Source organism: Nycticebus coucang, chromosome 10 (assembly GCF_027406575.1).
Source record: "Nycticebus coucang isolate mNycCou1 chromosome 10, mNycCou1.pri, whole genome shotgun sequence".
Classification (NCBI taxonomy): domain Eukaryota; kingdom Metazoa; phylum Chordata; class Mammalia; order Primates; family Lorisidae; genus Nycticebus; species Nycticebus coucang.
This window is the reverse complement of record NC_069789.1, coordinates 103,689,847-103,933,639: the sequence shown is the minus strand read 5'-3', so window position 1 is coordinate 103,933,639 and position 243,793 is coordinate 103,689,847. Positions and strand designations below refer to the sequence as shown.

The window sequence follows — 243,793 nt, the reverse complement described above, 5'->3', positions numbered from 1 at the left end:
AAGATCGCGGTTGTGAGGTGGCACAGAAAGGCGCCCCGCGGAGGCGCTCTCATCGCCTTCTCTGTGACCCCACTTTGCGGACAGGAAAGCTGAGACTCGAGGGATTAGATTTTGTAGGCCGCCCGCCAGTACAAGCCGCTGGGGGCCCCGGGTCAGGGTCTCTGCTCCCGCCCGTTCTCCTCTCCCGCCCGACCTCTGCGGTCCCGCCCCCGACGTCGCTTTCCCTCCCGGCGCTCCGGAGCTCCCCTCCCCCGCTCCCAGTTTCCTTGTCAAAACTTCCTGCCTTGGCAAGGGCCCGAGTCCCCACCCCCTTCCTGCCCCCAGCCCTCCGCACCCCTCCCGGCCCTGCAGTTAAGTCTCCCGGCCGCCGGCGCAGACAGCCGGGGATCAAGGCCGGGACCAGCCCTCCGCCACCCAGCCCTCCTCCCTGCTGTTCCCAGCCGTCCCCACCCCAGGCCCGAAGAGAGACGGGGCCCGAGGCAGGTGAGTCACTGAGTGCCCTCCACCCCCGGCCGAAGGAGGCCTGGGTGGTGGCCTCCAGAGCACCCTGCCCAGAGAAGGGGCGTGCGGATCCTGAGCCCACCTACTCGACTGGAGTCCTAGACCCCTGGGCGAGGAGTAGGGCCAGGACAGATGAAGAGAGACGTGAAGGTGGGGAAGAGAGGCAGTGGAGCCGGTCCAAAGGGGCTGAATGAGTCGTCCGCATAGAAATGGCACGTGAGATGAGACGCTGTGAGTCCGGGGCAGCCACCTGCACTCACTCCCTGTGCCCTCCTGGGGCTGCGGGAGAGGAGGGCACCCCATTCTCTCCTCTGCTCAAAATAAGTGTAGCCTAAGGGCGTGGACACTGGAGTGAACACTGCCTACATTCCAGTCTCCACTCTGCAGCTTACTAGCTGTAGGGCATTGGTCAAGAGATTTAATCTCTGTGCCTCAGTTTCTCATTTCTAAAGGGTAATAATAAAATACAGTGCCTACCTCTTGGGGTTGTCAAGCTTACGTGAGCAGACACATCTCCTGCTTGGAACAGTCTCTGGTCAGTTGTGGCTCCCACCAGGGGGAAATGTAAGAGGATGTAGGGAAGGCCAGGTCTGCAGGCTCTCCGCTCTCAAATCTTCCAGGTTATGAGAATTAGAAAATTGGCTCAAGGTCTCAGGCACCTGGATTTTCAGAAAGCTCTGAGCCACAATGGTAGCACTGCATTCCAGCTTGGGCAACAGAGCAAGCGAGACCCCCTCTCTCTCTTAAAAAAAAAAAAAAGAAGAAGACAAAGCAAGCAGGCAAGTAGGCTCCCGGAGTGGATGGTCTGGTCTATAGTAGTGTGAGAGCCAGGTGTCTTTGGGGATGGAGGTGAGTCCCCAGGAGCGTAGGCCAGGAGTACCACCTCTCACCCCGCCCCCATTTCCAGCCTCCAGTAGCAGACTCTTTGCTCCAATCTGGCCTTTTATGAGTGGCCTCTCCCTGGGCTGGGCTGTGACCCCAGTCCCGGGGGAAGGGAACAGCTTGTGCTGGCCTGAAGTTCCCAGGCTCAGCCAGGCCTCAGCTCTAGGCAGGATTGGTCGAGGGGTCAGCTCTCAACCGTGGCCTAAGCTGGGCCTTGTGGAAGTTGCTGTTCTCTGAACCCTACCACAGCCCAATCGGTGGTGGAGCACCTGTTGTATGTGCTTGTGAACAGGGTGTGTGTACCCAGAATCTCCCCACTGCTGCTGCCTCTCCCACTCTGAGGCCTCCCAAGTTCCACCCACTATAGTCTCCACTGCAGCTGGGCTGCCCTCCCTGCTGCTAGGAGCTGGGTCCCCAGGCTCCTGGCTCTGCCTTCCTATTTCTCTATTGGGAGGTGAAGCTGTGGGTTGGCATCTCTTTCTCCGCCCTCTTCCCTCACAACATTCCCTATCAGACTCTCTCAGAAGAGGAAATTTGGTCCTCCAGGCAGCGCCATCCGCCAATCGGAAACCTGGAAAGAGATAGGAGGTCACTGGGCTGCTGGCTGCCACCCTCAACCCAACACATACTGCTGGGGAGGGGCTGAGGCCAGGTGGGCTTCTGCCACTGTGCTCCACGCCTTTTCTCTGAAAGCCCTGGAAACCTTGAAGAGGAGGTCTCCTGGGACTCTGAGGGGCCCTGGAGCCCAGCTCTGGGGAGGGTGTCAGTTCCTGGCACCCAACCTATGGGGGAAGAAGCCAGCAGGAAGTGGAAAAGAAGGCAGGGAAGAAGAGAAAGAAGGTCAAAGACAGAAATGGAGACAGACATAAATACCCAAACAGGCTGACAGAGACACAGATGCCAGGAGGCATGGAGGCTCACTGAAACAAGGGCTGGGGGAAAAGTGCAGACTTAAAACAGCCTGGGAATGGTGGCTCACATCTGCAGTCCCAGCACTTTGGGAAGACAAGATGTGGGGGTGGGTCATATTAGGCCAGGAGTTCGAGACCAGCCTAAGAGGGAGACCCTGCCTCTACAGAAAAATAGAAAACGCCTTGTGGGTGCCTGTAGTTCCAGCTACTTAGGAGGCTGAGGCAGGAGCCCAGGAGTTTGAGGTTGCTGTGAGCTAGGCTGAACACCATTGCACTCCAGAGCAAGACCCCGTCTGAAAAAAGGGAAGAAAGAAAGGAAGAGAAAAATAGAGCAGAGACCTAGACAGAGAACAGAAAGGAGGGAGGTGGAGACAGAAGGAGGCAGAAGAGAATCACAGGGAAGCAGCAGCACAGGCTTGGGGCATGATAGCCCTGGCACAAATCCCTGCTCCAACTTTGGTGGGCTGTGTGGCCTAGGGCAAGTTACTTAACCTTTCTGAGATATTTCTTCTGATACAAAATGGGAGGCATAATAGTACCTACTTTATAGAATTGTTGGGAGAACTTCAAGAAAGGATCTAGCCCACAAGACACATTTAACAGGGGGTGGTAATTAGTAATTAGTAATTACAGCATCCACACTGGCAAGATGGGTGTCCTGAGAGAAAGCACATTTGGGTGGCCCTGGGGCCTGGCCTGCCTACATGCTGGTGGGTGCTCATGCTCTACTGCTTCTGCCACCCACCCTATCCTGTGCAGTGGCATCTGAGCTCCAATCCATCTGTGGGGGAGGAGGAGTGTGGAGTGGATGACGGGGCATTGTCCCTGGGCCATGAGGCACAGGATGAGCGCTCAGGCCAGGTGGGCACACCTCTCCACCCTGCAGGTGACTCAGTGTATTGCACTAGTGTGCACTCATGCCATAGGCACTTGGGAGGCCAACCCCGAGGAATTCCTGTGGGAGGTCAGTAGGGCAAGGCTGGAGCGGCCTTTTGCTTTGTGACATCAGGAAGTTCGTCCTACAGCCCACTTTCCATCATCTCACCAGGGACACACCTTGTTGCATCTTGAGGGCCCTGGCCCAGTTCTGCTATCTGGGGAGCTGGGGAGAAGCTGCAGCATCTGAGCATCTCTCCCCCATTCCTGGAAAAGTAAGTTCAAGGCTTACTAGAGTCAGAAAGGATTTAGGGCGTACTGGCCAGTGCTGGGATACCAGGGTGAGGAGGCAGATAAGTGCCCTGCCCTCATGGGGACCTTAATAAAAACATAATGACTCATGAAACAGGAGCCATGAGGGGGTATCTGGGAGCTCTCAGGATCACTAATGGAGCCTGGAGAGAAGTAAAATTCAAGCATCAAACCTGGTGAGGACACTAGACACACAGGATAGGGTCCATCAGCCAAGTTTTCCCGGGGGCTGTGAACTCCTGCATTGGCCTGGAGTAGTTTCACTGCCCCCAGAAGAGGGACACTAGTGCCCTAGTGCCAAGACTTTGCTGGGGTTGGGGAAGTGTTGAGTCCAGTTTGGAGCCAGGCACAGGGGAGAGGTAGGGGAGAAGAATACCCAGGTTTCCTTTGGGCCATGAGACCCATGGTGACTCTTAAGAACCTGCAGGAAAGCCTTGAGGGCAGGGAGACATGGGTGAAGGTTCCAGTGGGCTCCTGGAAGAGGCTAGCCTTGAGACAGGGTACACCTGGGCATTCTAGGAGTGGCCTGGGCAGCAGTGCTGTGTGGCAAGAGGCCGGGGGGGGGGGGCAGCAAGCTGTCCAGTGTGATGTGGTCACGGGGTTGGGGCAGTGAGGCTGGACACCTGATGAGGCTAACCCTGGGTATCCTTTCTACTGGTATGGTAGATAGGGGCAGTGGCCAGAGCAGAGCTATACTTTCTGAGAGTAATCTAGGGGTGATGGTGAGCAAGGTGAGCTGGAGGGAGAGCTTCTCCCCAGCTGTGTTACCCCTCCACACTTCTTTGTCCTTGAAAACCAATTCTAATCTCATTATTGTCTCTGGTGGCCAGATAGCACTTGGACATTGGTCACTTTACCTGAGACCCTTCACTGTCTCACCCGGGGATAACAATTGCCAGTACCATACGGGATGGTGTTGAGGGGTGGGACTGGCACCAGCCCCAGTCCCTAGTAGGTATGCGAGAGATGTTTGGTGAGTCAGAGTCCCGGCAGTTTCTTTATTTCCTGATGAGTAAACAGGGCAGACCCAGGACCCTCGAGCTTCTGTTTCCTGAGCCATAGAGAGCACAAGGCCGGCCCCTCACCCCTGTCCCTTCCCACCCGGCCCCTGGCGCACTCTGGTGCGCGTGCAGGCTTCCTGTCCTCTGTCCAGCAGACATGCCTAGCGTGCCTAGGGCCTGGCCTGGCTGGATGGAGGAGGGGCTTGCATGTGCAGACGTGTACATGTGTGTTCTGTGGAGGGGGAGGGGGGCACTTTCAGGCTGGGCTGTCACTGCTGAGAGGGGCCCCTAGATGATTCTGTTTCTGTGGCAGACAGGTTAGGAGAGGGCACAGATGAGCAGACACAGGAACAAAGAGAGAGACAGAAAGATGAGAGAGATGCAGGGTAAACCAACCTTAGAGCCAAGTGACAATGCAAGCCTTGGTGAGTGGATCATGGCCGGAGTCAGCCACTGCTCCCCCCTTGAAGGTGGATGCCCCTGTGTGGTGAATATCACGCACAACTGTGCATGGCAGCCTTGATATAGAAAAGAAGGAGTAGTCTGGTGCAGTGGCTGGAGCCTGTAATCCTAGCACTCTGGGAGGCTGAGGCGGATGGATTGGTTTATTGGTTGAGCTCACAAGTTCAAGACCAGCCTGAGCAAAAGTGAGACCCCGTCTCTAGCTAAAAATGAAAAACTGAGACAAGAGGATCTCTTGACCCCAAGAGTTGGAGGTTGCAGTGAGCTATGATGCTATGGCACTCTAGCGAGGGCAACAAAGTGAGACTCTGCCTAAAAAATAAATAAATAAATATATATATGTGTGTATATATATTTATTATATATATATGAATAAATATATATATATTATATATATGAATAAATATATATATATATTTATTATATATATATGAAGAGAAGGAGTGAGGCAGAAAGACGGACCAAGAACCTGATGGAGAAAGGAAAAAAAGACGAATAGTTTCTGAAGAAAAGAAGAACAAAAGTCAAAATGGAAGAGGCAGGAAGACTGAAACATGGGGATTCTGTTTCTGCATCTGCATCCCCTGAGCAACAATGCTCTACTCCAGGGTGGTTGCTGGAATCAGCAGCTCCACTTTACAGATGAGGAGATAGAGAATCAGAGGGCCCACATGACACAAGTGAGGCCACACAGCTTGGCCTTATGGGAAGTGGGGAGAGACTGAGGCCTGAGAGGGCAGAGGAGCTGCACAGGCACTCAGGCCCAGGGGTGGAGGAGGCAGAGCCCAGGCACCCTGCCTTGCCTGCTGCCTCTGGCTTGAAGATGCACCTGGCGGACAGCCCATCCTTCTGGGAGATCAAGTTCTCCGGGCCTCAGCCCCCTCCCACCTCCACTTCCTTTCTCTCTGTCAGCATTTGCGGTCCCTTCCCATCCCCATTCCCAGATCATCCTGGGGGTTCTTCAGAAAAAAACAAACAGTTTTTCTTGGAATTAATACTCAAAGGGCATCATAGCACCAAGGGGAGGAGGATGGGGCCACCTTGGGTGCAGGAGGAGGAGTGGGACTGAGGACGCTGTTACCAAGACTGTGCCAGGCGCTTTATCTGTATTAACTCATTCAACCCACATGACCCCCTGCAAAGCAAGTACCATCATCACCCCCATTTTACAGATGAGGGGATAGAGGGCTAGCATGCACATGTAGGTTTGAACATGGACAGGTGACAGGTGCAGAGCTCAGGGGTTATTCTAAGCGACACCGCTTCCCAGAGAAGTTGGAAGAGAGGTGGGGGGACATCCCTCCTGCCATCTCACTTCCATCAGCCCACCATTCATCTGTACTGTGTGCAGAGGTGGATCTTCTCCTGTTCACAGGAGCTCTGACTCCCGCCTCCCACAGAAGCCCCACAGGGAGGGCAGAGGAGGCTCCCACCAGAGGGAACTAGCTGAGCATGAGCCTGGAGAAGACCAGGGAGGCTGAGAGGGTGGGTCCTGTGTGGGCTTGGAGGCTGGGAGGGCAGGGATGCTGGGCCATGCAGGCAGGCCTGGGACCTCAGGGCTTGGCCAGGAGCCCAGGCGATTTGCATCTCGAGGTGGAGGAGAGAGAACTGTCAGCTCATTCTTGACTGTAAACACATCTCCGTTCCCACGCTTCTGATCATGTTCTGGAGACAGCCCCCACCCCCATCCCCTTCTCCTGTCCAACCCCCTGCCAGCTCCCCCACCCCCAGAACTGAGGCTATTAAAAAGAAGATGCAGAGCCCCTGGGCTTCCCGTCTGGGCTCAGGAAAGACTGGAATCATGGGGAGGCCTCTGCTGGCTGCCTGGATTTGGATCTCCACTCTCTGACACTACTGGCTGTGTGGTCTTGGGCAGTTTCTTGCCCTCTCTGTGCCTGCTTCCTTGTTCTAAAGTGGACTATAACACCAACCACAATGAACTGATATAAACTTTAAATGAGATTCTCCATGTGAATCTGGAAGCACCCTGCCTATCCCAACACAGTAAAGGGTGCATGCGGTCACACAACTTTTCTTCTCACCAAGGCAAGGCAAGGTGTTTAGGTCCCTTACACCAGAGGCTTGGAGGATAAGGGATGATCAGGGTGGGGAGAGTTCCTCTCTGTCTGAGGAGAAGGGAACCTGAAGTGGGGAGGTCGGGCATCCCCTCTGTGAGTGCATCTGGGCCCCATTTATGGCCCAATGCTGCCTGGGAAGGGTGGCCTCAGGCACCCTCATCAGGGACAAAGGCTTAGAAGGGAACAAGCCTGGGAGGCCAGACTGGGGCTCTAGGCCCTGGTCTAGCCTGTGTCCTGCCTCTGGGGTCTTAAAATGATCAGGCCAAACCCTTCCTCTCCCTGCCAGGACCCATACCCTATCTTTCTCCTCCCTGTGGACCACCCACTGGTCTCCCCTGAGCCCACCCTGGCTTCTGGCCCCTGGACTAGCCTGCGCATGCCTCCCCCGCACTCCAGCCCCACCCTGAGGACCTTTGGGAAACAAAACCTCCCCACCCCTCCAGCCAGCCTCCCAGCCAGCTGGGGTGGGTGTGGAGGTCAGTCCATTCCTCCTCATGCCCTCTGTCCTCTTCCAGGCCCATCTCCAAGCCCCCAGGTGAAGCATTTCTCTTAGAAGTTGGTTGGGAGGAGGCAACAGGACACTGGCTGTTACTCAGGGCTGGAGTAGGGGCTGATGTGAGTGGGAGAAAGGATTTTCTCTGGACTAAACAACAGCTCAGCCTACAGGACCCCTCCTCCTTGTGCCTTAACTCAAGTCCTTTTTGTGACAGGTTTTGTCTATCCCACCATGCTACACGCTCAGGTGACAAGCCACTGTGTTTAGGGTGGTGGGAGGACAGAGTTGTCCTTACTCCCTGCTGGTAATCATGCTCTCTGCTGTCCCCCTAGCCCAGCTGGCTCTGTTTCCTGTTTTCAGGCTCCATATCCTGAGCACCAAGATCCCCTAGGACAGTCCCTGGGCCCTGAGGGCTGAGCTGCTGCAGGCCCTACCGGGTGAGTTACCTGGGGACAGAGGAGGGGTGGGAGGAGGCATGGAGGGGGCAGAGATTTGTGCTGGACATGTGATGGTGAGGGGCACTGTGGCTCTGCCAGACTTGATGGGGTGGGTAGACGCTTGCCACAGGCGGAGATTTGGCTGTTGGAGGGTTAAAGGAGGCGGTGGAACATAGCAGGGAGCTGGGGTGAAGTTAGGGAGCAGACCTAGAGGGAAGGAAGGGCTGCCTGATTGGAGCTGGGAAGCTGTGGGGACCCTGGGAGTGTGTGGGTGGGGGGCGTGGGGTGGGGCCGGGGCAGCATTCCAGAAATGCTCAGAGGGTGAGGGGCCAACAACCACGACCTTTCTCTCTTCTCAGAAAAATTATAAACAGATGTGGGTGCCTCAGGGGGGTGTAGAGCAGGGAGTCACTGCAAGTTCTAGGAACACGGAGGACAGAACCTGAAAGCAGCCACAGGGTAGGCAATCCTGGTACTGAGAGAGCAGGCTCATTTGCAGCCCTGGTTCTGACCTTCCTGCCACCCAGGGGTGGCAGAGGCAGAGATGCACATTTCCAAACAGCTGAGGGCAGTGGGAGCATTTCCTTAAATCCAAGTCCAGGTTAAGGCCTCTCCCTAACACTTTCAGCACTTGGAGCTCAGTGCAGAAGTATGCTGGCAGACGTTTAACAACTATGCTGATGGGGGTGTTGGGCACGGGCTCTGGTGTTTGCCAGTTTCTGTGATGTAAATACACCTCCTCCCCACACTTGATTTCAAGCCACTCATGTGTGATGTCACTGATCCTAGAGTTGGGAAGAGATGCTAGCTCCACCACACCAGTGGTTTGGAGTGGGGGAGGGTGGGAAGGGTGCCTCTCCTCAGAGACCTGGACCTGGACCCAGCCCCACTGCCACCCCACATAGCAGGGGTGACAATATTCCATCAGGTTGGCTTCTCCCTACATACATGCAGTGATGGGGAGCTCACCACTTGACACAGCTGCTTCCATCTTGGAACTGCTCTGTTGGACCAAGTCTGCTTCCCTCTTAAAATTCTCTCTGGTTCCAGTTTCACACTTTGGTAAAAATACCAAAGTGCCCTGGGTAGGGGACAGGCTGGGGGCTGGGGATTCAGAGACAAAGGCCACTGGGTCCCTGTCTGGAAGTTATGGTCAGGAAACAGGCACTAGACCAGTGCTGTTAGGGGACCTCAGAAGGAAAGGGTGGAGATGGTCTGCCAACGGGGGTCAGGGAGCAGAGCACAGTAGAAGGGGTGGCACTTGAGCTTGACCTTGAAAGATGAGTACTGCAGTGAAGAATGAGGGTTGAGCAAAGACCAGAGGCTTGGAAGTGCACTGAGTGTTCAGGAGTGAGCTTTGGGCCAGGGGACTGGAGGCAGCAGCCTCAGTTTCCTCTCCATGCCCCCTGCACAGACCTCTGTCAGCCAAGTGCCCCCCACCTGCTCTGCATCTGGCCGGTGTAGGCCTCTACAATGTTGCCACCTCTGTGTCCCCTCCTCCTGGCCCTGGGCCTGGGCCTGGCTGGAACTCTCAACCCCAATGATCCCAATGCCTGCAGCTTCTGGGAAAGGTGAGAGCTCTGTTCTGCCTGCTGGGGCTCCTCTGCTTGTTCCTTCTCTTGCCTTTCCCCTCCCTCCCATTTCTCTGACTCCATCCCCATCTCTGGCCCTGCTACAGTCACTATCCCTGGCCCTTGTTCCCTGTGGGATGCCAAGTGCAAAATAGAGTGGGAGGGTGGGAGCCCACAGAGGGGCTGGCCTAGGAAGAATGTGGGAACAGGTTTGGGAAAGAAGACCTGGGGCAGAATTTAGCCAGAAATGCTGCAATACTTCATCATCCACTGGGCCCCAAAGTCAGCTCTAGCTCAGCCTCCCCATGGAGGGAAGGGAGGGGAGAAAAATGCAAGGCCCTGGTCCAGTAGGGTTCCAAGGGGCCCTGCTGGGGGTGTCCCAGGAACATTCCAGTTCTGGGAGAAGCCTTCCAGACTTGAGAGTTGGGGCAGGAAGGGGCTCCTATCCTAGGCCTGGGGGAGCAAGCTCAAATGTTGGGTGTCATCCCCACTGTGGCCCACCCCTCTCCCCCATACTCCCCGCTGTGCCCTGTGCCAGCTGAGGCCTCCCTGCCCTGGGCTGACCCAGTTCCCTGTCTTGCAGCTTCACCATCACCACCAAGGAGTCCCACTCCCGCCCCTTCAGCCTGTTCCCCTTGGAGCTCTGTGAACGGCCCTGGGAGGGCCCCCATATCTGTCCCCAGCCCACGTGAGTGCCCCCTCCCCTCCACAGGGCAGATGGGCTGCTGGAGTCGCTGCCTCAACCTGGCCCTCTCAGAACCTTTAGAATTTAGAGGAAACTCCTGGCCTCAAGTACTCATTCCCACCATGGTGCGTGTGTGGTTTGTGTGGGGTATGTGTATGGACAGGCATGTTTGGGGTGCATACTCACGGTACATTGCATGTACATATGGCTAAGTGGGGGGACAGGAGGGAACACTCTGCTCCCCCAGTCCAGGGTGTTGGGCATTCCCCATGCCCTGGCCTCCTCAGTGCCTCACTGCTGTGAGGGTGGATGGGGCTCAGGGGGGTGCACTGAGGGCTGCCTTCGGCCTCCCTAGGGTCATCTACCGGACTGTGTACCGGCAGGTGGTGAAGACGGACCACCGCCGGCGCCTGCAATGCTGCCGGGGCTTCTATGAGAGCAGTGGGGCCTGTGTCCGTGAGTTTGTGTTGGGCCAGGGAGGGGCAGTGGGACACTGGAATGGGGCAGCTCAGCCCATCCTTCTTTTGTTTGTTTGGGTTTTTTTTTGTATTTTTTGAGACAGAATCTCACTCTGTTACCCTGGGTAGAGTGCCATGGCCTCAGCCTAGCTCACAGCAAGCAATTCTCCTGCCTTAGCCTCCCGAGTAGCTGCTTCGATAGGCACTGGCCATAATGCCTGGCTAATTTTTCTATTTTTAGTAGAGACAGGGTCTTGCTCTTACTCAGGCTAGTCTTGAACTCCTGAGCTCAAGCACTCTACCCGCCTCCGCCTCCCAGAGTGCTGGATTATAGGTATCAGCAGTGGGGCCTGGTTTAGCCCACCCTTCAGAGTTCTCCCTGCTTCCACCAGGGTGGGGCCATTCTTCTGCCCCTTTGGGTTTTGTACCCCCACCTCTGGTATTGTCCTCAGGGTCTCAGCACCTCCTTCTCTAGCACCACTTCACGCCCCTATCTCCACCTGGCCCCACGATTCTCCCATCCTCTCTGTCCGTGACCCTAAGAAGTCTCCATCTTAGTATCTCTCTGCCTCAGAGCTCTCATTCAGTCTCTGGGCCATCTCTGTGTCTCTTTGTCACTGTGTCTTAGGACTTGAGGTCTGGACCTGGCTCTGTCTCTTCCTGTCCTTGTCTCTCTGTTATTATGTTTCCGAATTGTCACTATCTAGTCTCTCCTGCCCACTGCCCCCCATCACCCTATAATCCCCCAGGTGGGAGCTGGCCCTCTCCCTGCCCTTTCCCTCTGCCCTGGCTCTCAGCCCCTACTCTCTCTCTCAGGACAGCATTCATGTCAGACCCCACCTGAGGATCTCCCTCACCTTATGCCATGTCACCAATAAGGTGCTTTGAGAATTTCACAAAAAGGGGCTGAGGAGCCAGGAACCCTGGCATCTGGTCAAGTTCTGACCCTGAGTGGCCCCTCAGTCTGTCTATATCTTAGAAGCAGAATAGGTGCTTAGAGAACTCCAGGTCCCTGGTGTGGAGAAGACAGGGTTAGACGTCACAGGGTGAAAGGTGGGTAGGGCCGGGTGGATGCACTGTGTACTCACACCCATCTCTATCTTAGCCCTCTGTGCCCAGGAGTGTGTCCATGGCCGCTGTGTGGCACCCAATCAATGTCAGTGTGCACCAGGCTGGCGAGGTGATGACTGCTCCAGTGGTGAGTGACTGGTGACCACAGGAAGTAGCCTCTTGTCCCTTTAGGGACACAGGACCCTGAGGCACACCCTGCCTACCAGGGCAATTACCCAGCAGAGCCCCATTGCAACCAGCTGCCTTTTCTAGAAAAGAGAACAGGCATGGGGGGAGGTCAGACAGACAGAGGCAGGGATTAGCTGGAGGCTGGGAAGGGGCTAGACCCCTGGTGACCCTCTTCCATTGTCCTTACCCCACAGAGTGTGACCCAGGAGTGTGGGGACCACAGTGTGACAAGCCTTGCAATTGCGGCAACAACAGCTCCTGTGACCCCAAGAGTGGGGTCTGTTCTTGCCCCTCTGGCCTGCAGCCCCCGAGCTGCCTTCAGCCTTGCACCTCTAGCCACTATGGTCCTGCCTGCCAGTACAGCTGCCAGTGCCATGGGGCACCCTGCGATCCACAGACTGGAGCCTGCTTCTGTCCCCCAGAGAGAACTGGGCCCAGGTGCGTGATGGAGGCAACATCACATCAGTGAGACTGCAGAGCCAGGGCCACATAGATATATGGAGGGAAATGTGGTGACTCAGACAGGGTCCTAAACATGGGAATGGTGTTTAGAAGCCAAGATCCTAGTCCCAGCGCTCCTCCTCCCTAGTGGAGTGACCTTGAGCAAATCATTGACTTTTCACGAGTTTGTTCCTTGTCTGTGAAATGGGAATAGCATTGTCTGCTTCGAAGGGTTGCCATGAAGACATGAGGCAGCCTATGTGTGAAAGCGTGTTGTAAGGTGAGGCTGAGACAGTCCAGGGAACCCTGTTGCAAGGCAGGGTACAGGAAGAGCTGGGGCATCACAGAAAGGAGAAGGTGCCCCGCACCTTCAGGCTCGTGCTTTAGGGAGGAGCCCCCAGAGCCCTCTAGAAAAACTACAGTGGCACAGGTGTGCCCCAGAGGGAACAGCCTGAGCAAAGGTGAGGAGGTAGAGCCCAGGGCTTGAGAAAGAGACATGCCTCTCCAGGGCCCCTTGCTCTCCCTCACCTGCACTGTCTGGGGTGTCCCTGAATTCCATTCCTGGAAACCTTTGCTTTCTGACACCTCAAAACCCCAGCAGCGTAAGGCAGGTGTAAATCACTAACCCTTGGAGGCTGGGGGCAGGGGAGGCAAATACTGCTTGTTTACACACTGACCTCACCCACTTTGTCCACCAGCTGTGATGTGTCCTGTCCCCAGGGCACTGCTGGCTTCTTCTGCCCCAGCACCGATCCTTGCCAAAACGGAGGTGTTTTCCAGGTCTCCAAGGGCCCCTGCAGCTGCCCCCCTGGCTGGATGGTATGGGGGGGAGTCTGTGGGTGTCGGTATGAATCTGAGGAGCATTTCATGGGTGGCTCTAAATAGGGCTGAGGGCGTGGGCTTTAGGGGTGCGGGGGTGTCAAGGTTTCCTGTGGTTATGGGAGGGAGGGGCTGGGCTCCTGGGGCTCTGCCAATCTCTCACTCCTGCAGGGCGCCATCTGCTCCCTGCCCTGCCCCGAGGGCTTCCACGGACCCAACTGCTCCCAGGAATGTCGCTGCCACAACGGCGGCCTCTGCGACCGATTCACGGGGCAGTGCCGCTGCGCTCCGGGCTACACCGGGGATCGGTGAGTGGCGGCTGCGCGGGCGGGAGCTGTGGAGGTGGCTGGAGGAGGTGGCACAGCGGACTCACTTGGCCGGGGCGCAGGTGCCGTGAGGAGTGCCCTGCTGGCCGCTTCGGACAGGACTGCGCGGAGACGTGCGACTGCGCCCCCGGTGCCCGCTGCTTCCCCGCCAACGGCGCGTGTCTGTGCGAACACGGCTTCACTGGGGACCGCTGCGCCGAGCGCCTTTGCCCCGACGGCCTCTATGGCCTGGGCTGCCAGGAGTCCTGCACCTGTGAGCCGGAGCACAGCCTCAGGTAGGCCATGGGACGTGTAGTCCAGGGCTCTGGAGGCCAAAGGGGAGGTATTGGGGACTGGAGCCGCCACAGTCACGAAGAGCACCAGGCGCACCTCCAAGTGCCCAAGGGTCAAGGAAGGGAAAAGGGAGGGGCCTCGGGGCGAGGCGGGCCGAGGCAGAAGCACGTGCCGCAGCTTCCCCGGGGTCCCCTTGCTTGGCTATGCCCGGCTGAGGTTCCGGGAGACTGGCCTGCCCCGCTCCCCGCACCCCGCCCACCTCAGACCGCCCGGCGCCCCGACCCCTCCTGCAGCTGCCACCCGATGAGCGGGGAGTGCTCGTGCCTGCCAGGTTGGGCAGGCCTCCACTGCAACGAGAGCTGCCCGCAGGACACGCACGGCCCGGGCTGCCAGGAGCACTGTCTCTGCCTGCACGGCGGCACCTGCCAGGCGGCCAGCGGCCGCTGCCAGTGCGCGCCAGGCTACACGGTGAGGACGCGGCCAGGGGAGAGGGAGGTGCGGGGAGGGCCGAGGGAGGGCTCCACCCTCTCACCAGCCCGCCCACCCGCTCCCAGGGCCCTCACTGCGCTAGCCTCTGTCCGCCCGACACTTTCGGTGTCAACTGTTCCACACGGTGTTCGTGCGAAAATGCCATCGCCTGTTCACCCATCGACGGCGCGTGCGTTTGCAAGGAAGGTAACAGCTCAGGGGGCTTGGGGCGGGGAGGTGGGACGGTTCCAGGGTACCGCAAACCTAAGGCAGCGGAAGGCTGAAGGGCGAGGGCGGAGCTTACCGCGCAGCAGCTGGGCGGTGGGAAAGTATCCAGGCTGTTTCCTTCCTGGAATATCCACTCAGCTTTTCTTCAACTACAAAAATCCTATTTGTCCTTAAAGGCCCAGGCCAGAGGCCGCTCATCAGTGAACAGTCCTTACCCTCAGTTACACGGATACACACAACTGCAGCGCCAGGAAAGGCCTCTGCAGTCTATTAGTGGTGGCACGTTCGCAACTTTTTGGCTGAATTAGGACAAGCTGTATTTTTTTAAATTTATTTTACAGTCTGTATTTTGTTTCCATAGCTCTCTCTGAAATTTACCAAAGCTCCATTCCCCAGTCCCCACTACTCCCTACTGTATTATGTGGGATCTGGACGACTCATTTAGTTACCTGATCAGGCCTCTGTAAGCATTTGGGTTTGCTGCCAACCCCTTCATTTTTTAGAAGAGGCAACCAAGACCCAGAATGGGGTGGTGCTTCCCAGAAAGGCCTTTAACCTTCTACGCAACATGTCCCAGTTTACTTTACTAAGCTCCTGTCTTGTATGGTGGGGGGAGTACCCCATCCCACTGCAGCTTGCAGCACAGCCAACACCCAGTATGTGCTGGCTCAGGAGGGGAGCTAGGTGCCCACACCCACCACAAGGCCCCTCCTCCAGGTTGGCAGCGTGGTAACTGCTCTGTGCCCTGCATACCTGGAACCTGGGGCTTTGGTTGCAATGCCAGCTGCCAGTGTGCCCACGAGGCAGTCTGTAGCCCCCAAACTGGAGCCTGTACCTGCACCCCAGGGTGGCAGGGGGCCCACTGCCAGTATCCCTGCCCGGTGAGTGCTTGCCTATCTGTCTGGGGTGGGTAGGGGAAGGGGATGGTGTCCCCTAGCTGACTGGCCTACCCTACTCTTCACTTCCATTCCAAGAAGGGGCAGTTTGGTGAAGGTTGTGCCAGTCGTTGTGACTGTGAGCACTCTGATGACTGTGACCCTATTCATGGACACTGCCAATGCCAAGCTGGCTGGATGGGTGAGCATTCTAGGGCCCCAGGTCTACTGTGGAGTTGGGGGATGTGTCTCCCAGGAAATGTGTCCAGAAGAGCCCTTGTGGAACAGGAGGGAACCAGGCCTGGCATACTCTATTTCTCTCTCCCACAGGTACCCGCTGCCACCTGCCTTGCCCTGAGGGCTTCTGGGGAGCCAACTGTAGCAACACCTGTACCTGCAAGAATGGGGGCACCTGCCTCCGTGAGAGCGGCAACTGTGTGTGCGCACCTGGGTTCCGAGGCCCCTCCTGCCAGAGACGTGAGGCTCTCTACTGCCCACCACCACCTGCCCGTAGCAGGGTGCATGCAGTGTCAGATGGCAGAAGCCCCCACTCTACCTCTCTTGGTCTCTTCCCTGACCCTGCTATTCAGGCCAATTGCTACAGTGGGAAGGCTGGGGGAGATAGCCGTGGCAAGGGCAGACAGAGTTTGCCATTGCCTCAATTACCACGCACCCTTCTCCCGTAGCCTGTCAGCCCGGCCGCTATGGCAAACGCTGTGTGCCCTGCAAGTGTGCCAACCACTCCACCTGCAGCCCCTTGGACGGGACCTGCTACTGTCTGGCTGGCTGGACAGGCCCAGACTGCTCCCAACGTATGTGGTGGCTTCTGTATCTGAGCACATGTGTGTGCTGAGTGGGTGAGCTGAGGACAAGAGGCTTTCCCCTCTCTTGGGTATAAAAGCCTCTGGCCCCACTTTGATTTAGTTGTTTATATAACCTACATAACCAAGTATTTACTGGGCATCACCTGCATGCTAGGTGCTTCTCTAGGTCCTGAGGATGCAGCAATAAACAGGTCAGGAAAGAGCAATAGTTTTATTGGGGAGGGGGAGGACTCTTAAGCTCCATTTTGTACATATTCTTTTTTTTTCTTCTGAATTTTTCACTATTTATTTAGTAGGCCTCTCTCCCACAAAAATATATCAAGAAGATCATGGAAAAGATTAGTCCAAGAAAGCTGAGTATAACAAAATTTAAAAAGGGGAAATGAAAGGCTATTAATATGAAATAGGCTGGATTTAAGGTCCTCAGTGGTCAGGGGAAAAGGGAGATGATCTCAGTAAAGAGTTTTTCCATAGAATTTGGTAACAGTCACTGTTAGATTATTTGCCAGAGTCAGATACGCAAAAATAATGCCTTAAATAGGATGGACATTTACTTCTTTCTTACATTAAAAATAAAAAAGGTCCAGAGCTAAGCTGTTCAGCATAATTCAGAAGCCTTTGATTGTCGGGCATGGGATACATTATTTTGAAATGGCTATTAGTCAAGTGCAGGTGTTAAGTAGGTAGATGGGCATGTGGATCTAAAATACACGGAAGAACTAAGCATTTGTGAGTCATTGGTGTGTAGGTGCTGTTCAAGGCTTGGTGTCCCCAGGAAGGCCACAGTAATGCTGGGGGCTGAAAGTTGATCTGGGAGGGGCTGGCTCTGCCCACCAGACAGGTCCCTTTCTCCTGTAGCATGCCCCCCAGGATTCTGGGGAGCCAATTGTGCCCAGCCCTGCCAATGTCACCATGGCGGTACCTGCCACCCTCAGGATGGGAGTTGTGTCTGCCCTCCAGGCTGGACTGGACACCACTGCTTGGAAGGTACCAACAGAAAGGAAACTCCATGCCTCTGTCCCCAGCTTAGCCTTTGCCCAAAGAGGACTTGGCCTCTCTGATTGCTGCTTGCCTGCCTGCTGCCTCCTCAGGCTGCCCTCTAGGGATGTTTGGTGCCAACTGCTCCCAGCCATGCCAGTGTGGTCCTGGAGAAAGGTGCCACCCAGAGATTGGGGCCTGTGTGTGTCCCCCAGGCCATAGTGGTGTACCTTGCAGGATCGGTGAGTTCTTAGCCCCCTCTCTCCAATTCCATTGTTCCTAGGGAATGAGCACCTAGGCCCCTATTACCACTCCTGCCTCCCTTCTTGGCACGTCTCCTATGCATGTACCCCAAACTCACCAGCTGAGCCTTGACTCCATTCTAAGGGACCACCCCATCCCATATAGGAAGCCAGGAGCCCTTCACCATCATGCCTACCTCTCCAGTGGCCTATAACTCACTGGGTGCAGTGATTGGCATTGCGGTACTGGGGTCCCTCGTGGTGGCCCTGGTGGCACTGTTCATTGGCTACCGCCATTGGCAAAAAGGCAAGGAGCACCACCACTTGGCAGTGGCCTACAGCAGTGGGCGGCTGGATGGCTCTGAGTATGTCATGCCAGGTAAGCTGGTGGGCGTGGGGTACAGATGAGGGGCGGCTCATAGGCACAAGGGCAGACGGGGTGCTGGGCGTGAACCCCCGGGAAGGTAGGAAGTGGGGAGGAGGAGGGGAGGTCATGGGAGCCTCATTACCTCCCGGGGCAGAGATGCTCCTGGGCCTCGCCTGCTCCTGAACCCACCCTGTGTCTGTTGTACAGATGTCCCTCCTAGCCACAGTCACTACTACTCCAACCCCAGCTACCACACCCTGTCACAGTGCTCCCCAAACCCTCCACCCCCGAACAAGGTCAGTGCTGGGGTAGTGGGACGCACCATAAAGGGACAGGCTCGGACCCAGTTCTCTGGAAAGCCCTGTCAGTGCACATGGCTCTGCCTTTCACTGTCCCCTGTCAGGTTCCAGGCAGTCAGCTCTTTGCCAGCCTCCAGGTCCCTGAGCGTCCAGGTGGAGCCCAGGGGCATGACAGCCATGCCACGCTGCCTGCTGACTGGAAGCACCGCCGGGAGCCCCCTCTGGGGCCTCTGGACAGAGGTAGGTTCCTGGAGGCTACAGACTGGGGAGGGTGGGTCTATGCAGCCCCAAATCCTCCCCTCCAGTGTGTCTGAGTGGCAGAGATGGGGCCTGGAGAGGGGACCAGAGATCTGACTGCCAGCTTCCTTCTCCTCCTCAGGTGGCAGCCGCCTAGACAGAAACTATACCTATGACCACAGCAATGGTAATGGCCCAGGCTCCTTCTACAATAAAGGTGAGAGTGCAGAGCCCTGAGGGAGGGGCTGAGCTGGGTTAAGGAGCCGATGCCTCCTTGGAGCCTGACCTCTTCCTTCTGTCCTTAGGACCTACCTCTGAAGAGGGGCTGGGTGCCAGTGTGGTGTCCTTGAGTAGTGAGAACCCTTATGCCACCATCCGGGACCTGCCTGGACTGCCAGGGGGGCCCCGGGAGAGCAGCTACATGGAGATGAAAGGCCCCCCCTCAGCCTCTCTCTGCAGGCAGCCTCCCCAGCTCCAGGACAGCCAGAGGCGGTGGCAGCTCCAGCCTCAAAGAGACAGTGGCACCTATGAGCAGCCCAGTCCCCTGGTCCATGGTGAGCCCTCCCTACATCAGGACAGGGACTAGAGAGAACTGGGGTGAGGGAGGTAGAAAAAAGGAAGATAGGTGGAGAGGCAATGGCATGATGTGTCTGCCAGAATGAGGCCTCAAGGTCAGATCTGGGCCCAAACCAGGCCTGCTGTGGAGCAGGTCACACTGCCTCTCCGAGCACATCTCCTTGCCTATCAGACAGAGTGGCGTCCCCTGCTTCACAGGGTTGATGATTTGAAATGCGGGCTGTAGCACCTGAGTGGTGGTGGGGTTGGTACCCAGAAAATCGAGGAACCAGGCAGGTGACAAAGTGTCCTCATATCTTGTGAAGTGGGCAGGCTGTAATGGCTTCACTCACTGGCAGCTAAGGAACTGAGAGGCTGTGGCTCAGAGCCACATGGCCTGTTGGGGATAAACTGCCTCTGCTGGGCCCCATCCCCTTTTATTTGGGCTGCAGAGGCTGATGGGAGGGGAAGGAGCCACCCTCTTGTCTTGTCTCCTCCATCTCCAGACAGGGACTCTGTGGGCTCCCAGCCACCACTCCCTCCAGGCCTGCCCCCTGGCCACTACGACTCACCCAAGAACAGCCATATTCCTGGACACTATGACTTGCCTCCAGTGCGGCACCCCCCATCACCTCCACTTCGTCGCCAGGACCGTTGAGAGGCCAGGGTGGTATGGCAGAGGCCAGCATACCTGGCCCTTGCTTCCTGAGGCTGGGGACAGAGCCTGGTGTGCCCTGCCAGGAGCAGGGAGTGGACTGCCAGGCTGCAGACATGAACATGTTTAACTGAGGAGGTGCATGGAGAGATGGGAGCTTGGCTTCCAGGCGTCATCACAGAAGATGCTGGTCAGCAGAATGTCTTCTTCCCTTCTCTTGGCCCCCTGCTCCTGGCCGACTGCTCCAGGGCCCTGTGTACATAACTGGTGGGTTGAACGTTGTCGGATGACTCCGATCTCAGATTGATTTCAAAAATGCATATTGAGTATCTTTCCTGGGCCTGCCCAAGCTGGGCAGTGTGTGTGTGTGTGTGGGGGGGGGGGGGTCTCTGTGTGTGTGTGTGTGTGATTTCAGAGAGGTACCTTTGTTAACAGGCAGGCCCAACGCAATTATCTCTAGCAAAGGCTCCTAACTGGCCCCCTTGCATTCGCTCAGTAACCCCTCCTGCACAGTCCAGAACAAGATGGCTAGGACACTGCCCACTGCACAGTCTTCATGAGTGCCTCCTTGCTCTTCAGCCAGAATAAAAACTCTCAAAAGCCTTAAAGGCCCTGCTGGCCTGGCCTGTCTCTCCAGCTTCACCTTGACCTGTGTTTCTGTTACTCTGCTCCAATGCAGTGGCCTCTAGGTCTCCTGTTTGCCATGTGGCTTCCTACCACAGGGACTGCACATCTGTAGTGCTCTCCTCCCTCACTCACCTGGGAACACTGGCTTGTCCTTCACATCTCCTCCTCAGTGGGCACCCCACCTGCATACTTCTTTCATATCCCTGATCGCAGCTGTGTTCACCCAGCAGAAGGCATGCAGGGTGCTGGGCACTTCCCCAGTGTGCTCCTTTATGTGACTAATCTGATTACTCTCTGGCTGCCACACTAGAATGTAAGCTCCTTGAAGGCAGGGCTCCTATGTTTGTGCTCAATATCAGCTCCCTCAGGTACATAGTAGGCACTCAATAAATGCTTCCCAAAGGCTAAGTGGCTGAGTGAAAGCACTAAGTGCTAAGGGAGATGGTTAATCTGTGTGCAGCCTTCCCCAAAGGGTGGCATTTCAATAGGTGCGCAACACAGAGGGTCAAAGGTGGGAAGATCCCAGGGGCAGGGGATCTGCCCAGGGGCAACAATGGAGCTAAGCTGGGTGCAGAGGCAAGAAGGATGACAGAGAAAAGTTCAAGGCATACCTCACTTTACTGTGCCTCACTGTGCTTGGCAGATACTGCTTTTTTTTAAGAAATGAAAAGTTTGTGGCAACACTGCTTCAAGCAAGACCGTTGGTGCCATTTCTCTAATAGCAGGTGCTCACTTGTCTCTGTGTCACACTTTGGTAATTCTTGCATTGCTTCAAACTTTTTCATTATATTTGTATCTGTTATGGTGATCTGTCTTTGACATTACCATTATAATTTTGGGGGAGTCACACAAATCGTGCCCATATAGTACAGCAAACTTAATAAATGTGTGTCTTCTGACTGCTCCACTGACCAGCTGTTCTCTCATCTCTACCCCCCTCCTCATGCCTTCCTATTCCCTGAGACACAACAATATAGAAATTAGGCCAATTAATAATGCTACAAACTGTACAATGGCCTCCAAGTGTTCCAAGTGAAAGGAAGAGTAACATGTCTCTAACTTTAAAATCCAAAGCTAGAAATGATTAAGCTTAGCGTGGAAGGCATGTCGAAAGCCATAACGGGCTGAAAGCTAGGCTTCCTGTGCCCCTTAGCTGAGTTGTAAATGCAAAGGAGAAGTTCAGCTCCAGTGAACACATGAATGATAAGAAAACAAAACAGCCCTACCGCTGATACAGAGAAAGTTTAGTAGTCTGGATAGAAGATCAAACCAGCTACAACATTCCATGAAAAGCCCAAACCTAATCTAGACCAAGACCCTTTTTTTTGTAGAGACAGAGCCCCACTGCACCGCCCTCGGGTAGAGTGCCGTGGCGTCACACGGCTCACAGCAACCTCTAACTCCTGGGCTCACGCGACCCTCCCTCCTCAGCCTCCCAAGCAGCTGGGACCACAGGCGCCCACCACAACGCCCGGCCACCTTTTGTTGCAGTTTGGCCGGGGCTGGGCTCAAACCTGCCACCCTCGGCACCTGGGGCCCGCGCCCTACTCACTGAGCCACAGGTGCTGCCCTAGACCAAGACCCTAATTCTCTTCAATTCTATGAGGCTGAGAGAGGTGAGAAGCTGCAGAAGAGAAGGTCTAGGTTTGGCATCTGTGGCACAGTGGTTACAGCGCCAGCCACATGCACCAAGGTTTGAACCCAGCCCGGGCTAGCTAAACAACAATGACAACTGCAGTAAAAAAATAGCCAGATGTTGTGGCGGGCACCTGTAGTCCCAGTTATTTGGAAGGCTGGGGCAAGAGAATCGCTTAAGCCTGAGAGTTTGAGGTTGCATGATACTCTACCAAGGGCAACATAGTGAGACTCTGTCTCAAAATAAATAAAGAGAAGGTCTAAGATAGCAGAGGTTTGTACATGAGATTAAAGATTTGCAAGGTTAACGAAAGAATATTGTCATAAGGAAGGAAAGACGTTAAGTTTTTTGTTTTTTGTTTTTTCCAGAGACAGAGTCTCATTCTGCTGTTCTGGGTAGACTGCTATAGCATCTACCTAGCTCACTGCAACCTCATACTCCTGGGTTCAAGTGATCCTCCTGCCCCAGCCTCCTGAGTAGCTGGGACTATAGATGCCCACCACAATGCCTGGCTAATTTATCTATTTTTGGTATAGATAAGGCTCACTTTGGTCAGTCTGATCTTAAACTCCTGAGCTCAAGGATCTTTGTGCCTCAGTCTCCCAGAGTGTTGGGATTGCAGGCATGAGCCACCACACCTAAGACCTTATGGTTTAGTCATTCCAGAGCTCTGATGGAGATGGACAATATTAGTGTTATTTTCATGCCTGCTGACACAATATCCATTCCACTGTCCATGAGTTAAGGAGTAATTTCAACTCACCCTGGATAGAGTGCCAGGGTGTCATCACAGCTCACAGCAATCTCAAACTCTTGGGCTCAAGTGATCCACTTGCCTCAGCCTCCTAAGTAGCTGGGACAACAGGCACCTACCACAACACTTAGCTAGTTTTTCTATTTTTTGCTCAGACTGATCTTGAACTTAAGCAATCCATCTGCCTTGGCTTCCCAGAGTCTAGAATTATAGGCATGAGTTACCATGCCCAGCTCGATGAAATTTCCAGTCTTACCTAAGTTATCCTGAAGATCTAGTTAAGATACTTGAGGAAGGTAGGTATACTAAACAATAGATTTTCAATGTAGACAAAACAGCTTATAATGGAAGAAGGTGCCATCTAGGACTTTCATAGGTAGAGCGGAGAAGTCAATGCCTGGCTTCAAAGTATGTGCCGGCTCTCTTGTCAGGGACTAATGTAGCTGGTGACTTTAAGTTGAAGTCAGTGCTCACTTACCATTCTACAAATCCTAGGGCCCTTAAGAATTATGCTAAATCTACTCTGCCTATGGTCCATCAATAGGACAACAAAGCCTGGATGAGAGTATATCTGTTTACTGCATGGTTTACTGAATATTTTAAGCCCATTGTCGAGACCTTCTACTCAGAAAGATTCTTTTAAAAATATTACTTCTCGGGCGGTGCCTGTGGCTCAAAGGAATAGGGCGCTGGCCCCATATGTCAGAGGCAGAAGGTTCAAACCTAGCCCGGGCCAAAAACTGAAAAAAAAAAAAAAATAAAAATTACTTCTCATTGACAATGCACCTGATCATTGAAGGACTCTGATGTACAAGGAGATGAATGTTGATTTCATGCCCACTAATACAACGTCAATTCCAAAGTCTATAGATTAAGGAGCAATTTAGATGTTCAAGTCTTATTATTTAAGAAATACATTTTGTAAGCCTATAGCTGCCATAGATAGTGATTCCTTTGATGGATCTGGGCAAAATAAATTGAAAACCTTCTGGAAAGGATTACCATTTAGATGTCATTAGGAATATTCATGATTCATCAGATGTCAAAGTACCCATACCAAGAAGGGTTTGGAAGAAGTTGATTCTGACCCTCATGGATGACTTTGAGAGGTTCAGGACTTCAGTGGAGGAACTAACTGCATATGTGATGGAAACAGCAAGACAACTAGAATTAGAAGTGAAGCCTGAAGATGTGACTTCATTGTTATAATCTCCTGATAAAACTTGAATGAGTGAGCTCAGTGGATGAGTTGCTTCTTGGGGATGAGCAAAGAACATAATTTCTTGAGATAGAATCTACTCCTGGTGAAGGTGTTGCCAACATTGTTGAAATGACAACAAAGAATTTACAATATTATATTGTATAAACAGTTAACAAAGGTGGGACATGGCAGTTTATGCCTGCAATCCTAGCACTCTGGGAGGCTGAGGTAGGAGGATCACTTGAGGTTAGGAGTTCCAGATCAGCCTGAACAAGAGCAAGACTCTGCCTCTATAAAAAATAGAAAAATTAGCCATATATGGTCATAGGTACCTGTAATCCCAGCTACTTGGGAGGCTGAGGCAAGAGGATCACTTAAGCCCAGGAATTTGAGGTTGCTGTGAGCTGCGATAACACCACTGCACTCTAACCAAGATGACAGAGCAAGACTCTGTCTCAAAAACCAAACAAATAACCCCTCTCCTAAAGAAAAAAAACAGCTTAAAGTGTCCGAAGGGTTTGAGAGAATTGTTTCATTGTCTCCAATTTGAAAGAGGTTCTAGTGTGAATAAGATGTCATCAAACAGCCTCCTGTACCTATACTATAGAGAACTTTTTTGTGAGTCAGTTCATGTGGCAAACCTCATTCTTCTCATTTTAAGAAATTGCCATAGCCACCCCAACCTTCAGCAACCACCGGTTAGTCAGCAGCCATCAACATCAAGGCAAGACCCTCCACCAGGGTTGTGTCAAAAAGATAATGACTTGCCTAAGGCTCAGAAGGTATTTGTAAATGAAGGTATGTACTTGCAAACATACATAATGCTATTGCTCACTTAATGCACCAAAATACAGTTAAGCATAACTTTTATATGCACTGGGAAACCAAAAAAAATGTGGGTGACTCACTTTGAAGCGATATCCACTTTACTGCAGTGGTCTGAAACCCCAACTGGTAGGATCTTGCCTTTACTCAAATGAGCCAGGAAGGCAGAACTGTCAGGGTCAGACAGGTGATGACTTTGAATCCCAGATTTTTAAGGAGTGTGGCTTATCAACTCATTAATGTATTAACTGAGAGCACAGAGTTCCAGGGAGCTAAATAGATGGGGTGAGAATAGAACCTAGCCACCCAACGGGACGGGCTCGCAAGGCTCTTCCGCCAGGTGTTCTCTCTTTCCAGGATAGGCGGGTGTACCTTGGAGGGTTGGATCTGCCCTCATCTGGTCTCTCCCTTCCTAGTGTCCTCAGCTGCCATGATCCCTACCTAGCATGCTCAGCTCTCCGCTCTCCCGGGCTTAATTCTAGGATGATTTTACATTGTCCGCGCTCACCCTATCCCGGTCCTACCCCTCTGGTTCGGTCTTGGACTCACTCATTGCTGTCCGCCATGGCCCGGCTCAGGTCTTTGGCTGCTCCAGTCCAACTGATAGCACAGGATCGGCCAGGCCTGGCCCACCGGGCTCACCTGCCCCTCAGACCTCTGGCCGCCCTGGCCCCGCCCTTCTCCTTGCTCTAGCTCCGCCCCAGGGCCTGACTGGCTTCTCCCCACGCCCTGCACCGACCTTGCAGCGCTCCCTGCTGGTAGCGCGTGCGCTCTGCGGTTGCCACCTCGCCGCGGACCCGCCAGCCGCGCGCGGTTGTCTTGGAGAAGGACACAGAAGCGACGCCGCCGTGGGTTGGTGGCATCCAGTCGGTAGGCGCAGGACAGAGATACCTGATTCCACCACTCCTGGTGAGCCCTACAGAGTCCTGTCCTAACGATCCGCTTCCACGAGAGCCCCGGCGCGCTGCGGACAGCACCAGCATGTCGAACGAGCCCAGCGCGCCCGGAGCCTCGCCCAGGGTCCCGCGTCCAGGGACGCAGAAGTCGTCCGGCTCGGTGACTAAAAAGGGAGAGCGCGCGGCCAAGGAGAAGCCGGTGTCTGCGCTGCCGCCTGTAGGCGAGGAGGAGCCCAAAAACCCCGGTACGCTGGCGCTGGGGGGAGATGGGCCCCAGGCTGCGTCCCACCCCGGGACTCGCTGCTGAGGCTGGGCTCCGCCAGACTGAGCTCCTGAACCTCAGCTTGGTAAATGTTTGAATTGAATTTGATCTTAAAGAACCCGCACTCTGGTTGGGGGTGCTGAGAAATACAACATATGGTATGTGTATGGAAGGCCCAGGGGTGACGAGAGGACAACGGGAGACTGCTAGGTGGTGTATTTGAGCAGTTTTTATAGATGTTCATTCATTTACTCGACAATTACTTTTTTCCTTTTTTTTTTTTTTTGTAGAGACAGAGTCTCACTGTACCGCCCTCGGGTAGAGTGCCGTGGCGTCACACGGCTCACAGCAACCTCTTAACTCTTGGGCTTACGCGATTCTCTTGCCTCAGCCTCCCGAGCAGCTGGGACTACAGGCGCCCGCCACAACGCCCGGCTATTTTTTGGTTGCAGTTTGGCCGGGGCTGGGTTTGAACCCTCCACCCTCGGCATATGGGGCTGGCGCCCTACTCACTGAGCCACAGGCGCCGCCCTTTTTTCCTTTTTTTTGAGACTGAGTCTTACCCTCTGGCCCTGGGTAGAATGCTGTGACGTCATAGCTCACAGCAACCTCAAATTTGTGGGGGCAAGTGATCCTCCTGCCTCAGCCTCCTAAGTATGGGGTACTACAAGTGACTACAGGTGCCCATCACAACGCCTAGCTAGTTTTTCTATTGTTAGTAGAAATGGGGTCTCACTCTTGGTCAGGCTGGTCTGGAATTCCTGAACTCAAACAATCCAACTGCCTTGGCCTCCTAGAGTGCTAGGATTACAGGCCAGAGCCTCTGAGCCCAGCTCAAAAATTACTTTTCTTTTCTTCTTTTTAAAAAATTTATTGTTGGGGATTCATTCAGGGTACAAGAAACCAGGTTACACTGATTGCATTTGTTAGGTAAAGACCCTCTTACAATTGTGTCTTGCACACACCAAGACCCCACCCCCTTGGTCCTCCCCTCTCTCTGCTCTTCCTTTCCCCACCCCTCCCTCCTCCTTTCTCTCTCTGCTCTCCCCTTCCCCCACCCCCACCCCCACCATGTCACTAATTGTCATTAATTGTCCTCATATCAAAATTGAATACATAGGATTCATGCTTCTCCATTCCAAGAATTACTTTTCCAACGCCCACTCTGGGGCCAGGTATGATACAGAGGATAACAAAACATGGGCAAGCCTGCCCTCATGGAATTACATTCGCTGGGAAAAGAAAACAATTAGAATGCATAAGTAGGGGTGTGGTTCTTTTTGTTGCAAGTGATAGAACCCACCCAACTCTAAGCACAAAGGGAAATTTATTGGAAGACTTCTTGATACAAATCTGCCAGCTTTGCCATCCTTGAGGGACATGCTGTCCCTGGAATCAAGGTAAAACAACTTGGGAAAAGGATTTGATTGTCCCACCTTGGCCGTCTCCTTGTCAGTGCTGGTGCTTGGGAAGAAGGAATTATGAGAGTGGGAGGATAAGCATCTTCTGGAAGGGTGGACAAGACAATATAGAGTCCGCTATGCGATAAACACACACACACACACACACACACACACACACACACACACACACGGAGTGGAAAGGGCAGAGAATGGAGGCAGAGAGATGTCAGCGGCTCAGTCCAGAGACAGTGGTAGCCAGGATAGGGCAGTGGGGATAGAGAGGGGTGGATGGGTTAAGTTCTTGGGAGAAACATTTCAGAGTCGGAAATAATAAGAGTCAGTGAAAGACTGGACAGGGTGGGGGTTAGGGACACAGTAAGAAAGCTTCTCAGGTTTCTGGATAGGCGTGGGGTGGGTGGAGGTGCTGTTCATGGAAATGGGACAGCCTGCAGGAGGTGGGTGTAAGTGAGGATCTCCAAGGGGTGATGCCAGCTGGGCAGTGGGACATATGGGTCTGGAATGCTGAAGAGAGGTTAGGGGTGGTGAAGAGATAGTATTTTGAGAGCTGCTGATGTCCTGACATAGTTAAGCCCTGGGAATGAAAGGGATTCCCAAGCAGGGAGGGAGTGAAATTAGAGGAGAGGGGTCAGGACCAGCCTCTGAGAGGGTTAGAGGAGGAAGAGCTGGCAGGAAAACCTGAGCAGCCTCTGCAGAGAGGTGGGGTAGAATGTGATGACTGCATGGGGACCCTGGGTAGGGCACCACGGAGGTTATGGAGGCTTTAGCAATCGTCACTGTTGTGGCAGGAGCAGATGTTAGGTAGAGAATGATGTAGGAAGGCACCTGTGTTCAGAGGAAATCACATCCGATGGTTTCTATTTCTCAAGAAACTCCGAGAGGAGTGTGGGCGGGGAAGAGAGCAGGTGTTGTGCTGTCCTTTAGGCAACTACCCCATAAAAGCAGACAACATCCCATCCCACGGTCGCACAAAGGTCTGTAGGACAAGGCTCTTCTACAGCAGCGCTTCTCAAGGAGCAGCGCTTCTCAAGGTGCTGTGCTTGGACCAGCGGTTTTGGCATCATCTATTAGCTTGTTAGAAATGCATGGTCATGGGCCCCACCTAGACTATGGAATCAGAATTTCTGGGGATGAGGCCCAGGACATTGGTTTAACAGGCTGGAAACCAGCAGCGGAACAGTCTGGGAAGGTCAGGAAGCCTGCAGGGCCAGCCCTGCCCAGGGTCACCGGGCCTCCCTATGCCTTACCTGCTAGGTGTATCCAGCTGTGCGTCTGGGTTCCCGCTGACCACTGCACACAAGAGAAACGCGCTCCTCTCACCCCTTTCCCACGAACCCTCAAACCTCCCTGCTTTCTGCCCCAACACTTGCTAAGCTGAGGTCCTGCTAGTCCCTCCACACCCTCAGGGCCGGTTCCCTACTGCCACCTGCTGCCTGTGGCCTGCGTGGTATTGCTGCGAGGCTCTGGGCTGTCCTGCACTTGGCAGGGACACCGCCCCATTTCCAGGAACCATTTCTTTTTTTCTTTTTCTTTTTTATAGTTATTATTACTTTAGCCAAGCATTTCGTACACGGTGAGGAGTTTGTAGTAAGAGTTAACTTTAATAACCTCTAAGGTGACTTTTTCTGGATGTCTTTTCAGACACCACATTAACCTGGTTGAGGTTATGTTTTGTTTTGTTGCATCCCAACCATACTTGTCAAACCAGAAACTGGAAGGGCGAGGCCCACATTTACCAAAACCTGGAACATGATTTTGACTTTCTTTTTTTTTTTTTTTTTGGTTTTTGGCCGGGGCTAGGTTTGAACCCACCACCTCTGGCATATGGGACCGGCGCCCTACTCCTTGAGCCACAGGTGTTGCCCCCAGGAACCATTTCTTCCTGGGGTGCCCACGGGAGAAGCTGGCTAGAGCAGGGCTCTCTTAGAGATTCAGAAACTTGAAGTTTGCACAGCTTCTTCGGGATGGGACGTGGCGGCATGTCCGAGTTGCTAGGACGGAGTTGACCTTCCTGAAGCCGAAAACGCGCCGGCTCAGGGAGGGCCGAGTACACGCTTCTCAAATCAAAGTCTGCGCCGGGCTCACTCGGTGTGTGAGCGTGGGAGCTAGAGGAACTCGACGCTGGCCTGAGCTGCTTTCTCCGAGGGACTCTGGGCAGCGTCAGCAGAGAGGGGACCCCACGGGCTGGGCTGACACCTTGGGGCAGCGGCCCAACTTGCGGGGAGAGCGGCAAGGACAGTGGGGCTGGTGGGTTTGTGCTTTTGCGCGGGTCGGCAGCACCTAAACGAGGCACTGCTACTGCCTCGGGCGCAGCTCTTGCAGCCCCACTGCTTCCTGGTGGGGTCGGTCCAGCGCAACGCACGTGTTAAGTGGCGGCAGGGAAGTTGGTCTGCGCGGGACGCAGACTCGGGCGCCCCCTGGCGGCCGCGGCCCGGCAGCGCCCAGCTCACAGCGCTCGCCCCGCCCCGCCCCGCCCTGCCCCGCAGAGGAGTACCAGTGCGTCGGGGTCCTGGAGACCGACTTCGCCGAGCTCTGCACGCGCTCGGGCTACACAGACTTCCCCAAGGTTGTCACCAGACCCCGCCCCCACCCGACCTTCGTACCATCCGCCTCCATGTCCGAAAAACCCGCCATAGGTGAGTGATGGCGAGGCGTCCGTCCCCAGCCGCCCTTCGGAAGTAGGGCGTCGTCATGCTGTGTGAGAGCCGGGGGAGGCTCCGAGGGGCGGAGGTGGGGGGTGGTGGTGCTGTGTACCTGTCCAACCCCGGAGGAGACGAGCCTAGCCGGGGAAGCGTCGCCCGCGGGCAGGCGGTGTACTTCAACTCCCGACCCTGTCCCCTCCATTCTCACCCCCGCCTTCCAGACGACCAGCGGCTGTCGGGGTCCTGCAGCCTCAACAGCCTGGAGAGCAAATACGTGTTCTTCCGGCCCACCATCCAGGTGGAGCTGGAGCCGGAGGACAACAAGTCGGTGAAAGAAATCTACATCCGTGGTGAGCCCTGCTCTGAGCGCCCTCCCCGGCCGCCCCTCCCGGGCCTGAGGGCCTTCCTCCTCCTTGGCTGCAGGTTGGAAGGTCGAGGATCGGATCCTGGGCATCTTCTCTAAATGTCTGCCCTCCCTTAGCCAGCTACAGGCTATCAAGTGAGGGGTACCCGGGGGCAGGTGGGTGGGCCAGCGTGGGGTATGGGGCTACTGGTGGTTTGGCAGAGGGAACAGAAGGGAAATTGAGGACCCCTGGGACTGTGGGAGGTGAGTGGCCCTGGGGTGTGGGGGGGAAGGGGACGTTTCTAGTGAGAGATGTCCCAACTCTACTTTTCTCTACTCCCCCCAATGCCAGCTTGTGGAAAGTGGGGCTGACTGATAGCACCCTGACCACCTTCATCGCCCTCCTGCCTCTCTGCTCACCCACACTCAGGTCAGCAAAGTGGGTGGTCCCAGGGCCTGGGCAGCAGTATAAGGAGGGAAAGGGCAGCTCCTGTGGGCCTGGGCTGCATCCCTGTGGAAACAGTGTCTATTGGATCATGAAGCCCCCATTACACAAGAAGCTGGGTCCCCTTTTTCATACCACTCCAGACCTCAAAGAGCTGGACCTTCAACCTTCGGGGTTCATCCCATGTCCTCTGCAGCAGTCCTCTTACCATAGTTCCCTCCCTGAAGGTTCTGTCTCTCCATTGGCAGGCTGCCTTGCTCCTGTGGGTGGGATAAACACTCCTTGAGGGCAGGGACTGTGTCTCCTCCAGCTGGGAATGCCTAGCACCCTGTAGGAAACACCAAGAAACACACATTTTATCCCATCAGAGCAATGAGAAACAGTTCAGCTAGCAGAAAAATAACTTCATGAATTAATCTTATAAATAATGTGATAAAATGAGTCATAAACTAATTTCAGGTAAATGTAATCAAGCTCTTTTTTTGAGAGAGAGCCTTGCTTTGTTACCCAGGCTGGAGTGCAGTGGTTAGATCACAGATCACTATAGCCTCAAACTCTTGGGGTCAAGTGATCCTCCTGCCTCAGCCTCCTGAATGGTGGAGACTCCAGACATGTGCCACGATGCCTGGCTAATTTAAAAATATTTTTTGTTAAGATGAAGTCTTGCTGTGTTTCCCAGACCGGTCTTGGCCTCCCACTAGGAGGCTGGGAGTTCAAGACCATTATCATAGTGCTGTTAGAGAAGCCATTGCCTTTTGGAGAGACTGTGTAACGAGCTAACTTCAAGATTTAGTGCAGTGGCTCTCAACCTTCCTCATGCCATGACCCTTTAATACAGTTCCTCATTTTGTGGTGACCCCCAACCATAAAATTATTTTCATTCCAGTATTTGTACGGGGTGTATGTGATGGGGTTGGCATGATGATGTCATCACACCGGCTACTCGTATGTGGGCATATCTGCATGTGGGTGGACCCACCTGAAGACAGATACAGGAGCCATGTCTCGGTTCCTAAGACCATTGGAAATATGGGTTTTCCGATGGTCTTAGGCGACCCCTGTGAAAGGGTCGTTGGACCTCCAAAGGGGTCGCAACCCACAGATTGAGAACCACTGATTTAGTGGCTTGGCTGGGCGTGGTGGCTCACTCCTAGAACTTGGGAGGCTGAGGCAGGTGGATTGCCTGAACTCACAGGTTCAAGACCAGCCTGAGCACCCTATGTCTAAAAAATAGCTGGGCATTGTGGTGGGTGCCTGTAATCCTAGCTACTTAGGAGGCTGAGGCAAGAGAATCACTTGAGCCCAAGAGTTTGAGGTTGCTGTGAGCTGTGATGCCACAACACTCTACCAAGGGCAACAAAGTGAGACCCTGTCTCAAAAAAAAAAAAAAGATTTAGTGGCTCAAGACAAGCATATATTATCTCATTATTTTTGTGAGACAGCCTGGGTGTAGGTTAACCAGGTGCTTCTGGTGCAGGGTCTGTCTTGAGTTTGATTTGGGCATTGCAGTTGATCTCAGGGGTCAACTGGGACTTCTGTTCTGCTTCAAAGCTCACTTGTATGGCTGGCCCTGGCCTTCTTCACAGGCTGTCTGAGTGTCCTTACAGCATGGCAGCCAGCCATCTGAGAGAGTGCCACAGAACACCCAGGATGGAACCCACAGTCTTTGTAGCCTAAACTCGAAAGTGACATCCCCTCACTTTAACATAGTCTGTTCATTAGAAATGGTGGTTTATCCCTTGTAAGCCTAGTACTGGGGGAGGCTGAGCCCTTATGTCTGTGGCGACGCCACTGCACTCTAGCCTGGGCACAGAGCAGGAACCTATCTTCTCCTCCCCACCCTGCACCCCCTAAATGAGTCACTAGGTGCAGCCCACAGTCAGGAGTGGGCTATATAAGGGCATGAACCAGGAGGTGGGAGTAATCCAAGGCCATCTTAGAGACCTCCTTACCACAGGCCCTTTCACACGGCCACACCCAAGTCATTCTGGAGAGCTGTCACATCTCATTTCTACTTTGGGGTATACTTGATTTTCTAGCTGCTCCCCACAGACCCACACTTCTTCTCTCCCAATACCTGGCCTCAGCGATACCTCCTGGTTCTCAGATCTCCCCCACCCTCAGGAAGGTGTCTCTGGAGGGGAACCCACTGACTGAGCAATCCTACCACAAGCTCATGGCGTTGGACAGCACGTGAGACTCCTTGCCCTCACCTCCTTACCTGGGCTTGCCCTACCCCACGCCTCTTTAGTTCCCTCCCTTCCTTGCTCTGCTAGCATCTATGCGGGGGGCCCTGGATGGCGGTCCCTACACCCTCAGGCCAGGTGGCCCTCGCACCCCGGGGATACCGGTGCTTCCCTGGCCTCCGTCCGCCTGCCCCAGGATAGCGCACTTGTCTCTGCGGAACAACAACATCGACGACTACGGGGCACAGCTCCTGGGCCAGGCGCTGTCTACACTGCACAGCTGCAACCGGACCCTCGTCTCCCTCAATCTGGGCTTCAACCACATCGGGGACCAGGGCGCGGGCTACATCGCGGATGTGCGTGCGCTGCGGGGGGAGCCGCCGGTAGCCGGGAGGAATCTCCCGGCGCCCACGCACCCCACTCCCTGCCTCCGCAGGGCCTCCGGCTGAACCGCTCCCTGCTCTGGCTGTCCCTGGCCCACAACCGCATCCAGGACAAGGGCGCCCTGAAGCTGGCCGAGGTGAGTATGCCAAAGGGGCAGGGCCCGGCGCAGATTGGTCTCCCTGGCGTCTGAGGCGGCTGCCGGCCTCTCCCAGGTCCTGGGCCCCTTCGAGCTGACACACACTGAGGTGGTGGAGCGCCGGCGGCTCCTGCTGGAGAAGGGGACACAGGGTCGACTGCGGTCGGTGAGCAGATCCCTCGATAGGCTGCTTCGCAGCAAACTGGCCTCCTTCCTGGTCACCATCTTCCTCTCTGCCTCATCTGTGTCTCAGGGGCGTTTGCCAGGCCCCTACTGGGTGGACTCTGATTGCAGAACCCCCCTGTGGGCGATAGAGTGTTTGGTTAAGAGAAAAGACACCAGATTTAGGATCTGCCTCGACCACATACCAGCTTTAACTCTAGCTGTGCCTTGGTTTTCTCACTTGTCAGTGGGGATAATTCTACCTACTCAAAAGATCATTGAGAGGTTTTGAGTTAGCTCATGCAATGCAGTTAGAGTAGTGCCTGGCACTTAGCTGCAGTTTTCCTGCAACGAGCTCAGCAAACTGAGCTCCCCACTTTGTGCTCACCCAATTTCTCTGTTGTTTCCTCCCAACAGTGTCCCTCATTACTGTGTGAGGAGCCACACATTATTTTAGCATGTAGGGAAGTGGGGTGGGGGAAGGGACAGGCTGTCAACCTGACTGCTACCTGGGCTTGGTGCTGCCACCCCCTGCCTCCACTGAGGAAGGGGCTCTGGCTTCCTCCTCCATGCCCTCCCCATGAGCACAGCCATCCACCTCTCGGCATGGGGACTCGAAAATTGACCGTGAAAGGAGCCAGATGATGGGGTTCAGCAGTATCACACTTGACAAGGTGGACAAGTTGCAGGCAATGAAAGCTCCTAAGGGCCTGGCCAAGAAAAAGGACAAACCAGGGGTAGGTGTGTTGTGAGAGAGAGCCTGCACTGATGGGTGAGGGAGGGACAGAAGGGAGTCCACACTGAAGGGTCCCGTAGCCCAGGGTCCTGACCCCAGCTCCTTCTTCTCTCTGCTCACCTTCCCCACAGGAAGTGGTCAAGAAAGAGGAGAAGTCAGGGTCTGGGCAGTCTCCCACACAGGCAACCCCTAAGAAAGAAGATGCCGCAAAGGCAAGCAAAGGGAGTAAGTGTCAGCCGCCTCTGCCACCACCTTTCCGAGTGATGGATGTGGGGGGTTGTTTTGGCTGTGTCCCTCTGGGTCTTACTTTCTCCTCACAGCGAGATGATGTGCAAAGCCCAACCAGCCCAGACATCCTGACCCATCACTCTCCACATCCCTGTTCTTGGGGCTGGACTCCTATGGCCCTGTCCTCAGACAAGGAACCCCCTTCTTGGCAGCCCCTCCCCCAGGTGTTTCCATTGCACCCAAACTCAAAGCTCTTGCTGTTCAGGGTTCCAGGAGTCTCTGCCTCATCCAGCCCATTCTCTCTGGGAGTGGGGCAATATTAGAAGTGTGCACTGCATATCCTGGCTCCTCTTCTGGCCCTAGAGGTGACCATCACTGAGCAGAAGCCAACCAAGGGAAAAGGGACCAAAAGCGGGAGCAAAGAGAAGCGCAGCATTCTCCTGGAGTCTGAGGTGAGTCACCTCCCTGGGGTTCCACCTTGCTCCCACTCCACCCCCTCCTGGAGTGAGGTCTCCAGCCCTGTACTGTGTCAGCAGCTACTTACCTTCAAATTCTGTCCTCTGTTCCTGCCCCAGCCACACTTGAACCCCCCAACTGGAGACTGTGGTACAAGTAATGGGGCCCAGTGCCTCCTCTCCCCTTCTGATTTGGGTAGACTCTCTGCTTCTCCTTGTTTATTAGCAGCCCACACTTGGATTCTCTGTCTCAATTCAGGCTACCTCCCCAGAGGCTATCAGCTTATCATTACCACCCCTACCACTGCTGGGCAGGAGGAAAGTGTGTTCTCCTTTGCCCATCATCTGCTCCCTGAGAAAGCCAGAGCATCTCTATAGTTGAGACCTTTCTCCTTTGTCCCTGGGTCCGTCTCTCCTTTCTCCTTCCAACTTGGACCAACTAGCTCCTCACTTTCGAAATCTTCCTGGGTCACCTCCGTTGCACCCCCTCCAGTGTCAGCTGCCTAAGGACCTTTCTCTGTTCATTTCCCCTCCTGTATCAGATGGAACCTCTGCCCCCAACATTCTAGGCATGGAAGGGCCCCCTCCCCTTTCAGGAATCTCTCTGGCACTCCAGACAAGCTCTCACAGAAGAGAAGGTTAACATGGAAGATGATGAGATTTGCCTTTCATCTTTCACTTTGTTTCTGCCCATCTGGATCAGGGTATTTCTCACCAGAACCATGTCAGTTTCTTTTCTTTTTTTTTTTTTTTTCAGTTTTTGACCAGGGCTGGGTTTGAACCCGCCACCTCCAGTATATGGGGCCGGCGCCCTAGTCCTTTGAGCCACAGGTGCTGCCCGATGTCAGTTTCTTTTCAACCTGTCTTCAATGTCACCTCCCTCTAACCCATCCTCACTGCCCTAGGTTTTAGGAAATACCTAGACGTGAATGTCACATGTTCTCGCATGCCTCCAGACCCTTTGTCCTCACCATTTCTTTTTTCTTTGCCCAGACACCTTTCTCCTCATTTTCATCTGCTAATGTCTGCTAATACTCAATTTCAGCTCACAGGCCACCTCTTCTGGGAGACTGTTCCTGGATCCCCAGCCTGGGCTTGATGTCCGCTCTGTGCGCTCACAGTGCTCTGGGCCTCCTCCTCTCAGGTGTTACACTGTACTCATTACTTTCTGGCTCTCGCACAGGAAGGCGCTTCTTGAGGGTATGGGCTTATCTTTGTGTGCCCAGCACCCAGGGCAAAGCCTGGGCTGCAGCTGGCAGGCAGGGCAGGTCTACTGAGTGAAGCATTGACCAGCTGCCCCTCTCCTGTGGCAGTCAGTGCTCTGTTTTAACAGCTGGTTGCTGAGGCCACCGAGGTGGTCAACCCTCTCCTGGAGCCTGTGGAGCACCGAGATGGGAAGGTTTTCATGCCAGGAAACAAGGTCCTTTTGCACCTCAACCTCATCAGTATGTCTGCCAGCCACCCTGCCCTCCTCCCATGGGGCCACTTGGGCCCCATCCTGCCATGAGGGTGCCCACCCCAACTCTATGATGTGGTCCTGTCATTAGGCATCACGCTGTCAGAGGCCCTCTAGCATGAAGTTGGGTGAGGGAAGTGCTGAGGAAGGTAATTAGGGTCTGAGGGGACTTAGAAAGACACTGGGCAGAGAATGTAAAAGGTAAGGGGAAGCCAGGAATCAGGGGAGTAAAGGAGAGCAGGACAGAGGGCCTGTGAGCTTGGGGGACTGGAGAAGCCAGGCTGCTGAGGGTGCCAGGCATGAGGCGGCTGGCGGCAGGTGGCCACCCTTCTGTACCTCCCCTAGGGAACCGCATCACCGAGGTGGGGCTGGAGGGCTTCCTGGCCGCAGTACAGTATCAGGTGCAGTTCTCCAAGGCCAAGAGCGTGTCCAAGGGCCCTGTGGGGCTGTTGTGGCTGTCTCTGGCGGTGAGTCCCTGTCACTCTTTGCTGCTTCCGCTGCAGGCAACTTCTTCCTCCCATTCCCAAAGAAGGCCTGTACTTTCCCTGATTCTGTAACATAACCTCCATTCCTCGAGATCAGCCTTTTCAGTGTCCCTAGCACTTAACCCACTCTGCTCCAGGATGTTTTTTTATTCCTAGGGGAGTAATGTTTCCTAGTCAGCTGTCAGCCTCCGTTTTCCTCTTTCAGAAAAACTGCTTCTCCCCACAATGTCCCATGTACGCCACCATCCAGGAGCTGATGCTGCCAAGGGACCCCATCAAGGCCAAGCTGAGGGAGGAAGAGGCCATACCTTTCCCCACATAGACCCCTCCCACCTACTTCCCTGAGACTTTGGGCCATGGAAGAACCTCCTGTCCCTGTGGGAGGTCAGCCCAGTAGTGTATTGGTATACTCTTCCTTGAGATTGTCTGAAAACTCTTTGGAACTACTTGGAATATTAGGATTCTGAGTCTTTTCATGTAGTTTGGCCAGAAACGGCAGAGAAGTGATGGTCTGAATCTTTCGGTCCTGCTGGGGATGATCTCAGCCCTGTGCCATCAGCTAGCCGGGGTGTTGCTCCTTTGCTTCCTGAGGGGTAGCTTTTGCTCAGGCAGGAGTCTGAGCTCCTTTGGGAACATGTGCCATGCCAAGGTTTGCATTCAGGACTTGGAAGTGGGATTGTGAGTGATACACATAGACTATGGAGAGGAGGTGGGAGGACTAGGGAGGATGGGGCAGAGGACTCAGCACACCTGCCCTCAGATTCTGCTTCTCCCTATCTGGCTGCTCCAGGTGTCTGGTGTAGAGAGGTGAGGCCCCAACTTAAGAAAAAGCACAAAGGCTTGGCAGGCCACTTTGGAGAGTGTGCTAAGCCTCTCAACATCCACATAGAAAAGACCAAGCATTAAACATGAACCCTAATGACACTGCGTGCTGAGGCTGGCAGTTTGAAATGAGACAGTGTGATAGTGCTGCCTCAGGTCACCACTGAGGTGACCTCATGGTGCCCAGAATGCACAGGACTGGCTCCAGGGGAACTCCCAACTCACAGGGCACTTTAGGACAAGGGGACTAGGGATCAGTCCTCACCTTAAGCAGAGCTAACATGTCCCACACACCCTGGCCCCCACTTCCCTCATTCAGGTGCACCCAGCACTGCCCCATCCCACCTGTCCCTGTGTGTGGCTCAGCTGCTCTGTGGGCCTCTTCTGCCTCCTCGTGGTCTGGCTGCCTCAGCTGCTGCTTCTCCAGGGCAAACACAGCACATGAAGGTGCTTGGTGATGACTATCACTCCAGCTTCTGCAGTGTCCCCTGTGCCCCATCCTAAAGCTTTGGTGATAGCAAACATGTACCCTATACTCCACTGTGCATGATGCCTGTGTCAATCCTGGCGCCCCATGGCAGAGCCTTGTGTCATGAGAGTTGGGGTGAGACTGCTGTCAGAAATGTGGGACTTGAGAATTTGTAGCTTAATCCCACAATGAAGGCGGAGGGACAGAGGCAACATGGGTAGTTACAGTCCTGGGGGTGGGCCATGCCTGCAGGAGGGGGATGATGACAATGAGAACTTGGCCAGGTCCAAGATGATCCTCTTTAGGTTTTGCCTATACAGTCCTGAAGGTCACTGAGGGCGGCTCATGAAGCCTGGTCATCCTGTGTCCACTGCTCTTCTGCATACACGTGTGCGTGGGGGCTGCACAACAGAGTCTGCCCGCCAGCCAGCTCAGTGAAGCCATGAGAGTACTCTAGCCAGTCTCACAGGGACAACCACAGCTTCTCTATCACAGTGGTCCCAAGAATCACACACATACAACTGAAGAATATTTAACTTTTCTTAAAAAAAAACAAAAAACTTACCATGAAAGGAAGAAAATAAAAGAGTATACATTATCTTAACAGCAAAACCGTCATTTCCATATCTGCATTTTATATATTATATATATTTATATATATATATATATGTATATATACACCTAGCACAGTGTGTATATTCTGTTCACTGGGGAGAGGGCTGAGAACATAGTGGCGATGGGGCCAGTGCTGCAATGGCCCTGGGATGGTTCTGGGGCAGTTCAGGGACTCCAGCATTCAGATCCCTAAGTCCACCTCCATACCTGCTATGCTACTTCTCTACAGGGAGAGGGTGGGGAAGGGTGAACATAGGAGAGAGTCCCCACCTTGTGAAATGAGAAGTCCTGGGAGGGAGGGAGTAGCTGGGCATCCAGCTGCATGGGGTGGGGTGGCTTTAGAGCCAGGTGGGACTAGAGGCTGGAAGACCTCCCTGCCATAGGGGACAGGGACACCCAGGTCTGGCTCCCTGATCCTGGAGCCCAGCTGTTAACAGGAGATTCCAGCACTCCAGGAACAGAAACAAAATGGTCTAAGTTATGTATAGAGCAGAGATGCACATACAATACATACATATTTATAGGAAACCAAAGTGACCTAGAGAAGGAGAGGCACCTGCCTCCACCTGGAGCCCTGCAGAGAAAGGGGGAGGGAGAAAGTGCGTCTACACAGAAGCCTCCATCTTTCACTTGCACATCCAGGTGCACGTGCACACGCACACGTGCTGACATGCGTGTGGGCAGGGCGGCCCGTGGGAAGCAGGGCCTTTCAGATGCAGTCAGCATGCTCAAGGGGACACAGGCCTTGGAGGGTAGATGAGGGAGGGAAAAACATTGACACCTGACTCCAGTCTGAGCAGACCAAGAAACATGCGGGTCCCCCGGAGGCCTCAGTCGGATCCTGGTTTCCCCAATGTGGCTCCCACAGAAAAGAAGTTTCGAGCCTACCCATTCTGCACCCCAGTCTAAGGCCAGTGCTCAGAGGAGGAATGGGGTGCAGATGTGGTTCGGACGGTCATGGTCCTGGCAATGTGGCTGTATCTGCTGTTCTGTCTTCCAGGGGTGTGTCAGAGCCTGTGGGAGGATGGTGACAGTAAGATTGGCCAGGCTTGAGATGACCCACTTCTTCATGCTTTGTCCAGATAGTCCTCAAGCTCATTGGAGCAGCAACTCCCACCCCTCCTTCCAGATATTCTAGTTTCTTGGGGGTCCTAAATAAGGATGTCTACCGGACCAAACTTTTGTTCTGTCAGTACCCCAAACCTGGGTATCAAGTAGGAATGTGCTGCATCTTTCTGAGTTAGAGCACAGGCGTGTCCCTGGACCCCCCCAATATGGTTCTGAATTGCTCCATAAGAGCAGGTCTATGATGTGAGACCATCTGGTTCCTTACCTACACAGCACAAGGAAAAGAGGGTTCAGTTCTAAGTGTCCCATTTTTAGGGCAGCTTTTGTAAGGTTTTCCTAAAAAGATCCCTTACTGAAGCCAAGGGAATGAATTAGTTACACTCAGGGAAACTAGACCCTGAGAACCACTACCTCTCAAAGTGTCTGGTGACATTTCCTCACAAGCTTATGATCTCCTCCCCTATGGCATGTACAAAGTAGGAACCAACTCCACTCACCATCGTCAGGGTAGGCCCCCAGTTCGTGGCTATTCCTGGAGTCAGAGGCCAGGGGCTCCTTAGGAGGGGAGAGGGAGCTATCTGTCCATCTGGTCACCTCCGTGTAGACACTGCCTACAGGCGTGGTACCACCTGATGACTCTCCCCCAAGGGTCTTGAGCAGCTCCTTGTGGGCCAGTTCCATGTCCTGCAAGAGTTGCAGGGAAGGTCTGCTCAAACCTTGTGATTCCTAAGCCTGGGGAAAAGGGTTACACTCTGATCCGTGCTGGGCCCTGGGGCTGGGTAGGCTGAGGGAGGAACCCCTGGCCAGGACAGGAACTAGGGCCCTGTGAAGACACACAGCTCATTCACAGGGAATGGTCTTATCGGGACAGACTGAGGTCTCCAGGGACCCAAACCCTGTTTTCTCTCACCTTGAGCCTGTTGAGCTTGAGGGTGAGCTTCTCAATGGTCCGAAAGATCATGCCCACGTCCCTGAGGGCCAGGCTGTGGGCAGAACAGCTGGGGTGTCTTTGACCTCCACTGGCTCCTGATAGCTGAGGCCGAGGCTCTGTCTGCCAGGCAGGGAGACTGTCGGGCTGGGAGGGGCTCATGGGTGCCCCAGAAGGGTCAGTGCTTGAGTCCAGGGGTCCTACTGGCATGCTGACATAGAAGCAGTTCCCTGTCCCCATGGCAGAGAAATCAGGAGGCAACATAGAGAGGTCAGGGTTATCTTCCCTTCCCTGGAATTCCCAGCTATGGCAGCCCTCCACAGGCAAATTCAGGGCATGCTGGCCTCTAAAGCCCTTCTCCGGGGAGTGCGTCTAGATGACTTTGTGCTCAGTCTGGTCCCATTGTAAGGATAAGATGAGGGAGGGAAGTGAAGGGGAGGTACAAGGCTGCAGGTCTCACCCAGGGACGCATGGAGTGGCTCCCACCCCTCAGGAGGAAGGTTAGATGTTGGACTGGTTTTAGGCCCTTTTGAAGAAAAGCAGGCAGCAGCCCTTTCTCTCTGCCTCAAGTCACACTCTGGTGATGAATTTGGGCACCACCCCACCCCCACTGCTATCTACACTATGATCCATGAAGGGAGTTGGACACAGCTGGAGGAGGAACCTGGGTGCCACTCACACCTCCTTCTACAGTGACACTGGTAGGCAGTTGGGGTGGGGAATAGGCTGCTCGGGGGTTGAAGACACTAGGCCCTGGGCACCAGGCTTCCCAGTCCTACCTCACAGCTGAACACAGACTACCTGACCCCGCTGCCTGGGTAAGAGCTACATAGCTCCAAACAGGTGGCTTCTTTAAGCTGGAGGTCAGGCTACACAGGTGGGCCTGCCCCATCTCTAGGCCACATCCTGCTCCTCACCCCCTGCAGATAAGACGGCTGAAGGGTTTGCAGGTGGGATCTATCTTCTGAGGTCCCTCTATGTCCCACAGGTCCCACTCCAGTCCTGGCCTGTCTCTGGCTCCAAGGAGAAGGTCATTACCCGTAGCCTTTGCTCCAATTTCCACTTCAGGTGGCTCAGGCTCTGACTGGCCACTCTCTGGTAGTGCAGGGACAACCTTGCTGCCTGCCACCTCAGCTGCACCGACACCACCACCACCAGGCAGAGAGACAGAAAGACCAGGAGATGAGAGGGGAAGGGAGGGGAGGGGAGGGGATGGGATGAGAAGAAGAAAGAAAAAGAGAAAGGAGTGTGGGGAAGGAGAAAAAGAAAAAGGGAAGAACAAAATGAACACAAGATCAAACATGATTACACCCCAGGGAGCTGCGGAGAACTTTCCACCAATTCAGAGAAAGTGGGAGAGAGAAAGAGAGAGAGAGGGGGAGAGAGACAGAGAGACAGATGGGGAGAGGAAGGTCAGTTCCCAGAAACCCAGGAGAGGGCAGACTTTGGGCAGAGTGGAGCAGCAGGGAAGGACAGGAGATAATATTCAGGACAATATTCCTGTGCCCCCCAACCCACCCTGAGCACCTTTCTTGCCCGTCGGACTGGCCTTCTCTCCCCCTCTCTTATGTCTCTGGTGCAGGGCTCTCCCTCAGGCTCACCATCCTAGGTTTTCCTTGTCTCCAAGCCATCAATGGCATTCCCTAATGTGGGGTGCCCTCCCTGCCAACCCCCCTTCAATCTCCAAGTTATCTTCCCAGCCTCTCCAGTCCTGGCTGCCACCTTCCCCTCCATGCTGTTTGGAGTGATGGGCTGGAAGCATTTGTCCTAGTCTTTCTGGGTCTGAGCCCCTGAGAAGAGACCCTCTTATTCATAAGTCTGGGAGATCACTGAAAAAAACTAAGAGAAACTCATATTGTTGGTTGATTTGTGCCAGGTGACAGAGAATGTCCTTATACAATATTACAGAATGAAGTTCAGAGATGATTCAGAATTTTGTTTAAGGTACGAAGATATTAAGTGGCAGAGACAGGGCTTTGAACTTTGGTTGTCCAACCCCAAAGCCTCTGCGTGATCTCCACACCTCCTTTTCTCCAGGACCCACCCGAAGTCTCTGCTCAGGTCATGCCCAGGAGAGAGACATGGAAGGACATGGTGGCTCAAAGACTTGCCCCTACCTGAGCAAAGTGGGGTGCTGATCCCCCAGTGGACACCCCAACTTACTTTACCTTTTCTCACAACTTTGTAACTTCCAGCTGCCTCTGTGCTTGAAGCCTCTTCGGTTGGATTCCTGTCCAGCTCTGGAGACTCCCAGATCCCAGAATTTCTGGTCCTTGGGGGTAGGTTTCCCAGAGAACTAAGAGCCATGTCCTCCTGCTCTGCTCCCCTCACTGGCCCTGGGAGCTGAGTGGTGTCCTGTTCCCCCTCAGTGGTAGCTTGTCCTGGGGAGCCTGGGTCCCAGGGGTGAGAGGTAGCGCTCATGATGGAAGGTGTAGGTGTCAGGTCATCCTCTGGCTCCCCAGCAACCTCTGTGTCCATGGTGTGACCTGGCAGCAGGCTCCACAGGACCAGGTGCCGCAGGTTCTCCACTGGAGGGAAACAGGATGACGGGAACGACTCAGGAGTGTGCATGACCAGTGGAGGGAAGTTCCCACACCCCAGGTTGTGAACCTGCCTCAGGCATGGGGTGGATTTTGGGGGCTCTGCCCAACTAGTGGCAGGAGGACTATGTTTTCTGAATATGTGTCCTCAAGCAGGGAGAGCCTGTGAGCAGGGAGTGGACCTGGCATTGACAAAGCACACCAGTCATGCAGCTTGGGACCAGGGGCTGATGGCAGGGCGTTGAGGCACTCACCATCTTCCAGGGCAGAATCAGCCAGGCCTTCCATGGAAGGAGGGCCTGGTAGAGCTAGGTGGGTGGGGGCTCTTGTCAGGGCACCCCTGTTCTTTTCATCCAGGGATGTGGAAGGGTGAGGCAGGTCACCCAGCTCCTCTTCCTCACTGCCTTCCTGCTCAGGATCCTCTAGCAGTGCCGGGTGCTTCCCTGGCAGCCTCTGCTGGGGACCGGGGCCTATTTTAGATGAGGGGACACTGTCAGGCAGGGAAAGGGGAGAGTATGTATGCAGGAATCTCACGACTAGTGCTGGACATGAGGGCCTGGGAACAGTGGTGGACTCTTATGCCACTGTACTCAGCACTTCCTAAGGCCAGGCCCTGTCCCTGGCTCTCGGTGTACACCTGTAAACAAGAAGAATGTCACTGCCTGCATGGCGCTTTAATTCTAGCAGAGAGACAAAGAGAAATAACAGCAGTCAGTCAATCATGTAGTTTGATAGTAGGTGGTTAAGTCCTACAGTAGAGAAAAAAGCAGGACTGGATTGCTGGGGACAGAATCAAACAGGGTGGGGCCAGGTGCTAGTGGAGCCAGCTGCCTGTGAGGCTGAGGCAGGAGGATTGCTGGAGGCTAAGAGTTCAAGGCGGCAGTGACCTGTGATGGTGCCACTGTATTGCACCCTGGGTGACAGAGTGAGACTTTGTCTCTTAAAAAACAAACAAACCAGAGCAGGCAAAGAAGGTATGGCTGCAACAGGGACTGGGACAGACTTTAGGGAGGGCTGGGCGTCAGGAGGAATAACATCCGAAACAGCAGAGAACTGAACAGGACCAGCCATCGAATCCTCCTCTCAAAACCCAAGACCCTAAGTTATTTCACACAAGAACTCCCAACCCCATTCCAGAACCTGCATCTTAAGCCTTTCAAGCCCCCACATCCCCTATGCTATTCATCCCTTTTGAGTGCATCTCACACTCAAAAGCAAGCTTTGCTGGAGCACAGCCCTCCTCTCCCCTCCCAGTGGACTACTCCTCTCTCCCCCACTGCTGGCCCTGTCACCTGGAGAGGCAGAACAGAATCTCCTGTTCAATGTGCAAGGTTACCTTCTGTCTGTGCAGTCTGTTTCCTCCCCCTTCCAAACTCTTTGTACCACACCGTTCCTTTCTGCTCTTTCCATCAAAACCTCGGACCCCTGGCCCTGATGGACCATTCTATCCCTCCCACACTTGGCCTGGTGCCTTGGCTGACTCCACAGACAGGACAGGGCAGAGTACTCACCTATGGGCATCTCTTTAGCTTCTGGCTCATTGTGGAACACTTCTGAGTCATCCAGTCCTGCCCTGAGGGAAGAAACCAACCAAAGGGGAGGTCACCTGGCAGGCAGTCCGTTCCCTGCCAGGCAGGAGGCTGAGGGCCATGAAATTTCAGCCTGGACTCCCAGCTTAGAGTGAGCCAGAAATGAGCAGTCAAAAAAGGAAGGGTTTGGCCTCATCCCCTGTCTGGTCTGCTGGCAACCTGGAAACGAGGGTAGGTGCTGGCCAAGCCTCCATGGGCCCCTAGACCACACCCCTACCCCAAGGCAGCCACGGTCTCCATGACAGCTGAGGGAGGAGAGCAGACAGGCTGAGACAGGGGCCTGCTCCTCCCTCTGCAGAGGCTATCTGCCCATGGGGGCAGGGAGGTTAGATGCAGCAGTGAACAGGTGGCTTGGAGTGGAGATGGCATGAGGGCCTGGAGGGCCAAGCACTGTACCTGTTGGCTGTGGGCCCCTGGTGGGCTGGCTCCTGGCGGCCTGGTGGCAGGGCATGGACGGGTGTCAGGGCAGCTCCGGGGTGCCTGGTGGCATTTCGCACAGCCTCCTCTAACAGCTCCATCCATCTGTTGCTCAGCAGGGACAGAGGAGACTGGTGGTGAGAATGAGAGCACGGCACACACCACGCCCGACTGAACCCACTGCTCTGGGGTGTCTAGGCCTTCCTTCCTGCCCTGCCCCCAGGGACCACCTGGCAGGTCCCAGCTCCCCTCACAGTTCCCACTGGCTGCTCCCTTGGGGATTTATCACTTGCAGCTTCCATATACTGGACACCAAGCTGTTATACTCAGTGCTAAGCATTCTCTATTTTCTCTCTCAGAATAACTCTCTAAGAGGTAGCGTTATCCACATTATCCCCAATGTTGAGAAACAGACTCATTCTGTCTCCTTCCACAGTGCCATGCCACTTTTGGTGGCCCTGGTCAGGGAACACCACGGTAGAGGGCTGTGAGGCAAATACCCGAGAAGGTATTTGGGTCTGATGGGAAAGGGAGTCCAGGAAGGCAGAGAGAAGTGGCTGGAGGCTGCTGAGAGCACATTCTCCCTGCAGCGGGACCCCCACAGCTTCTTTATGCCTGCCCTACCTCCCACGCCCCTTCCCACCTTCCTGTCCAGGGACTATTCTGGGGTCTAGCCCTGGCCTCACTGGCCACTGTCCTCATACACACCACCCAGATCCCACGGACAGCATTATGGGTGATCCCTCAATCCTCACGTGTTCTTGTCTGATGATGTCAATGCGACCAGCTCATAGATCTGAGGTGGGCCCAACTTGGAGGTGCATATGATGAAGAAGGCCCGTTTGTCTGTGTGGGAAGGAAGCAGAAGGTGTCTACTGGGGTGGCAGGTGTGACTGCAGTCTCGAAGCCCTGACCCTCTACCCAGACAAAGAACGCAAACAGATCTGGATCATCAAAACCACTTGGACCGTCCTGTAAAGGGGACAAAGGCAATTCCAGGATGCCAGACCATCATCTTTCATGGCCCCTCCCACTCTAGTCACAGTGGTGGCTGACACATGTATGGTGCTTTAGGTTTGTAAAACTTTCTTATACCCATCATCCCTTTTGATGACACCAAGAGGTAGGACAGGTGTTTTCTCCATCTCACAGATGAAGAAGAGAGCCTGACCCTTGCCCCCGAGCCCTTTCTCACACATACTCTACTCCCCATTGCAACACCTCAGCCCACGGGGACTGAGCTCTTCCTGGAGGTGCAACTGCTGTCTGCACATAGGCTCTGCCCTGAGCATGGCTGCTGCACGAAAGTGTTTCTACTCATGCTGTCCAGTCCCATTCCTCTCACTCCGGTATAGAATCCCTCAGCCCATCCCAGGTGTCCATAGCCCACCCAAATCAGCACTGTCCCTGAGGGCTGAGCACCCTTGCTCCAGGCTATCCACCTTCATATTAGTTCCACCCTGCCCCTTGTCCTGCCCATCCTGGACCACACCCTCCCGCTTAGACTGTGTTAGGACAGGAGTACAGGAGCAAGTCCCACAAGGCCCCACATCAGCCAGTACTTGATGGACACCAGTGACAACCAACAGGGACCCAAAACCCAGGCCAGCTGGGCCCACCTCCTGGTGGGTACCTGTGGCTACAGAGCGGATGAGCACAGCATTGAGCTTAAGCACAGGGCTGAAGGTCTGCTTGCTGTCCGAAGAGCCCAGGGCAGTCTTGCTGTGGCACTTGAGCAGCAGCTTCTCATCCTGTTTCTGGAGCAGCACCAGGAGATCCTCCAGCAGCAGCACGTGCAGGTCTGGTGGGGTGGGGTGGTCATGTGTGCCCTGTTGTTCACTCACCCCCTCACAGGCACCGGGAGTGACTGGGGCCTAGGAAGCCTCCCTCTAGTTACTCCCTCCATGCTGTGCTCAAGGAGCCAGTCCCAAGCCATCACCCAGTCATGCTCCACACACCCCTCACTACCCCTCAGAACAACAGGTTCCGGGGCTCAGGAAGCAGATGGAATAACCCAGGGAGCAGACTCTGCAGGCTCCCTAACCCCCACCAGGCACCGGCACACACCCAGGGTCTTGTCCTTGCTGATCCTCCAGGTAAGGAGCCCTTCATGGATCATCTTTCTGGTTGTGAGATCCAGGCTCTGTCAGGGAAACACCACTCACTCACTCACCCACCCACCAAGGGCTCAGAACTCAGTGAAGCCTGAAACAGTGCTAAGGCAGGGAGTGGAGAGCAGGATGGCAGCCCCTGTCTCATGCTCCCATGGGGAATACAAACAAGGAGGAAGGTTACCATATAGGCACAGGCCATGTACAACTCTTGAGTCACACACCACTGGCTCTGGCTGGGTCTCCCCTCCCATATACACATGCTGTCTGCCTTCTGAGAGAATGTCATTCTGTTTTCCCCATTTGTCACTCCAGCTCTAGCTTCCTCCCCTCCCAGATTATCTCCACACTCCTATACCCCTACCTCCCCTGTCCTGCCTTACCCTTGCTCTCTCTGACTGCGTTCTAATATCTAGTCGTTACTGAGTGGGGCCCAAGTGTGTTTTTGAGGGCATCCTTGTGCTAACCCATCACAGACAGGCCCCTGCCTCCTATCTCCAAGGCTCTCCAACCAGAGTTCTGCTCCTAAGGGTTACCAGAAGCAAGTGTGTATGGATGAGTAAGGAGCTGAACCTGGGGCAGTTTCTGCCTCCTACCTTGAACTCTGCTGCCAGGGGGTTGCTGGCCCTCTCCAGGGCAGTGGCATCCAGGCGTTTCTGGTAGCCCTCTAAACGGTGCTGGTTCTCTGTCTGTTTCACTGCCTCGTTCACGTACTTGAGAATCTCCCGGCACTGATCTCGGGCCCGGCAGAGCTTCTCATGCTCAGAGGTACCGCCTGCCAAACGAAGGACAGGGAGGTACTTATATGACAGATGAGGAGCCCCTCACAGGCCTTGCTGTCCCCACTGCCTAGCCCTGTTTGGGTGTCTTGCCCTGGCAGGGATGAGTGGAGCAAGCCATGCTCACTTAACCTGAGGGCCTTGGTGTCAGGGTAACTCATGGAGTGCCCTAAGGTCGCAGAACACTGCTCTGCAGATGCTAACAGCTCTAGAAATGCCTGCTTAGACCAAACAGCTCCACAGGTGACTATGCCTCTAGAAAGCCACTAATGTCCCAAATTCGAGGGTAATGGGAGATATCCAAGCTTCTAGGACACTGACGACCTGGGGCTAGACCCTCGGGCAGCTGGTTCCCTGCTCCTCTAATGCTAACACACAGGTTGTATCTTTTGGGCACTGCAGGGGGCGTTAGGGGGCTAAAACTGGCCACAGCCCTTGGTATCAGAGTCTGACCATCAGAGGAAGCCAGACCCCCCAAGTGCCAGCCTGTGTGTCCACTGTCTGCTTTCCTTGAATTTGCAAAAAGGCCCTAGTGAGGCTATGGTGGTTCTGATTCCTCCCGCTGGCGGGCCCCTGGTATTTTGCAAAGCACATTTCATACTCATTATCTTCTCCATAACAGGGCAAAGGTGAAGACAAGAAAGGTCACAAGTTTGGTGTGACGTGGCCCAATGCCTGACGCCCACCGTCCTACCCTCTGTGTGTCTGATGATATTCTCCAGCAGCAGTGGGTACTTGGTTAGCCGCTGCATCTCGGAGACGATGAGGTCGCGCAGCTGCAGCCTGCGACACTGGGGGTGGCTCTCTGCCTCCTAGTTGGGGCAAAGATGAGGGGAAGTCAGCCTGGGGGCAGGAGGGATGCCAGACAGGCCCTACCCAGAAATAGTGGCGGTAGCAGAGAGATAAGCATGCAAGGCAGGGAGGTGGTCAAAACATAAGGGCAGGCACCACTGCCCAGTGAGCCAGGCCCGCTGACTGCTAACCCAGGCCCTTTCCAGTGAGTGGCAGTCTCTGTCTGGAGCATCACAGCCTTTGAAGGGCAGGTGTGGGTGGGTGGAGGGACGTACCAGGTCACCTCCACATGGAGAGAGAGGCTGAGGCCAGAGGGAAGGGCAAAAGCTCCCTGGAGAGCTGGCAGAGAAGGCGCTGCTGATGACACACCTGCATGAAGAGCTGGAACCGACTCTCTTTGCGCTGCCTGGTCTTGATCAGCTCTAGAGCTACTGACTGATAGGAGCAGAACTGCGCAGCCACCTGCTGGAGTTCCTCTCGGGCAGGACCATCAAACTGTGGGGGCAGGATGGACACTGGTTCAGTGCCACAACCCTGCCTGGGACCAATCCCCTGCCTATCCCCTCCTCTGCGAAATTCTGCAGCTTTAGATAATGGGACCTGGCTCTTCCACTGTCCTTGCCAAGCAGAACTCTGGAGGCATACCCGAGCCAGCATGAGGTCACTGATCTCTCTGATGATGGGGCCCTCCTCCCGGAGCCTCTTCATGGCTTCGCACCAGGAATCTGGGGCAAGGAGAGGAAACAGAAACGCCTGGGGTTGAGTCGACTGCCAGACTCTTTGTGACTGAGAGAACAAAGATGTTGAGCAGCAATGTGTGGGGAAGGGTTTACTTTGGGGGGAACTGGAGGGCTGGTTTTAGGTCACCCATTGATCCTTGTCTCACCAAGGATGATGGGCAAGGGTCACTACTCAGAGAGGTCCTGGCAGAAGAGCCAACCTGGAACAGGAAGCTTTAGGCTAGCAGAGGGGGAGCATGGAGGACACAGGCTCCTTACTGTGAATCTCTATGAGTTCAGGCAGATTGGGGAAAAGCCGGGACAGCTCTTCCCGGGGCATCAGGTTCTCCTTCCTCATCCGCTGGTAGAAGATCAAATCTAGCACGCGGAGTGTGCGCAGGTGGGAACTTTCAGTCACAAACAGCTCTAAGTGGGTGATGAGGAGGTAGAGAGATGGGGAGAAAACAGAATAGCAAGTATCTAGAGTCACTACCCCGCTTCCTAAACCACCCTACTTTTAGAGTAACCAGAGTGGTTTCAGGTCCTATGGCAATTTTTCTCTCACCCTGGGGGCCAGAGATAGAACTTACAGCAGTAGGCCACACAGACCTAGTCCTGTCCCAGGGCCCCCACGCCATGCACCTCCTTCCCACCCTTTGTGTCATGGGCGTTCTAGACTTATGCTTGCACAGGGTGAGTTGTGGGTGGGGGCGTTGCACATTCTCACCATTGATAACCTCCTGTCGGTCAATCTCCCTCTGGGTTAGCCCAGCCACCACGTCCTTGCCCACAGTATGTTGCCAGTTTTGGGCATCTGGCTCTGGCTCCAGGTCAGACAGCTGGCCTAGGTCATCCTCTAGGAGGTGGGGAAGGAGGGCGTCTGTGCAGAACCCCAAGCTGGGGGACTCAATGCTCCTGGGGAGAATGGGCAGCTCAGCTTCACTCAGGAGGAAGATCATACACAGGTCTGTCCCTCCTGCACTGGCCCAACCTGCTTGTCCCGTGCACACGGGTACCAGTGGGCACCAAGAGAAGCACACCCTGCTGAGCACAGATGGGACAGAGATACAAAGAGAGGCCCCACCGTGCCCATCACTCACCTGCGGCCCATTTTGGGGGTGAAGGGAGGGGTTGGGTTCTCGAGAGACCTGTGGAGACGATGTGACTCTTAGCATCCCCATTCAGGCCACTGACCCAGACATCAGTGGGTAGAGCCCCCGAGCCTGCCCACCTGGTGGAGAGGCTGGAGGCAGAGGACGAAGCTGACTGGTGGAGGCGTGTGGCTTCAGCAGCAGCATCCATGTCAACATCACTGCGAGAGCGGGGCACGTTCTCTGCCTTCCGGGACCGCTTCATCTCTTCCCGGCCCTTGAGGCTCTCAGAACGGCCCAGGCGGATCTCTGAGCGTGAACTGAGTGGACAGGGACAGGGGCTTTGGGATCTTCTACTCTGGCCTGCTTTTACCTCTGCCCCATCTTAAGGGTGCCTTGGTGTGGCAGGTCCCCCCCCTCCCACATGCCCAGTGCTCCTGCATGGCAGAAGCTCTTTTTTTTTTTTTCAGTTTTTGGCCGGGGCTGGGTTTGAACCCGCCACCTCTGGCATACGGGGCCGGTGCCCTCCTCCTTTGAGCCACAGGCGCCGCACATGGCAGAAGCTTCTTAATGACAAACTGCTTTTGCTGTTCTACGGAATCCTCCTTTTCCCCAGCCCAGCTTGACGGACGGACAAACTCACCTTCCTCTTGTATTTGGAAGGGATCCTAACAGGAAATCTGGGGCTACCAGAATCAGGCTTGTGGTGTGTGCAGAGGTCTAAGACACCATGTTTCTGTCAGAAAGGCTTGGACATCACAGTCCTTCATCAGGAACTACAAGGTGCCACCTCCCTGCCCCTGGGACAATGTAGTGGCTAGTCCAATTTGCCTCCGGTCAGCTCTTACCCTGGTTGTGCTTTTTACAAGACCTTGGAAGGGAGCACAGGCAACATCTCTACATGCTCATTCTAGGACACACGACGACGCTGCCTGTTAGCAGTCTGTGCTGTGGGACCCCAGCTGTGATGCAGATCCCTTCTGTTCTTATCTTAACAGCACCTTCCTAAACTGCCATTTCCTCTCCTGTGAGAAGACAGCCTTAGGAGTCTGCATAAAGGGGCTGTTTGTTGACAGGCAGGACCCACCCTCAAGCCCACTACTCAGGGCTCAGAGCTACCTGACATCAGGTGCTGCTGCTCTGCATCCTTCAAGTCAGCTTGGGGCAGCTGGCATCCCTGACCCCCAGCTGCCCTGTTGTGGCTCTGCTGTGCTGGTTCTTTGCTGACATTATTACTAATCTGCATTCTGCTCTACTTCTAGGACCATAGGAGGCCTGGAAATGTCTGGAGAGCTCTTAATAGCCCAGCAGGCTGCTGTAGTGAGGCAGCCAAATGTCCTGGTCTCCATTCATCAAGCCTCCAAACTGCCAGATGACCCAAAGTGGAGCTCACCTCCTGGGGTCCACAGGGTTTGTATGCAGGGTTAGAAAACATATTGCCAGCTAATCTCCAACTAAAATCATGCACCAGCAAAGTCAAAACACTTTTCACCAGTGCCTTCAATGGATCGTGTCAGCACCATGAGTCCCACCAGAGGGGTCACTGAGCTAAGTACCTTCCTTCAAGTGCCCAGAAGTGTGCACTGCTCCCACCAAGAAGTAACAGTTCCTAGGGAGTGCTCTTTAGAATTCACAAGCTCAGGGCTCACCTACACCAACAACCTCTGGCCCACCAGCTGCTTAAATTACACTCCCTGAACATTGCCAGTGAGCTTACAACCATCCAATCCAAAGGCTTCTGCTTGTAGCTCTAGGGTTCTAGTAATTCTCAGGGCAAATTTACTCAGCAATGGTAAGAAGGTAAGTTGGTAAATGGTTTCAAATATTCTCCTGAAATGTTGAAAATGTCTTAGAATCTTAAAATATTTGATATATCTATAAGATGTCTACCATAGTAATCATATAATGCGTGCATTTAATTCATTAAAATTAGAACTGAACCTTTCCCGAGTACAAATCTAACTTTTGCCTCCCCTAAATCTTTGTCAATTCTCAATATGGCAAAAATCTTTACTAACATATTAAGCTTAGAAAGGCTTAATAGAAACAGAAAAGAGTAACCTTGCATTCTCCAGGAAAGTTTGATTTATAGTTTGATAATTAGTTTATTCCCAATGAAAATGGCTTGAAATGTTCAGAATGCTACACACTTACCCACCTTTCTGCCAGCCCAGGCTGTCAGGCTGGTGTTTCCCATACATCAGACTACATTACTATACCTTGAGAGTGATTTCAAGACCTTGCACGAGTATTTCTCTTTTTTTCTTTTATTTTTCTTATCTTGAGACAGAGTCTCACTCTGTCCCCCAGGCTAGAGTGCTATGATATCAGCCTAGCTCACAGCAACTTCAAACTCCTGGCTTTAACTGATCCTCCTGCCTCAGCGTCCCAAGTTGTTGGGACTACAGGCACCTGTCACAACACCTGGCTAAGTTTTTCTTTTTTAGTAAAGACTGGGTCTCTACTCTTGCTCAGGCTGATCTTTTTTTTTTTTTTTTTAAGACAGAGTCTCATTATGTTGCCCTCTGAAGAGTGCCGTGGCGTCACAGGTCACAGCAACCTTAAACTCTTGAGCTTAAGTGATCCACTTGCCTCAGCCTCCCAAGCATTTGGGACTACAGGCGCCTACCACAACGCCTGGCTATTTTTTGTTGCAGTTGTTGTTTAGCAGGCCTGGGTGGGGATCAAACCGGTCAGCTTTGGTGTATGTGGCTGGAGCTTGGGGCCGAGGCACTGAGCCCTCAGCCTGGTCTTGAATTCCTGAGCTCAAGGGACACGCCCACCTCAGCTTCCCAGAATACTGGGATTACAGGTGTGAGCCACTGTGCGCAGCCAGATTTTAGACGTGACTTGACTGCTGTCATGCTACAGTCAAAAGCAAGTGAGTTCGAGAATATATATATCTATATATCTATATATATACACGCTTCTTTTTTTAACAAGAGTCTCACTTTATCATCCTCGGTAGAGTGCAGTGGCGTCACAGCTCATAGCAACCTCCAACTCCTAGGCTTAGGTGATTCTTTTGCCTCAGCCTCCCAAGTAGCTGGGACTACAGGTGCCCGCCACAACACCTGGCTATTTTTTTTGTTGCAGTTTGGCTGGGGCCAGGTTTGAACCTGCCACACGTGGTATATGGGGCCAGCACCCTACCTACTGAGCCACAGGCGCCGCCCCAAGAATATATTTTAATATCAGAATATATTTAATACAAGGATTCTAGTTAGAACATGACTCAAGATGGAAAATATGAAAGGCACCACAGTCTGAAACCCCCTTTTTCTTCTTGAAAAGGGCAGTATAGCTCATTTGAATCAATCAATTTGGTATCTTTTTGCCCACAGCTACATTGCTTGTCTTTAAAGGGCTCATCTCTAGTTCTCTTCTTTCACACATAGCTTCTTTTCACTGCCAGGCTTTTTTCCCAGGACTTCCTTTGCTCCCTCTATACCAGCGGTTCTCAACCTGTGGGTCAGTTACCCCTTTGTAACAATGAAAATACATTGCGGCATTAGGAAGATTGAGAACCACTGCTCTGTACTCTTTTTAATCCTTGTTTTTTAGAGTTTCCTGATTAGCTGCTTTATAAATATTATCTAGCTCAATTTTGGGACAGAGGTTATTCAGTATTCAGGGGATGAATCCAAGGCAGAGTCTACCGACATATGCCTCCCAGGCCGGATGGCATGGCCTGAGCACTCACTCCACAGCAGGAGCCCTGCAGTCTAGTGGGGAAGGGCGAGGGAGCTGGGATCAAACCCTAGTGCCAACCTCTGCCCATGTGCTCCACATCAGGCAGCTGGCAAGCCCCATCCCACCACTGTTACCTGTCGCTCTCCAGCAGGTCCTCAGGAAAGCTTCCTGTGGAGAGTCGCTGCGTGCCAGGTTCCGGGGCCTCATACTGCTGGTTGTTCTCAAAGTGCTGAATGATGTTCCTCACATTGCCTGGTTTGACTGGAAGCACAAACAGAGTGAAGGATACTATACTTTCTGTTTGGGGTGACGTCTCAGACCTTACTCCCTGCTATCCCAGAAGACAGAGCGATGAGAAAGCATGGGTAACAGCAGCACAGGCCCCAGAATGGAGAGGTGCTCCTAGTCCTGGTTCCTCTACGCATGTGCTGGGGCCCTGGGCGTCGTTCTGCTTTTCTGGGTCTACTTTTTCTTCATGTGCGAACTGAGAGGATGTAGAAGTATGTTTTCTAGGAAGCTTTCTTTTAGCTCTCACGTTCTTTATTACAATGACACTTCTGCTTGAAAACCATGACTAGGTTTTTCCTAAGAGCCATTTATAGTTTAAAAAAGTAGCCTGGCACACCGAAAACACATCTACATGGAATCTGGCCATGCTGACATATTGTATCAGGCATTTCTCAAATTTATATTACATTTATGTGTTCTCTCTGGAACACCATCTCTATGGTCTCCATCACTACGAAATCCAGGACCTTTAGGGCTGTGAGATGTCACCTCGGTGAAACAGAGGAGACACATAACTTTGTCTTTCAAATTCCAGCCCCTGCCCTTTTTTTTTTTTTTTGAGACAAGAGTCTCACTCTATCACACTGGGTAGAGTGCTATGACTTCTTACCTCATAGCAACCTCAAACTCCTGGGCTCAGCCTCCTGAGTAGCTGGAACTATACAGGCACCTGCCACAATGTCCAGCTAGTTTTTCTATTTTTGGTAGAGATGGGGTCTCACTCTTGCTCAGGCTGGTCTCAAACTCCTGGACTCAAGGAATCCACCTGCATCAGCCTCCCAGAGTGCTAGGGTTACAGGAGTGAGCCACAGTGCCCAGCCATTCCAGCCCTTTTTAAAAGCTAAGACAAAAGAGTTCTTGTTCATAAAAAACAGAAAGGACAAGTGGAAGAGTAAAAAGGCACAGCTGATTCCACTTAGAAACCTTGGAGATGTTAAGTCACACCCAGGGCACCATGGATCTCAGCAGGAAAGAAGAGAGATGAGGAGCTCACCTTCTTGTCAACTAGCTGAGCTTGAAGCCTAGCAAAATCAGAACTGGGTTGGGCTAGAAATGCCCTCTGCCTATGACCAACAGAAAGGGTAGGTAGAACCAGGGAAGCAATATAAACCCCTGGGGTTTGGACCCCAATCCTAACCATACTAACAGAGTTCTGCCCCTGACTTTGGAGATCCTGAGAGCTGTATATACAAACTTACAAATTCCTCCTGTCTCAAAATCTGACTTTTCTAAGACACTTTCTAAGCCAAAAAGAACAGAAAAACATTTAGCTGCTCTCTTCAAAGTCTGTGACTCCGTGTTAGGCAGGCAGTTGGGTAATATTTCTCTGAAACTGGCTGGGTGCATATTCCATGAGCAGGGGCTGTTACCATCAGTTCCACTTTTGAGATCAGGACCAGAACTGCTTGTCCCCGACTTAGTGTGCATCTGGGACTTGGAGCCCCTGGAAATGCCACAGTCAGCTCTGAAGCTCTGAGCTACACTGGCTGGGTGACAATGTGGGAGACCAGGAATATCCTATCACTGAAAGCCACTGGATTGAGTCCACTATTATTTCTTTTCCCATGGGCCACTTTGAAAATGCCCAAGTGTGGTCAGGTGTGGTGGCTCATGCCTGTAATCTCAGCACTTTGGAGGCCAAGGAAGATCACCTGAGTCCAGGAATTTGACATTAGCTTGGGCAACACAGAGACATCCATCTCTACAAAAAATGATTTAAAAAAAACTAGCTGAGTATTGTGGCAGGCACCTATAGTCCACGCTTCTTGGGAGGCTGAGGCAGGAGTATCACTTGAGCTCAGGAGTTCGAGGTTATAGCGGGCCATGAGATAGGCACACTGTACCCCAGCCTGGCCTGTTTCTTTAAAACAAAACAAAACAAACAAACAAACAAAAAAACCCCAATTATATCCTAGATATAGTTAGAGTTAGATCCTAGTTGTAGCAAGAAACAGTTGTCTTGAGATCTGGTGTAACTAAACGACCTAGAGCACTGGTTCTCAATCCGTGGGTCGTGACCCCTTTGTAACAATGAAAATACATCACGGCATTAGGAAGGTTGAGAACCACGGACCTAGAGTGACAGGGTAAAAACAGGTAGGATGGAACCCATTTAAAAAAAAAAAGTAAAGTTTCATTAGCAGCTCTTGCTTTTCTCCCTCCAGTCTCTGAATGATAATGGAACTAAATGAAAGTGAACATGTTACTAACAATCAGATCCTTTATAATAAACAGGTAACAGTGATGATTTTAAGTGGCAAAAACACTCAATATTGAGGCTTTTTACATCTTTAAATATAGATACAGATTTGTCTGACATCCTGGGGATTTAAAGACCCCAAACCAAATATTGAAATCATAATGTAAAGATGTGACTCAAATGGCTGGTGGACACTCACACCCTTATCCTGCTCTGCTATCAGGAACCTTCTCTCCACATTGGGTGTTTCTGTCTACTTTCAAATTTTTGCCTGCTGTTGTCTCACATCTTCCCTGGCAGGGGAGATGAGGAACATGTTAAAGAACTAAGGGCTATATTTTAAGACTATTCTTCTCCCCTACTGTTTTTTTAAACATTTTTTCAATAATCTTAAAAAGTAAATATAGGAGTTCAGTAACTTTTTTTTGAGACAGAGTTTTACTATGTCGCCCTTGGTAGAGTGCCATGGAGTCACAGTCACAGCTCACAGCAACCTCAAACTCTTGGGCTTAAGTGATTCTCTTGCCTCAGCCTCCCAAGTATCTGGGACTACAGGTGCCCACCACAATGCCCAGCTATTTTTTGGTTGTAGTTGTCATTGTTGTTTGGCAGGCCCGGGCAGGGTTTGAAGCTACCACCTCTGGTGTATGTGGCTGGTGCCCTAGCTACTGAGCTACAGGTGCCGAGCTGGGAGTTTAGTAACTTTTAAAATAATTTTGAAGCTAATTTTTTGGGGGAGAGATGGGGTCTTGGCATGTTACCAGGTTAGAGTGCAGTGGCTGCTTACAGTGCACTGTGGTCTCCCAAGTCCCAGCCTGAAAACCCTCCTGCCTCAGCCTCCTAAGTAGCTGAGACTATAGGTGCATACCACCGTGTCTGGCTGAAGATAGTATTTTTTATTGCCCCTTTTACATAAAATTATTTTTTTTAAATAAAATAAATTCTTGAAAAACAGAGTAATTCCCACTGAAATTTCCTATATGTATTTATGATAGATCCTAGAAAATATTCATCACTCAACTGCCCTACATAGACCTCACTGATGGGCAATGAACTTGCCCATTACAGTGCTGGCAGTTAAAAGTCAAAAGAAAAAAAAAGAGCCAAAAGACATGGAGGTACCACACTGAAGGGCTTAGCAAAGTCCAGGTGAAAATACTCAAAAGAAAAACAGAAATCACAATTTACTAAGAAACAAACAAAAAAAACTGAGGCTTTTTATTATTTCAATTGAAAATAACATCCGAAGTGCTTCTGCAGGACACTCCAATTTGTGAGGGTTTCCTTCAGTTTCACAGAACCCTAGATTTTTGGAACCTCATCCATGATGTAACCAAATTATGGAGAAAGGCCTCAAACTGTGTGAAACTGCCAGAGGCAACAACAGGCTGGCCTTTGGCAGACTCAGGAAGAACTCTACCTGTAGGAGTGGGAGTGGGGAGACCTGGGTCAGGCTGGCAAGGTCTCTTAGAAGGGATAGAAGGCCCTCCCTGGTTTGTTTCACAGATCAGCTTTAGCAACAAGGAGGACATACAAATGGGGAGAAGAAAGAGAGGAAAGAGGGACAGATAGGAGAAGATAATGAAGGAAAAGAGAAGACAAGATTTGGGAGAAAGAAACTCAGTGCTAATGCAAAGACAAACCCAAAGAAAATGTTCCTTTTACCTTCCACAGGGGACAAGGGAATATGAAATGCTAAAAGAAAAACAAAAAACAAAAGTAAACCATGGAAAGTCAAATTAATGTTTCAAGAGTCAAAATAAAAATTACATCAAGCTGGAAAATGAAAAGGTAGCAGCAAAAATCAAGCCTGGTCTAGAAGAGTCCCCTCCTTCCACTCCTCCACTGTAGCAATTTCAGGCAGGACAGCAGGCCCACTCCACTGCCCCTCAGCACCCCATTGACAGCAGGGACTTAAAAGACTGATTAGAAGGGGCCAGCAACAACTTTCAAATGACACATGGCTGGGAAGAGATCAATGATAGATCAATTGAGTTTTGGCTACTGATACCATTAGGGAAAAGTCTGGGTCCCAGACTTGCCCATCTGCCTGATTCTATTTAACAGTGACTCACCCCCTCCCCTGTCTCTAATTTCTCCCAACACCCAGCACTGCAGGCATACGGATGAGTCTCACAGGTACAGGGGAAGGGGCATTTACTATCTACAGGGTAACCTTTGCCAAGGGGAAATGTTCCTCCACATGTCTGGTCAGTAACTACAACTAACTCTGAGTTCCCAGACTAAGAACCAGGGACTGCTGCAGCTTCCTTGGCTCTGAGACACTGATGCGTACCTCACAGAGCCTGCATTTGGTCTGTTGAGGGGACAGGGCGGCAGCACTGGGAGGGGGCTAAGGTGCGGTGTCTGTGCCCAGCTAACATAGGAAGCCTTTTGCCAGCATGTTGGTATGTGTGTGCGGGGCTGTGGTCCCACCCAAGGAATGACTATGGCTGATGTCTGCAAATACTCACTGCTCTGGGAAGAACTTTTGGGCTTCCCAATGTATTTGAGGATGGGGTTTCGCTTCTTGTCCTCCAAGGCATCCTTTTCTTTTTTGGAATTGCTGCTCTGCTGAGACAGGAGACACTGGGGTTGGAGGAGGTCCCAATACCCAGACACAGTTGCTTATCAACTCTGGCACTGCCCCCAGGACTGGCCCTCAGCAAACAACTGGACAGCTGACTCATGCTTGTGCCCTGAGGAGACTTGGAAGAAGGGAGAGAGCACTGCTCTAGCTGGGGGCTCTCACTGACTCCATATCCAAGGTGGAGGATGTAGCTTGACAGCTGCAATGGCTTTCCTTGTCTATGTCAGCACGGAGAATTGTCTGTCCCAAGGGGAGATATTTTCTATGATAGCTTTGTTACCTTCTTGGTCTTAGGGAAGAAAGGTAGCCACTTGTCCTTGTCAGGAGCAGCCTGGGCCTTGTCAGCTGTGTTGGAAGGTCGTGTGTCCCGAAGATGGATCCCAGCATGGCTCATGTAGGTATTGAGGGCGAAGCCCATGGGGGCACTGTAAGGGAGAGGCAGAACCATGAACCAGAAAGTTCCATTCAGCCTGTCCTGCTGCAGGGGAAGGGGCACTTATGGGCCAAACTGCCCCTTCCAAGGGAAGTCTGGAATAATCAAAGGGAACAACAGGCAGAAGCTGGCTACAAGTCTTGGCTGGCACAACTCCCAGGAGAAATCTTATTCCTTCCCTAACAGAGCTCTTCCCACTAGTGGATAATGCTCAGTGGAAAGACATGCTAGTTCCCTAAAACGTAAGCACAAAATTCTCTGAATGGTCAAGCCATGAGCAGACTGGAAGCCCGGCTGCAGTACACAGCTAATATCCTCAGGTACATGTGTAGGAGTGAGGTAACATGGGGAAGGGAGAAATGCCAGACAGCCTCTGTCAGGGTACACTGTCTTTACCCATCTCCTATCTCTAAGCACAGAGAGAAAAAGATGAAAAGGAGCTGTCAAGTATCTTCCAATTTCCACAAATGAAACTGTCCAGAGCTCTGGGTTTAAAATGTACTTGGCCCAAAATTCAGTAGACAGATTATCCACTTAGTGAATTCAATGCAGCAAAGCTTCAAAGTCCTGGCTTTATTCCCCTTTGAAACAGACTTCTAACCCCATCTTCTCTCCCTTACTAAGTGTGAGTGCTCAGGGAATGCAAACTCATTTTAATCTTTGCTGATGAGAAACAATGAGATAAGTGTACAGGCTGGAAAAAAAAATCATAATATTTGCTCAGAGAGGTACTGTGTTGCACCCCAAGATACCCTCTGCAGGTGCCATAATATAGGCTGAAATTACTATCACTCTAACCACTTTAAGTGGTTTAATGGAAAGAAGTAAGAAGGGAAACACAGGGCTAATTCAGGTAGAGAAAAGGAAGCCTGGTGTGAAAATGGTAGGAGTGATAGAAACTTGGAGTCTCCTGCTGGAGAAAAACCCACCTCCCCAGGCAGTAATCCCTGAGCCTGGGCCTGAGCCTCATGACCCCTGTATGTTACGGTTATACAGACACCTGGACCTAAACTTGTAGGAACCATGTTCCCACGTGTTCCTACATCCTAGGGACTTTCCTTGATTGGCAGAAATGGAAAGCACAGCAGCTCAGCCCCACTCCTTCCCACCTGGAAAGTGCAAATGAACCACAGCACGGGCTTACTTACCTCCTGTCCTCCTCGTACTTGGACCTGGAATGAAAGAAAAAAGAGATGACTCAGACTGCAAAGAAACAGACTCCGCGCCTGGGCAGAGGCTGGGAGGAGGGTAAACTCTTTCTTAGAGGAAGGGAGGGTTGGTGAGGGGAAGTGAAGGAGTACCATGAAATATCAGACTCAGACTCTTGGTCACAGCTCTGCAGCCAGCGTGGGGCACAGGAGGGGAGAGTTCTTACTCCCTAAGGGACTCAGCTAGCACAGGGCTGTGATGATGACAGTGTCCTTCTAGCTAAAAGGAAGGGAAATGTGGAAATAAAGCCTCTTGCTCGCCATCTGTTTCAGTGTCTGAAGTTACTGTGGAGGAAGAGCCTCCCTTTTGTATCCAATGTAGCTACAGCCCTGAACTAGAAGGGCTGACCCTGAGGCAGGAGGAAAGAAGTGAGGAAGCAAAGATGCCTCGAGATCAGATCCAAAGAAACCTATTCATACGAGGTAAATGCTAACAACTAACATTTGAGTGTTTTCTACAGGTCAGGCATTATTTTAAGTTATTTACGTGTATTACTCCATCTAATTATCAAAATATCCCCTGAGAAGTTATTATATCCTCATTTTATGAGACCAAAATTTCATTTCTTTAAAAAAACCATTGTAAATGAGATGCTTATGCTGTCAACAACAGTCTCATATAATTCTGGAGCCTACAATCTCAAAATAGGTTCAGCTGGGTCCTACCTCTATCCCTGGAGTAGGTGGGGGTGATTAATGCCATCTGACCACTGGGAAAACAAAGGTCCAGAAAGACACTGAACTTCGCTACAGGTCAGAGGGTTAAGTCTGCAAAGCACATACTGTTATGATCTCACTTGGTTTTGTCCTCTCTAGCCCAGATCTCTCACCAGATACTAGGTTTGCATGTGCAGCTGCCTACTACATTAGATCTCTGGTCTGATGTCTAAAAGGGATCTCAGGGGCCAGGCGCGGTGGCTCCTAACATTCTGGAAGGCCGAGGTAAGTGGACTGCCTGAGCTCACAAGTTTGAGGCCATCCTGAGCCAGAGTGAGACCTCGTCTCTGAAATAGCCAGGTGTTGTGGCGGGGACTTGTAGTCCTAGCTACTTGAGAGGCTGAGGCAAGAGAATCACTTGAGCCACAGCACTCTACCAAGGGTGACAACAACAACAAAAAATAGCCAGGCATTATGGTGGGTGCCTGTAGTCCCAGCTACTTGGGAGGCTGAGGCAAGAGAATTGCTTAAGCTTGAGAGTTTGAGGTTGCTATGAGCTATGATGCCACAGCACTCTACTAGGGGTGACGTAGTGAGACTTGGTCTCAAAAAAAAAAAAGGGGGGGGGGATCTCAAATTCAATGTGTTCAAAACTCAACTCTGACTTCCCACCATGGAATTGCTCCCCATGCAATTGGCTCTATTTTGACTGATGGCGCTTTTGTCCTTTTAGTAGCCTTGGTAAAAAAAAAAAACCAAACCAAATAAAACCTGGAGTCTTCCCTTTCTTTTTCTCTAACTCCCACACTCAGTTTTTAGGAAATCTACCTGTTGGCTCTACAGTCTAAACACAGTTAGCACTCAGTGGGGCATGGTGGCTAACACCTGTAATCTCAGCACTCTGGGAGGCTGAGGTGGGAGGTCAGCTTGAACAAGTGAGACTGGATCTCTACTAAAAATAGAAAAACTAGCTGGCACTGTGCCAGGCACCTGTAGCCACCCTTCTGGCCGCTACTCAACTTCATCACTAACTTTTCTATTCTGCTCTTGCTACACTGGTGTACTCACCATTGCTCAAATGTGTCTGTCAAGCACGTTCTTACTCTGCCATGGCTGCTTACTCTACCTGGAATGTTCTTACCTAGATGTCTTTGAGGATAACTCCCCCACTTTTTTCAATTGTTGCTTTTTCCATGTGGTTTTCCCTGACTGCCCCATGTCAAATTGCAACGCATTGGCTGTTGCTCTTGACCTCCCCCAGCACTCATTGTTGCTAACCTACTATTTAATTCCCTCACTAATTACACTGGGTGTCTCCCCTCACCCAGTGAAGTAAGCACTACCAGGGGAAGAGGCACTTTGCTCACTGATGCCCCTCAAGAGTGTCTGCTGCAGAACAGTGTGTGGCACACAATAGGAAGGTTGTAAATAACTGCCAAGTTGAAATTTCAGTGTTAACAGAGACTATCAAGATTGTCTAGACCAGTGTTTTATAACCTTTTTTATCTCACAACACACTTGAACCTATAGTCAAACTTTTGTAGCATACTTGAATTATGTTGATCACAAAAAAAGAGTAAAAAAAAAAAAAAAAAAAAGAACATACTTATTGTGCTTTAAATTTCTTTCAAAAATAATTTAATTAATGATCTTTAAAAATTTTTGAGCCAAACCTAAGGTCCTCTCATGGTACACCAGTTGAAAGTCACTGCTGTAGTCTAACTCTGTATAAAAGGGCAAAACCAAGGTCATGTAACTCCTCAGCAAGAAGCAATATTGGGCTAAAAAATGCTTCTGAGTCTGGAAGTGTCCCCACAGAGACTGTGACATTGGGACGTTCATCCCATGGGCCTGTGATACCTTAGAAAGGGGGATCTAGAAAAGCTTGACAAGCACAGCTATGCCAGGGGCTCCTTGAAAAGCTAAACTAGTTTAGTTTTCCGAAGTGATTAGGAAAAGATAGTTATTTCAATTTCCTTCAAACCTGTTCTAGCTTCCACCTAAAAGAACTCTTTATCCACTGGACACTCAGTGCTGGTCTCACTTTTAGCCTCAGATGGGGTCTTGGAGGCAGGAAGGTAAAGGAAGAGGGCTAGAAAGGGGAAGAAGAAAGCTCACATGCCCCTGGGGCCCATGTCACAGCCACCAAATGACTATCAGGGCTCCTGGCTCTGCACCTCCCTGGTGCAGAGATGGCACAACTCTCCCCTCTTTGAGGGTAAGGAGAAGCAGGAAAGAAGTGGAAGGAGCAAAGGCTGGGAAATAGACCCACAAAATAGTCAGCATGCTCTGAGTGTGGGAAGTGGAACTGAAGACTCACAAAATATCTCCAAGGGCAGCCAGCTGCTTCTCAGCCACTTGGCGCTCTCGGAGAAGGTCCCCATCCAGGTCCAGCAGGTCGTTTTCACCATACAAGCTGCCTAGTCCCAGGGTGCGCTTCGTTCTAAGTCAGAGAAATACAGAGAAAGAAATAAATGTACACGCAAACACCCAGTAGACAGACACCCAGAAAGAGCACACACTCACACAAGGAGTGAGACAGGGCTGAGGAGCAGGAGTGTGGGGAGAGAGAAGGAGGGGAAGTGGACGGACCTATAGTCATGGATCTGCTCCTGGATCTCGGGCATGGCTGCCTCCTGAGCTTCAAAGAGCACGCCACGGGCGTCCTCACTACTGCGCAGCCGTGAGTCTGTAGCAGAGGCCCAGAGAAAGCAGAATGGGGAAGGTGTTAGGGAGGTCACGTCTGTAGAGCATCCCAAGGCACTTCAGCTCCCACAACACTGGGAGGAAAGGCTGTCTTTCTGTCCCTGTTAGCCTAAAGGAAGCAGAGCCTAGACATCCCAATCATTCCTGAAATCACTGAAGGAATCCTGATATCTAAGGCTTGAGGCAAGGATATAAACATTTTCTGGATGTTGTTTCAATAAGAGAAGAAATATTAAAGCCCCGCTCCTCGGATATGTCCCAGTGCTGTCCTCCGACATCAAAGTGCACACCTCTGAGAGGCTGAGTCCTTCTCCTGAATCCCAGAGCCAGCTCATGAGGCTAAAAAAGGTGAGTCAGAATCCCCAGGGGGTGAGGGTGAGTCTTTCACATTCCATGAAACCCAAACTCTCCAGTAGAAATTGGAAGATGTCTCTCTGGTCCTTACATCTAGCTCCACTCAGGCTAGGCTAAGACCCTGGGACGGCTGGTTCTCTCTCTGCTCACCCTGTTGCTGTGTCTGGAAGCTCTCTTCCCTGTTGTATGTGCTCATAAATTGTCTCTTTCCAAAAACACCTTCAAACTTCTATCCCCTAAAGAACTGTCTATGATTAGATTCTCAGGCTGACATCCATGTTGCCTGCCTCTGATTCTTCTATTTGTGATTGGAATTAGAAGGGAGCCAGGTAATTGTCCAGGCTGCTGTGTCTTCACTCTGAGCCTGCTGCTATCAGTATTAGCAAGAATTTATAAATACAGAAATAGGGCTGGGCTTGGTGGCTCAGGCCTGTAATCCCCAGCACTTTGGGAGGCTGACATAGAGGTTTGTTTAAGGCCAGGAGCCTGAGACAAACCTGAGCAAAAAAGAGACCTCATCCTTACAAAAAAGAGAAAAATAAGTGGGGTGTGGTAGCGGGCACCTGTAGTCCCCAGGTACTCGGGAGGATGAGGTGGGAGGATCACTTGGGCTTACGAGTTTGAGGTTGCTGTGAGCTAGACTGATGCCAAAGCACTCCAGCCTGAGCAACAGAGTGAGAGACCCTGTCTCAGAAAAAAAACAAACAGGCTCGGCACCTGTAGCACAGTAGTTAACAGCACCAGCCACATACACTGAGGAGCCTGGCAAGTTCAAACCCTGCCCTGACCAGCAAAACAACAATGACAACTGTAACAAAAAAATAGTCATACTCATGAGGCTAAAAAAGGTGCTGTGGTGGGTGCCTTATAGTCCCAGCTACTTGGGAGGCTGAGGTAAAAGAATTGCTTAAGCCCAAGAGTTGGAGGTTGCTGTGAGCTGTGATGCCACAGCACTCTACAAAGAACATAGTAAGACTTTGTCTCAAAACAAAAACAAAACAAAACAAAACAAACCACCCTCCACCCCCTGGGGATTCTGACTCCATGTAGGATGAAGTGAGGCTCTGATTTTTATATTTTTTAAAAGAGTTACTCTGATGACTGACCTGGCTTACAAATCCCTGATCAAGTCCAGTTTCCTCTTTACCCAGGTAAATAACCGAGTCCCCAAGAGAAAGGCTGGCAGAAATGGGCTCAAGTCTAACTTCAAGTCCAGCGTCTTACCACAACAAACTCCCCCAGGCGAGTGAGCTCCCAGGCAGGGTCTGACCTATTTACACCTGACCATAAGCTACTGGGCAGTGTCCTTCTCCTGTATGAGAGGATGGTTGCCCAATGACAGGGATTATATCCCCTCTGTCATCTGGAGCCTCCAGGGAGCTCAGGACAAAAAGGGCACCAAGCAGAGATTAACTGACCAATGAGCCAACTTACCAATTTCAGCCTGTAACATCTCAGGGATCTTCACTCTCAGAGGCTGAAACCAAGAGTGGGTAGAAGCAGTGAGGAGACTGACCATCTGCAGGTGAGGGGCATGGCAGCACAGCCTTCTTGCCTTTTGTGCCTCTATCTACCCACGCTCCTCTCATCTTCTCCTACTGTACCACCTTGCTTTTAGGCTAAGATTTTTGCTAAATGGAATCTGAGGTTATGTGTCAAGCTGAGACTTGACTCTGCAGGTTTACCACTCTTATGCTAAGGTCACTGGGTGCACAGAAGGGCCATGTTGTTCCAAAAAGTGGACTGGTGCTAAGTTAGCAGTGAAGAAAAGCCTTTACCAGGATATTTGGTGGATTTTCTTTCCTCTTCACTTTCAAGGGAAAACTGGCCTCATGTCACCTATAGGGAGTCCTAAAAGTCACCCCTAAAGTTTCCATATATATGGAAAATATTTTATACATAAAGATGTACCTTATTTACAGAATATTCACTACAGAATTTTACAAAGAGATGGCCAACGTGCAGAGAATAAATAGAAAATATTTTGTAAAATTCTGTATTGAATATTTTGTAAATAAAGGCACATCTGTACAGTGGCAGGAGGGACACCTTGTAGTCTTGCAGTTAGAATAGTGTCTGGTTTCACTTTATGAGTCCCTGACATACTGAATATTGGGGTGGTTCTGTAATGATCAACAGAGAATAGCTAGCAGTTCTCACCTCATCCCTCAATACCCGTTTAAGGAGATAAACAAACAAAAAATCTTGAGAAAAGATTCAAAAAATCAATTTTTCTCAACCTTTTTAGCCCTAGCGGCTTAGGGCTAGAAGAATAACATCATCTTGGAATTAATCTATTTGATCAGATTAGAAATTCTGGATGGGAACTGGCCTCTGCAGATAGAGGTACTTTTGTCAGCGGGACCCCAATACAGTCTTGGAACTATGTCTAGGTGCAGAGTGCTTTCTATCCCAGCACACGGGGGTTCCCACCTGACTCCTGAATACAGAGTGCCTTCCATCCCAGCACACAGGGGTTCCCACCTGACTCCTGAATACCGAGTGCTTTCCATTCCAGTACCATGGGGGCTCCCACCTGACTCCTAGGTGCAGAGTGCTTTCCATCCCAGTACCACAGGGGCTCCCACCCAACTCCTAACTTTGGGCAGTAACAGCACATCAGTCTAAACTACAGAAACTGGGTTCTCCTCTTGCCTCATTGATCTAAATCCCTGGATACCTCTGAACACCTTAGCAAACTGATGTCTGGCTGCTAAAGGTGGCATCCCCAGAACATGAAACAGTTGTCTGTGCTTCGGGCAAGCAGCTGTTTCTTTATCTCAGGGATAGGGAAGTCAGAGAGGGTTGGTGGGAACTAGGGCACTGTTTCAGGGACAGCAATCAGAATTTGGCATAATCTCTCTTTCTTAGGTGTATTCTACATGGAATAAAAGTATAGAGAGATCAATCTTTTGGGAGTGGAGCTAGGAACAGAATCCAGGAATCCCTCAGCTTAGACTTCTCTTTAAGAACCTAACTCTACCTGGACTGAATGTTTTGCTTCATTTTTCTCTGCCTCTGAGTATAAAGAAATTATAATCTAGTCCATGACTACCTTACCGCATTTTTCTCTAGGAAAATGTTCCAAATGTCTTTTCCCAAGCTCCGGGACTCCTTGGAATTCGTTTGCTGATAAACTTCTACACACAAGTAAAACAACTAAGAGGAGAGACAAACTGGGTTAAATCAGTGACTTTCAACCAAGGGTTACTTTGCCCCTTGGGGATAGTTCGCAATGTACAGAAACATTTTTAGCTGTCACAACTCCCAGGCAAATGAAGCACTACTGGCATCTAGTGGGTAAAGTCCAGTGGATGCAGCTAAATATACCCAAATGCACAGGACAGGCTACCCCAGCAATGAATTCTCCAGTTCAGAATATCAACAGGGCCAAGGCTGAGAAACCCCAGGTTGGGAGATGTTCAGAAGCCCCTGGTAAAATGATCCTGCCCCTCCCCCCATGCACATCCTCAGAGTTGATCCCTCCTCAACACTGCCTTCTTCACACTGGACATTTTCCTTTGGCCTGTACTTGCTCATCTCCTGCTTCCCATTTCTCTTTGACACGTCTGTCTGTATTCAGGAATGCTTCTCAGACTCCGGTACCTAGGAGTCTCATACAGGTATTCAGTAAACACCTGAGCAAACAGATGTCCACTATGGCTGCTAAAGCTGGCATCCCTAGAACATGAAACAGCAGTCTGTGCCTTGGGCAAGCAGCTCATCCTGGGGAAGACAACACCAACCTCTCTCCTCCACTGCTGCTTCCTTTCTAAGCAGCTGGGAAGCGTGAGAGAAATAGTGAAGTTGCTGCTCTGAGCACTGTGCCAGGAGACTCTGTCTTCACCACCTGCACATTTCTCTTTGTTGTCACCTTCAGATTGAGGGCCCTTTATCACCTTGCTCTCCATCAAATTTCTTATAGGGCCACTCTCTCAGCTCCCTAGTCAATATGTGTTTACCTTCATTCAAAACACTCTAGAAAGGGCATCTGCCTCAAGAAGCCTTCCTAAGCTAGTCAAGAATGCCAGTTTTCCTGGCCTAGCTCTTCTCACTCCTCCTAGACTACTGAAAGAGTTTGCTGTGTCACATACAGTAAAAGAATCCCTTCCGCTTCAGTTTCATACTCTTTCCTATTTTGTCTCTGTCCTTGAAGCTCCTGACTGTGCCCCTGGCTCTGACCTGTAACACCCGGAGAACAGGAGTGGAAGCTGAAGCACTGTCAGGACCCACGTTTCTGACTCACCAGTGGGCTGGGGTCTGCCTGAGAGAAGATGTAGCGCAGAAAGACGCCCAGGTGAGCTGGACGCGACTTCAGTTTCTCAAGATCCTGGAAGATGATGTCACTCTGGAAGGCGAAAGGGTGACAGTGGCTGGGACGTGTGCAGGCCACAGCACAGGCTGCCCAGGTCAGCTTCCAGGAGATCCCCCTTCCAGGGTATGTAAGCAAGGCCCCCTCCCCAGGTCCCTTCATAGCTGTGCTAGTCGGACAGCTTCTAGGCAAAAGCAGCTGTACACAGAAGGATGATGAAAGGAGAAAACCAGGAGACCGTTACCTCGTTGTTGAAATAACCCGGGTCATAATCTTCCTCTGGGCCGATAATTAAAGGCTTTGGGCTTTGATCTACACCCTAGAGGAGAGAGTCAAGTTCTAGAGATGAGGGGTTAGGATAGGGACTCACCCCCCCTCAACTAAGTCTGTCTAGCATAGCACAGCACTCGCAAAGAAAGCCACGCAGGCCTGATGAATGTGGGCATCTCACTACCACCCCCCAAATCTCAGAGCACAGATGAAATGATTTCTACTTGCAGGAAGTCAGTTGCTTCTGGGTGGGGCAGGGCAGACACAGAACAGCCTCGTCACATGACACACGAAGATGGGAAGTAAGAGAAAAGCTCTCTTCCTGTTTGCAAAAGATCTGGGGAGGGAGTGCCAGCCAACAAAGAACCTATAGTTCATGCTGTTTGGGGCTTTGCTGTTTTCCTTAACTTTAGCATAACTTCTAGTGTCCCCCCCAGTGCTACTGAAGTGAATCAGTGCCTAGGAAGTGCTGGTGGCTAAGTAACTGTCTGACAGAGCCTGGAGTGGATCCATCTTCCTGAACAAAAAGGGAATGACAGGGCTGGTCTTCCTCAAACATCATTTGCTATTTCCCTTGTCTGGTTAAGAGTCTATGGTAGAGCCCTATTACCTAAGACCCAAACTTCTTAGACTAGTTTTTCTTTCTTTCTCCCCTTATGCTAATTTTAATATAAACCTAATTCTAACCAATATGGCATTGATTTAGGAATAAGAGACTTCATATTACAAAAGCTTTCAGAAGCTTTACTGGACAAATTTTTCTCCTAAAGGTTTTCTAGCTTTCAAAGATTTTTCCCCCCCCAACTGTATTTTTTACTCAGTTTTATCTCCTTCATTCCCAGTGATCCCCCAACATAGACTGTGCTCCTTGAGCCACCAAGGTCACTCTGGCTGGCCTACTTTCATCCGGGCTCAGCGACCTTCATATCAGGTGTTCCTGATAGTGCCCTCGATGCTTCTTACTCCTTTTCTGTTCTCCTGGATATTCACAGACTCTACACCCAGAATGGCTGAGTAACCGAACATGAGAGACCCAGAAAGTATCTCAGAGATTAGTCTAATGTTCATCTATAATTGAAAAACAGTAAGGCCCAGAGCAAAAGACAGGCATGTTACAAGCTGCAGAGTCAGGCCTCCTATGCTGCATTTGTATTTCTCAGACACATCCTGAGTACCCGCTAGTACCCTAGGCTCTCAACTCCTGGGGGTCCAAGATCTCTTGGAGGTGGAGAACAAGCACTTTGGCTCTACTTGGGTCTCTGGTGAAACTTGAAAAACACGAGGTTTTTGCTTGTTTTGCGGGGTGGATTTTTTTTTTTTTTTTTGCAGTTTTTGGCCACCTCTGGTATATGGGGCTGGCGTCCTACTCCTTGAGCCACAGGTGCCGCCTCATGGGCAGGGGGGATTTTTTAAAAAAAGATTTACAAATACATATTCTTTCTGATTATAAAAGCAGAATATGCTTACCAAAAACCCAAACATTGTGGCTGGGTGTGATGGCTCACACCTATAATCCTAACACTCTGGGAGGCAGAGGTGGGTGGATTGCCTGAGCTCAGGAGTTCAAGACCAGCCTGATCCAGAGCAAGACCTCATCTCTAAAAATTTTATAGCCAGGTGCTGTGGCAGACGCCTGTAGTCCCAGCTACTTGGGAAGCTGGGGCAAGAGAATTACTTGAGCCCAAGAATTTGAGGTTGCTGTGAGCTGTGATGCCATGGCACTCTCCGAGGGTGACAAGGTGAGACTTTGTCTCAAAACAAACAAACAAACAAAAAAACCCAAATAAACAAATAAAAGCCCAAACCTTATAGAATTATGGAACACCAAGTGAGAGTTCCCTATGCTTCTGGCTCCCTGCTGCCACCAGCCCTGGGGCAGTACAGGTCCCCTCCAGGTGCTCACTAACATGTAGCTGGGACCACACCATATCTGCTCTGCACACTCAGAAGCAGCCACTTAAACAGTTTTCAGAAAATGAACAAAATCAGTGAACAAGGACTCTAAGACCACTCACTCCACGTCTGCTCCTGTCAACCACCTAAAGGAAAACAACCCCTAGGAAGATAATGTTCACATACCGCCTACCCCTCTGCCCCCCCCACCCCGCCGCCCGCCACCATGAGCAATCTGAACTTGTCTTTTGGTTCTACAAAGGGAGGAGTGTGGGAGTGGAACAGAGAAAGAGCAGCGGGAGGGGAAGTGGTGCTGTACCTGGGCCAGGAGAACTATGTCCTCCCTCTGACCTTGCCAGCACAGGCTAAGCTTTGAAAGGTCTTAGCCTTCTCTGCCTCACTTTTCTCACTTACCACATGAAGATTCTAACAACCACCTCCTTTCCTGTCTGTGAGAATTAAATGAGATTTTTTTATAAAAGCTCTAGCACAGCAGCTGGTAATTTAGCATTTAATACACACTGAATGTATTTCCACACCTTTCCCCTCCAACTTCTAAGAATAGCTAAATTCTATTTGAAGGGTAAAACCAGAGTATCAATTGTATTCTTCTTTTGTAGACTAGCTCTTGATTAGAATTTTCTTTTGATGACTGTGTAACTCTGAATTTAAGAAAAATAGGATTTGCCTAGGCCACGTCCTCTGTCTATAGATCATACTGTAAAACCTCAGTTTCAATAAGTTTAAGCTCCACACTCTGGATAAGTCCTCCTTAAGATGACACGCAGAAGACAGTTTTTACTAGTTCCATTCCAAAGTATTCGCTCATTCATTCAGAAAACATGAAGTGTCTACTATCTATCAGGCCCCTGCTAGGTACTCAGCACATAAAGATTAATTAAGCCTAGTGGGGAAATCAGACTTGTAAACACAGAGTAACAGCAGAGGGTACATATGGTAATAGAAAAAAAGATGCTGCTTGGAACTCTAAACTCTAAGGGAGAAGGCAAGTTTCCTAAAATCACACCACCACCAAAGGGAGCTCACGAGATGTGTGCAGAACTGGGAGTTGAGGGTGGTGGTGAGTGGGTGTGGGCAGATAGGAGAGGGTGAAGGCAGGAAACTGTAACCCCACTGTCTGGAGTTACTCTGTATAAAAAGCCTCCTGAGTGAGAGAACAAGATGGCCACCTCAAGCCCACACACTTCTACATGAGACCTACCCAGCAATTTGTCATGGCACAAAGTAAGGCTCAGGGTTTTGTTCAGAGGAGAGAGGAAAAGAGAAAAATTAGATCTAGATTCTAGGATCTAGCAACACCCAGGGCTAGACTTAACCAACCTGCCGATTAACTGGTAGCTCACTGATGACTTGTATTTGGCTAAACATTAGGATTATTGTTCACTGTTTTCTTCCTTATACCATCTCTACCTAAAATTATTTTAGAGATGTCATTTTCTGAAGACCTCCTCTTGGACTCAGAGATTAACAGGTATCCAGAGTTAAGTTAGCAACTTTCAAACTTTTTTTAAAAAAGAGACAGGGTCTCACTCTGTCACCTACGCTGGAGTGCAGTGGCATGATTATAGCTCACTGCAGCCTCCAACACCTGGGCTCAAGTGATTCATCTACCTCAGCCTCCTCAGTAGCTATGACTACAGGTGTGCACCACCCAGCAAATTTTTAATTTTTTTGTAGAGGTGTGGTCTTACTATGTTGCCTGGGTTGGTCTCAAACTTGCTGTCCTCAAGTGATCCTTCCGTCTTGGCCTCCAAAAGTTCTGGCATGAGCCACCACTCCGGGCTCAAACTTTATTTGAACATAACGTACAATAATAAATACATAACTTTTAATAATAAATCACTGCAAGTTAAGTACATGTAACTAAAACAAATTTCACCAAACTATACTTATTCTTATTACACTGGATAAATGCTAACGTTTTCTTTTCCATACTCTTTTACTACATTAAAATTAATGCAGGGCGGCACCTGTGGCTCAAGGAGTAGGGCGCCAGTCCCATATGCCGGAGGTGGCGGGTTCAAACCTAGCCCTGGCCAAAAACCAAAAAAAAAAAAAAAAAAGGGCAGCGCCTGTGGCTCAGTGAGTAGGGCGCCGGCCCCATATGCCGAGGGTGGCGGGTTCAAACCCAGCCCCGGCCAAACCGCAACAAAAAAATAACCGGGCATTGTGGCGGGCGCCTGTAGTCCCAGCTACTCGGGAGGCTGAGGCAAGAGAATCGCGTAAGCCCAAGAGTTAGAGGTTGCTGTGAGCTGTGTGAGGCCACGGCACTCTACCCGAGGGCAGTACAGTGAGACTCTGTCTCTACAAAAAAAATAAATAAATAAAATAAATGCTGGTATCGTGACTTACCAAATGGTGACAACCATAGTTTGAAAATACTACCTGCATACTGTGAAAACACCACCGTTTTCCAGTGCGAAAAGTACACTACTGGTGGAACTCAGGGTGATTTTTAAATAAGATAATTTTTTGTTGAGGCTCAAAATGATTTTAGGTTGTACCTGGACATGGCAATAAAATAATACTGAATTATATAGTAAGAAAGTGAAGCTTCTTTTTGGTTCTCATTCAATCCTTTCATTTTCACCCAGAAGAAGTCTCAGCTTGGTGCCAAGCATAGCTTTCATTCTTTAATAAAGGCAGACTTGGCCTAGGCTTTGAAAAGCAATAGAATCAGATAGCACCTGTGGCTCAGTGGGTAGGGCGACGCCCCATATATGGAGGGTGGCAGGTTCAAACCCGGCCCCGGCTAAACTGTAACAAAAAAATAGCTGGGCATTGTGGCGGGTACCTGTAGTCCCAGCTACTCAGGAGGCTGAGGCAAGAGAATCACCTGAGCCCAGGAGTTGGAGGTTGCTGTGAGCTGTGACGCCATGGCACTTTACCGAGGGTGATAAAATGAGACTCTATCTCTTAAAAAAAAAAAAAAGAAAAGCAATAGAATCTTGCTTGAGTTTATTTTTCACCTTGTTTAAAATTTTATCTATTTTTTGAATAAGTGCTACATTTGTATAATTTAAAATTAAAAGGATGCAAAGGGTGGTGCCTGTGGCTCAGTGGGTAGGGCACCGGCCCCATATACCGAGGGTGGCAGATTCAAACTCAGCCCCAGCTGAACTGCAACCAAAAAATAGCCGGGCATTGTGGTGGGCACCTGTGGTCCCAGCTACTCGGGAGGCTGAAGCAAGAGAATCACCTAAGCCCAGGAGTTAGAGGTTGTTGCGAGCAGTGTGATGCCACGGCACTCTACTTAGGGTAATAAAGTGAGATGCTACAAAAAAAAAAAAAAAAGATGCAAAAAGGTAAATACAGTGAAAAGTCTTCCTTCCACTTCTATTCTTGAGCCTTCTAACTCCCCTCCTCAGAGGCAACCACCACCCAGAGCTGCTCCTCTTTTTAACATAAATGGCAGCTTTCTAGGTAGAATTTAACAAAATTGTTTCTAATATTAGTGTCCTAAAATACAAGATCTTAACTGAGGAAAAGATTTTGCTAAGGGACTAGAAAACTGAAAATTAGTAATCTAGAGAAACACTGAATAAACCTACTTCCCAATCTATACACATATTAAAAGAGAGACCAGCTATCGGCTCCTTAGCTGACTCTTCACATGGGAACTGAGGCAGCCTTACTTTCCTATTTTTATTTCTACCATGATCCTTTTTTTTTTTATTTTACTATTTATTCTTTGAGTGACTATCTCAGTTTGGGGCGCTGGAGCAGGGCTTTAGTTTGACCATCCAACACAACATACTGGTAAGACCTGTGCCTCCAAGTCTCAATCCCAAAACAGAGGGGGAGCTGCAGCATGGCTCTAGTCACTCACCTGGTCGCTGGCTGGGGGTGCCGGTGCATCTGAGCCATGGCGCCTGTGGTGCTGGGTCACCCGGGCTGTGATCACAGGGGAGGTCCGAGGACTGTCTAGCCCAGGATCTGAGAGCACTGAGTTCCGATTAACCAATGACTAGAGGGACAGAGAATTCTGTGTCAAGAAACCTCAGCCAGATGACCCCCAGGCTCAGCTCATTTGGTGGTGAAACTGCACTTACAACATTAGTGAACAGAATCAATACTTGTTCTTACCTGGCATTATACTAAGCCCCTGCTTGATTACATATTATCTCACTCAATTTTCACAACAGCCTTGATACTACCATTCCTCTCACTTTCACACAAAAAACTAAGACTCCCAAGAGATTGCAAGGTCTGCTAAAGGTCAAAGAGTTAGTAATGAAGTACGCGCTCGCTTTAACTCCAGTATACACTCTTCTTCAACTATGCTGCCTTCCAGATAATGTCAACTATAGATTCTTTAGGACCCCTTCCGACCCCACTTTTTTGGTGACTCTCCTACACATTGACCCCTTCACATGTATTCATCATCTTCCCACAGATAGGAGCAGCGAGGAAATAAAATGCCAAATGTTACCTAAAATTAGGTTTTTAACATGTTCTCAACCACTTATTCACATATGTAATTAATCTGGTTAGGTAAAAATTTTGTTGTCAGCATTACTGCTTCTTCCACCCACTCTTACTCTGTATTGCAGACTAACAAAGTTTATGGTGTATACAGATTGAGAACACCTGGAAGAGATGGCTTTGAGGTCAAAACCTGAAATTCTTCTGACATTTCCAGGAAAGATGAGCTGCTCAAAGAAAAGACCCATGGCAAAGAGAGACTACAACTTCTGATTCAGCTGGGTTCACTGTATTAATCTAAGATATTATTCCTGGCCAGGTAGAAATGTTGTTTTAGTCATGTCACTGAGATGATTTGTTTCTCTGCTCCCTCCCTCTTCAAGGCCTGCTATGGTTAAGGACTGGCCTCCCGCTGCACTGCTCTCTACGGATCAGAGCTCACGGTGGTGGTGGGGAAGCCAGGTTTGATGATCTCACATGTAGTAAGCACTGAAACCCCTCTTTTGGAACTCAGAGCACAATGACTAAAATCGTCGGAACTAGGCCCATAGAAGAGGTGCCCCGAGGACAGGCCGGAGGCCTTGATGCATTGGTGAGCTGCCTGGGGAAGGGACAAAAGTGTGTTCTTAATGAGCCTCCCCTTGCTGGCACTCACCTCACTGAGGGAAGGAAAACGTTCTGTCCCAGACTCCAAGCCACTGTCACCCTCCTGGGAATCCAGAGAGAGCCGGCCTGAGAAGAAAGCAGTTTACTTAGTAAGGAAGGGGCTATGGGCAAGAAGACCCTTTATTCTGGGCATCTGTGCCTAGGGCAGGACAGGGACGCTGTCACCTTGTAGTTCCCTTCTGCTCTTTCATCTCATGACCCCTAGACTCAGACACTCCCTGGATGCACCTCTCCCATCCTCTCACATCTAGCATCCACCTACCTCTGTTCCTGGGTTCAGATCTTGTCACCTTCTGCGGTGAGACTGCATAGCTATCTCACAGTCATCCCTGTATATTTGTACTGCTTTCTCTCATTATTCTATTTCCCAGAGGGCAGGTGCTATGTATTTTCTTTCCCAGAACCTACCCCACAGGGAGGGAAAGTAGACAAGAAACCTGGACTAGAGGTATGCCAGAGAAAAAGGGGTTGGGGGGGAGACTCACCTTCTGATGGTCTCAGGCTGATATCACCATAGAGTGGAAGTATGTCCTAAAAGAGAAAGGCCCGGAAGGTGGGCAAATTCTGTGAGCTTCTCCCTACTGTTTGCTTCCTTCAATCACAGCCTTATTTGTTTACAATGGGTGGCCTCTTCTGCTTCATTGCCTCAAAATGCCCACCCTAGGAGAAACATGGCTTCTTCCGCACAGTTTGAGAATGACAGCCCCTAACGGTGGAAAGGGGGGGGGGGGCGGTATCAAAAGCAAAATTCTTGCCTCTGTCTTTATCCATCACACAGGACCTCAAAGCATCTAATGCCTTATTTGGGTACAAGAAAAAACTTCCTAACTATCAAAGAGCCTTGGACTGGCTGACCCAGACAGTGTGGAAGAAACGATGTTGATAGTGTTTTACTATTTACAAAGCACTTCCCCGCATCACATTTAATATTTTAATGACTCTGAGTTAGGAATGTTACTTCCATGTTGTTAATGAGGAAACAGAAGCTCAGTGACCCAAAGTAACTTGCCCAAGCCACACAGCAGGTCAACTCTAAAGCCAGGCCTGGAGCTCAGACGTCACACTCAAAGCTCAGTGCCTCACACTCACCACCCCGCAGCATGACCAACAGGGGCAACAGCATCAGACCCTGTTCTACAGGTGAGCTTTACATGTGACAAGGACAGTAAGGCTCCTAAGACTGAAGTGATTGCCAATAGTCTTAAAGGTGGGAATTAAGAGCTGGGATCTGAATCCAGGTGGTGTAAGTCTACAACCCGAGCTCCTACCAACCATGTACCATATTTTCTTTCAGAAAATGAAGCAGTTTAAATTTATTTGCCTGTGTTTCTCAAACTTTTTTGATCTGGATGCTCTAAAAAGTGAAGTAGATAATCTTTAAGTAATTTTTATTTGCTTTGGCAAGTATTCTTGGAGACCTTGAAGTTTCAGGAGCTTTACTTCTCATTCACCCAAAGAATTAAGACCTGATGGACATAAGTAAGACACTAGTAGTACAGACCCCGACAAAAGCAGATAAGGAACCGGGTACGCCCTGGAACCTTCCATAAAGCACAGTAGAGGCTGATGTGGATCCTTTACATGGCTGACTTAAAAGACCCTTTACTTGAAGGATAGGTGGTAGAAACAGGTACCAGATGAACATTCAGTGAAACAAGTATAAAAATAGACATGAGGAAATTACTCAGAAGATAAGGATAATTATCTTCTTAGGATAGGAGACTTCTTTAGGAGTCTAAAGCCGTAGTAGGATCTATTTCTTCCCATTGCATCTGGAAGTTCTTGGAGGGTAAGACATAGGCTTTTTCTTTCTTGGTATCCTAAGTGTCATAACAGTGCTCAGCCTTCTGATGCTAAAAAAAGAACTGCTGACCTTTACTTTCTTGTAAAATACTGAAGATTTAGACCAGCTCACCTTTGGGTAATGTCATACCTTGAGAGGCCTTGTCCTTGTTTTCTCCCTTACTCTCCCCCCAGTCCAACTGCATGGGGCCTTTCCTCAAGCTAAGCTTACTGTCACTCACCACTAAGCCACCAGTCTCCTGCTGGATCTTCAGCTGTAACTGAGAGACTCGCCGCCGGGCACCTTCGATCTGCTCTTCCAGCAGGCTGGCAGGGTTCCGGCTATACTCCTCACAGATACGCTGGGGAGGGGTGAGGAAGAGAAGGGAGGGGTGAGGAGCAGAAAGAAGAGGGGGAAAGGCAGAGAGGGGTTAGTAGAGAATGGGCAACTCATCTGTGAGAATAGGCAGTTATTCCAAAACAAAGAAGAGACAGAAGAGGTCTCTGCCTTCTAGCAGACATGTTACTTCGCCATCATTTAGGATGGGGAAAAGGGGTAAGCGATGAAAAACAGAACATGTGAAGCAATTGGAAAAAGAAGATAAAACACAAAGCCCTATTCTAATCTAACCTACTCCTCAAGGTCTGGCATAAGTCCCATACCCTAAGTGAGGTCTTCTTCGACTGCCACTCAAGTAGACAGTACAGTAGAACCTCTGTAAGTTGACCACCCAAGGGACTGTGACAATGTATATGTACTTTACTTTCTTGTACAGCTTTTATTGGAGAATATCATACAAAATCAAAATACAATAAAGTCATACATACAGTATCATACAAAATCAATGTATTCACTGTTTTCTCATGGTTTAATCATTCTTTCGGGCAAAAAAAAGCCAATCTTGGTCTGTTTTATTTTTTTCTTTTTTGAGATAGAGTCTCACTCTGTTGCCCTGGTGAGAGTAGAGTATATAGAGTGCCATGGTGTCATGATAGCTCACAGCAATCTCAAACTACTGGGCTCAAGTGATCCTCCTGCTGCAGCCTCCTGAATAGATGGGACTACAGGTGTCCACCACAATGCCTGGCTAATTTTTCTGTTATTATAGAAGGGATTACACTCTTGCTTAGACTGGTCTAGAAGTCCTGAGCTTAAGGGATCCACCTGCCTCAGGCTCCCAGAATGCTTGGATTACAGGTGTGAGCCACTATGTCCAGCCTGTTTCTTATTCTTTTTTTTTTTTTTTCTGTAGAGACAGAGTCTCACTGTACCACCCTTGGGTAGAGTACCATCAGGTCACACGGCTCACAGCAACCTCCAACTTCTGGCCCTACGCAATTCTCTTGCCTCAGCCTCCCAAGCAGCTGGGCCTACAGGCGCCCGCCACAACGCCAAGCTATTTCTTTGTTGCAGCTTGGCCGGGGCTAGGTTTGAACCCGCCACCCTCAGCATATGGGGCTGGCGCCCTACTCACTGAGCCACAGGCACCACCCTTGTTTCTTATTCTTATTACAAACGTTAAGTGGAGAAAGCACTCTCAATGCTGGCTATATCAACGAGCATACCTGGGTGGTTTTCCCACTACAAATGACTTTAACTGTATTATCAGATGCCTGACGTCCTCTTCTTTTGGAGTATGCAATTTCTATGTCATCCTCACTGGCTTCTTCCACTCATTAGCTGCTTCACACAATTTTACACTGGTTTATCCTTTGGTCAATATTCCTTGGAAAGTTGCTTCTGTGTCAGGTTACCATCTCATCACCCTCTACAATAAAATCTTCAAAATCCTCTCCTTTGAATTCTGCCATGGAAGATGGCCTAAATATTGTGCTCTTGAGTTGTGAGAAAGCCAGCTTTCTTGAAAGACTTCCACATCATTCCTGGCTAAACTTTATTCCAAGCATGAGAGAAGAGGTCTCTGCCTTCTAGTAGACATGTGACGTTCTCCAAGCAGAACTAATCCAGAACGTTAACTGATACAGCAGACGGAGTTGCTTCCAAAGGTAGACCACAGGTTTGTGTTTTAGTGATCACCCACTGCAGGAGCTGGGTCAGAAGTGCATATTTTAAATATTTTGATGATGCCTTGGTCAAGAGGTTGGATTTCTGAGATCGTGTTTGGAGGCAGAAATTTCAGTCACATTTGTGAGATGATTCACTTGTAGATGGCCAGGACAGTTGTCCATCGTCAGTAGAACAGACCATTTCTTCATCTTCATTTTGGGGTCGATACCTCTCACCCACTTCTCAAACAGGGCACCAGTTACTCATGCACATCTGTGTGATTTCCAAGTGTTAGGAGGTCTTTGGTTCTTGAATGCACGTGGCTTTGCTGATTTACCAAACACCAAGGGCTTTAGTTTTTCTGTGGTTGAGCTAGTGCAAAGCAGAACTGGGAAATATTCTCTGGTTTTGAGACAGAGTCTCACTAAGTCACCCCTGGTAGAGTACCGTGACATCACAGCTCACAGCAACCTCAAACTCTTGGGCTTAAGCAATTCTCCTGCCTCAGCCTCCCAGGCAGCTGGGACCACAGGTGCCTGCCACAATGCCTGGACACTTTTTTTGTTGCAGTTGTCATTGTTCAGCTGGCCCGGGCTGGGTTTGAACCCACCAGCCTCGATGTATGTGGCTGCTGCTTTAACCACTGTGCTATGGGCACTGAGCCAGGAAATATTCCTTGGAAGGTGCATGTCAGGCATTGCCTTAGAAGCGTCTGTGCTCATCAGTGTTAAAGATGTCACTTGAAGCCTGTGGCAAAGTCCGGGAACTTTCTGATGAACTCTCCACAACATGTACTGGAACTTCATTGGATCCACCACACAAGATTTTCTGGGAGATCTCGTGTCCCAGATTAAATTTCAGGAGCCAACTACTTGATGCTTGGAAATCTGCCACTCTGAATTTCTGTGTAAATTTTTTAGCAACTTCTTAGATCCCTGGCCTGGAGATTTGGGCATTAATAATCCTCAATTGTTTGAACCAGCTTCATGTGGCTTCAGTGACTTAATTGAGGGAAGTTTTCCTCTTTTTCTACTGTAGGTCTCTGCTTTCCTTACCATTTCTCTCCAAGGACCCATGCCACGTTTCTGGATGTTGCTAACTATGGTCTTGCTAACATCAAAATGTTCCACCATCTTTCTTTAGCAGCTGTTTACCAGAAAATGTAGATCAACCTTTTCCTTCAATGTCAGCTCTTTGAGTTTTTTCCTTTGGGCCATGATGTCTTGATTAACTGCAAAATTTGACAATAACTGTACGACATACCTGCAATAGAGACCAGTCCTTCACGTTGAAAAAATCTTCCTCCACATGTGATAAACAATAGAATGTTAGGCCTAATCCAACACGTGGTTATAATAAAACATGAAAAAGAGCTTATATTAAAGAAAAAATAATACTGCTAAGGGGCAGTGCCCACAATTTCTACCCTTTGGTGTAGAGTGGACTCAACTGGCAAAGTTACAGAGGGTAAAGCAATACTGTGTGTCACAGTCCAAGTGGTCAAGATACAGTTTACAGAGGTTGTTGCAATGTAGAGGTCATTGAGTACATGTGATGAATGTCCAGTCTATGAAAATTAGGTCAACTTAGGGAGGTGGTCAATGTAGGTGAACAAGTATGGAGCTTCTGCTGTATTTAAGTGACAGTCTAGACCAGTACACAAAAAAGTGCTAAAGAGGAAACTTACATACAGCGAGACCATAGGAGACAGAGGAGGCAGCACAGACTAGAACAGGCAAAGTCCCCCAGCCCGGTGTTAGGAAGCTTCTGAGAGCAGAAGCCATCCTACCAGCACTTTGTATAGCCTCCCATTCCTGTCAGAGAGACCTGGCTTTGAATTCTGGCACTTTCACTGACTAGCTGTGTAGACTTGGGCAAGCTGAAATGCATCCTCATTGATGAAATGTAAGTGACAACATCTATCTGTGGGAGGGTTGTATGCAAAGTGCTCAGCAGAAGGCCTGGTGCACAGCTACACACTGGAGTACATGGCACTGTTCAGATTTTATCACAAAAGGAGATGCTCAATAAAGCTTGCTGGTTACACAGTTAAATAAAGATCTTGGATTCACATATTGTCTGAACTCATTTGGGGCCTCACCACTACCTGACGACTGTTTCACAAACTCCACACATTCGGTATCTCACCTGCACACCCACCAGGCTACAACCCTTCCCTTCTCAGCACTATCATCTAAAAAAACTCAATTTCACTCCATTTCAAAACATCTTCAGTTATCTTTCCTTCTGCCTCAGAGGAGAATTTGCGTCTGAATCTTTAACGAAGTTAATCCTTTGACTGCTTTGGGCTCTTCTTGGACCCTGCTCAGGTACCTTCCTTTTTTCAATGGCTCTTTCCCTCCATCCTACACAAATGTTCAAGTTTTCTGACTGAAAACAAAAACAAACGAAAACCTGCTTCACTAGCTTTGATTATTCTTCAAGCTGCTGCCCTATTTATTTTTCCTTCCTTTCACAGCCACGTGTTTCAAAACAGTGTCTACAACTATGGTTCTCAATCTTCCTAATGCTGCGGCCCTTTAACACAGTTCCTGTGGGTTGCCACCCACAGGTTGAGAACCGCTGGTCTACAATGAGAACCCAGCTTTCCTTTGCCTCCAGTCGCCTCTCAACACAGACTGTTAAATGCTTTTTTTTTTTGCAGTTTTTGGCCGGGGCTGGGTTTGAACCTGCCACCTCCAGCATATGGGGCCAGTGCCCTACTCCTTTGAGCCACAGGCGCCGCCCTTCAACACAGACTCTTGTTCTCCCTGTTACCAGTGCATCCAGAGGCTGGTGCAGGTTCTGGGAAAGCACCTGAGTGCCTGGATCCCAGCCTCACTCTCTCCTCTCTGTATGGATGCTCTGGCTAATTTCATTTCATCTCCAATTTCAACCTTTGGAGGTTGAACCTTGGAGGAACTGGGGAAATCCCAGTGTCTTCCAGTTCAACCTTGTTATCTCCATATGCCTGGTGCGTGATCTTCACCTGACTGTCCCATGGGCACATTGAAGCTGACCTTCACTTCCTTCCCTTCCATTTTACTCCATCAATGGTGCTGCCATCTAGCCAGGCACCCAAACCCAGACCCTTCTTTCATTCTTTCTTCTCCCTTACCAGTTGGTAAGTTCTACCAATCTGAGGTCTGAGACGTCTTGCGTGATTTTCTACTTCAAGTGACTAAAATTGTTAAATTTGTCATCTCCTACTGCAGCAGCTTCACGGATGGTTCCTTAACATCACTCACTTAGCACACTTCTTTAAAGAACATTGGTTTGGAAATATGATCGGTCTCCTATTCAAAATCTTTTGGTCAATTACCATTGCTTCCAGAACAAACTCCAAGCTCCTAATCTACTCAAGGCCCAGAGCACCTTCTGACCATCACATTTACTGCCATTTCAGTGTCCTAGTCATAGCAGACTAAACCCAACTCAAGTGTCATCTCATAAAGCCTCTGATTATTGCACAAATACTTATTCCTTCTTTTGGGCTTCATAGCATTAAAAAAATACTTTAGAAATTGACAGTGGATATAAGTCACATAAAATAAAGGTCACCGTTTTAATGTATATAATTCAGTGGTGTTTAGTATATTCACAGAGCTGTGTAACTACCCCCATTGTATAACCCCAGAACGTTTCCATCATCCCAAAAAGAAAGCTGGTACTTGTAACAAAGTCATTCCCAATTCCACCTTCCTCCACCCCTGCAACCACTAATCTAATTCCTGTCTCTGTATTTGCCTCTTTTGGACATACCACATAAATGAAATCATACGATCTGTGTACTTTTTTTTTTTTATTTTATTGAGGCAGAATTTCAATTTGTTGCCGTGAGTGGAGTGTTTCAATTTGTCGCCCTGGGTGGAGTGCTGTGGCATGATTGCTCAAGGCAACTTCAAATTCTTGGGTTCAAGCAATCCTCTTGCCTCAGCCTTCTGAGTGGCTGGGACTACAGGTGCCTGCCACAATGCCTGGCTATTTTTAAGAGATGGGGTCTCACTGTTGCTCAAGCTTGTCTCAAATTCCTGAGCTCAAGCGATCCTCCCAGAGTGCAGATTATAGGCGTGAGCCACCATGCCCAGCAATCTGTGTACTTTTGTACCTAGCTTCCTTCACTTGGCATAATGTCTTTAGGGTTCTCACATGTTATAGCATGTATCAGTACTTCATTCCTTTTTCTGGCTGAGTTATACCCCATTGTATAAATGTACCACATTTTTCTTATCTATTCTTCAGTTGCTAAGCATTTGAATAATGCTATTATAAATGTTTATGCACAAGTTTTTGCGTGAACATATGTTTTCAATTCCCTTGGGAATACCCTAGGAGTAGAATTGCTGGGTCATATAGTATCTCTGTGTTTAACATTTTGAAGAACTGCCAAATTGTTTTCCAGAATGGTTGTATTGTTTTACATCCCCACCATCAATGGTGCAAACAGATTAGGGCAGTGAATGTGCAGACAAAATATAAATATTTCTCAGAATTCTCCACATTCTCACTTGTTATTCTGGTTATAATCATCCTAACAGGTGAGAAGCGGCATCTTTTCACCCGTTTCTAGACTATTTACATGTCTTCTTTAGAGAACTGTCAGTTTAAACCCTTTGCCAATTTTTAAGTTGGGATGTTTGTCTGTTTATTGTTGAGCTGTAAGAGTTCTTTACATATTCTGGTACTAGACCCTTATCAAGTATGATTTATAAATACTTCTCCCATATCTTCTCTGGGTTGTCTTTTTACTTTCTTCATAGTGTCCTTTGACGTACAAAAGTTTTTAATTTTGATGAAATCCAGTTTGTCTTTTTTCAGTTGTTTGTTCTTTTGGTGCCATCATATCTTAGAAATTATCACCAATCCTAGGCCATGAAGATTCACATGTAAGTTTTGTTCTAAGTTATAAAGTTTTTAAACATAGTTTTAGCTTTTAGTTTTTGATCCAGTTTGAGTTAAATTTTGTTTACTGCATGAGGTAAGTGTCCAAATTCATTCTTTCCATGCATATGTCTATTTTTACCAGCACTATTTATTGAACCCCTCTGTTGAAAATCAACTGACCATCAACATAGGGGTAGTTTCTGGGCTCTGAATTCTATTTCATTTCTATATATGTCTATCCTTATGCCAGTAACATGCTGTCTTGGTTATGCTACAACATTTGCCAATATGTGAGTATTACAACATTCATTATAATGTAGAGTATCTCCATTCATTCATCCATGGCCTATAAGATTACTAACTCCTGAAGGGAAAGGCTCGTCTTCTCATTTATCTTTGTAACTATTCCAACTCCTGGCCCTAACACTGCCACTGTATGTTGTCCCAACACACACACAGAGTACTTAGTGCGCAGCAAAAACTCAATGCTTGTTAAAGCAATGAGTGTATTTTCACATCTTTATGCCCTGGCCTATGCTGCCCATTCACTAGCATTCCTTCCCCCATCTCTCATGCCCAGGAAGGCCCACTCTTTAAGGTCCAGCTGAAATACTATCCCACATTTAACTGCTCACTTCTTTGTTCTCTTACTGTAAACTCGTTCTCACTCTAATCCAAATTTCCCTCATTAGGTTTTAAACATGTTGAGGATGAGAATCATTTAATCTTTTTCTTTTACGTGTATCACAGAACTAAAATGCTGCTTTGCACACAGAGGCACTTACAGAGATTTGCTGACTTGAAATGAAGGGTGAGGAGATGGGTGGAAAGTATAGCTGTGAAGGGAATCTGGTCATCCCACTCTAGCCAAGTGAATCTGCTTACTGCTCTCTGTGCATCATTTCCTAGGCCTGGAAATCTCTCTTCACCCCTCTACCAGCAGTGCTCCCAGTTAGCAGTATGGCCTAGCACTCACTGATCCATCCCCATGTTCTTTCCCTCTGTTCCTTCCCTTCTCTGGGCACCTCCAAAGGTCATCTCCAGCTGATCTGGATTTTCATCAGCTCTAACATTCCCTCATTTCAGTGAGCCCATCTGTCACTTATGTGTATTTTTTCTTCACATTCACTATCCTAACCTGTCACCCACAAAGCTCTATTACTCTGTTCCCTCCACTGGTCAAATCCTGCTTTAACAAATTCTATTGGCCATTGACAATTCTTTAGTGGTCCTTAAGTTTTATTTTTTAAGGTTTTACCGTGATAGGATGTGACCTGTGAATTGAGCTATCCACATTGGCAAACTGCTCTGATTAATAAAGTATTATTTCATTAAGGCAATGGTGAATCTACCCTTAGCAGTGACCTTACCTGTAAATCTTTTTCCTCTTGCCTTAGCATATTTCTGAGGATCTGGGTGGCATGCTTTTGAACTTCAGGATCCTAGGAATGGAAAATATGGCCGTAATAAGAATTAGGGACCAGCTCAATACCTTAACTCTCTTCTATCTGCTGACTCTAGGGCAAGGAAAGCTATGACAGTAGAGACTGAGTTATAAATTTATTTTATATAACACTCAATAACTTATTGGAATACAGTAAACATAAAATCTTATTTTGATTTTACTCTCAAACATCCTGGAAGCCTACAGTTCCCCCTTTAGCATCAAGTTGTTCTCTAGTGTCTCTTAGAATTTGCAGGCTCGGTCCTCTCTCCAGTGGGGAAGCCCTGTTCCCTGTCCCTACCTGTCCTTTAACTCTTCACACAGGTAGTCCTTGCTCCAAGGCCCTCTCCCTACCTGTTTCTGTTCTTTTCCAACACGCCCCTCTTCTGACTGGACTCCACATTTTACTCTATCAAGTAGCCTTTTTCTTCAGGAGACCTTCCCCCTTCCCTACCTTCTGCCATGCTCTAGTGACACGTAACTTGCAATAGTCTTTACCAGGAGCTTTCAGGCCATGCCTGTACGTGTCCACTCTCTTCCTGATGAAGAGCGGTACCCACAGAGGGCCTTCGCAGAGCCTTCCACATGCTTCCAAAGGCATGTGTGGATAGCACCTTTCATGCAGCCCTCATTTCCGTTCAGTGGTCCTCCCCGCATCTTTTGGCTTGTCTCTGTTCACTACAACCTCACTCAATTTAACCTGCTTTTTGTCCCAAGGGGCAACTCTTTAAAGGGACACTGGGGTGAGGACCAGGAGCCAGGAGGACCATTACCTGCAGAGGTCGGGGTCCAGTGATGCGCTGGGGAGGTGGTAGAGGTGGAGGAGGGGGTGGCGGGGGCACCACTGGGGTGACCTGGGGAGCTCCTGCTGGGGCTGGGTCTTGCTGGAGCCCAGAGACACCAACAGATGAAGGTGACGAGCCCAGAAGTGTGAGTGCGACGTAGGCACCAGCTGGAGGGAAACAGAAGGGCCTGCTCTGGTGGTGCTGCTCTGCAGAGGCACTCCAGCTGTGCAGCACAGGGGTCTTCTCCCCTCCTGTCTCGGAGCTCACACTCCACTTTTAATGGCCCACCCATCCTGTAATGCCTCTCATGCCCTGTGTCAACCCAAGTGCTGATTCCTGCTCTTCCTTCAGGCAGAGACCTCAACCAAAATTCTATTCATAAATACCTGGGAACATACCCCAGGATCGCCTCATCAGTCCCTGGCTTTGTTCTTTATCTTATTAAATTAAGCCCCAACTTGAATTCTAGCCTTCTACCCTCCCCAAACTTCCCATATCCCTCAATTCCTTCCTCAACATTTGTTCCTTCTATTTGATTATCTGTGCAGACTCAGTTGTTGGGTCTTCCTGGCTACAAAAAGAATTATTTTTGTTTTTTGTTTTCCTTCCAAATAGGAAACAAATGAGGAAGAATGTCCATGAAGGGGACTGAATGGTATTTGAGTGAGCCGTGGGCTCAGTAGGAGATGGTGTAAACAGGAGTATGCAAAGATGGTGTGGGTAAAAATAAAGATGTCTGATGAGACACTAATAGTGTCTTCACTTGAAAGGACAACAGGGAACTGTGGCCGTCTAAGTGGATCACTCCGTTTCACAGGTAAAGATGTGGCTTCAGCCATCTCATGTGTCTACAAAGGAGGCCTCCTGGGTCAGTGAGTCCTCTCTCTCCTGCTTCCCTCCTTCCCCACATTTTCGTCTACTTTCTTCAGTTGTCACCTCTCTCTAACTCACATTTGATAAGCTTTACCACCTCCAGGTGTGAGCTATTGGTTACCATGGTGCCATTGACCTGTTGGAGAGACAAATAATATTGAGAAATGGTGATGGGAAAGGGGATCCTTCTGTAAGTTACAACTGCCACTTCCGTAGGAAGCCATTTTCCAATGCCTTTATGCCACCTCTGGTCTTTGTTTATTCAAGTAACATTATGAATTTACCTGTTCACATCTGCTATGTATTCTGTCTCTATAGCTAGCATGCCTGTTTTCAGGGGTAAGACCTGGGTCTTCGCTACTTACTATGTCCATTCATTCATTTCTTTCTGATGTATTCTTTTTAACCATTTAGCTCACATATGTGCATGTCAGCTGACCCAGTGTCTTCCTTCTTTCTAGAGGACTAAGGACTCTCTGCAGCTAAGATGTCATTAATGCTTCTAGGACTGCATTCTGCAGCAGACACGCCTGGATGAGCAGGGCAGATTATTCCTTTAGAATTGGCAGGGACCTCAGGTTGGAAATGTCTGGAGAACGGAATATCAACCTGTGGATCTGAAGGCTTGAGTTCTTCACTAGTCACAATCTTTCCCTTTCAATATTATTTTTGTTACTTGTGAAATAAGAATAATAAAACCTCTTTTAGGAGCTTGGCTGCTTTAGTGTCCAGAAGGGCCCAGCATATGAAACTGCTCCCCAAATCCCCACTCTCTCTCACTATACCGCGTGCTCCCTCTCCTGGTGTCATCCCTAACTCTGCAGCCGGCTGACAGTTGGGTTCAAGATGGAAACAAGCAGGATGGGCCAGCCAGGAGGGGCCCTGCACATCTGCCTTCACTCCTGGGGCAGGGTAGGTGTCAGGTCACTCACTTTGATGATCCGGTCACCCTCCTTCACACCAGCTTTCATGGCTGCACCTCCTGTAAGTAGAAGGCCCAGTTAGCAGAGCCCAACAATAGCTCCCAGAGGTCAATGAATCTATACCAAAGTCCTGTCAGACCCCTCTCACCCCCAACATTTCCTCTCATTTCTCTGTGTTAAGCATCTCAAATGCTGGGTGCACATCCTATTCTGCCTCAGTGACACAACTGATTTTAAGGTAGAATGGACTATACAAGGTCATTCTTTCCTTCTCTTCCTTATAACTAGATAAGATCTCAGGCTGGGGTGGGAGACAGGCAGATTCTGGGAAGAGTCTGCAAGCTCTATTTAATTGTTTCTGGATATGTTCCAAGGATAAATAAGTTATTTCTATCTAGCCACAATGAGTTTACTGGTATTAAAATTGTTAATAACAACAACAATGAAGAGGAAAATGGAGAAAAGGATTAAAACATGAGTTCTGAAAACCTGAAGTTCATTAAGTCCTGGGAGGTCCATAAAGATACTCTAAAAGCTCCTATCATTAGAGATGATAAATGTTTATCAGTAAATTTGATCATGGTAACTGTTTTATTTATGAGTGACTTGGAAAAAATTATTTCAACCTATTTACAGTTTTCCCCTTTAGAACAGACCAGATTCTACTTAAAAAACCAGAAGCTCTACAGACGAACTTCTGACACTGACAGAGAGGTGCTCGGAACGTGCTCTTGACTTTTTCAGGCTGTCAGTCAACTGGAGCCTGCAGTAGTTCTGACCACAATGGAGTTTCAAACGACTTATGTTCCTAATTTAATTTATACCCAGGAAACATAAGAAACATTAAAGATGAAACAAGTTAACGAGAAGCATAAAAATTGTATTTTGTCAATTTGCCCCAAGATGATAATTAAATTTTAAGTTACATTAATCTGATCAAAAGAAAGCTCCCACAAAGCCAATCTAGATGTTTCAGGTTTAAAAAGAAAAAATACAGTGATGACTACATTCCAATTTGCCTTTTGACTTTTTTTTTTTTTTTTGGTTTTTGGCTGGGGCTGGGTTTGAACCTGCCACCTCTGGCATATGGGACCGGCGACCTACTCCTTGAGCCACAGGCGCCGCCCCCAATTTGCCTTTTTAATACGAGGATTTAAGACTCCCCTCATGTAAAATGTGCTATTTGGCTTGGCACCTATAGCTCAGCGGCTAGGGCACCGGCCACATACACGGGGGCTGGGTGGGTTCGAATCTGGCCTGGGGACTGCCGAACAACGACTACAACAAAAAAATAGCCGGGTGTTGTGGCGGGCACCTGTAGTCCCAGCTATTTGGGAGACTGAGGCAAGAGGATCTCTTAAGTCCTATAGTTTGAGGTTGCTGTGAGCTGTGACACCACAGCACTCTACCATGGGTGACATAGTAAGACTCTGTCTCAAAATAATAATAATAATAATAATGATACAAATAAAATAAAATGTGTTATTTATGGAAGATTGCTTGCAAATAGCTTGAAACTCTCTTAAAAGGCCATCTAGAAATTAAAGCTGAAGAAGAAAGAACTATCATGCCTCAAAGTATAAAACACATGAGGTGACTTCTAAAAACACAGTTAAAAAAAAACCACTCACTAAGAAAATGCCATGAGGGCTATGTTAACCAGTTTGATGAGAGTATTTCAAATTGTATATAAAACCAGCACATTGTACCCCATGACTGCATTAATGTACACAGCTATGATTTAATCAAAAAAAGAAAGAAAGAAAGAAAAAAAAACCTCTCAGAGTAAAGGGATTTGAGCAGAAGTTCTCAGGAATCAGTAGGCATGAGAATCACCAAGGCCATTTGTTAAAAAGTGTATCCCTTGACCCCTGTAACGAAAAATGATTCAGTACTTCTGAGGTCAGGCCCCAAAATAAGGATTTAAATCATCGTAGGGCCTAGGTGATTATGGTGTGGGCAGAACAGACCATACTGCGAGAAAACACTGAACTAAAGAAACATAATACATATCTGGAAAAGACAGTTAACAACTGCTTTGTTATTCCTGTGATTCCAAGGGCAATCCAAACAAAGACTCTTCTTCTCTCCTACACCACACACACACTCTCTCTCTCTCTCTCTCAAACTCATATTTAGCAGCAAGCCATCTTTCTCATCTTTCCTTTCTGGGTCTGACTCTGCTCAGTGTTAAGAGGAGAAAAAGAGTGAAGGGGGCTATACTACTCTACACTTCCCTGGGGGTCCCATATTTTCTGCACCGAAGAGACTACAAGCACAAAGTGCAAGTCACTGGCAGTTCTGCTAACTCTGTCTCACCCTAGTCTGAGAGGCCTGAGCAGTAACAGAAGCAGAGAACAAAACTCTTTTCAGAGCTTTACTTCAGGATATGCAAGACAAACCTCCCACTGATAAAAGTTAACTCCCACACATAAGAAGCCACAATTATTTATATCCTTGTGTGATACACAAATCTAATGGTGGTGATATTTGAAATTATCTTTTCACTTTTCCTATAAATGTATCCCAAATCTTTCTCAAAATTAATGCAAGTACATTATCATTTCCCCTCCTGCACTGTCCCTAGTGTGAAATGCCAGCCCGCTCCCTGCCTTTTCCTGTGTTCTCTAATAAGCCAAGCCTGTAACATTCCATGTCCCCAGCCCAATCCCACTGGCTGCACTGAAGATCACCCCTTTTAGGGATTCTTGCTTTGTACTCTCCATCACCCATCTCCTTCCTGCCCACCTTCTTCCGCCTGGGTCACTGACTGTTCATAGCTTTTCTACACATAACTGGGTACTACATGGATTTGGTTGTAATGCCCACTCTTCACTCCCTTCCCATCAAATTCCTACCCTGTCGATCTGTTTTTTTCATTTCCATCTTTTAAGCTACTTCAGAAATCCTGTTTTTTTAAAGAGGGCTTTCCAAACTGATCAGAAGGAACATAACTATAGCTTGAACCACAAATTATCCAAACAGACTTCCAAATGCCCTTTCTACCAATATAACGTTCGACATACATCATTTATGTTACAGGAATTTATTATTTAATGTTAATTGTATTTGAAAGTGTGTTCTGTAACATGTGGCCAGGATGTCTGTCTCAAATTAGGAACCTCTGTAGAAAGCAACCGACCATCTCTGTGCTAAGGTATGGTGAAGGCAAGTGCGAGGAAAGGGGGCTTTGATTCCTCCAATGGCATCTTCTGACCCAGTATGAGGGGTCCCTGTACATGGCAATCAGACTTTTGCCTGGTAGCCTGAAGGTTTTTCTGCTGGTCTTGCACTTCCCAACTAAGGAATCAAGCATGAAGTGTATTCCTACCCAGCGCCACTGGGGACTGCAGGGCTTCCCCAGACATCTGGGGAGTACCCGTGCTAGAGTAACCCATTCGTCCATCCCAGGTATCAGGAAGCACAGGTTTTCCAGGCCATGGGGCACTGTTACACACACAGTGACTGTGGGCAAGATGGATGCTGCACTCACCGGGCCGCACAGACTGCACCAGCACGATGCGGTCCCCACTGACTGTGAAACCGAAGCCATGCTGGTCCTTCTGGATGATGACACAGCGCTGAACAAGACCTGGTGATAGTGAGAAAGACAAAGAAAGGGGTTTGGTGGCAGTGTCACTAAAAGGTTAGTGCATAAAAGCCAAGACCAACCAAAAAAGCCTCAGTGCATTTCGTTGTCAATTAAGTCTTTCCAGGCTACCCAAATTCCCAGACATATCCTGTCTGAACACACTATCACAATGACAGGTCTCCCTCAGAGGTTGGCAAAAACCTGAAACTTCAATTTGCATTGCATACAAGAAATTCCCCTTCTGTGAGATGCTGAGATACTTGTCTCTTTTGGTTTGTCTGGGTGCGAATGGCCACAAAAGGGGCAGGGCCAAGTCTAGTTGTCCTCCTGAAGACTAAAATTACAGATAAGTAGTCTCTTGGGACTGAAGCCCAAGTGAAACTGGAAGTTTTACGTCAAGTTACAGCCAATGAATGCCGCAGGTAAGACACTGGTGCTTGTTGACTCTGTAGAGCTGGATAACTCACTCAGGATGACAGGGATGGACAAATGACAGGAGAAAATCCTTTTATTCACATGAACATCACACACAAAACTTAAAAAGAAAAAAGGAACAGAGGCTCTGTCTCTGAGCACGTATCAGACATTCACACCCGTGTGTAGGTGTATGTGACTGCACCTTGTAAGGATCAGAGCATGGGATATATGGTTAGAACAGAACTGCTTGCAAGTCCTGATTCTGTTCCCAAAAAGCTGTGCACTTGGACCAGTTGCTTAGCCCATATGCCTCCGCTTCCCCATCTGCAAAATAATGATAATAAAATCTATTTCCTATGGTTGATGTATGAAGGCAACTGGTACAAAGTCCATAACACAATGCCTAGCACACACTGTGTTCTATATACAGGCTAAGCTGTTTTGCATTTAGGGTCTACAGATCTGTTTAGATGGGTACATGCCTCTTTGTCTATGTGTTAATGCCCCGAAAGAGTACCTGTTGTTTCCAAGGTATCAGAGGGCTGGCGATGGTGGGAAGGGGATCTGCGCTCAGATGCAGAGTCTCCCAGAGAAGACAGGCTACTTAACCTGCAGGAGGAGGAAGGAAAGTACACCAGTGAGCTGGGCAGGGAGGATAAGCCTTGTAGCAGGAGAATGCTCTGTCACAAGGAGCCCTGAGTGTTGGATAATGAAAGAGTGACCCACCTACCCTGCAACTTGCTCAGTCTGGTAGGGATTAGTCATGTCTACACCACTAGCAATACCACCTATCTAGAATCCTAGGTTGGGGAGGCAAGCATGATCTCTTTCATACCCAGCACCGTGTGAAGGGAAATAGCCCTTCATGGAGTCAGGTGACAAAGAGACAAAAGCAAGAAGGGGATGCAAGCGCGCGCGCACACACACACACACACACACACACACACACTCTCTCTCTCTCTCTCACTCACTCACTCTTGCTGGGTCTTACCAGGCTGCAATGGGGCTGATGAAACAGAACGGAGCAGCAGAGAAATGAATGCAAGAAAAAGACATGAGAAAACCAAACAGCCAGTTAATTTTAGGTGATGATTTACAAAAAGGAAGGGGAGGCTGGAGGGAAGAACATGGTGGGCCAAGCACACACAGAGGCCTGCATGATGCGGTAGAGATCTGCGGCAGCTGTCACAGAGATAAGTGCCCTACTTTAGCTTCATCTCTTTGTCCCTCAAAATCCTACCTCTTCAAAATGGCAGTCTCTAGGAGTGGAGTAACTGGGCATTTAGTACTAGCCAGTTGGGTAACTGGTAGTTTGCATACTTTTAGAGAGGGTAGGAACTGCCCTTTCTGAAGAGTGGCAGAGATAGGAGAATACAGCAACGGTCCAAGGCTCTGAAAATTCCATTTATCTTTTGGATACCATGAGAATATGATCTGTTTGGTGGTTGTATTCCCTTCCCAGTCCAAGGAACCTTGCTTGAAACTATCAAAGACTCTAAAACATCCAAGTACCACAGGTCACACACCAGAAGATTTACGGCCTTATCTCCTCTTTAACTAGCACCACAAGAGGAACAGAAGAAATTCAAATCATTGCTGTGGCCCTCTTTTTTTTTTTTTGTTTTTTTTTTAGAAAAGTATATAAGTCGCCGATTTCTGAATCAGTAATTGCCACTCCTCAGAAAGGACAGTTCCTACCCTCTCTATATCAATGACTAAGTGGAAGGCTGTTCATGGAAGCACTTGTGTATAATGGCAGATCAGTGGAAATGATCTAAATGCTCACAAGGGGTTATCAGTAAAATAATAGTACAGCAACACTGTATCAGAACTCAGAAAACAGAACTGTAAAAGAATGAGGAAGCTCTTTATATACCATAAGGAATGAGCCCCATGACATGCTTAAGTGAAAAAAGGTATAGAATTATTTGGACAGTAAAAAAAGTGGATGAAGGGGAGAAAAAAAGTATAGGTTTATATAAATGTTTATATATTTGTTTACATACGCAAAAGTATGTAAAATATCTCTTTAAGGATACAAAAGAAACATGTAATACTGGCTGCCTCCAAGGAGGGAAAGTTAAGTGGCAGGGACACAGGAATAGAACGGGGAATTTTCCATTATATTCTCTTTGGTTCCCCTTAAATTCTAAATACATAAAGGTAAATACCCATTCAAAAAATAAATAAATAACTTTTAAATATAAAGGAGGGGGCTTCTTCCCCCCCATAGCAGACCCCTCTTACCTGGACAGGTGAGACTGCTTTTTACTGGCTGATCTTTGTATCAGAGAGAGAAGGACATCAAAGAAGAAAGCATGGAGCCCCGGAGAGAGTGACACGCAGCACAGGAGAAAGAAAGAAAGAAAGAAAGAAAAACGCGACATAAATGAGACAAGACACTGGAGATGGCTGGTTCAAAAGAACAACCATACAAGGCTGGCGGGTCTGAGCAGACACGGTGCAGCAGTGCTTCCTAAACTGCAAATCTGCATGTGAGCTGCTGTGAGTGCCTTTTACAGCCTCTCCTCGGGAGAAAGTAATGCCTCCCCCTAGGCCCCTGGCCCCACCATCTGACAGGAAACACTGCCTGCTATCCTGGGAGGCACCCTCAGGTATCCTCCGCAGCTCCCAGTGCCTGTCCCCTACAACACGCACTGACAAGGTTGAAAGGTCCTGGGAAGCAGGGAGGGTCCCAGCACCCCACACAGTGGGACTTGTTCCTGTTCTTTCACTGCTCTCCTTCCGCTTGCAAAGGCCCCAGCTGCTGTCTCCACCTGGCACTTGTTCCTTCCCCCTACAGGTTCTTCCTACTCTACTCCCTGTTGCTGCACCTGCAAGCCAGAAAAGAAGGTGAACTTCCAGAAGGTGCAACTGCTGGCTTTCTTCACACGACCACATTCCATCCTTCCCACCTAGGTAAAGATTCAGCTTAGTTCACCATTTAATAAAGGCTCTATTATGTTCTGGAATCCAGACCTGTGCTGTCTAATATAGCCACAAGTCACATGTGGCTATTTAAGTTTTAAAATAAAATTAAAAATTCAGTTTCTCAATGGTACCAGCCACGTTTCGAGTGCTTAATCACTACACATGGCTAAGTGGCTACCACGCTGGACAATGCAGAACAGAACATTTCCATCACCGCGGAAGGTTCCATTGGATAGCATGGTCCAGACACTGTCAGGCACCAGGGACAAACATGAGTAAGACAGCTACATGCAGACAGTGGATGAGGAAAAGAGAGAACTTTAGTATAAACACTTAGTTCTAATAGCCCCCTAAATCAAAGATGGATTCTTGGAAGGGACCTTTAAAGGTCTTTTGTTCCATCTGCCCATCTGCTGTCTTTGTTAGTGTCCACAACATCCCACCACAGGGTCACCCACGCTGGGCTTGAACTCTACCTTCTCAGTGCCTTGACAGAAAGCTCATTTGATCTTGAGACACCACAGGCCTCATCTTTGCCTTTTTCTCACTGACCCTGGCGGGAAGCTGGCTTCCTATGCCCATATTAAAACCTAGAAGATGCATTTTGAGCCTGGTAACTCTTAGCCTGGGTTGGTGCGCACGTGAACTGGGGCGTAATCAACGACAAGCGAAGGAAACGTCAATGTATGCAGCTGTAGACGACGTTAGGGGCACTGACAAAGATCATTTTAGCAGTCAGGGCAAGTTCCTCTAAAAATAAATCATAGATTAGGGCAGGTACATGGGGAACAAGGAGAGTGCAGCATCAGTATAACTCCAACAGATGCGAAAAAATTTTTTTTTCTGAGAGGTTACAGAAGGGAAAACTGCTATTGACTTGGAAGAAAAAGAAGTATCTATAGAAGGCAGGCCTGACAGACGGAAGAATGCACAGAGACTGGGTCAGCTGGGTTCTGAGTGTGAGCACAGATTTAGGAGGAAGATCTTGTAAGTTTAAAATCTGAGAAGGGAAGAAGAGGAGAGAGGAAGGTTCTCTGGCATGAAATGGAGGTTGTCAGAGGGGGGGAATAAAAGACTTTCAATGTTGTGTGCTCTACCTCTTCCCAGTGACGTTCTCACCAAAATTTGGCAGCACAGCTCTGACCTGGGGGTATGAAGGCCCTAGAGTAGTGTGTTTCAACCTTTTATATCTCACAGCACGAACCGATAGTTAAACTTCTGCAGCACACTTAGATTATGTTGATCAAAACAAAGAGTAAAAAAAAGAATATACTTACTATGCTCTGAACTTCTTTAGAAAATAATTAACGACCCATAAAAATTTTTGAGGCTCACTTAAGATCATCTCACAGCCACCTGGTTGAAAACCACTACCCTAGAGAGTGCAGAATAGCCCCCCAAATCTGCACTTTCTAAATGGCACCACTGAGACAGATTTTCTGACCCAATTTCTCAGCTAGTGCCTATATCCAGTCAAAGAGACCTAGAAGTCCTTTATAAACTTTCCCAGGGCTCCTTCTTTCCTCTTTCCATCCTCCCTCTCCTTTCTTCCTTCCCAAAGTCTCACTTTGTTGCCCAGGCTAGAGTGCAGTGACCAAGGTCACAGCAGCATATTACAACTTCAAACTCCTGGGTTCACGGATCCTCATGCCTCAGCTTCCTGAGTAGCTGGGACTACAGGTGCCCGGCTCATTTTTCTTTTCTTTCTTCTTCTTCTTTTTGAGACAGAGTCTCACTATGTTGCCCTTGGTGGAATGCCATGGCGTCACAGCTCACAGCAACCTCAAAATCTTGGGGTTAAGTGATTTAAGTGATTCTCTTAAGTGATTCTCTTGCCTCTGCCTCCCAAGTAGCTGGGACTATAGGTGCCCACCACAATGGTCAGCTATTTTTTGTTGTTGTTGTTTGGCAGGCCTGGGCTAGGTTCAAACCTGCCAGCCCCTAACCCACTAGCCCTGGTGCATGTAGCTGGCGCCCTAGCCACTGAGCTACAGGCGCCAAGCCTCATTTTTCTATTTTCATTAGAGACAGGGTTTCACTCTTGCTCAGGCTGGTCTCAAACTCCTGACTTCAAGCAATCCTCCCACCTCGGGCTCCTAGAGAGGCTTCCTTTCTTTGTGTTATTGACACCCATGTCTTTAAGGCATATGGTCCCCTGCCTCAAGCTTGAATTACTGAAGTAAAAATCTTGCTTCCACTCTCTAGTCTGTCCAGTACTTCACTATGACAGACTAACTTCCCCAAACCCTATTCTTCCTCCAAGAAGCTATGATTTTTCTCTTTGCTAAATCAGATGTGCGGGCAGTAGCCTGGTACAAGGCCTTTCATCCTGTGGATTCAAATACCTTCTGAAGTTCATCCCTTATCACTCGTCTACTTTCATTGACCTCTACTAAATGTTAAGGAGGTGCCGTGCTTGTTCCTGACCTGCCCGGCCATGGCCTTCATCTCTTCTCCTCTCTACCTGCCTCCTGCTACTATTTCAAGGCCCTCATCAAATGGTGCTGCCGGTCATTCTACCAAATATTTATCTAATACAGCCCACATTTCATTTACTCCAGCATTTTACTTTTGAAAAATTTCAAAAACATTTGCATTGAAGTTGAAGGAGCAGCATGATAAATCCCTGGATGCCCTTCATCTAGACTTAGCAACTGACGAGTCACATTTGCTTTCTCTTTCAACATTTCTACATCTTTTTCCATTTAAAAGATGCAGATAGATATCATAATGCTACATCCCTAATTACTTTACATATATCCCCCAAGAAATTCGCCTATGTAACCACAATGCTGTCAGCACACCCAGTTGACTTTACCTTTGATACAATATTACCTACTATACAGTACATATTCAAATTTCTTCTATTAATATTCCATAGCTATTTGCCAATTGCCTCAATACAGAATGCAACCAAGGATCTCAAAGTATACTTGTGTCATGCCTCCCAGATTCATTTAGCCTACAACACTCTTGTTCTCTCATAACACTGATTTTTTTTTTTTTTTTTTTGAGACGGAGTCTCACTATGTGGCCCTTGGTAGAGTGCTGTGGTATCACAGCTCACAGCAACCTCACACTCTTGGGCTTTAACGATTCTCTTGCCTCAGCCTCCCAAGTAGCTGGGACTATAGGCACCCACGACAAGGCCCAGTGATTTTTTATTGTTGTTGTTGTTGCAGTTGTCATTGTTGTTTAGCTGGCCTGGGCCGGGTTCAAACCCGTCAGCCTCAGTGTATGTGGCCAGCGCTGAACCAACATTGATATTTTTGAGAAGTCCAGGCTAGCTGTCCTGTTGAATGGCCTGCAGTCTGGATGTGCCCTATCCCCTCATGATTAGAGCCAGGTGGTTGATTAAACACTCTTAAAGCCATCACGCTAAGTGATGCTGTGCCCATAGCTTGCCCCATTCTGATGCTGGCAGGTCTGACTACGTAGGTAAACTGGTGCTCTAGAGATTTCCTCATGGTAAACCTATTTTCTCATTTGAGTTAATGAGAAATCTGTGGGGTGGTATTTTGAGACTGTATGAATATTGTGTTCTCCAACAAATCTTTATCTAATAGTTTTACTCTCCACTCATGATCCTTGCCTGAACCACTTATACCACTGGTGTCTGCAAAATGGCAGCTTACTAATTCTGTTGCTCCTTCTACATCTATTAGCAGGCCATCTTTTGTAAAGAAAGCAATCTCATCCCTTTTCTGGAGTAGTGCTATGACCTTTATTTTTTTTCTCCCAAAATTATGTATTACAGCCCATGATCCCTTTTTTGGTAAATGTTAAAAATGTCTCAGGGTGGCCAGTGGGAGCTCCTACAAGCTAGCTCCTGTGTCCTTTTAACATGCTACCATCTGTCTTTGATCACATCCTACTTTCTGGCATTAAAAAAATAGCCTAGGCTCACCCTGTATGTTCCCTATGCCAAACCTGGAATCAAACATTTCTCTAAGGAGCTCTGCTCCTTGTAGCAGGAAATGTATTAAGAGATAAGATCTGGCTGCTAGGTACTCATTGCTACTGAGCTGTCCCTTTCAGTTCCTTTCAATGGACAGAACTAGGAAATATTTATTATAAAATTCTGAGATCGCACATCTCCAATTTGAACCCAACATGACAGGGTTCCTCCTCATCTCCCAATTCCATATTTCATCTTTCTTTTCCCATGCTGAGAACCCTGCTCCCAAGCAGTGCCAACATTATTTACACAAGATGAGTTGTGGAGTTACAACATCAATATCACTAGCAAAATATAAATCTATTAGCTGAAGGTTTCTTTGTAGTTCATTTTGTTCTTCTTCTTCTTTTTTTTTTTTTCCCTAAGACCAGAGTCTCACTTTGCCACCCTTGGTAGAGTGCTGTAGCATCACAGCTCATAGCAACCTCAAACTCTTGGGCTTTAAGTGATTCTCCCAAGTAGCTAGGATTACAGGCACCTGCCACAACGCCCGGCTTTTTTGTTGTTGTTTAGCAGCCCCGGTGCATGTGGCCAGCATCCTAACCACTGAGCTATGGGTGCTGAGCCTCATTTGGTTCTTTAAACTATGTTCCAGCAATTAGTCCCATGTAAGTTACTCTGGTTTATTAATTCTTTCTTATGTTACCAATTTGAAATATATTTAGTTTTTTCTTTCTTGTATTGAATTTTGGTTGGCTTTCTACAGGTTTACTTAATTTTATTTTTTGAATACGTTAAACATTTATAGTTGAAAACTCAAAACAACATTTGCAAAGTACATTCAGAAGTGCCCCCATTCTTTCTCCCCACTTTTCCTCCAAGGACCTGTTTTCAATCATTTTGGGTTTCCTTTCTGTGTTTCCTCTTGCGAAACTTAGCAAATACATCTGAATGTTCTCATTTTCCTTTTCTGCGTACCCAACAGGCGGTATGCCTTTTGCACTTCAGTTTTTTCACCTACAGTATCCATGAAGTAACTCAGAACTCCTCCACCTTCCTCTACCCTTTCCTTACAACAAGGCCCCCATCTGATACATGTTCTTCTCTGCACTGCTCCCTGTCACCTGCCTTGTGGGTCCTGCCTTTCTGCTAGGGGGCAAACTGCAGGGCATGGATGTCCCTCTATGCCCCTGTGCAGCAGAAGGCACAAGGTGGGTGCTCTGCTCATCCCAGCCTGGAGGGTTGGGACAGAGCAAGAGAATGTCTGGTGGCTTTCCATATATCCCCTTTCTTAGGCTTGAGGTGTGTTTTGTTTTATTTATATATATATATATATATATATTTTTTTTTTTTTTTTTTAATTTCGTCACTAAGCAGTTTTACATTTAAAGATGCAGATTTCTGGTTTTTTTTTTTTTGTTTGTTTGTTTTGTTTTTAAAACAGAAAGTTTCAAGTTCTGGCAGAAGTTCTGGGACATTGGGCTTCTGGTCTTACCTGGTGATGATTGGCTGAAACTGGGTGGTGTCAGCCCCTACAGATGTGGCACAAGTCTCACCTTTGCCCAGTTGCCACTGCCCATAGCTCATATTCCTGGCTCTTCACTCAGACCCCTAAAAAGTATAGGAGTTTAACTTAGAGTGGTTGGGCAGAATTGGCTTTTGGAGTTCAAAGAAATGACAATGAATGTCAGTGGGAGGTTCCTGTCCCTCATCTTCACCCCAGCCCAGCCATGTCAATGAGGACAAGGCTTACCAAGTCCTGAGGGAGTAATGACCACATTCCTGCTACCTGCTAGGCACCGTGCCAAGCAGTATGGCATAACATTGTCTCATTTAATCATCATAAAACCTGTTGAGGTAGGCGACATAGTCCACTTTGAGATGAGTGAACAGGGAGGTAAAATAAAGGAAGTTAAGGTGCATGAAGCTGATGTGACTTCAAAGTCTGTACTCCTAAACAAAAAATCATATGACTGTGGCCGTATGTAGATGTACCTGGTCTCTTTTTTACACATCTACACATGCATACACTATAGATATGTATGCATAACATATACATCATGTGTGCACACATATGAAGATAATAACTTGACATATGATATACACATACTATGTATGTATATGAATATATAATACACATATACACGCATGTATGACAGAGAAAGATAAAAAGATATATACTATATAGACATGGATGGAGCTGGAACATATTCTTCTTAGTAAAGTATCTCAAGAATGGAAGAAAAAGTATCCAATGTACTCAGCCCTACTATGAAACTAATTTATGGCTTTCACATGAAAGCTATAACCCAGTTATAACCTAAGAATATGGGGAAGGGGGAGAGGGAGGGGAGGGAGGGGGAGGATGGGCAGAGGGAGGGTGATTGGTGGGATTACACCTGCGGTGCATCTTACAAGGGTACATGTGAAACTTAGTAAATGTAGAATATAAATGCCTTAACACAATAACTAAGAAAATGCCAGGAAGGCTATGTTAACCAGTGTGATGAAAATATGTCAAAGGGTCTATACAACCAGTGTATGGTGCCCCATGATCATATTAATGTACACAGCTATGATTTAATAAAAATAAAAAAGATATATACTATATAGGCTGAGCTAGGTCTTCTTTTTTTTTAAATTTTTAAATTTTTTTGTTGGCTTGGCACCCATAGCTCAGCAGTTAGGGTGCTCGCCACATACACAGAGGCAGGTGTGTTCGAACACAGCCTGGGCCTGCTAAACAACAATGGCAACAACAACAACAACAACAACAACAACAAAATAGCCAGGTGTTGTGGCAGGTGCCTGTAGTCCCAGCTACTTGGGAGACTGAGGCAAGAGAATCACTTAAGCCCAAGAGTTAGAGGTTGCTGTGAGTTGTGACACCACAGCACTCTACTGAAGGTGACATAGTGAGACTCTGTCTCACCAAAAAAAAAAAAAAAAATCTCTCTTTTTGTAGAGATGAGGTCTTGGTATGTTGCCCAGCCTGGTTTCTAATGATCCTCCCACCTCAGCCTCCCAAAGTGCTGAGATCCCAGGTGTGAGCCATCATGCCTGATGTGAGCTGGGTCTTTAGTCTGGGACAAAGTAATATTCCTGAACCCCTTCCCAAAGCCAGGAGCAGTAAATCAGACAAGGGCCACCCTGCCAGGAACTTAGCCCCAGTAAAGGCCAGGCTCTGTGAACCCTGACCTGGTCTTACAGGTTAGTCTCCCTTATCTCCCAGGGTGGAGTTTTAAGCAGGCTCCTGGCACTCTAACTTTCTAATGATTCTGCCTCTGGGCAGAGTTTTCCCTACAGTCTGAGACTGGAAAACAGCCTCCTGGGGCTGCCTATCCCTACAGTAAAGGCTGTGAGGAAAGAGGCCTATTTGTAGACAACTTCTGTGGATCTACAAGCTTCAGGGCAACATAGCCAGAGAAAGTTCACCCCTCAACTAAGTCACTGAGGAACCACTGCACAGCGTGTGACTCACTGGTGCCCACCCGAGGGGTTAGTCAACAAGTCTGTGCTGTGGAAGCTATTTTAACAAGTAGCCCAAGCCATTCCTTATCCAGAGGACTATAACTTAGAGAAACTTTAAAAATAAGTCCCTTAACTTGAGTCTACCACTAGCTTTCTCATCTATAAAGGAGCACATATTGATACCATGTGTTTGGCCATCTTTCCTTTTAGACCATAACCCTCTGAGAATAAGACCTTGTCTTACCCATCCTGTGCCTGGTGTATGGTGGGTGTCCACTCTGGCAATGTCTGAAGGAACAGACATGCCTTTCTTTCTTCCTGAGCTGATGTGAGGGCCAAAAAGGTAATATTTGCTAAGTGCTTAGAAAATGCAAAGTCCTGGGCAGTGCCTGTGGCTCAGTGGGTAGGGCGCTGGCCCCATATACCGAAGGTGGTGGGTTTGAACCCAGCCCTGGCCAAACTGCAACAAAAAAATAGCTGGGTGTTGTGGCAGGCGCCTGTAGTCCCAGCTACTTGGGAGGCTGAGGCAAGAGAAAAGCCTAAGCCCAGAAGTTGGAGGTTGCTGTGAGCTGTAATACCACAGCACTCTGTCTCTTAAAAAAAAAAAAAGAAAGAAAGAAAGAAAAGAAAGTGCAAAGTCCTATGCAAATGGCTCTATGCTTCTTCCTGGACTCTCCCAGATCTACGCTGGGTGAATGGTGCTGACAAATACCAGGGGTGAGGGAAAAAGGACCAGAATGACTAAATGGATGACAAACACACAAGTGAACAAGACCCCTGAAGTACCTGAATTCTAGATAGGGCAGGGCTAGGAAAACTTTCCTGCCTATTTCCATGAAAGTCTCAGAGAATAAAGCATTTTAGGATTTGATTATCAGAGCAGGCTGTGTGGCAGACAGGTGTGTGTGGAGGAAAGAGACAGAGAACTGGTATGTCAAGAGGGTGATTAGGTTGGTTCATTGTTGACTACTCAGCGCCCAGGCCATGTGGGATGGTTTTTAAAGCCCAGCTTTAGGGGTCAGCATACTGGTGTAAGCTCAGGCTCAGCTCTTTCTGGGCTATGTAGTCTTAGGCAAATCACCTATCTCTCCAAACCTCAGTTTCCCAATGGAAAGTGTGGATAATATTACCTTTCTCAAAGGGTAACTGGGAGGACAAAATCACCTTCAAAGCAAAACTATTCAAACTGCAATCAATCTCTCCAACCCAGCCCTGTTCCTGATCAAATGTTTCCTCCTCCATAAACAGTACTGTGCATAATGCTAGAAATCTGACATCTCCCTGCAAATCTAATTGCCAAGTCCTGTGATATGACGGATTCCTTCCAAACATTTCTGGAATCCGTCTCCCTCTGCCCCTCTCCTCTGCTCCACTAGTATGAGACATCATCATACTACCTAGAAGTGTCCCCATGTCAATTCCAGCTTCAAATCCTCAATTCCCATCCATTTTCTACACCAAAGAGGTAAATTAGGAGACATGATACCCTTGGGCGGTTTCCCATGCTCCTCCTATGACGTCCCCAATCCTGAGCATAGCTAGCAGGTCTGAGTGAGATCCTTGCTGCTTACTTTCAAGCCACATCCCATTTGCTCACTGCATTTCACCCTCAGGGGATTCTCCCCACCTTGGCAAGGTGAATCCACATCCCTTCTTCAGATCTTAGCTTAAGTGTCTCTTCCTCAGGGAAGCCACCTCTGATACCTCCTGTGCTGGGTCTTCTTGATTAGCTTCAGCTTTCCCCACTGAATGAGGAGTTTCACACCTCCCACCTCCTCCCTAGGGCACATAGTGGCTCCAGAACATAGTATGTGGCAGATACTCAATACGTGTGCTCAGAGATGAAATCGGATGACGCGTGTATATGAAACATAAGTTTAGACACCAAAATATCCTAAGCATATGTTCATCACATCAGTTCAGAGAAATGATTCTGAATGACCTCCATAGTGCATATAAACTCAGGTTAAATTCATAATTTCATAGTTTTGTTTTTAAGAGACTGAGTCTCACTTTATCACCTTTAGCCGCGGCGTCACAGCTCACAGCAACCTCCAGGTCTTGGGCTCAGGTGATTCTCTTGCCTTAGCCTCCTGAGTAGCTAGGACTTACAGGCGCCTGCCATAACACCTGGTTATTTTTTTATTGCAGTTTGGCTGGGGCCGGATTGAACCCACCACCCTCAGTATATGGGGTCGGCACCCTACTCACTGAGCCACAGGTGCCACCAAAAAAAAAAAATTGATTTTTTTTTTTTTTTGTAGACAGAATCTCAAGCTGTCACCCTGGGTAGAATGCAGTGGCATCACAGCTCACAGCAACCTCCAACTCCTGGGCTTAAGCAATTCTCTTGCCTCAGCCTCCCAAGTAGCTGGGACTACAGGCGCCCTCCATAATATCCAGCTATTTTTTGGTTGTAGTTGTCATTGTTGTTTGGCAAGCCCGGGCTGGATTCAAACCCACCAGCTCTGGCGTATGTGACTGGAGCCTTAGCCGCTTGAGCTATAGGCACCGAGCCCACGATTTCATAGTTTTAACAAAGTAGGAAGGTGTTAGCTTCTAGGACTTCATGATAGGGAGTAACATCAGCCTCCCTATAAGCACTGTTTAAGCTGTGAAATTCTTCAATCCCCCAGATTTCTAGAATCCAGAATTCTCTGAACACAAAACAGAGAAGCACTGGCAACACAAGAAGACGCCTGCTAAAAGAGGTTGTTACTACAGAGTGGATGTAGGAGAGGGTGGCCAAGGAAGAAATCACAAAGGGGGCTGATATTAACCAGAGTCTGGGAGGAAGGGACGGTTCCGACTACAAGCTATATCATTGAAGGACATTCAAGGAGGGGAAGCAGAGTGAGGAGAGGCACAGAGGAGGGCAGAAGAGGTCAAGGCCACTCTGAGAAGGATCTCCATGCAACACAGTCGGGAAAGAGAAAGGATCTGACAAGAGAGAATAACAGGAGATAAAATTGCAAAGATGCAATACTGGTTCTGGTTTTGCCACTTACTAGCTGGTTGATCTGATGAAGCTCTCTTAAACTCTCTGAGCCACAGTTTTCCACCTAAAAAGTGGGGTTAATTCACCTGCCCTGGCCTACCTGTATCACAGAGCTACTGTGCGAATTAGGGGAGATAAAGTATGTTGAAAGGCTCTGCAAATACTCAAGTAATAAACATCTCAGTGTTAGGAAAAGTCTGAGGCAGGATGCAGAAGGCTTTATGTGCTATCTAAAGATTATGGACTTCATTTTTTACAGATGGGGAGCTGCTGAAGCCTTTCTATAAGGAGTAAACTGATCACATTTAGCCTTTAAAAAGCTGAGCCTGACTGCAGGGACAAGAATGGGTTATAAGAGGATTGGCTAGATGTTCAGAGACTGGTCGGGGCAGAAACAACATGCACTTGAAGAAAAGCAGGGCCATGGGAAGCACTAGGAAGGGCAGGAAGAGAGCAGAAGAGTGTGGACTGCCAGGAGCACAGAAGCATCTTCTAGCCCTGTGTTGTCTAACAGGGAGCCACAAATCACACGTGGCTAAGAGCACTCAAAATGTGGCTGGTTCAAACTGAAATACAATGTTAAGTATAAAATACACATCAGATTTTAAAGATTTAGAACAAGAGAAAAAGAGAATATAACGGATCTCAGTAACTATTTGTATTGAATGAAGTTAAATGAGATCTACCATTAAAATTAATTTCAACTGGGCCAGGTGTGGTGGCTCATGCCTGTAATCACAAAACTCTGGGAGGCTGAGGCAGGATGGTTCTCTTGAGCTTAGGAGTTCAAGACCAGCATGAGAAAGAGCTAGACACCTTCTCTACTAGCAATAGGAACCCCCCCTCCCCCCCAAAAAAAACCAAAAACAACAAAAAACTAGCTGGGCACTATAGTGGGCACCTGTAGTTTCAGCTACTTGGGAGGCTGAGATAAGAGGACTGGTTGAGCCCAAGAGTTTGAGGTTGCTGTGAGCTACAATGATGCCACAGCACTCTACCAAGGGGGACAGAATGAGACTCTGTGTCTCAAAAAAACCCCAAAAGATTAATTTCACCTGTTTCTTTTTACTAGTTTTAATGTAGCTACTAGAACATCTTAAATTACACGTGTGGTTTGCATTACCTTTGTATTAGATGGTGTTGGTCTGGCCTCCTCTGGCCCCCGTTATACCATACTTCCCCTCTCTCCCCAAAGGTGAGTCCTCTAGCCCCTTGGATCAGGCAAAGAAAACTAAAAGCCTGCCCAGGGTCACCCCTCCAAAACTGTGTCTCCCATGGCACCGTGTATGATTTCTGCTGAAGCACCTTCCACTGGGACCTTCATCCCAGTTTGCAGGACTGTGAGCTCCAGAAGTGCGGAGATAGGCCAAGCTTGTCCCTGTCTTCTAGTGAGGAAGCCCTGAGCTGGCTCTGTGGGCAGCCCATGCTAGCTCTCGGGGGAGAACAGGTGAGCACTACTCTGAGCTATACATTCTCCTCTCCACTCAGGACCCAACACCTACCAACTCTTAAGCTCTGTCGGCATAGGGACTGGCACAGACTCACATCTAATTTATCTAATTTGTCATATATTCTCAGAAAAAGCTCAAAATCTAAGCTATACCCAGGAATTCAAATCAATATTGAGGAGCAGCGGGTAGAAAATGGGGTCAGATAGAACAGGTTTGTGTCTTAGCTCTGCCTCTGACCATCTGTGTGACTTAGGGAAAATTATTTACTTTCTATGAACCTGTTTTCTCACCTACAAACCTGGAATACTACCTACCTATTCTCAGGGCTTTCGTAAGAACTGGTGTAATGTAAGTCAAGTATCTAGCACAGTGCCTGGCATATGGCAGTACTATAAAAATGGATGCTATTCTTGTTTTAAGACCCTGCCTAAGTCAAATGTAACTAGTAAGCACGTCCTACCTTCCAAAACAAGTAAATTTTGAGTTTTCTAATAGAAATCTAATCATCCTACAGATCTCCTGTGAAGAAGATGATCCACTACCACCTATTATGTTTAGTCTGCCAAATTCCCTTGCTTTCCTCAAAGTGACCTTCTTCAAACTGTTACCTCCAATGAAAAGAATGGTGTCTCAAGATAGTAAGAGGAGACCAGGATATTGGTGCTAATTCTGCCATTTACTAGTGGTATAACTTCAGACAACATAAAGCAACTTTCAGGATGATCTGATTTCTGGCTGAGATAGAGGGAAACCCGAGGAAGGGTATCACTGAGGCTGCCATAGCAGCAGGGTGGTGCAGGCCACAGTGGCAAGAGGGCTGAGTCTCAGACATACGGATCTAGACCAGCTCTGCCCAACCTTTTCATACATCCTTGAAAAGGGAGAAAGGAATTATATATATAATAATAAGCATTTAATATGTTACAGGCATTCATTTAATCCTTACAGTTTGGTGAGAAAACATTGTTATTTTTCTTTACAGATGAGGCAAATGAGATTCAGAGAATAAGTTGCTCAAGGTCACACAGCTACTAAGTGGTAGAGCCAGGACATGGACTCAAATGTGCCTTATACCAAAGTCTAATCTTTGTTTCTCCATGCCCTGTACCACCCTACAAGAAGGACGCTGAGTTGAATTACCTCACGTCCCTTCTTGCTCTAACGTTGCATGATTCTTTGTTCTTCACAAATCATCTTTAGCATATCAAATTTTTACACCCACAGAGGGCTCAGGTAAAACTAAATCCATGGCCTAGAAAGAAAAGATTCTCTGTAAAGAATAAAATACGAGCAGGTCAAGGCCAAATTCACTGCAACTGGAAAAAACCAATAGTCACCATCACTAACAATAAACTAGAAGCAATTCACATCTACACTGATATCCACAAGATGGCTAATGAGTATATAGTATAACAAAGGGCAAAGGAGTTCCCCAGTATAACAAAGGGCAAAGGAGACTAGAGGAGTATGAGCCTAAATCCACAGAGTCAGAAAGAGCATCTGTCACAGAGACAGAGGAGAGCCGATGGACAGGGCCTTCATCTGTGGAACAGGTCTCCTCTTACCACACCACGCCCACACAGAGGCACTGTACAAGCCAAACAACACCTCTCAGTCTCACCTTCATAACGGTGAGCCCAATCCTTGTACTTTTGGTGGGGCACTATGATAATTAAATTGTTATCCCAAAATCCCTCTACAGGTCTTGCTTTATCCAATGTTTTCTTAAAAAGATGAGAAAATAACTCCTGATGTAAATCTTCTGGGAAGGTGATAAATACCTTAACTACAAATACCCTGTTTCCCCAAAAATAAGACAGTGTCTTATATTAAGGTGTGCTCCCAAAGATGCGCTAGGTCTTATTTTCAGGAGACGTCTTATCTTTCCTGTGAGTAGGTCTTATTTTCGGGGAAACAGGGTATTCAAAAGACTGGGTTTCCTTAAAGTGAGGGATACCTTACTTTGTATCTTGTATGAACAGAATTGTTATTTGAGTCAACTTTTGATGACTGCTGCAAATAAAGGAGAAACCGTAACAGTAACCCAGAATTAACACCTGATTCAAGGAATCTTCATTTTGCTTTTAAATGACAGCTCAGAAGTCACCTTCCTAATTTACTTTATTAAGTAGATTTTATTTTTATTTATTTATTTATTTTTGCAGTTTTTGGCCGGGGCTGGGTTTGAACCTGCCACCTCCGGCATATGGGGCCGGTGCTCTACCCCTTTGAGCCACAGGCGCTGCCCTATTAAGTAGATTTTAAATTAGTTCCCTTTCCCTGAGTTCAGACCAAAACTGATAAGATAGTGCCGGGTGACAGAGGAAAGTTAGTCTTCAACTTTGAAACCACTGAGGCCAAACCATGACGTGAGTAACCTGTGGAGGCAAAGTGAGCTGGCGGTGTAGTCTGCTCCTTCCCTCAGTCCCTGGTCCTACTTCAGGGAGCTGTGGCCTTTCCTTCAGTTGAGGTGACTGCAGGTAGATGCTAACCGAGTCACAGCAGCCGAAGCCACCAACTATAATTAGAGGATATAGGAGGAGGGAGCCAGAGTTCAGGCTGAGTCCCTATCCTCCACATTCTTGGCTGGTGACTTTCAGGAAGCTCTGTTGGAAGTAGAGGGAGGGGTGGGTGGGCAGGGGAGGCACTTTTCCACCCTGACAGACTCCCTACAAATTCCAGTTCCACCTTTCTAAAAATGGCCAGGAAATTCCCCTCCTTCAGGAAGACTTCCTCAATTAACTCTCCAATGATGATTGATCACTCATATTCTTTCTCTGCATCCTTATACATTTTCTCTAGCCCTTATACATTTGACCTGTGCTATAATCATGTATCCTGCCTTTGTGTACCTATTACTTAAGAACAAAGTGACATATTCTGTGTGTTTTGTCTAATGAAATTCTTGTCCTGAAGAAGGGGCTCATGCTTTCTATTTTGTGTTTCTTTAGCACCAGCCTCTCCAACCACCATGTGCCCTGACCAATAACTGAGCTCTGCATACTGTATATACAGAGTTGGTGACGATGCTGACAACCAGTCAACCAGAGACAATCTGAGCCCCCTTCTCTAGGAGCCAGATCCCTACAGCAGAGTGTCATCACCAAGGAATCCACTCAGATCTCTGCTCTTCACTCCACCCCCTCCTGTTAACAGGTGAGCTTGGGACTACTGGAAGAAGCCACCATGGTCATCGCATACACCCAGCCCAAGAAAACCCCAAGCAACAAACTCAGATGTGTGCCTGCCTGACAGAGGCACAACAGGTGGTCCACAAACCACAAGAAGCTCCACCGACCCCTGTACACAGGTTCATCTGGAGGACACACACCCAGCTATACACAAGTGAGAGGTGGCTGGCTGCTGCGCTCTCTGGGGGCATCCTAGGCTGGGTATGGGAAGACAGGGGTTTTTACAGTGGTGGCTCTTGCCACTTTCAGTGAGGGCTGCTGTCTGTGACATGCTTTCCAACTGACCTACATATTTTATATTGTTGTGTGGTTGCACAACAATGGAAGGAGTGTTAGGAAGACAGAATTTACTGGTACTAGAAGATGGGTGTATCAGTCCGTATGCAGGTTAACAAGACACAAGCATTTGTTTAGAGCACTTACTTTCAATCCCAGTTATTATCAGGCAGCACAGACAAGTATCCTAGGGGTAGAAGACCGGGATTATGGTCTTGGTTCCAGGTCCAGCTTCCTCCTAAGCAGAAAGTGCAGCTGTATATATGCGTGCTAGAGGGTGACAGAGACAGGAGGGGACAAAGAAACCAGTGCCTGCAGGTCCTTTCCAGGGACCTGACACATACACTTATTCTATCCAGGCAAAAATAACATTACAATGTGGTTTTATTACACCAGAAAGAGATCACGTTGAGCAGGGCAGCAACAATATTCCAACTTGGAATTTGCCAATCTGCAAAACATCATCTCTAGGAAGCAAACCTGGACTGACAGGACAGATGATGGCACGTAAGCAATCAGCTCGGAACTTCCTCTCCACTGGATGAGGTGCACAGCAAACAGTGCAAATCTGAGGTGACCAATGACCAGCACTGAAATTCTAACTCTTCCAAAACTCCCATGCTCCACAATCCTTATTTTTGCCCTTCAGCTCAGTTTTCTAAGGCTGAATTTAAGTACTAGCTTCCCTAGCAAACTAACTAGTCCATTTCTAACTAGTCCAACTTCCCCAATGCCCTTTTCTTTTTTTTTTTTAACTGAAGTTTTTATTTATTTATTTATTTAATTTTTTTGGTTGAAGCTGTCATTGTTGTTTGGCGGGCACGGGCTGGATTTGAACCTGCCAGCTCAGGTGCATGTGGCTGGCACCTTAGCTGCGTGAGCCACAGGCACCGAGCCAGGCCTTTTCAATAAATAACTAAATTCTGGCTCAGTGCCCGTAGTGGTTATGGCTCCAGCCACATACACTGAGGTTGGCGGGTTCGAACCCAACCCAGGCAAGCTAAAACAACGACAAAAGTAACAAAAAATAGCTGAGGCTCTGTCTCAAACAAACAAAAAACCCTAAATTCATTTCTACTGCATTTTGAGTCAGTACTAGACCACTCAGAACTTGACTATTTTCAAATCACCTCCCCTCCAACTAGATAATAAACTCCTTAAGAGCAGAAATCTCACTTCGCACTTTCTTGAGTCCAAAATAAATAGCACACTGCTAGGCATATACTCAGTAAATACTCGTGACTGAGTGAGAGGTAAGAGCTAGCATGTTTTTTAAGCACTGAGACAAGAGCATAGGCTTTGAAGCCTTTCTCCAGGATGTAAATGGGTTGGTGTATACTAGCTAGGACATCTTCCCTCAGATTCCTCATCCGTAAAATGGGGATAATAATAGGGCCCAATTTGGGCGTCGCCTGTGGCTCAGTGGGTAGGGCGCCAGCCCCATATACCGAGGGTGGCAGGTTCGAACCTGGCTTCGGTCAAACTGCAACAAAAAGTAGCCGGGAGTTCTGGTGGGCGCCTATAGTCCTAGCTACTCAGGAGGCTGAGACAGGAGAATTGCTTAAGCCCAAGAGTTGGAGGTTGCTGTGAGCTGTGACGCTAAGGCACTCTACTGAGGGTGATAAAGTGAGACTCTGTCTCTAAAATAAATAAATAAATAAATAAAAAATAATAGGGCCCAATTCATGATACTGCTAGGAATGAATTATTTAAAACACATGAAAAATGCTCAGGCCAGGACCTGGTATCAATAAATATTAATAAGAACTCAATGAATATTAGCCATTCTTATATTTTTATTTAATCTTCATGACAACCCCACGTGTGATACTATTAATGCTGCTGTTTTGCAGATAAAGAAGCTGGGTGGCTCCAGAGATACTAAGTACCTTGCTCGATTTCATGTACCTAGCAAATGAGAGGGAGTTGGCATTTGAACGTAAGCACTGTTAACTTCAGAGTCCTTACTTTGCTAATGCTTTGCTTGCTGTGTAGGTGGGTGGGTGGGTCCTTACCACCTTTTTTTACTTTGCCAAAAATCTGTCCTTAACTTATGTCAGTATTCTGAAATCTCAGATCAGAAATTCAGGAGAGCAGAGATCGGCTGCTAATTTCTCTTTCTTCAAATTTAGATTCTACTAACACCTGCTGGATGGCAGGTATTGTTCTGGATAGTATCTCGTTTGATCCTAAAAACAACTCTGAAAAATCTATTTCATGGGTGGGAAAAATGAAGTTCAGAGAAGATGAAGACTTGCCTGAAGTCTCAGGGTTGGGCGGACCTAGAGCTGGAACTTGAACTCAGATTCCCTGATGCCAAATCCAATCCTTACTAAGCTAGTCTGGCTCTGGGTGTTTCCTTACACAAGCATAAAACGTAGTGAAAACCACCATTTATATGTCTGCTGGCCAAAAGCACATGCCTTGGAATCAGAATCCTGATTCTGTGACCTCAGGCAAAAAGTTTAACCTTTCAACCTCAAGTTTCCTCATCTATAGCAGAGGTTAACTATTTCACTGGGTTAAGAGATTAAATGGTTGAAATCATTAAAGTGTTTAGCACAGGGCACACAATAAATGCTCAAAATATGTTAACTAGTATTATCATCACCACCATGGGGAAGGAGGGTACTTGAATTGCTCCCCTATATTAGTGCAGTATTTCCCCACCTATTATTTGGGACATCTTTATAAAAATAGCCAGATGTTCAAATCAAATGACTGATGGAGAAACTAATGTCTAGAGAAATTAAGTCACTTCCCCTGGGTTAGGGCAGAGTTGGTCTCCTAACTTTCAGCACACAACTCTTTTTAAAAGATCCTGCTGTGAGCCTCTCTGAATTTTTCAAAAATGTCTAGTATTTCAGGGTATGCACTCAGTTCCAAAGGAAGGCCTGTAGTCCTATCACTACTCTAATTGCCTTTTTTGAGCTTTAGGGATTCACTCTGCTCCCCAACTAAAAATGGGGGCTGAGCAAGTTTTTCCAAGTGGAAAATTCAACTCCATCCCAGGCAGAAACCCCAAATCTCTGCTGTTCCAGCAGATTTCCAGGACGCGTTGGCTCCCAGAAACCACAATTATAGGCAAGTTCAAGGCAGAAGAGTAATTAGGCCCACACCATCAGCTCAGCAGTCTCTTAGACTCTCCCTCCAGGGCTGACTCCATCTCTCCACCTCTCCCATCCCCCCTCACCAAAACCCCATCTCAACCACTGCACAGCAGAGAGAGATACAGCGGGAATTTCCATATTTTCTTTCTCCAGTCCCCACTCCACTTCCAGGAAACTGAAGGAGGGTGGAGTGAGGGAGGAAAGCAGCTGTCTCATGGATACAACTAACACTGAAAATAACTTTCACAGAAAGAGCAGCATTCTTGGGACCCCTCCACTCATTCAATCCCTTACATCCGATGAAGATGACATTGGGAAGACATGCCCTGGTGAGGCCCCCAAATGTGAGAATAAAAGGGATCTTGTGAAATAGGAAACAGCAACCTTAATCTCTCCAGAAAAGGAACAGTCCCGGCTTGAGACAGGATGTGGAGAAGATGACATCTAAAAGGCCAAAGGAATCTAGGATTCTGACTCTTATCCCCAGGACCAAGAGGAGCCCTGTAGGAAATCTACCCCTCCCACAGCTCCTCCTGATCTTGGCTAATAGGGCAGAAATGTCAGGCCTTGCCTGCCTTCTTTTCTAAATATTAAATATACTGCTCTCCATCCCGAAATATGAAATAGCTGTTCCCATTACTTCAAGCTCCAGCAGGCTGATGCCTTGAGCAGGACTTGTCCTTCCTTCCAGGGTTACTGTGCACAGCTTAGGTGGTGGTTTGCTCAGTTTAGTTTGATGAAGCCTCATACACATCATTACAAAAGAGGATCTTGTCCTTCTTGCTTCCAGTGGTCTCAGGGCTGACCCTCCCACTCTTCTCTTGGTCATGTGTGATGCTGAAGGCCTTCATTGGGCCTGGGTACCCTAGAATCACCTCTGGGCACTCTCAGGAAGTTAATGTCTCATACTGCATAAGACTAGGATGGAGTGCATGTCAATATCCCCAAGGGCTTTTCAACAGTGATGGTTCAGAGCCAGAAGAGAAGGTTTTCAGGACCATTTCTCAAGGCCATTCAGACATCCTGGAATTGTGGTTGACAGAGAAGACCAGGAAAAGCCCAATAGTCTGGCACCGACCCACTTCCATCAAAACCTGACTGAAGACACCCTAAGCCCATTAAGCTTTCCTTGATTCAGCCTTTCCTGACTACCTCTTCTCTTAAGCTGGCATTACCTCAGTCCTCATAAATTTCCTTTGTACTGTTAATTCCAACAAAATCAAAGTGTAAAGCAGATAACACATACCCAGATGAGATGGGGTTTAGGTGAGGGAGGATGGAGAGATGGGAGTCAGCTCTGGAGGGAGAGTCCAAGAGACTGCTGAGCTGAGGTACAGGTCTTTTATTCCAAGTTCTGTTTGACATATCCTATATAACAAAAACATGAACACTGCCCTGAAGTTCATTCTAAAGAGATCTGACTTTTACATTAAAGGGCATTTGTTTTGACTTTTTTTTCAATATTCCTAAAACCAATATCTTTCTCTGATTTCCGAAGCTAAGCCATAAACTCCTTGAAAGAAGAGAGTCATCTTCCATTTCTGAACTATCTTTTGTACTCTCCTCTAATAGCAAGCTGAATAAAGTAAGTGTTATTGCCCAGGTGTGTATGACTGTACACAAATGCAGATGGCATCTACTATAAAACACAGGAACACACACACACACACACAGAGTTTAATCCACTTGTTTGGCAAACCAGTCAATAAATGGCAACTAGCACAAGTCACAAATCTCAAACAGACAGACCAAGAGAAACTGGGGATATTCAAGATGTAACTACATAATCACATGGCTAAAAATCAGAGGGTTGGTCTCATTAAATGACTGCCAAGATTCCTTCCAATCTTGAAGTTGATTGTGACTGAGAGGGACACAGGGAGCGAGGCTGCATCTACTAGTAGCACCGTCCTGTAAGGAGGAGAATTCAGTTTCTTTCTCTCATAGGCTTAGGAAAAAAGTGTTGTAAGGACCTGAAGAGATTTCCTCTCAGATTCTATCTGCCCTCTGGGCCCAAAGGCTGATCAGCACTGGGACACAATAGCATTCATGGTAGCATAAACAATAGGTTCATGGTAGCAGCAGTTACAAAAAGCAGGGGAAGTAAAGAGAATCTGACTTTCTGGACGCTTGGACAGGTCTTAAGTCAGAAAGGGAGTGATAAGATGGCAGTAACTGATGAAAAGTTTCACCCCCCACTGTTACCTCTTTCCCTGGATCATGCTGAACCTTTAATGTTTGACTGACATGTGACGCCATCCCCATAATGCACTAAATGTAATGTGCCACAGGCCTGAGCCAGAAAATAAAGGACCGAAATAAAGCAGTCTGAGACTGCTGCATGTCCCTATGTCACAGGCCTGCTGAGGATGGGCCACTTGGGGCCGGACTGGCCAACATCAGCAGTCCTTTAAGTCCTGACTGACTGTGCCAGAATCTTTCCCCTAAAGGGTACACAGAGTTAGGGGCAGACAGCAGAGACACCAACATTTGACTGACTCTGGTGAGGTGGGGAGCACTCTTCACTGTGTAACCCCTCTGTACACTGTGGGGTACAGGGAAACAACAGGACGGAGAGGAGGAGTCAGAGATAGAATAAATACAGACATGAGATGAAAAAACAAAGTGAAGAAGAGGAGAAAATATGTAAGTTACAAAAGAAAAAAAAGTTTCTCTCTACAAATAGAGAGAAAATAATATAATAAAAAGACTGAGGTCAGAAGGCTACATAGAAATATGTGGAGAGGCTTGGCGTCTGTAGCTCAGTGGTTAGGGCGCCAGCCACATACGGTGGGGCTGGCAGGTTTGAACCTGGCTGGGGCCTGCTAAACAACAACAAAATAGACAGGCATTATGGCGGGCACCTGTAGTCCCAGCTACCTGGGAGGCTGAGGCAAGCGAATCATTTAAGCCCAAGAGTTTGAGGTTGCTGTGAGCTGTGATGCCACAGCACTCTACCAAGGGCGTAGTGAGACTCTGTCTCAAAAAAAGAAAGATACGGAGAAAGTAAAGAGAAAACAGGCAAAAGAGAATAATAAGCATTGAAAAGGGGAGAGAAGGGAGAACTATTTAAACATCAAACTATCTGGGGAGTCAGTACTCTCCTAGACTCTGGCAGCAGGGGTGTTAAACGGAACTTATTATAGCCGTTGGGTTGAGATTTATAAAAGGGCTGTGAAATCATTAATTAGTGCAGAGTGTCTGGCACAAAACATAATGAGGAGGTGGGGAGAAAGAAGTGGGTAGTCAGCACCTGGGAGCTAGAGCCAGGCGACTGCAGGGTCTCAATCTGGCCACACAGAATTAACATGCTAACTGCCACGTAAGTTGTATTTAACTTACGCTAGTTTTGAACTCAGGACCTCATGAAGCACGTATAACTCACATGTCTCTCAACCTAATAAAATACTGTGGCCTCAGGGAAAATAATTTTTGTTTTAGTGAGGCAGTCAATGTGTTAAACATTCTCTTCTCAGGCAGCGCCTATAGTTCAAGGAGTAGGGCGCTGGTCCCATATGCTGGAGGTGGCGGGTTCAAACCCAGTCCCGGCCAAAAACTGAAACAAACAAGCAAACAAAAAATTCTCCTCTCTTTTGTTAGACAAGATTTCAGAATATTACAGGGGAACAGACATTTTGGTTATACACACAGTTTGTACATTTGAAGTCCAAGTTCTAAGTCTCTCTCCTCTCTCCACTCACATAACCACCTATAATAATCTCTCCGCCCACCTTATCTGAAACTGCAACCCTACATTCTCAACTTCCTATTTTGTGTCTTTAGCCATTATTCTGTAACATACTATAATTTATTTCTTATTTAATTTGTTTAGAATGTAATCTTCAGGAAGGCAAAGATTTTTGTCTATTTTGTTTACTGTTGTAGCCTCAGGGCTTACAAGCCCTGAAACATAGTAGTAGACGCTCAAAAATACTTATTAAATGAAAGGGTAAGCCTAACTATTTAAATCTAGCCCTATTCAGGTATACCTTGAGACCTATAGGGCGAAAGGAGGAACATTTCATATAACTTGAACTAGAAAATAATGCAAATCCACTTCTCATAGAATCACAACTCTTAAAAGTTCTGCAGACAAGGAAACAGGATCTGAGCCTTTGTTATGGACTGAATGGTTGGTTGCATTCCCCTTCAGATTAAATGCTGAAGCTCTAACCTCCAAAGTGATAGTGGCTGGAGATGGAACCTTTAGGAGGTAATTAGGGTTAGATGAGGTCATGCGGGTAGGACTCTTCTGATGGGATTAGACCCCTCATAAGGAGACCCCAGAAAGCTTGCTCTCTCTCTACAAACACTGACAAAAGGCCATGTAAGTACACAGTGAGAAGGCAGCCATCTGCAAGCCAGAAGAGGGCCTTCGCCAGAATTCAACCGTGCCAGCGCCCTGATCTCAGACTTCCAGTCTCCAGAGCTGTGAAAAGCCACTCAGTCTGTGATGCACTTTTATAGGAGCCCAAGCTAAGACAGCCCGCAAGTGAATTTTTCAGGGTCTCCTAGTGGCAGAGCGAGAACTAGAACCCAAGGCTCCCATCCCAGGAGGCCAGTGAACTTTCTATTACATCAGGGCCTTGGAATGTGTTTGTGTATCAATGTAGGGGTGTTGGCCATTCTGGGAATAACAACACAAGAAGAAGCTGGAAAAATAGGTTTAGCGTCTCTATCTCCTCCTTTATTCAACTTCTTGGAGCGTCCCAACCTTTACGCTGTGAGCCAATGGTGACACCTTGGGGAGGGATGCACAGGGAGCTGCTCTGTTAAGTCTGGCTTCATTCCTTCATGAGGCGGGAAAAGGAACAAAAGCAAGGCATGGGTTTGTTTTCAAAGGCTCTCCTTCTAGCTATTGTTGAGCTAAAAGGTTGCACTCAGGAGTAGGCGTTAGTAGCGATAGTAATCAAGTCCACAGGAAGCAAAAAGTCAGATTGCCTGGGTATATCACCTGCAGACAACTAAGAATGAAATTAAATAAAGCCTAGGGGCAGTTTAGTACTAACATTCCTTCACATTTTAAAAAATTCAAACATGTCTATACCAAACCTTAAAATCATGACCTTCATGTGATCGCCATCTCTACGAAAATCTGCTTTTCCAGCATAAAATGGATTTATACTTAACACGGTCCCCAAATGGCTCAGATCTTTTTATTCATTATGTTTACCTTTATCAGTATTTAACAAGCATTAATTGGTATACAGAAATGCTCTGGACATTTGGGGCCTATATTAATGTTTAGGCATAATTCTTGTCCTTGGGAAATTCACCATCTTGAGGAGTTAGGAAACTACAAGTAAAACGCACTGAAGTTTATGCAATGTACTAATAAGAGAAGTTAAGTCCAAATCCATAAAGTGCCAACTGAATATATATCTAGAATATCTAGAAATTTACTGGGTAACAAACAGTCTTCAGAAAACGGGACTTGTCAAGGGAGCTATCCTAAGGCTGGTAGTATGGAGTAAGTAAGCTTGTAAAGGGTACCCGGGAGAGAAAAACACCCTTCTTTTATTTCTTCTAGCTTCTAAACCTGAGCCTGAATCATGATTTTATTTAAACACAGAACTCCTTACCAACATAGATTCATTAGCTAGTCTAAGCTAAATTCTGCAGAGGGTGAAGTCAGTCTACCTGGCTGGAAAGGTCAAAAGACACCAAGCTGTCTAGGACATGTCAGCTTTGAGCCCTTTCATTCTGTTACATATATAAAAAGACCCCCACTCCCTGTCACTTGCCCCTGCCCCCCTGCCCTGATTCAATGCACATTAGCTGAACCTCAATCTACACTATTCTTGCTTCCTCTTAACATGAATCTGCTGCCTGGAGCACCTATAAAATTTAATCTTACTCTTCCCTCGAAAACGAATGAAAATCCACAACTAACATCATACTAAATGGGGGAAAGACTGATTGTTTTGGCTCTAAGATCACAAACAAGATATGAATGTCTGCTATAGCCACTTCCATTCATCACTGAACTGGGAGGTTTTAGCCAAGGCAATTAGGCAAGAAAAAGAAATAAAAGGCATTCAGATTGAAAAGGAAAAGGAAAAGGTAAACTTTTTCTCTCTCGCCCCACAGATGACATGATCTTATATATAGAAAATCCCAAGAAACTCACAAAAAATTATTAGAACTAATAAATAGTTACAGGATACAAGATCAACATACAAAAAATTGTATTTCTGTATACCAGCAATGAACAAGACAAAAATGAAATTAAGAAAACAATCTCTGGCAGTGCCCATAGCTCAGTCGGCAGGGTGCTGGCCACATACATTGAGTGTGGCAGGTTTAAACTTGGCCCGGGCCTGCAAAACAGCAATGACAACTGCAACCAAAAAATAGCTGGGCATTGTGGTGGCCATCTGTAGTCCCAGCTATTTGGGAGGCTGAGGCAAGAGAATCACTTAAACCCAAGAGTTTGAGGTTGCTGTGAGCAGTGATGCCACAGCACTCTACCCAGGGCAATAGCTTGAGGCTCTGTCTCAAAAAAAAAAAAAAAAATCTCACTTTAATAGCAGCAAAAAGAATATCTAGAAATAAAATTTAACAAAATAAGTGGGATCAGATTAAAGATGGCGGCCGAGTAACAGCTTCCCTGCAACTGGGCACCATGAATCTGGGGAGATAAGACTCCAGGCATCTCTCGCTGGTGGGATCTGCCTATAATCATCCCCTTGAGGATACAGGGAGTCAGCAAGGGACTTCTGGACCCCAAGAGGAGGACAAAAACAGTGGAAAACTGGCAAGTGTTTGCGTGTGTTTGACTGACCTAATCCCGCCGGCAACCGTAAGTATAAGCAGCAGTGAGACTGCAAACCAGAAAGGCCTTACCTGTGAACAGTTTCAGTGTTTTTGGACTTGGCACTCAGTTGAATTGCCTTAGGGAGAGCTTGAGCAGGAGTGCGGAGAACTTTGTGCATTGTCTAGGGCCCCAGACTGAGCTGCTGAGCTGGGTTGCAGGAAGCCATTGTGAGAGAACTGCCCTGGCAAGCTACGCCCTCAGGGTCCCAGAGCAAGGATCGGGCGGGACCCAGTAACCTGGTGACTGAGCAGCCTAAAGGCGGGGACTGAGCTCCCTTACAGCCTTAACCCTCAGGGGCAGAGTGAGACTGGGTTTTGGCACACTGGAGACTTGGGCTGTTGCCCTGGGTAGAGTGCTGTGGTGTCATAGCTCAAAGCAACCTCAAACTCCTGGGCTTGGCGCTGCCTGGACCTCCATAACAGCTGTGCTGCGACCCCCAACCCGCGCCCACACCCACAGGGACTTTGCATGCCTTGACCAGAAACTGTGGGAGCCGTGCAACCCTGCATCCTCCCTTCTGTGTCCTCCAGGCCTCCACAATGGCCCGTTCATCTGGCCAGGGATACTGGTAGCTGTGTGCCCTCTGGAGCCCTCCCTGCCTCCGCGCAGAGCCCTTCCCCTGGCCAGAGACTGCTGGAGCCTTGGGCTCTCTGTGCCAAAGTCACTGGGTGCCAGGCACTCCCAGAACCACGCACACCACCTCCCGCCCTGTTGCTGGATCCAGGTGTGCCACACGCCGGAGCTGCTTTCACAACCAGAACTCCCTAGCTGGGGCAGCCCCAGAGGAACTACACAGGGTCGCTCCCTACAAAGATCCAGCAACAATAGAGTGATCCCGCTAGGGTCTAATCTTGGAGAGAACCTCCCCAACTCTGAGGACAGCCAGAGGCAATGGTGAAAAACAATCATGAGGCGAAATCAACAGAAAAACTCTGGCAATATGAACAATCAGAGTAGATCAACTCCCCCAAGGATCAATGGGGCAGACACAGCACAACATCCCATGCACGAACAAATAGCTGAGATGTCAGAAATCGAATTCAGGATCTGGATAGCAAATAAGATCGAATTAGAACTCCAAGCAGTAACCCAAAAGGTATCTCAAGAATTCAACAAATTCAAAGACCAAATGGCCAAAGATTTTGACACATTGAGACAAGAAGTTGCAGCCCTCAAAGATCTGAGAAACACAGTAGAACCCCTCAGTAACAGAATGGAGCAAACAGAAGAAAGGATTTCTGACATTGAAGACAAAGCTTTCGAACGCTCCCAAACTCTCAAAGAGGAAGAGAAATGGAGGGCAAAAACAGATCACTCTCTCAGAGAGCTCTGGGATAATTCGAAGAAAATCAATATTTGTCTTATAGGGATCCCCAAAAGCAATGAAGTGGCTTCACAAGGCACAGAGTCTCTTCTCCATGAGATTATGAAGGAGAACTTTCCAGACATGCCAAGAGATTCTGAAATTCAGATAGCTGACAGTTTCAGAACTCCAGCATGACTCAACCCAAATAAGATATCCCCCAGACACATCATAATCAATTTCACTAAAGTTAATGTGAAGGAGAAAATTCTGAAAGCTGCCAGACGAAAGAAAACCATTACCTACAAGGGGAAGAATATTAGAATAACTGCAGATCTCTCTGCTGAAACCTTTCAAGCTAGAAGAGGATGGTCATCGACTTTTAATCTCCTAAAACAAAATAACTTTCAACCCAGGATCCTGTACCCAGCTAAACTGAGCTTCATTTGTGATGGAGAAATTAAATACTTCAATGACATTCACATGTTGAAGAAATTTGCCATAACTAAACCAGCTCTCCAGGATATTCTCAGACCTATCCTCCATAAAGACCAGCGTAATCCTCCACCACAAAAGTAAACCCACCCAAAAAATTTTGATCAAATCCCAACTTCCACAGTCGCAAAAGGATTAAAAATGTCCAGCGGACTCTTGAAAGGCTTATCAATATTCTCAATTAATGTGAATGGTTTAAAGTGTCCTCTAAAGAGGCACAGGTTGGCTGACTGGATACAAAAACTCAAGCCAGATATCTGCTGCATACAAGAATCACATCTTACATTAAAAGACAAATATAGACTCAAGGTGAAGGGATGGTCATCTATATGCCAGGCAAATGGAAAGCAAAAAAAAGCAGGTGTTGCAATCCTGTTCGCAGATGCAATAGGCTTTAAACCAACCAAAATAATCAAGGATAAGGATGGACACTTCATATTTGTTAAAGGTAATACTCAATCTGATGAGATCTCAATTATTAATATTTATGCACCCAACCACAACACACCTCAATTTATAAGAGAAATTCTAATAGACATGAGCAACTCAATTTCCACCACTTCCACAGTAGTTGGAGATTTTAACACCCCTTTAGCAGTGCTGGATAGATCCTCCAAAAAGAAGCTAAGCAAAGAAATTTTAGATTTAAACTCAACCATTCAACATCTGGACTTAACAGACATCTACAGAACATTTCATCCCAACAAAACTGAATACACATTCTTCTCATCAGCCCATGGAACATACTCCAAAATCGACTACATCATAGGCCACAAATCTAACCTCAGCAAATTTAAAAAAATAGAAATTATTCCTTGCACCTTCTCAGACCATCATGGAATAAAAGTTGAACTCAATAACAACATGGAATAAAAGTTGAACTCAATAACTCAATAACAACTCTAAATACAAAAACATGGAAGCTAAACAACCTTATGCTGAGGGATAGATGGGTTATAGATGAGATTAAGAAGGAAACCACCAAATTTTTGGAACAAAACAACAATCAAGATACAAATTACCAGAACCTCTGGGATACTGCAAAGGCAGTCCTAAGAGGGAAATTTATAGCACTGCAAGCCTTCCTCAAGAAACCGGAAAGAGAAGAAGTTAATAACTTAATGGGACATCTCAAGCAACTGGAGAAGGAAGAACACTCCAACCCCAAACACAGCAGAAGAATAGAAATAACCAAAATCAGAGCAGAACTAAATGAAATTGAAAACAAAAGAATTATACAACAGATCAATAAATCCAAAAGTTGGTTTTTTGAAAAGATCAGTAAAATAGATAAACCTTTGGCCAACCTAACCAGGAAAAAAAAGAGTAAAATCTCTAATTTCATCAATCAGAAACGGTAACGATGAAATAACAACAGACCCCTCATAAATTCAAAAAATCCTTAACGAATACTACAAGAAACTGTACTCTCACAAGTATGAAAATCTGAAAGAAATCGACCAATACCTGGAAGTATGCCATCTACCAAGACTTAGCCAGAATGAAGTGGAAATGTTGAATAGGCCTATATGAAGTTCTGAAATAGCATCAACTATACAAAAATCTCCCTAAAAAGAAAAGCCCAGGACCAGATGGCTTTACGTCAGAATTCTACCAAACATTTAAAGAACTAGTACCTATACTACTAAACCTCTTCCAAAATATAGAAACAGAAGGAATATTACCCAACACATTCTACGAAGCAAACATCACCTTGATCCCTAAACCAGGGAAAGACCCAGCAAGGAAAGACAATTATAGACCAATATCACTAATGAATATTCATGCTAAAATACTCAATAAGATCCTAACAAATAGAATCCAACAACACATCAAAAAAATTATACACCATGACCAAGTGGGATTTATCCCAGGGTCTCAAGGCTGGTTCGATATACGTAAATCTATAAATGTAATTCAGCACATAAACAAACTAAAAAATAAGGACCATATGATTCTTTCAATTGATGCAGAAAAAGCTTTTGATAATATCCAGCATCCCTTCATGATCAGAACACTTAAGAAAATTGGAATAGAAGGGACATTTCTTAAACTAATAGAGGCCATCTACAGCAAACCCACAGCCAATATCGTATTGAATGGAGTTAAATTGAAATCATTTCCACTTAGATCAGGAACCAGGCAAGGTTGCCCATTGTCTCCATTGCTCTTTAACATTGTAATGGAAGTTTTAGCCATTACAATGGCTAAAACTTCCATAATTCTTCTGCAATTAGGGAAGAAAAGGCAATCAAGGGTATCCACATAGGGTCAGAAGAGATCAAACTTTCACTCTTTGCAGATGATATGATCGTGTATCTGGAAAACACTAGGGATTCTACTAGAAAACTTTTAGAAGTGATCAAGGAATACAGCAATGTCTCAGGCTACAAAATCAACACCCATAAATCTGTAGCCTTTATATATACCAAAAATAACCAAGCTGAAAAAACAGTCAAGGACCCTATTCCTTTCACAGTAGTGCCAAAGAAGATGAAATATTTGGGAGTGTGTGGCACCTGTGGCTCAGTCGGTAAGGCGCTGGCCCCATATACCGAGGGCGGCGGGTTCAAACCCGGCCCCGGCCAAACTGCAACCAAAAAATAGCCGGGCGTTGTGGCGGGTGCCTGTAGTCCCAGCTGCTCTGGAGGCTGAGGCAGGAGAATCACTTAGGCCCAGGAGTTGGAGGTTGCTGTGAGCTGTGTGAGGCCACGGCACTCTACCGAGGGCCATAAAGTGAGACTCTGTCTCTACAAAAAAAAAAAAAAAAAAAAAGAAATATTTGGGAGTATACCTAACAAAGGATGTGAAAGATCTCTACAAAGAGAACTATGAAACTTTAAAAAAGAAATAGCTGAAGATGTAACAGATGGAAAAGCATACCATGCTCATGGCTGGGAAGAATCAACATTATTAAAATGTTCATTCTACCCAAAGCAATATATAATTTTAATGCAATTCCTATTAAAGCTCCATTGTCATATTTTAAAGATCTTGAAAAAATAATACTTCATTTTATATGGAATCAGAAAAAACCTCAAATAGCCAAAACATTACTCAGCAATAAAAACACTCTGGAGGAATCATGCTACCAGACCTGAGACTGTACTATAAATCGATAGTGATCAAAACACCATGGTACTGGCACAAGAACAGAGAAGCAGATGTCTGGAACAGAATAGAGAACCAAGAGATGAATCCAGCTACTTAGCGTTATTGGATCTTTGACAAGCCAATTAAAAACATTCAGTGGGGGAAAGATTCCCTATTTAACAAACGGTGCTGGGTGAACTGGCTGGCAACCTGTGGAAGATTGAAACTGGACCCACACCTTTCACCATTAACTAAGATAGACTCTCACTGGATAAAAGATTTAAACTTAAGACATGAAACTATAAAAATACTTGAAGAAAGTGCAGGGAAAACTCTTGAAGGAATCGGCCTGGGTGAATATTTTATGAGGAGGACCCCCCCAGGCAATTGAAGCAGTATCAAAAATACACTACTGGGACCTGATCAAACTAAAAAGCTTCTGCACAGCCAAGAACACAGTAAGTAAAGCAAGCAGACAGCCCTCAGAATGGGAGAAAATATTTGCAGGTTATACCTCCGATAAAGGTCTAATAACCAGAATCCACGGAGAACTCAAGCGTATTAGCAAGAAAAGAACACATGACCCCATCTCAGGGTGGGCAAGGGACTTGAAGAGAAACTTCTCCAAAGAAGACAGATGCACAATCTACAAACACATGAGAAAAAGCTCATCATCCTTAATTATCAGAGAAATGCAAATCAAAACTACTTTGAGATATCACCTAACCCCAGTAAGAGTTGTAAGTAAAATCCCAAAACCAGAGATGTTGGCGTGAATGTGGAGAAAAGGGCACACTTCTACACTGCTGGTGGGAATGCACACTAATACATCCTTTCTGGAAGGATGTTTGGAGAATACTTAGAGACCTAAAAATAGACCTGCCATTTGATCCTATAATTCCTTTACTAGGTTTATACCCGGAAGACCAAAAATCACAATATAACAAAGACATCTGTACCAGAATGTTTATTGCAGCCCAATTCATAATTGCTAAGTCATGGAAGAAGCCCAAGTGCCCATCGATCCACGAATGGACTAGCAAATTGTGGTACATGTATACCATGGAATATTATGCAGCCTTAAAGAAAGATGGAGACTTTACCACTTTCTTGTTTACATGAATGGAGCTGGAACATATTCTTCTTAGCAAAGTATCTCAGGAATGGAAGAAAAAGTATCCAATGTACTCAGCTCTACTATGAAGCTAAAATACAGCTTTCACATGAAGGCTATAACCCAACCATAGCACAAGACTATGGGGAAAGGGCCAAAGACGGGGAAGGGAGGGGGGAGGTTATGGTGGAGGGAGAGGAATGGGTGGGGCCACACCTATGGTGCATCTTAGAATGGGTACAGGTGAAACTTACTAAATGCAGAATACAAATGCCTACACATAGTAACTAAGAAAATGCCATGAAGGCTACGTTGAACAGTTTGATGAGAATATTTCAGATTGTATATGAAACCAGCACATTGTACTCTTGATTGCACTAATGTACACAGCTATGATTTAACAATAAAAATTAAAAACAAAAACAAAATAAGTGAAGACTTGTACATTAAAAACCCCAAAACATCACTAAAAAAAATGCATGCAAAGACATTCATATTCGTGGGGTTAAGATTTGAGATTATTACAATGGCAACAATCTACAAATTGATCTATAGATTCAATCTATTCCTGGTTAAAATCCCAGGTTTATTTGTTTTTGGCAGAAACAACATGTTGACCCTAAAATTCAGATGAAAACGAATAGCTAAAATAATCTTGAAAATTAACAAAGTTGGAAGACTTATTATTTTCCAATTTTAAAATTTAATATAACACTACAGTAATCCAGTCAGTATGGGACTGACATAGGAAAAACATACAGGTTAATAAAACAGAGAATCCATAAATAAACTGACATTTATAGTCAATTAATTTTGACAAGAGTGCCGGGACAATTCAATGGAGAAAGAATAGTCTTTTCCATAAATGGTGCTAAGACACCTTAGTATCCACATGCACAGAATGAAGCTGGACTCCTGCCTCACCATTACATGCATGAATTAACTCAAAACAGACCACTGACCTAACTGCAAGTGCTGAAACTATAAAAATCTTAGAAGAAAACATAGGACTAAATCTTAGCGATCTTAAGCTCAGCAATGGTTTCTTAGATGTAGTACCAAAAGCATAAATGACTGGAAAAAAAAAACAGAAAAATTGAACACCAAAGTTAAAAATTTCTGTGCTTTCAAGGACATCATCAAAAATGTAAAAACAACTCACACAATGGGGAAAACATTTGCATATCACATATAAGGAACCTGTAACCAGAATATATAAAGAACTCTTACAAATCAACAATAAATCAACAATAAAATTAAAAGATAGGCATAGATTTGAAGAGACACTTCATCAAAGAAGACATACAAATCGCCTATAAACATATGAAAAGATGCTCAATATCATTAGTCATTAGGGAAATGCAAATCAAAACAAGGATACACCACTTTACATCCACCAGGGTGACTAGAACGGAAATAAGTGTTGGTGAGAATGTGGAGAAACTAGAACTTTTATACACTGCTTACGGGGATGTAAAAGAGAGCAGCCACTCTGTAAAACAGTCTGGCAGTTCTTCAAATGTTAAAAACACAGATACTATGTGATCTGGCAATTCCACTCCTAGGTATATACCTCAAAAGAACTGAAAACATGTTAGCACAAAAACTTGTACATAAATGTTCATTGCTGTATTACACACAAAAGCCCAGAAGAAGCAACCCAACACCTGATGAACAGATAAACAAAAGACAGCATATCCATATAGTGACATAACTAGCAATAAAAAGTGAATGATGTACTGATAAACACTACATGGATGAACCCTGAACGCATCATGCTAAGTGAACAAACCCAGTCACAAAGAGTTCATGTCATATGTTCAATACCATATTTTGCTATGTATAAAAGTGCTCCTGTGTTTTGGGCCCAAATTTTCAGGAAAAAAACTTTCATTTTAATTTTTTAATTCAAATTTTTATTTATTTACACATAGTATTTAGGTACTTGCTTTTTGTATTATAAAGGAATTTTAGCATTTATTTTTAACATATTATGGTACAAGAAATTTTATGTAACAAATAATTACAAAACACAAGAACAGATACAAGAAACTTTATGTGTTCACAACCAACAGGTACTACCCATGTATAATGCACATCCTTATTTCCCCCAAAAATGTGGGCAAAAAAATGCACATTATACAGGGCAAAATACGGTATTCAGAATAGGCAAATTCATAGACAGATTAGCTGTGAGCTGGAGCTGGGAGGAAGGGGGGGAGGAGGAAAGGGGAAAGAGTAAAAGAGTACAAGGTTTCTATTTGGGATACTAAAAAGTTCTGAAACTACAATGTGTTAATGGCACAACTTTGAATATACTAAAAACCATTTAACTATGTAATTTAAATCGGTGAATTTCATGATGTGTGAAATCCATCTCAATAAAGCTGTAACAAACAAAATGAACAAAAACAACTAGCCCTCATCCTCATGCTTTTCTGGTTTTACAGACTGGAAGAAAAGGTCTTGCTTCATACTTTCCTATGAGACTCTCATATGACTACTTTCCTCCCAATTTACTTTGGATGGATATCTATCACTTATGTATCCAAAGTAAATAGTTTATGTCTAGTATTAGTTCAGTATTTTTGCCATATCATCTATATTGAGACTGGATAAAAAGGCAACCTACTCTATACTGCTGCTGTTGAGTATTAAAACAACATTTAAAACAGTGCCTGGTATATAAATGCTAAGTAAGTTTCAGTTGCTATCATTTCTGGGCCATTCATTTAACAAAATTTATTGAATACCTAACTAAGAAGCACTGCTTGGTCTCAGGGTGAAAAGCGAAATACAACACCAATCAAATTCTTCATCGCCGTCTAGTGTGAAGTCATTACAGGTCTTGCTCTTCTTGAGGGCTGACAGGGAAGGGCTACCTGCAGTCAGCAGTCCTATAATACTCACGTGGACTCCTCATCCCACGCAATCTGCCTGGACTGCTAGCCACTGTTTCCCTGCCTACAGAAACCTAGTTTATTTGCAAGGCTGAAGTCCATTTCCCTTCCATCACCTGTCCTTGTGTTTGCCCCCAACAACATGTACCTTCCACACCAATCCCATATACACCAAGAACCTTCTCTGGTGGATGGGTTTCTTTCAAAGGCAAAGTTGTTCTGGTTTTCCACATCCTGTTGTAAGCAGAACAGCCATGTCCCATCATTCCTTAGATGCCTGACAAAGCCCAGCTCATTCCTCAAGTCTTGGATCAAACATATTAATGCCTCTTGGTGAAGCATTCCTCTGCCACCCCCCAGCACACTGCTCATGCCCTCTGGGCTCCCACCTTACCCAGCACTCTCCCTTCCTCTTTTATAGCACTGCTCATTCTGTACGATTTTATTTGTGTTTCCCTTACTGCCCACTTTGAATTCCTTGAACAGATTTTCTTTTTTTTCTCTTAATTCCCATGATTTTCACCCCTATCTCACCTCTGATGTTTATTCCCAGAACTACACTTTGGATCCTGAAATTGCTCAGAATACTCCCACCTTCAAAAACACAGACTCCAATTTCCCCTCACTCACATATTCAATCTCAGATTTACTCTTTCTATAGACATCACCAGACCTTTCTATGTCCTCCCAGGCATTATCCACCTCTTGGCTTCTTTTCCTTCTAGCCTGAGTTCCACAGTTGATCACCTGAGGCAGCAGCCCTAATTCCTTTGGACCCTCAACCCACCCATCAAATCTGTGCAACAGACTAGGACCGTGCCAAAGCTCCCATCTGCAGGCTTTGCTTTAACCTCCAGTTAGCTGCACTCAGCTCAGCTAGGGAAAAGTCACCCCACTCTACATTCAGACTCGGGGTCTCCAGCCCTGGTCAGGCCTTTAGTGCCTGCAGTCAGTTTCTTTAGTCCTGATTCTCTTTTCCACAGCCTTCTATCACCACTCCAAAACCATACAGCTCTCCCCAACTTCCTGTTTCCACATTTAAAACCTGCCCTCTATCATTAGATCAGCAGCTCTCAACCTGTGGGTCGCTTAAAGGGCCGCAGCATTAGGAAGGTTGAGAACCACTGCATTACATTGTCTTGCCTCTTACCTCACAAAAATAACTGAGTTTTTATTTTTTTTTCCATCTTCCTACCTCTATCTACAAACTTCTCACTCCACACTCACACTCAGCTTTGTCCTCCAGTTCAAAGTCAAATCCCATTCATGTCCCTAACCCCATTACCCTCTGCTTCCTCCATAAGTAGCCCTCTTCTCCAAAAATCCCAAGATTCCCCAATTCTATGGGCTTTACCTCCTCAGTCCATAAATTTACCCAAATCTCTCTTAGCTTGAGGAAAAAACATTTCCTTTATCCAGCAAGCCCCTCTAGCTATTACCAATCAATCTCTTCTCTCCTCTTCTCATCCAGGCTCTGGAAACAGTAGTCTACGTCTACTGTCTCCAATTTTTCACCTCCTGCTTACTCCTTAAGCCACTGCAATATGGCTTCTGTCTCTAGAACTCTAGTGAGACCGTTTTTAGTAAGATCACCAGTAACCCCTCAATTGAGGATTTCAAAGAATTTTATTTTCTGGATCTCAGCTTAGTGGACCTCTCTATGCATCCAACCATGTTGACTCCTCTCACTTCTGGGCTTGTTACTCTTTTTTTTTTTTTTTTTTTTTTTTTTTGCCGGGGCTGGGTTTGAACCCGCCACCTCCGGCATATGGGACCAGCGCCCTAGTCCTTGAGCCACAGGCGCCGCCCAAGGGCTTGTTACTCTTATCCTACAGTCCCTTCTTAGGGAACAAGGCCTACTCTGGTTTTAACCAACTCATAATGCTGCTACCTTTCAAATCCTGTCTCAGCCCTTAGTATCTTTCAGGGTTCCAACTCATACAAACTTTCTGAGAGACACTGTGACCTATAAATGCTCAAACTCACTTAGCCCCCCTAGTCCTGCTCCTGTATTTTCTCTCTCTCACCCAAGGCAGATATGGTGGCAATCAATCTCCACTCTTACTTTTCTCTGGCCACATAACCAGTTAAACAATAACTCCTCTCAATTTGGTACAAATGTCTGTATTTAATTTTTCTCTTCTTTAGGAATTCTAAGAGACTGCATGGTATAGTGATTAACAGTGTAGATTGCCTGGGTTTGAGTCTTAGTTCCACTACTTATCAGCTGGGTGGCCTCGAGTAAGGTACTTAAATTTCTATGTCTCATACTCTGCTATAACATGGGGATGCTAATAGTACCACTGGTTCTTATGAAGATTAAAGAAGTAAAGTGCTTAGAATCCTGTCTGATATATAACAAGCACTAAGTATTTATTAAAAAAAAACAGCAAGTCTAGTCTCCTCCCCTGGCTGGGGGAGTTGCCTTTTCCCTGGGTCCCTAACTCATGATGTTAGGGACTCATTTTCATCACTGCATTCCTCTTGTATGGTGGTTATTTAATAGTCTGAGGGGATACTTGAGACAGGGACAATCTAATTCATCTTTGCTGCCCAAAGGCCTATTGCCACCTGTGTGCTCCTGGCCCTCGGTAAGGTGCAGCATACGTCTGCTGACAGAGAGGTTCCTGGAGGCCTCACTACACACACCACAGCCCTCAGCTGGTTGGTGCCTCTTACCATTTCTACATGGGAATGGGAACACCAGCTGCCAGACTCTCGGTGAGCTGCCCAATGCGCATGCTTCTCACTCACTCAGTCAAAAACATTTATTGAATTCCCACGGTGTGCCGGTTACTTTGCCATATTGGTCTCCACTCTTTGAGAATTTTCAGCTGAAGAAAAGGAAAGGTTCCTGCTCAAAAGAGGTGATGGGAAGACTGAGGTGATAACTACGGAGGTCTTAGAAACAAATTAGGAGAGTGCTTATCTCTCAGTTTCAGTTAACAATAAAACAATAAAGGAAGAACAGTAGTAAATAAATACGCTAATCAGAAGCCATGACCACCCTGCCACTCACAAATAAGACCTTCAGTCCAGGTGCCCACGGTGAGGACTGAACAAGGTAATGCACCCACAGCACCTGTCACAGGTAATTTACCCACAACACACAGTAAACAACCAACAAAAGCAGCTACTTCTAAGAGTATTATTTTTAAAACCATCTTTCTCTATGATAGCAAGCAAGATTCCTCACCTCTAAAACAGAAAGTGCTGGTCTAGATTAATGTTTCCTAAATTATATCACTTTATAAACCAATGAAGTACTGAATTCGCTACCTGCCCCCAACAGGTATTATCATTTACTCTCTGGGGGCCTAGAGAAATTCCCTCATCTGTAAAATGGGAATAATCCTTTATTATTTAGAGGAACCTGAAGCATGACAACTTGGCTATGGAGCGATTACAACAACACATACACATTAATATCCCTTCCGCTAGCCAGGTTCTGGAAAATATGCTGGGGCTACAAAATCAAAGCGTGTTTCCCATCAAATTGTATATAGTGGGAGAAGTGCTAATACCTAGCTATCAGGAAAACAAAAAAAAAAAAAAGGAGGGTATGTGCTAAAATGCTTTCTAAAAACCAAAACAGAATGCTGACAAAATGGGGAAAATGGTACCCAACTTAAAGGGTTCTTACAAGCACAGCAGCATAATTTAATATTATTACTCGTATGGTGTCAAATGTTCCTGCCACTGTTCTGGCTTTCGATCAGTGAGATTTAAGGTAGAGGAAAAGGCTGCTGCCCTACCATGTCAGGTTTAAAAAGAAAAAAGGAGAAAAAAATAACTATTGATAAACATGTATTTCTTTCAGACTCTCCATAATAATAAAGTACGGGCAATCAAGATAGGGAAGATGTGGAACTTCTCTGGACAGCTTAGTTAAGACACTTCGCTATCAGTGGTCTCCAAGTAGTCTCCACTAACCTTTCAGGCACGCATATGAGCCTCCAGAGATCATCTCATCCCCTGATTCTGAACAGTCCTATCTCTAAGTTCCCAGCGCACTCTGTATCAATCACCATGGTGCTTATTATACTCGTTAAATTATAATTACTTGTTTATGTATCTGTCTCTTCTATTAGTCACCAGCGACTAACAAACAGTAGATACTAAATGTTCACTGAATAAAAAAAGAAATGAATAGAAGGATTTAATAGTCTCCTTTCTTTTTATTTTTAAGGAACCAGTGAGAGAGAATCCTTATTACTATGCACATTCTAACAAGGTTATAATTAAAAAGACTGACCCTATCAAGAATTGACCAGGATACAGAGCAAATGGAACTCTCACACACTGCTAACGGGAATGTAAATTGTAAAACCACTTTGGAAAACAATTTGGCAACTTCTTATGACATTAAAAACACTCCTGCCATATGACCGAGCCAGTCTTCTCCTAAGATTTACACCCAAAAAATAAAAACACACGTCTGTACAAAAACCTGATCAAGAATGTTCATAGCAGATTTGTAGTAGCTCAAACGTCCACAGTAGGTGATAGGTACTCAAATTATCCATAAAATGGATACTACCCAGCAATGAAAAAGAATACACTGGGGCGGCGCCTGTAGCTCAAGGAGTAGGACGCCGGTCCCATATGCCGGAGGTGGCGGGTTCAAACCCAGCCCCGGCCAAAAAAAAAAAAAAAAAAAGAAAAAGAATACACTGATACACACAACATGGGTATCTCAAAATAACTGTGTTGAGTGAAAGAGTCAGACAAACGAATATACAGTGTATGATGGTTCCATTTACACAGAATTACAGAAAACACGAACTAATCTATTGTAACAGAAAAGGAGTAAGTAGTTGCCTGGGGATGTGGCAGAAGAGGGGGAGGATTACAAAGAGTCCATAGGAAACTTTTAGGAATGCTGGGTGCTGGGTATGTTCTTTATCTTGATTGCAGGGATAGTGTCACAGATATACACAAATGTCAAAACACATCAAATTATATACTATCCATGTGGACATTTATTTTACATCAAATAAATCTTTAAAAAGCTATTAAAAGAAAAAAAGAGCATTACAGAAAAAAGTTAGTCAGAGACCATATTAGAAACTAAACACTGTCTTCCTCAGTTAGAGAGGTAGGCATGCACTCTTTTGACTCGTAATGTAAGTCTGTCCCAAGACACTGGTCATCATCCTGGTCACAGAATTGCTAGATCATAGAATGAGGCAATGGCTTCTGAATTTTAAATGAAGGAAAATTGTAATATGTATGTATGCTCTTGCATTTTATTTTTTTGTACATACAAATAATTATTGACTCAATTAACTCATAGGCAAGTTCCAAATGTTCAAATTAATGAGAGACGTAACACAATCAACAAAAACAGATACTTTTGGAAAAGTCCATTTTCATCTGCCTTTGTAATATAACAGGTGGTTTTGTTTTGCAGCAAACATATTTTTAGGGATGTCAAGTTTTTACTAATGTTAAAATGAACTGTTATTTTCTTCTATTTTTTATCTTTTTATTTTTTTATTATTAAATCATAGCTGTGTACATTAATGTAATCATGGGGCACCATACACTGTAGACCGTTTGACACATTTTCATCACACTGGTTAACATAGCCTTCCTGGCATTTTCTTACTGACTTAAGACATGTATATTCTACATTTACTAAGTTTTACATGTACCTTTGTAAGATGCACCGCAGGTGTAATCCCACCAATCAACCTCCGTCTGCCTATCATCCCCCTCCCTCCCCTCCCTCTCCCCCATATTCTTAGGTTATAACTGGGTTATAGCTTTCATGTGAAAGCCATAAATTAGTTTCATAGTAGGGCTGAGTACATTGGATACTTTATCTTCCATTCTTGAGATACTTTACTGAAAAGAATATATTCCAGCTCCATCCATGTAAACATGAAAGAGGTAAAGTCTACATCTTTCTTTAAGGCTGCATAATATTCCATGGTGTACATATACCACAATTTATTAATCCATTCGTGGATCGATGGGCACTTGGGCTTTTTCCATGACTTAATAATTGTGAATTGGGTTGCAATAAATATTCTGGTACAAATATCTTTATTATAATGTGATTTGTGGTCTTCTGAGTATATGCCTAGTAGAGGAATTACAGGATTGAATGGCAGATCTATTTTTAGATCTCTAAGTGTTCTCCAAACATCTTTCCAAAAGGAATGTATTAATTTGCATTCCCACCAGCAGTGTAGAAGTGTACCCTTTTCTCCACATCCACGCCAACATCTCTGGTCTTGGGATTTTGTGATATGGGCTAATCTTACTGGAGTTAGATGATATCTCAAAGTAGTTTTGATTTGCATTTCTCTGATGATTAAAGATGATGAGCATTTTTTTTATGTGTCTGTATGCTGTGCGCCTGTCTTCTTCAGAGAAGTTTCTCTTCAAATCCCTTGCCCAGCCTGTGATGGGATCACTTGTTCTTTTCTTGCTTATATGTTTGAGTTCTCTGTGGATTCTGGTTATTAAACCTTTGTTGGAGACATAACCTGCAAATATCTTCTCCCATTCTGAGGGCTGTTTGGTTGCTTTACTTACTGTGTTCTTGGCTGTGCAGAAGCTTTTTAGTTTGATCAGGTCCCAGTAGTGTATTTTTGAAGCTGCTTCAATTGCCTGGAGGGTCCTCCTGATAAAATACTCACCCAGACCAATTTCTTCAAGGGTTTTCCCTGCACTCTCTTATTGATCTTCATTAACTGGAGTTAATGAGTCCAAGGCTGGAATGCACTGAAGCAGAGCACAACCCTCTCCAAGAACAATGCCTTCTTCAACAGAACATAGGCATCCTGGAATTCACATTTCTGACCTTTTGATGTGTTAATAAAGTATGGAGAAATATACCCTCGATCAAACTTCATGCCTTCAATAATTTCTAATTCATCATTCAGTGTTTTTCCATCCTTTACTGTGACGACACCTTTTCTTCCAACCTTTCTCATTGCATCAGAAATGATGCTGCCAATTTCTTCGTTTCCATTTGCAGAAATCGTAGCAACCTGAGCAATTTCTTCAGGAGTTGTCACAGGTTTAGACTGCTTCTTCAGTTCAGCAATGACAGCATCTACAGCTAACATCACACCTCTCCTGATTTCCACTGGATTAGCACCTTTGCTAATCTCTTCAAAGCCTTCCTTGGCAATGGACAGTGCCAACACAGTGTACCATCCCCAGCCTCTTCATTTGTGTTACTGGCAACATCTTGAACAAGTTTAGTGCCAATATTTTTATATTTATCCTTTAAGTCAATTGACTTTGCAACAGTCACACCATCTTTTGTTACTTTGGGACTTCCCAACTCTGTTCAATAATCACTGTTCTTCCCATTGGCCCCATTGTAACAGCTACAGCATCGGCTAAAAGGTCTACACCTTGAAGCATTAAGGCTCGGGCATCTGCACCAAATTTTACATCTTTGGCATAAGCCCGAGTGAGATGGGGAGCCAGTGCCCTGGACACTGGTCTTATCTGGTGAAGAACTGTGGGTAATCGAAGCACTTCTGCAGGGCGGTGGCAGGGCGTGCATGCAGCGTGGCAGGTTGTTGGCGGCGAGTGAGAGCTTTTCTTCTATTTTATACTAGAGCCGGAGCCAAGGAGTTCACAGATGACAAGGATAAATTACAATGCTGATATCAATAAAGCAACTGAATTACATGTATATGCTGCAAATTCAAAAGCCTTCAGATATACTCACCAATATTACATACTTAACAGATAAATATTTGCCCTTGTGCTCCCCACCCACTGTTGTAGGCTGCCCCAAAGAGCTTTTCTGGACATCTAAAAGTATCTGTGTAATTGCCTGCTTTTGCATACATCAGAAAAGGTAGAGAAAGCAAAAGATTTAATGCTGAGACTCTAAGTAAATTCTCAGCAATGAGGACAAGCCATTCGCTATGTAGGAAGGAGGGAGAGAGACAGGTGGGAAAGGTAAATGTTCCATGGTCCATGTTCAAGAGAGTTGTTCAGAAGGACACCAGGATTTCAGGCCAGATAAATGCCTGGCCAGCAAAATATCCTGTCCTTAGATACTTGCAGGTGGGAACTATAAAGATATATCCTTCCAATCCTAAAGGCTTTATCAAATATTTATTTGGGCGCAGCAAACACTGAGCACCAAAAAAGAAAGCAGAATCACACATACGTTCTTTCCCTGTAATGCTCCTCGTTCACAAGAGACAATGATCAGAATACATTTAAAAACATTTAAAATCAAATTAATATCCACTAAGAATATAAATTTCATTAACATCTAAAATGCATTCAACATTAAGTCCTAACAGTGTGGCCATGTGATCAGAACATTAAGGAGACCACCCTCTAGGAATTTTCAATCCAAGACAGTAATGATGGTGTTTCAAAAAAGGAAACAGTCCAAATAAATTAAATTAACTAAAAAGACGGGCAAAGTCAAGCAGTGGAAAGTAAGTTAGACTAAATTCAAAAGTCTTGCATTCTGGATCATCTCAACAGATGCAAAAGGAACAAATAGATGCAAAAAATCGAACACCGCTTTATAATAAAAACACTCAAGAAACTAGGAATGTTAGAAGATTTCTTCTTCTATTTAATGAAGATCATATATAAAAAACCCAAAGCTAAAAAAAAAAAATAAATAAAAAAAAAATAAAAAACCCAAAGCTGACATCACACTTAAATGGTGAAAAATTGAATGCTTTCCTTCTAAGATCAGGAATAAAATAAGGATGACCACTCTCACCCCTTCTATTTAACACTGTACTAGAGGTTGTAGCCAGGAAAGTTAAACAAGAAACAAAGGCCAACCAGATTAGTAAGGAGGAAGAAAAACTTATTTCTATTTACATCATGACATGATTTTGCATATAGAAAACCTAAGGAATCCATACCAAAAAAACCTTTTGGACCTAATAAACAAGTTCAGAAAGGTAGCAAGCTACAAGATCAATATACAGAAATCAATTTCTATACATTGTCAGTGAAAAATGTGAATGAAACTAAGAAAAGAATTCCATTTATGAAAGCAATAGGGAATAAAATACCTAGGAATAAATTTGACGAAATAAGTAGAAGACTTGTACAATGAAAAACTAAAAACCATAGTTTTTTTTTTTTGGAGACAGAGTCTTAGTCTTTTTTTTTTTGAGACAGAGTCTTAGTCTTTTTTTTTTTTTTGTAGAGACAAGAGTCTCACTTTATGGCCGTCGGTAGGGTGCTGTGGCCTCACACAGCTCACAGCAACCTCCAACTCCTGGGCTTAGGCGATTCTCTTGCCTCAGCCTCCCGAGTAAGGCGCCCGCCACAACGCCCAGATATTTTTTTGGTTGCAGTTTGGCCAGGGCCGGGTTTGAACCCGCTACCCTCGGTATATGGGGCTGGCGCCTTACCGACTGAGCCACAGGCGCCGCCCTTTTTTTTTTTTTGAGACTAGGAAGAGTGCTGTGTCATTAGAGCTCACAGTAATCTCAAACTCCTGGGCTCAAGCAATTCTCTTGCCTCAGCCTTCCAAGTAGCGGGGACTCCAAAAGCCTACCACAATGTCCAGCTTTTTTTTAGAGACAGAGTCTCACTTTATCACCCTTGGTAGAGTGCTGCGGCATCACAGCTCACAGCAACCTCCAACTCCTGGGCTTAGGCAATTCTCTTGCCTCAGCCTTCCGAGCTATTTTTTTCTTTTGTTTGCAGTTTGGCCTGGCCAGGTTTGAACCCACCACCCTTGGTATATGGGGCTGGCACCCTACCCGCTGAGCCACAGGTGTTGCCCGCCCTGCTATTTTTTGAGACGAGGTCTAGCTCTAGCTCAGGCTGGTCTCGAACTCTTGAGCTCAGGTGATCCACCCGCTTTAGCCTCCCAGAGTGCTGAGATAACAGGTGTGAGCCACTGCGTAAAACTCATCACTGAAAGAAAGTAAAGATCCAAGTAAATCGAAAGACATTCATGTTTGTGGTTTAGAAGGTTTAATAACATTGAGATGGTAATACTTCACAAATTGATCTACAGATTCAATGCCACCCCTAACAAAATCCCTGCTGGCTTTTTTCATAGAAATTGTCAAGCTGATCCTAAAATTCATATGTAAACATAAGTGACCCAGAATAGCTAAAGAATCTTGAGAAAAACTCAAAGTTGGAGAACTCACATTTCCTGATTTCAAAACCCACTACAGGCTCAGGGCCCGTAGCACAACAGTTACAGCACCAGCCACATGCACTGAGGCTGGTAGGTTCGAACCTAGCCTGGGCCAGCTAAACAACAATGACAACTGCAACAATAAAAAAAATAGCCAGGCATTGTGGCGGCTGCCTGGAGTCCCAGCTACTTGGGAGGCTGAGGCAAGAGAATCGCTTAAGCCCAAGAGAGTTTGAGGTTGCTTTGAGCTGTGACACCACAGCTCTCTACCAAGGGCGACATAGTGAGACTGTCTAAAAAAAAAAAAAAAAAAGAAATGTAATGGTGGAACCACTTCGGAAAACAGTTTCATAGTTCCTCAAAATGCTAAACAGAGAGCTATCCTATGATCCAGTAATTCCCTTCTTAGATATATACCAAAGAGAAATGAAAACATATGTCCACACCAAACTTACACATGAATGTTCATAGCAGCACTGTCCATAATAGCCAAAAAATAGAGACAACAAATGTCCACAAACTGATAATGGATAAGCAAAAGGTGATATAACCACATAATATAACATTAACTGGTAATAAAATAATTAAGTACTGATACATGCTACAACACTTTGAACCTTAAAAATGGACTAAGTGAAAGAAGGCAGACACTAAAGGCCACACTTCGTAGGATTCCATTTACATGAAATGCCCCAAACAGACAAATCCATAGAGACAGAAAGTAGACTAATGCTTGCCTGGGGCTATGAGGAGGAGGGAAAGGGACATGACCTCTAATGAGCCCAAGAGGTTTCTTTTTAGGGTGAGAAAAAGATCTGGAATTAGGCAGTGGTGATGACTGTACAACCTTAAGGGTGAATCTTAAGGCATATGAATCATATCTCAATAAAGCTGTTACAAGAATGTATGTAAAAATATTCAAAGTATAAAATTGCTAAGTGTTGCACACATTCAAGGGATTATTATGCTACAAAATAAATGGCTGTGAATCATGAAGCCATGAAGGTTAGATGAAGTAGCAATTAAATCAGCCAATTCACTAATCCTCAGAATACCTGTCTGCAGGTATGGGAGGAGCCCAGCTTGCCATGTATTTTACATGTTAATATACTACTGTATTTACCTCCTGATTTTAGGGTACATATTTATAATAATCACCTTTTCATCTTTGACCAATATAGACATATTAAAGATAAAATGCATTAGGGAAGGAAACAAAACCCCACAGACACCTATCTTATTCTGTAGTTTATGAAGTTTGCATCTGTGCCAGAGTCAGAATACGAATTTTTAACTCAGAAATTATGCCTATCATCTCTTGCCTAAATTACTACAATAGCTGAATAATTCTTTCTTCTTCTTTTTTTTTTTTTTTTTTTTTGGTTTTTTGGCCAGGGCTGGGTTTGAACTCGCCACCTCCGGCATATGGGACTGGCGCCCTATTCCTTGAGCCACGGGCGCCACCCATAATTCTTTCTTCTTTACTCTTGAACCCCTCATCTATTCTTAATACCAGAGAAAACCTTTGAAAGTGTGTTAGATACGTCAGTCCTCCGGCATCCTTAGTGACTATTCCTTTTCTTTTCTTTTTTGAGCACATATAAGGATATTAATGACAAGCAAGTTTCTGATAAAAATATCTGACTCATGTACAACTCGCACTTACAAATGGAGGCTTTTACAGGTAATAAGTAAACTCCAACTTACATACAAATTCAGCTGAAGAACAAAGCTATAGAGCCTATCTTGTTTGTAGCCTGGGGACTACCTGAGTCTGCTTATCAATATGAAATCCCCATAACCTCTAACACAGTGTAGCATATCCACTTTGGACTGATGAACATTCCTTGCTGAAATCAATTATTGGCAAATGACTTGAAACTAAGACCAGACCCCTTGGCCCCACCCAACTGATAGGACACAAGTACTCCAGGTATGGGCTGAGGTGCCTTCACTCTGCCCTTCAAGGGAAGCACAGTATTGCCTTAGGTTCTTGAGTCTTTTTCAGGTGACTAGCCAACAAGCCTTTACATTCCCTAAAGGCAGGGACTTGTTTCCATCACCTCAAAGCATATGCAATAAATGAGCACACAAAACACAGGGCAGGGGTTGACGCTGACTGAGATGACAGTAGATGAAATGAGATGGGACACAAGTCTGGCAGTGAAAAAAGACTTCATGTTCCTGTAGGATTCGTGCTGCCAGCTACTTACCTCATCCTTCCCTCCTCGCCATCCGTCCCTGACTTCCTGTACCTGCTGGTTCCTAGACTCTGGGTTGGTAATCTTTCTGCCCTAGACAATTTATTTTCTTCTCTGTAGCTTGCATATATAAGGCTCAACATGAGACTAACGGTGACAGACTAGGCAGCCACACAGATGAGTGGGCTCCCCTATTAATTACTAGCAGGAAGAAAAGGCACTCCAGTTATAGAATGAAAGCTAAGTTGCATCAGAATGGGTCAAGTCCAAAACCTGCAAAGAGCTTTCAAAATAGTGTGTCCTAGGGGAATCCAGGCACAAGGAAAGACAGAAGGAAGGGAAACTAAGTCACCTGAGGAGAGATGTCTCCTTTATCATCCCCCAGCTCTTCTCCACAAGTATATGGCGAGGATAAAATGAAAGAGTAGACGGAAAGCACTAAGAAGAATAAGAGACCTGTAAATGCTCCACTACTGCAAGGATTATTATATTAAGTGGATTCTTATCCTCTGCCTGGTTTATATCCTAGTCTTATAACAGCACCTAACTCACTAAGCACTTGATTATCAAGACAGGAAATAAAACAGACTTTTAGCGAAGAGCCCCAGATGACATAAGCACAAGTATGGAGGTAGTGGCAGGTCATTAGCAGAGGCAAATGCACAACTATGGTCACCTTCAAAGTAGTCCGCTGGGGAAGGCATGAACCATGCCTACTCCAGCCTTCAAAGACTTTTTCTAGGATGAGTTCACAAATGTAACTGTCAGTCCTCGTACGATGACAGCTCTGATGGTAATTACTTTGAAGGGTGGACTAGGTGCTGGCGTCAGTGCATAGCTTCCCTAAGGGAGTACTTTAAAAGTGACCATAGTGACATTCAGCAATGAGATACATAGCACTTTGTCTAGGATAGTTCATGAATTGTTTGGCCCTCATATAACAGAATGGCTAATAAATCACTTTTCGAAGTCAGTAAAGTGCTAGATGAATGTTAACTGTTATTACTGGTTTCTCCCCACCTATCCCTGCCTCAGTCTCTATGTCTGAATGCAGCAACATGTGAAAGAACAGAGGGTTATAGAGCTCAGGTTTCTCCAAAGTGCAGGAGTCGACCCATTTTAAAGATTAGTTTGAATATCTGCAAGAACTTTTAACCCAGAAAGAACCATTTAAACACTAGCTGATTAAATCATTGGAAACCGCACTTGGAGATGAAGACTATAATAGAGTCCACCTGTAGATACTATGGGAGTATTTATAGAAAACAGAAGCACAAGAAATAATAGATGTCATACAAAAATCAAAAGGGACATTACATAGTGAGAAATACAGGAAAAAGAAGAAACCCATATCACTACACATAGTAAATAGTTTTGGGCTGGTATTCGAAGGAGAAGCACAAAAATTCACCATAAAGGAGTTAAATAATTGTGGCAAAGTCAATCTTCCAAAAGTAACCACATGAATATTTCCCATCTATGACACTCTTACAGAGCCTCCCCACTCCCCAGCGAGCGGTGGAGCCTGTGTCCTCTGTGCTGACCCTGGCAGGCCTTCGTGACTTCCTCATGTAACAGACTCCTGAGTCTGGCACACCACCCTGCAAATGTTTTGGGATGCTTGCTCTAGGACCCTTGAGTCACCTTTTAAGAAGTCAGCTACTCCAAGGTCACCATGTAGAAAGATAATCTGTAGATTCATTCCAGAAAAAAGGGAGAGGGGGCGGGAAGAAGAGCAATCTCTGAGGAGCTCCAGCTGTTTCAAGGCCCAGCTGTTTTGTCCCAATGCCGGTAAGAATGAAGAAGCTTTGAAGCCCAGATTTGCCCCTCTATGACCACAACCTCGACTGAAAACAATTCTTGGTTCAGCCCAATCAGCCCCTAGAACTGTGAATAAAATAAATGGTATTATGTTAAACCTCTATTTAGGCAGTTTGTCATGGATACCTTCAACAATAATGATCTGTGCAAAGGTACCAAGATCAGGACAGGTAGGTTGTATCCAGAGATGGGGACTTGTCTCGTCTAACAGGAGACTGTAACATAGGTAATGATATAATAATAATAGTTGACATTTAATGAATTCTTAACTACATCAGGTATCTTGCCAAGTACTTCACATGCATTATTTTTATTTACTCTTTGGAGGAATCCTATAAAAGAAATAATATTTTTCTCATTTTCCAAAGGGAAAAACAGGCTTAGAGGGATTAAGCAACAGGAAACTAGACTGATTTGACACAAAAGTCACATTCATGAGCAGCACCTGTGGCTCAGTGAGTAGGGCCCCAGCCCCATACACGGAAGGTAGTGGTTTCAAACTTGGCCCCAGCCAAACTGCAACAACAAAAAAATTAGCTGGGTGTTGTGGTGGGCGCCTGTAGTCCCAGCTACTTGGGAGGCTGAGGCAAGAGAATTGCCTAAGCCCAAGAGCTGGAGGTTGCTGTGACTCCACCGCATTCTACTGAGGGCTACAACGTGAGACTCTGGCTCTTAAAAAAAAAAAAAAAGGTCACATTCATTAACTAAACTGTACTGCAACACAGTGGTGAGCAAAGCCTTAAAAGAGTGACCAAGTTACCAGATTTAATATCAGAGTTGAATGGATCTCAGAGATCAAATCCAACTCTCCCACTTTACAACTGATAAAATTAAGTCTAAGAGAGGATAAGTGACTTAACTTAAAATTGTGTCTATTCTTCAACAATAAAAATACAAATAACCCAAATATAAAAAAGAGCCAAGAATTTGTATTGACACTTCTCCAAAGACGCAAACAGCCAATAAGCACAATAAGCCATAGAAAGATGCTCAGTATCTTTGGTCACTGAGGAAATACTAATTACACCACCATGAAATACCACTTCACACCCACAAAGTTGATATAATCAAAAACAAAGACAATGGGGCAGTTCCTGTGGCTCAGTGAATAGGGCACTGGCCCCATATACTGGAGGTGGCCGGTTCAAACCCAACCCTGGCCAAAAACTGCAAAAAAAACAAAGACGACAATGTGCATTGACCCTCACAGATGCTGGTGGGAATGGAAAATGATGCAGGCACTCTGGAAAACAATTTGGCAATTCCTCAAAATGCTAAACAAGAGTTTTGATCAGCAATTCCTATCCTAGGTATATATCTAAGAGAAATGAAAACATATGTTCACACAAAAACTTGTACACAAGTGTGGAAACAACGTAACATCAGTCCATGAACTGATAAACAGATCAAGAAAAGGTAGTACATCCACAAAATGGAATATTATTTAACCATAACAAAGAAATACTGATACATGCTATGATAGTTATTTAAATCTTAAAAATAACATGCTTGGGCAGCGCCTGTGGCTCAAAGGAGTAGGGCGCCAGCCCCATATACTGGAGGTTGCAGGTTCAAACCCGGCCCTGGCTAAAAACTGCAATTAAAAAAAAAAAAAGACGTGTCTCCAGGAATGAACTAAAGCAGAAGTACAGCTATTAGCCCTAGGTTAGGCTTAGCTAACAGAACCAGGATTTCTTCCAGGTTTCTGGTTGTTTACTCAAATGATCTTACAGCCGGAAGTGGTATTTAGGAAACTCTCTGGCATAGGAATTGCCAAGCCTTGTCCTGTACCTGCCCTTATCTCCTGACCCACATCTTCAGCTCAGACTCAGGGCCACTGGTCTGGAGAACCCAGAAATGGTGAGAAACAATAACTCACAGAGCAAAAGAAAAATAGGAGAAAAGGAAGACAGTGAGGTCAGGGGACTCTTGGAAATCCCAGTTGTGGGTCCCTGAACCTAATTTCCAGGGAAGTAGTAAAGGTCCTGGAATAAAACCCCAGAACAGAGTTCGATCGGTAGCAGGAGTGGAGAGCGGACCCCAGAGAGCCCTGACCAGCCCCACCGCCGCAGCCGGCCTAGTTACCATCACACATCGGAGGAGCCGCAGCTGCCGCAGCTGGCCCCAGTCACCATCACTGCAACCATGAGCAGCGAGGCAGAGACCCAGCAGCTGCCCGCCGCCCCAGCCCTTAGCGCTGTTGACACCAAGCCCCGCACTATAGGCAGTGGCACAGGGAGCCGTGGCCCGAGTGGCCTCACATCACCGCACTGCCGGCGGGGACAAGAAGGTCATCGCAACGAAGGTTTTGGGAACAGTAAAATGGTGCAATGTGAGAAACGGATATGGTTTCATCAACAGGAACGACACCAAGGAAGATGTATTTGTACACCAGACTGCCATAAAAAAGAATAACCCCAGGAAGTACCTTCGCAGTTAGGAGATGGAGAGACTGTGGAGTTTGATGTTGTTGAAGGAGAAAAGGGTGCGGAGGCAGCAAATGTTACAGGCCCTGGTGGAATTCCAGTTCAAGGCAGTAAATACGCAGCAGACCGTAACCATTATAGGCGCTATCCACGTCGCAGGGGTCCTCCACGCAATTACCAGCAGATTACCAGAATAGCGAGAGTGGGGAAAAGAACGAGGGATCGGAGAGTGCTCCTGAAGGCCAGGCCCAGGGATGGACAGCGCTCCTGAAGGCCAGGCCCAACAACGCCGGCCCTACGGCAGGCGAAGGTTCCCACCTTACTACACGCAGAGACCCTATGGGCGTCAACCACAGTATTCCAACCCTCCTGTGCAGGGAGAAGTGATGGAGGGTGCCGACAAACCAGGGAGCAGGAGAACAAGGTAGACCAGTAAGACAGAATATGTATGGGGTTATAGACCACGATTTTGCAGGGGCCCTCCTCGCCAAAGTCAGCCCAGAGAGGACGGCAATGAAGAGGATAAAGAGAATCAAGGAGATGAGACCCAAGGTCAGCAGCCGCCTCACGTCGGTACCGTAGCAACTTCAATTACCCACGCAGACGCCCAGAAAACCCTAAACCACAAGATGGCAAAGAGACAAAAGCAGCCGATCCACCAGCTGAGAATTGGTCCGCTCCCGAGGCTGAGCAGGGTGGGGCTGAGTAAATGCCGGCTTACCATCTCTACCATCATCCAATTTAGTCATCCAACAAGAAACAAATATGAAATTCCAGCAATTAGAAAGGAGCAAAAGATCGGAGGTGAAGACCTTAAGTGCTTGCTTTTTGCCCATGGACCAGATAACTAGAAGTATCTGCATTATCTATGCAGCATGGGGTTTTTATTATTTTTACCGAAAGAAGTCTTTTTTGGTAATAACAAACGTGTTTTTTTAAAAAAGCCTGGTTTTTCTCAGTAACGCCTTTAAAGGTTTTAAATTGTTTCATATCTGGTCAGGTTAAGATTTTTAAGAACTTCATTTTTAATTTGTAATAAAAGTTTACAACTTGATTTTTTCAAAAAAGTCAACAAGGGCAGCGCCTGTGGCTCAATTGGTAAGGCGCCGGCCCCATATACCGAGGGTGGTGGGTTCAAACCCAGCCCCGGCTGAACTGCAACCAAAAAATAGCTGGGCGTTGTGGCGGGCGCCTATAGTCCCCGCTACTCCGGAGGCTGAGGCAAGAGAATCGCTTAAGCCCAGGAGTTGGAGGTTGCTGTGAGCTGTGTGATGCCATGGCACTCTACCGAGGGCCATAAAGTGAGACTCTGTCTCTACAAAAAAAAAAAAAAAAAAAAAGTCAACAAACTGCAAGTACCTGTTAATAAAGGTCTTAAATAATGAAAACAAACAAACAAAAAAAACCCCTAGAACAGCCTTGGATCCTTACTCCCACCCCTGACACAGAGAAGCCATCAGTGGTGGTGTGGGCTGCGGCAAGAACAACCCACCAGACCACTCTGTGGAGTGTGTTCTAAAGATTAAACACTTTCAACGCATTTAATGCAGGACCACATTTTATGAATTGGAACAAAACTCCAGGAGGAATCAGTGACATTCCAAGGATCCTGCCCACGGGAAAATTCAGAACCTGTGATCAATGTGGGAAGCCATTTTAGGAAATTTATTCTCTCACTTAATCCAAAACTGAGTTACTGAAATTATATATATTTGATTTTGACACTTACTATAAGCTTTGACACTTCTCTAACATTTACTTTCTGACTTTTTTGGGCTTTAATTTTGAAATTACCAAAAATCCTATAAACCCATCATATCTTTAAAGAGCTCTAGTAAATAGGATTTCTTTGCACCTAGGCCAGAAGTGGACAGAAAGGGCTAAGCAAGGTTTTCAGACAAGGAGCCTAGAAATTCTGCTTTATTTAGCTTACCTAGTTCAATTCAATTTATTTAATCAATATTTATGGAACATCTACTGTGTGGCAGATACTAGGTGCAGTGTTGAGCTTACAAATCCTAGACCCAGGGTATTCACAATCAACTGAAGAAATTAATTCAAAGTGGAATTACTGATAAGCTTTGAATAGATCATCAACAACAAAAGTTCTGTTACAAGAACACAGGGAGAGCTAATTAAGTGCACAGATGTAATAAGGCAGTGGGTGGCTCTCAAAGTACAGAATACTGGTGTCAGCATCACCTGGGAACCCATTATAAAACAAAGTTCTGAGGCCCCAACTTCAACCCAAACTTACTGAGTGAGAAATTTGGGGGCAAGGCCCAGTGATTTGTATTTTAATAAACTCTCTAGCTCATTCTGATATATACTAAAGATTGATAACCTTTGAGCTAGGTTTCTAAAAATAAAGACCTATTGACAGGAACCAGGAGCTATAGTTTTTTCTCCTTTTTGACCAAACTTCATAAAAGAATTGACTAGATAGTCTATCACCATTTCCTCATCTCCTTTTTACTTTGATCCAGTTCAAACTGGTTCCTGCCCTTACCACTGCCCAGAAATCACTCATCAAGGCCACGAACAGCCTTCTAGTTACTAATTCCAGACATGTTCTGTTCTTTTTGTCCTTGACCCCTTGGGAGCATCTGATACTGCTGAGCACCCCTCCCTTCCTTTCTGAGATCCCACACTGCTTGGCTCCCGTTTCCCTGCCAGTCTCTCCTATGGGCTTCTTTTCCTTTGCCTCCCCTTTAAATGTGCTGCTTCTCAGGGTTCTATCCAAGGCCCTCTTCTCTCTGTGCACCCTGCCCCCGGATAATCTTAGGTATCCTCCTGACCTCCAGACCTCTCTCCAGCTACCTGCTGAACACCTTCCCTGGCTCTCCCACTGGCACCTCAAACTCAGTATGTTCAAAAGTGACGCTGACCCATTCCCCTTCCCTCCTTATCATACTCTTCTTCTAGCATTCATTTTTTTGTTAGTACTACCCAGGAGCCCAAGCCAAGAATAACTAAATAATGGTGTCATCCCTGCCCCACACTCTCCTCCCATGAAGTCAACCCCGGAATCTCAGATCCTTCGTTCTTCTCCACCCAACCAGAGGCCATGCTCAACTCTTGTCCAGATTACCACAATGGTTTTCCAAACCATCTTCCTACTCTCTGCTCTTTCATTCTTTTAATCTAATGTCCATGCTGTATCTGACATGATCTTGATTTTATAAAAACATACATCTGATCATGTCATCCTCCACTTAAAATCTCACAAGGGTCTTCCGTTGACCTCAGGATAAAGTCCAACACTGCTAACTCAGACAGGTCCTCAGGCCGTGGGGCTCCTACCTATTTTCCTTTTCTCCAATTTCATTTACTTAGTTATTCTACGGTCAGATCTCTACAGATCATAGCTGCATTCAATTCCCACAACACCATGCCTTTTCTTCCCATGAGGCTCTGCATGCACTGCTCCCTCTGCAGACTGTCCCTCTCTCCAGCCTGGCTCTCACTTTTTGGCCTTGATTTCACGGTTCTTTCCTCCAGGAAACCTTCTTAGTGTCTCTGCCAGTGCTTCAGCTTTCATCATGTAAGGTGAGGTTCTATCACATAATGTCTTCTCAAGGCCTCTGGCCATGATACCACAAGCTCCCCGAGGGCGGGGTGTTAACACCAACCCCAGTGCCTACCATCACAGCATGTGAAGATTCGTTGAATGAATTAAGCTTCTTATTTGAGGCATAGCATGAATGTCCCTAAACCTGAAACCCTATTCCTGTGAAGACACTGAAACCCTAGTGGTTTTTTCCTCTCCCTGGGCTCTGAGAAGAGGGTCTGTGGTTCTAGCCTCATACAAGGTCTCATTCACACAGCTATTTACTACACTCTCTCCAGCCACCTCCCCACAGAACAACAGTGGCCTTTCTCTGCTGCAGCAGTCTCTTGGGGGGAAGCTTCTGAGGGCCCTGCTCTGGGAAATGAATGGGGCCAGCCTGGGGCGGGCAGGACAATAGCAGGGTAGGCCTTATGCCCGTCAGACCCCAGCAGCCCGGAAACCAAACCGCCAGTGGGGAAATCCCAGAACTCTGAGAAGCTGAAGGCAAGCAACCCCAACAAGGCTGCTCTGTCCCTAGGAGAAAGACCAAGTGCCCAAGACCTAGTACCCAGTAAGAACAAAGGGAATTATTGGTCTCAGTTCCTGGCAGAAGTGTTTAGAGTTGCTTTCCTGAAATCTCGTGGCAAGGCATGGAGGGAATCAACAACGTCAAGAATGAGTTACACGGGCGGCACCTGTGGCTCAGGGAGTAGGGTGTCGGTCCCATATGCCGGAGGTGGCGGGTTCAAACCCAGGCCCGGCCAAAAGAAAAAAAAACAAAAAGAATGAGTTACAGTTCAAGTTGGGAAAAAGCAGGTAAGGAGCATACCTCATAAGAAGAAAACTAAACTGAACACTGGGAGACAATGCAGAAAAGTGAAGAGACACTGCTCTTGAACCCTGGGAAATAAGATTACACACAGGAGCACCAACGTTTATTTACAGTAGTCTACCAAGACATGCTAAGTATTCTGCTAGGACTTCTACACAAATTATGTTATACAAATAAAAGATAATAGCGTCAAAGGGCTGTATGTGTGTGCAAAAGGAATGCTGAATAACATAAGTGTACAGGGTTTGATGGCACTAATGAAAAAAGGCTTCCTTGAAGGAAATAAAAGTAATGAGGTTAGAGGGAGACAGAGAACACTGACATAAAGGCATGGAAAGAGTGACATCAGCCCAGAAACAGGCTGGTCTACCTGAAGTAGGGTGGCAGGGAACAGTAATAAGACCCACAATTAGTGAGATGTGGGCTAACTTAAAGAAAGATGTCATGAATCTTGAGCTGGGACGCTTGGGCTAAAAGAAAAGACATTGCGGGTTGCAGCGAAGAAGGATTTGTCTTAGAATGTGCTCTTAGGCACCTGATTTTTAACTACCGTGTTCAGTATGTCCCTACAGCCATGCCTGTCAGTCCTTGAAAATCAGCATAAGACTGAGGGTAACTCAAATGCGGGCCTTCCCGCAGTAGCTGAGGAGAGATCAGGCCAAAGTGGGGTTCTTGCCGAACCAAATGCCTCAATAATACCACACATTTGGTGCTACAGATCTCCAAAGTGATTTTGCATAATCATCCTTATCACACAGCTGGTTGGTCCCAGAACTGGGGATCACAATAATGATCTTCCCACTTAAAGTCCTACCTTCTCTCTACTATGCCACTAGAATAGTTTCTCACAGATGGACCTCTGGCCAGGGAGTGCAGTCTGCTACGTGGAAGGGGTATGACTGACTAATTAGCACCCATAAAACAGATGCTCATCTCTTCAAATCATGACCGATCTTCAGGGATGTCCCAGAACTGAATCTCCTTCCTACTTTTTAAAGGGCTGCACTAAAGAACTCTGAAACTATAAGGTAAAAATTGCCTAACCTCAGGGTCTCAGGAAAATAAGTACTGCTAAGTATGCTATAATCAGTGAATTGCTGGTGCCAATGGGAGACAAAACAACTTTTTTTTTTTTTGAGACAGAGCCTCAAGCTGTAGCCCTGGGTAGAGTGCTATGGCATCACAGCTCACAGCAACCTCCAACGCCTGGGCTCAAGCGATTCTCTTGCCTCTGTCTTCCAAGTAGCTGGGACTACAGGCATCCACCACAACGCCCGGCTATTTTTTGGTTGCAGCCGTCAATGTTGATTGGCAGGCCCAGGCTGGATTCAAACCCACCAGCTCAGGTGTATGTGGCTGGTGCCTTAGCTGCTTGAGCCACAGGCGCTGAGCCGGACAAAACGACTTTTAATGCAGTCGTTTTGTCTCCCATTGGCACCTATTCTATCACTAGCACTGCCCTTCTCCTAGCCAACCAGTTTCAAAAACTGGAATAAAACTGGATTTTGCCTTAAAATACCTTGCTGATTTCTCCTTCCAAAATGTCTTTTAAGTCCTGCCCCTCCTCTCTGTTCCCTCCATACCCACTGATTCAATAGAAACTCATTATCTTTTGGGAAGATTGTACAAAAACTCCTAGCCTTCCTGGCTACAAGCTCTCGCCCAATGAACATACTAGTATCAGAATTACCTGTTTGAACATTATTTTTATCACTATATAATATGTAAACCTTCACTGGCTCCCTTTTTCCCATCACATAAAATCTGAATACCTTTACCCTTCCCTCATCTTATCAACCTCACCTCTCTCTGCTCTATAAAGACGAACAATCTTAAACTTTCAATCATGCTTGGTTTCACCCCAGAACCTTTGCTTGTGTTGCTCCTCTTGTCTGAAATGGCCTCCTCTCTTTTCTGTACCTGAATAATTTCTATCTACTCCTCCCTGGCTATTCTCATTAGCACCAACCTTGCATTCTTCTGTAAAGGTACCTTTTGGTACACATAAAGATTCAGCAATTATGTACTATCTTTTCATTGGTTTGTGTTACTTCATTAATAACATTTCCCCACAAGAATGTAAGCTCCACATTCTTGTACATTGATCTACCAGAACACCAAGAACTGAGCTGAGCATGGAGCCATCTGATAAATATTTGCAGCCCAACCAATTAACTGCCCAGTGCCACAGATTATAGGTCATCATGTGAAGGACTGCTTGATTAATTCTCTATGTGACCTGAACCCAGGCCATGACTGGTGGTCATGGATCTCATCAGACCATTTTGTAGTAGCTATTCCCACATGCTGGAGAGAACAGAGAAAAAGGGCTGGAAACTAAAACTCTGAAATTATTTCACTCTAACTTTTCAAAGCCCCTTTCTCACACATTCATGTCTTAGTCTGCTAGTCTTTAAATGAGAAGGAAAATCTTAAAAAGATGTTAATAAAGATGAGAGAGGGACACTACTGACTATGCTACGCTGAAATCAGGATAAAAAGACTATAAAGTCATTTTAAGTTGTAGCAAAGTTTAGTATTGCAAAGCATTTGTAACTGTTGAACCCATGGAACCACCTTCCACAGGTATCAGAAGGTGGTACAGACACTCATCCTGTCTTTATTATAAGAAACACTGAGATCCTTCTGTGATTTTTCCAGAACTTCTGTGATATTCCCCTCAAATCTACCCAATTTAGTACCCCCAATCTGTACTTCTAGACCTTACAAACACCTTCCAATCCTATTCCAATTCTGTAAGGAACCCCAGGATTCCCAGTTTCCCCCCAAATTTATATATCCATGTACTTTTACCTTCTCTCCCAAGAGCTTCCAAGGCAGCTCTTGTTCCCTGGTCTTTTCAAACTTTCATTTTCACTAGTTTCCAGGAGGCCAGATAATGATTCCTAAAAATCAGTTCTCGTCACTAAAAGTACACAGGCATTCTGTTTTCAGAAGCTCAAAGAATGTAATAGCTAAAAAGGAACCAAATCTTAGAGGCTGGCTAGCCTAATTTGCTCATTCTTCCAAATAACTGAGGTCCAGAGCAGGTAAGCACCTTTCCAAGGTCGTTCCCCTACTTAGTAGCACAGTGGCCCCAACTTGCAGGTTTATTACCTCAGATGCTGGTGCTATTCCTTCAGAACTCTAAACCCCATTTCACAGGAGATCTAACACAACTTTTTATGAAGTCATGAATTTTCTTTTCTTTTTCTTCTTTCTTTTTTTTTTTTTTTTTTTTTGAGATCAGAATCAGCAACTTCAGTCCCGCTTACCAGGGGCAAAGGAGTGGTTCTGAATGCCACTGACAGGTCTAGGCTTGGGTCTTTTCCCAATGTAGTGATTGAGAAAAGAAGGAAGAACACACAGTCCACACAGAAGAGTTAAATCTTTGAATTAAGTTTTAACAATAATAAAGCAATAAAATGGATTTTTAAAGGCAATGTCACTATAAAGAAATGAAGGAGATTCAATCACTACAGATGAAAATAACTCCTCTTATGCGTCATAGAACTTCATAGTTAACAAAGCTCTTTCCCACCCATCAGAGCATCATCTATCAGAGCAGTAAGAAACAGTATCAAACTCTGGAATTTCTAAACTCTATTCTGCAGAGGTTGTGAGCCTCCAGAACTCCTTTGACTTTTTATTAATGTGGGGACTAGTTATATGCCCTTTACAAAATCATTGGTACTTCTGATGAACTCATTGTTTTCATTTAATTTTTCTTATTTTTTGTCTGTTCTCCTAAATGGGTGGACAGAGGCTCTGGGTGGCAGAAACTTTGTGTGTGAACTATAAACTCCTAAACCACCTGGCTGTCTCAAAAACATTTGCCACGGGAAATGTGCTTTTTTACCCTATGAAAAAAAGCTAAATAAATTTATTAATCAAACCTTCTTTCAGTAAGGTTTGTGAGTATCTTAAGCTAAGCTTAGGCTGCTCCTGCTCATAATGGTGATTAATTGCCAAATGTTTCAAGTGCAAATCCATTGCCATGTCTCATCTCATACCCCTAGATGGGAATAAGGGTACATTTTACATTTTGGAGAAGACTCAACAGTTCAGGGGATTTACTATTTGTAACTTTGGATCCCTGGTACCATTCTGGGATGCCAGCCTTCTAAACTAGACAGAAGCTCAGCTAAATGTTTGGAGAAGCCAAAGTGGGACGAGATCTCTGAACATTTGCCCGGTCTGGATTCATTTTGAATTAGGAAAGTCATATGCTTCTAAGACAAGTAATGGGCAGAGATCACAAAACAAATCCTTTCCATCCCTGTCACTGAAAAACATCTAAGTGAGCCAAGGTAGATGAAGTTTCTCCCATTCATCAAAACTCCTGGGAAGGAGATTAAACAACCTTCCTCTTCTCACATTCTTCTAGTATGATCACCCAACCCAGACCACTGGGTTCCTAACCAGTGTCCTTCTTCCTAACCTGTGTACTACTGCAACAATAAGCCCTGTTCATTCTGCTTAAATTCTTCAAAATGATGGAAAGATCTCTCAGTCGTCTTTAATTTGTTTTGGGCTCCTTAGCTCAGAAACTAGTGCATGAAGCTAATTTAAATCCACAAGTTTACCATATAAAATTTAGACAGAGTTTTACAGTTTAGAAAGCAATTTGAAATATATTATCTCATTTGATTTGCTCCTTTCAACAGCCCTGTGAAAGAGATGTAATAAACATTATAATCCTCAAATGACACACTATGCAAAAATATTTGTGAACTGGAAAGTACTTTCCAGAAATGAGCTAGTACTGCTTTACACACAAGGAAGCCAGAGGAGACATGTGACCAGCCCAAGGTCACACAGTTAAGGGGAAAGCCAGGGCTCAAACCAAGAACTTGTAGCTTAAAACTGAGTACTTTGGTCTTCATATGAATTAACTTTGCATAGAGAAAAGCTGTTTAATGGATACAAACTCCTAACCCACCTGGCTGTCTCAAAAACATTTGCCATGGGAAACTAGGCAAATGGATACAGATGGCTTAGCAAAACTCAGAACCACTCTTACAAAAATAACTCAGTATCATTACTGGCCGGGGCTGAGTTTGAACTGGCCACCTGTGGTATATGGGGCCGGCGCCTACTCCTTTGAGCCACAGACACCGCCCCTATTTGTAATATCAAACACATTTTTAGAGACTCTTGAAAAAAATATATAATAATGGGCAATAAGTTGTCTCTGGACAAAAACTGAAACAGACATCAACAGCTACATTTAGTCCATCTTTGAATAACAACTAATCAACACTAAAAGATAAAGATTAGTTGCAAATACCTTATTCTTTCTATGGATCCAGGAGTCAGTCCCCGAAGGGAGCTACAGGGAGGAAAAGACTGCCCAATAAATATTCCAAAGTTTCCTTTACTCTTAGCTACAATCTCTCTCCATCTATCCCTCTAGCAGGTTGCTTATCTTGTAGAAACTACACATTACCCAGGAAATCTTCTCTAACTGACCTCATTATTTACTACATTTAAACTAACACATGGATGTTGAAACACTCTGAAATGGAGGAATTTATACTTGTTGATTATGTTCACTCCAACATTCATCACCACGTATCTCTTGAGTACTTACTACACACAAGGCACTAAACTGGGCACACAGAGAACACAGAAAACCAAGCACAGTCTGCTTTCACACTGCTGTCTAGTGTCGTTTTTGTGTGGTCTTCAGGAGTCCTGTATGTTTCCTAGTCCCTCAACTAGACTGAATGCTCTCTGTGACCAAGAACTGCATATTTTAATTTTCTAAAACGTTCTCATAGCATCTTATAGTAGGCTTTCTACATACCAAACTGATAAACTAAAAAAGAATCCTTTACTCCATAACCAGCATTTTATTCCACTCAATCCTTCCGGTATGGTTTAAGACTACAGATTATTTAAAATCCATGGGATCTTGAGCCTTGATGTGAAAAGATTCAATATGCCTAAAGCAAAGGGGCCAAGATCCAATGTAGCTAGCTAGGGATACTAGACAGGAACCTGGGTCCTCGCGCTGACCTTCTTAGTGGGGAAGAGAATCAGGAGGAATGGAGGTGAGGAATGCTCTCTCCCCTTTGTTATCCCTCAGGAGAAAACAGTGTTTTAACTACAGAACTTACAGCTGTGAGGCCCAGAGATTGTTAAACAGAGAAGTGCAAGAAAACACCCTGGCCGCTGAAGAGCATCTTACTCTACTGCTAAGGAGAGAGGATAAAATGGTGCCTCACACATTCTACAGGATCAGTATACAAACCTAGCTAGACATCGTGGGGCAATGAAAACAGCCATGGATTCAGAATCAGAGACCTGTGTTTAAGTCCAGGTTCTGCCAATAGTCAGGCAAGACTGCACTGGGAACCTCAGTTTCCCCCTCTGTAAAATGGGAATAACCTCTGATTTGTCTACCTCATAAAAATACTGAGATTCAAATGAGATATATGCTATAAAAGCACTTAGGAAACCATAATGTGTACACAAATCCTGAAACTTGGATTCGTGGACTCCCAGAAGAGCATCTTCTATCAATCCAGGAACCCTCACTGCCTCCTTGCATCCCACAATCTTCTCACATCCCTGAAATCACAGAAATCATTCACCATACAAATTTTTAAAAGGCAAGTATACTAATTCCTGAATTCCAAGAGGAAGAAAAGGGAAGAAGAGCAGCCATGTAAATCATTTAACCTCATCTTGACATGCCTCAGTTCCCCCTTTCCCAGGGTAACATGACAGAGGCCGACAGAGGGGCTGGGGGTGGGAAGCAGCCATGGTCCTTTGTAGTCGTCTGCCTCCTCTTCCCACTGCCCAGTCAGTTCCCTGTCTAGGCATTGCTCGACTAAATCAGCAAGATTCGGAGGCAACACGGAGATTAGCGTTTGGGAGAGATTATATGCATTTTAGGCCACATTCCACAGCCAAAAACAAATTATGATTAGCATGGGCAACCAAAGGTTGATAGAGCAGCCCAACTACTCTCCCAGACATTCTCCCCTCTCTCTCCAATACTGTTCCAGGCACTTCGTGTGCTGTTCATTTCCCAGTGCCTGTCTCTCTAGTCAGGATGTATGCAGAGCCCACAAAACACACCCTCTCAAGATCCTCAAGGAGGGAAGGGTTGAGGAGGGGTGGGCAAAGGAAGGAAAAGTTGTCCAATCCTTTGGAAGAAAGAAAGCCACTCTGTAACATTACCAGTGATACAGGGAAGGCTAGGCACTGTGGGGAAAGGGGTGTCATGTGCTCAGACTCGGGACCAGAGCCTCTCCCCACCCAGGTCTGAGAGCCCAAAACAACTCCTTCCAGCTCTGGGAAGAAGAAGGCCTATTTTGCAGAATCAAGCTTATTAAAATGGCTAGGAAGATTTAACCTAGAGTATCAGCTGCTTGGCAGGTCTCAATTAAACTCTAAAGCTTGGAGGGGAGGAAATTCTGATGTATGCATTTTGGGGTCATTTCAGCCACTGGTGAAAATTCAGACCTGTATGGGTGCAAAGTATTTCTGTCCCACCACTCAGGCCAAGAACATCCTCTTCATACTAGAAATGGGACCCACCCCATCACCAAGCCCCACCATTCCACAGCAACCAGCCTGGTGGTGCCCCACACTCCTGCTGGGGCCCTTCCCCCAGAGTTCCAACACCTAAAGCCAGTCCCTGTCCTCCCTGGGGGTTCACATGACCAGGCTTGTGCCTGCCTCCCTCCCACCCCAAAGCTGGCAAGTTGGGAGGACCCAAATGCAGCCTCTAGCATGGCAAAAGTCAAAGCCAGTAGAAGCATTTGCCCCTCCTTCCCTCACTGTTTATTGCTTTTATTAAAAAGACCCCCGAATCAAGCTCTAGGTTTTGAACATGGACACACAGAGAAAACATAAACAGACACAACAACCTTCCCTAGAGACCACTGCTCCCAAACCATCAATTCCCACAGCCCATGCAGACCCTTATTTTGCAATCTTTTATCAAAATGTAACCACCACCCCCACCCCCCAGTCTTTCCTTTAGTAAGTGTTGAAAAACCAAATTATAGCAAACCTACCTGTCTATATTCTGGGGTAACCTTACACTCATGGTTTCTCAGTGTCTCCAATGTTCCAGAATCCTGTAGCTTTGGTGTCTTGGTCAGAATCGAAGCACTTGCAATTTTTAAGGAAGATGAGAGGAGGGCCTCCCAACTTGAAGACTGAATCCTTTCTGCTGCAGTTCTCAGGACCCTGGTAACTGCCGCTCCATTCTACTTCTACCAGTTAACATGGTCTCTTTTCTTAGCCCCCTTTCCCCTCCCTCCTCTAAAAAAAAAAAAAAAACTGAAAGGAAAGGAAGAAAAACTATGACCTTTTTAGAAACCAAAAACCCAACCACAAATCTCTTCAAGGTTAGCAGTATGGGCTACAAAATGAACCACAGAAAGAATGTGCCTTCAAAATATCACTCTTAACTTCAAAATACAGATAAAAAACATCCTTTAAATCCAGTTTTCCCAGCTGTTCTTCTGTTGGCAAGAGAGCCTCTAGCTTCAAAAAAGAAAAAATAATTTTCTGGTCTCTAATGCTTAAAATGACAACAGCAGATATATTTGAAAGAAGGAAAAATATATGAATAAATCCTAAATGGCACTTGTAAAAAAAAAAAATCTACCTGATTTGCACAGTAAAAAACAAATAAATAAAACCATACAACAGTATGTACACAAGAGCACTCCTTCCAAATCTAGTGCAACCCTGGGAACCAAAATTTATGGATTTCTTTAAAACACAAAAAGCTTTTACATTAAAGGTTTTGATCAGCCAATTGGACCAAAAGGAAAAAAAAAAACCCACCTGAAATGCAAGGCTTTTTACCTTTAAAATGGTAGCAAGAATCACAAACCAGAGAAAATCTCTGAAAATATTCTCTCCTTTTTTCTTTTTTTTCCTTTAAACTTGCCGGTTCCTTCACCTACCCCAGCCTGATTCTCAAACCCAGCCTATTTTGGCCTTTTTCTGAAAGACAATTTCCTGAGTTAGTTCTGCTGTTTGGCTTCTCCTCATCCAGGCTCCGAAAATTTCTCTGGCCTCAGCTTCCATGAAGCGGAGGTTTCGCTTCCTCCTGTTACCCCTTCTCTCGCCCTCTCCCTCTTTCCCTCTCGCCCGACCAGAAAAACTGCTCCCTTATTATTCGTTTGGATTATAATCGTGGATTTGAGTTCGCGGTGGGATTTTCTTCCGCACCAGCCTCCAGGAAAATCCGCCCTCCTGGCTCCCCTCGGCCTCTTTTCCTCCTCGGCCCCTCGCCTCCTCCCGCAGGCAGGAGCCCACCGCGCCCCGCGCTGGGCGCCCGGCCCGGCCTCTGCTCCCGGCCCCGCTGGCCACTCGCCCCACGCCCGGCTGCCGCGCTCCGGCCTTCGCGGCCGTTCGGACCCCGGCCGGGCGCAGACAGGGAAGGCTGCAGCGGCGGCGGCGGCACGAGCGGGCGTCCGACTCCCGGCTTTGCGGCCGCGCTTGCCTCCTTCCGGCCCCTTCCCCCTCGGCTCGCCGCTCGCTGGGGCGCAGGCCCGGCCGGCCGCCCCCCGCCCCCTCCCCGAGCCTTTCTCCTTCCCTCGCTCCGCGGGGCGGGGCCGCAGGCTCCTCCTCCTCCCGCGCCTCCCGCCGGCCTCTCCTCTCACGCCGGGCGGCCGGGGCGCCGCGACGCCAACACCTCCTCTCCGCGGGTCTCGCGACCGCCGCGCTCGCCCCCGGCCCGCCTGGCCCGGGCCGGGCCTCCCTGCGCGCCCAGCCTTCTGCGGCATCTCGCCGTCGCTCCTCGTCTGGTCCCCGCCGGGGCCCTCGGTCGCCGGCCCGACCCCTCCGCGCGGCCTAGCTGGCTCCGGGCTCATCCAGATCTCCGCCTCCGCCCGGCCCGGCTCCCGGGCCACCCCGGCCCCGACCCCGCAAGGCACCGCGCGCCGTCTCCGCCACGGCCGTAGCCCAGGTGCCTTCTCGCGGCTTTCCCGGGGTGCTCTGCCCGTTACCAACTTACGCTCGGGACCCGACCTTTGTCCCTCAGCCCTTCCCACCCGCCGCGGCCCGCGGGCACGGGTTGGCCTCTGCGCTCCCGGCATCTCCTGCTCTCGCCGCCACAACCCACCCCCTCCACCTCTCGTCTGATCTTTTTTTTTTTTTAATTTGTCGCAGCCTCCTTCGTGTGTTTCAGGAGTTCTTTTAAATAGGTTTCCTCGCGTTTCTGTGGCGTCGCCACTGCTAATGCCCCGGACATTGTGGGGAAACCTCAGTTTCCTCTCGGCTTGGTTTGGGCATCTTACTATCAACCTGGGTAAAGCGTTTGTGTGGTCTCTAGAAGAGCCTTTCCGGAAGTTTTTCATAACCCCCTCTCATACAATCACAGCTTCTAAATCTTTTTAAGTAACATGACATTAGTCAGAAGGTCCCAAGCATTATGATTAAAAATACAGTAGAACCTCCATAGTTGACCACTTCCCCACACTGACCACCGCCTTAAGTTGACCTGATTTCCATAGGCAGGACATGGTGCCACATAAGTGTTAGTACAGTGGCTCAGTTCCTTACGTTGACCACATTGGTATGTTGACCAGTTTGTGACAGCAGTACCTCGGGCGATTAGTTTATAGAGGTCCTATTGCAATTAAAATAAAAGGGAAACTTTATTACTAGGACCGGGAGTGAACTTTGTCTTCTTGCCTAGGTAAATGCTGTTGTAAAATATTCTACAGGCAGCGGTGTGTTTGCATATGTTCTCTCACCTCCACACTACCTATGTACCTATCCACATACATATGTAAATTTATCCGTACACAACGGTAAGCTCTGAGTGACCCCATCAGAGTTAAGTGGTAGGTAGGCATATAGCAGCAGGAGAAAGAAACTATTATAATAAATCTCAAGTGCAAACCTACTCTGAATCAGGGACTTTCCCCAAATTCTGTCAGGTACAGGTGGGCAAATAAAGCAAGGGCGTGCTGCCTTCACCCCATCTCCACCAACCCCAAGGCCAGAATTCTGGGGAGTTTTTTAGGAAACAGGTGGTCTACACCCCCCCACCTCCCAAGCACCACAGTCCAGATCACTGTTCCTTTTCCATACTACCTGTAAAAATGATGCTCAGTGGTGATAGACCAGTGGTCCCCAAACATTTTAACATCTTTAATAAGGAATATTTATTTTTTAAATAATTATTTACATGCATTTTATTACATACCTCATAAAATATACCCTGGTGTAGAAATATTAAAAGTCCAAAATAAGATAAAGCACATTTTAAAAATCATAACTTTTTAGTGAAAGTAATGGATGCCATAATTGGAAAAGATGCTTGTCAAAGATGGGTAGATTTAAATGGAAGAAGTATAACCTTCATTACATTTGTTAAATCGTAATATTCATTCTGATCCCATTCACCAATGAGGCAAAGACTTTTAGTTGAAATTCTACTACTAAATTTACATCTTAGAATTTACATCTAAATTCTACTACAAAATTATATAATCAGTTCTTCTTGAATGATTGAAAGTGTTACATTTTTGTATTTTTAACAAATGGGTTCAAACCATTAAGAACCTTCATTTAGATTTTAAAAACATTTAAAATTCTGTTTCCTGATTTTTCATGTGTACAGGAAAAGGTTATAGGTGAAACATTGTTTTTGGTAATAAAAAATCACAATATTGGGACCATTTTCAAAATGCATTCTTTAGAAAAGAATGTTTCTTTAGAAAAGCTGTGACTTTCTCACTCATTGATAGACTGCCATCTTCATCTTGAAGGAACTGATTAGGTGGTTTTGTGTTTTTTTTTGTTCTTGTTATTTATTTTGCTTTTGAAAATAAGTGCTAGGTTGTGTTCTCTTGACAGCTATTTCACAGAATACTGTGAAAGAAAAATGTGCATCTCTTCCTGTTCAATATCTTGCTTTAGTCCTTTCCCAGGTGATTGTCAGTCTGCAGAACAAAGATTTTCATGGTCATCTCCTTGTCATTACAAAGAATTGTAAAGTTTGTAGCAATTAACATGTTTGTTTTTGTCCAATGGTTGGCATACATTATGAAGAAAATGTCAACTGTGTTGCTAACCTCTGGTTCCTGGAAACTTCTCACATACTGCATATGACTGATGACTTCTGACATAGTGACTGAGTGGGAACACTAGTCATTAGTATTAGTAAAGTGTAATTATTTTTTGTTATAATTAAACATTATTATGAGTGCATTCTTAAGTATTTTCTCTATGCACACTATTCATTTCCTTTCACACTCCACTTTGAAAGATAATAGGGATGGCTTTAGCAGGATAGAGTTCCCTGAAGTTAGCTGGCTATTTAAGTGAATAGCAGTCTCAGTTTAGAAAACAAAATAGATTAGATTGTGCCCAAGGCAGATTAGGGTGTAGGAATCTGGAGGCAGCTGTTAATTAATGGAAAGAGCACCAGACTAAGAGTCCAAAGAACTGGGTTCATTTTGGGTTATATCCCTTTCTAGCTTTGTGTCGTGCCATCTCCAAGTTGTAAGGACTTAATAAGCTCAAGCATGGTCTTTGTAAACTATAGAGTCCTGGGAAGAAAAATAAAGATAAACTTTAGGAAGTGATGCCTTGGAACATAGTCCTTTTAACCTTTCCCCATAGAACTCTTATTAATAGATGAATTCTTTCCTCTGACCAACATCCTATGGGATAGGTAGGCACTAGTTGTTACATACATTTACATTACAGTTGAGGAAACTGGCACAGAGAGGTTTTAGGTCATTTGCATGAAATGCTGGTAATTGATAGATTGAAGCTACAGTTCATATCTGATTAACTTTAATTGGTGCGAAGCAAATCAAAAAGTGAGTATGGTCAGCTTTTATTTTCTGGGAGGGATTCTAGAAACTTAATATGTGATTGAATAGCCAGGGGAAAGTAGTAATGCAAAACCCTGAATGTGAATTCTAGAGAAGCAACTTCTCATTCATGGGTAGACATCTCCAGCCAAAATGGGTGGGGTTTTTTGTTGTTGTTTTTGTTTTAAGAAAGATGGATTGCAGGTTGAAGTCATTCTCCTTCTAGCATGCTGTGGAGGGACGGGCCTGGCAAAATCATCACTGGAAATAAGAGTGGCATTCTCAGTGTGCTTTGTTGGATATCTTTTATTACTTTTAAATTTTTATCAGTTGGGAAGATGATGTGGAGAGGTTTAATTAAGATATTGTTTTCTTAAGGCTGAGAAAATTCTGTGGTTTACTTTTTAGCTGATTCAGATTTCTCTAGAATACTTTGAGTAGCCAGAATAACCAATCTTAAAACCTCTGTTACAGACATTATTCTGTTGTCACTCAGAATACTATGTTCATTCAACCTGTCGAGTTCCCAATACAATTTTAATATGCAGTGATAATACTCCAAATATCTATAGTGCTTATTGTGTAAATACTGTTCCAAGCAAACTAGAAGTCTTCAGCTCTGGATCTTCTCAGCAACTTTATGTGTTCAGAACTATTATCGCCCCATTTTCAGACAGGGAACAGAGACCTAGACAGATAAAAAAAAACTTGCCCAGGGTCACAGAGCTGGGACACAGTCTAGCCCCAGGGTCTGTGCTAACTATCAGCTGAACTGCCTTTATGCTACAGATACTGTGCCAGGCACTGGGGAAGAAAGATAAAATCAAAGGGCAATGCATAAGCAGAACCTTCTCAGAAAGATAGGAAAGGTGGAGGGCTTATTGAGAGGAGGCTGGGGAGGGTGGGGCTAGAAATAGAGTTCAGGGGTTTAACTCCTCAGTCCCCTAAAGAGTTCTTTTTCCCATGGTGCAATGACCACCAATTTTTTACTTATTGCTGCCATTCTTTGTCTCTTTTCACAGTGTCCCTTAAATCATTTTCCCCAGAGATTTCCCCCCTCATCCCTCCTGTGGATCTCAAGGCATTTATTGGAAAAGGAACTCCTCACCTTAATTCCCACCAAGAGGAGGTGTGTGTGGTCTGCAGGGTTGCCTCCCAGGTGTGCACTTCAACCTCCCAGGCTTGGTACCTTCCTGTCTGTGGTTACCTTAGAAAGTAACTCTCTTCCTACACACCCCTAGTAACTGAAACGAATTGAATAACAGGGAAGGTGCCAAGATAAATTGTAAAGGAAAATGTGTGAAAGAAAACCAGTTTTAGACTGAAGGCTAATATTTTGGGAAGTTGAGTAGTTATGTGTGTGTATGTGTGTTTTATTTTCTCCCAATATGATAAAGGTCCCAGAGTCAAATGTGAGAAACAAAAAAGGTAGAAATGCCAAGGGGAAGATAATAAAAAAAAAAAACTTCCTGGCTGGGCGCGGTGGCTCATGCCTGTAATCCTAGCACTCTGGGAGGCCGAGGTGGGTGGATTGCCTGAGCTCACAAGTTCGAGCTCACAACCTGGGCAAGAGCAAGACCCCCCACCCCTACCCCCACCCCCGTCTCTAAAAATAGCTGGGGGTTGTGGCTGGTGCCTGTTGGCCCAGCTCCTTGGGAGGCTGAGGCAAGAGAATTGATTAAACCCAAGAGTTTGAGATTGCTGTAAGCACTGGCCCTCTACTTAGGGCGACAAAGTGAGACTCAGTCTCAAAAAACAAAACAAAACAAAAAACTGCCTGAAATCTGCTTTAAGGACTTGAAAATGCCCCTTTACAAATTTACAGAAAAAATTTATTAACATAGAATAAAATTACGCATATTTTAAATGTACAATTTGATAAGTTTTGACATTTTGACACACTAGAAACTGTCAAAGCAATCAAGATAATATATTTGCTACCTCAAAAAGTCTGCTTTTTCTCCATTCTAAGTCTTCCCTCCCAACCCTTCTCACTGGACCCCTTCCCCATCTTAATCCCCAGGTAATCACAGATCTACTTTTTGTTTTGTAGATTAATTTGCATCTTCTGGAGTTTTATGTAAATAAAGTCATATAGTATATGTTCTTTTTTATATGCCTTCTTTTACTCAGCATAATTATTTTCAGCTTCATCTATGTTGTTGAGTGCATTTGTTTTATTTATTGTTGAATGTTAAAATTCAATTTCTAGGGAAGGAGAGAGGAGGGTGGGGGCTCACAGTGTGTGACACACCTCTTGGGGGCAGGACACAATTACAAGAGTTAATTTACCTAATAACTACAATCAGTGTATCCCGGTTCTTTGTAACATCAGTGAATCTCCAACAATAAAAAAAAAAAAAATTCAGCTTGGCGCCTTTGGCTCAAGAGACTAAGGCGCCAGCCACATACACTTGAGCTGGCGGGTTCGAATCCAGCCTGGGCCACCAGACAACAATGATGGCTGCAACCAAAAAAAAAAAAAAAAAAAAAATAGCTGGACATTGTGGCGGGTGCCTGTAGTCCCAGCTACTTGGGAGGTGGAGGCAGGAGAATCGCTTGAACCCAGGAGATGGAGGTTGATGTGAGTGGTGATGCGACGGCACTCTACCGAGGGTGACAGCTTGAGGCTCTGTCTCAAAAAAAAAAAAAAAAAAAAAAAAAAAAATTCAATTTCTAATTGCTTACTGCTAGTACACAGAAATACAGTTGTTTTTGTATATTGATCTTGTATCTTGCAATCTTGTAAACCCACTTAGATCTAGTGGGTATTTTTTAGAGTCCATCAAATTGTCTACATAGATAATCATGTTATCTGAGAATAAAAAGTAATTTTATTCTTCCCTATCTAATCTGCATTCCTTTAATTTCTTTTTCTTGTCTTATTGACTTAGGTAGAACCTCCTGTGATAGACCTTGTAAGAGCAGACATCCCTGCCTTATTTTTCATCTTAGGGGAAAGCATTTTTTTAATCATTAAATATGATGTTATTTGTAGGTTTTTCATAGATATTCTTATTATCAGGCGGTATAAATTCCCTTCTGTTTCTAGTAGTGTTCTGGCAGTTTTTTTGTTTTTTTTTTTTTTTTCAGGTTAATTGAGGGTACAAACAACTAGGTTACAATGTTTGCATTTGTTATGTAGAGTCCCTCTTGTAGTTGTGTCCTGCACCCAAGAGGTGTGCCATATGCCTTTACATTGTGCCCATTCAGTGGGAGCACATCAATCTCCTCCCCTCTCAACACTCGCTCGTTGCCCCTGTCCCCATCTTGAATTGAATTGAATTTTTCTCTCATGTGGGTGTGTATTACTATGCCTACTGGCTTAATATTAGTATTGAGTACATTGATACTTGCTTTTCCATTCTCGTGATACTTTACTAAGAAGAATGTGTTTTAACTCCATCCAGGTTAATACAAAAGATGAAAAGTAACCACATTTTTTATGGCTGAATAGTGTTCCATGGTATACATATACCATAGTTTATTTATTTATTTATTTATTTATTTATTACTGTTGGGGATTCATTGAGGGTACAATAAGCCAGGTTACACTGATTGCAATTGTTAGGTAAAGTCCCTCTTGCAATCATGTCTTGCCCCCATAAAGTGTGACACACACCAAGGCCCCACCCACCTCCCTCCTTCCCTCTTTCTGTTCCCCCCCCATAACCATAATTGTCATTAATTGTCCTCATATCAAAATTGAGTACATAGGATTCATGCTTCTCCATTCTTGTGATGCTTTACTAAGAATAATGTCTTCCACGTCCATCCAGGTGAATACGAAGGATGTAAAGTCTCCATTTTTTTTAATGGCTGAATAGTATTCCATGGTATACATATACCACAGCTTGTTAATCCATTCCTGGGTTGGTGGGCATTTAGGCTGTTTCCACATTTTGGCGATTGTAAATTGAGCTGCAATAAACAGTCTAGTACAAGTGTCCTTATGATAAAAGGATTTCTTTCCTTCTGGGTAGATGCCCACTAATGGGATTGCAGGATCAAATGGGAGGTCTAGCTTGAGTGCTTTGAGGTTTCTCCATACTTCCTTCCAGAAAGGTTGTACTAGTTTGCAGTCCCACCAGCAGTGTAAAAGTGTTCCCTTCTCTCCACATCCACGCCAGCATCTGCAATTTTGAGATTTTGTGATGTGGGCCATTCTCACTGGGGTTAGATGATATCTCAGGGTTGTTTTGATTTGCATTTCTCTAATATATAGAGATGATGAACATTTTTTCATGTGTTTGTTAGCCATTCGTCTGTCGTCTTTAGAGAAAGTTCTATTCATGTCTCTTGCCCATTGATATAAGGGATTGTTGGCTTTTTTCATGTGGATTAATTTGAGTTCTCTATAGATCCTAGTTATCAAGCTTTTGTCTGATTGAAAATATGCAAATATCCTTTCCCATTGTGTAGGTGGTCTCTTTGCTTTGGTTATTGTCTCCTTAGCTGTACAGAACCTTTTCAGTTTAATGAAGTCCCATTTGTTTATTTTGGTTGTTGTTGCAATTGCCATGGCAGTCTTCTTCATGAAGTCTTTCCCCAGGCCAATATCTTCCAGTGTTTTTCCTATGCTTTCTTGGAGGATTTTTATTGTTTCATGCCTTAAGTTTAAGTCCTTTATCCATCTTGAATCAATTTTTGTGAGTGGGGAAAGGTGTGGGTCCAGTTTCAGTCTTTTACTGAAAGACATCCAGTTCTCCCAACACCATTTATTGAATAGGGAGTCTTTCCCCCAAGGTATGTTCTTGTTTGGTTTATCAAAGATTAGGTGGTTGTAAAATGTTAGTTTCATTTCTTGGTTTTCAATTCGATTCCAAGTGTCTGTCTCTGTTTTTGTGCCAGTACCATGCTGTCTTGAGCACTATGGCTTTGTAGTACAGACTAAAATCTGGTATGCTGATGCCCCCAGCTTTATTTTTGTTACAGAGAACTGCCTTAGCTATACGGGTTTTTTTCCAGTTCCATACAAAATGCAGAATCATTTTTTCCAAATCTTGAAAGTACGATGTTGGTATTTTGATAGGAATGGCATTGAATAGGTAGATTGCTTTGGGAAGTATAGACATTTTAACAATGTTGATTCTTCCCATCCATGAGCATGGTATGTTCTTCCATTTGTTAATATCCTCTGCTATTTCCTTTCTGAGGATTTCATAATTTTCCTTATAGAGGTCCTTCACCTCCTTCGTTAGGTATATTCCTAGGTATTTCATTTTCTTTGAGACTATGGTGAAGGGAGTTGTGTCCTTAATTAGCTTCTCATCCTGAATGTTATTGGTGTACACAAAGGCTACTGACTTGTGGACATTGATTTTATATCCTGAAACATTACTGTATTTTTTGATGACTTCTAGGAGTCTTGTGGTTGAGTCTTTGGGGTTCTCTAAGTATAAGATCATGTCGTCAGCAAAGAGGGAGAGTTTGACCTCCTCTGCTCCCATTTGGATTCCCTTTATTTCCTTGTCTTGCCTAATTGTATTGGCTAGAACTTCCAGCACTACGTTGAATAGTAAAGGTGACAGAGGACAACCTTGTCTGGTTCCAGTTCTAAGAGGAAAAGCTTTCAGTTTTACTCCATTCAGTAAAATATTGGCTGTGGGTTTGTCATAGATAGCTTCAATCAGTTTTAGAAATGCGCCACCTATGCCTATACTCTTCAGTGTTCTAATTAGAAAAGGATGCTGGATTTTATCAAATGCTTTTTCTGCATCTATTGAGAGGATCATGTGATCTTTATTTTTGCCTCTGTTAATATGGTGGATAACGTTTATGGACTTGCGTATGTTAAACCAGCCTTGCATCCCTGGGATGAAGCCTACTTGATCATGATGAATGACTTTTTTGATGATAAGCTGTAATCTATTGGCTAGGATTTTGTTGAGAATTTTTGCATCTATGTTCATGAGTGAGATTGGTCTGAAATTCTCCTTTTTGTTTGGGTCTTTTCCTGGTTTTGGTATCAGGGTGATGATTGCTTCATAGAACGTGTTGGGGAAGATTCCTTCTTCCTCAATTTTTTGGAATAATTTCTGCAGTACAGGAATAAGCTCTTCCTTGAAGGTTTGATAGAATTCTGGAGTGAAGCCATCTGGACCAGGGCATTTTTTTGTTGGAAGATTTTTTATTGTTTCTTTGATCTCAGTGCTTGAAATTGGTCTGTTCAGGAGCTCTATTTCTTCCTGACTGAGTGTAGGGAGAGGGTGTGATTCCAAATATTGATCCATTTCCTTCACATTGTCAAATTTCTGGGCATAGAGTTTCTGGTAGTATTCAGAGATGATCTCTTGTATCTCTGTGGGATCAGTTGTTATTTCCCCTTTATCATTTCTGATTGAGGTTACTAGAGATTTTACTTTTCTATTCCTCGTTAGTCTGGCCAATGGTTTATCTATTTTATTTATTTTTTCAAAAAACCAACTCCTTGTTTCATTAATTTTCTGAATGATTCTTTTGTTTTCAATTTCATTGATCTCTGATTTGATTTTGGATATTTCTTTTCTTCTACTGAGTTTAGGCTTAGATTGTTCTTCTTTTTCCAGTTTCATAAGATCTCTTGTGAGATTGTTGATGTGCTCTCTTTCTGTTTTTCGAATGTAGGCATCTAAAGCGATGAATTTTCCTCTCAAAACTGCTTTTGCAGTATCCCACAGGTTTTGGTAGCTTGTGTCTTCATTGTTGTTATGCTCAAGGAAGTTAATGATTTCCTGTTTTATTTCTTCCTTCACCCATCTGTTATTCAATAGAAGATTGTTTAATTTCCATGCCTTTGGGTGGGGTCGAGCATTTTTGTTAGAGTTGAGTTCCACCTTTAGTGCCTTATGGTCTGAGAAGATACAAGGTAAAATTTCAATTCTTTTGATTCTGTTGATATTTGTTTTGTGTCCCAGGATATGATCAATTTTGGAGAATGTTCCATGGGGTGATGAGAAGAATGTATATTCTTTATCTTTGAGATGGAGTGTTCTATATGCGTCTTCTATCAAGCACAGTTGTTCTAGGGTCTCATTTAAGTCTCTTATATCCTTGTTTAATTTCTGTTTAGAGGATCTGTCCAGCTCTGTAAGAGGAGTGTTAAGGTCCCCTGTTATTATGGTATTATCAGATATCATATTGCTCAGACTGAGTAAGGTCTGTTTCAAGAATCTGGGAGCATTTAAATTGGGTGCATAGATATTTAGAATTGAAATGTCTTCTTGTTGTATTTTTCCCTTGACCAATATAAAGTGACCATCTTTGTCTTTTTTGACTTTAGTTGCTTTAAATCCACATGTATCTGAAAATAAGATTGCAACTCCTCTTTTCTTCTGAATTCCATTTGCCTGAAAAATTGTCTTCCAACCCTTGACTTGGAGCTTTAATTTGTCTTTTGAAACCAGGTGTGTTTCTTGCAGACAGCAAATGGATGGCTTGTGTTTTTTAATCCAGTCAACCAATCTATGTCTCTTCAGTGGGGAATTCAAGCCATTAACATTTATTGAGATAATTGATAAGTGTGGTAGTATTCTATTCGTCTTATTTTGTGAGAGTCCATTGCTTAGTTTTATCTTTTGCATCAGTGTGGAGGTTTGGTTCTGTCCTTTAATTTCTGAGTTCTTACTTTGCTGCTGATCCATTGTGGTGGTCAGTGTGCAGAACAGGTTGAAGTATTTCCTGTAGAGCTGGTCTTGTTGTGGCAAATTTCCTCAATGTTTGTATATCCGTAAATGATTTGATTTCTCCGTCAATTTTGAAGCGTAGCTTAGCAGGGTACAGAATTCTGGGCTGGAAATTGTTCTGTTTAAGTAGATTAAAGGTAGATGACCATTGTCTTCTTGCTTGGAAAGTTTCATTAGAGAAGTCTGCGGTCACTCTGATGGATTTGCCCCTGTAGGTCAACTGGCGCTTACTCCTGGCAGCTTGCAGAATCTTTTCTTTTGTCTTGACTTTGGACAGGTTCATCAGAATGTGTCTTGGAGAAGCTCGGTTACAGTTGAGGCGACCTGGGGTCCGATAGCCCTCTGAAAGCAGTGTGTCAGAATCTTTGGTGATATTTGGGAAATTTTCTTTTATAATATTCTCTAGTATGGCTTCCATTCCTCTGGGGCATTCTTCTTCCCCTTCTGGATTTCCTATAACTCGTATGTTGGAACGCTTCATAAAGTCCCATAATTCTGACAGTGAACTTTCTGCTTTCTCTCTCTTCTTTTCTGCCTCTTTTACTATCTGAGTTATCTCAAAAACTTTGTCTTCTACCTCTGAAATTCTTTCTTCTGCATGGTCTAACCTGTTGCTGATACTTTCCATTGCATCTTTAAGTTCCCTGATTGACTGTTTCATTTCCTTCAGCTCTGCTATATCCTTTTTATATTCTTCTTATCGTTCATCTCTGATTTGATTCTGTTTTCAGATTTACTTTTGGTTATTTTCCACTTTATTAGCAGTTTCCTTCATTGTTTCCATCATTTCTTTCATTGTTTTCAACATGCGTATTCTTTTTTTTTTTTTGGTTTTTTGGTTTTTGGCCGGGGCTGGGTTTGAACCCACCACCTCTGGCATATGGGACCGGCGCCCTACTCCTTGAGCCACAGGTGCCGCCCTCAACATGTGTATTCTAAATTCCCTTTCTGTCATTCCTAACATTTCTATACTGGTGGAATCATCTGCAGTAGCTACCTCATGGTCCCTTGGTGGGGTTGTTCTGGACTGGTTCTTCATGTTGCCTGGAGTTTTCTGCTGATTCTTCCTCATGGGTGATTTCTTTTATCTGTTTCCTTGCCCTAATTTTCCTTTCAGTTCCTCTTGCTCTTTAAGTTCTCGTGCCTGTGGAAGTTGCGGGGGGGTTTAGACGGATTGAACACACTGCCGGTTTTCCACTGTTTTAGTCCTCCTCTTGGGGTCCAGAAGTCTCTCGCTGACTCCCTGTATCCTCTCAGGGGTGATGAAAGGCAGATCCCACCAGGCAGAGATGCCTGGAGTCCTATATCCCCAGACTCACGGTGCCCAGATGCAAGGAAGCTGTTACTCGGCTGCCATCTTGCTCCGCCTCAGACTTTTTAAATTTGCTTAAGACTCTTAGAAATAAGTGTGGGAAAATAGCTGGGCGTTGTGGTGGGCGCCTGTAGTCCCAGCTGCTCTGGAGGCTGAGACAAGAGAATCGTAAGCCCAAGAGTTAGAGGTTGCTGAGAGCCGTGGGACGCCACGGCACTCTACCTGAGGGTGGTACAGTTAGACTCTGTCTCTCACGGGCTGCCGTGGTGACAACTGCTGCGGCTGCCCCGTGCCTGGCCGCCTCGGCCTCCAGCAGCCCCGAGTCCCCGCCAAGTCTCGGCCTCCCTCAGCCACCGCCTGCCCGACTGCAGGCAACGTGACCGCGTCCCCGCGCACGTCGGAAGGCCGAGGCGCCTCAGGCCAGCTCTGGCTCCACAGTGGCCCTGGGCCAGGAGGCGGTGCTCGCCGCAGCCCCAGGGCCGGCCCTTCCAGGGGACGGACGCTGACGTGGTCCTCCAGAGCCTGCGCGACCGGCAGAGGCTGGAGGCGGTGCCAGGTGCTGCAGCCTATACCATAGTTTATTAATCCACTCATGGATTGAAGGGCATTTAAATTGTTTCTACATTTGGCGATTGTAAATTGAGCTGCAATAAATGAGCTAGTACAAATATCTTTATGATAAAATGATTTTTTTTTCCTTTACAGTAGCTGCCTAGTAATGGGATTGCAGGATCAAATGGAAGGTCTAATTTGAGTTCTATGAGGATTCTCCATACTTCTTCCCATAGAGGCTGTATTCGTTTGCAGGCTAAGAGTGTAAAAGTATTCCCTTCTCTCCACATCCATGCCAAATCTACAACGTTGGGACTTTGTGATGTGGGCTGTTCTCACTGGGCTTAAGTGATATCTCAGGGTACTTTTGATCAGCATTTCTCTGATGATTAAGGATAATGAGCATTTTTCATATGTTTGTTAGCCATTCGTCTGTCTTCTTCAGAGAATGTTCTGTTCGTATCTCTTGCCCAGTGATAGATGGGATTGTTTGCTCTTTTTTGGTTGATTAATTTGAGTTCTCTATAGATCCTGGTTGTCAAGCCTTTGTCAGATTAATAACATGCAAATATCTTTTCCCATTCTGAAGGTTGTCTATTTGCTTTAATTGTTATGTCCTTAGCTGTGCAGAAGCTTTTCAGTTTAATTAAGTTCCATTTATTTTTGTTGTTGTTGTGATTGCCACTGAAGTCTTCGTCATAAAATCTTTCCCCAAGCCAACATCCTCAAGAGTTTTTCGCACACTTTCTTCGAAGAATTTTTTTTTTCAAGAGACAGAGTCTCATTTTATTGCCCTGGGTAGAGTGCCGTGGAGTCACGGCTCACAGCAACCTCCAACTACTGGGCTTAGGAAATTCTCTTGCCTTCAGCCTCCTGAGTAGCTAGGACTACAGGCACCCACCACAATGCCCGGCTATTTTTTGTTGCAGTTTGGCCAGGGCCGAGTTTGAACCCACCACCCTCGATATATGGGGCCGGTGCCCTACCCACTGAGTCACAGGCGCCGCCCTCTTCTAGGATTTTTATCATTTCATGTCTTAGATTTAAATCTTTTATCCATCTTGAGTCAATTTTTGTAAGTGGTGAAAGGTAGAGTCCAATTTCAGTCTTTTGCAGGTGGTTATTCAGTTCTTTTATCAAGAATAGATGTATTTTAATATACAACTGGAGAACTATAGTTAAAATTGTATTGTATTGAGGTTCAGTGCCCATAGCACAGGAGTTTTGGTGCCAACCACATGCACTGAAGGGGTCCGGGCCAGCTAAACAACTGCAACAAAAAAATAGCCGGGTGTTGTAGCAGGGGCCTGTAGTTCCAGCTACTTGGGAGACTGAGGCAACAGAATTGCTTAAGCCCAAGAGTTGGAGGTTGCTGTGAGCTAGGATGCAACAGCACTCTACTGAGGGCAACATAGTGAGACTCTGTCTCCAAAAAAAAAAATTGTATTGTGTTGCCTCGGTGTCTGTAGCACAGTGTTCATTGGTTACAGTGGTTACGGTGCCAGCCACATACACCAAAGTTGGCGGGTTCGAATCTGGCTCAGCTAACCAACAATGACAACTGCAACGAAAATAGATGGGCATTGTGGTGGGCACCTGTAGTGCCAGCTACTTGAGAGGCTGAGACAAGAGAATCGCTTGAGCCCAAGAGTTTGAGGTTGCTTTGAGCTGTGACAATACAGCACTCTACTGAGGGCAACATAGTGAGACTCTGTCTCAAAAAAAAAATGTCTCAGGAATTTTTATCAAATAAGTAGATTTTAGCTGCTGTTGTCACTCTTAAAAAGTAACTATGTGAGATGATGGCTATGTTAATTTGCATCACTATAGTGACTGTTTTACTATTTATATGTATCATAAAACATCATGTTATAAACCTCACATATATATATAATAATATTTATTTTTAAAAAGAAGCATTTTTTCCAAATTATTTTTCTGTGTCAACTGACATATGGTTTTTCTTCTTTAGTCAGTTGATATGGCGAATTTTCAGTGTTGAACTAGGCTTGCATTTCTGGCTTAAATTCCACCTGGTCCTGATTTATTAACCTTATTATATAGCGTTGGCTTTGATTTGCTAAACTTTTGTTAAAAAGTTTACATCTGTGTTCATGAGAGCTAGTAGTCTGTACCTTTTCTTTTCTTGTATTGCTTTTGTCAGGTTTCAAAGTAATGCTGGCTTCATAAAATGAGTTGAAAAGGGTTCCTTCTTCAATTTTATAGAAGAATTTATGTAGAATTGGCATTATTTCTTCTATAAATGTGTGATAGACTACCTCAGTGCAGCCATTTAGACCTGAAGTTTTCTTGTGGTAAAGTTTTAATTACAAATTTAATCTTTTTAATAGATATAGGCCATATCATTTAAGTTATTGAATATATCAGCATAAAGTTGTTTATAATATTCATTTATTACCTTGTTAATGTGAATAAAATTTGATATCGCCTCTTTCGTTCTATTTGTAATTTTTTTCCAGTCTGATAACAGATTTATAAATTTTATTGATCTTCTCAAGTATCGGTTTTTGGTTTCATAGAGTTTTTTCTATTGTTTTCCTATTTTATTGATTTCTTCACTGTTCTTCATAGTTTTCTTTCTTCTGCTTATTTCAGATGACTTTTGCTTTTCTTTTTCCAGTTTCTTTCTTTTTTTAACTTTTTTTTTTTTGCGGTTTTTGGCCGGGGCTGGGTTTGAACCCGCCACCTCTGGCATATGGGGCTGGCACCCTACTCCTTTGAGCCACAGATGCCACCCTCCAGTTTCTTTTTTTTTTTTTTTTTTTTAAGACAGAGCCTCAAGCTGTCACCCTGGTTAGAGTACTGTGGCATTACAGGTCACAGAACCTCCAACTCCTGGGCTCAAGCGATTCTCCTGCCTCTGCCTCCCTACTAGCTAGGACTATAGGCACCTGCCACAACGCCTGGCTATTTTTTTTTTTTTTTTTTTTGGTTGCAGCCATCGTTGTTTGGCGGGCCCAGGCTGGATTCGAACCTGCCAGCTCAGGTGTATGTGGCTGACACCTTAGCCACTTGAGCCACAGGCTCAGAGCCTTTTTCCAGTTTCTTGTGGTTGAAGCTGAGGTCATTGATTTGAGATTTTCTTTTCTTTTCTAATATGAGGGCTTTTACTTCGTATAATACATTTCTTTCTAAGTACTGTTTTATTTACATCCCACATGTTTGGTATGTTGTATTTTCATTCTCATTCAGTTTAAACATATGGATTATTTAAAAATGAATTCTTTAGTTTCTACATATTTGGGGATTTTCCAGATATCTTCCTGTTATGAATGGCTAAATTAATTATACTGCGGTTAGAGAACATACTTAGTATGACTTGAATCCTTTTAAATTTATTGAGACGTGTGTTAATGAACTGAATATGGTGTATCTGGGTAGATGTCCCATGTGTTCTGCTGCTAGGTTCTGATAAATGTTGACAGTGTTTGGTTGACAGCGTTGTTCAAGCCTTTTATAGCCTTACTGATTTTCTCTTTTCTTTGTTCTATCGATAATTTTGGAAAGGACAAGAAAGAGAGAGAAAACAGACAGAGATTATTGCTTAAACTCTTTAACCATAATATGGATTTTCTGTTATTCCTTTCAATTCTCTCTCTCTCTCTGTTTTTTGTTTTTTTTTAGAGACAGAGTCTCACTTTGTCACCCTCAGTAGAGTGCTGTGGCATCACAGCTCACAGCAACCTCCAGCTCTTGGGCTTTAGGTGATTCTCTTACCTTAGCCTCCTGAGTAGCTGGGACCACAGGTGCCCGCCACAACGCCTGGCTATTTTTTGTTGCTTTGGCCGGGGTTGGGTTTGAATCTGCTACCCTCGGTATATGGGGCCGGCGTCCTACTCACTGAGCCACAGGCACCGCCCTTCCTTTCAATTCTATCCGTTTTTGCTTTATGTCTTTTTTTAGATACAGAGTCTCATTATAAACATGCTTAATGCCACTGAATTGTACATTTTAAAATGGTTAAAATTATAAATTTCATGTGTTTTATTTTGTTTATTTACAGAGTCTCACTTTTTGTCACCATTGGTAGAATGCCGTGGTGTCACATGTCACAGCAACCTCAAACTCTTGGGCTATAGCAATCCTCTTGCCTCAGTAGCTGGGACTACAGGCATCCACCACAAAGCCTGGCTATATTTTAGAGATGGGGTCTCACTCTTGTTCAGGCTGGTCTCAAGCTCCTGAGCTCAAGCAATCTATAGCCTTGGCCTCCCAAAGTGCTAGGATTACAGGTGTGAGGCACTGCGCCTGGCCAATTTTAAGTGTGTGTGTGTGTGTATGTTTTATATATATATATATTCATATATATATATATTTGAGAGCTTACATAATTTCTCACCACTCAAGAATTATTATCCTTCATTGCCTAGTATGCGATATCTTGAGAAATATTGTTTTACATAGTTTGCCTATTTTTTAGTTGGTTCATTTCAAACAGCCAAATCCAGTTCCTATTATTCCATCTTGGCCAGAAGAAGACATTCTGATTTGACCTTTATTTTCAAACTTAAATACTATACTATACCACTCCTATACTTAAAATTTGAAAATTCGAAAATTTTTTCCTTGTTAAAATTAAATTTTAAAGGAAGGTTGCTCATATGATCATTTTAGGAGGGAGACTTTTTAATCTAATTGTCAGCATTTGAGCCAGCTTTCTGGGTTTGATCTTTAGAGGATGGAAGACTCAAGCTGTGTGACTTTGGGGAAGTTAATTAATTTGTCTATGCCTTTATCCAATTTTTAAAGTGGGTATAAAAATAATACCTTCCTTATAGGGTTGCTGTGAAAATTAAATGAGTTAATACTTGGGAAGCACTTGTACAGTGCCTGAGACATAGCAGATGATTATTAAAGGTTAACTATTTATCTGCATGGACAGTACAATCAAATAAGCTTGGCTAATGTGGGGTACAGATTGGTGGGAAGCCATAAAAATGAAGTTGATAAGGAGGATGGACACAGGGAATAAAGCTGTGAAGGCTGCGCTACTTTTTGTTGAGATAAGGTGGACTAATAAGGATGTTAAAAAAGAATAGCCTCTCTGGGTAGCGCCTATGGCTCAAAGGAGTAGGGCACCAGCCCCATATACTGGTGGTGGCAGGTTCAAACCTGACCCCTGCCAAAAACTGCAAAAAAAAAAGAAAAGAAAAGAACAACCTCTCTAATAAGGGGGCTATATTAAAATAAAATGTTGTCTACTTATTAATATCTAATTGGCAAAACATTAGAACAATGAAACTATGTAGTATAGGCAAGCATGAAATAGAAACTTCCATTAAATAAAGTAAAGGTTGATTTTTAATTTCTGGAATTAAATAATTTCTGATTTTTATATTTTTGGAATATGATCAGGCATACTGATTTTTTAAAATAAAATGAACATAAACATTCTTTTTATTTTTACTTATTTATTTTTTATTTATTTTTATTGTTGGGGATTCATTGAGGGTCTACAGAACGAGATTACATTGATTGCTTTTGTTAGATAAGGACTCTCTTATATTTGTGTCCCACCCCCAGAAGTGTTTTTATTTTATTTTATTTCATTTTTCTGTCACCCAGGCCAGAGTCAGCCTAGCTCACAGCAACCTCAGACTCTTGGGTTCAAACAGTCTTCCTGCCTTAGCCTCCCAATTAGCTGGGACTACAGGTATCCACCGCAACGCCTGGCTAGTTTTTCTATTTTTAGTAGAGATGGTGTCTTGCTCTTGCTCAGGCTAGTTTCAAACTCCTGAGCTTAAGGGATCCTCCTGGCTCAGCCTCCCAGAGTGCTAGGATTATAGGCATGAGCCACTGCACTTGACCACAAACATATTTTCACTTTCACACACAAACACGATTATTAGTATTATTAGACAACATGCCAAAATTATAACATTATTTCTGAGTGATGGAATGACGGGAGATTTATAGCTGCTGCTGCTTCTGTTTTTTTTTTTGAGACAGAGTCTCCCTCTGTAGCCGAGGCTAGAGTACTGTGGTGTCATACCTCACAGTATCCTCAAACTCCTGGACTTAAGTGATCTGCTTGCCTTACCCTCTCAAGTATCTGGGACTACAGGTGCCCACCACACTGAGCTAGTGTCTCTATTTTTAGTAGAGATGGGGGTCTCACTCTTGCTCAGGCTGGTTTTGAACTCCTGAGCTCAAGCAGTCCTTCCACCTAGACCTCCCACAGTGCTACAATTACAGGTATGAGCCACTGTGCCTGACCTAACCTTCTTCCTTATACTTGTTTTTTCCCCAAATTTTCTTTATAACTTGTGCTAATTTAATAATAAGAACATCTAATTTTTGAATTATTTCAGTTTTCAGATAGAACATCAGGGAACCAGCAAGATTAGCTCGTAGAGAAGGGAAGGGGTACCTAAACACTGTATTTATTTAATTCTAGCGGCAATGTGATGGATAAAGGCCAGATACTCTCCTCACCACTTCTTCGTATACTTGAGTGAGTTTCCTTGGAGGCTTTCAGGGAGTCCCGCACAAGGACTTGTCCGTGTAGTGACTTTTCTCATTGCACTTTAAGAGGAAAGTTGCAAAGAGATACCACAGCTCTTTGCTGGAAGGCCAGGTCCCTGCTTGGTGGTGTTTGAGGACCTTGGCAGCTGCAGGGCAGCCCAGCATGCCTGCCAGCCTGTTTTGATGCCTCACTGATCCTCATGGCTGGGGAGCACACAGCAGTCAGATTGGAGTGGTCAATCAACATCAGAAGAACTCCCACGGGGGAGATACCTGACTTTTTGAAAAGTGGGTTAGCATTAGGGATAGGAGGCTGGAAGCATGTGTGGTGAGATAGGCCAAAGGGTGAGGCTGGGACTGGAAGTCCTAAGATGCATGTGTGCGGTGGGGCAATGACACGAGAGGAACAAAAGCTAAAAGAAGTGGACTGGAATGAAACGGCATTGGATAAAAGGGGATATCCCAGTCAATCTTGAGTGAGTTGTGGGTTTTATGAATAGGAGACAGAGGGGTCCTTGACAGCATAGAGCTTTCCTTGTGAGTGTTAGCTACATGCCTTCATGGTGATGCTAATGGTAGGAAATGGAAAGAGGTCTGCCAAGAACCAGGTGTCTGGGTAGAACTGAGGGGATGAGGGATATTGAGGCTCTGGATAAAAATTTGGACAGTTAATAAAAAATAAAAAGAGCCTCTTAGTTGCAAAGTAGATACAAAGAGCGAGGAGTACATAGATGGGAGTTTAGAGGGCACAGCCAGGGCACACAAGGGCGTGGCTGACAAGGGCAGACAAGCTGAGCATCAGTCTGTGGGAATTCCAGCAGAGTGTGGACAGCAAACCCAGGAGTACAGTCCTTGGAGTCAGGGAGCAACTACTAGGTTGTCATCTTCTAGACAGGGGGTTCTAGACTTTTAGGTTCTGTAGACATTTAGGAGATTGCTCAAAGATGACCTAATGCAATCTCGAAGTTAAGGGAGAAAAGTACTTGTGGGATTCAAACATAGGGTTTACTGGGGAAGAGAGTAGAAAATGAGTTCTATTAAGGTCCTATCAGTGAGAGTATTACATATGATGTTGAGGAGTTAGGATTGGGTCAGGGAAGGTATCTTTTTTTTTTTTTTTTTTTTTTGTAGAGACAGAGTTTCACTTTATTGCCCTCAGTAGAGTGCCGTGGCGTCACACAGCTCACAGCAACCTCCAACTCCTGGGCTGAAGCGATTCTCTTGCCTCAGCCTCAGGGAAGGTATCTTAAAGGAAGTAAATTATTATAGTAATGAAGACTTAAGAATTCAGAACAATCTTCCTACTGAGGATAGTCATAAAACTGAATTAAATATTGGGCGGCGCCTGTGGCTCAAGGAGTAGGGCGCCGGTCCCATATGCCAGAGGTGGTGGGTTCAAACCCAGCCCCGGCCAAAAAAACAAACAAACAAACAAAACACACACACACACGCACACACACAAAATATTTAAAAAACACCAAAAAGCAATCAAATTCGAAACTAATAGGCCAATACCCAGGAGAAGATGAAAACCCAGTGAGACATGCTCTTAACTCAAAATTATGCTTGCCCTGAGAGCCAGTTATAATCTTCCAAATGGAGCTGAACTTTGGTGACCACAGGGAGCTAACTAAAGTGACCAAAATCAAAGCCCAATTATCTGCCAAGGGGGAGGCTCTGATAAACCACCTCTATTTTAAACTAGAATCTCAAAGGGTGATACTTCTAGGAAATCTCAAAGGGCTATGTCCTTTGGTAAAGGTGTAGCCTTTCATTCCATCAGGTTGGTCAAGAAAACCTCAGGCTTTGAACTTATATTAAAATGGTCAGGTGTTTGCACTAAAATTCTAGGTTTCAAATTATTTATGTAAATAAAATTCTAGGCTTCAAATTATTTATATAAACTAAAATCCTAGACCTTAAATTATTTGTAGAAACAAAACTTTAAATTTAATGTCCCATAAACAGATTATAAGACACACAAGGAAATAAGATACCAGGAATCTATACAAAGTAATAGAAATAAACCTTAAAAGGCTGGGTGGCACCTGTAGCTCAAAGGAATAGGGTGCCGGCCCCATATACTGGAGGTGGTGGGTTCGAACCCAGCCCTGGCCAAAAACTGAATAAAATAAAAATAAAAATCTTAAAAGGCTTTGGATATTGGAATTTTAATACACTTTAAAACAACTACTTACTATGTAAACATAGTAAAAGCTATGCTTACTATGTTCAAAAAAATTAAACCACATCCCCAAATTTTAGCATGAAACTGAAAACCACAAAAACTGACATGTCAGACTTAAAAACCAAATAGAAATTCTAGAATTGAAATATACCATAACCCAAACCAAGAACTTTGTGGACAAATTTAACAGCAGAATAGATTTGACTAGATAATAGACCAGAGGACAGATTTTAGCATGTAGGTAGAGAGACAAAAGCATTGAAAATGCATTTAAAAGAGTAAAAGACATAGTGAATACAATGAAAAGGTCTAATAAAGGTTTAAGTGGAGGTGTTACAGAAGGGAAAGAGAAAGAGAATGCATCAACAGAAACATATGAAGAGAAAATGGCTTAGAAATTTTCAAATCAATGAAAGATACCAACTCACAGGTTAAACAGAAACAAATCCCAGGATAAATGAAAAGAAATCACACCTAGACACATCATAATTAAACCAAAGATAAAGAAAACCTTTGTCAGAGTGAGGGACTAACTTAAAAAAGCTCTCAATAGATGAAGGAAGAGCAATTTAAGGATCAATAGTGTAAGAGATTGAAACAACAAATTTTAAATGTATGCATTCTTATGTGATTGGAGATAAACAAAAGATAAAATACTTTCAAACAGGCAAAAGTTACACTGACAGTTGACTTCTCAAAATCAGCAATGAAAACCAGGAGCCAGTGGAATGTCTTCAATGCAGTAATTTTTAAATAACAAAAATATTTGCAACCAGGGACAATATCTGTGTTAATTAGGATATATGTTATTTGTTGTGACAAATAAACCCCCAAATATCCATGGCTTGATCAATGTAAGTGTATTTCTTACCTGCATGACCGTACAGAGTGGGTGAGCAAGCAGCAAGCAGCACGCAGCCCTCCTGTGCTTATTCATCCGGGGGCTGAGGTAGGCAAAGGCTCTCCATTTTCAGCACATTGCTTCCAAGTTGCCTGTGTAGTTTGTTCACTAGCCAATGGTTTGCTGGAACCAACTGGTGCTGGCTCACTAGTGTACATGTCTCTTCTCAATTTCACATTCACTGGTGTCACCATAATTTGATATTGACTATAGTGGGAGTATTTACACAATGGTAATTGGTAAACGCTTTAAATCAGGACTTGAAAATTTTTCTTTTTGGAGAGTGGGGTCCATCCATTATATAGTACAGCATGGGGCACTTACTAGGCATGCCATAGATATTCGTTGAATGAATAAATATGTGTTGCCAAAGTCCATTTCATTGGGGTCAGTTCATCCTTGCCCAAACTGAGCAGGACTCATTGCAGAATTCCTTATCGCAGAAAACCTTTGCTGAGGACATTACTGGGATATTATTTTCATTTTACCTCGCTGCTCTCCAGAAGCAAACCTTGGCATTCTTCCCCTTCAGTTCAGGTTTCTTGAAAACATTTGACAAAGGGGAAGATGAATGAGAAGCAAGAAGGCCATCTGAAGTGATGCATTCTGATGAGGGTGATGTTTCAAGTTCTTGGAGTCAGCACCCCGTACCTGCATGTAGAGTCTGCCCTTAAGTTTATCTGGATTTTGCAGCCTTGAGGTTTTCATAAGAATGTCAGAGTGGGTAAGGAAGGGCCACCAGACCCATGTGTGTACTAGACTAATGGGACAGTGATGTGGGGAGTTGATGGTAGATATTGAGACCATCGGTGGAAGAGCCCTGGTTTTGTGAGGGTCCATGAGGAGGTATGGGGTGGGCTGGGTTCCGGAAAGGGAGGATAGGAAAGAGGCAGTCTCTTGTTGAAGAGGGGGCTATTTTGAGGCTCTTAGGAGGGTGAGGGTTCATGTGTAGGGCTCTGCGTAGTAGAAGCAGATGTGAGATCATGTGTCAATTTAGCTGTCACCTCCCTTCTATCAGTCTCTTTTCTTCTGTAAAATGACAGCTAAGCTTGTCGTTCCCCGAGTGGGTGTGTGTAGAGACAGGAAGTACATTTATTTTGGTAATTATTAGCTCTACAGGAGGACAGCAGCTTCCCCCAAAAATGCCATTATTGCTCAAATCTTACTACAGTACATGCTTTAGCCATATCTGCTTAATCTTCCTACTCGACCCTGTGATGTAATTATGGCAGGTAACAGTATCATTTACTTTTAAATGTATTTAACTTTTATAGAAGTCATATGGTCTTTTAGCTTAAAATCATAAATATAAAATATATGCCCTGAAAAATCCACTTGTCACATCTGTCCTCTATCCACTCATTGTCTTCTCTTTTAAGAGGTAACCTCCATTGTCCTTGTTTATCTTTCCAGACATTTAATACATAATCAAGTCCATGTGAATCTATATATGTATTTCCTCCCTTTTTAGACAAATTGTAACATCCACTGCCCCCACACTATACTGCTCCCACTTTTTTTCTCTTAAAACAAATCTTAGAACCAGGTGCGGTGGCTCATACCTGTGATCCTAGCACTCTGGGAGGCCAAGGTGGGTGGATTGCCTGAGCTCAGGAATTTGAGACCAGCCTGAGCAAGAGAGAGACCCTGTCTCTAAAAAAATAGCCAGACGTGGTGGCAGATACCTGTAGCCCTCACTACTCAGGAGGCTGCAAGAGAATCCCTTAAGCCCAAGAGTTTGAGGTTGCTGTGAGGTTGTTGTATGACGCCACCGCACTCTAGAAAAAGCAACACAGTGAAACCGTCTCAGAAAAAAAAAAAAACAACTTAGAGGAAATTCAGCATTGGCACATAAAGATCTTCCTCTTCCTTTTTGGCAGCCCACAGCATTCCACTGCAAGGTGAACACTTAGCTTGCGCCCAGTACTTTGCTCCTGATACTCTGCTGTACCAAAGGTTCTTGTACTGGCAGATCTGCACTGGGGCAGCTGAGGCTCGAGGTGAAGGGATGACATGTCTGAGGTCAGGAGTGGTCATTAGAACCAACTCCATGGCCAGCCTCAGAGATAGCTTCTCTCCATGGGAACACGGAGCCTGAATTTCAGTCCCTTGGCCTTGGCATGCTGCCATGTGCCAGCCCCTGCCTAAGCGCCAGCGCTATAGGGACTGAGAGGGCCAGTTTGCTGTCCTGGGACAGTTATGTGCTACACTCCTGGATATTTTCCACACACTGCAGCCAGTGTTGACAATGCTAGGCACTGAGGGAACACAGTGATCCTGCCCAGGGGCCGAGGAGGGGCTTTTGAGCAAAGTCCTAGAGGATTGGAGGAGTCAGCATAAGAAGAGGGCCAGCAGGGCCTGTCAGTCAGAGGGATAAGCAGGCATCCAAAGTAGAGGACAGGTGACTTGGTACCTGCAAGCAAGTGGTAAGAGGTGGCTGCAGCTGTATCCCTGTGAGTGTGTGCAAGGGAGCCAGCCCCGAGCTCCTGGGTTCCATGTCGTATGGGGTTCAGACTTGGTTGTTTAGGCCTTACCTGAAGTTCATGGAATTTCTGGGAAAAGGTTAACTTCTATGTATTACTTTTAATGATAATATAACAAACAGATGAGATAATCATGATCCGGATCATCTGTGTGGCACTTTCTTACCTATTTTGTCAAATGATTTCAGGGCCTGCATTCGCCTCTGTGTTGTGATGAGTCGACCTGAGTAGTGCTGCTTTAATTGTCTCAGCTAATGAGAAAAGAGCAGAGGAGGACTTAATATGGAAATAATACCATTGTGCCTGGAGGAGGCCACATGTCCTCCCCGCAGGCTGAATGAACAAAGGGGTAGCAGGAGTTCCGATGGAGACAGCGGTGGGAGAAGCGAGTCACCATGCAGCAGGCAGGATGCCAGCGACCCTATGCTGGGGTGACGGTTCCATGATCACACTTTGTGCAGCTATTAGCTTCAGCAGACATCATCTGTTGCAATTAATGAATGTTTTTGTTTCAAAATGTATTGGTTTTATAATTTTGTTTCTATTTAATTGGTAAATTGTCATTGCTTTTATAGTTTTATGTGACATAAATATATATACCTAGTTTTATGTCTGTATCTATTTAAAGACATTATAGTACATATAAATTATCATCATAGTTGGCACGGAGACTCTTTTTTTCCTTTTAGGAAAGCCACTGAAGAGTTGTAAGTTACATGATCAAATCGGCATTTTAAACAGCATCTTGGCAGGATGGAGCATGGATGGGGAAGGAACAAGCTTAGCCTACCGAGGAGGCTGAAGAGGGTCTACGCTGGGTCAGAGCAGAGTTGTCCAGGAGAAGGCAGATCTGAGAAGTGTTTAAGAGGTGAAATTGGTAAGATTTGGTGATCTACTGGATGAGGGAGGAGAGGGAGAAGACAGCAAGGGCTAGCGCTCTATTTTCTGTGCAGGTATAAATGGATGTATTGTGGTGTCATTAACTATAGCCAGAGACAGAAAGAAAAGGGGAGGGGAAGACAGCACTAGATAGACAAAGAATTCCATTTTGGAAATGCTAAGTTTGAGATGGGACATCCAGGCAGGAAAGCTCAGTGGGCAGCTAGACCCATGACCTTGAAATTGGAGCCAGAGGTCAGGGGTAGCCGTGTAGATCTGGGAACAGTCAGCACTTAGGTGGAGCAGGTGAGGAGGGTTTGGGTGAACTGAAGCTAGCTGGGAAGCATGTATAAACACCCAGGGCTGTGGACCTGTGTTCTGGAGAACACTGAAGGTGCGGGGGCTTTCTCTTTCCCTATTTCCTTCCCATGCTCACCTGGCCGTAATACGAATTTACAGTATCTTTGCAATATTGAATTAGAGTGGTAGTGCTTGTTTCTATTTTTAAAATAGAAGAGTCCAAATTATAAATAGCAAAGGAGCATAAAAATGTTGGTTTCCTCTACTATTTGAAGATGTACCAAAAAAGACAGTAATGATGTAACAATTTACTCTTATTAATAAAAGCAACTGAAGGCAGAGAAGGACTACACTGCTGGTCCAGGAGGACTTATTTGTTGCAGGAGGCATGGCAGTCAGCACTTGAGCAGAGATGGGCCTCAACCCCAGCTCTGCCACTTGGCAGGAATGTAGCCTAGAGCAGGTTATGTTACCTCTCTAGGCCTCAGTTTCCTCATCTGTAAAATGGAACAACAGTAGATCGTACCTACTAAAGCTGCCATACTGTTTGAGCTGATGTATACAAAGCAGTCAGGACAGGCTGGCTCATCATGAGTGGTATGTAAATGTGACCTTTAAAATATAATCTTTTGGGGGGGGATGGTTGGGCAATATGTATCTAAAAGCATTAAAATGTCGTAATTTCTGACCCAGTAATTTCACTCCGGAGAATTTATCTCAAAGAATTAATATAAGGAAAAAGAAGATTATAACTATGAATGAGTTTTGAAATAATTTTATTTATAAAGCAATCAATGAAAAACAAGCTAAAAGATCACCTGAAGGGTAATGATTAAATAGATGCTGGGTCAGCTTGACAGAGCATTTGCAGTGGTTAGGATGATCTCCATCAGTTCTAAGTACATGGCCAAGTGTTTATGAACTAACATCAGATGGAAAAACATAACCGAGAAATTGTGCCTTATGATAACTTCATAAGCAAAAGGCATGTGCTGCCTGGCTTTCTACATTTACAGATTAGAGGTGGCTTGTTAAGATTTATTGTCAGGTATTTTAAACAAGACTTATATTTCAATTAGATGTTGAACATTTATGAAGAAACCTTGCCTGCCAAGTGCCCTGTACTCAGTGTCCCCCTCCCCCAACACACCGGGATCGCCAGACACTGGCGTTGCCCAGCTGCCTAAATGCCGTCTGCAGAGCGGCTGCCCTGGCTCCTCTCCACACCTTCTTTCCAGTGAACTCACCTGCTTTCTGTGCTACTGCTGACTTCTGTCGGGCTGCCTGTGTGACACCTCACAGATGAAGGCGTCTACCCGCCCCTGAGTATCTGGCAGCACAGTATGGCACATAATAGGCATTTAATGAATGTTTGCTGAATTAGATATATAGTCAGTGCTGCATATGTGATGGCAGTCCCATGAGACTGTGATGGAACCAAAAAATTCCTATCACCTAGTGACATTGGACCTGTTGTAATGTCATGGTACAATGCACTAGTCACGTGCTTGTGGTGATGCTAGTGGAAACAAACCCACTGTGTGGCTGGTCCTGTGAAACTATAGCATGTACAGTGGTGCTCAGGACATGATACTTGATAAAAAACAGCTGTGTTATTGGTTCATGTATTTACTATACCTATATTGTACTATACTGTATTATACTTTTTATTGTTATATTGGAGTGTACTCCTTATACTTGGCAAAAAAAAAAAAAAAAAAGAAAGTGAACTGTAAAACAGTCCAGGCAGGTCCTTCAGGAGGTATCCAGAAGAAGGTGCTATTACAACAGGAGGTGAGAGCTCCCTGGGTTGTGTAGATGCCCCTGAAGACCTTCCGGTGGGACAAAATGTGCAGGTGGAAGACAGTGATGCCGATGATTCTGACCCTGTGTAGCCCTAGGCTAATGTGTGTGTTTGTGCCTTAGTTTTTAACAAAAACATTTAAAAAGTAAAAAAAAAAAAAAAATTAATATAGACAAGTTTATAGAATAAAATATAAAGAAAGAACATTTTTGCACAGCTGTACATGTATCTTAAGCTGTGTTATTACAAAATAGTCTAAAAGGTAAAAAAAATTAAAAAGTTTAGGAAATAAAAAAGTTATAACTGGGGTGGTGCCTGTGGCTCAAAGGGTAGGGCGCCAGCCCCATATGCCGGAGGTTGTGGGTTCAAACCCAGCCCTGGCCAAAAAAAAAAAAAAAAAAATTATAACAAGCTAAGGTTGGGTTATTATGGAATAAAGAAAAAAATTTTAGGCTCGGTGCCTGTAGCTCAGAGGCTAGGGTGCCAGCCACATACACCGGAGCTGGGAGGTTTGAACCCTGCCCGGGCCTGTCAAACAACAATGACAATTATAACCAAAAAATAGCCGGGCACTGTGGTGGGCACCTGTAGTCCCAGCTACTCGGTGGCTGAGGCAAGAGAATCGCTTAAGCCCAAGAGTTGGACGTTGCTGTGAACTGTGATGCCACGACACTCTACCCAGGGTGACATAGTGAGACTATGTCTCAAAAACAATTTTTTTAAATACATTTAGTGCAGAATGAGTGTGCAGTGTTTATAGAGCCCTTGGCCTTCAGGCTCACTACACTGACGTTCACAGAGTAACTCCAGTCCTGCAAACTCCACTCATGGTGAGTGCCCCTTATGGTGGTCTCATTTTAATCTTTTATACTATATTTTTACCATGCATTTTCTATGTTCAGTGTTTAAATACACAAATATTTACCACTGTGTTCCAGCCACCTACAGTATTCAGTACAACAACACGCAGTACATGTCTGTAGCCTGGGAGCAACAGGCTGTGCCATATAGGCGAGGTGTGTGGTCAGCTGTATGTAACATCTTGGTTTCACAACAGTGAAACTGCCTAATGATGCATTTCTCAGAATGTATCCCTGTCATTGAGCAAAGCACGACTGTATATTTATATATACATACAAGTGAGAAGATGTTCATGAAATACTAATTGTGCTATGGAACAGCATGTATAGTATTGTCCATGTTTATGCGGGCACCATCAGGGTTGAGTGCAGAAACTTTACACATATAAAACATGTATGATACTTGGATATTTTCCTCCTTTTGGATCAAGGTCTTCAATAAGAAATAAAAGAGAGGCTCGGCGCCTGTGGCTCAAGTGGCTAAGGTGCCAGCCACATACAGCGGAGGTGGTGGGTTTGAGCCCAGCCCGGGCCTGTCAAACAGCAATGACAACTACACCCCAAAAATAGCTGGGCGTTGTGGTGGGTGCCTATAGTCCCAGCTACTTGGGAGGCTGAGGCAGGAGAATTGCTTAAGCTCAAAAGAGTTTGAGGTTGCTGTGAGCTATGACGCCACAGCTCTCTACAGAGGGTGACACAGTGAGACTCTGTGTCAAAAAAAAGAAAGAAAGAAAAGAGAGAGGGTGTGGATTATCCTCATTGTCACCAATAATTTAGGGTAGCAATTATGTTGGTTTTGTTCTTTGTTTTTAAATCTCTAAGGCCTCTTCTGTGTGCTAATCAAATGTTCGTGTGTGTGTGTGCGCGTGAGTGTGAGTGCAGTGCAGGCACCCTGTACTACCCCAAGAATACCAGCTTTATGGGGACACAATATTAATGCACATGGGACAATTCGAGGACAAAACCAGACAATATGCAATCAAATGCCAAAACATACAAGGAAACAAAAAGGAAAACGCTCACTGCTATGGTCATATTAAAAACCATACAGGAATAACTTACATTTTTCTCTCAAAGTAGAATATATTCTTGTTTCTGAGGAATTTTAGACTTTAGTCAAGTGATTATAGTGGGATACAAAGAGCATTAACTGATACTAGGAAATTTTATTCTAAATTTGGCTCTTCTATACAGATGATTTTGAATAAGTCACCTTCCTCTTTCTGGGCCTATGAAGTTAGCTGGGTTGAATATGATGATCTTAGAGGTCCCTCCTGGATCCTAACAGTGTGAGACTCATGAGGCTGGGGAGTTAGACTCACTGTACCATCCCTGAGGCCCATGAACCTGTCTTTTAGTGTCTGCAGTGTGATAGAGCTGACTTCCCAGGAACAGGGCGGTTGGGAGCAGACTTGGCCTTCCTTGTCCTGATCCCTGATGCTCCCAAAGAAGTCTGAACATTCACACCATGCTACTCCCAGGTGGAGCTGACAGTCACAGATGACCAGAGGGTGTGATGCCCAGGTTTGATGGCTGCATCTGAAACGACAGCCTGCAGATTCTGTTGTCACATTAGACCTGTTGATTCTTTGGTGACTAGTCCATGATTTGCTAAGGGAGCTTGAAATGAAAGGGTTCTCATAAGATGTTTTCACCCTGTGACTCTCGTCCTCTTCGTGGATTCCAACTTGCCCATCACCCCTTATCGTCAAGGAGCCCTGGGGACGCCCTGCTCACCCAGCCAGGTCAAGGGCGCTGAGCTTTCCTGACTGCTGGTCCTGCCTCTGGCCAGCAGAGGGCACTCTGGCAATGCGGAGGCCTGCAGCTCTCTGCCGTGGGGCCTGGTTGCTATCTCTACCACATCTGGATTTACTGAAGCCACTTTCTTCTTTAGTGGTTCTCCATTAGGGACGACTTCCTCTCTCTCCCCAGAGGACATTTAACAATGTCTGGAGACATTTTTGGTTGTCCCAGTCACTACTGGAGAGGGTGCTACTGTTGCCTACTGGGTAGAGGACCAGATACTGCTAAACATCCCAAATGCACAGGACAGCCCCTGTAGCAAAGAACTGCAGGCAAAGACATCAGTAGAGCCAAGGTGGAGAAAGTCAGCTTTACTTGAATCTATCGTCTAAAATGCAGGACGGGCCTGTAGTCCCAGCACTCTGAGAGACTGAGGCGAGTGGATAGCCTGAGCTCACAGGTTCAAGACGAGCCTGAGCAAGAGTGAGACCCCGTCTCTAAAAATAAAAACAGCCAGGTATCGTGGTGGGCACCTATAGTTCCAGCTACTCGGGAGGCTGAGGCAAGAGAATTGCTTGAGCCCAAGAGTTTGAGGTTGCTGTGAGCTGTGACGCCACAGCACTCTACCGAGGGTGACAAAGTGAGACTCTGTCTTAAAAAAAGAAATAAATAAGGGCGGCGCCTGTGGCTCAAAGTGGTACCGCGCTGGTCCCATATGCCGAAGGTGGCAGGTTCAAACCCAGCCCCGGCCAAAACCCACAAAACAAAAAAAAAGAAATAAATAAAAATAAGTACATAAATAAATACATAAATAAAATGCAGGACATACTACCTGGAAGTCTAAGTCCTCTGTGGTGGAACTTTTAGTCAGGGTTCACCTATTCCAAAGAAAAATTTTAGAATGATGACCTCAAAGCATTTCCCATTGCTTGAAATGTGAGGTTACAGCCACCACAAACCACTGAAGAGGAGGTAGGGTCAGGCAGAGGGCCCATGAGGGTTCCCATTATGGAGAAAAACCCTGTCCCTGGGGCTGGTGTCTCTGAGCAGGGCCTAGGCCCCATGACAACACTGTCTAGTTCCTGTGCTGGGGCAGAGGACACTAGTTCTTTGTGTCCCAGAGCTGGGCAGAATGATGGGAAAAGCTCCTGGGACTTCGTCCTTGCTGCACAGGGATGGGCCTGTGGCTTTGGGGGCAGGTGAGAAGTGGCTTTCATGTAGCCCTGAGAACTCCTGGGAGAGAGACTCTGTGGTCCCCTTTTTCGGCTCTGGGTTGAGGGAGGCAGACGAAGATGAAGAACTCTCACAGACTCTTTGTCCTGGCCTAGATCCAGCTGGGAGACCCGGGGCCTGGGTTCCTTGCCCATCTCACCCTCTCTGGGGGAGTGACATCCCCACTTGCCCACCCCAGGTCTCCTTTCCCATTGCCATTATGCTGTGGGGAAGGACTGGGAGGCTGCAGAAAGCAAATGCCTGGGAGTCCCAGAGAGGGGGATGCACATCTACCCCTTGGATTGAGGGCCAGGGACAAACAATGGGCAAAGGGGCCCTCTGTGCTTCCTTAGTTCATGGTCTGTGTCACAGAAAGGAAGGGGAGGCAAATTCTGACTGTTGAATTGGACCTAGAGATAGGAGAGCACTGTGGATCAATTGCCATGGCTCCTGGACTGTCCCTCTCAGTTGGCATGTCCTGGTTGAGCAAAGACCCTCTCTCTCCCATGCTGTCCAGTGCCCAGCCACCTGATGCCTCAGGTCTGCTCTGCCAATCCCCTCCATCCTCTGTCCTCACCACAGAGGTCCTCTATAGGGATCTGAGGTCCTCTGTAGTCCGAGATCCTCTGTAGGGATCTGAGGGTCATTCTTTAAAGCCTCTGTTCTACTCTGAAGATCCTGACTTGAGTTTGGCTTTATGTACCGTCCAGGGAGCCCCTCCTGCCCCTGCTTCCTTCAGCTTCTTTCTCTGGAGAGGAGACGGTGGCAGGAGGAGGAGACAGGCTGGTTGATGTCCGACTCCACTGTAGGCCTTAGGTCCTCCCCAAAGTCCTCCCACCCCACCTTCTTCCTGTCACACTGATCAGAACACAGGGGAACCAGGAAGGAGGTTGGGGCAATTTGTAAGGGTGTTTTATTCATGGTTTTAGAGTATTACAGAGCTAAGGAGGCCCAGGCCTCCCTACCCCATCTTCCTGGGTCTTGGGGAAATACAGACAGAAGGAAGGACCTCCAGGAGATGAGGGTTTCCAGGGCTCAGAGATCAGAGGGATGGAAGAGAAGTGGATGGAGTGCTGGGAAGGGGACTGGAGACCTTAGCCAGGGTGAGGGAGGGGAGAAGGAATCACCTGAGGGACAAAACCGCCCCAGCCCCTCCCCGGCCTCAACCCTTAGTTTCCCCTCATGTGAGCAGGCATGGGGCATGTCAAATGATGGAGCCTTGTTCTCATCTTCCTCAAGAAAAGCAGAGATTGAGTATCTCCTTAGCCCGATTGGCAGTTTGGTGGGAGGGGAGGCACTGGCTCAGTCTCCTCAGCCACATTTGTGCTGTCCCTCCTGTGGCCCAGCCCCACCCTCAAGCACTCTGCAGTGTCGTTTGGTCTAGCAGATGCAAACGAGAGGGCAGAGGCATGAAGAGGGTGGGGTTTGGAGGACCCCCCCACTTCACATCTTCCTCTCCAGTTAAGGAGGGTCCAAGGGCCATGCTGCTTTGAAGTTCTTCAGACTGGGGGACACGGGGCTCTCCTCCCAAGTTTTGAGACTACGGGTCTCTGAGGAGAAGTGCTTCCTGGGATCCAGGGCCTCCTGCTCCCCCATCATGGGGCCAGGCTTTACCTCTAGCCCCTCAGGCCTGGAGAACAGGTGCTGAAGTCTGTTATCAGCACCCTGCCCCAGCCCGGCCAGCAGGGGAAGCCCTGGAAAATACCAGGCCCCCGGAGGGCAGCCGGGGCCTGAGAGCAGTATGTCTGGTTTCGCCCCTGGCAGCTGCTGCTCTGAGGCCAGAGGGGGCAAGAAGGGTCCCGAAAGGCAGGTCCAGTCAGAGGGGAAAGTGGGCAGGAGGGGAGGGGCAAGGGAGGCAAAACTGGGCAGCTCGCCTTGGACGCTCCCCAAATGGCAGCAAAAGCCCAGCCGGCAAGGGCCTGAGGCAGAGCGAAGTCCTAGAGGAAGAGAAAGAGAGGAAGGGTCACTGGTGTCCCTGAGCTCTGAGAGGCCCTGCTCCTCCTGCCTCTTATGTGAAGGTCTCTCCCCTGTCCGTGTACTGCCCTTCTTTTGTGCCTTTCTTCAGTTCTCATCATAAATATCCTTTCTTTGGGGAAACCCCCCAAGACTCCACAGCCTGTCCCCCTCATGCCCTGACCCCCATTCAGGGCCCGCAGTTCAGTGAGGATCGTGTTGTCATTGGTGTGCTTATTTATGTAACAGCCTGTGGGGCAGGAGCTGCTTCTGTTTTATTCTGCCCCTGAGCCTGGCACATAGTAGGTGCTCAACAAAATGCAGTACATAGACAAAAGGAGGATACTGTTTGCCACAACTCAACGATCTGTTCTTCACTCTCGGCCCCTGCAGTAAAGGCCTGTCGTTCTAGCTGGGCCTTGGGCTTGTCTTTTATACTTGGAGGCCTGTTTCTTCATCCATGGAATCCCTCCCCTAGCGTAGATAGGTGGGTGGTGGGTGAGAGGGGACTCCAGAGCTCATGACCTGGAGGCCCAGGTGGAGGTAGGAACCCCGCCCTCTTCTCTGACTCTGCCCACAACTCTCTTCCTCCAGGAAGGCCTCCCTGCTCCCACTCCTTCCAGACTTTCCCTCTCCCCTGCAGTAGGGCCCCCAGCCTGAGGTCCTTGGAGATGATTCACACACTTTCTGTATTTCCAAAAGCCTAAGTGCAGCTGCACGTTTTTCTCAGCAAGACCACATCATTTAATGAAGAGAGCCAGTGTCAGCACAGTGACCACACCGGGGGAGCTATAGCAAATGAAAACTGGGCGATGGATGAGCTGTTGCTTAGCACATCTGGTGTCTTTCACAGGGACAGCATTTCTGAAGTCTCTCTCTCTCTCTGAAGAGAGAGAAGGTTACAATGATCACCCCTCCCCGCATGGAGGGGCAGGTTGGAGACTCTGCCAGAGTGTCCTCTCTCCGGGTCACTGTACTTTACCTTGGGCCCTTAGATGGGATGGAGACTGCTGTTTCATTGGAAACTTGTGTCCCTGGGGCCTCCCTAGGGTGAGACTATCCCCCTTGCACCCCAGTAGGGATGTGGGAGATAGTTCTAAGAGCACCCCCTTTCCCTGCCCCCCTCCATGGCTCTGCCCTGCAGCTTCCTGTCCCAGCTCGCTGGAAGCAGCTTCCTTCCTTGGCACCAAATGCCCAGCGTGGGATGGAGGTGGGGGCTGGCACACTCTTTTGAATCCCAACCCAAGAGCGGGGCATATGGCTGCTGCTAGCCTGCTGGTGACCTGAACTTGGTCAGCATCCCTTGGGGCCCAGGCACAGGCAGGGTGTGCATGTGTGCCAACGGAGACAGAAAGCTGCAAAATAGCCACTCCAAGCTGAGGGAGGGACACCTTTTCTTCCCCCTCAGAGTTTCCCAAAGAGAGAAGCTCTGTGCCCAGGGCACTCCCAGGGCTGGGAGGAGGTGGGGTGGGGGGCCTGTAGAGGAACAGAGACTCTCTTCAGGTACTGTCTAGCTCCAGGCAGTGGTCCAGCCAGTCCCAGCAGGCCTGGGCTGTCCCACACCCATGGCCTGGGCCAGACTCGCTGGGGTGCAGAGTCTGGGACCTTCGCTGCCCCAGATGTGGGGTGAAGGCCATGAGTTCTTATTCCAGGAACTTGCCTGCAGTGGAGGGTGGTTCTTGGGTCTCTGTGATCATCCCAGAAAATCTTATGTCTCTCCCCAGATTCCAGCCTCTGTGAGACATCTGCCTCCATTTCCACCCTTTCCTCCACCAGATTGCCACATACTCCACACCAGCCTTCTCCAGTCCCTCTCTCCTGCCCCAGGGCCTTTGCTCATACTGTTCACTCGGCTTGCTCTCCCTCTCCCTCTGAGCTAAGCAGACATCGATGTACGCTTAGGGTCTCAGCTCAAATGTCATTTTGTCAAGAAAGTCTTCCCTGAAGGCCCCCGCACCCTCTCTGTAGCCTTCAGTGCGGTCATAATCACCTGTCGCTCGCTGAAAGCCTGCACGCCTCCTGCCTACAAGTCCTGTCAAGGCTGTCTTGCTCACATTGACCCTTCTGCCTCTGGGACAGTGCCTGGCACACTGAGAAGGGGTCGTTAACCATCTGATGAAGGAACAAAAGACCTGGCGAGGTGCATCTTCCCAGCCTCTTTCCAGCTGAGACTTCTTCTTCACCCCATGGCCCTTGTGCTGGTTCCAGCCCCATCATCTTCTGCCTGGATTATCTTTAGAAGCCTCCCAACTCTGTCTCATGCCTTATCCAACCCAAACTCCACACACAACCCGAGTAATCTTCATAAAATGAAAATCTGAACACACTCCTTGCCTCCATGCCCACAGGATAAAATCCAAGCCCCTTCACACGGCTTACGAGGCCTTCCAGAATGGCTAGCCCCATTTCTCACCCTTTGTGCTTGTTCCCAGGCCCCTCACACAACTTACTCTGACCCTAGCCAGCCACCAGCAGTCTCCAGATTGTCTGTGCTTACTCACGGCCCTTTGCTTTAGAGCACGATTCCCTCTGCTTGGGCATCTTTCTCTGCCTCCTTTACCTGCTCAGATGTCACATCCTCTGGGAAGCCCCAGGGCACCGTGTGCTCTCCTGAATCTCAGCATGGTCACTGGCAGTAACCCCACAGGCTCTGAGCACCATTAAGGGCCATCCTCCTTCTCTGAACCCCACATCTGGTAGACAGCTGGTGTTCAATGAATGTGGCTGAATGAATGAATGACTTGGACATTCTCCCTTGTTGCACCCCACCTGCCGTGTAAGGGAGGAGCTTCCCGCCCTCCGCAGCCCTGCACACTCACGGTGGGTGCTGCTGCTGTTCCCCTTCTTGTCTCCAGATGCCTCTGGGGATCCTCGGGGGGCCCACTGTCCAGCTAACTGCTCCATCGTAGCCTGATGAGCGAACAGCACACTGTGCAGCAGCTGAGGGGTGAGAAGCAGGGGTGGGAGGGGGAGGGACTTGCCCTGGCTTATACTTCTCCAGTGCACACTGGTACTGTCACCTGGTGGCTGAAACAATGACATACTCTTATACTGATTGTTGAATAGCCACTTCCATGTGCTGCCAGTCTCAGGTGCCCTGTGCCCTCCACTGAGACCCTGCCTCCTTCCTTCTAATCCACCATCCACACAGGGATGCCCAGCACAGGAGTCACCCATCTCACAGGCAGGCACTTTTCTATATGGACTGTTAAATACCCCTTCCCCTAAGTCACTCAGGGAAGAGGAGCAGGGGAGATGACCTGATGGGCCTCCAAGGTGGGCAGCCTCTTAGGCACAGGGGCAGGGTCTGTGGACCCGTGGGACAGGCCCCCTTTCTACCTACCTCGCTCTGCATACCTATGGGCACCAGGGCTGGCCGACACAGGGCAGGGGCCCCCAGCAGTAGGTGGGGGGATGGCGGCACCCTCACTTCCCACAGAGGGTAGTTGACTACGATGAGCTTGCTGAAGTTGAACTTGTACGTGAATCTTTTGCCTTTGGTCTTGTGCAGGATCCTCTTGTTGTAGTAATATCTGGGGGGCCCAGGGATGGGAACAGGGTGTTGGCCCAGGGGGTGGGCAGTGGATTCAGAGTCATACCCCCTCCTCAGCAAGGCTAAGCCGAGCAGCTCCGGAGAACCACTGGATAGCTTACAACGTTCAAAGACATTTCTAGGCCTCAGCAGGATGGGACTCAGACAGGGGTGCCAGAAGCACCCTACCCTCTCTGGTCATGTTGGCCACCTCCTCTCACCTGAGGGCCCGGCTCAGCTTGTCATAATTCATTTGTGGCTTGCATTTCCTGCGGCCCCAGAGGCGGGCCACCTCATCTGGATCCTTGATGACAAACTCCCCGTATTCTCCCTGCTGCCAGGCGATGACATGGCGGAACTCCTCCTTTTGTAGCAGCTCCAGGATGAAGTGCCACAGCTGGATCTGCCGGGAACCCGGGGCCGACTCGGCCTTGTAGGCCCAGTCAGGAAAGGCCAGGCCTGGGATGGAGAGGGGTGTGTGAAGATCACCTGCTGCTCTAGAGGCCCTGCAAGGCCACGGCACAGCATGGGAACATGGGGGAGACCTGCCCAACAGGCTCACCTGAGATCCAGTAGTTGCCGTTGCCGGAGGTGGCAGGGCCGCCCTCAGCCAGGCAGCCACAGCGCATAATCTGCTTCAGGTGAGGGCTGTCAAGGCCCTGGGGAAGTGGCCACCACTGAAGAGGAAGGGAAAGGACGAGGCAGAGGAGAAGGCATAGAGGGGAAGGAAGAAGGAGAGGAGGGAAGAGACAAGACGTTGCCAGGCAAGCAGAGGAAAGCTGTCTGAGGCAGGAAGCTCTCTATACCCAAGGCAGGGCCCAGCCTCCTCCGGGGACCTCCAGGGCTGAGTGGGACTCGGGGCTTGGGGCTGAATCACTTTCATAGAGGGCTAGGAATGCAGAGGGTCCTATATCCTCCCCCCGCTGAGGGACTTAGAGAATGAGATCTCTTCTTAGGGCTTATAGGATTGTAGTTTTCCCCCAGAGAAGACAAAAGAAAATGTGATTAATCATGGGCCCTTTCTATTTTTTTCCCCCACAGGCTCTTTCTAAACCTGAAGTGGGAAGGAAGCACACACACACACCTGTGCCCTTACAGCACCTTGGACAATTTTACAGGTGAGAGAATATTTGTGTGCTTTTTTTTAAACCAATGAGTCCCAAGTGCCTGGCACACAGTGATAGTAGTAGGTGTTCAGTGAATGACAGCCGGTAGAATAAATGAATGGACTTATCAATGGTGTCATTCTTAACACCTGTCCTCCCCCTCAGAGTGTCAGCTCCAAGGTCAGGACCCTGGCTGTCTTGCTCCCTGCTGGCTCCTGGGAGTCCATCCTTGCACAGGCCCTATACTCAGAGGTGCTCTGCAAATATTTGTTGAATTAATGAACCATGGGCAAGAAAAAGGGAATCTTGCTTGTTCTCAGTTGGAGAGAGCTGGAGAATTGTGGAATGAGCCCTGGTGAGATTTGTGTGATGTAGATAAAGGAAGGGGAGAAAATGTCGCTTCCCCAAAGCTTTCAGATGGAACAGAGGATGGAGCAAATGGCTGAGTCTTGCTGTCAGGGATGGAAGATGGAATGATATGCAAAAGAACAGAGGAGGGATGGAGAGACTGCCAGGGGCAGGGCACGGGGAGGATCCCCGGTGCTTGGACTCCTTACAGACAGGGCTCTGTGGTCTGACTTGAGTTTCTATTTCTGATGAAGTGGGTATGGGACAGCATTGCTCTCAGCTAGAACTTACCAGTCTGGAGGGCATGCGAGGGTTTGTCTGCAGTTGCTGCTGCCTTACTTTCCAGAGGAGGCTGAGAGAGGGAAAGTGACTTGTTCAAAGACACACCGTGAGTTAGCCGCCACACACGGATGAACAACGCGTGGCGCTGTTTCATATACTGAGCTGCCTGAAGACTTGGAAATATCATCTGTGCAGTGCTCCTAAACTCTGAACAGCTGAGGGTCTCTCTACAAAGCAGGTTCTTATTCAGCAGGCCTGGGTGAGCCCCTGCACTTCTGACCAGCTCCTAGGTGAGGCTGATGCCCTGGTCTATGGACCACACTTGGGGTGAAAGAACCCATGCGATACAGCAAAGGGAGACTGTGGGTGTTAGAAAGTCAAACAATTCCGGTCACTTCAGGTTGTAAGACCCTCCTGACTCCCCACTCTGGCACCGAAAGGTCATGTTGTCCCTGCTGTCTCTTTCCCAGTGAACGCTCAGTGCCAGGAAGGTCAGCCGACAAAGTGAAAAGCAGTTGGGGCAGGAGCTTATGGAGGTTGGGCCTGAGCTGAGAGTGTCTCTGGAAATTGAGGTGAGCAGGGCAGGAAGTCCATCCTTGCCCCCTTGAAGTCTGCATGAATGCGTCACCCCACTCGTCCCTCTGTCTCTGAACAGCCAGCTGGCGTTGTGGAGCCCTCTCTCTTCTCTCCTTTCTCCCCGACAGCAGATGCCCCCAATTCCTCTGCCAGCCTCCTTTCCTGCCCTGCCCATTGGGGCTTCCTCCTTGATCAACCTCAATCTCATCAGGATCTCTCTTGCCTCACTTTAGGAAAAATGGGCTGGAAATGGGGGAGGGATGTGCAGAGGTGAGAGATTCCAAGGAGGCAGCTGAGAAGATTCCCATGCCTGTTGGATCTGATGGGTTTTTTTTCTGGAGGATCTGAGCCCTCAGGGTCATTTTAGGATGTGGCAAGAAGGGAGTGATTAGACCCAGCACTCCCCAGACACTCAGTACCCTGCTCCACACTGAGGAAGCCAGAGTATTGAGAATCACAGATCAGAAAGGATCATAACCCAATCTCAAATGATCAGTGTGGCTTCTCTTAAGCGCTTTGTGTTTCTTGAAGGGTTATAGCAGTAAGCAATTATTAGTGTCATCACTGCCATTGTTCTGATTATTCATAATACAATTAATCCCTTTGGTCAATATAAGTGTTTATTACAACACTGTAGGTTTTAGGTCATTATTTAATACAAACAATGTAGATAATATGATAACGATGGGGAAGAAGCCTTAAGCTAGGGCTTGGAGCCAAAGGAAATGTCCACAGCAGGTCTCACCTTTAAAAAATTTTAATTAATATGAATTGGACCCCTATCGTCTACCTAGGATTGGGCTTGACATTTTGTTTTTCATATGTTGCTTCACTGACTCTTCACAATACCCCTGCAAGATGGGTATTATCTCCGTACCCTTCAAGATGGGTATTATCTCTGTTTTGTAAGCTGAGGAAATTGAGGCTGATAAAGATTAAGAGACTTGCATAAGGCCCTGGCCAAGTGGTAGAGCCGGATGGGAACAGGTCTGTCTGACTCCAGGCTCTGTCTTTCCTCCAGGGCAGGAAAGTTGAGGATGGAACTTTGGAGCAGGGAGGTGAGGCTGGCAGGCCATTCTGGGCCATGAGGAGTCACTCCTGTCTAAACTCACAATGTGGACCCTTTGCTGGAAAAATTATCAGCAGAGACCCCAGGAAGCCAGAGGACAGCAAGCCAAATGGGCAGAGACCAAAGCAGAAAGGATGAGAGACAGGCACACACATAACATATAAAAAAATGGTGGAGAATTCGAAATGGATGCTGCATGTATGCAAAGTAGAAACTTGCATCAAAAGTCACTTTGTTGTGGCCCCACCAATTACCCTCCCTTCACCGATCCTCTCCCCTCCCCTCCCTATCCCCTTTCCCCATATTTTTGGGCCATAATTTCATAGTAGGGCTGAGTACATTGGATATTTTTTCTTCCATTCTTGAGATACTTTCTACAGTGCATCTTACAAGGGTACATGTGAAATTTACTAAATGTAGGATACAAATGTCTTAATACAATAACTAAGAAAATGCTGTGAAGGCTATGTTAACCAGTTCGATGAAAATATTTCAAATTGTATAGAAAACTAGCACATTGTAACCCACGATCGCATTAATGTACACAGCTATGATGTAATATAAAAAAATAATAATTTTTTAAAAAGTCACTTTGTTGTTGGGGCCTTCAGAGACAGAAGGGCACTGACGGTGTAATTGGGTGACTGGTTAGAACCCAGTCTTCTCAGTGACTGCGTGACTGATGCAGTGGGAAATGGGACTGTTTACAAACCCAAAGGCGGCCGAAAGAAGCCGTGGGAGTCAGTGAGAAGGAGGGAATGAGGCAGAGAAGCAGCAGTGCAGAAATCAGGAGCCCTGGACTCAGGTGAGCTCAGAATACAGCCCAGGATTGAACAGTTTAGAGCGGAGACCCTGCGGGATCTGGTGTGTGACAGCGGGAGAGAAGCCCCTTGGAGACAGGGCGCTGGTAGTCTGCAGGGGATATTTGATGCTTGTTAGCCTCAGACAAAACGTGCAATCCCCTGCCCTCAGCTGAATCCTCAATCTGATTAGAAGCCACTGCCTCTCCTCTTGTCTTAGTCCCAAGTGGAGAGTGGTCAGTCCTGAGACCTCCCTGAGGCTATTACTTAGAGCTGTGTAGGTGGGGAGCAATGGGAGAGGGGGCGGGAAGGGCCAAGGCACCTTTCCTTGGGAAGCGTGGCAGACTGGAGAGGCTGGTGAGGCAGAGAGAGGATGCACCTTGGGGTGGTGCCCCTCCTTGACCTCTCCTTCCTGCAATTTACTTCTCCCCTGATTGGGGGACCTGGCAGAGATCCCAAGGGTATTTTGTCTCTTGCTGCCTGGGGCACAACGGACCCCTCTCAGTGCTGGGTGTTGGGAGTCGGCCTCCTGAACCCGGCTCCCTCCTTGCCCTCAGCTCTTCCTTGTATGACACACAGTGGCAGTCCTGCTCCTCCTCCCTCCCCACTCTGAGCCCCCTCTCCTCTTTCTCTGCCCCCACTGCGTCCCCTCACTCATCTTAGATCCCTGCCCACGCCATTCCCCGCCCCCCCAACCCCCGCCCCCGCCTGGCCTTCACTCTTGTCTCTTCAGTCCCTGGGGACCATGGGAGTTAAAAGGTTTGTGTAACTCCGCGGAGCAGAAATCCAAACCCAGGCTCCCCTCTACCACGCCGGACCTGTCCAGATAGACAGCTGAAGGTCAGGGCAACAGTCATGGCCTCAGGGACCATAGCTGGGGACAGACCCAGGGTGGGGGACAGTCCCCCCTCGGTCAGGCCCTTTACTCTGTTGACAGTGTCATCTTTCTTCACCTCATTTGCTCCTTTATTACTGTTCCCTTCTCTTCCCTCCCGCTGGAGTCCTCCCTCCCCCAATTTCTCCTCCTACCTTCTCTGGTCTTACTTCCTGGCCCTTCATTTTGCCCGTGCTTTCCCACTCTCTCTCTCCTCCCCTTGTCCTCTGTTCTGTCTGTCCCTTTCTCTTGTTCTCTATTTCTTGCTTCATTTCTTGTGTCTGCGGATCTTGTTGCTGTCACCAACTCCACCTGTCCTATGTCCCTGAACACCGTTGGCCTCCTCTAGAGTGTTGTCTGCCTCACCCCTTCTTTCTCAAACTGGTCTCCTGTTTTGCTGTCTCTGGCTGTCACTTTCTGCTTTCTGGCCTCTCCATGTCTTTCTGCTCTGCCCCCATCCTCACCTATGCCTCAGCGGGGAAACTGAGCACTGCGCTCCCAGCCCCCACCTCCCCACTCCCCTACTTCCTCCTCAGATCCCCCAGTGGCAACCTCACTGCCAGTTCCTTTCATCTCATTCCCATCAGCTGTGCCCGGGGAGAACCCTGCTTGGACAGCCCCCGGCCCTCCCCTTTGTACCCCACTCAGGGATGAGAATTCCCCTCCAGCAGGCGCTGAGGTGACTGAGGAGCCAGGCCAGAGGGAGAGGAAGTGAAAGCTCCCAGGAAACAGCAGAGCACAGGGTGAGTTGGCAGGGCTGACCTGGGGTTGAGTAGCCCGGATCACAAATGCTGGGGGTGGGGGGCAGTGGCGTCAGCAGCAGGCGTCTGAGGTGGTTCTCAGCAGCTGGGGGCCTCTGGCACCTTCTGACTCAATCCCCAGCTCTTCATCACCATGTCCAAACCCACCCTCAACCTCACCCCCAATTGTAACAGGAACCCTTTGACTTCCACTAAACCCCAAGCCCAATGGAAGGCTCCCTTCCTGTGCCCTGGTCCTTCTGCCCACTGGAGTCCCCTGCCCTTGTCCAGAGAGGCCCCTGGAGGTGGAGTGGCAGTGGCACCACTGTCTTCATGGCCCTTTTCCTCTTGTCTTCATTAGGAAGGGCCAGGGAGGACAGTGGGGCTTCTCTCCACTGCGAGAGCGTCCTCTCTCTGCCTTGCCAGCCTCTCCAGCCTGCGTCTGCCCTCGCTGTCATAGGGACTGCTGTGATAAGAGGGGATCGTGTATTCATACTTCAGGCTTCTTGGCTCTAGGTCTTTGGGCAGGAGCCCGGGAGTCTGAGGCAAGGAGGGAGGTGGCTGGGCAGGGCAGAATCTCCTGAACTCACTGGCCAGGCTCAGGCAGGAGCATGAGCCTAGCTTTCCCCAGCCTGGGAGCCCACTCTGTGCTGTGGTGCTCACCCCTCCCTTACCTGCCCCTGTCCAAGGTAACCATCCTGATGGTCCTGGCCCATGATTTTTTTTTTTTTTTTGAGACAGAGCCTCAAGCTGTCACCCTGGGTAGAGTGCTGTGGTATCATAGCTCACAGCAACCGCCAACTCCTGGGCTCAAGCGATTCTCCTGCCTCCACCTCCCAAGTAGCTGGGATTACAGGCACCAGCCACAACGCCTGGCTATTTTTTTGGTCGCAGCCATCATTGTTGTTTGGCGGGCCTGGGCTGGATTCGAACCCACCAGCTCAGGTGTATGTGGCTGGTGCCTTAGCCGCTTGAGCCACAGGTGCCGAGCCACTGGCCCATGAACTTTAGCCTTGGCCACAGGGAGGGGATTAGTGCACTCCAGGGACGAAGTGCCCCCGTGTATACAGACCGCACACAGGGAGGTGGCTGGGCCAGTAGCCCTCACTCAGCCCCCAGGGTTCCAATAATCTCAAGAGATATGTCTGTCCCAGACAGCTGACACCTGACCCCAGCTGTACCCTTACTGCCACGCTGGACCTTCAGTCTTTACTGTGCCCTCTTGCAGGTGCCAAGGTCCTCTCTGGCCTGAGTGCCCCACACTTGGACAGAAGACCCCGGCCACCTCTCAGGTGGCTTCAGTGTGGACCCGTGACTGGGTCTCCTTACTTCACTCCTTCCCTGTTGCCCCACGACTGGCTCCACAGTTGTGTGGGGGTGGGGGCAGAGAGGGGACTGTACCTCCCGGCCAGCCCCAGCTGCAGACTAGCTGCGGAGTCCCTTACCTCGTGCAGCAGCCAGGTCCCCACCTCTTCTGACTGTCTCCTCCTGTTGCACTCCTTGCCAGACCTCTTGGCATCACACGCTTAGGGTTACTTAAAATGAGAGTGGGATCTCCAAGCTCCCAGGGGAGCTGATGTGGTTTCAAACAATAGCATTAACCCTTTGGGGGCCAGCAGCACCACAGGCCCGTGCCCCCTCTACTCTGCCCCATCTCTGTGGCAGGTGGGTGGGAGGGAGTGTCTCTCACTGGGTCTTTTGCAGCCAAAACTTGCCTCGGGAACAGACAGATGCTGAGACACCCGACCCACAGGGAGAGAAGTGAGATGGCTACCCTTTCTTTAACTCCAGGAAAGGGGACTCCTACCTGCTGGAGTCTTCCACCGTGTCAGCCCCTCTTTCGTGGAGCTTTCTGTGGAGACAGAGTCCAGACCTGGAGGAGAGTTCTCCTTCACATCTTCGACCCTTGATACCACCACACTCCTTGGTTTTTCTTCTGAGCCTCTGGACCCTGCTCTGCTCACAAAGGGGTCTGAGTCTTTGCACTTTGTAAATTTTCTTCTTAGTCTCAAGAAAAATAATATAATAGTTTACCTAATCTTTTCTGTAAGGATTTTAAAACACTTTATTGGGTCTCTTTTCTCTTAGAGTTCTAGAAAATGATTTTTTCTTTTCCTTATTAATATGACTTGAAGTTAGACAGCAGGAAGAACTTCCAACTAAGGGATAAGCCCGCTATTAGAAAGTGATTACAGGAGCATCAGATAGCCTACTAAAGAGGTAGCAGAAATAAGATAAGGAGTAAGATTCCAGAATGTCCTGAGGGGGGACAGAGGATTTAGGTAACTGACCTCAGGGGAGGTTTGTCAGGAGAAACTGGAGGACGGTGGATACCAAAGACCAGAGCTTCTGTCTTGAAAATCCTGGAGGCTAAGTAGCTTGAAGCCTGTCGGGCCTATGTCCAGTCTCCCCAGTGCTAGCGGGAAGGAGAAGACTGATGGATGTCATTGGTGGAATCAATATGATTTTCTTTTTCTTTCCCTGACTCTGAGGTACGCCCCCGCCTTCCCATCACGCAGCCCCTCCCAACCCTGAGCTGATCGAGATGGGAATGGAGGCCGTGGAATTAAATTCTGGGGGTTGTTTTCTGGTTAAATCAACCGAAGCTAACATGATGGAAAGGTGAGAGAGAGGCTGATTGATGGAAGAGACAGGAGCTGGGGGCCAGGGAGAGAGGGTCCTGGTGCAAGGAGGCAGGGAGGGCAGAGCTCTGGGCCATGAGGGCCTGGAGGAAAGGGGCCATACAGGGAGGAAGAGTATAGAACACTGTTCCGGGGAGGTGGATGAGGGGCAGGGGGCATATTAGCAAAGACTAGGTTGATTTATCTCCATAGAGGAGAGAGATCTATGGCAAGAAAGATGGAGATTAGAGCCAAGACATGGTACCCTAGGTGTCTCTCTGGGTGTCTTTGGTATTTTCATCTAGAGAGCTTGTCCTGCCCCTTGCTCACCTTCACCCTCCCCCAATTCATTAAAAGTTTCAGGATCATTTTAGCTGGGAGCAGGAAGATGCCAAGTCGGAGGAGGACTCACTTCATTGAGAACTGCCCTTCCCTACTCTTCATGGAGGTCCAATAAACTGAGGGGCTGGAGCACAGCTGCCGTGTGAGAACTTGGATCTAGTTAGGCCCAGGCCTTGGACTCCCTGTGGTCACATGGACCACCACTTGCCTCCACCCTCTCTCCTGGGGATGACATCTGAGGGACCTCCAGATAGGGAAGCTCAAGACTCTGTGTGTCCCACTTCTTACCATTGTCCCAGCTCCCTGAGAGGAGTCTCCACTGCCAACTTCGAGGCCTTCTGAGAAGCAGAGGAGCCACCTCCCAGTCAAGTTTTCATCTTCTCCTCTGCTGCTCTGTACACTGCCCCAACCCAGTTCCTTTGCTCTTCAGAAAACCTAATAAAAGTCATTCTCCCTACCTGCCTCCTGTGGGTCCCAATCACCCTCCTGGCACTGCCCCTGGAGACCTAACAGGGCTTGGAGGTTGGGCCTTTTCTCAGACATTGGTTCCTTCTCCCAAATATCAGCAAATGACCCACCATCTGAAGGGTCTGGCCAAAGTAAGGGTATGTCCCAGGGTATGGATGATCACTGAGTGAAGAGACCACAAGAGACTCATGCCCAAGCTGGCTCCCCACACTCTAGCCGGTCCAGCTGCCCAGACTCACGACAGGCAGACTCAACCCATTGTAAACCCACTTCAGAATACCCAGCCTCATTTCCGGGCCCCTAAACTCCCCTGACACAGGGACCCAATAATGGGTCTGGGCCAAGTGGAGAAGACAGGAGTGGGGCAGATGGTGTCCCTTCCCATCTGGGGGCTTAGAGCTGGGCCCAGGGAGGACCAGGGAGGAGGTAGGAACAGCCGCCTCTCCTCAGCTCCTGCCCAGCCCCTAGGGCTTGTTGGCACAAACCAGGCAGGTAGGTGCCTCACACAAGAGCTAAACCAAGGTTCACACTATTTGACCCTTAAGTAGAATTTTTCTGTTCTAGTTAGTGGCTTTCTTCATACTTGAGTAGCCAGCACCAGAGACTAAATTCAGATCCTGTCCACTCTGCATCAAGACCCCGCCACCTTGAATGTGTTCCCCAGCCCAGTGTACCTCTGTAACTAGCTGACACTAAAATGGACAGGACCAAAATGTAAGGGACGAGGTCAGACCTTGGGGAGGGCTTCTCAGGGGGTCACCCAGCATGGGGGGTGCCATTGAGGAGATGGCCCCATCCCTTCCCTGAGGAAACAAGGCTCACCTCTTCTCCACTCGCTTCTTGCTCTTCTGCCAGGAATTGGGCCTGGGGTCATGGCAGCCAGTAGGGTGAAGCCAGCAGGGTCTGTCCGTGACTGAAGGATACCTTGCCAGCTGTTGGAGAGAGAGGGGTCATTCCCATCTGCTTGTTCCCTGGTGTCCCAAAGGGGCCCAATGCACCCCCAGCAGAAGGACCAGGGTCGGAGTAGACAGTGGTGGTAGCTGAGGGCTCGGGGGAGGGAGGAAAAGGGGTACTCCTGCATACAGGGGTACAATCCCTAAGGGGCCAGAAGGAGAACAAGAACGGAGGTGCCAGGTGAATGTGGGAAGGAGGAGGAAATCTGCCTTGAGGAGATGCCGAAGGGAAAGGAGAGGATGAAGAGCAGGAGCTGGTGATGTGGAGGGAAGAGAGAGGCCGAGAGGAGTGGGGCTGAGGCGGCTTGGGATGCCGTATCCAGAGCTGGGCTGGAGGGGGGGGGGGTGCGGCAGGGAGCCTGTGAGTGTGTGGCCTGTGGCTGTGGTGTCGTGGAGACTCTTCATGTCCCATTAGCGGCAATGGAAGGTGACATGTGGGGATCGATACCAATCGAGGCAACAGACTCCCAGTAATAAACCCATTTCGCTCACACTTCTCTGTCCCCGTGGCTGACCCCGTAGTGGGAGTGAGGGCTTCCCACCTCTGACCCAGCTCCGGAGAGGCTGCTCTCGGAACTGTCCCCAGCCCTGGCACTGAGCCCAGGCACGGGGCCCAGGGTCCACTGCTGGTGCCTGGGCCACCTGCTTCCTTCTCTCTGGGAGTGAGGAGGAGCTGGGCCCACCTCCCAGACCCGTGGGCATTACCACAGCAGCACAGGGAAAGGCTCTGGAATTTGTTGGTCAGCTCACCCTGCAGGTACAGGGGAAAGCTCCTGCCTTTGCGCCCTGAATGCGGAGGAGCACATCTCTCTGTGTGTGCCTCCATGTGGGTCTGCATGTGTGTCTGTCTCCGCTAGGAGATGTCTGTCTTTCACTGAGGAATGGTGAAAGGAGTGTGCCTTTCTCGGTGGGTGTCTGTCTCTGCTACGTGTATATTTGCGTATTGGTGTCTGTGTCAGGTTTTGTGTTTCCATGTGTGTTGCTGGTGTGCCGTGTGGGGCTTTCTGAGTCCATACACACCTATCTCTGGGAGCATGGGTGTGTGAATCTGAGTGTGTGGGTTCATGCTTCTGCGGGTGTCTAGTCGTGGTGTGTGGGTGTGCTTGTGCTTGTCTCCCTGTACCTGTATGAAAATGCTGCTGACCTCCCAGTTCTGATCCCCAAACCCCAGTCCTTGAGCTGGACTTTGTTGGTGTCTCACCTTCCAGGTAAGGAGGGAGGCAGCTCAACCGTTTTACTTGGCCTGGAACCAAGAGGTTCCTCAGATGTAGGACTTTCAGTGCTAAAATTGGGACAGTCCCAGAAAAATGGGACAGTAGGTCCCAGGTCCCTCTACTTCCAGGCCAGGATACAAGGAGACCAAAGCGATGGCAGTGCAGGTGTCAGGGGAGGAAGTATGGGAGAAAGGTGGGATGGGAGACTTGAAAGAGGTGATGGAGGCATTTGAACAGAGGAACTAGAAGGAAAAGTCTGTGTGAGTAGTAGGAGAAATGCCAGTTAGATCAAAGGAGGCACTTCCTTTGGATGCAGAAGGAAGGACTCTGGAAATTAACACAGGGAGGAAGAGAGATGGGCCATCCCTGGCTCTGGAAAATCGCCGAGGAGAGCTATGCTGGGTGTTGAGGGGATGATGGTGGAGGGGTGCCTGTGGGGGCTCCCACCCTCCTATACACACCATGCTGATCTCTCTGCTTCCTCACTGGATGAGGGTGGCAGCATGGCTCAGAGATAGGTCTCCCAACAGGGTGCAGAGGTTCATGCCTGTAGTCACAGCACTTTGGGGAGGCTGAGGGGAGAGAGTTGCTTGAAGCCAGAAGTTTGAGACCAGCTTGAACAACTTGCTGAGATCTGGTCTCTACACACAAAAGAATTAGCTGGTTTTGGGGGCCAGTGAGTGTAGTCCCAACTACTTGGGAGGCTGAGGCAGGAGGATTGCTTGAGCCTGACAGTTTGAGGTTGCTGTGAGTTATCATCCATGACAGCCTGGGTGACAGAGTGAGACTCTATCTCTAAAAAAAGACACATGGGAATCCCTTAGTGTAGAGTGTGAGGAGGACGGCGGGCTTTGACCCCACCGCCCCACTGCTGCTTGGCAGGCTCCCTCCCTCAAAGGGGACAGATTGGGCCTGGGTGGTCCCTGGTGAAGGGAATGGGTGGGGTGGAGCTCAGGAGGCTGGGGAGGGAGAGCTGGTTGGCAATCTCCTGGAATTTCTAAATGCCAAGAGGCTCTGCGGCTTGGCCATTTTGTTCACCATGGACTCCCTAAGTCCCATCTCAGTGCCTAGTTTCACAGTAGTTGCTCAGGAAAGGTTTTTAAACTAAATTTATAGCTTTGCCTCAGTGCTCCTGAGTACCTCAGCTGTCCTCTGAGGAGGTGGCTGAGAAAGGGGGTCCCTTTAGTTCTCTATCCCTCTCCTCCTACCTGCTCCTGTCTTCCCTGCAGTCTCCTGCACTGGACCTCACAAGTGAGCACTGCCCACCCAGCAACCCTCATTCCTGCAGAAGTGTCTGGAAAGACACAACCTGGCTCCACGAAGGGGCCCCCAGCCTCTGCTGTCCCCTACTGTTCTGTCTCTGCAGTGTTTTTCAAATTTATTGGACATGGATCCTTTGGAGCCTTTTAGGAGTCAGGGATTGGCACAGCTGTGAAGATTTAAACTTTCTTTTGAGGTCACTCAAGGCTTTTACATGTTTTATCAATTTAGTTCTCTGTAGAATTGGTTTTTGTTTTGCTTGTTTGTTTTTGAGACAGAGTTTCACTCTGTCCACCTGGGTAGACTGCCATGGTGTCATCCATAGCTCACAGCAACCTTAAACTCTTGGGCTCAAGTGATCCTCCTGCTACAGCCTCCCGAGTAGCTAGGACTATAAGCTTCTGCCCACAATGCCTGGCTGTTTTTAGAGACAGGGATATTGCTTTTTCTCAGGCTGGTCTGGAACTCCTGAGCTCAAGGGATCATCCTGCCTCAGCCTCCCAGAGTGCTGAGGTTATAGGCATGAGTCACTGTGCTCAGCCTCTTCGTAGAAGTTTTGAGAACAGAGGTCCAAAGATTTTGCTGAAAATCATTGTACCCTGCCCACTCCTGATTTTTTCAGGTGTCTGTGCAGTGTACAAATGGACAACAGCCCCATAGCCCTTCTTGGGAAGATGCACCTAGGGCAGAGGCCACATGCTCCTGGATGAAGCTCTGTCATTCGGCAGGGAATTCGAAGGTGCTGGCAACCCAGAGTGTGGGCCAGGAGGGACATGGTTCCAGCTGGGCATTTCTCCTTGATCCTTCAGACCCCTCACCTGGGCTGAGCATGGTCACCCTGGCCCCTGAGGGTACTCTTTGGAAATGACGGTTTTGGGATCTGCTTGCTGCCTGCCCTAGGCTCTGGTCTGTGAGCTGGCCCAGGGCCGAGCTCTGGAAGACTGTGAGAGAACAGAGTCCTGCCCAGGACCCCACCATGGTCTCTCTCTCTTCAGGTTTCCCCTTTGTCCTTTGGGCAGCCTTCTTGCCTAATCCCCACATGGGTCTTTTGTCTTCCCTTAGACCCGGGGCTTCTGGGATTGGGGAGCTGTTGCTTCTCAGACGGGGGCTTCCTGAGGAAACCACATTTCCTTCCTTTGACTGGGGTCCCTCAGGAGAGGGCTGAGCCCCTTCCCTGGTTCTCTGCCCTACAACTGGGGTCCAAGCATTGGGCCTGAGCACCAGGGCCCAGGCAGGGCCCAGGCAGGGCTCAGGAAGGGGGCATGTGAGGAAGGTGGGTGGAAGGATCACGCACAGCTGGAGGCACAGGGGACAATGGCAGGGCAGTAAGAAGGACGGGTGCTGAGGTTGGGAGGGTGGCCTGGAGAGATGGCCAAAAGCCTGGCCTAGGAGCTAGGGGAGCAGAGTAGGAGGTAGTGAGAAGAGGTTGGTTGATTAAGGCTGAGGCTCTAGGCCTCTGGGGTTTGGGGTCGCACCTGGATTTTATTTCCCCAGCTCTTTTCTAAACCTCCAAGAACCTGGTATGGGCAGATATTTCCACTGTCTGGAGTCAGGAGGGATTTCTGGGAAAAGGAGGACTCAGGGGCTCCAAGGGTAAGCTGGTCTCCCCCTCCTTCCATCCCATCCCCTTCCCCAAACAGCAGCCCAGGGCAGGCTGAGCAAACTTTATATATATATTCTGCATTAAGGGGTCCTGTGTCAGGCTGACAGGAAGAAATAAGGGGGGAGAGGTGGGCAAGCCCGAGAATGCAGAGCTCAAATGAGAACCGAGATAAAGCAATTACCTGATCAATACGGGTGAAATTGAGTAATCTAGCAGATCAATACCACGGGCAGGAGGCTGGGGGTGCTCCCTGCTCTAGGCCCCACTCCCCTGTCACCGGCTCCCGCTCCTGTACTTGTTCCAGTCCCCCCTCCCCAGATTTCACCTCAGGTCTGAGGTCCATCTTAACCTCTGTCCACTGGGCCTGAAGGGACCCCCTGCTCCCCCCCCAACCCGCAACCTGTGCTCAGCCTTCCACTCCATTCCACTCCCCCACTCACATCCCTCCTCTTCTTCCCACTCTCTCAATGTCCCTTCTGTGTTGAGGCCTCCCCTTCACCAGGCCCTGCAACACCCATACTCTGGGGGCTACAGCTCAAGCCAGCTGGGGGCAGACATGGGGAGGTGGTCATGCCCCCCAGGGCCAGGACAAGAACTGGGTTGGCAAGGACCGAGTCTCCCCCATCAGCCAGACTTGACTGCACCTCTACTGCTGGTAACAAAACCTACTCCCTCATTGATGAAGCTCATTGCTGGTGTGCTGGGCATTGGCTGAGCTGGGCCCTCGGCAGGGGGCTGGGAGGAGGTCCTGGCACCTCTGACCTAAAGTTGACTGACAGTGAAGGGCGCTAGTCCATTTGAGGATTGCATGTGTTTAGATGGGGATCTTGGGGCTGTGGCTTTTCAGAAGGGGGCTGGGGGAGACTGAGGACTTCCCCTGCATTGTGGGAACACCCGAGTTCCTGCTGGCCCAAGTCAGTATTGGAAATTCTCTGGCCACCAGAAAAGTGCCAGGTTGCTAGGGGATGAAAAGCAAGGCTGTAGCATGTGGAAGGAGCTCTGGACCAGGATCAGAGCCCTGATTTATGCTGCTGGCTGATCAGGAGTGTTGCTGATTTGACTTTGTAATCGCAGGACAAGGCTGCAGTTTCCAAGGCACTTTGGAAACCATAGTTGAATAAATGAATGACTGTTATCACCTTGCCATAGTCTGCCTTGCATTTCAGTTCATTTGCCCTGCTAAGCTGTGTGCTCCTAGTGAACAGGGACCTCTCGTACCTCCCAGCACACAGCTGGCATCTGGGCAGCTGCTCCGCAAATGTTTGCTTTGCAACCAACCTAGTGTCTGTGTGACTTCCCCTCTCTGGGTCTGGGCTCCTCTGGTCTCAGGGGAGCTCAAACCAAAAACAATTCCACAGGTTCCCCTTGGATAAATCAGGGGCCTCAGTCCCCCCATGCCATCATGTCACTGCTGAGAGGCAGAGAGGTGTCTGAGAAGAGATGTGAACTTTGCAGTTGGAGACTCTGGTGAGTCCTGGCCAGTTATTTACTAGCTGTGTTGATCTTGGGTGATTCACTCAACCTCGTTGGCCTGTTTTCTTGATCTGCAAAATGGGGATAATAATAACACTTTCCACAGGAGGTAATTGTGTGGATCAAGCAACTTAGTGCAAGTGAGGTGACAGTAATGTACAAATGTTTACTGTTATTTCCAACATGGCATTGGTTTAGGAGGGGGCAAAGTTTTCACACGTGTGAATAAGGGGTTTTTCCAGTTGGGCCATGAGTGGTGTATAAAAACAAACTTCCTATACCCATTTTATTCTAAAGACAGATTGACACCTACCTCAGTTTCCCCTCCCCTCCCTTCCAGTTACTTATTGAGGGGGCAAAATTAATACAAAGAGGACACTTAAGTTCCAGGACAGTCACCAGGCGATGACTGCCCTCCCCCTTACCTCCTCATGCTCTGGGAGGAATCCTGGGGAAAAACAGAAGGCAGTCCCAATGATACCTTGTAGCAGTCTTTCCCCCTGGTCCACCTCCCGCCCCCCAGCTTCACCTTAGCAGGTGAGGCCCTGTGGGACTCCAGGTGAGAGGACAGTGGGTTCCTTCCTTACTGGCCCTTGGCTCTCTGAGACCTAGATTGTAAGGCTGGACCATCTTCCAGACCAGGCTTTGGCTGAAGGTGGGTGCAACAGTGATCAGCCAGGAGAGAGACAGGGGGAGTGCTGGCTGCTGCTAGGCCCTGGGCCTGTGCCTCCCACTGCACAGACTGCATTTGCAGGGTTTTTGGCTCTCTCTCCATTGTCTGTCTACGCCAGACACCCAGATCCTGGAGCTAGGGTTTGGAGACAGCAAGGTGGGCCTGGGTCAGCCAAGGCCTGATTGCCGCAGCTCTGAGCTCTGGGAAGCCTTTGACTTTGACTCTTTCCTCCTCTGCCAACCATGCAGCCAGGAACCTTTTTGACAGGAGCAGAGACCCTGCCTTGGGCCTGCCCATGGGAACTTGTTCCCTGTCCTGAGTCCTTGCCAAGGTTACAGCACTTCAGATTAGTATGCTGGGCTGACACCTCCCCACCCCCAGTCAGCTCTGCAGGTGTGGTACTCAGCTGCCTGGAGGGTGGAAGACACATCTCCGTTCATGCCTCAGAGATGCAAGGCGGCAGGGGAGTATCCAGAGTCAAGAGGCCTCGGTCTGACCCACCAGTACAGGTCACCACTGGGCCTTGCCCTGCCATCTGTAGGGACTGATGGCATGTCTGTGGAGTGTGGGCTTGAGCACAAAGCCACACAGAGCGCCGCTGCCCTGGTGACAGACTGGGATCTCACACAGACACCTTGGTCACACCACTAAGCTTTATGCACATCATTTCATTCTCGTAGCACCCTATAAAACAGCGAAACTGAGGCACAGAGAGGTTCCATAACCTGCCTGAGGTCTCATAGCCAGTGACATGGCAGGGGCAGCACTGAGGAATCACAGCCAGATCCAGAGTATCTCCCTTCCTCAGGGAGTGAACATGACCCACTCCTGCAAGAGAAGAGCAACAAGGGCCTGCTGGGAGAGCGTGTCTTCCTAGGGACTTCCAGCTGTCCTCTTGCCCCACCCCCTACCTCCCTTTTCAGAGCAAGAACTTTGGGCGAGCGAAGTGGGGTGAGTGAGTCCGTAATGTAATGGCTGCAGCTTCGGCTTTGTGTAGGGTGGGAGAGTGTCTCCCGTGGGTGTGGTGAAGGTGAGGCTGGAAGGTGAATTGGGCCAGATTAGGAGGGGCCTTCCCAACTGCTAAGGCCTCCTACAGGGAGATAACAGGGGGCCACTGAAGGCTTTCTTCCTTACTAACTCACCGTGAAGGGCCCTAAGGCCTACTTTTCCCTCTTGTCCTCTCCCTGTCACCAGTGTTCTCACCTCCTAGTCCTATCTATTTCCTTACTTCTTTCTGCCATGTTCATTAACTCTCTCTTCTGTCTTTGTTCAGAATTTGAATAATCAGCAGTTTTAAGAACTGAAGGTTAAGCTGGCAGAACCAGATGCCTGGGATCCTTATCTCAAAACTGTGTGCAAGTTCGTTCTTAAAACAAGGCTCCTGGCTCGGCGCATGTAGCTCAAGCGGCTAAGGTGCCAGCCACATACACCAGAGCTGGCAGGTTCGAATCCAGCCCGAGCCTGCCAAACAACGACAACTACAACCAAAAAATAGCTGGGCGTTGTGGTGGGCACCTGTAGTCCTAGTTACTTGGGAGGCTGAGGCAAGAAAATTGCTTAAGCCAGGAGTTGGAGGTTGCTGTGAACTGTGATGCCATGGCACTCTACCCAGGGCAACAGCTTGAGGCTCTGTCTCAAAAAAACAAAAAACAAGGCTCATTTGCTTTCAGCAACGAGGGGAGAGAACCAGGAGGCTCTCCTGGCAGTATGGTCTCATACAAGCCCATTGCCAGCTCTGTGGATGTGGGTTACTAGTCAGCCCCTGCTATTTCCCCTAAATGAGCTGAGCCCTCTTGAGTGAAGATTAATTCAATAGGGTAGCTTTGTAGGGCCATGGCCTTTGGTGATGCTCACTGGCCTAGCCTGGACTCTCATGAAATACTGGGGATGGCCGGTGCTGGTATAAGGCACACACTCTTGAGGTGTCAGGTCCTAAGACCCTTCATGATCCTTTCCTGTGGGCCTCTTCACTCAACTCCACCTTCCAGCTGTACCCATGGGACCTTTAGTAGAGGTCAAATTTATGTTTGACATGTTGGGACTTTCACAGTCACTCTGCCTGTCTCAAAGGGGGAAATGAAATTGCTGTCTGGCACCATAAAGTGTTACATTATTCAATACTCCACAAGTCTCTGTCCTTTCCCAGCCGTCTGGATTCTTGTCCTCTGCTGGGAAATACTGGGCACTGGCTGACTGGACTCTTGGGGAAGGGGTGGGGGAGGTCCTGGTTTCTCCTGATCACTTCTCACTTTGCCCGGCAACCACCGATCTGTGTTTGGTCCTTATGGACTTGCGTGTCCTAGACACATCACTTACTGGGATCCTGATCAGGTATTGTGTGCTCTTTGTGTCTGGCTCTGACTTGTACTTTTTTTAAGACAGTCTCACTTTGTCACCCTCAGTAGACAGCTGTGGTGAGTGCCATTGAACTCTTGGGCTCAAGTGGCTCCTCTTGCCTCAGCCTCACAAATAGCTGGGAGGTGCCCAGTAGGTGCCTGCCACAACATTCAGCTTTTTAGAGATGGCGTCTTGCTCTTGCTCGGGCTGGTCTTGACCTTCAGAGCTCAGCAGTACACCTCTGTGGGCCACCCAGAGTGCCCAGCTACTCTGACCTGTACTCCTAATGAAGCCAACAACCCTGAGATATTTCTACCCAACTTGTGTCTCTGGCTCAGTTTCGTCTGGCAATGGTCATTCACTCAAGGAAACAGACAATCTGCACAAGTGTTAGAGACCTGTGCTATAGGAATAAAGGTGTGGGGGTGGAGTGAGCTAGCATGTACCTGGCAAATTCTCTGACATAACCAACTGTGGCATAGTACATGATGAACAATCAAACTGACTCTCAGGAACGATTATTTAAAAGAATTTTTTTTATTTAACTTTAATTTCTGAGGTAAAATACTTTTTTCTTTCAACTTTCATAACAAAATACAGAACTATCAGATACCCCTGGAAAAAATATGTATATTATACATATATTTCTATAACATTACATCATATATATAATATATATGCAAAAATCTGAAGACTTTATAGAAAGCGGAACATCTAAAAGGCACTGCACAATGGAGTTAAAATTACTTACATTTTATGTACATATACACACTTTATTCTGCTTATGCGGATAACTAGTGAATGTTCTTTCACGTTTCATTCACAAATCCCTGCATCACAATTTTGTAACTCAAAGAATGCCTAAGTATTTCAAAACAAATTAACTGGTAACTTTTTTTCCCTAAAAGGAAATCCAAAATGAAACAGGTCTTGAAACACTGAATCAAAAGTTTTCTTTAAAAACAAATGTGTGCTCTATTACTGTTTACAAAACAAAAAGGACAAACATAATTATGGAATAAATAAAAAAATAAGGGACAAACAGCCAACTGACTCTACCCATTTGGTAAGAAGTGATATATTTCAACTATTTTTTTAATGCTTCTCAAAGTTTCTTGGCCCGTGGAGGACTAGGGCATAATTCCCTGTATTGAGTTGGGTTTAATGCAGTGCAGCTTGAAAATTAGGATAAAGAGATTTGGTGAACTATATTTCACTCCTACCCATTCATCAGAAAAAAAGGTAAGCTCAGTGAGGCTGGATGCCCTTGTGAGATCTCTATTTTTCTCCCCCTATAGCTAAAAAGCAAACCTTACTCGAACCAGTTCTTGATTAATGACCTTTCAGTAGATTTATATTTGCTAAGTTTTATATATTTGGCATAGCAAAATTTGGAAAAAAATGGGGGAGAAAACATAGGTCTGGTTTTGTCCCCCCCTTTTTTCTACCTGCTGTTGGACGGTGATGAGATGCTCACAGAAGGGAAAGGCCTGGCTTTCTACCAGGCTGGTGACATGTTGCTAGGAATGGGCTGGGGTAGAAGAACCATCCCCCACTACTCTGCCCCAAGCAAGATGGATGACCTCCACATTCCTTGGTCCACTTCCTGAGCACGCCCAAGTTTGGCTCTGAGCTCTCCCTACCCTCAACCCAACCCCAGTGTGCAGTGCAAATCAACCAACAATTTACTGGTGGAATGGCAATCAAAGGAGACAGTTAAACAATTTCTTAAAGCCAAAGAACATTATTCATGGAGTTGAACATTTCTTGAGTGTGTGTTTTTTTCAAGTGTAAAAGCAGTGACTTTTTCAAACAGAAGCAGCATCTAGGAATTCTGGCACTTGGGTTCTAGGGGGTTACAGGTATGCATCACGAATTTTTTTTCCCCTCTTATTTTAAAGGCCTTGTGTTTCTATTCCTGAGTTCATACTGACACCTGCTGGCCCTCCCCTCCAGCAGACAGTGAGTGGACAGCCAGTCTCCCTGGTTAGATGGGACATCAAGCAGAGGACCCTTCTCTACCTGCTGGGCTTGGTTTCTGATTCAAAGGTAAGTTGAGAAGCAGAGTAAGAAACTGAGGAAAACACAACCACCAAAGGCAGTCTGAACCAGGAGCCCTTTGCAGCCTGACCTAAGACTGAGTGAGTTGCTAGGGACCACTATTCTCAGTCCTTTTCTCAAAGAAAGGTCACTCATGGAATATGAATCAAAAAGGGGAGGACACTAGTCAAGAAAAAGCATGATGGACTCAAGTCCCCTCTAACCTTTCCTGAGCCCCCCGCTAGCATAAGCACTCCTGTCTAAAAAGGAAAAAACACCCCCCACCATCAAAAGACAACCCTCAAATGGCATACAGAGTTCGCTTAGGTTAAGGTGGAGTCAGTTCTCCAATTCCTAGACACCATCCCCGTACCACCCCTTGCTCTCATCAGATACGGAGACTGCCCTGCTGCTTGGCGGATCTGAGCCACTGTCCAAGCATTCACGTGCACTACATAGGCACATGTGCACACACACAGGTGAGCTGCTGTTTCTCTCACTTTGCCCGTAGTCCAAGATCAATACTTCCCCATTCCTTTGAAGTTGCTGAAAGGCAATTTCCCATGAAGAAATAATTCCTCACTGCCTGTAAACTGGAGTCTCATGTAGGACAGTCAATTGAACATGAGAATCAAACAATCTAGGCAAATGGGTACAGCAAGAATGGCAACACCACAAGACAGACCCAACTCTTCCTCACTAAAACCAGGCTTTTGACGTCTAGTTGCCTTATGTGCCTTCTTTCCACCTCTTCTTTCAGTCCCAACAAACATCCACTTGTACCCCACTCAGCCACCTTCTGTGTTTCTAGGTAACATTTGCTTTTAACTCCCACAATCCTGCCTTTTTGTTACCATTTCAACAACATCCAGAGGAAATGACTACCTATCAGCTAGAAATTTAACCATGTCTCAACATTCCTGGATTATCTGAAAGTTGTCCACGCCCTTTACAGGTTTATGTTGACAGACCCGTATCATCTTAAGGTATGTCCATAGTTAAGGCCTGACTTAAGAAAAGAAAAGAATCAAGACATAATGGAAAGACATCTTCAACAATGTTGTCCTGCCTCTTGGTGAGTTCACTCACAGTCATTTTGGTTTGGCTCCCCAAACCCACAATGCAAAAGGAAAAATGAGTTATTATTTTTTGTTTTTAAAGGCATTGGGTTCCTTCCTTCTGCTCTCTTCTTTCTTCCCTGAACAAGAGTTTACAATTCCTCATGGCTTCTTAATAGGTGAAGAAGGGGAATGTCTGAGAAGCACACAGCAGGGCTTCCTCTCTTAACCACACAGCTGAGAGGTGGCCGCTCCTATGCCTTCCCAGCCCCACACTAACTGGCAGTATGCTGTTTCCTGAAAACATTTTTTTTTTTTTTTTTAAAGAAAAAACGCCAACCAACCACCAAAAAGGAAAAAAGAGAAAGAGCAATATCTGAATACCCCCCACCCCAGTAGGACTGAGATTATCTTATTCCTCCCCTGAAATAATTATAAACATTTCAGGCAAAACACTTATTATCAATGTTCTCCCACTGCTCCACCTCCCAACCATGCCCTTTTCCCTTTTATGTGTATCTTTCAGAGCATAATAAATTCATTAATGGCTTTCCATATATAAATACAATAGAAAAGAAAGAAATCTGGAACCTGAACTATTATGGGATCAAAAAGTATCCTGGCCCTTTACGAGTTCCCTTGTCAGCAAGTGTGAGCCTCAGCAGGAAACAGAGGCTTCTCCTCCTTTCAGTTTAATATCCTCCCTGTGTCCTACTCACCAGGAAAAAAATTGTGTTCACATCCCATCTAATTTACAACAGAAGATACCCCATCCCATCCCCAAAACATAAAAATACAAGTCTATGCCCCTAGAATGATCAGCCCAATCTAACTCCCCCCCACCCTGAAATCTTGCTACATAAATACATGTATGTATTTGATTATAGTATTAACAACTCCAAATCCACTTCCAGTTCTAAGCATCGGCAGCTGCTGTTGCCAAGCCCCGGGGTCCTGACCCATTCCAGAGGAACCTGCCATTCTTGCTCAGCTCTCGGGCCTCAGGGTCATCATTCCATCGTCGCTTCAACCGAAGCTTGGGAGGCATCAGGGCATCTTCTTTCTTCTCAGGTGCACTGGGCTCTTTGCAGGGCCTGTCCTCACTGTCTTCAGTCACCTCCAGGGGTCCTTCATTTGGGCTGCTAATGGGCACAGTGGACCAGATGGGTGGTGCAGTGGGGCGGACAAAGATGGTGTCTTTTCCTCCTTCTGTGGTCCTGCGGGGCACAGTGCCCTCTTCTTGAGCATGCTTCTCCTCCTCTCGTGCTGCCTGCATGAGGCTCTCAGGATCCTTTTCAGAGGCAGGCTCTACCTTAATTTTTGAGGGGACAGGAGCAATGGTGGATGCAGTGACAGGTGCTGACTCCTCACTGCTCTCTACTCTCTCCCGGTTCTTCCGCCCAACTGGTGGAGGCTGCAGCTTGATATAAAATGGAGCTGACTCCTCGGGGTGCGTTTGGCACTGAAGTGGTGGAACCATGAGCCCTGGATAACGTGGAAAAGTCCGAGGACTCAGATGGTAGTTGAACACAGAACAGGCTTGAGAATGAAGGTAGTGTTTCATTTCCTCAGGGTTGAAGGAGAAGCAACTGCTGCTGGTGAAGGGGCTCAAGCCTGGTGATGGGCTATAGGAGAAGATGGTGGGTGTCAGGGAAAGGGCTGGTGAAATGGGGACATTAAGGACACCTCCGCGGCCAGGGATTGGGGAAACAGCAAAGGGGCTGTTGGGGTCAGGGTACATCCCTGGCCTAGTGAACAGAGGAAGCATTATGTCAGGCTTGCGTTTCTGAGGGCCAATCCCTCCACCACTGACAGTGTTCCGGGAGGGCACAAGATCCACACCCCGGCGCCAGTCAGCAGCTGAGCCATCCTCTAGCTCTGAAAGCTCTGCCTTCCTATCAGTGCCATTACTAGACTCCTGGCCAGCAATCAGAGAGCTAGCAGAGAACCGCCCTGGCTGCACATCACCGGTTGGAGAATGGGTGTCGAGAGGTGGGAAATGGAACCGGGAAGAGGCTGTGGGCACTGGTGGCGCACTCTGAGGAACCACACCTGTGATGGTGGAAAAGACCAAAAAGATTGCATTAGAAGTCTGGTCATTCATTATCATCACTTTTACTTATACTGACAAAATGCTTAGTAGCAACAGGAAACAAACATTACAACTGGACTGAATCTCCTAGTTCCTCCTCTTCCTGGTAACTACTGCTCAGCTACTTCAACTCAATTTAGTTGCGATCCTTCTCTAGCTTCTTAAATTTTATTTTCTTGACAGTATTTCTTACTGTCTGAAATATCATTTACTTATCTACATTCCAAAACATAAATGCTAGGCAGAAACTTCCTGTTGTTCACAACTATATTTGCAGTTCGGAGCTTAACAGTGTAAGTGTTCAATAAATATTAAATGAATGAATGGCACAAGAACCTTCCCTGCAACTCTAAATATGACGTACATATCACTTGTCTCAGTTTTTGGCTTTGCAAATAGACTTTATTTTCATTCGCTGTGCTAACCACATCAACTTTAGGGGCTTGCCAGTTTTCAACTTCCCCTGAAGATCCTTCATCAGATAACTAAGGCCTGGGAAAGGTATGCCACTTAAGGCCTCAGGGACCCTATGGGTTTCCTCAGAGGTGTTAGTGGCTTGTATCATGATGATGTCAAGAGGGCTCTTCATGCTCGAGGGCAGAGATGAATAGGGAGAAGGAACAAAGGGAGAAGAAAATAATAGGAAAAACCAAAATAAGAAAGTATGGTGATCCCGAACTGGAAACAAAAAGGATTCATAAGATACGGTGTGGTCAGAAATTATTCCAAATTACATAGAATTGAGTGTTTCTGTTGGCAGTGGATCAGCCTTTGCCTTCTATTCATGGCATAACAGAGTTATCCTCAGATATGATTCTGTAGTCTACTGGTCTGTGCAAGATGCTAGCTTTTTGGATACACGTGACTAAGTAACACTGTGCCAGAGCAGCTTTTCCCAAACTGATGTTCCATGGAAAACTGCTCTGCAAAAAAAAAAAAAAATAAATAAATAAAAAAATAAAAATTTTTTTTTTAGCGACTGATTTAATCTTACAATTACAGAAACCAGATGGATGACCTTGTAAATGATTTGAGTTAAGAGCCAATAGGCTCTTAGGTCAAAAGTATCTCTTCTATTAGCTTATTGCAGTGGCTAAAATCCCACTTTTTGATTCTTCTGGATCTTGACATTTTCTTAAATGCACATCTTCTAAAAACAAACAAACAAACAAACAAACAAAACACTTCTACTTATTGTGAAGGATAGATTAAGCCTAAGTATGATGGGCAGGAGAAGAGAAGGTCCTGATCCCCACACAATTTAGAAATGTTTGGTTAAATCAAGTTAGCTAGAAAGAAAAGGAAGGAAGGAAGAAAAAAACAACAGGACGATATCTCTGCTTTACACACACTAAGGTATACTGTAAATTTATAAGAAGACATAATTAGTAGCATTTTCCACAGGAAGATGAGACTAGGAGCAATGTCGGGAAGGTAGAATTCAGGCTTCATGCCTCTAACTAGCTTGTCCTACTTTTATATGCTAAGATATCAAATCTAAGATTTTGTTTGGAAAAAAAAAGTTTGCTGCTATAAAAGAAAGTATGAACATCATTGCTTGGAAGAAGACCACCTCCTTGAATCTGCCAGGAAATTTGAATAGTAGGGTTTGAAAATCTGGGTCTGAATCTCAGCTCTGGCACCTTCTACCTTGTAGCCTAATACAAGTAAAAACTGGAGCCTTTGACCCCTTTTGGCAAAATGGATATAACAAGGTCTTTTCATAGGTTCAAACCCCAGTCATATCACTCATTAGTTATGTGCCTCTGGACAACTTACCTCTCTGTGCCCCAGTTTCCTTACCTGTAAAAATAGGTAAGAACAGGGCCAATCCTAATGTTATGAGGATTTTAAGAGTTAATACTTGTAAAGCCTTTAGAATAGTGCTGGTGTATACCAAACTACATGTGGTTGTTAAATGATTTTTTATAAGGTAATAATAATCATGGTTCAAAATCAAAACTGAAAGACAAAGCATTTGAATATAGACTATCTATTAAGAAAATAGTACTACACCATCATTAAACTTCCTGGGTGTGGTTCTGTTATAGTGGTCATGGAGAACGTCCTTGTTCCTGGGAAATACAAGCTGAAGTGCACAGGAACAGTTATGTCATGATGTCTACAACTTAATCTCAAAAGATTTAAAAAGTATATATAAATAGAAAGAGATAAAGCAATGTGGCAATAATAGTAACCATTAGTGAGTCTAGATGAAGGATATGTGGTTGTTTCCCCTCCAACTTTTCTGTAGATTTGAAGTTTTCAAAAATAAAAGTAAAGGCTCAGCGCCCATAGCACAGTGGTTACAGTGCCAGCCACATACACTGAGGCTGGTGGGTTCAAACCCAGCCTGGACCAGCTAAAAAACAATGACAACTACAACAAAAAATAGCCAGGCATTGTGGCAGGTGCCTGTAGTCCCAGCTACTTGGGAGGCTGAGGTAAGAGAACTGCTTAAGCACAGAAGTTGGAGGATGCTGTGAGCTGTGACGCCATGGCACTCTACCCAGGGCGACACAGTGAGACTGTCTCAAACAAACAAACGAACAAACAAAAATAACCCCCAAAAGTAAAAAAACTTAGAGGAGGGATAGGTGGCAGTAGGGAGGCACAGACTGAGACATCCTTGAACTGGTCTGTCTTGCCTTCATCCCCTGACAAGTAACCATTTTTAGTACTATTTTCCGTATCTTTCCAATGTTTCTTATGCAAATACAAGGAACTAAAATACTTAGTAACGTATTTTATAGGATGCTTTTAATGACAAAAATGAAAATACTATATAGAGAAGTAGTTTTAATGCTACATAAATATCAAGTACCTTAAATTGTTACAATGAGTAGGATTATGGGGAAGGAAAAAAAATTTACCTTTTTACTCTATAAACTTCTTAATTATTTGGTTATGTTACAGTCAGCCATGTATCGCCCTGTTTTTAAAAACACACAGGCCAGGGCGGCGGGTTCAAACCCGGCCCCAGCTGAACTGCAACCAAAAAATAGCTGGGCGTTGTGGCAGGCGCCTGTAGTCCCAGCTACTCGGGAGGCTGAGGCAAGAGAATCGCTTAAGCCCAAGAGCTGGAGGTTGCTGTGAGCTGTGTGATGCCATGGCACTCTACCGAGAGCCATAAAGTAAGACTTTGTCTCTACAGAAAAAAAAAAAACAAAACACACACACACACAGGCCAAAATAGCCCAACTCTACCACCCCACCTTGTAGACTCGATTTCTTTGGCCTCCAGGATGTAAATCCACATACTTCTACTTCCTAGAGAACTTACCACACTTCACATTGTATTAAACTGGTAAATCTTATCTCTCCTGCTAAACTGTATGTTCCTTGAGGGAAAGAACTCCCCTATCTTTTTTTTTTTGGGGGGGGAGGTGTCTTTAGGGTTTAACCCATTATCTGTTGAACAAATGAATCCCAAGATAGAAAAGTTATGATCTAGTAAATAAGAGCTAGATTTCAATAGCTCAATCAAATTATCTCCTAAGAAACTGTGCAACAGATAACCAGTCAACTCACCCTGATTGTTCTTTAATTGCTGTACTCATCCTTAATTTTATCATTTGTAAAACGTGGATATCAAGACATACACCTCACTGGGCTTGAAGGGTTGAATGAGATAATTCACAAAACCACTCAGCAAAAGTACCTCCAATAACTACACATTCAATAAATGTTACATTCCTTTGTCACCACAAAGATAACCTTAAACAACATTTGGCCTTTCTGGGTAAAAGTTCTCCATAAACGAATGGCTCAAGTTCTTTCAGTTGTATGTAGGAGATGTGAGCAACCCAGTAGTATGCCTAAAACAATGTACACTGTTTTGCTTTGCCTCTGCCTTTCTGATTAGGATCTTGAGTTTGGTTAAGGATCAACTTTGATTCAATTGCCTTTAGGTAGAACAGAAGTGGTAGGCCACTACTGTTGGGTTTCCAGACCAGGGTATTTACAGAGTGAGGGTCCAGATTTCTTTGCCCTTGAAAATCACATTACTTGTGTCCAAGGGGCTGGAACTGTGGGCTTTCAATAGATAAAAATGGGTCAAAGACAAGAACAAGACCAATGAAACATTTGTGGGGGCGGGGGGTGAGGTGAAGGAGTATGAATACAGTACATTGTTCAAAATTGCTGGTATACCCCCATCTAGAGTCCTGATTCCTGTAGGTATACAAGGAAGGGGCAAGGGTGAGAAATAGAGGAAATAAGATTCCAGTGGCTAGAACAGGTCTGGTTTCCTAACGCCTCACCCTCAGGCACAAGGAAAGAAAACAGGTTGTAATTAGAGAGATGCATTCCAATACCATTTTTTTTTTTTTAAATGCATGCCCCAGGGACAGGAGGGAGTGGTTACAGAAAGAGAGATGGAACTATAATGATAGCAGAGTTAAGCTAAAACTGCCCTAACTTGTTGTGTGCAGTAATTACCTATCTGCAATGGATCTCAATATTATATTCTCTGAACCACACCCCCCACTCTAATTTTTCAAGTTTCTTCCAACTTTTCTGAGAAGGTGTATTACTGCAGAATCATGATCATCTCTCTTTGCCTTACGGGTCACAAAGACAAGAGTACTGAAGGACTATTCAGAAAACAGTTAAATACAACCTATAGCAGTCTTCCCTTATCTGACATGTTGGTTTCACTTTCTACTGTTCTAGTTACTCTCAGAGATCTGAAAATATTAATAGGTGAGTACAGTAAAATTAAGATATTTTGAAAGAGACCCATTCACGTAACCTTTAATACAGTATATTGCTATGATAGTTCTATTTATTAGTTATTAATATCTTACTGTACCTAATTATAAATTAAACTTTATCAAAGGTATGTATAGGAAAAAACAGTATATATGGGGTGAGGTACTGTGTGAGAATCCACTGGGGGTCTTGGAACATACATCCCAAGGACAAAGAGAGATAATTTTATTTTGAGGGGCAGGGATATGGTTTGTGTATTAAAAACCGACAAACAAGAAAAACCAGACAATAAAATCTTTAAGAGACTGCCTTCTGCATCAAGAGAGAAGCAAGAGTCAGACTCCTGTGAGGAGCTGTGATGGGAGCTACAATGCTGAGAACTAGTAGGGGAAGCCCTGCTGCACTTAAAAGGAGAGAAGGTCAAGTAACCCCAGAGTCTTATTCTCTGAGGATGTGCTGGTGCAGATCAAAGACACTGCTTCTCAGTGCAAACATGTGAACCTCCCCTTCTCTGATCAAGGATGCTGTGGTTTTGATGATATTCACTTGATAAGGGAGAGCTTGGTAGTTTCATAGAAAATCGGAAGTGTTTGTAGAAACAGGTTCCCATCTAAGAAAGAACCATTGGGCAGGGTGTTAAAACTGTGTCCTGAACTTAATGCAAATCTATGAAACATCATTCCTGAATGGGATAGTGTGATAATATCTAGGAGACTGCAAGTAGTATCCAGAAAAAGAAACAAAATAATTAAACCAAACAAATCTATGTTGATACTGCATAGCCTTATTCTTTATGAGATGAAGGCTTGACTAAGAATACAGAGGCAATCTAAGAGAGCATGTTACTTCAGTTTTCTAAAATCTCCTTAAACATGCCACATTTTAGAGTCAGGTTTCAAACATTCCTTTTCAACTCAAAATTCATTTCCCACCAAGACAGTATATATCTTACCACTTGACCGAATGTTGATGAATGGGTAGTTGGGCATCACCAGCTTGTTGAAGTTAAATTTGTAAGTAAACCTTTTCCCTTTTGTTTTATGCAGGATCCTCTTGTTGTAATAGTACCTATAAGAAAAGGAATATGTATCTTGTAGCTACTGACAGCTCTTGATGCACTTAGGTAACCACTAAGATCAACAATTCTGGCTCTAAGCATTACTTACAAACATCACTACTGTTCTTTTTCAGCCTGGCCCCTATTAGAGCTGAGAGATCTAAGAGCTTAAATTTCTCATTTAATTTTCAACTTAAAATCTACCCTTTGGCTAGAGCTTTACAATATCCACCTTACTTTAAGATTGTGAACACTCATCCAGCCCCAATCACCTTTCTTCACATCTCTACGATTTCAATTCTATAGTTCATTTCCTTCCTGTTCCATTGTATGTCACTAACTGCCTACTTTCTCTTTTCTATCTTGCCCAGGTGGGAGTAGACAAATATCTTGGGAGACCTGATGTGGTTTCTCTGGAGGTATAGACAAAGGAATGTAAAACTGTCTTATGATGGCACCTCAAACAATGGAAAACAGCAGCCAGTGTGGGCCCCCTTCACCTTCAAACACTCAAAGGGATGCAAGAGACTGCACCAAAGCTACAAATTTTACTTTCAAGGTCACTAAGCACGAAGAAGGGCAGAAAAACAATGTACCTGAAAAAGGTAGCCTTGCACCTATTCAGTAGCACAGGTCATAAACTGCCTTCTGGCCCTCTGAGGGCGCTATAAAGCGTTATAAAATTTAAAAACTGTGGCTCGGCACCTGTGGCTCAAGTGGCTAAGGCGCCAGCCACATACACCTGAGCTCACGGGTTCGAATCCAGCCCGGGGCCCTCCAAACAACAATGACGGCTACAAACAAAAAATAGCCGGGCGTTGTGGCGGGTGCCTGTAGTCCCAGCTACTTGAGAGGCTGAGGCAAGAGAATCGCATAAGCCCAGGAGCTGGAGGTTGCTGTGAGCTAAGATGCCATGGCACTTTACCCAGGGTGACAGCTTGAGGCTCTGTCTCAAAAAAAAAAAGAAATTTAAAAACTGACAAAGAGAAGAGAACCCGAGAAAACTAATAGTACTGAATTTTTAGACATGTCTGAGCACACAGATACAGTTCCTGAATAGAGAGGTCAGTGCCATTATTCTGTGAGCCCTCCTCCTGTGAGCCTACCTCACCTTTTCCTGGTTTCTTCTGGGGAGGGACAAAGAAGAGAAATTTTAAGAGATTCCCAATAGGGAAGTCTAAACTAATCCTCTGGATTATAAATGAGCTCCAACCTATGTTTCACCACACACTTTCGCCCACTACAGAGCAGAATCGGCTGTCTGTCAGGATCCAGTGCCAGCCACACTGGAATTCCCTCCTACATATAACCAAAGATATGCCTTTTCTCCTCCTGTGCTACTCAGATTCAACAGCTCTTCTACTCCCACTTTAAAGCCTACATTATTCACTAAGATAGTATAGTCTCTTATCACCTGATATCCTTTTTATTTAACATTCACTAAAGTGCTTAGTCTCCTTCCAATCTGTTAACACCACAGATTTGGGAATCCTTTCCCTTACCTGAGGGCCCGGCTCAGCTTGTCATAATTCATTTGTGGCTTGCATTTCCTGCGGCCCCAGAGGCGGGCCACCTCATCTGGATCCTTGATGACAAACTCCCCGTATTCTCCCTGCTGCCAGGCGATGACATGGCGGAACTCCTCCTTTTGTAGCAGCTCCAGGATGAAGTGCCACAGCTGGATCTGCCGGGAACCCGGGGATGACTCTGTCTTGTAGGCCCAGTCAGGAAATTGATACCCTTTAATGTGAAAAGGGCAAGATGGAGGTAGTCAGGAGCTAGGTAAATGCATACCAGCACCCCAACTTCACATTCCACTGGTAAAAAACTCTAAAGTGCTTTGCAAACATGCCATAAACACCCTTTTGGTCAGCTTGGACTAACCACAACATGGGAGAAAAGGCAGAGAAGTTAACTATCCTTGTAGCAATCATTACATCTGACAGAGCTGAGTGGTGGCACCCAGGCATCCTATCCTTTCACCCTTTCATACATTACTAAATCACATACCTACTTTCAATGAGGGCATAAAAGTCCCAAAAAGAACAAACAAGAAAGATAAACTAATGTTTTAGGAAAATACAGCTGAAAACTCCTTATCCCCAAGATTGGAACTGTGCCTCTAACAGGGAAGAGATGCTGCAGCTTGGGATATGGGTGTGGTGACCAGACACGTTAAATATACAGCTACAGGAAACAAGCCTGCAACTGTCCTAGCAATATCCACCCAGTCAAGAGGCTGTCAGTCATGGTCTGGCATTTGAGAACAGAGCACAGTGAAGAGAATAGGAACAACCAAGGGACATTCCAGGTGTCTCAGAGATGATTAAGTTTTGCTCACCTCCACCTCCTTCTGGCTTTTCCACGATGCTACAGCCTGCTTTCATTTTCACCCTCCTGCTGAGAGAGACAAGCCACACAATTAAAGACCTCAAGATGCTATTCATTATTCTCTCAACGTTTTCTAGTGCAGCCTTCTCTCAGACTTTCTTTTCCCGTCCTTCCTTCCATATGCAACTCTCTTTCTTTCAAACATGTCACCTCCAAACTGCTAATCCCCAAGTCATCAAATGATGGGCCTCAGGTCATCAGCTTCAAAAGCCATAATTATCTCTCACCTGACTTTAAACCACAAAGCATAAACACTGTCTTTTATATTTACTTTCTTCCTCCTGACCAACCCTTCAAATGTTCAAAAAAAAAAGGGTACAGTGAAATGGGTCCAAAAAGGCAGCCAGAACAAGTCAAACGGTTTGTCTTCTATTACTAGACAAGCTAGATGCCAAGATACACAAACCTGAGTTCACCCAGATGTACCAGCGTAAAGAAGAGTGAAAAAAAGTCCAAACCCATTTGATTCCCACTCAAGAATGAACATCTGATTTTGATTTATTTTACAGAATTATATGAGATGGAAGAAGGAAAACTCCCCATCCAAAACTGCCCCTTCCCACTTGAAAAAACACACTGGGATACAGGAAGTAAACACACCACAGGTAAAGGAGACACTGGAAAGGTCTTCTTGAGAAAATTTTTACATTTTCTCCCTTAACAGGAAGGAGGAAAAAAAGCAGGCATTTCTGAGGACCTTCTTCTGGCCAACGAGTGGAGAGAGTCTCACTGAGAACTGAGTTCATTCCATCCAGATTTACAGTTCCTCAATAAATTTCCCGTTCCTAGCAGCAAGCAGCTTTGTGTCAGTCAATTCTTTAGCAAAAAGAAGCGAGAGGTGAGACTGCCAGAGGGACGTGGGGGCGGGAGAGGGCAGGGCCACCCTCACTGTTCTCCCGGATGGATGACAGGCCCTTAGCACCCACACTGCCAGGAGTCCAGAGGGAATGATGGTGCCTCAGTGGCCCCGGGCTGGGAATGAATTCCTAATCTTAGAAATTTCATCTAACCTAAGATTCCTTTAGCTCCTTTGAATATTTTTCTCACCCTACACATTCAGAAGACCCGCAAGTTTCGTCTACAAAGCTGCCGGGGGCTGAGAATGAGATAAACACCGCGAGAGGAGAAAGCAGACAGATTCAGGACACGCACGCACTAGTCTCACAATAACAAGGCACAGGGACGAAGCAGGGGCTTCCTCTCCCAACTCAGTGACAATGCGGGAGGAAAAACACTAATTTCCCTGCTGCTCCAGGAAGCGGCCCTGGACAGCTCTGTCCGGTGGCAGGGCCTTCACCCCGCCGCAGGAGCGGCCTCGAACCCGCACGGCGGAGCGGTACGAACCTCGCCGCAGCAATGACCCGTCCAGGAAGCCCTCTCCTGACACCGGGCTCCCCGCAGAACACCCGCGAGAGCTCGAGAGGCTCCGGATTAAGATACTCGTCCATTCCGCAAGCCCCGGGACGCCGCCGCCCTCAGACCACAACCCTTCTCTCGAAGTGAGCACGCGTCTGGATGAGGGCTCCCGGAGCCGCTCCCGGCATCGGCAAGCCGCCTTTCTGCTAGCGCCTGGTCGGGCCTCCCTTCCCCATCGCCTTCGCGCGGACGCAGCACTGGGTCGTGGTCGCCCCCCGAGCACGGGCCCCCTCTTCCCCGCCCCCGCTCCGGGTGAGGCCCGGCTGTAGGGGATGTGGCCTCGCTGGCCACCCGGACCCCGGGGCCGCCGTCTCCCAGGGCTCCGCGGTCCGGTCTGGAGAAGCCCGACGGCCGCGGCAAGGCCGGACTCACCTCTCCCCAGCGCGGTCCGTCTTCGGTCCGGTCTCCTCCACGGCGTCTCCGGCTCCTCCTCATCCACCCCAGCAGGAAGTGACCTCCTCGGCTGCTGTCGTCACTTCCATCCTCAGAGGCGGAGGGGGGCGGGGGGGAGGCGCCCTCCCGCCGGCTCCCGGCCTCACCTCGCCGCGCCCAGCCGCGGCTCCCTCTCCTTTCTCCTCCCGGCAGACGCCAACTTCCTCCCGCACTCCGCCTCCTGCGCGCTCCCCTCACGGCGCATCCCGCTCCCCCGCCCGGCACGGCGCATGCGTCACGCTGCGGGGGCACGTTACGCACGCTCGGCGCGCCGGTGGGGCCCGGTCTGCCCTCCTGGTGGGTGATGCGGCGCGAGGGGCTGAAGGGCTGACCCGCTGGGGTGCGCTGCTGCCGGGGGTACCCTTGCAAACACCCCTGGAAGGGCCCCGGCGCTGGGGTGCGGGAAGCCTCGCACTGTCTAAGGGAGACCCCGCGTCTCCTAAAACAGCCCAGGACCTCCCAGCGAGGGGACCCCCCCGCAGAAGGAAGGGAGAACCCGCCGGCTCAGGCTTCCAAGAAGGGCTCTTTGATATACAAGTAAAAGCTTTCTGTGAAGCACGGTGTTTTGGCATTTCTTCTCCATAAAGCCCAGAGTGTGATGGCTTCCCTGCTGGTCCCAGTCCCTCTACATTTAGTTTTAATCTGTGTCAGTCTAAGCAGTTTGCAAGTCTTGTCGCGAGGTGATTCAAAATGAGGTCCCTTTCTTTTTCCTTTTGCTTTTATCTCTGCAGGAGCAATAACAAATATCCTGTCCAAAGCATCTCGCACCCCTTCCTTTAAGATTCATTAATGGTAAAGGATCTCAAGCAGTTTGACTGTCTCCATTCCAACCCCCTTACATCTGAGTGGTATCCAGGCTTAGTTTCACTCCAGAGGCAGAAGAAAGGGAGGAGTGGAGATAAGTAAAAGTTAAATCGATTAGATAAATAAATGTGGGGGATGAAGAATGGAGATGGGATTGAAGGAGAATTGAAGATCATATTTTTTTAGAAACAGTTTCACTTTATCGCCCTGGGTAGAGTGTTGTGGTGTCACAGCTCACAGCAACCTCCAACTCCTGGGCTTAGGCGATTCTCTTGCCTCAGCCTCCCGAGTAGCTGGGACTACAGGCGCCCGCCACAACGCCCGGCTATATATTTTTTTTGTTTGTTCGTTTGTTGCAGTTTGGTCGGGGCTGGGTTCGAACCCGCCACCTTCGGTATCGGGGCCGGCCCCTACCCATTGAGCCACAGGTGTCGCCCTGAAGATAAATTTTGATCAAATAGACCAAAACTTTGTTTTGTACCATTGCTTTGGTAACACCTTTTCAGGCCAGGAGCAGTGACTCACACCTAAATCCAATGCTTTGGTAGGCCTAAGATCGCTTGAAGCCATCATAACGAGACCCCATCTCTACAAAAAATTTAAAAATTAGCCAGGCTTGGCGCCTGTAGTCCCTGCTACTCTGAAGGCAGAGGCAGGAGGAGCTTGAGCCCAAGAGTTCCAGTCTTCAAAGAGCTATGATTGTGCCACTGCACTCTAGCCTGGTTGACAGAAAAACACCCTTTCATCCTTTCTACAACATAGAACATGGAAATATAAACATTAGTTGTTAACAAAAGTTGGTTTCTGGTTTTGGATATACTACTAGCCTATCTCCAGCTGTTGATAAATTAACTAAAAGTTGGTCCTTTCTGGCCTAAAATTATCTTACCTGTTTAAAAGAAAGTCATTGTTTCTGCCTGTCTTCCTTGGAAATAACATTGGTGATGTTAGGTCTTTTCTAGTTAGAAAATCCCTATTATGTAGGCAAATAAGATAAGGAGCAAGGTTTAAGTGTGGTGGAGAGTTATCACTGATATGTGCAAATAGTCTGTTAGTTCTTTGAGTACTATAGGAACTGTCTGTGTGTATATTCTTTATATCTTCTGCATAGTATCTAGATTCCAACAATGTCTTAAGCGTCAGATACGTGGTTGAATATTTCCTTTAAAATTATTAGCTAAATGATGGAAATTATATTTAGGTCCTCATTCTTTCAACTACTAGCTTTGTAACTTGGTTAAGTGACTTAACTTCTTTGTGTCAGCTCAGCTCCTCATTTGTGTGAACATACTTATAGCATCTACTTGTTTGGTTGTATTAAATGTGTTAACAATATATGTAGAGTTATGGAGAGAAGGGAACACATCTACACTGCTCGTGTGATTGCAAACTAATACAACCCTTTTGGAGAGAAGTATGGAGAATCCTCAAAGATCTAAATGTAGACCTTCCATTTGACCCTGCAATCCCATTACTAGGTATCTACCCAGAACAGCATAAATCATTTAAACACAAAGACATCTGCACTTGAATGTTTATTGCAGCTCAATTCATAATAGCTAAGTCATGGAAACAACCTAAGTGCCCATCAACCCATGAATGGATCAACAAATTGTGGTATGTGTATACCATGGAATATTATGCAGCCATTAAAAAAGATGGAGACTTTACATCATTAACATTTACCTGGATGGAGTTGAAATACATTCTTCTTAGTAAAGTATTGCAAGAATGGAAAAAATGAATATCCAAGGTACTCCATACTAATGCGAAATCAACATATAAACAAGTAAATGTTCCTAGGAGCAATAAAACACTATTATAGTCCAGTTCAGGGGTAGAGGGAAGTGGGGGTGGGTGGGTGGAGGGATGGCAGAGAGAAGGAGGGCATGAGGCAGGATCTCACCTAATGTGCATATTGTGCGGGTGTATAGCACGCCCCCTGGGTGAGGGGCTCTTCTACAACTGGGACTTTGCCCTGGAAGTGAGAACAATGTAACCTAAATATTGTACCCTCATATTAATTTGAATAAAGTTTAAAAGAAAACAATATATAGAGAGTGGTTAGAACAGAGAATGACACATCATAAGTATGGCAAGTGAATAAAATGCTGGGAAAAATAATCACAGGAATAATTATCACAAGAATCTCAAATTCTCGTACCACATGCAAGTCTTAGAAATTGTGTCAACTCAGAAGCCAGAGTGTTTGGGAATGAGCAGTTTCTTTTGAAAGTCTGAAATTGTTAACCTTTGGCCCATAGCTCAAATGGTCAGGGTTAGAGCCAGCACTGTCAACTCGAAGGATTCTTGCTCTACAAACGGCCAGGAACCAGTCTATAGAGAATCTTTCTGCATATTTTTACTCAACCCAGACTCCTAGTGAGTGGTTCTCTGTTGCTGCTTCCCAGACTAATTAAGGTCACAAAGGATGACTTGAGTAAACACAATTAGCGGAGATAAACAGGTCTCTCTCTACTTGGCTGGAATCTGAATTGATATGTTGAGAAATGTTTATATTTCAGCAGAGCTCAACAGTTTTTACATTAAGAATCTAATCACTGGCCTGAAACTCAGCGGGTGAATTTGGGTTTGATGAAGCAAACTGGAAATTCCCTAATAATTAGTGGGTCCAGATAAATGAGTTGTGCACTGGGAACCTCTCCTGTGGTGGTAGAATCTGGGGAGATAGGGATGGCTAGGGACTTCTTGCTCAGCGTGCCTAAGGTCCCTATCCACTATTTCCTTCACCATAGCACTGCTGCCTTCTCCATCTGCTGCAAACAGCCTTTTACAACTTGGAGATTCTTCGTGTTCCTGGGATAGGGATGGCACCGGCTTTCTGAAAGCATGGGGGTGGACACAGACACAGCACAGGAGTCAAGACAGGTTGTAATCTCTTTAGAATTTCCACTTGCTCAAAGCCCTCTTTGTCCACTGACACTACCCTCCTACCCTCTTCCCACCCATCTTTATAGTGTTCCATATGTCTAGGATAAGTTTCTGTTCTAAATGTCACACTCTCAATTCCATTGTCACCACAACACAGCTACTCCACTGCTTCTTGTTTTTAAAAAAGAGAAAAGAAAGAACTCCTGAAATGTATTTTTCTTCCAAAAACTCTTCTTAGATTGGTGTGTGTGTGTGTGTGTGTGTCTTCCCTAGTTTGCACTTCTTTATTGCTCCTATTTTCATTTATACACTTAAATTCTCTACACTCTAAACTTACCTGGGCATGCATATAAGAGCTGTTCTCTCTATTCTTGGTAGATTACTGTTATTCTATCATCCGTACGTTGTACACACGTCTGTTCTTCCTAGTGTGTTTGTCTTAGATTGCAGGTCCTCAGAGATTAGAGCCACAGGCACTAGGCCCAGAGCAGTCGGTGCCATCATTTGAAATGCCTAATGATGATAATTTCCTTCTCTGCTATCACATGGACTGATGTGCTGACTGTACTAGATTCTTCACCTCCTCCTGCAGTCTCCTCTTAAATCTCCTAGTAAAAGGCTGCTGACTTTTTCCCCCCAAAGCTTGTTCTCACTAAACCTGGATTCAGAAGACCTGAGTTTCAGTCCTGGTTCTGTGCTTTGCTAACTCTGTTCTCTGACAAGCCACTAACCTCTGAGCTCTACCCTCCTCATCTCTAAAAGGGGACACTATGTCCTTGATGAGGACAGAGTGTAACAGCAGCTGTGCAGTGCTTGTCAACTATGAAACTCTTTACAAAGGTCAAGGATTATGGTTACTCCTGCTACCATCCCAGACCCCAGACTGTTCTTGGTATCAAGAACTTAAGCTTCATAGTTATCACCTCATTTTATAAACTGAGTGGATTTAATGTTTCAAACTTGTGTAGAAATCTAATGAAAGGAGAATTTTGTTCTGAGAATTAGGCTGCTTGGTTTTCTTTTCTTTTCTTTCTTTCTTTCTTTCTTTTTTTTAATGTTTTTTTTTTTTGTGTGTGATTTTTGGCCGGGGCTGGGTTTGAACCCGCCACCTCTGGCATATGGGACCGGCACCCTACTCCTTGAGCCACAGGCGCCGCCCGGCTGCTTGGTTTTCTTACATAAGCATGTATGAAATTGACTTATTTCCACTCTTTGTGACTCAGTTTCCCCTTCGTTAAAATGAAGATAAATTATTATAAGAGAATAAACCAACTAAATAGCATGTGGTTCTTTCTTTATTTCTTTTATTTTTGTCAGAGTCTCACTTTGTTACCCTTGGTAGAGTGCTATGGTGTCACAGCTCACAGCAACCTCAAACTCTTGAGCTCAAGTGAATCTCTTGCCTCAGCCTCCCGAGCAGCTGGGACTACAGGTGCCCACCACAATGCCCGGCCATTTTTTTTTTTTTTTTTAGGAGAAGGGGTCTCGCTCTTGCTCATGCTGCTCTGGAACTCCTTAGCTCAAGCAATCCACACACCTTGGCCTCCCAGCCTGCTAGGATTACAGGCGTGAGCCATGGCGCCCAGCCTAGTACGTGGTATTTTCATTTTACCACATTGGACTTTAGCTCATTAGCTCTTGTGTTTTGGTTTATTTTTCCCATCAACCTAAGGTTGTTGTGAGGATAGAGGAATTAGTGTCAGTAACATGATTGGGGATCCCCAGATTAAAGGTTAAATGAGTCCGAAGCAGAAGTAACTTTACGCAGTTACAGCTTAGCTAGAAAAAGCCGACAGCCTGGCTGTTTATTTAGCAGTGGTTTGGGGACTCAAGGACTCTCCCCAATTCCATGTCCATCACAGTCCACAAATACCCTTCCTTTCATTTCCCTTTTTTTGGTCTTGGTTCCCCTCTCTCAAATCAGCACAGTGGAGAGGGTAGTGAGAGATCATGAAGGAACAGAACCGGAGAAGAGGATTAGCATGAGGAAATGAAGCTATTTAAGCTTTTTTCCCCCTTCTCCAGCCCAGGAGAAAGATTCCCCTAACCAAATGCTTGATTGCCAGAATCCAGTTCTAAAGGCTCACTTCTTCCAGGAAATCTGAAGTTACCTGGAGCAGAAGGCTAGCAGCTTCTGGTTTTAACCTGTCGAGGTTTGCTTTGTCCTCCACTCTTATAATATGTGAAACCTTGACCTGTTTACCACATAAACTTTTTGCTTCCTTTCATATTTATTCATTGTTCATATCTGATTCTCACTGTATTCTCTTTATGACTGTCCATGTCATTTGCTATCCTGAGAAGGCAGGAGCCGTGTCTATCAAATTCTCATTATATAATGACCAATAAAAATGATAGTCACAGTAATAGAGACATGGGATCATAGTCTAACAAATTCCAGGAATGGTTGTAGTGAACAGTAGAGTGAGGCTTCAAATCAAGTTAACTAAAAGGCTGTCACTTTAAGAATATTTTAGAAGAACTTTGCTTTAAAAACTGCCCATGTATTTAAGGACTTGTAGGAGCTTAGAAATGGAATGAATGGCAGAGGTCATCCATCCCATCTTCCCATCAGTACACCAGCCTCTCCTGGAAGCCTCATAATTATAGGGAGTTTACTACTTTGCCCAACAACCCGGTCAATGTTTTTTCATTGTAAAATATATCATACCTACAAAAGAGTATGTAAAAATGTATGTGGATCAGTTGAACAATAAAACAAAACACTTAAGTACTTACCATTCAAGCAAAGAACAGAAATTACCATATCCCAGAAGTCTTTTGCCTCTCCCCAATTTCATTTAAGTTCAATGTTTAGATTACCCTAATTGTATAAAGTTCTTCCTTATATGGAGCCGAAATATGTTCCATGGATACTTTCCCCCACAACTCCTACTTCTGGGTGCTGCGGCTATGTGATTAAATTTTATGTTTATGCCATGTGACAACCCATTAGCTATTTGAAACCAGGTATTATGCGGGAGTTGCCAGAAGAAACATACTTAGTTCCTTTCCTTTTCCAATGTGGCTTCCACAACCAAACACAGTCTTCCCCAGACCTGGTCTGCCTAGCAAAGTATAGAGTGAAGCTGTTCCCTCCTTCCTTTGGGTACTCTTTTTATTGCTTTTTAAAAGATGGCCTTGGATAGGGTTGACTGTTTTCAGAGGCCATCGAATATTGCTGAGCTGATAGTCAAAATGCTCCTGGATTTCTCACAAGGACCATTAACTCTGATTTCTCCTGTTAAGTAGTTTTTAAACCTAAACACCAGACTTTACATTAATTCCATTAATCCCTGTCATTTTATTTTGTTGGGTTTGGTCTTTTATTCATTCCAGGCAGTCTATATCATCTTGATTTATTAGTGTATGATTATATAATTTTATAGGCAGCCTACTTGGAGCAAGCATGAAAACAACTTTCGCAGAATACATTAAAACACCCAAATTAAGCTATGCTAAACATAATCAAATATTTTCTAAATGGCTCAGAAGTCACTGCAAGATCTTGCAGTGTCTCCTTAAGTATTGTACCTTTGATCTGTGGGATGCCAGTTAGTAGCATTGCAGGTAATGGGATTCCAAATAGCTGAGTGCTTAGTGTGTAAGATTCTGGCAGAGAGTTAAAGCCACTGTGGAAATCAGAGAACATCAAAGTAAATCTAGTCATTATGTTGGCAGTGGAAGGGGGGTGGGAGTGTATGGACAGTAGTTGGGCATTGTCAGGAACTGGGAATCAATCATATTTTGGCATCAATTCAGAAGGCAGAACTTCTAGATACATGTATTGCCAGGATATTTTTCTCTCAACAATAGATTATTGTGATGGGCTTGGCTAATGTGATTGCAATCATGTGTGAAGACCAGGTTCAGTGGCATGATTTAAAAAGATCACCACCATTATAGTAATAGGTCTTGCTTTTGAAGCAAAAATCTGAGCTTCCAGTGCTTTAGTCTAATAAAAAAGAAAAACTCAAAACTTGTAAGGGAAACACCCTAGCATGCGCCTCCTTCTGCTGGCTATAAGGAAAGTGCCCGGGGCACACAGAGCAGGCGCTGCGGAAGCACACGCACAAGTGCCGTCTTGCCCAGCTTCTCCATATGCAGATGTGGGTCGCAGACCAAGTCTTCTCCTGCCCCTGCATGTCAGTCTGGTCCAGAACAGTGCTAGTTTCTCTTAAGTTCCTTGTGGAAAATATTTTGCCCTGAGACTGCCCTTGAATCCCTGAAACACTAATTGAACCTGAACGTTTTAATTGAACTTCATTACTTGAGCTGGGTGAGGGAGGAATAGGTCCCTTGGGTCTGATATAGGGGGAGAGAGGGCTCAACTTGCAGTTACACGGTTTGTCCCATGGTGCCAAAATACACTGCCTCTGGGAACCCAGGTACTTGTGGCTTATCATTTACTTCATGTAATTCACACTTGACCTGCCTGAGTCTTTTTGCCTGGACAGAGAGGGAAGTAGGAATCTGATGCAAATCATGAGACTGTCTAATATTGGGGGGTAGTGGCCAGAATTTGGGGAACTGCCATCAAACCAGTCACTTTACCCTCACAACTAATGCTGTTCATTAGCTAGGTACTTGGCTCTTCCCTATTCTGTGGAACGTAGAAGGTCAGATACTTGGGGTTTTGTGGAGCAAAAGTGACAATACTAAAATCTAGCACTGCTTTGCCTGGACTTATGTTCTGCTTCCTGCAACTCCATGGAGCCCCAATCAAACCTCCTTTCAAACAGTTCAATCTTATATTTATTAGTGTACCTTTATTTCTTGGTTGAACTTGCTCTGAGTATTAACACAGCCTATTGGCTGCATTCGTGAGGATCATTCTTTATTAGAGTAGAAATGGCCTGGTGAACTAAATATTTGCTAAGAGACTACTTTCCCAAGTACTGACGTAACAGAATGGAGACCCAGTTCTGGAAGACACTTTAGAAAACATAATAACTTCTTAGATCTGTGTTATGATGTTTCTCAAAGCAGTTTTTACATTGTAATCATTCACTTATCCATTATTTATTTATTCATTCCACAAAAATCTGTGTACCATTCACCATGCCAGACTTCAGAGAGACAAAGTTTGGTCTCCTCTTACTGTAATAACAGTTCTATTAGGAATACTCCCTGCAATTATTTACAGGTGTGAACCACAGACCATGCAAGCCAAATAGGAACAGAGTTTAATGTTGTAATCAAATATAACACAAACAGGTTCATCTAGTTCATTAAATTCTATTTGTTCATTCCTCCAGCAGATATTGGTTGAGCAGCTACTATGAGCTAGGCACCATGTTTTGCTAGGGCACAGACGATGGAAACAATGGGCTTTGCTTCAAAGAGCTGGTCAGAGAGAGAGAGACTCATAAGCAGACAACCGTGACCCAATGTGGGAGTAGAGTGTGACAGTCTGGTAACCTACTCAGAGTCATTCCTAACCCTTTCTTTCTGGTTTCCAGAGCCTTCTTCCCATTATAAAAGGGAGAATGCTTTCCTAATAACTGGGAAAAGGACAGGTTACAAAGTCCTGATTGTAAATCTACTAGAAGGATTCTGGGAATGACTTTTCACTTGAAAAGAGAGATTTCCAAAGGGGGACTCCTGTCCCTGAATTTTATTCTGTTATAGGCTGTTTAGTGTATCTCTAAAATTCATGTTTAAGTCCTAACTCCCAGTACCTCAAAATGTGACTATATCTGGCAATTAGGTCTTTAGTTCTTAATTAAGTTAAAGTGAGGCCATTAGGGTGGATTCTAATCCAGTATGACTGGTGTTCTTATAAGAAGAGGACATTTGGACACAGACTTACACAGAGGAAAGACCACATGAGACCACAGACCCAGGAGAGAGGCCTCAGAGGGAACTGGCCCTGCCAGCACCTCGGTCTTGGACTTCAAGCCTCCAGAATTGTGAGAAAAAGAGAATTGCAGAGATGCTGACTTAGAGCCCTGATATCACTGAGCCAAGCCTGGAACCATCTACCTCCAGATTTCTTGTGAAGAGACAATAAGGCCCTGTTGTTTTAGCTGCTTTAGGTGTGGGAGTTCTGTTACTCACAGCCACAAGCATCTTCATGGATACATGCAAGATAGAGGCTTTGTGGTGTTGCAGGGACACCGAGAAGAGCTGTCTAGGTGACAACTAATCTTGGGCCTTTAAAGATATGCAGAAATTTATGGAGTAAAGGACTGAACAAAGGGCATTTCAGGCAGAGAGGATAATAGCAAGAGGACAAGCTGCCAGGTGTGCAGAAATCTAGGGTTACAAGCCTTTGGTGCTGTGGGGGTCCAAAGACGGAGCTGGAGAGGCAAAACTGTGGAGGTTGGCAGGGCTTGGACAGTGGAGTGAGGCCTCCATTGCTGCTAACGAGTGGGACTTTTTCCCCCTGGTTTGATCAGAATGATGTGAGTGGGGTTAAGTTTAAGACATCAAAGCTGGAGGCAGGATTCCAATCAGGAATTTCATGAACATTCAGGGAGAAAGAAGGGAACAGAATTCAGGTAGGAGAATGGAGATGGAGAGGAATGACAATGTCAGAAAACTCCAGAACCGCACTCAAAGGATGCTGCACGTGGACATTATTGCTCTGTGTAACTATTAGGTGTAAAGGTGGATGACTATCACTTGTAATGTAGCTAAGAACAGAAAGCTGAACTTTATCCTGAATGCCAAACTATTTTTATGAACGATTAAAAAAATGCTACCTACTTCCCTATCTTCTTCAACAGAGTTTGCTAGACATAGACTCTAACCTTTTCTCAATGACTCATGGTCATCACTATGAAAAAGAGAGGAGTCATGGTACAGAGAGGAAAGGGCCCGTGTTAGACCTCATGTGATCTGGGTTCATTCCCAGCTCCACTGCTCGCTAATCTGTGTGGTCATGAAAAAGTCACTAAGCCTCTCTGAGTATTTGTTTTCTTCTTGGCTGCTGATTTCACAGTCCTGCTGTGAGACAACGTGCGTGGAAGGGGTTGGTAAAGCGGATGCACTATACAATGAGGTATTATGGTCTTTTTTCTAAAGCGAAGTGACACACAACACTGGGTGTGTCTACTTGTGAATCCTATTGTCCTTTGCTGTTAGCTTCTTTGCTTTGCTGTCTAGAAGCCTTTCGCCCACACCTCACCTTGCCCTCCAAGGGCTGTGGGCCGGGAAACCAGAGGTCAAACCTCTTTAGTATTTTGTCCAGTGTAACCCAGTGAGGCTTCATGTGCTGGCCTAAGGATCTGGCTTTGATTCAACTGTTGTCACTTATTTTTGGTACTGAAAGGCCTTTTCCACTTCCGGATTTGGTGCCACATTCCACAGAATTGAAGTTGTCAGAACTTAACTTCCAGTTAAGGGAGTGTAACTATGGTGCTTTTATATTACCAAGGGAACTGTTCGGTTTTCACTCTTCTTGCTTCGTTAGTTCTCTTATCTATGTGTAATCAGCTTGCTATGATATCATGTATGGATTTATCTTTATCACCATGACATAAATTAAGATAAAAACCTTGACCGTAATTTTTCAACAGAGGAGATTTGTAACATTCTTTCCTTTAAGAATTTAAGGTCCCCGGCGGTGCCTGTGGCTCAGTGAGTAGGGCGCTAGCCCCATATACCAAGGCTGGCAGGTTCAAACCTGGCCCCGGAGAACTGCAACAAAAAAAAAGCTGGGCGTTGTGGCGGGCGCCTGTAGTCCCAGTTACTCGGGAGGCTGAGGCAAGAGAATCGCCTAAGTCCAGGAGTTGGAGGTTGCTGTGAGCTGTGATGCCACGGCACTCTACCGAGGGCCATAAAGTGAGACTCTGTCTCTACAAAAAAAAAAGAATTTAAGGTCTCTAAGTTTCCTCCTCCCCTTTCCTAAAGTGGTCCTTGACAGCATATTGGGTGGTTTCCAGCTTCCAACACTGACTGTGGGAGCCTGGCATATAAGGCCCAGGTAAAAGGATATGAGTAGTTCATTTAAATAGTAGTAGACAATTATACGAGAAGATGTATAGTATTGTGCTTAAAGCCTCAACTTTTGAATCAGACCACTTGAGCTTGGGTGTATTTTATCTCTCTAGATCTCAACTTCCTCATCCGTATAGGAGTACCTTTTTACAAGGAGTCGTTGTAGTAATACATATAAAGCACTTAGCATAAACTCTGGTACAAGTGTTCATTAAATGGAAGGTGACCATATTGGTTAAAGAAGCCAAGCCAGGGAGATAGGAGAAGGGGAGAAGGGTCTGGATTAATTAGGACAAAAGGAGACGATGGGAGCTGTTAGAATGAGGAGTGAGGATCCTGGAGAGGGTTAGGTGTTTGGGTAAAGTAGGTTCTAGACCACAGGCTGGATTTTGAATTATCCAGCAGGAG

At 46.6% G+C, this 243,793-nt stretch overlaps 5 protein-coding genes and 2 pseudogenes across 19 annotated transcripts; 3 read left to right on the top strand and 4 right to left on the bottom strand.

Moving 5' to 3' along the window:
• Window positions 1-346: 346 nt before the first annotated feature.
• PEAR1 (platelet endothelial aggregation receptor 1) lies at window positions 347-21,024 on the top strand. Its single transcript, XM_053607590.1, has 24 exons — window positions 347-483; window positions 7,880-7,956; window positions 9,371-9,527; window positions 10,111-10,215; window positions 10,568-10,668; window positions 11,776-11,868; window positions 12,104-12,347; window positions 13,049-13,169; window positions 13,341-13,477; window positions 13,558-13,770; window positions 14,062-14,236; window positions 14,323-14,443; window positions 15,182-15,345; window positions 15,439-15,541; window positions 15,670-15,816; window positions 16,026-16,151; window positions 17,022-17,150; window positions 17,255-17,383; window positions 17,550-17,762; window positions 17,958-18,046; window positions 18,154-18,289; window positions 18,429-18,503; window positions 18,592-18,840; window positions 19,348-21,024. Exons 3-24 carry the CDS (start codon window positions 9,430-9,432, stop codon window positions 19,497-19,499), a joined length of 3,120 nt encoding a protein of 1,039 aa, XP_053463565.1. The 5' UTR covers window positions 347-483; window positions 7,880-7,956; window positions 9,371-9,429; the 3' UTR covers window positions 19,500-21,024.
• A 4,379-nt stretch (window positions 21,025-25,403) lies between these two features.
• Window positions 25,404-37,665, top strand: LRRC71 (leucine rich repeat containing 71). Its single transcript, XM_053606571.1, has 15 exons — window positions 25,404-25,680; window positions 29,605-29,754; window positions 29,982-30,110; window positions 30,184-30,259; window positions 30,456-30,533; window positions 32,673-32,741; window positions 32,931-33,090; window positions 33,171-33,254; window positions 33,331-33,420; window positions 34,007-34,153; window positions 34,284-34,377; window positions 34,744-34,832; window positions 36,169-36,280; window positions 36,637-36,758; window positions 36,982-37,665. The coding sequence occupies exons 1-15, from the start codon at window positions 25,521-25,523 to the stop codon at window positions 37,096-37,098; spliced, it is 1,677 nt and encodes a 558-aa protein (XP_053462546.1). The 5' UTR covers window positions 25,404-25,520; the 3' UTR covers window positions 37,099-37,665.
• A 924-nt stretch (window positions 37,666-38,589) lies between these two features.
• On the bottom strand, window positions 38,590-160,693 carry ARHGEF11 (Rho guanine nucleotide exchange factor 11). 12 transcript variants are annotated; one of them, XM_053604202.1, is made up of 43 exons: window positions 159,968-160,693; window positions 159,166-159,415; window positions 115,713-115,834; window positions 93,658-93,749; window positions 92,625-92,723; window positions 89,141-89,190; window positions 88,287-88,344; window positions 87,324-87,502; window positions 86,477-86,548; window positions 78,457-78,576; window positions 76,918-76,963; window positions 76,422-76,498; window positions 75,171-75,308; window positions 69,402-69,476; window positions 69,092-69,193; window positions 67,906-68,004; window positions 66,280-66,322; window positions 64,378-64,474; window positions 64,106-64,228; window positions 61,069-61,092; window positions 59,768-59,912; window positions 59,372-59,471; window positions 58,563-58,592; window positions 54,544-54,670; window positions 50,857-51,036; window positions 50,726-50,773; window positions 50,353-50,540; window positions 49,905-50,051; window positions 49,552-49,631; window positions 49,276-49,401; window positions 48,809-48,926; window positions 47,932-48,110; window positions 47,292-47,367; window positions 46,858-47,025; window positions 45,980-46,070; window positions 45,204-45,329; window positions 44,730-44,791; window positions 43,473-43,688; window positions 42,847-43,206; window positions 41,717-41,812; window positions 40,661-40,908; window positions 40,248-40,434; window positions 38,590-39,696 (listed from the first exon to the last, which is right to left on the bottom strand). In XM_053604202.1, exons 3-43 carry the CDS (start codon window positions 115,829-115,831, stop codon window positions 39,638-39,640), a joined length of 4,770 nt encoding a protein of 1,589 aa, XP_053460177.1. In that variant the 5' UTR covers window positions 115,832-115,834; window positions 159,166-159,415; window positions 159,968-160,693; the 3' UTR covers window positions 38,590-39,637. The 12 variants fall into 12 exon arrangements, with proteins under 12 accessions (XP_053460177.1, XP_053460178.1, XP_053460188.1 ...); XM_053604203.1 differs by having other exon boundaries at window positions 59,372-59,468; window positions 159,166-160,692; XM_053604213.1 differs by lacking the exon at window positions 115,713-115,834 and adding an exon at window positions 111,504-111,594 and having other exon boundaries at window positions 159,166-160,687.
• On the bottom strand, window positions 135,930-146,459 carry LOC128595617 (60 kDa heat shock protein, mitochondrial-like; annotated as a pseudogene).
• Window positions 146,455-147,541, top strand: LOC128595521 (Y-box-binding protein 1-like; annotated as a pseudogene).
• A 33,090-nt stretch (window positions 160,694-193,783) lies between the features above and the next one.
• ETV3L (ETS variant transcription factor 3 like) lies at window positions 193,784-198,436 on the bottom strand. Its single transcript, XM_053604215.1, has 5 exons — window positions 198,370-198,436; window positions 198,029-198,266; window positions 197,619-197,808; window positions 197,095-197,215; window positions 193,784-194,259 (listed from the first exon to the last, which is right to left on the bottom strand). The coding sequence occupies exons 1-5, from the start codon at window positions 198,434-198,436 to the stop codon at window positions 193,784-193,786; spliced, it is 1,092 nt and encodes a 363-aa protein (XP_053460190.1).
• An 18,632-nt stretch (window positions 198,437-217,068) lies between these two features.
• On the bottom strand, window positions 217,069-232,283 carry ETV3 (ETS variant transcription factor 3). Of its 4 annotated transcripts, none has more exons than XM_053607357.1 (5): window positions 231,686-232,283; window positions 229,848-229,906; window positions 229,009-229,246; window positions 227,402-227,517; window positions 217,069-221,696 (listed from the first exon to the last, which is right to left on the bottom strand). In XM_053607357.1, exons 2-5 carry the CDS (start codon window positions 229,891-229,893, stop codon window positions 220,561-220,563), a joined length of 1,536 nt encoding a protein of 511 aa, XP_053463332.1. In that variant the 5' UTR covers window positions 229,894-229,906; window positions 231,686-232,283; the 3' UTR covers window positions 217,069-220,560. The 4 variants fall into 4 exon arrangements, with proteins under 4 accessions (XP_053463332.1, XP_053463333.1, XP_053463331.1 ...); XM_053607358.1 differs by having other exon boundaries at window positions 229,848-229,903; XM_053607356.1 differs by lacking the exon at window positions 231,686-232,283 and adding an exon at window positions 231,242-231,631 and having other exon boundaries at window positions 229,848-229,903.
• Window positions 232,284-243,793: the final 11,510 nt, after the last annotated feature.

What these genes read in the sequence shown, in the direction of transcription:
- ARHGEF11 (XM_053604202.1), bottom strand. Translation starts at nt 115,831, where the DNA reads ATGTCAAACAGAACTTGGAATAAAAGACCTGTACCTCAGCTCAGCAGT. An exon ending in CACCCCCAGCCAGCGACCAG is followed by an intron (nt 69,477 to 75,170) that starts GTGAGTGACTAG and finishes TCTCTCCTCTAG; the next exon opens with GGTGTAGATCAAAGCCCAAA. An exon ending in AGGCAGACCCCAGCCCACTG is followed by an intron (nt 68,005 to 69,091) that starts GTGAGTCAGAAA and finishes CTCTCCTCTTAG; the next exon opens with TTGTTTTACTTGTGTGTAGA.
- LRRC71 (XM_053606571.1), top strand. Translation starts at nt 25,521, where the DNA reads ATGTCGAACGAGCCCAGCGCGCCCGGAGCCTCGCCCAGGGTCCCGCGT. An exon ending in CACAGGGTCGACTGCGGTCG is followed by an intron (nt 33,421 to 34,006) that starts GTGAGCAGATCC and finishes CCATGAGCACAG; the next exon opens with CCATCCACCTCTCGGCATGG. An exon ending in TTTGCACCTCAACCTCATCA is followed by an intron (nt 36,281 to 36,636) that starts GTATGTCTGCCA and finishes TACCTCCCCTAG; the next exon opens with GGAACCGCATCACCGAGGTG.
- PEAR1 (XM_053607590.1), top strand. Translation starts at nt 9,430, where the DNA reads ATGTTGCCACCTCTGTGTCCCCTCCTCCTGGCCCTGGGCCTGGGCCTG. An exon ending in AGTGCGCGCCAGGCTACACG is followed by an intron (nt 14,237 to 14,322) that starts GTGAGGACGCGG and finishes ACCCGCTCCCAG; the next exon opens with GGCCCTCACTGCGCTAGCCT. An exon ending in ACTGCCAGTATCCCTGCCCG is followed by an intron (nt 15,346 to 15,438) that starts GTGAGTGCTTGC and finishes TTCCATTCCAAG; the next exon opens with AAGGGGCAGTTTGGTGAAGG.
- ETV3L (XM_053604215.1), bottom strand. Translation starts at nt 198,436, where the DNA reads ATGCGCTGTGGCTGCCTGGCTGAGGGCGGCCCTGCCACCTCCGGCAAC. An exon ending in CGGCAACTACTGGATCTCAG is followed by an intron (nt 198,267 to 198,369) that starts GTGAGCCTGTTG and finishes TCTCCATCCCAG; the next exon opens with GCCTGGCCTTTCCTGACTGG. An exon ending in CCATAGGTATGCAGAGCGAG is followed by an intron (nt 197,216 to 197,618) that starts GTAGGTAGAAAG and finishes CTCACCCCTCAG; the next exon opens with CTGCTGCACAGTGTGCTGTT.
- ETV3 (XM_053607356.1), bottom strand. Translation starts at nt 231,345, where the DNA reads ATGGACGAGTATCTTAATCCGGAGCCTCTCGAGCTCTCGCGGGTGTTC. An exon ending in AAGCTGAGCCGGGCCCTCAG is followed by an intron (nt 227,518 to 229,008) that starts GTAAGGGAAAGG and finishes CTTTTCTTATAG; the next exon opens with GTACTATTACAACAAGAGGA. An exon ending in CATCAACATTCGGTCAAGTG is followed by an intron (nt 221,697 to 227,401) that starts GTAAGATATATA and finishes CCACCATCACAG; the next exon opens with GTGTGGTTCCTCAGAGTGCG.